This window comes from Tenrec ecaudatus, chromosome 3 (genome assembly GCF_050624435.1).
Source record: "Tenrec ecaudatus isolate mTenEca1 chromosome 3, mTenEca1.hap1, whole genome shotgun sequence".
NCBI lineage: Eukaryota > Metazoa > Chordata > Mammalia > Afrosoricida > Tenrecidae > Tenrec > Tenrec ecaudatus.
The window spans coordinates 96,878,223-97,166,580 of record NC_134532.1 but is presented as its reverse complement, the minus strand read 5'-3'; the positions used below and the strand labels follow the sequence as shown (position 1 = coordinate 97,166,580).

The 288,358-nt window shown below is 39.2% G+C and overlaps 1 protein-coding gene, 1 non-coding gene and 1 pseudogene across 5 annotated transcripts; 2 read left to right on the top strand and 1 right to left on the bottom strand.

Annotated features, from left to right (window-relative positions):
* Nucleotides 1-55,298: 55,298 nt before the first annotated feature.
* BLTP1 (bridge-like lipid transfer protein family member 1) lies at nt 55,299-277,339 on the top strand. 4 transcript variants are annotated; one of them, XM_075543854.1, is made up of 87 exons: nt 55,299-55,490; nt 56,967-57,080; nt 76,894-77,022; nt 82,193-82,309; nt 83,909-83,987; nt 85,392-85,456; nt 90,753-90,939; nt 94,236-94,317; nt 94,886-95,079; nt 100,430-100,509; nt 102,610-102,760; nt 106,993-107,149; nt 107,513-107,591; nt 111,383-111,474; nt 112,915-113,032; nt 117,846-118,001; nt 118,238-118,335; nt 119,534-119,712; nt 119,866-119,972; nt 120,776-120,984; nt 121,448-121,675; nt 122,630-122,767; nt 129,845-130,021; nt 130,974-131,102; nt 131,803-131,922; nt 133,058-133,338; nt 138,409-138,659; nt 140,864-141,125; nt 142,325-143,162; nt 146,090-146,160; nt 146,726-146,899; nt 147,711-147,831; nt 149,027-149,173; nt 149,566-149,693; nt 149,990-150,189; nt 151,600-151,797; nt 152,509-152,720; nt 153,743-153,894; nt 157,113-157,263; nt 157,430-157,582; nt 158,339-158,579; nt 163,475-163,617; nt 173,427-173,646; nt 174,075-174,233; nt 175,040-175,215; nt 179,413-179,588; nt 184,070-184,776; nt 185,180-185,425; nt 191,318-191,411; nt 192,848-192,898; nt 197,018-197,224; nt 198,622-198,860; nt 200,386-200,630; nt 203,678-203,783; nt 212,089-212,186; nt 212,826-213,011; nt 214,021-214,189; nt 220,439-220,650; nt 221,804-222,002; nt 223,461-223,520; nt 226,307-226,533; nt 227,619-227,749; nt 230,374-230,497; nt 232,503-232,612; nt 234,785-234,875; nt 235,329-235,391; nt 237,702-237,955; nt 238,571-238,786; nt 239,906-240,086; nt 241,019-241,115; nt 242,890-243,051; nt 244,813-244,952; nt 245,968-246,169; nt 250,104-250,304; nt 257,777-257,956; nt 259,831-259,968; nt 260,393-260,650; nt 261,513-261,663; nt 262,304-262,461; nt 262,599-262,791; nt 263,030-263,247; nt 265,653-265,904; nt 266,458-266,661; nt 268,137-268,331; nt 268,767-268,901; nt 272,877-273,042; nt 276,629-277,339. In XM_075543854.1, the coding sequence occupies exons 3-87, from the start codon at nt 76,926-76,928 to the stop codon at nt 276,843-276,845; spliced, it is 14,976 nt and encodes a 4,991-aa protein (XP_075399969.1). In that variant the 5' UTR covers nt 55,299-55,490; nt 56,967-57,080; nt 76,894-76,925; the 3' UTR covers nt 276,846-277,339. The 4 variants fall into 4 exon arrangements, with proteins under 4 accessions (XP_075399969.1, XP_075399967.1, XP_075399970.1 ...); XM_075543852.1 differs by having other exon boundaries at nt 129,842-130,021; XM_075543853.1 differs by lacking the exon at nt 55,299-55,490 and adding an exon at nt 55,551-55,708 and having other exon boundaries at nt 129,842-130,021.
* Nucleotides 173,766-173,927, top strand: LOC142443922 (U2 spliceosomal RNA; annotated as a pseudogene).
* Nucleotides 277,340-278,569: 1,230 nt separating the features above from the next.
* LOC142444157 (small nucleolar RNA SNORA7) lies at nt 278,570-278,707 on the bottom strand. The gene has a single exon (XR_012783815.1). It is a non-coding gene; the product is annotated as a small nucleolar RNA SNORA7 (small nucleolar RNA).
* Nucleotides 278,708-288,358: the final 9,651 nt, after the last annotated feature.

Genomic DNA, 288,358 nt, shown 5'->3' with positions numbered 1-288,358 from the left:
AGGAGAAGAGAAAATGAGTAGGTTAGAGACTGTTTACTACCTTAGTTCAAATTTGGACCAGAGCATGGAGGCCTCTTAGTACTAGACAAAGAAGTTTATAATTTATGTTGCTCCTGCAGGCTTTTTGTTTTATGTTTTCTTTTAAAAAAGATAATAGAAGATTTAGAGAAAATTACAAAACAAAAAAGAACGAGAGGGAGAGAGAATATTCATATATCCTTGGCTCAGCTTTCCTCCAAATAGACACATTTCCTTTATACATTTTTGTACAGGTAGATAAGACGGATAAATGATTGATTGACAAGATTTTTGTACCATTTAAGAGCAAGTACCAGACATGATGTTTCCTATCACAATGTGCTACTTCCTACAGCCAGGGCATTCTCTTACATAACTACCTTGCAGTTATCCACATCAGGAAACTGCCTTTGTGCAGGATTATTATCTAATACACAGATCTGATTCAAATGTTACTGATTGTCTCACAAATACCCTTTACAGGAAAGGAAAAATTTTCTAGTTCAAGATTCAATATAGGACTACAAATTGCATTTAGTTTTCTTTTTCCTTGAATTTGGAGTCTCTAGTGCGACCTTGACAATTTGGAAGAAAACAGGCTATCTGCTTAGAAGAATTTGTATATTCTAATATTTACTCCTGAGTTCTGACAAGAATAATATAGACATGATTCTTTGTTCATCATATGCCCATAGGGATCTAGTGTTTATGTATTCAATTACTGATAAAATTAGCTTTTAATATTTGCTAAGGCAGAATCTGCTCAGTTTCTTCACTATAACTTTCTTTATTTGCTCTTTGTCACTAATAAATATCTATGTGCAGCTACTTTGAGACCAGATATTCTATTTCTCATCAAATTTTCAACAAGTGGTTTTATCATCTACTGGTTATTTTTACCATGATTATTATTGTAGTAGTTACCAAATGGTGATTTTTCTCATTTTTTTATTCCTGCTATATTTATTAACAACATATTTATTTATTTCTCCACGGAAGTAAGTCCTATTAATAATTAATCTCTACTGGAGTAATGTGTTTCTCTACTGGAGATTTTTTTTCCCTTTCCAAACATTTATTTATTTGTATCATAGTAAATTCATGAATTCTTGTTTTATTCAAAGAGCCATAACCTGTTTCTATCACTGTGTATTTTCCTGTACAAATTGATGCCGTTTTTGACTGTTGTCCCACCGCAATTGTTTTTGAAGTGGAGAGGGCGTCACTTTGAACTGTGCTAAAGAGCTTTGAAAGCACCACAAAGAGTGTCTTAAAAAGACAACCGTGTTAGAGTTTAGCGACAACGAAAAGGCCGAATCAATTGGATTTAGAAAAACTTGGGGTGAAACCTTTGGGCCAGCGGTTCGCATTCTGTGGGTAGCAACCCCCTGGGGGTTGAACGACACTTTCACAGGGGTCGCCTGATTCATAACAGTAGCAAAATTACAGTGATGAAGTAGCAACGAAAATATTTTTATGGTTGGGGGGGTCACCACCACATGAGGAACTGTATTAAAGGGTCGCAGTATTAGGAAGGTTGAGAACCATTGCTTTAGGCCAATATCCCCTTTTCTAGGACTCTTGCCCCCAGTTGGTACTCTGTGCCACACCCTGCTCTTATCTAAATCTTCCATCTTCCGCATTTCATTCCAAGAGCTTTCCACAAAAAAATTTTCCACTGGGATTGAGAGCACCGGCAGTAGACACATTGATGTCTTTCACATCCCCCCAGACCCAGAAGCAGAATTATGTGGCACCTGTTCGACCTAAGCCGATTTTCCAGTGAGAGATCCCACCTAAGACTGTCTACGAAAACCCGACTCACCAAGCAGACCGAGGACAGGGGTGGGGAGGAATCGGAATCCCGGAAGTCTGAAGGGATAAAGGACCCAGTGCCCCTCGTTTGGGCACCACCTGACATTTTGGCCATGATGCTCCTTGTCTGCACAGACGATAAAGGCTTTTCTGTTTCTTTTGCGTGCACCATTGGCTTTATTTTGACAAGGACCCCCAGGTTTGGACAGCAACAGGTGCGGAAGGAAAGGAAAACCAGCTGTGAGGTTGTGGCCTGCATGAGGACCTGGGTAAATGCTGGTTCCCCAGGAGTCTCTGGGTGGCACAATGCTTAATGTGCTGGCCTGCTAAGCCAAAGGTTGACAGTTGGACTCCACCCAGAGACACCTCTCTTAGAAGAAAAGCCCAAGGATCTACTTCAGTGAAATCAAGCATCACAAATCTGATGGAACTCCGTTTGCCTCTGACACTTAAGGAGTCGCCAAGAGTTGGGATCAACTTGACAGCAACTGACAATGATGTCACAGGCAAAAGGTAAAGGAGTGGCAAAGCTGTAAGTGAACGTCGAGAATTTCCTCAGACTTGTCCAGCTCAAGTGTCCAGGAGTATACCTGTGTGAAAATACCCAAGATTTGAAACTCAGACAAGCAATAATCATAATGATGTGGACTTGAAAATGATCAAAGACTGAGACTTTGGAAATAAATAAATTCATTGAACAAGAGTGGGAAGCAAAACTGGAAGAGGGTCAATTTCAAGAACTACCTAGAATTTGCAAGTTTGAGATGAAGTAAGGGAAAGAGGCTAAGAGCATCAAAGAGTGCTTTATCACCAAAATGGAGATGAAAGATGATTTCAAAAAGGTAGGTTCTAGATCCTGAGATGGAGTGGAATGAGTACTGACAGGAAACTGAACTTGACAATCAGATGAGTGTGATCTTGACATCAACGATCTCAGTAGAGTGTCTGCACAGAAGTCAGCTTATAGGTGAGTAAGGTGAGGTGAGAAGTGACAACAGCAAATGTGATCTATACTTTTAGAAAGATTGGCAGTGAAAGAAAAGTCGTGTCTCGGCTGAAGCTCCCTTTTTCTCGTACTGTAAGCTCATGCTAAGGACAGGTTACAGGACACATGAGGGGACCAACTCCAGAATGCAAGAAACTGCTTTGAGATAGCAGGAAGTCCTACACTACTACAAATACAGCCAAGAAGATGAGTGAAGTTATAGGTGAATCTTGAATTGAAGAAGAGAGCTGTTGAGAAGGAAGTTAAATAGCTCCAATTCCCTCAGTGTAGGCAGAAAGCAGGAGAGAGAATAGGTATAGAGATTTTTTAAGACTGTAAATATTAAACTATGGCTGTAGAAATGGAATATGCTACAAAAAATGCAGCAGCATAATTATATATAGGAAAATCTGATTGCATACATACCATGTGAGATAGTTAAAGTTTATTGTGCCAACCTGGCTGATAAATACGAATGGGGTTAATTGAAGGACCGAGAGATCCATGGCTAGTTCTCGGGTCTCTTACTCTCTGATGGTCGGACCAGGGTGCAGTTGTGTTAGCCAGTTTCCTGCTTCATCTGGCAAGGCTCACTGCCTGCAAGACATCCCTGAGGAGAAGCCACATGGACTTACCTGGATGCAGCCCTGGGTGCTGGAGCAGCCGTATGGAGACCCCTGCCAGTGCTGAGATGCTTACACACTCACTGACTCGCCTTTCCTCCTGCAGTCGACATTGTTGTATGTGTTTTGTGAGATGGAGGAGGACTTTGTGGACTGGTGTCAGACAAATGGGCTAATGTTGGACTTGTAGGCTTGGGCACCACTGGGTTGGGATGTTTTCTTGATGTGAACTTACCCTTTATATAAAACTCTCTCGTATACATATGCGTTTCTGTGGATTTGTTTCTCTAATATACCCATATTAATACACAGTTACTGTGTAGTTGAGCATATTAATCCTCAATCTTTTGTAGACCTAATATTATTGTTATTAGATGCCGCTCAGTCAGTCCAAAGCCGTAGTGACCTAGGCACAACAGCCCTGCACCTCCTCAATTGCTCCTCTGCCGGAGCTCATTGTTGCAGTTGTGTTCTAACCCCTCTCCTTGGGGGTCTTCCCTTTTTCACCGCCCCTCCACTTGACCAAGCATGATGTTCTTCTCCTGACTGGTCTCTCCTGAGAACAGGTCCAAAATACGTAAGATGAGTTCTTCCCATCCTTGCCTCTAAGGGCACTCTGGCCTGACTTCTTCCAATAGTTTGGTTTGTCCTTGTAGCAGTTTTTCCCACTTTCAATATTCTTCTCTGGGCCCACAATTCAAATGTATGTGTTCTTCTGTCTTCTGTACTCAATGTCCAACTTTCACATGTACCTGAAGCAACTGAAAATGCCATGGCTTGGGTCAGGCGCACCTTAGTCCTCAAGTCACAGCCTTGCTTTTCAACACTCTAAAGAGGTCTTGTGCAGCAGATTGACCTCATGCAACATGTATTTTGATCTCTGGACATAAATTAATAGGAAGTTTGGGTTCCATCAAGGAGCAGATTTCAAGTCAGGATTAAACATAACAAATATCTGTTGGGGACAAATGTCTATGAAAGAAAAAGAGGGTGGGATCCGAGACAATGGAAGACTTTCTCAGACCTCGGTTTAGTTTACATTCCTGGGCAGGAGAAGGGGAAAGACAGAGGATTAGGTAGGAAGTGTGTCTTCCTAGAGTGCAGTCAGAAGAAGTTTGCCCAGGCCAATTAGGAATCCTTCAGCTAAAGTTATCTGTTCATGGAATTTCCTGCTAATGAAGTTTCACAGAAACGGGCCAACAATAGCATTCTCACCGCGGTTAGACTGGCCAGGGGGAGACTGCAGGAAGCATGCAGTGAGCACAAGGTTCCGTCCAGTGGGAAGGCAGCTACAGAAGATCTGTGTGCCACATTTCCATGACGGCCACAGAGTAGTATGTAGTGAACGCAAGCTTTGCAAGACTAGTTGGGAAATGGGTAGTGGGGGAGGGAGGGTAATGGAGGAGGAGCACTGCAAAATGTCCCAGTTAAAAATCTCTCATCTGTTGGGAAAGGGGCCCCGGTGGCCTGGTAGGTTAGCTCTGGGGTGTTTGAATCCAACAGCCACAGATGAGAGAGAAGGCTTTGTGGCCCCACAAAGATTTACCGTTTCGGAAATCCCATCTAGAGATGCTACATAGGGTCACCATGAGTCAATCTACTTGATGGCACTGTGTTGGGTTTGGTTAACCTCAGAAAGCAATTTTTACTTAGTTACATCTTCCTGAGAAATTCTAGCTAAGACATGACCCTTACATCCCTTTTTATCATTTTATTAGAGGCTTATACAACTCTTATCACAATCCATACATACATCAATTGTGTAATGCACATTTGTCCATTCATTGCCCTCATCATTCTCAAAACATTTGCTCTCCACTTAAGCCCCTGGCATCAGCTCCTCATTTTTCCCCTCCCTCCTCACTCCCCCCCTCCTTCATGAACTCTTGATCATTTATAACTTATTATTTTGTCATATCTTGCCCTGTCCGACGTCTGCCTTTACGCCCTTCTCTTTTGTCCATCCCCCAGGGAGGAGGTCACATGTAGATCCTTGTAATCGGTTCTCCCTTTCCAACCCACTCACCCTCTGCCCTCCCAGTATCACCACTCACACCCCTGGTCCTGAAGGGATCATCCGCCCTGGATTCCCTGGATTTCCAGTTTCTATCTGCACCAGTGTACATCCTCTGTTCTAGCCAGACTTGCAAGGTAGAATTGGGATCATGATAGTAGAGGGGCGGGGGTGGGGCGAGGAAGCATTTAGGAACTAGACCGTCTAGTGAGGAAAGTTGTATGTTTCATCATTGCTACATCGCACCCTGACTGGCTCAGTCTCCTCCCTGAGACCCTTCTGCGAGGGTTTTTCATTTTAGATTCAGCTCAGCATTATAGTAATCTCTTTCGAAAGGCTACCTCTCACTTCTTGGCCTTCTGTCTAAGATCAGGTGCAGAAAGCTACCTCTGATTATTTTCAAGGCGTTGAAATTTTAGTTTTAACAAATGAGTGAGTACAAACCCCACTTGACATTCTTCACTTAGAAAATGTTTTCTCTTCCCTTAAAACAGTGGTTCTCAACCCCTTTGGAGGTCGAAGGACCCTTTCACAGGGGTCTCCTAAGTCCATCGGAAAACACATACCCAAAGATGTTAAGAACAGAGACACCGCTCCTCTATTCATCTCCAAGCAGGTCCCCCCACATGCAGATCCACCAAGTAGGAGTACCCGGCACGAAGACTGTTGTTACCCATGTTACACCATACTTCAAGACAAAATTTCAATTATTTGTCATTAGAAATAAATATTTCACAATTTATAATTACATATTATTTTGTGATTAATCACTATGCTTTAATTATGTTCAGTTTATAACAATGAAAATATATCCTGCATATCAGATATTTACATGATGATTCATAACAGTAGCAAATTACAATTATGAAGTAGCAACAAAAATAATGTTATGGTTGGGGGTCACCACAATATGAGGAACTGCCTTAAAGGGTCACAACATTTGGAAGGTAGAGAACCACTGCCTTAGAAAGTTCTGTTCTTAAGGCTTTTTGAAGTGGGCATTTACAAGATTTTTTAATAGGGAGCACAGTTACATCACTTTTGGTTATAAAAATAGCACAACAATGAAAACATTTCTTCATGTCTGCTTTAAAATGCAATCTCTTTTTCAAAAGAGTTCTTTTGTCATTCTTTTTTTTCAAACTCACCTTTTACTTTCGTGGGAGAGTTTTTTGTTGTTATTGTTTAAAACGAGTTTTACAGGCATGTGCGATTACCTATAATTTTAAAATATTTTTAATTATAAAAAAATGTTGTGCTATCAAAGATTTTGCCTCACCAAACTCTTATGGTTCCCCGGTGCATCCTGTATTGTTTTTAGTTTTTACCTGAGGCTTTATGATGTCACTTGTCCATTTTGTGAAGCCTAGTTTCATTGACTGGTAGGTGATGTAATCAGCAAAGGCACTTGGATACACCTAAACTGAACTTTGCAGCTATTAAGAACGAGCAAGTTGATGAAGACCCCAGATGAACCCCCCGAACTAATCCTCCGCTCTCAAGCAATCCCTGCCGGGGAAACCAGCCATGTGACTGAATTGTGACCACTACCCACCACCACCACTAAATGTTGTCATCTTAACGCCAATATTTGTAAATATGACTACAATGGAAATAAGTTTTTAATGAGGCCATACCAATGTAGGGTGGATCCAAAACATCATCACTTCTAAGTTGTGAAACCATCAAAATAAATACTGAGAGAAACAGGAAGACAAACACAAAGACGTCGCCTCAAGGAATATCCAGGAATACCAAGGATCTCCAGTAAACTGCAGAAACCGGGAGAGGCCTTCCAGGAGTCAACACATGCCAGACCCCTTTTAACTGTGAGGAAATGAGGGTCCCTTCTTTAAAGCCACACTCTGTGGTATTTGAGTCACAGCTGCACTAGATAACGAAGACGCCATCTAACAGGCAGATGAGACCACAGTGCCCAGCTGAATCTCCACGCTCAATACTCTGTTGCTGAGTTGATTCTCACTCCTAGTGACCCTCTGGGGTGGGGTAGAAGAGCCTCTGCGTGTCTCCAAGATTATAACTCTTTACAAGAGTAGAATGCCTGGTCTTTCCCCCTGAGCTGTCGCCTTGAGGTTACCAGCCCAACTCAGAACCCACCACTCTCTTTTAAATACTCGCGTCGCTTACATCAGGAGCCCTGTAGGTGCAGTGTTGAGCTGCTGACTGGGTGGTTGCTCTCCATTCAAGCCCACCAGCGGCTCAGTGGGAGAAGGATGTGACATCCTGCGGCTATAAACATTTACAGCCGTGGACACGCTATCAAATATATGGGGCAGATCTATTCTGGCCTATAGTGTCACATTTGTTGAAATTTAACTCAACAGCAATGGGTTTGTGTTTGTTTTGAGTATAATTAAAATAAAAAATATTTTTCTTTCCTATCAGAGTCACTTGAGCAGTAAGATCCTTCAAGTCATTTCTTTCACCGACTTCAACCAGCTTCATTGACTTAGAGAGCACATGAAGAAATTCCTCTGCTGGCAACAGCTAAGCTCATAGTTTCAGTATCTCTTTTATAGCCGGGACTGGTCTTTTTTCTTAGAGACCTCCTGCACGGAATAGGCACCCTACTTCCTTGTCATCCAACTAAGTATGCACCCAACAATTAGTAGGTATCAAGCATGGTATCCTGTAAGAGGAGAGTATCATTCTAGTACTTTTACTCTCCATATTTTTTTAAAATGAAAAAACACTGGACCAGATGGCCTTTTGTCACTATTTGGAAGATATTTTATTATCCCACCGCCCAACCCCCTTTTCTTTTTTTTCCCTTTTTAACTCTGCCGGCAATAGCAACCAACCTCACGGGCAGGAGTTCTGTCATTTGTTCTGCATTGGGCTGCTAAGCACAGGTCAGGAGTTCAAACCACCAACTGCTCCACAGAAGAAAGGCAAGGTTTTCTGCTTTCGTAAAGAGTTACAGTCTCAGAAAGCCACAGGGGCAGTTCTGCCCCTTCCTACAGGGTCAGCATGAGTCAGAATCGACTTGATGGCAGTAAAATGCTTGCATTGTTCATAAGATGTAGGTAAAGTTCATGTTGAAAAAGAAAATGCCTGCTAGGGCTTGGTCAAGGGCAATGTAACCAAGAGGAATTACTGAAACCCGAATGAAGGCCAAACATGATAGTGGGACAAGAGGAAAGTACAAGGAAATAGAGGAAAGAACTAGGAAGCAAAAGGCATTTAGAGAGGTATAAATAGAGGCATTTACATATGTAATTATATTTATATATAATGATAGAGAAATAAGTCTGTGTACATATATCTATATGTTAAATATCTAGGTGGCAGAGGGACATTGGGCCTCTACTCAAGTACTCCCTCAATGCAAGAACACTTTGTTCTAATAACCTGGCTTTCTGTGATGCTCACCTTCCTGACACAATCGCTGAAGACAAAATGGGTGCATAAAAAAATGTGGTGAAGAAAGCTGATGGTGGCCAGCTATCAAAATATATAGCATCTGGGGTCTTACAAGCTTGAAAATAAACAATAGTCCATCTAGCTGAGAAGCAACAAAGTCCACATGGAAGAAGCACACCAGCTTGTGTGATCATGAGGTGTCAATGGGATCAGGTATGAGGCATCAAAGACCCAGAATTTTAAAATCATATCAATATGAATCAGGAGGAGACCAAAGTAGAGACCCAAAGCCCAACTGTAGACAATTGATAATCCCATTACAGAAGAGTCAAGGGGGAAGAGACGAGCCAATCAGCATGCAGTATAGCACCGATAGAACATACATCTTTCCTCTAGTTCTTTAATGCTTCCTCCCTGCCCCCACTCCCCATCATGATCCCAATTCTACCTTACAAATCCAGCTAGACCAGAGCATTTACATGGGTACAGATAAGAGAAGTTAACACAGGGAATCCAGGACCCTGTGGACCCTCAGGACCAATAATGAGAGTACCGATACCAGGAGGGGAAGGGGAAGGTGAGGGGAGAAAGGGGGAACAGATAACAATGATCTACATGTAACCCCCTTCCTGGGGAACAGACAACAGAAAAGTGAGTGAAGGGAGACATCTGGCAGTGTAAGATATGAAAAAATAATTAAAAATAAATTATCAAGGGTTCGTAAGGGAGGGCGTTTGAGAGAGGGAGGGGGAAAATGAGCTGATACCAAGGGCTCGAGTAGAAAGAAAATGTTTTGAAAATGATGGTGGCAACAAATGTACAAATGTGCTTGACACAATGGATGCATGTGTGAATTGTGATAAAAGCTGTATGAGCCCCCAATAAAACAATTTTTAAAAGATCCTAGTTTAAATGACTGCAAATATACAAAATCCAGAGGGCGATGTGATCTTTTTTTCAACTTTTCCAACTCAGCAGCTTTTGGTCTATACACAAACTGTTCAATTGTCATCCAGAAATGTCATCTCAGAGAGTTCCCTTTTTATCTCTGCCCCTGAGAACCTTTTCTGACTCTTCTGTGGTTCTTCCCTGCCACCGTAAGCAATTATCACCACCCTCTCACCAGGGGTTCAGTTTCATCTTTGAGAGAGATTTAAAGAAAGGTCCTTGCATAGCTGGGATTCACATGTAGGTCCATCCCAGTGAGATCAAGAGAATTTAAACTATGAATCACTATGGAAACACTTAAATAGTTCAAGTTTTTGTGAGGGAAGCAGTGTCGAGAAAGCCCAGCCTCCCTCTTTCGCACATTGTTATCCTCTTATAACATAACATCGTGGTCCTCTTCTCCTCCTCCAGTCTATTTCTTTATTCTGCCTGCCTCTAGATGCTCCTCACAGGTGTGTGGTGGGAAATAAGGACACCAGGAGAAGGGAAAGGAACACATGACCCACCATGTATCAGGGGCTACATTCAACAATGTGTCAGAGTGAACTTTTCTAATATGACCCTTCTACCCAAGTCTCTGTAACTCCCACCAAATGATGAGGTGGGGCTGCGCACACACTAAGAGAGGGGATTCCTCAGTTTCCATGGCCACCCCTGGCTGTAATGTTCAGCCATCTTTGAAGTAGAAGAGAAGAAGGAAATCCCGGGGACCTTGAACAAGCATGTTCAAATCTCTGTCTGAAGTGGCAGAGGCTACCAAGGCCAGAAGCATCACAGGCTGTGGTCTGGAGACCCAGAGGAGCAGTGCTGAGACTATGGGCTAAATGCTTTCTTGATACGTCTTCCCTCATAAAAATCTTGAACTACTTAAATGTTTCCACCGTGTTTCAGACTGACTCCTATGGGGCACCTTCTCATGATCTGGCCTGAAACTGTGGAACTGTGCAGCAGAGCAACAGGCAGGCTGGTTTCCTGACCCACAGAGGCGAAGGCCAAGGGATAGTGGGGCTGAGAAGACTAAGAACTGTTCATAGAGATGAGGTAGTTAGTTTATTGTGCCAACCTGGCCGATAAACACATGTAGGGTTAATTGAAGGGCAGAGAGATAAATGGCTTGGTGAGCCTTGCCTTTCTAGTTCTCAGGTCTCAAGTTTAGTGATGGTCGGACAAGGTACAGCTGCCTTAGCCGTTCTCTGCTTTAGCTGGCAAGACTCACTTCCTGCAAGACACCCCCAAGAAGAAGCCACATGGACCTACCCCATTGCAGCCCTGGGTGCTGGAGCAGCCGTGTAGAGACCCCTGCCAGCGCTGAGATGCTACACATTCACTGACGTGGCTTTCCTCCTTCAGTCGGTTTCATGTGTCTGCCTTGTGAGATAGAGGAGGACTTTGTGGATTGGTGTTGGACATATGGGTTAATGTTGGACTTGTGGGCTTGGGCAGCACTGGGTTGGGATGTTTTCTTGATGTGCACTTAATCTTTATACAAGACTCTCTCTTAGCCATGAGTTTCTGTGGATTTGTTACTCTAAAGTACCCAGACTAACACAAGAGACTTGGCTACAACACGGATGAGAGCGGCTGAGGCCTGAGGAGAAAATTGACTGCTGGCTGAGGAGACCGATGACTATATCTTTATTGTTTGCTGATCCTGGCTTGTGGTGACCTATCAACTTCCCTAATAAACTCCCTTAATTGTGAGTATTGTCTGCGGGTTCTGTGTGGCCATTGCAATAAATTAGCAACAATTAGCAAATTAGTAAAGATTTAGAATGCTGGGAAGGAGTGGTTGGTGTTAGAACAGGTAAAAAAGGACGGACCATGGAGACTTGTCTGGCTCCTGCCTTGTTGCAACAGGGAAGCCAGGGGATGTTAGATATGAACCTCCACTGATGTTTATTACAAGCGTGTGCTTTGCATTAAGTTGCCACAGTGATACGCTAGTGATCTTTTTATTTTATTTTTTGCTAGTGATCTTTATAGGCACTGTCATTTAGGCTGTGGCAACAATAGCCTCTAAGTTACCCCTGGAGACTGCATTTTGGTTGTCACTTAGTCTGTGACATACACAGAATCAAAGTTAGCCTTGAAATTACCTCTTAGCAGTGCCATTGCTGCTTCCACAAATCTGACACCTCTGTGGTCGTCTGTGAAAGCCGCCGACATTCGTTGGCAGTGCTGTTCTGGAGTGATGTGCAAGTCCGCACTTGTGAACATATCTCATGCCATTTTTGGTGGAATACAGGGAAAGCTTCAAACGATAAGCCCGGGAAGGGATATTTGTGAGAACTAGAAACAAATCACTGCAGGGAACTAGCGACATAAAAATGCGCCAAACCGAGAGGACTGGAAGCAACAGTTCCTGTTGTGATGAACATGGGGACCCAGCATGTGCCAGCTATTAAAAACACTGGAGGGGAAAAGTGTGTCTGTGAAAAACAATAAAACCACAGCATGCGCAAAGCCTCACAGGCAGGTTGTCGATGCCAAAGACGAGTCTTTGAACTCCCAGGAGCAAGTCTGTGATGTCATACTGCAGTCGAAGCCTGAAGTCAGTGTTTGCCGGAACTTGCCTATCTCCTGGTGCCCACTCATGACCTCTCAGTGCATCCAATGGCCTCCGGCTCTCTCGACTCCCAAGAACAACAAGCCAAGAAAGTAGAGCAACTTTACCTTGTCCGTTCCATAATCTCTTCATGACATAAACCTGGATGGAGAAGATGTATAATCCAGAGTCAATTCTCAATCAAATGCCTTTCTCTAAATCAAGGCTTTGACTTGTCATGAATATAGGCAACTAAATGATCCATCTATTACTTCTTAAGTGTAAGACTAGGATACCAAGATACGATTTTGCTGCATTGAATCTGAATGAAGAGTGGAATAACTTTCCCTAATATGTAACTAATAAGAATTTTATTAGAGTCACCTGTTTTATAATCTTGACCTCTAGATTATAAAGCTGTAGGGAAATGCCTACACATTTTGTACATTGCGCATTGGGTTATGCCTTGGGCTGCTAGCCACAGGTCAGCAATTTGAAACCATCAGATGAAGTGTTCGACTTCAGTAAAAATGCTCAGCAGTCCACAGGAGCAATTCTACCCTGTCCTGTAGGGGCCTTATCAGTCAGAATTGATGCAATGTCAGTGAATGAGAAACATTAGCGATATCAATTATTTTATATAATAAGTAGTTCAGAGTTATAAGTGATCAAGTAGGTGTATAAAATCCAAGACCCAACTTCTTTTCATTTTACTATCCTCAGAATGCCATCTTTTACTTAGACATCAGCTCCCCTTAGGGCTAACCATCCTGAAGTCCTAGGCATCTTATGCATATAGGCCAAGGTCTGGTGGAACAAGGAGTCTTCCTTATTCCTGATAAGGAAACATCTTCAGGAGACTCTAGCATTCCACTCCTCAGGAACGGAACCACCTTGCTACATTAAATTAGTCGCCAACAAGGCAAGCATGACCATCTTTAATTTAAATCAGTGTGGATTTAATTCTGAGCTTCGTGTAAGTTGAAAGTTGGTTTGGTGGTAACAGAGCCCTCAGGTCCTTGAAGTTTATGTAAGAAAGACAGCTGACCACTTGAAAATTACCTTTTCCATTCCAACATCACTTTATTTTACAAAACTGGATGAAAACGAGTAATCCAGAGTAAATTCTCAATCTAATATTTTTCTCTAAACTAATGCGTTGACTTGCTATGAATATGAAAGACTAAATAATCAGTGTCTTACTTTTTAAATGTGAGCCTAGAATCCCCAAACAAGATGACACTATAGTTTTAGCAGCAAATTTATTGGGCTATGTACAACTTTAATGTTGGGTAACAAGCAACCATAAAATGAGATAGTTTTAAAACAAAATTAATTTAGGTTTAGCTCTTGAATCTGTGGGTCCACTGAGCAGTTCCTCTGATCTATCTCAATTTGGTTGTGAATCTGTAGTCAGTGGATTTACTGGTGTCATTTAGGACATCAGATTGGACAACTCTGGTAGCTCAGTCCTAGTCTAGATTGCCTCTCAATGTGAAGTAGACGAGCCCAGGCTTGTTCCAATGACCAGGAGAGCAGAGGTAGGCAAAGCCTTGCTGCTGTTGTTTGTGCTTTGCTGCTGTTGTTGCCAAGTGCCATCAAGTCGCTTCTGACTCATAGCTGCCATTGTGAAAATGAAGGAACGTTGTAAGGGTGGCATGACTTCATAAGGCAGGAAGAGAAGAATCACTGTTATTAGCATCAGCTGCAGAGTGAGGTCAGTCATGCTCCATCTCCAGCCTCCCTACAAATTGACCCTCAATGTCCCTCTCACAGGGCTCTGTCCTTCGCAGCTCTCACTTCCATCGAGTTAATTCTGAATAAGCGTGACTCTGTAGAAAGGGCAGAATTGTCCCTGTGGGGTCCCAAGGTTATAACTCCCTATGGGAGCAGAAAAGCCTGCTCTTTCACGCGAGGAGAGGCTGGTGGTTCTGAACTCCTGACTTTGAAATTAGCAGCCCAACTGATAACCCACTGCACCATCACAGCTGCATAACTAATGCATTGCAATAATCACACAGGACTTGTAAGCAATATCCATCATGATCATGGGATTGTTTAAAGAAGTGTACAGGCTACAAAAACTCAGGATACAGTTTGTCAGACTGGAGAGCTTTTTCATAGTTGTGCCTTTAAGGCGGCCTACTCTCTAGTCTTGGTCAGCCTCTTGGCCTCTGTCCTGCTCCTGCAATGTTACAGTGCTCTCTTTATTTGTTTACAAAACCATTTTATTGGGCGCTGATATAGATATCATACTGTTCCGTAGTTCAATCACATCAATCAGTATTGTGCAACTGTTACCACAATCAGTTTCAGAACATTCTCTTCCTCCTTGAACGCCTTGAAATCAGCTCCCTCTTACCCCCCACCCCCTACCACTGTACCCCCCCGAAACTCTTATTCTGCTGTCTGTCTTTATAGGGGCATCAATCCTGGGTTTCATATACTGAAAAACAGAAAAAATTATATAACAAAAATGAAGAGTCACCCTGACAACAAAATATATCTGAGATAAACCTCAATATGAACAACAACAAAAAAACAGAAGAATCCAGAAAATGTTGAAAACCAGATCAGGCCCTACGTGCATCAGAGTGGGGAGCAACTGACAAGATTTAACTCTTTACGTCACGTTTCTCATTTTGCCCTTCTACAGTCATCTCTCCAGTACACTCTTGTGACCAGTTTCTTCCCGGCCCTCTATTAGGACAGAGGGAAAACACTGGAGGCTGATTTCCTACGTAGCCCTCACAAATGTATCTTGGGCTCCCACTGTCACCCATAGCCTTTTGCAAACCTGAATCTCATCGCTTAGGCTCTGATACGATTCCTTCCTTCAATTTTGAATCGTATGATTTGCAGTCCTTCAGTCATTCGTGTTGGCGTGCTTCTTCCATGTGGACTTAGATGACATCTCACTTAGATGGACGCTTGATTGGAGACAAGCTTGTAAGATCCCAGAGGCTATTTTATCATCAGCCAGGAATCATTTAGTCACACTTTGGTATAGCACCCATATCTTCTGCGTTCCCTTCTTGAGGGCAAGTGTGGAACAGGGTCATGACGTAAGAACTAATGGTTCTTAAATGGGAGGTAGGATTTAGTGTGAGCCCCAAGCCCACTCCTGGATCTTTTATTATTATTATTATTATTATCACTATGTCTTTAGCTCCCTTTAAATACCTCCCTGTTAATTTGTGGTAGAGAGTCTTGTTGATCATCCCTCTGGGGCATAAGATCTTCCATTTATATGGAAGATATTAATATTGTCATTGTTTAGGCCCTGGTACTATTTTTTTTAAAGCACCATTGATTGAGGGATATTGGGCTAATACACACTAACTCCATATTGAAATGCCTCGATTATTCACTTATCAGAATCATTCCTTTCATAGCTGGACACTAGTTATGCAAACAATGGGAGTTTGTTGTCAGGGAAAATTTACAATAATATTCACTAAAGAATGTCTGTCCGAGGTTTGCTGGAATCGTATATATCTTAATACAGCAGAGAGGGCACTGATGTAGTAAGTCAATGATTGTCTGCCTACCAACCGTACCATCATCTTGGTACAGCTGTCTTCTGCTTCTTCAAAGACCATGAATTTTCAGTCTTAAGTTCTCAGGTTACACGTGTGTTTGAGCCAGAGTCAGGTGCACCTAGTGCAGTTTCAACATTGCAATTCTTTGGGGCAGCCTTTGGAGCGGGTTGTGTGCCTTGAAAATCTAGGATTCAGTGCCCCAGTGCTGTCTGGCACTTGGCCTAGTTCCACAGGATAGGACCACAAACTTGGGCCAATCTGGCTTCTTTGGTGCATATTATAACAGGGATACTCCTACCTTAAGGTCCTTAAAATATTTTGGTTATACCCCGCCCCCCCCCCACACACACATGGAGATCAGTCCTCCTATTTTTGTACCAATGACCATGCCCTTGTGCGCCCCCTGATGTGTCTGCTCCCTCTCCCCTCTCCTGCCTTGGCTTTCTCATCCGTATCCCTGATCCCTCACATAGTATCCTCTCTGGGGGAACCTCATCATAACTTTGCAGGGCAGCCACTCAGTAGTCAATATCCCCTCCCCCTCCCTTAACTATTCGATCCCAGCTGATGTGGGGAGCCCTCTGCCAAAGTGACCTTCAAGATGCACACCTAGAGAGGATGGGGTATGGCTCGTAGGCACCGGTCAGGCTCTCTTCCAGGTGGCCTGGCCACACTGGCCAGCAAACTGCATGTCTTGCAGGCCCGAGCTTGTGTTCCTACAGCAATGGACCCATGCAGTATCTGTCCTTTTCCGAGTGACTTCACTCAGCATAATGTTTTCCAGATCCCTCCCTGTCATGAGGTGAGTCACACTTTCATTTCTGTTTTTTAGGCATGAGTAGTATTCCATTGTTTGAATATACCAGAGTTTTAAAAATCCATTCTTCTACTTATAGGAATTTAGGCTGTTTCCAACTTCTTGCTATTGTGAACTGTGCTGCAATGAACATTGGGGAGCACACATCTTTTCATGATCTGTTTCGTATTTTATACACTTATTAATGGTATTGCTGGATCATATGGTATTTCTATTGTCATCTGTTTGGGGAATTTCCATATCAGCAAAGCTTTTTTTAAAGCATCAACTAAATGCCCAAGGGGTGTGCTTCTTCATCATAAACCTCAGCCCAAGGACACTCAGCTCTAGCGCTGTGGGTCACCAAGCCTCTAAGGTGCCAACAAGTTGGACCTAACTCATAGCGACCTTATACACAACAGACCTAAAGTCTGCCCAGCCCCAGCTCCCTCAATCAAGTGACTGGAGGCACCCCACACCACCAGCCAGCCACCTGCCTGAGGGCATTCAGCTTTACTTTCTGTAGGTTGGTGATTCCACTGGTCTGTCTCACAATCTAACCCTTGATTCTGCTGTCGCCACACCTTTGTTGCTACTCTAGTGTCAAAGGTGTCTCCTGAATCAGGAGATTCAATGAATAGGGAATCTCAGGGACCAAAGGACACACTCCGCTCCTGGCTCATCTATCTTGCTCATAGCTAGATTCCTGTTTGTTCTATACCCAGCCTGCTAACAATCACAATTAGTCCTATTAGCAGTCACAACTGAATATTATCAAAGTTTCTGCCATTTTCTCTTAACCAGACCCGTCAGGAAAATGATCATTTATGGGAATAACAGACTGTGGCTAAATAGTGAAGTTAAAGAATTCCTTGCACTATACCAATATTTAATGGAATAAAATCCTGCCTATTTCGACATCCTCCTCCTATTTCTTATATGTTGGCCGTTGCTGAAGTTACTGCATTGATCTATCACATTGATGGTCCTCTTCTTTTTAATAACCCTCTACTTTATCAACAATGATGTCCTTTTCTGACAACACATCCAATGTGAGTCTCTCAATCCTCCTCCAACAGAACATTCTGACTGTACTTCTTCAAAGAAAGATGAATATGTTCTTATGGCAGTTGATGGTGGTGATTTCATTGTTATACTCACACACCTGCTTCAAATCCATCAATGCTTGTCCAGTCTTCATTATTCATTTTCTAGTTTTTACATGAATATAAAGTCATTGAAAATGCCATGGCTTGGGTCTAGTGCATCTTTATGCTCAAACTGACATTTTTGCTCTTTAACATTTCAAAGAATATTTATCTCAGGTAATACATCCTTTAAATAAATCCTTTCATGAATGTTGGATGTAGATCCAAGTAAAAAGAAATTATGGACAACTTTAATATTTTCACCATTTATCATGATGCTTGATGGCTATTGGTTTAGTTAGGATTTTTCCTTTTGCATTCATAGGAATGTAATTCATATTGAAGATAGAGTCTTTTATCTTCATCAATAAGTACTTCAAGTCTGCTATGATTTCACCAAGCAAGGTTCTATCATCCACATACCATAGGTTGTTAATTGACCCTCCTATAATCTTGATATCCAGTTATTCCTCATAATATGTAGTTTCTTGGATCACACTTTTCCTGATTTGAAACCAAGTAATAACTCTGAATCTAAAAAGAACTACCATAGCCAACATTCAACCATTTCAAGAGATATTAAGAACCAGTAGTACTGAGAGAAAAAGTTGCTGAAAGCATTAGCCAAAAACCAGGCTCCAGGAGTTGATAGAATATCAACTGAAATGTTTCAACAAGCTGATGAAGCACTAGAAGCACTCACTCATGTATACCAAAAAAATTTAGAACACAGCTACCTGGCCAACTAACTAGAAGAGATCCATATTTGTACCTATTCCAAAGAAAACTCACCCATCAGAATGTACAATTGTGAACAATATAATTAATATCACATAAAAGTTAGCTTTTGCTGAAGGTCATCCAAAAATGGTTGCAGCAGTACACAGACAGAGGACTGTCACATATACAAGCCTGGTTCCGAACAGGACATTGAATGTAAGTTATCATTGTTGATGTCAGATGGATCGGGGCTGATGGAAGAGACCACCAGAAAAATGTTTACTTGTGTTTTATTGACTATGCAAATGAATTCAACTGTATGCCAATGATGGACAGCATTAAGAAGAACGAGAACTCCATAATACATAATTGTGCTAATGCGGAACCTGTGCGAATGTGGAGGCAGTTGTGGAACTAGAATAAGGTAATGCTGCTGGGTTTATATCAGGAAAGGAGTTCATGCACGTTGTATCCGCTCATCAGACTTATTCAATTTGCATGCTGAACAATAAACCAGAGATGCTGGACTAAGTGGAGGAAAAAGTACTATCAGGATTAGAGTAAAGTTTATTAAAACCTGTGGTGTGCAGATGGCACAACCTTGCTTGCTACAAGTGAGGAGAACTTGAAACACTTGCTGATTAACACCAAGGATTTCAGCCTTTGGTATGAATTACAACTCTATGTAAAGAAGTCCCAAATCCTCACAACTTGACAATAGTAAATATCATGATAAATAGAGAAAAGATAGAAATCGTCAAGGATTTCATTTTGCTTGGATTTGCAACCAATGCTCCTGGATGAAGCAGTCAATAAATCAAACAACACATTGCATTGGGTAAATGTGCTGCACAAGTGGTCCTTAAAGTGTTGAAGAGAAAGAACATTATTTTGAGGATGGATGAAGGTGTGCCTGACCCAAGCCATGGTATTTTCAATCACCGCCAGTAAATGTGAAAGTGGGATATTGAATAGGGAAGACCAAAGAAGAATAGGTGCACTTGAATTTTGGTGCTGGTGAAGAATTTTCCAAGTACCATGGACCTTCAAGAGAACAAAGAGACCTGCCTTAGAAACAGTACAGTCAGAAGGTTCTTTAGAAGCGAGGATGGCAAAACTTCATCTCACTTATTTTATACATGTTATCAGGAGAGAACAGTCTCTGGAAATGGCCATTATGCTTGGTCACATAGAAAGGCGGGGAAAAAGAAGACTCTTGAAGAGATGGATTGACACTGGCTGCATTTATGGGTTCTAACACAAAAACAATTGTGAGGATGGCACGGGGCCAGGCAGTGTTTTGGTATGTGCAGGTTCTGCATTAGCACAAATGTTGTTGACTTCAGGTACTATAGAATTGGTTCTGACTCAGAGCTGCCCTATGTAAAACGGAAGGGAACACTGCTCAGTCTGGCACACTTTGCACAATCGTTATAGTTTGGACCACTGTTGCAGCCACTGTGTCGATCCATTTCCTTCACTGTTTTCCTCTTTTTTTCACTGACTCTCCAACTTACCCAGAACGATGACCATTTCCAGGGACTGGTCTATTGACAATATATACAAAGTGCATGAGAGATTTTGGCAAGACCAACGACTTCTTCATTTTGAATACCTTGTTTGTTCAACAAAATTTAACACTGAATATATATGTGGACTTGTCCAGATGGAAAACACAGAAACCAAAATGACTACATCTGTGGGAAGAGAAAGTGGAGAAGCTCGCCACCAATGGCTAAGATTAGGCCAGGGACTGACTATGGAGCAGACTGTCAATTACTCCTAGGAAAGCCCACGTGAAGCAAAAGAAAAAAAAAATGTTTAATCCATGAGGGCCAAAATATGACCTTAAGTCTATCCTACCCAAATTTCAAGAACATCTCAAAAGCAGATTATACATAGAGCATTAATTCTGGAATGCCTGATGAGCTGTGGGATGACATCCCTTTCATGAAGAAGGCCAAAGATCATGAAAAATACAGGAAAGAAAAAGATCAAAATGGATGTCAGAAGAGACTCTGAAACATCCTCTTAATTGTAGAGTAGCTAAAGCAAATGAGAGAAATGATGAAGTCAAAGAGCTGAATAACAAACATCAAAGGCAGCTCCAGAAGACAAAATAAATTATGATAAAGAAATGTATAAAGACCTAGAGTTAGAAAACCTTTAGAGTATCTTAAACTGAAAGAACTGAAGACAAAAATCAAGCCCCGAGTTGCTATAACGAAAGATTCTACAGGCAAAATATTGAACAGTGTAGGATGCATCAAAATGAGATGGAAATAATACACAGACCACTGGATCAAAAAGAACAAATCGGCATTCCACCATTCTGGGAGGCAGCATATGAGGAAGAACCAATAGTGCCAAAGATGTCCAAGCTGCACTGAAGGCATGAGCCAGACCAAGGCTCTAGGAATGGATGGAATGCCAATGGAAATGTTTCAACCAGCTGATGAAGCGCTGGAACCACGAGTGTCTACGTCGAGAACTTTGGAAGACAGTTACCTGGCCAACTGACTGGAAGGGATTCATATGTGCACCCATTCCAAAGAAAGGTAACTCGACAGCACGCTCAAACCATAGAACAGTATAATTGACAATACATGCAAGGGAAAGTCTGCTGAGAACCATGTAACAGTCACGGATATCATTGCTGACATCAGACGGATCTTGACTCAAAGCAGAGAATGCCACAGAGCTCTCTGCCTGTGTTGTATTGACTGTGCAAGGGCATCCCACTGTGTGGGTCAGGGAAACGGAATGTCCTTAGGAAGATAGGGATTCCCAGCACTCAGTTGTGCTCATGCAGAGCCTGTGCTTGGAGTCGTTCGAGCAGAACAAGGGAATGCTACTACATGGTTTAAAATCAAGAAAAGTTTTCATCAGCTTTGTATTCTCGCCCCACACGTATTCAATGCCTGTACTGAGGAAATCATGAGAGAAGCTGGGCTATATGAAAAAGCGTGTGCTATCTGGATTGGAGGACCACCTGCAACATGCAGAGAAAGCAAACTTGCTAGCTGAAAGTGAGACTCACTTGGGAGCTCACTGATGAAGATCAAGGATTGCAGCCCTCAGTGTGGATTACAACTCAGTGTAAAGAACACGCAAATCATTACAACTAGACCAATCGATAGCAGCAGGATAAATGGAGAAAAGATTGAAATTGTTAAGGATTTCATCTCCCTTGGATTCACAATCAATGCCCAGGGAAGCAGCAGTCAAGGACTGAAACAGCGCATTACAAGAGTTTGTTAAAGTGTGAAAAGGAAGGATGTTACCTGGAGGAGGAAGGTGCAACTGACCCAAGCCATGGTATTTCCATTTGTCTCATACACATGTGAAATTTGAGCAATAGAAAGGGAAAACCAAAGAATTGATGTATTAGAATTCTGGTTCTGCCAAAGAACACTGCATGTGCCTGCACTGCCAAAGAACAACGAATCTGACTTGGAAGACTTACATCCAGAATGCTCCTCCGAAGCAACATGGCTAGGCCATCAGCAGATGCCAGTCCTTGGGAAAGGACATGAAGCTTGATAAAGTAGAGAGACCGTGGAAAAGAGGGAACCCTAGACAAGAGGCATGAACACTGTTGCTGCACCACGGACTCAAACATAATTGTGAGGATGTTTTGGCTGATGATATTGAACTTCTCGATTGTTTCATTTGAGAAAAGTAGCCAATTTGGTTTCTTTGTATTCCATCTGGCAAGATCCATGTGTATAGTTTCTGTTAATGTTGAAAGCGTTAATCACAATGACGAAATCGCACAAAATTCTATTGTGCAAAATTCTATTGCACAATCTCCAGTTGGCCTTCTATCACCAAAGCCATGTTTTCCAACTACTGTTCCTTTCTCTTTGTTTCTAATTTTTGCATTTTATTTATAAATACATTTTAATCAATTTTAGACTGAAGATGGTGGGATTCTTCAATTTGTTAATTACTGGTTTGAGTAGTCTGTAAATCCAAATAATTCTTGTTTTATTGATCTTTCTTGTAGGAATATCAATGGCATGAATAATGACAACATTGTACTTCACGATAGATCTTTAAATGTTCTTTTTGACAACAAATGAGGCATCACACCTCTTGACTGTCATTTCCAGCATAGTAAACTATAATATTATAACTACTTCGTTTTAGTGCATTAATACCTAAGCTATGGATCTTTATGCTTTCTAGTTCATTTTTATGACTCTTTCATGACAATTTTCCTAGATGTATACTACGTACATTCCAATTAATAGTGGATGCTTGGAGAGGGTTCTTCTCATTTTGAGCTATGCTCCGTCTGGAAATAAAGGTCCTGAAAGCTCACTCCATCCATCTCATCAAGTTCAACTCCACTTTGAAGAGGTCACCTTTCTCCAGGCACATAGTAACTACCTTCCAACCTAAGGGGCTCCCTTTCTGGCCCTGTATTAGACAATGGGCCCATTGCTCTCCATAAGGTTTTCAGTAGCCAATCCCTCAGAAGTGGGCACTTGGTTCCTTCTTTCCAGTCTGTTTTCAGTCTTGAAGCTCCACTGAAACGTGTTCATCCTGGGTAACCCTGCTGATATTTGAAATGCTCATGTCCTAGCTTCCAGCATCACAGCAATGCCACGCCACCACAGTAAACAAAGTGACAGAGGAATGGTGGATGAGAATAGCTACATGTTGGATATTTTCATTCTTTGCGATGTTTCTCACAGTATATTATGACCTACATAGTCAAAACACTTTTTTACAGTTAATAAACACAAGTAAACATCTTTGTGGTAATCTCTGCTTTTATCCTAGATCCAGTTATGATATCTCTTGTCCTACATCCTCTTCTGAATCCAGTTTGAATTCCCGTCAATACATTGCTCCAAACATTGCTGTCAGTAAAATGTTACTTACATGTGATATGAATGATTATTTGAAAATGTATGAATTTTGTTGGATTACCTTTCATTTGAATGAGCACATAGATGGACCTCTACCAGTTGGTTGGGCAGGTTGCTGTCTTTGAAATTCCTTGGTACAAAGTGGTGAGAGTTTCTACTCTGCATCAGTTTGTTGAAACATCTCAGTTGGTATTCCATAAATTCCTCAAGGTTTGTTTTTCCACAATAGCCTGCCATTTCTCTTCAGCATGTCATCCCCAGAATTGTAAACAATATGATTTAATCAGTGAGGTTTCTATAGACTAAGAAATGTATCTTGTACGGAGAAAGTTCTGAAGAGACAGGCATACAGGGAGAATGACACTATGCTTAGTAAAGCAGAGGGTCAGTGAATAAGAGGACGCTCCTAATGAAATGAACTGATACAGTGGCTAGAAGAGTGGGCGCAAGCATCTGAGAGATGGGGAAGATGCTGCCGGGCTTCACAGAGTTTTGCACATGGGGTCACGATGAGTCAGAACTAACAGATGGCACCTAACAACTAGTATAATAACGACAATGACACCAATAAGAAGTAACACGACTGCAGAGGAACTTCCAGGTTCTCACAATACCCAAAAATAGCAAGCAGGGAAGAAGGAGAAGGTTTGGAGACAAGCCAGCCAGCAGCATTGAATTTCACGTAAATAATTTTAATTTATAAAAATATTTTGAATGTAGGGTTTTCTATCAAGCTATAAATAAGTAGGCAGGGGGGGCTGGTGGTGGTGGTGGAGATCCTCATTACTTTTATAACATCTATTTCAGGTTTTTTCCAAAGTAGAAGCTACTGTGCACTAAACAGAGAATACCTTTCTACTTTGTTTCCAAGTTAGCTTGCAAAATATGCCAGGAATCATTGGAAACACACTTGGGGACGAGTTCTCTTACATGATTTTGAGAATTGTAGGTTAAAACTCTTGTCAAGAGTCACTTTCAGAATCCCTATTTGGATTTGCTTGTTCCTCTTCGTCTGTTGAACCGCAGCCCACTTTGGCAGGCAGAGAAGAGAGGGCTCTGAAATTTGAGGATGCATCAGCTCTCGTTAATTGAAACAGTGAAGAGGAGAATGATGAGCACTTTCCATTGAACAATATCACTAATCGGCACTAGGCTGCTGATTCTTTTTGGTTCACCAGACACAATAACTTTTTTAAAGATAATTTTTATTAGGAGCTCTTACAGCACTTATAACAATCCATATAGTGACTGTATCAAGCATATTTGTACATATGCTGCCATCATCACGTTCTAAACATTTACTTTCCTTTTGAGCCCTTGGTATCAGCTCCTCTTTTTTCCCCCCTCCCCTCCCTCACACTTGTGACCGCTTAATAAATGATCAATTATTATTATTTTCTTATATTATACTGAATTCTGTCTCCCTTCATGTTTCTGCTCTTCGACTCCCTGTGGGGCGTGGGGGCGGGGTTGTTATGTGTCAATCATTAGAATCAGTTCCTCCTTCTTCCCCTCCACCCCCCACCTCCTCCTTACCCTCCTGGTATCGCTACTCCCATCCCAGTTCCTGAGGGGTTTATCTGGATTCTGTGTGTCCTGAGCTATTATCTGTACCAATGTGCATGCTCTGGTCTAGCCAGAACTGAAAGACAGGACTGGAGTCATGAAAGTGGGGAGTGAGGAAGCCTCAAAGAACCGGAGGAATATTGTGTGTTTCATCAGTGCTCTACTGTGCCCTGGTAGACTAATCCCTTCCCTGTGACCCTTCTGAGGCACAATAACTTTTTACTTTGCTCCACTGCCATTTTTCTCCATTCTCTTATCTGCTTCATGTCTACCTTCTACCTATTACCCATTACCCAGTTGGTTTTTCCTACTACTGACTCCATGGCTTTGAATGGTGCCTGGTTCATAGGAAGAATTTACCCACAGTGGATGAAGCACTTTGTTTCTAGAGAATAAGAAAAGTACCTTGTACAGAGAAAGGTCTGCAGAAAGATAAGAAGGGAGATCCCTGGAATTGGAATGCTATCTTGAGGCAAGGCACTTCCTGTATGCAAATTTGTGTTTGGAGGACAACACCCACTTCTAAGTGGCGAGGACAGACAAGACAAAGATAATTCAAGGTATGTTATGAAATGGGCAGTCAGCGCTTAATGTTTTTGCATTTCCCCTCAGTCCTGTCTGCCAACAAATGGCTCATTTTGACAGAGAAAGGAAATTGCTCTGCTCTTGGCATGACTTCCTTATTCTACTTCCTAATTGCTTCCTCAAATTTCACCCAATCTCATAAGGGTTTCTCCCTACACCCCTAACAAACACTTCTCTTTCTGCATCCTTTAAAATGTACTCACTCTTGGATTTGTCCAATGGGTAGACTAAATGTTTTTCTTAATGCCCAATTAAAGAAGAAATAAATCTACATAATGGTCATATTAAACACTGTGAAACTCACTGTGTTTAATTATGCCCAAATGATGCTGGTGGAAAATATTCAACCTCAAACTCATTGTCATCAAGTTGACTGCGACTCCCGGTGACCTTATAGGACACGATAGATCTACGCAGGTGAGTTTTTTGAGGCTATAAATCTTTATGCAACCAGAGAGTTGTTTTTGTCTCCCACTAAGCAGATGGTAAATTCATACTGCTGATCTTGCAGTTCCCAGCCCCACACATACCCCATTATGTCACCTCAACCTGATGGCAGTGGGTTTGGTTTTGAATGGTGACACAAGACCTTTGTGAGAAGCTGCTTATGTAAAGGCTGTGGTTTGAACCACTAGTGGCACCACAAAAGAAAGCTAGGGTGCTCTGCTTCTTTAGAGACTAGAGCCAAGAAAGCCCTCCGAGAGTTTTACGTTGAATTGCCTCCGGTTGTCAGGAATTGGAATCAACTCACTGGCAATGGACTTTTCACTGAATTTTTGTTATTTCTTCAACCCTTCTTTTCTTTCCTTGTTCTGACTTTTGTCTTTTACATTTGGACAAAAAGCCTGCTCTTTGGTGTCCTATGGACAATTATTCAAAGGAGTGCATAACCCTCTAGTGTTAAGTGTTCACCTTTTCGGCCTGTCTATTGCTTGCATGAAGGTTGAACCCATGGGGTAAGTTCAATTCAACAATTGTTGTCAGGTGCCATCGAGTCAGCTCTGACCCATAGCGACCCGCCGCACAACAGACTGAAACGCTGCCTGGTCCTGTGCCATCCTTACAATAGTTCCTATGCTTGAGCCCATTGTTTCAATCACTGTGTCGATCCATCTCTTGGAGGGTGGTTACATAATTTCATGTCAACATGAGGATAAAAATGTATAGATGGAATTCATCCAATCAGGTCACAGCGTGCTGGTGCCTCCCAGTGGGCGTGGCCTTCTCATAAGGAGGGTTCTAGGAACCGCCCCTCTCTCTTTCTGCCTTTATCTTCCTGCTGGCTGACCCTGGTTGCTGCCAGAGCACTGGGGATGTGTCACCACCATTGGATTCACAATTCTTTTTCACCCACCAGCCTGTGATATTTCTTGCATCCTCCATCATTGAATGTGGCTTCTTGAGTCTGAAGAAGAACTTATGAACTGGTATTGGACTTATGAACTTGAGTTGGACTGGACTTGGAATTTTTGAATACATTTATGTGTAATTCCCTCTTGATATAAAGCTCTTTCTTATGCATATATGAGTGTCACTGGATTTTTTTCTCTCATCAACCTGGCCTAACACAAGGGCCTTCCTCTTTTTTGCTGCCCTTCTACCAAGCATGATGTCCTTCTCCAGGGGCTGGTCTTTCCTGACAACATGTCCAAATATGTATGACTAAAAGTCTTGCCAACCTTGCCTCTAAGGAGCACTCTGGCCTTACTTCTTCCAACACAGACAGTTTGTCATTCTACAATTCATGGGAGTTTCCATATTCTTCTCTAGCATCACAATTCAAATGCATTTATTCTTCTTTGGTCTTCCTTATTCAATGTCCAACTTTCACATGTGAATAAGGCAACTGAAAATACCATGGCATGGATCAGTCTCAAAGTAACATCCTTGCTTCTCAATACTGTAAAGAGATCTAGTGCAGCAGATTAACCTAATGCAACTCATCTTTTCTCTCGGCTGCTGCCTCCATGAACATTGATTGTAGAACCAACAAGACAAAATCCTTGATGACTTCAACCTTTCTCCATTTGTCAGGATGTTACATCTTGGTCTAGTTTTGAGGATTTTGGTCTTCTTCACACTGAGTTGTTATCTATACTAGGAGGAAGGTGGGCTTCCTACTTTCATAGAAAATTATAGTCTCAGAAATCTATGGGAGCAGTTCTACCCTATCTTGTAGGGTCGAAATGAGTCAAGGTCAACTCAATGTCAATGAGTAAGTCATACTGAAGGATGCAAGCCTTGATCTTTATCAGAAAATACTTCCAAGTCCTCTTAACTTGCAGTAAGCAAGATTGTCACCTGTATATTGCTGGTTGTTAATAACACTCCTTCCAATCCTGATGCCATATTCTTTTATATATAAGCCAGTTTCTCTGATGCTTTGCTCAGATTTGAAATGTGTGATATTTAAGGTTGTGTGCCAACTTGACTGGGACAGAATTCTCAGTGTTTTGACATATTCCATGATCTGATCTCTTCAGGGATATGACCTGCTTCCAATATTAAAGGACGCTGTGGAAAAGCTTACTGGTTGTTCCTGCATCTGGCTTATCATGTAACTTCCAGTTCTTTGGACTTACACCAACAGTCTTATGATTCTGGAAATTGTCAGAAGCCTGTCCTCTGACCTGCAGACCTTGGATTTATTTGCTTTGGTCGGCAGCCAGAAGCAGAGCCTTCTGCCTGATAGGTGATACATGGATTTGGAACTTGACAACCTTTACCATTCTTTTTATTTATTTATTTTTTACGTGGTTTCTATTTTTACTTTTAAGTCATTTTATTAGGGGCTCATACAACTCATCACTATCAGTACATACATCAATTGTGTAAAGCACATTTGTACATTCATTGCCTTCATCATTCTTAAAAGATTTGCTCTCCACTTAGGCCTCTGGCATCAGCTCCTCATTTCCCCCCCGCCCTCCCAGCTCACACCTCCCTCAAGAATCCTGATAATTTATAAATTATTATTTTGTCATATCTTGCACTGTCTGACATCTACCTTCACCCAGTCTTCTGTTGTCCATCCCCCCAGGGAGGAGGTTATGTGTAGATCCTTGTAATCAGGTCCCCCTTTCCATTCCACCCTCCCGGTATCACCACTCTCACCACTGGTCCTGAAGGGACCATGCTCCCAGGATTCCCTGTGTTTCCATTTCCTATCTGTACCAGTGTACGTCCTCTGGTATAGCTAGATATGTAAGGTAGAATTGGGATCATAATAGTGGGGGGAGGGTGAGGAGGAAGCATTTAGGAACTAGAGGAAAGTCGTATGTTTCATCATTGCTACACTGCATCCTGACTGGTTTGTCACCTCCATGACCCTTCTGTAAGGGGATGTCCAGTTGCCTATAGATGGGCTTTGGGTATCCACACCATACTCCCCCTCATTCACAATGATATGATTTTTTTGTTCTGATGATGCCTGATACCTGATCCCTTTTACATCTCATGATCGCACAGGCTAGTGTGCTTCTTCCATGTGGGCTTTGTTGCTTCTGAGCTAGATGGCCGCTTGTTTACCTTCAAGACTTTTAGACCCCAAACGCGATATCTTTTGATAGATGGCACCATCAGCTTTCATGACCATATTTGCTTATGCACCCATTTGTCTTCAGCAATCATATTTGGGAGGTGGGCACACAATGATATAACTTTTTGTTCTTTGATGCCTGATAACTGATTCCTTCAGCACCTCGTGATCATATAGGCTGATGTGCTTCTTCCATGTGGGCTTTGTTGCTTCTGAGCTAGATGGTTGCTTGTTTACCTTCAAGCCTTTAAGACCCCAGATGCTACATCTTTCATAGCTGGGCACCATCAACTTTCTTCATCACATTTGCTTATGCACCCACTTTGTCCTCAGCAATTGTGTCGGGAAGGTGAGCATCTTTAAATGCCAGTTTAATAGAACAAAATATTCTTGAGTGGAGGCCCAATGTTCATCTGCTACCTTAATACCAAAACTATAAATATATGCACATAGATCTATTTCCACATCCCATATATAAATATATTTACATATGTACATGCCTTTATTTAGACCTCTATAAATGCCCTTTGCCTCCTAGCTCTTTCCTCTATTTCCTTTGACTTTCCTCTTGTCCCACTATCATGTTCAGCCTTCATTTGGGTTTCAGTAATTCCTCTCAGTTACATTACCCTTGGTCACACCCTAGAAGGCCTCCTACACCCTCCTCACCACCGATTTGGATCACTTGTTGTTCCCTTGTCCCTGGGTTTGTTAACACCACTTCCTTTCCCCCTACCTCCCCATCTCCCATGTCCCCCTGGAACTGACTGTCCAGTTGTTTTCTCCTCTAGATTGTTCATCTAGCCTATCTTATTTAGACAGACCTGCAGAGATAATAACATTCACAAAAACAAGACAGAGAAAAACCAAGCAACAATATACAACAAAACGGCAACAACAAGTCAATGACAAAAAAATGAAACACAACAAGAAAGAAAAGTTTGTAGTTAGTTCAAGGACTATTTGTTGGCCTTTAGGGAAGTTGTCCAGTCAAGTCTGAGCGGGTGTCAAGACCTGGCCTCAAAGTCTATTTTTGGTATTCCCTGGGAACTTTGTTGCTCTGTTCCCCTTGCTGTTCTGTTCCATGCCCTTAGTGTTTTGCCTCGGTGTGGTGGGATCAGATTGGGTGCAATTCCCACACTGTGTCTCCAGTGTTGTCCCATGTAGGGCTATGGGTTAGTGAGGACTATCATGTCTCATAGTGGGGTGAGCCATATGGCCTTCTCTGTGGACTGGCTGAATAATTGGGAACATCATCCTCAAGGCTTGGTGGGCCAGGATGTGTTCCACTCTCTCCTTCCCTCTTCATTTGCTCCCGTGTGCTCTGATCAGACATGTCTCTCTCCTGGAGCTGCAGATTCAGTGCTGTCCTCTGACTTAAATTCTTCTAGGGGGAGGGGCAGTGTCCACATAGTTGGGATTGGGGCCGGCCCCTCAGACCTCTCCACTGGTTCCCTACTCCACTCCCACATGTTGCATTCACATCTTGGAGCACTGGGTTGAAGTCTGATCCCTCTTTCCCTGTGGAGATATAAACAATACCCTCCCCTTGGGTGTGTTACTACCCTGTTCCCCTGCTACCCATTTCTTTGCAGGATATAAACCTCCCTGTTTCTACGCATATATAAGCGTCACTGGATTTGCTTTCTGCAGAATCCAGCCTAAGACAGAGGATGATGAAGGGCATTGTCTCAGAGGTTCCTTCCATCTCTGTTAGAGCAATAATTCTATGATTTCGAGCTTTGTTCCACATTTTTCTACAACTCTATGCAGGACCTTTATTATCCCTTTCAGAGTAAATGGTAGTAGTAGATGTATACTGTCTAATTATTTTAAATGATAGCAAGGACTTTTCACAATTTGCTTTCATTTCTGTAGCCATAGAAATTAGAATGGTATGTATAAATTATGTCATAGGAGCTGAATATCTGCTGCCTGATATTTAGACTAATTTCATTCATTACAAGATTGGTTTTACTAGACATCAGAGAAAGAAGAGTATATGATCCCACTGTACACCACCGCCACTTTATTATTATAACACTTTTATAGCCAGAAAAATATTTTAAGTCCTAGTCATGTCTGGTAGTAACTAGTGTAATTTTACATTCTAAAGCTAAGTATTTTAGAACCCATTTTACCACAGACTTACACATATCATAGTGCTCAGAATAATAATTTGCACATAATTTTTTACTTTCCAGGACTTTAAAAAAGCTTTAAAATGCCTATGCTGGGTGATCTGCTTGTTCAGTAATTGGACAAATATTTGTGAAGGACAGGCCTAAATAATTAAGAGGAATGCGTTCAATGTAAGATCCAGGAGCCAAGAATGTAAGCTGAGTGCAAGGACATGTGTGGAAGGATTGAGGAAGGAAGGGCTCCGTTATTGGAGCATAGTGAGAACGAGGAGAAGTGACGGATTGGTGGGAGCGAGATACACAAGGAGGACAGCGGTCAGGCCACCTCAGGCACTGTGCATTCCACAAAAGAAGAAACCGTAGAAGACATGCCAAACCACTGGTGAAGGGAAGAAGTGGGTGAAACTTAATACACATCTAGAAAATAAATTGGGTTTCCTGCTGTCAGATTGGCAAATATTCTAAAGTTTGGAGTTGTATGAAAATGAGCACTCTCAAATATTGCTGGTGGGAGGGTATAAAAGGCATAACCCCTTATAGAGGGGACTGTGGCAATATCTAACAGAACCAGAGATGCACATGTACTGCATCCAAGCATCCCCACTTGAGGGCACATGCCCTGAAGAGGTACCTCCAGAAATATGAAAATAATTCACATCGTGTTATTCTCTGCAGTCTCATTTTTAATAGTACAGTGTATCACAAGCAACCAAGTATCCTTCTACACAAGACTAATTCATAAATAAATTCTTAAAATCTGGAACCTTTTAAATTACAGCTTCATAGATTTTTGCTCTCAAAGTTCTATGCAGATTTATATACATACGTACATACATTTTATGTACTTTATGGAGTACATTTCTATGTACTTTATGAAGTAATTTCCAGGATATATTTATATATATACATACATATATTTTATATATATTATATATATATTTTAAGGAAGTCCTCTATATACTGTCATGGAGTAATTTCCAGGATATATATTTAAGTGAAAATCAATGGGCAACAGTATAGAAGAATGTTAACTTTTGTGTAAGAAAGAAAGAAAATATGTGTTTGCTTATTTTACAATAAAAAAGTAAACAAAACTCAGAAAAGCAAAACAGGAACTTAAAATGGTTTTCTACAGGATACAGTATGAACACTTTGAATACATATTTTTACATGGTTTTGACTGGCACAGTGGTTACAGTGCTTGGCTGCTTAACAGCTCTATGGGAGAAAGATGTGTTAATCTTTACAGCCTATGGGGAAGTGCTTCTCTGTTCTATATACTTGCTATGAATCAGAATCTACTCCATAGGCAATGAGCTTGCTGTACTTTGACTTTTAAATTATGCAAATAATGTAAAGGGAAAGTCCAAAGATAAGGTGGTAGAGTCTGTGCCGCACCACGCAGATCCTCTTTTAAAGGACTTAGTGCCTAGCTGTAGGGAGAGCTCCAGCTGGCAGCTACTTTAGGGTTTTCAAGGTCACACCCTTCCGGAGGCAACCCACATCCTGTGACTGAGCAAGACAGGGACATCCAGGTCCAAGACAGGCTAACTCTGCAAAACAATGCTATACAGCTGTTGTGTTAGTCTGGGTAAGCTAGGGAAACAAATCCACAGAAACTCATATGTACAAGAGAGAGATTTATATAAAGGGCAAGTGTATATTAAGAAAGCATTCCAACCCAGTGCTGTCCAAGTCCACGAGTCCAACATTAGCCCATGTGTCCCACACCAATCTACAAAGTCCTCCTCAATCTCACAAAACACATGCAATGACACCGACTGCAGAAGGAAGGCCAAATCAGTGAGTGTGTAAGCATCTCAGTGCTGGCAGCAGTCTCTACACGGCTGCTCCAGCACCCAGGGCTGCATCAGGGTAGGCCCATGTGGCTTCTCAGGGATGTCTTGCAGTAAGTGAGCCTTGGAAGCTGAAGCAGGGACCTGGCTAAGGCAGCTGCACCCTGGTCTGAACATCAGAAAGCACAAGACCCGAGAACTAGAAAGGCGAGGCTTACTGAGCCATTTATCTCTCTGCCCTTCAATTAAATCCACATGTGTTTATAGGCCAGGTTGGTACAAGAAACCTTAACTATCTCAGCTCCCTACAGCGATGTTTGTTGATGTGTCCGCAATGCACCTTCTCCCTTTTCCTATCCTGCTTTTACCCCTTGCCTTCACAGTGCTGATCTCTAATAAATATCTTGTATCAGCCCCTGAGTAATGTAAAAGTATAATGTGCTGAGCTGCTAACTGAAAAGTTGGAGGTTCCAGCCTTCCCATCAGCACCTGAGAAGAAAGTTCGAGTGAGGTGAACCACTGGAAAACCTATAGTGGTCAGCTTTAGTCTGACACACGTGCCACAAGCTAGAACTGATTCAACAGCAAATGATTTCACTCCAAACTCCATCTCAAAATCTATTTCTGGAGAATCTATTCTGTTACCAGGTAGCACTTATAAGAGGAGCATCAATATCTGCAGGTTTTTCTGTCAATTTGGTGCTCCTGTAAGAAAAGATGGGGGGAGGCCAACCTGTCAATCAGGGCACAACCTATTGCTGTCTCCTGGAAGGTGTGGCCTATTTATAAGAGACCCAGTGGAGCACTACCTTCACTCTCTTGCCCCTTTCTCTTCTGCTTCTGGGGCTGGTGGACCATGTGGCCCTCTGAACCTGAGGGATGATGGCACCCTGCTTTGTCCCTGCTGGTCTTAGATCGATATGACACTGCACCCACCGGCCTGCGACCACCAGCTTCCTGCTTCACCTTCTGGCTTCATAGGTTTGCAGCTGTGTGATTCGGGAATTGCCTCTAGGGAGCACTTGTCCCTCAGACTTGAGTTTGTCTGGGCTGAGCGGCTTCCTTGATAGCAATTTCTTCCTTACTACAAAGTTCTTTCTTACACAGATCTGAATGTCACTAGTTTTGTTTCCCTAGAAAACCCAGCCTCCCACACTGTCATTAAAAACTAGTGTCAAGCTAAGGTCAGGGCTCTGGTGCATGAATAACTGGCATTGGAGTGAATATAAATATACAACTACTTCGAAAGATATTTGACTCCCTACACTCTCCTAAGTCCTCTGAACCTGCCTGTGTGCCCTACCCCTTTCTATTAAGAGTTAGCACGACAAACATCCTGGAAGACAATTGCAGAGCCCTTGTTCCCAGTTGCAGCTCAATAGCGCCTAACAATAAGAGGAACATTAAAAACTTTAATGGAATATCTACTCTGTAAGTCAAGGATGTTACAGAATGGGGCTCAGTTCTAGGAATGGTGGTGATAGGGCTCTCAAACAGTAGAGGTCAGGATATAAATGGGGATGCAGAAGGCTGCAAGCCAGATTATGGCCTTTACTTTCCTGACCAGTAGTAGTGGCGCACCGATTGGAAGCCAAAGAACCTGACCTACAGAAAATTAAAAAGATTACTTATGGTGCACAACGTTCCCAAAGGAAAAAGTGGATGGAGAGTCCTCATGGGAATTATTCAGCTTTTATCGGCAAAAGAAATGAAGGACAACTGATCAAGAGATGATGATCATGATTCTTTGTCGAATTCTGCATCAGGACCAGCTTTCAGATTAAACAACAAATAGCAAAATGAAATATCACTGAGTAAAGAGGGGCAGGTACCTGAAAGGAAGACCCTACAACATTAAGGTGATGATTTTTCCCAATGTTCCCTCAAAGAGACATAACGATCTATTTGGGTATGTATACATTGAGGAGAGGGAAATATCTAGACATATTTAGGATTTTTAATATAGAATCTGAATGCACATTTATACCTGGAGAACAAAAGCATCTATAAGAACCTATGATAGGCAAATACAATTTGAGTATATCCCACCTGAATTGAGACACCATTTCAGGAACAGCTTTGATGCATTGGACAATAATGACAGCTTATTTGATGAACTGTGAGATGACATTAAGAACATTATGCGTTTAAAAACCCAAAGGCACTAAGAAGAAAGAAAAGCCCACAGTGGATGTCAGAAGAGACTCTAAAACTTGCTCTTGATCATAGAAGTAGCTAAGGCAAATGGAAGAAATGAGGAAGTAAAAGATCAGAACAGAACATTTCAAAGGGCAGCCTGAGAAGGGAAAGTAGAACATTATCATGACAAGAGCAAAGACCTGGTGTTAGAACTCTAAAAAGGAAGAACACACTCAGCATGTATCAAGCCGAAAGAATTGAAAACATTCAAGCCCTCAGTTGTACTACTGGAAGGTTCTATGGGTAAAATATTGAACAATGCAGGGGGCACCAAAAGAAGATAGGAGAAATATAGCCGTTGTGCCAAAAAGAATTGATTGACATTCAACCGTTTCAAGATCAAGAACTGGTGGTACTGTAGTCAGACTCAAGAAGCTGGAAACAGCTCAAATTCCCATCAGTAGAAGAATGGATAAAGAAACATGCACACAGTGGAATACGATGCATCTCTATAAAACAGCGATGAAACCCCTCACAATGTGGAGGGCCTGGAAACCATTATGCTGAGTGAGTTAGTCCATCACAAAAGGACACATCTTGTCGGAGTCCACTATGACAAGGATAAATACCCAGATGAAGGCGAGCTTCTACTCCCAGGTGATGTAATCTTCTAGTCTAGTCTTCTAAGCAATGAGGGAGAGAGCCTGTCCAGCAGCCACCATCCCTGGAGCTCTGCCTGTGTAGTGGTTAAGTATTGGACTGCAGTCCCAAACCACCAGCAGTTCCACGGAAGAAAGAGTGGACTCCCATAAGCAGATACAATCTCATAAAGCCACAGGGGGTCGCTACGAGTCAGCATTGACTCGATGGCAGTGACTGAGTGAAATGTACTTCTTAAAAACCACTTTGACACAGGGGACCTCACCTTGACTGCCGTCAGTTTTTCAAGAGGGGGATGAAGGTGGGGAGAAGGAGAATAGCATTAAGTTGCCATCATACAAAAATTGTGCTAAGGTCACCCCAAATCAACAGACACTCCTACCAGAGTGATAAGTGAAACTTACTGGAAATTCAAGCAAAAATATAGGCAAGAGAACATGTATGTTGTGTTAGTCTGGGGAGACTTGAGAAACAAATCCGAGGAGACTTATATGTGTATAAGAGAGAGTTTTATGCAAAAAAGCAATTGTATATTGAGAAAGCATCCCAGCCCAGTCCAGATCAAGTCCAGAAGACCTATATTACCCCATATGTCAATACTAGTCCATAAATTCCTCTTTAGACTCATACAGCCATGTAATGATACCCAATGCAGGAAGATCACAGCCCAAAGGGTGGAAAGTCTTGTGGATCCAGTGGTGGTAGAAGCTTCTGAAGGCTGATGCGTTTTTCCACATGGCTCCCCCATCTCTGAGACTCTGACTGCCATCAGCCTGTCTCTATGTAGCTTGGCAACAAGAATATCTCTCCAGGAGTGAGCCAGTGTCCCACCTCCAGCAAGCCATTTATCTCCTTAATGGTTCCAAATGAGGTCATCAAGCTGTGACCTGATTGACAGACTAAACTCCACCCCTTCACTCTTAAGTCTCAAATTGACAACAGATTATGTAACTACTACATATGCCTTGGAGAAGGCAACTACATTACTGTTAGTAGGTAAAAAGGGAAAATCAACCTCCCACTTGGAAAAAGTGCTTACCAATATTTACATAAAACCCATGGGGAGACTATGCCTGGTATTATGTTCCTAATTGAACACTTTTGACTTAATATCTATTCAGTTCTTGGTGATCCAGAACATGTGGACTGGGACTGTCTAGACTGATCTTTCAGGGTACATGACACCTTTCACAGGTCACACCAGAAGGATTTGATGTGGACACCTCACTAAGTGAACTCACCTATAGCCCTTGGACTTAAGGCCAAAACTCCCTATGGTGAGAAGCTCAACATTATAGAGCTGGTAGTCATTAGACTTAGGTTCAGAGCTCTTGCCTTGATGGTGCCCAATGAATGGTGGGCTGGGATTACCATATACTTACTAGTTTCATGCTCTCCTTGCTTTATTATGACATGTATTAATCTGGCAGACACAGTTCTGCCAGCGTGAATGAATATTATTGAAATTTCTACCTATTACCATGCCTCATGGTTTGTGCACATACTGTCCAGTCACTTACAGGTTTCTTCTGTACAAGCCAACAATTCAGAGGCCTCTGGTCCATCGTCCACCAGAGCTGACCTGGGGAAAGCAGTTCAGGTGCAGGCAGCATGTCTTCGCGCAGGTGGACAGAGAGGGAAGAGAACCCTGGAGAACCGGCCAGTTCTACTAGTGCCCCTGCATGGCTTTGGCTTTGGCTAAACAGCACTGGTTGCTTCTGGTAGGATCATTGGCTATGTGAAAGCAGGTAGTGTCCCGTCCCTTGCTGCTGGACATCTTTTCGGGGGGTTAGCTGGCCTGGGTGCATATCACCTCACTCAGAATCCCAGGAATGTGTGGGTTTTCCTAGATACATCTGGGACCTTGGCTGGCATTATGGGAATGAGATTATACAACTCCGGGAAACGTATGCCTGTAGGCTGAATTGCAGGTGCCGGTTTGCTGATGGTCACCAGAGTTGGAATAAGTCTGATCACTTGACACCAATGGTAGTCCTGTCCCAGCTTGAACTCAATAGGAATTATTAAAAGTCTCCAGACTTTACTATTTTATTGTAAAAATATGTGTAAGACTGAAGTGTTTTCACGTATTCTCTCCTTTTAGTTTAAAACAACAACACTGAACTTCTTGGAATAATAAATAAATCTGTCATTATTATTACAGCAGACAGAGGTGATTATATACCATCAAAAAGTCAAACCAAGCTCACTGCCATCAAATCAATGTCTGCTCATAGTGACTCTGTAGGACAGAGTAGAACTGTCCCTGTGAGTTTCTGAGAATAAATTTTTGGGAGTAGAAAGCCCCATCTTTCTTCCAGGGAAGTGGCTGGCTGGTGGTTTTGAACTGCTGACCTTGTGGATCACAGTCCAACTCATAATCATTATACCTCCAAGGCCCCAGTTAGATACCCTAAGAGCTTATAATTTAAACATCAAACAACTTGATTCTTGGATATTGATGTCTTCTCTTTTCAGTAATTATATGTACATTCTCATTGGGCAAAATGTGAGTGTCAACCTTTGGGTGCCCTGGAACTCCATGCCCCTACTCAGTGGAAAAGTTTGAAGAAATCTCTTATTAGGTTGCATCTAGTCATTGTTTTCTCACTTTACAACAGAGTTAATTTGAATTATGTTACATGTAATGGAAATTAAGTTTTACTCTTAATACTTAAAAAATAGTCAACAATTCATATGTGTGGTAGTTATATAATATGTTGTCAATTTGAGAGGATTAAGAGTGAAGGGGTGGAGTTAGCCTGTCAATCAGGTCACAGCTTGATGACATAATTTGGAAGTGCAAAGGAAATAAATAGCTCACTGGAGGCAGGACACAGACTGACTCTCCGGGAGACATTCCAGCTGAGAAGACACATGGAGCTTCACTAGAGCCCTGGAGCTAGAGAAGCCACATGGACACATGTGCCAGCGCTGAGATGCTTACACTGCCACTGATGCACAAGGCTTTCCACCTACTGGCCTGTGATCTTCCTATTGGCATCATTGCATGTGTTGTGTGAATCTGAAGAGGAATTCATAGATTGTTATCAGACATATGGGCTAATATCCAACTTATGGACTTGATCTGGAATGGGCTGGGATGCTTTCTCAATGTTCAATTGCTCTTGTATATAAAGTTTTTTCTTATACACATACATCTATGAACTGTTTCTCTAGTGAACCCAGACTGACATAATATGTTCCAGTGTGAAGCTGGTCTATACTTGTATAATCTCATCCTGCCAAAAGAATTTACAATTCTATATCATTGGCTAAATTATTAACATCAATAGAACTACCGTTTGCTCCAGGGGATGATTAATAATGTTCTCTAACATAAAATGATGTCTCTAAAGTGAATCAGAGACACATATAAACCATCAACATATGAACAAGTTTTGGGTTCACACGTAATTCTAGCCCCATTCTAAAGAACAATTAGTTCTTATGACATGGCCCTGCCTGATGCTTGTCTTTATGAAGAAATCACTGAAGATGTGGGTGTTATAACAAAGGGTGGTGGAGAAACTACATAATGCCAAGCTATCAGAAAGAATCTGGAATCTTAAAGAATTGTCTTCCAAAAAGCAGTCATCTATCCTGTTTCCCTGAAAATAAGACAGCGTTTTATATTAAATTTTCCTCCCAAAGATGTGCTAGGTCTCATTTTCAGGGGATGTCTTACTTTTCCATGAAGAAGAATATGGTGTACATTTATTGTTGAACAACAAAAAAAAGGAAATCTATTGCCTATGTACGGTACGGTAGTAGTTCTCATCACAAACCAGCATAACCATACAAACTGTGAATCCTAAGTATCAAGAATTTCTTGTTACTACCATTATTTACACGTACAACACTCTATGGTACATTTACTCATTTATTCAATGACAGTCATGTCATCATCTTCTGGAACATCATCATGACAATCCAAACCCTTATTATCGGCGAGGTCTTATTTTCGGGGGATGCCTTATATTTCAGCGAGAGGCAAAACTGAGTAGGTCTTATTATCTAGGGTTGTCTTACTTTAGGGGAAACAGGGTAAGTGAGGCAATCAACTAAGTCACATGGAAGAAGCATGCCAGCCTGTGTGATCTAAGGATTGTACATAATATATAATTCACATCAGAAAGAGGGAAAGCTATGGTTGACAGTAGACTCCCCAAATCTATCTAAAGGGTCCACCCATGAATGAAGCCTCTAGTGAATCTCTTCTGACCACAGTTGAGGCATATGAATAGCCTTGCTAACAGACAGAGAGCATTGTAACGTCAATTATGGCAGATAGAGTTCGGTTAAAATATCTTATCATTTGATATCCTTTTGACCCACTTTAAAGTTGTTTCCGTTTAAAAAAAAAAGTGAAGTGTAAACATATGTGGATTAAGCCTCTGGTGAATCCTCACTGACCACAGACCAGGGATGTAAAAACCCTTGCTATCAAGCAGAGTACATTGGAAAGTGTTAAAATTTAGCACTTTATCATTTGATCTCCCTTTTGATCCATGTCAAAGTGATTCTACTTTTTAATATTTTCTTCTTTCTTTTCGATTTAGGTTTTTCTTATTGTACTTTGTCATTGTTGTTGTTTTTGCTGTTATTGATATGTTTTTCTGTAGATGAAATCCAGGGTAGGTAAATCTATAGAGACAGTAACTGGATGGATGGTTTCTTGGGGGTTTGACTGTAGAAGTTGCAGGGGAGAATGGACAAGAAAGAAGAAAATGTTCTAAAATTGATTGCGTTAATGATTGTATAATTCTTAATATGATTTGTTTTAGTCCAGGTTGACTAGAGAAACAAATCCAGAGATACACATGTGTGTATAAGAGAGAGCTTTATGTCAGAGTAATTATATATTAAGAAAACATCCCAGCCCCAGATCAAGTCCATAAGTCTGATATTACCCATATGTCCAATATCAGTCTATAAATTCCTCTTCAGATGCACACAACACATGCAATGATACCAAATTCAGGAAGATCACAGGTCAATGGGTGGACAGTCTTGTAGATCCAGAGGTGATGGAAGCATGTCTGTGCTGGCATGAGTCTCCATGTGGCTTCTCCAGCTCTAGGACTCTGGCTCCATCAGCATAGCTCCATGAGGTTTGTCAACAGGAATGTGAAGCAGAGTGTGTGCGTGCTCCACTGCCAGGAAGGAAGACAGGAATTCCCAGAATCCTCAGAGAAGGCCATGTCTACACAGAGGCCTCATTGGCTATGACCTGATGGACAGGCAAGACTTCACTCGAGTTGACAGATTATGTAACTGCCACATGATTAAGTATTAAATTCTATGATATGTGAATTATGTGCCAATAAAACTGTTTTTTTAAGTGATGGCACTGAAAAAAGAAGTTCAATCTACACTGAAAGCATTAGCATAAAACAAGGTTCAAGGAATTGATGAGATAATAATTGAAATATTTCAACAGAGTTATGTAGCATTGAGCACATTTACTCATCTGTGCCCCCAAATTTGGAAGACCAAATCACCTGGCCAACTTACTTAGAGAGATCCTTATCTATACCTGTTCCCCAAAAGGTGACCCAACAGAAGGCTTAAACTATAGAACAAAATCATTAACATCACGTGTAAGTAAAATTTTGCTGAAGATCATCCAACAATGATTGTAGCAATATATAGACAGAGAGCTCCCAGAAATTCAAGCTAGATTCAGAAGCGTACATAAAATTAGGGATGCCAGATGGATCTTGGCTGAAAGCAGAGAACACCAGAAAAAAATGTTTACTGGTGTTTTATTGCCTTGGCAAGACATTTGACCCTGTGGATCATAAAAAGTATGGATAATAGTGTAAGTAACTCATATTGCCAACCATATAGCCACCAGAAGATCGAGGGTCATCCTTCTCTTAGATTTGTAGCCGTCCTTTTCTCACAAACCCTGATGATAATTTCAGAGATATGAGCAGTGCCTGAATCAAATAATGGAGATAATGCTTGAAAATTTTTTTTACCCAAAACAGTTTTAACCATGTATTTATTCTAATGAAGCATCAGTTTTAATCTGGTGAAATGAAACCAAATACCATATATACTCGTGTATAAGCTGAGTTTTTCACGGGTGGTGTTACCCAACTGAGGTCCCAAGGTAATGGGACTAGCACCTATTATCTTGCGGGTGATTGCCATTTTTCCGCTTTTCATTCAAAGCCCCTCTGACACTGCAGGGCTTTGAATATTTGTTTACTCAGATCTAACCAATCAGAGCCGTCCTATGATGTGGACGGCTCCAATTCGCAGAAGCACCCGTAGTGATTCACTTATGCCGGCAGCTGAACTGGTAAGGATGTGTCTGTGGCTGCGCTCTGTCTCTCCCCTCTAGTCTCTGTGTTAATTCACATCCTGCATTCCCCCGCCCGCACAGACTCCCCCCTCTCCTCCTGGCTAACATGTCGCAGGGGCGGGGGGAGACTTGTTTTTTTATCCTATAAGAAATGGATGCTCTTGAACCAAAACAAATATGCAGGTCATATGAGGCTGGTTTCAAAATGAAGGTTGTTTCAAGAGCAGAAGAGAGAAATAACAGTATTTATTTATAATAACAGTATGGAATTCTGTGTTGACGAAAAAAAAGTGAGGGAGTGGCGGAAAATGAAGGCTGACGTGGAACAGATTCCAAAAGCTAAAAAAGCTCGTCGTGGTTTAAAGTCTTTTTATGGGGCTCTGGATAGTGAATTGCATAAATGGGTTATGGAGTGTCATCAAAATGGTTACTGTGCAACACGGATGGGAATCCGCATACGTGCTCTACAAAGGTCTAAGGATGACAAATATAAAGCACCAGGCATTTTTTAAAAATCTTTTTATTGGGGCTCATAAGGCTCTTATCACAGTCTGTACATACATCAATTGAGCAAAGCACCCTTATACATTCGTTGCACTCGTCATTCTCATAATTCACCTTCCACTTGGGTTCCTGGAATCAGCTCGGTTTCCCTTTTTTTCCCCCGTCCCCCTCCCTCCCCAATTCCACCCCTGGTCCCTTGATAGTTTATAAATAATTATTATATCTTATCATACACTCCCCGGCGTCTCCCCTCACCCGCCTCCCCATTGCCCATCTCCTAGAGAGGAGGTTACACATAGACCTCCTGGTGTCGCCACTCCCACCGCTGGTGTTGAGGGGTTCGTCTGTCCTAGATTCCCTGTGCCTCCAGATCCCCACTGCACCACTGTACATCCTCTGGTATAACCAGGTCCGCAAGGCAAGGTAGAATTGGGGTCATGATGATTGGGAGGGGAGGAAGCGTTCAGGAACTAGAGGAAGGTTTTGAATTTCATTGTTGCTACACTGAACCCTGAGTGGCCCATTTCCTCCACACTACCCCTCTGGAAGGGGTGTCCAGCTGTCTCCAGATGGGCATTGGGTCCCCATCACGCACTCCCCCTCTTTCACGGTGATGTAATTCTCACCACCACCCCACCTTTGTTGTGGGAGACCTGGTCTCCTCTGCCCTTCATGATCACCTATGTTGGTGTGCTGCTTCCGTGTGGGCTTGGTTGCTTCTGGGCTAGATGGCCGCTTGTTTGCTTTCAAGCCTTTAAGTCCCCAGATGCTATAAATTTGCTGCATCAGCAGGATGGTGTACCCGCTTCATGAATAGGTTTGGCCTACCGGTATGTTTGAGACAAAGAACAAAAATTTCCCAGAAATTGTCACAAGACTTTAAAGAAAAATTGTCATTCCCATCATTTATTATAAAACAAAGAAGGATTTATAATTATTACCTGGCAGATATTGGGAATATGGGTGAAACTGCCATGACTTTTGATCTTTCAAGCAACAGAACTATGGCAAGTTTAGGAGAAAAAAACATTTTTTCTCAAAACCACAGGAAATGAAGAAAATAACACTTTACAGTTGTTCTATCATGTTTGGCTAATAGAACTAAGCTGCATCCTGTCATTATTTTTAAAAGAAAGACCTTGCCTAAAAAGGTCAATTTCCTATCAAGAATTACTGTGCGTGCACATGTTAAAGGCTGGATGGATGAAGACGGAACAAAAAAAATGACTGGAAGAAATTTGGAACCGACAACCAGGAGCAGCCTTAAAGAAAAAAAACATCATTACTTGTTTGGGATCTGTTCAGAGCCCACCTATCGAATGACATAAAACATTGGCAAAATCTAGTCAAGTTACTTTAGCCGTTATTCCAAGTGGGCTTACATCTGTACTGCAGCCTCTGGGTGTATCTTTGAACAAGCCTTTTAAAGACCGTGTGCGAAGGATGTGGCATGAATGGATGCCATCTGGTCAAGCCCGACTAACAAAAGGAGGAAATCTCATGAAACCTGACCTAGAGTTAACTAGCAAAGTGGGTTCGAGATGCATGGGAAGACATTCCAGAAGACATGGTACGATGTGCCTTCCAGAAATGTAGTATTAGTAATGCTGTGGATGGCAGTGAAGACTGCGCTTTGTATGAAAATGACAGCAGTGATGGTGATGACAGTGATCTCAGCGAGGACAGCGTCTGTGATGACCTCACACCAGCTGAAGCTCTGCATTGGGATACGGATGATGATGAGGAATCCAGTTTTGAAGGATTTTCACTCTTTACATTTTAGCTTAGTTGCTAATTGAGCTCAGGGAATAGCACCCTTAAGGTCTCATTGTTGATACCTTTTTGCTTTTGTTGAACCTATTTTCTACTTACTGTGCTGGTTTACTAATGTTAAATGATTTGTTGTCCTTTTATTTATTTTTTAAATTTAAAATAAAAATATTTAAATACATTACCCCACCGATGTCTCAATTTTTAGTAATTTTATTTTCATTTGTTTTGATTATTGAAACTCACCAATAGCTTCTGCATTTTCCACCCTAGGCTTATACTCGAGTCAATCAGTTTTTCTGGTTTCCCAGCTAATAATTAGGTACACTGGCTTATACTCGGGTTGGCTTATATTCGAGTATATATGGTAGTTTTATTGAAAGATAGAACTATTTACAAATTAATAAAATAATAATAAAGATTCACAAATGAGAAGATACATGGGTGTCTTCTAGGGCACTACAGTGTTCTGAAGTGCAAGAAGAGAAACATGTTTTGATCAGTGTTGTAACCATGATCTTCATGTTCACCGGCATGAGAGGGGGACATGACAAATGTTACAAGGGGATTGGTAAACTACAGTTCTTACAATTCTTCATATTATCATCTCTATTTTCCAATCCCTGGATCATGTTGACCAGCACAGTCTTCTTGTATCAGCTGTATATACAGTCAACAAAAAATTTAGCTTATTTTTTAATAGTTTTTCTGACATATATTTTGTGAAAGATACAATTGAATGGTTCAAATATTTAAATATTTGAAATATTTTGCAATCATCACCAAAATCAATTTTTGATCCTTTTATTCAGTTTTGTATCCATTGTTTTGAACTCCCAATTGCCCCTGTCATAGGCCTAAGGATCTATTAATATAATCTCTATAGATTTACCCTTCCTGGATTTTATATAAAGAAAGTCATACCAAAAGAAAAACAAACACCGAAACTAAAAACCCTCTTAGTGACAACAAAATAAAACACAGGTAAGCTTCAATCCTAAAGGAAGCAGAAAAAAAAGTACAAACTGGAAAACATTAAAAATAGGTCAAGAGGGAAAATAAATGGTAAGGTGTTACATTTTAAGCTAAATAGTTCTGCAATAATCCATTTTCCAATGTACTCTGTCTGAGGACCAAACTACTTCCATATCTGGTCAATGATCCCAGGGAGTTTAGCAGACTCAGTCCACGTGGAGACGTCTCTAATGGAGTTTGGGCTTTCACTCTCAATCAGTCTTCTGCAAAACAAGTGCTCAGAATTTAAGCTCTAATACCATTTCCTCTCCTGGTCTTGGATTTTATTATTTACAACCCTTGTATCACATAGGCTGGTGTGCTTCTTCTGTGTGAACTCAGTGGACCCCTCAACTGGATGGAGGGATAAACACTTCAAATGCTAATAGCTTAACTTTCTTCTTGATGAATTTCAACCCACGGTCTAGCCGGGTTCATGTCTTGACATAAATTTCCTGATATTTCTTTTCATATCTGTGCCTGAAAATGTTGGAAAACAAACAATACTGAATTTCTCATGGAAATAAATCAGGTAGTCTTTCATATGCTGTTTACAGAATTTTAACATCACATGTTCTCCTTTTTCCTTCTGCTTTAATTCTATCTCCACTTCCTGTCCTTACACCTGTTGGTCACCTCATTGCTAAGAAGAGGCAAGTCAGAGTTTTGTTAGATAAGCTTTCTACATGTATGATAGGTCCTGCCATCATTCCAGGTGCCTGAAGTGTTAGTAAAAGTAAGGCAAGACTGGTGTGGCATACACACACACACATACACACACAAATACTAGATAAATATATGTATAATGTATGCATTATATAACATAAAATCATATATATATATATTTAAACAAGAATAAACCACAATAGGGTAGGAGTCGATTTTGAAATACAGTTTCCTTTAGTTGTGCTCTGAAAGTGAACTTTTCTCTAACATTTGTCCATTAAAGTTGTGCCTCCCTGGATTGGCTAGTGAAGTTTTAGTAATGCATTATCAAATACACTCTGGTTTTTATATTGCCAGTCCCGGTGACTTTAGCCTGCTAACAGGAAAGTCAGGCGTTTAAACCCACTAATTGATCAGTGGCAGAAGGATGAAGCTGTCTGCTCTCATAAAGACTGGAGCCTAGGAAACCCTAGGCAGGGTTGCTCTGACTTGTCACAATGGCCATGCAGTTGGGTGGGAGTATTAATTAAGAAAGAACTTAATGGAGGAAAGATGAGATTTTCTTTTCTTGTAAAGAGTTACAGTCTCAGCAACCTACAGGGCCGGTTCTGCAATAAAGCTGCACCAAAGGCATTGACCAAAAACAAGTCTCCAGGAATTGATGGAACACCAACTGAGATGTTTCAAAAAGCCGATGAAGCACTGACAGTATGTATTTATTAGTCCATGCTAGGATATTTGGAAGACAACCACCTAGCCAACTGACTGGAAGCGATCCATATTTGTACCCATTCTAAAGAAAGGTGTCTCAGCAGAATGCTCAAATTATCGAACAATATCATGGATATCACATGCATGTAAAACTTTGCTGAAGATCATCCAACAACAGTTGCTGTAGTACCTTCACAGGGAGCTTCCAGAGGTTCAGGGTGGATTCCTAAGGGGATAGGGAGCAAAGATATCATTGCTGGTGTCAGATGGCTCTTGGCTGAAAGCAGAGAATACTAGAAAGATGTTTCCGTGTGTTTTATTGACTATATCAAAGTATTTGGCTGTGTAGATCATGAACTATGGATAGCCTTGAGAGGAATGGAAATTCCAGAACACTTAATCATGCTCATGCGGAACTTGTACCTGGATCAAGGGGCAGTGGTGCAAACAGAAAAAGGATATACTGCGAGGTTCAAAATTCAGAAAGTTGTGCACCAGGGCTATTTCCTATGACCACACTTATTCAATCTCTATGCTGAGAGAGTAAGAAGCGAAGCTGGCTCATATGAAGAAGAATGCGACATCAGATTTGGAGGAAGGCTTATTACAACCTGCACTCTGCAGATGACACAACCTTGCTTGCTGAAAATACGGAGGACTTGAAGCACATGCTGGTGAGGATCAAGGTTTGCAACCTTCATTATGGACTACAATTCAATGTAAACTCACTGCAAACCTCACTGCCAGTGAGTCGATGCCAACTCAGTGAGCCTATAGGTCAGGGTAGAATTTCCCCTCTGGGCTTCTGAGACAGTAATGATTTAGGGGAGTAGAAAGCCTAGTCTTTCCCTCAAGGTGTGGGTGATGGTTTACAACTACAGACCTTGCTGTTAGCAGCCCCCTGTATGATCATTATACCAAGACTCCTAACTCACTCTAAAGAAGACCAAACTCTTCACAACTGGACCAACAGGTAACATCAGTATAAATGGAGAAAAAGTTGAAGTTGTCAAGGATTTTGTCTTGCTTGTCCACAATCAGTGCTCATGGAAGCAGCAGTCAAGAGATCAAAAGACGTATGGCATTAGGTAAATCTGCTGCATTTAGAGTAATAAAGAGCAAGGATGCTACTTTGCAGACTAATGTACGCCTGGCCCAGTCATGGTATTCTCCATTGCATAACATGCCTGTAACATTGTATAAGGGTGGCGGTAGACGAACAGATGCATTTGAATTGTGCTGGAGAAGGATATTGAAAGTACCATGGACTGCTAAAAGGACAAAACGATCTGTCTTAGAAGTAAGGCCAGCATGCTCCTTAAAGTCAAGGATGGCAACACTTCATTTTACATACTTTGGGCATGTTTTCAGGAGAGACGGGCCCCTGGAGAAGGACATCATGCTTGATAAACTGTTGGAGGCAGACAAAAAGAAGCTGCTCAGGGATATGGATTGGAATAATGGTCGCATCCCTGGGCTTTAAACAGCAGCAATTGTGAGGATGGCATAGGACCGTGCAGTCTTTGAGTCTGCTGTACATAGGGCTGCTATAGGTCAGAGCCAACTCGATGGCCCTAACAATAGCAAACTGAAGGCTGTGTTATTTCAGGTAGACTAGAGAAACAAACCCAGGGAGCCACTCATATGTATATAAGAAAGAGCTTTACTGATGGTACCCGGCTATCAAAAGATATAGCATCTGGGGTCTTAAAGGCTTGAAGATAAACAAGCAGCCATCAAGCTGAGAAACATCAAAGCCCACATGGAAGAAGCACACAAGCTGGTGTGATCATGAGGTGTAGATGGTATCAGGTAACAGGTGTCAAAGACCTAGAACAAAAAACCATATCAATGTGAATGAGGGGGAGTGTGGAGTGGAGACCCAAAGCCAATCTGTAGATAATTGGACATCCCCTTACAGAAGGGTCACAAGGAAGAGACGAGCCAGTCAGCATTTAGTATAGCACCGATGAAACATAAAACTTACCTCCCATTCTTCAATGCTTCCTCTCCCCCACTATCATGGCCCCAGTTTACCTTACATATCTGGCTAGACCAGAGCTATACACTGGTACATACAAAAGCTGGAAACGCAGGGAATCTGGGACAGATAACACCCTCAGGACCAATCATGAGAGTAGTGATACCAAGAGGGTAAGAGGAAGATCAGGGGAGAATGGGGGTATCGATCATAATGCTATATACATAATCCTTTCCCAGGGGGACAGACAACAGAAAACTGGGTGAAGGGAGACATGGGTCAGTGTAAGACATTAAAGAAAATTTTTTGATAAATTATTAAGTGTTCATGAGGGAGGGAGTGGAGGTTGGGGTAATGAGCTGATACCAAGGGCCCAAGTAGAAAGAAAATGTTTTGTAAATGATGATGGCAACATATGTATATATGTGCTTGACACAATGGATGTATGTATGGATTGTGATAAGAGCTGTATGAGCCCCCAATAAAATGATTTTTTAAAAAGCTTCTTATACAAAAGCAATACTGAGAAAACATTCCCACCCCAGATCAGATCAAGTCCATAAATTCAATATTATTCCATATGTCTGATACCAATCTATAAATTCCTTTTCAGACTCACAAAACACATGCAATGACACTGAATGCAGGGAGATCATAGGCCAGTGGGTAGAAAGTCTTGTGGATCCAGTGGCTGTGTAAGCATCTCAATATTGGTGTGGGTGTCCACGTGACTCCTCCAGCTCCAGGGCTCTAGTGAAGTTCCATGTATCTTGTCAACAGGAATGTCTCACGGGGAGACTGGGTGTATCTAGCCTCCTGTCAGCTATTTATCTCCATAGCACCTCCAAATGAGGTCATCAAGCTGCGACCTGATTGGCAGGCTAGACTCCACCCCTTCACAAGTTGACAAGAGATTGTGTAATTGCCACATAGGTTTAATCTGAGTGGAGACGCTGCAATGGCTTTTAGGCTTTCACTGTCATTCCTAGTCTTCTGCAAACCAGGTGTTCAGAATTTAATCTGCAATACAGTTACTCCCATAAATATTTATAGCTTTAGAGACTCAAGGGAGTAATTTTGCTCTGTCCCTTAGTGTCACTGTGAGTCAGACTTGATTAAATGGCAATATGTTTTGGATATTTGGATTTTAGATCAGTGCAAGAAAGGGCTGGAACCCTTTTCTATGACTTGAAAGCAAGTGAAAGTAATTGTAATGGAAGAATTTGTTGTAAATTAGTTTAGTTTTTTAAAGTGAGGCAAATTTGTTGTTTTTACATGTTAATCAGTGTGTTCTGACTCCAAGTACCCTGTATACAACAGAATGAAACACTGCCCAGTCACCAGCATCCTCACCATTGTTACATAGCCTATTGTAGCATTGTGCCAATCCATCACCTTGTGGATTGTTTCCTCCTCTTCTCTGACCCTCCACTTCACCAAGCATGATGTTCCCCTCCAGGGACATGTCTCTCCTGATGTCATGTCCAAAGTACATGAGACAAGTCTTATCATCTTCATTTCTAAGGAGCTGTACTTCTTCCAAGACAAAGTTGCTCATTTTTGCAGAAATCCATGGTGTAGTTAATATTCTTGACCAGCATCATTAATCAAAGGCATTGATTTTTCAGTATTCCTTATTCATTGTCCCGCTCTCATATGCATGCGAGGAAACTGAAATACCATGCTTGGGTTTGGTGCACCTTAGTCTTCAAAGTGACATCTTTGCTTTTGAGCACTTAAAATAAACCTTTTGCAGTCAACTTGTCCAATGCAATATACTGTTTGATTTTCTGACTGATGCTTCCACGAGCACTCACTGTGGATCCAAGCAAAATGAAATCTTTGACAAATTCACTCTTTTCTCTGTTTATCATGGTGGTGTTTATCGGTCCAGCTGTGAAGATTTCTGTTTTCTTTACACCGATGTGTAACCCATGCTGAAGTCTGTAGTCTCTCATATTTATTAGTGAGGGCTTCAATATCTCTTTCCTTTCAGCAACAATGTTGTATCATCTGTATATGGAAGAATGTTTATAAACCTTCCTCCAATCCTGATGCCACCTTTTCCTTCATACAGCTTCTCAGTTTATCTGCTCAGCATATAAATTGAATGTGCAAGTTACTTAATCTCCTGTCAATCTGAACTAAGAGGTGGAATCTAGCCTCTCAATCACATCACACCCAATGAGGCCTCAATGTGGGCATGGCCTTCTCCTGAGGATTCTGGGAACTCCTGTCTTCCTCCCTGGAGGCAGGACACACACTCTTTCTGCTAGACATTCTTGTTGACTAGTCACATGGAGGCATGCTGATGGATTAGAGCCCTGGAGCTGGAAGAGCCACATGGAGAGTCACGCCAGTGCTGAGATGCTTCCATCACCACTGGATCTACAAGACTTCCCACCCACTGGTCTGTGATATTTCTGTGTCCCGTTCCCGTGGGACATTCACTGTGGGTCCTGGAGGAGAGAGTGAGAATTGGGGGGGTACAAGAGGCATGGAGAATGAGGACAAGACAATATCCTGATCAAGTCCTGTTTTAATGAACAAAGAGTCACAGCTTATAATGGCCAGCCAAGGGGGCAGCCTCAGCCGCAAATGCAGATTAGGCTACCTTGGCAACAGGCCAATCAGGGAGTTCAGGGGAGCGTGCCCTGGCCATGAGTCAGTAAGGGCTTACAGTCTTCAATTAGGTATGCAGAGGAGTGGCATGTACACGCAAATCAAGCATAGGGGAAGACGATCTTTTGCCCAATCAAGGGGATGCAGGACCCAGGTGCTTATCTAAAGAGCATCACCCCTTGTTTGCTCAAGCTTTACAGCTGCAGTGCTCTGTCACATAGGCTGGGGTAGAAGAATGCCCAGAGCTCAGGCTAATAAATTCCAAGTAATGGCCGGGCCTCACGGCTCCAGGCAAGTCCTAATAAATTCCAAGCAATGGCCGGGCCTCATGGCTCCGGACATTTCTGCATTCGCCATCATTGCATGCGTTGTATGAGTCTGAAGAGGAATTTATAGACTGATAATGGAGATAGGGGATAATATAGAATTTATGGTTTTGATCTGGGCTGGGATGTTTTCTTAATTCACAATTGCTCTTTTATATAAAGCGCTTTCTCGTATACATGAATGTCTATGAATTTGTTTCTCTAGCCCACCCAACAAACACATTGAATAAATATGATGAAAGGATCCAATTCTGATGTACACTTTTCTTGTTTTTAAACAATTCTTGTTTTTAAACAATTTTCTTGTTGTGTTAGAAAAACTGCCTCTTGATCTATGCACATGCTCCACAGGAGTGCAATTATGTAAGTGTTCTAGAATGTCCATTCTTTACAATATTATCCATAGTTTTTAATGATCCATATAGTTGAATGACTTTGCATTGTCAAAAAAGCACTGGTAAACATATTTCCGGTATGCTCTGTTCTCAGCTACAATCCATCGGACTTTAGCAATGAGAGCCCTCAATCCACATCCTCTTCTGTATTTGACTTGAATTTTGGACAACTCCCTGTCTAAGTAGAGTTGCATCAATTTTTGCATTATCTTCAGCAAAAGCTGGCTTGTCTGTGATATCAACGATTTGAGTTTGATAATTTCTACATTCCATTGGGTCTCATTTCCTTGGAAAGGGCAAGACTATGGATGTCTTCTCGTCAGTTGGCCTGGGAGCTGTCATCCGAATGTATTGACATAGATGTGTATGAAGTATGAAGCCACTGTACCTGAGTTTAAACCTTGGCTCTCGAGTTGGAAAGTTATGTAGCCTCTAGGTGCATTTTCAATTCATAAAATAGGAATAAGACAAGTACCTTTCTCATAGGGTCTTAAGAGATTCGATGAGTCAATAAAGTACTTTAGCATAGTGCCTTTTGTGGTTAGCTGCCTTCCCTACTCCTGACAACACCCCACTCAGGAAATGCCGTTTGGTATAGCACCATCCCTGTGCTTGAATGTGACTGGCAACGTTGTGATCCTTAAAGTGAAAACTGGCTGATTTTCAAGAGTAGTAGATAGGCAAGCAGCCTCATAGGAAACGCCATTGACACCGGCCCTGTAATTAGGTACCGCGCAAGCCTCCATTTTCAGCAGTGTGGTGGTTGTGCACTTGTGAGGAATCTCACATAGAAGGCAGGTGAGAATTTGATTTCTCTACTTATAGTATCTGTTTATGCTAGTCGCCCCCGTTCCCCCCCCCCCAAAAAAAACCAACCCAAACTCACTGCTATAGTGAGTCTATAGGAGAGGGTAGAACTGGCCCTGCAAGTTTCTAAGCATTCTGTACACAACCTGGCCTTCCCCATCTAGTGGTTTCTAAATGTTCAACTTAAATAAATCTTGAGGATTGCAGGCCAATGCATAACCACTAAGTGACCAGGGACCCATGCTAAACACCCAGCTAGTACTATTACATTACTATTCTGAGCTTCTATTTATTTTATGTGCATAACTGTATTTCTTCAATCTACAGCTTCCACAGAGGTAAAACAGTTTTTCTACGTGAGTTTGTTTGCTAAGGACTCCTGGTGGTATAGGGCTAACTAGGTCTGCAGTTTGAAAACTGCTCCATGGGAGAAAAATGAGGCCTCCTACTCCCCTTAAAAAGTTAGGTACATATGAGGGCTGGAGGTACAGGTAATCCAGGGTGGATGATACCTTCAGGACCAAGGGTGTGAGGGACGATGCTGGGGGAGTGGAGGGTGAGTGGGTTGGAAAGGGGGAACTGATTACAAGGATCCACATGTGACCTCTTCCCTGGGAGAGGGACAGCAGAGAAGGGGGGAAGGGAGACTCCGGATAGGGCAAGATATGACAAAATAACGAGGTATAAATTACCAAGGGCACATGAGGGAGGGGGGAAAGGGGAGGGAGGGGAAAAAAAAAGAGGACCTGATGCAAGGGGCTTAAGTGGAGAGCAAATGCCTTGAGAATGATTGGGGCAGGGAATGTATGGATGTGCTTTATACAATTGATGTATGTATATGTATGGATGGTGATAAGAGTTGTATGAGTCCCTAATAAAATGTAAAAAAAGAAAAGAGGAAAAAAAATGATTAGGGCAAAGACTGTACAGATGTGCTTTATACAATTGATGTATGTATATGTATGAACTGTGATAAGAATTGTATGAGCCCCTAATAAATTGTTAAAATTAAAAAAAAAAGTTAGTAAAAAAAAAGTCTCAGAAACCCACAGGGACCATTTGAATCTGCCCAACACGGTCACTATGAGTTGGAATCGACTTGATGAGAGTAGACTTTTTAATTTGGGGGAGATATTTTAAATTTATTTCAAGTTTAAAATTATTTAAAAAAACCAAATCTGTTATCCATCAGTCCATTCCAATGCATAGCAGTGGGCAGAGTAGAACTTCCCAAAGAGTTTCCAAGGCTGTAAATCTGTCTTCCGGGAAGGGTTCCAGCTGCTAAAACGTTGAGTGAGCAGCCGAATGATTAACCACTGTACCAAAATGGCAGTCAGAATCAGCCCGTTGACCGTGAGTTTGGTTTTTGAGTTTGGGTAGCCACCCTATGGCAGGGTAGAACTGCCCGTGGGTTCCTGGGAGTTACTGTAACTATTTCTCCAGCAAGTGGTTTTGAACTTCAGATCCACAGATTAGCTGTCCAACGTCCAACCACTACTCTACCAGAGCTCCTTGTACAGGAAAATGTACAAAAAATGGTCTGTGGCAAGTCTCTAACCTCAGGGAGTTGGTAGTCTTGGTTCACCCACTAAATAATATTAGCCTTTCTTCTAAAAAATGGAGATCATCCCATGGAGGCTCCCCCTGGGCCAGAGCAGCTCAAGCCAGCCAAGGGTTTGACATATAGGCGAGAGTGCCTGGAGTTCACACTTACTTCCCCCTCCTGGGAGGACACCAAGGACCCATTCCTGAGGCTCTTGTTTGTATTCTTCTGGAGGCTGAGGGAAAGGACAGAACCTTTCTTGAGTCGGAGGGTTGCTTGTGTATGTAATAAAACAAGATTGTTTTCAAAATAAAATTTTTTTTAAATGGAGATGAAATCACTTCTTTAAGTGACTTGCGTTTGGTTGATAAATTTAGTGTTGCAGCATTTCGCATAACAAAACTGGTGAGGGCATAAAAGCAGTTGTCGCTTGTCGTGCGGATTACTTCCTTTCTTAGTTTCTGTCTGATTTCCTTCCTCTCGCCTTTCTTGTTGTTGTTTGGGGTCCTTTTCCTACAGGCAGTCCTCTGACAGCACGAAGGTCATTAACTTTTCCCTTCGGATGGGCGGAAACAGCGAGTTAAAAGCCCCCTCTATACCTCCTCCCCATCGCCCAGGCTCCGCCCGCAGCCTGGCAGGAGCGCCCGGGAAAGCGGAAAGGGGCGGGGCGACGCCGTGTTCCTGGGCGGGGCTCGGGCAGCGTGCGTCCAGGCGCCGGCGCCGCGACGCTAGACGTTACGCAGCCGCAGTCCCGCCCAGCCGCTGCTCTGAGCCCTCCCCTCCTCCTCCGCCCCCTTCGGTGTCAGTGGCTGCGGCCGGGGGTTGGACCTGGGGCAGCAGGCCCGGGGGCCGGTTAGTGGGCGTTGGCGGCGGGCAGTGCTCCGCAGGCCGCGTCCGACACTGCGCTGCTGCTGTCGCCGCCGCCGCGCTGGGCGTTCGGCGCCGGCTTGTGCCGAGCCAGAGCGGTTCCGGGCCGCCCGGCGCTGGCCCAGGTGAGAGGACGCGTAGGGCTGGCCGGCTAGCCTCGGGGTGGGCAGCGCTCAATCCAGCGTCGCTGGAGACCAGCTGGGTCGTAGACCGGGAGGTCTGGCTTCGTCGTGGCTACCTGCTGCGGCGGCGATTCTTCCCATCTTCCTTTCTCCTTCTTACCTGAACCACGCAAGACCTGTGGACTGGGCGGTCCGTGGGAAGGCCGGAAGGGCCATGACAGGTAGATGGTTGGAGGCGCGGATGCCGGGGTGGCCCCTCCGGTGCTGATAAAGCGGGTGGGCGGTGCCCCACTCGCGGGCGTGTGGACTTCGCGGGTAGGACCGTGCGCGCCCCGGCTCCATCATTGCCAGCTGCAGTTGGCCTGATAATCGATAACCCTTAACTCACACAGGGTCGCTGGATCAAGGGCGGTGGAGCTTTAGATCCCTACCCCACTAACCCCAGGAGTGATGTGTTTTGTATTCTGAATTGGTACCTGCTGCAGCTGTCCCACGGCAAAGTACATGCCAGTGGAAACATCTTTTGTTAAAGGAAGGTGAAGGGAAGTTAATTTTCCTTCCGGAGAGCATTAGTTGCACCCCAACCCCCTCCCCGACCCACCCCCTTTGGCTTCATTTTTGACAGTGGGAAGTTAGAGATCTCTGTTAAAAACAGGAGTTCCTGTAATTTTCCTCTGTAAGGAAATCATGAGTTTTGTTACTATCCAGGCGTTTAAGTTTCAACCAAGCTCATATTTCTGTTTTCGCACGGTGCATAGCAATGAAGTGGATTCCCCCCTAAGATAACCAGACAAATAAATTATAAAAATAGATGAATTGAGTAGAATTTTTATTTTATATGACTGCTGAATGGAGCGTATTTTATAGACATCGACTCATATGATCTTATCATAACAACCATATCATGTGAGGTCTATTATTCCCATTTTATGGAGGGAGGTAAGGCCAACAACCCTGAAGTGACTTGCTCAATGTAAGTTGAGATTCACACCAGTTATTCTGACTCCAGTTTACTGTTTCCTCAGTGTGCTAGACCACCTGCATTTTAAGCCTTTGCAGGGTGATTTTCATACATATGTCATTTCTTTCCATGGAAAGTGGGTCATGTTCTGGGAATAGAAAGAAGCTGTTTGCCACCAACAACCCAGCCATTTGGGAGAACCAACTGCCCCAAAGACACACCTTGAGTGTGCTGTGCTATAAAGCTAGGATTTGATCAGCTGAGCTTTCTGATACCCACACTCTTGCTTCTTCCATAAATAACACTGGTTTTGAAATCTCTGGAAGGCCATAGTTTGGAAATTGGGATCTTATTCTAAATTTGAAAGTACTTCTTTTTGGAAATCTTAAAAAAGCAGGTGTTGTATTAATATAAATAAGTTTCCTTGTATGTATGTAAAATAGTTTCATCTGAAATGGGAGCACTGCTGATAAAGCCACAATACCGTGTCTAATTGATTAAAATACTGTTCTTCTCAGATTTGTTAGGATGGCACACCGTAGAATGACCTTCTGAAGCCAAAGAGAAGGGAAAAGATGACACATTGTACAATGACCTGAAGCCAAAGAGAAGGAAAAACATAACATTTCAGGGTAAATAATTTACTTCGTTAAATATTTTTTACTAAGGTTTTGAAAAATCTAATATCTAGTTTTGCTTTCATTGTGGTGTAATCTACTTGTATACTTATGGAAATGGGAGTGTTGTGGTGTATAATCATTTTACCTGACTTTTGACCTGTTGCTATCTGGGTGACAATGAAGGGATTTTCTATCAGTTGTCAATGTTGTTTGCCTCATTAGCTTGCTGAGTAATTTGCTCATCCCTTTGAGGAGTTTTAGAAAGAAACAAAGAAAATGAAATGATTTTTGTTCTGTTCTTTATAGAATATTGTACATGACTAGGCTAAAGTATCTTCCCTCATCCCCCCCCCCAAAAAAAAACTCCACCATATTTTAGGAGATGATCCATACATCATACCATTCCATAGTTCAACCCTATTATTATTCCCCAGTGGAGCTACATCGAGCAGTATTGTACAGTTGCTACCAAAATCAGTTTTGAAACATTTTCTTCCTTCTGAATTCCTTGATACCAGCTCCCCTTACCCCCTACGTCCCCCCACCGAACCTCCACGGAGTCCTTATGCTAGTTGTTGTCACTATAAAGTCATCTATCTTGAGTTTCACATACTGAAAAACATAGAAAAGTATATAACAAAGATTCAAGAAGGCTACCCACAATGACAAAATACAACAGATATCAACCCCAAAATGGAAAAAAAAAAACCACTCACAGAAATTATTAAAAAGCACATCAAGCCCAAAGTGTATCTGAGAGGAGATCAAGGGACAAGGTTTTAACTGTTCAAGTCAGATTGATCATTTTGATCTACTACAGTTGTCTCCAATACTCTCTGTCCGATAACCAGGTATTCCCCTTAATTATGGTTAGAGGGAAATCACTGGAGGCTTAGTATAAGTTCTAGGAGAATATTGGAAACTATGGTTAAGCATGATAAAGACACAGTGTCATTCATTTAATAAATATTACGTGCCATATGCTAGACATTCCAGGCTGCTGCTGCTCCTCAAATAGTGGTCACACATGGCCTTGGAGAGAGTACTGTTGTTGTTAGTTGCCATTGAGATGGTTCTGACTCCTAGTGACCCCATGCACAGAAGAATGAAACACTGCTCGGTTCTGTGCCATCTTCTCAATTGTTCTTATGTTTGAGCCCATTGTTGCAGCCATTGTGTGCATCCATCTTGTCTGAGGTTTCCACTTTCGCTGCCTTGTTACCCTACCAAGCATGATGTCCTTCGCCAGGGACTTGTCTCTCCTGAGAGTAATGAATTTATTTTTTTTTTAGGCTCTCCTGAGAGTAATGAATTTATTTTTTTTTTAGGCTGAAACGTTTTTGTGAATTCATCCACTTTCTTTTTATATGCAAAGGTGTTTTGGTTTACATAAAAGACCAGAGACTGAGCTGTAAGGGTATGGTAAATGTTGAATTTATAATAACGCTTTCACTATTCTGTATAATACAGCAAAGCACTGTTAGTTTTGTCTTACAGTGCATGGGAAGATAAGACTTACAGATTTTATTTTCACAGGTTTTCAAGTTAAAGACAGTGACAATTTCAAAATTTTATGAGATTAGGAAAAGTAAATTTGAGAACATTGTGAGGGCACTTACATCTGAGAAAGGGGACACGGTGGGTCTGGCAATAGCCTGAAGAATCATGAATTGTTGAAAGGTGTGTCTACAGCATGCTGATTAGTCAGAGGCTATTTTATAATAATCCAGCTGAGAGATGAGAAATGAAAGTAAAACTGTGTAAATGGGAATTAGCCCTTTCATAACCTGCGAGCCACATAGTGCCCACCTGTATTTTCCTCCATTGATTGTGCAGGGAGCCATTAGGAGGGGCCTGTCTAACTGTTGGAAACCGAAAATGGTCCTGTGCTGCAAAGTATCATATGAAGTGATGCATCTGAGAGGTGTGATTTTGCAAAACCTTTGTCTCTCTGGGCCTTTTCACTGGGAGATACATCTCCCAAGTATATTGGTGACATAGTGGTTACTTGTTGAGCTGCTCCCTGGAAGGCCAGCAGTTCCAAACCACCAGCTGGTCTGAGAGAGAAAGACTGGGCTCTTGGTTCTGTAAGGAGTGACTGTCTCAGAGAGGCACAGGGGAAGTTCTGCCCTGTCCTGCAGGGTTGCTATAAGTTGGTATCGACTTCTGAGTTCCGAGTTCGTCGTGCATCCTTTGGAGCCTGGTGGTGCTGAGGAATAAGCATTGGGTTAACTGCAAGCCCAGCATTTCAAACCATCAGCCCTTCTGCAGGAGAAAGAAGAGGCTCTTTAGACGCAGAAAGATTTACAATCTCAGAAAACCTAAGGACAGTTCTACTCGGTCTTACAGTTGGAATCAAGTTGGTGGAAGTGGGTTTGTTTTGGTGTATTATTTGGAGGCTGTCTTATTGTGATACCATGTTCTGGACAATACTGCATTTTTAGGCACTCTAAATTATATGTACCTTTTAAGGGTTCTTGAAGGTAGTACAGAGCCCAGAGAGACATATGTGTCCTATTAATCCTAGCCCCGAGTCCAGATGGACATTTATGTGCCACATAATATGCTCCAGAATCCATAATTCATAGCAAAACACCAGAAATGGCCTTGGTCCAGCATCCCTTCCATGTATGAAAACACATAATCAACCAAAAAAAGTGGGTCATGAACAGGTTAACAGATGGGGAAGGATAAAAGATGTGCACAACATAAGATGGATTGGTATTAGTGGGCTTTAGGGGAAAATAGAATCAGGGTGCTTTTAGCCCATTAGCATATTTATGCCCATAAATGTTTAATAAATACCCATGGGCTTACCTAGATTTTCTCATATCTGGCATGGAAAACTGATAACTCCTATTTTCAGGGATAGAAAATATAGGAAGAAAAATAGATTGGGCTCCTGGTTGGACAATATGGGTTTAATTTGGGGTTATATTTGAGGCTTTGTGACTTCCAACAAGTGAGAGTTTTATAAATGGCTCTAGGTTAAGAATGGCCCAGCTTGTGCTATAAGTTTTGAAGACATAGTTTATACAAACTAGTTTAAAAAAACAATGGGAATGACTAAAATTACTCATGTAGAGTGACTGTAGAATGATAGAGAAGAGAAATGAAGATGGAGATAATGACATTTCAGGGTTAGATGGAGTTAAAACACACCTCAAAGGAGCTTGAGTAATTTAGAAAGTAGGAGAAAAAACCTCAGAGGTTCCAGAAGGCAGTGGAAGAGCCAAGTTTGTAGAAAAGCCATCTTTGAGAAGTCAAATAAAATGAGGACCAAAGTCAAGATGAGGACCACAAAAATACCATTGCATGTGCCAATTAAGAAATCTTTATTCTCCTGAGCGAGAACAATTACATATAAATGAAGCTAATTCAGAGAGGTTAAGAAATAAGGGAGTCGAACCAGTTAATGCCATTTACTCTTTCAGAAATTTCGTTGCAAGTGGGATAAAGATGGGATAGGTAGATATGTAAGTTTGTGGGAGGGTTTTATTTTTTTTAAGGTGTAGAGATAAGTACATATTGGTTAATCTTAAAGGTGAAGGTCAAGAATGATTTAGATGAATGTTTCTCAAAATGAAACTCCTTTTGGGAGGGTTGGGGTGGGCTTGAACTATCTAGGGTGTCTGCAAAAGCAGACATCATATACAAAAGCTTTTAATTGCCAGGGAGACACTGATTTATATATGTATACATATATACTTTTTTTTTTCTGAAAAGGGGGCATCGGCCAAATAAGTTGGGAATGTGTACATTAGGTAGACTGATACCAAAAGGAAGGAAATGGTGATAATTATGGATGCAAAGAAATTGAAAGGCAAGGTGGAGTTGCTGTACAAAGTACGTGCTAGAGACTCTTACTTAATGGTTGTTGTTAATTGCTGCCAAGCCTATTCTGACTCATAAGAATGAGAGAGGAAATGGATCACTTGTGACTGGTAGCCAGTTTTGAGGTGACATTCCTGACCCCTGATATTTTGGTGGGTTGTGCATTGGGCAGGGTACCACAAAGTCAGTAGTTCAAAACCACCATCCATAGGCAGGAGAAAGATGAGGCTCTCGGCTCCCATAAATATTTACAGTCTTAGAAGCCTACAATGGAATTTTGTTTTTCTTTTTTTAATCTTTTGGTAAGTGGAGGGAGAGCCAAATAAAAGTAGTATAGTTTAAAATGACAGATGTGAACATCTAGGGGTAGAGATATGGTGGAGAACTTGCAAAATTACCTTTCTCATCCCTTGTATTATCTAGTGCTGAGTTATTAATGCCTAGGTTAAAAAATTGGCTTAAGAAAGCACACATGGTCTTAAAGGGCCTGTGTCTGAAATATGAGATAAAATAAATCGAGTGCTTCTGGTCCAGGGTCTTTCACGAGATGAGGTTGTAGCTAAGATGTTTGCTGGGACTGATTCTGAGTGTTTGAGATGACAATTTGCTTTCAGGACAACTCACTCATTTGTTTGTTGACTGAAGGTGTCAGTTTCTAACCACATGGACCTCTCTCTAGGGCTTTTCAAGTGTCCTTCTAAGGCAGCTAGCTTCCCATGGAGCAGCTGATCCAAGAAAAAGAAAGTAAGCTTCACTTCAGCCATATTCCTTAAAAGGAATCACCGTCCAGCCCATACTAAGAAAAGGAAGTAATTAAGCTACCTCTTAAATGGAGGAATTAGCAAACTTTTACACAACCATGCACCTCTGTCAGTTCACAATATTTCGGGTAGCAAATATACTCTGAAACAAATATTGATAAGCTTTGTGAATTGGAGTTGAAAGTGGAGTATAGAAATTCATGGCAGTGGCGGCACCATAGATTAGGCTCACTGATCATACTCCATAGCTTGATTTGTTATTCAAAAAGTGGGTTTGCTGATCTTTAATTTAATGGAGGATCCCTTTAGGAGGAAAAAACATACCATGTTCAGAAAATAGGAAGATTTTATGTCAAAATAGAGATTTTATCAGCATATTATCTCCCCAAACCAGAAATTTAGAGATATGATGAAGGAACTTGGTTTTCATAGGAAAAAACAAGGGGGTTGGGGATTCTAGGAGAACATTATTGACCGGTTCTATCAACAACAAAATGATATTAGAGTCAGTATACCACAGGCTCTGGAAGTAGAGTCTGGTTTCCAATCCCAAGTCTACCATGTCGTAGCTGTTGTTCTTAGCTCTTCTCTGCCTTTATTTTCTTATCTATAAAATGGGGACTTGTTTAATATTAGAGTCATTTTTATCGATGAGTGAATGTATGTAAAGTATTCAGAACAGTGTCTGACATATCAAGCAGTGAGTAATGTCAGCCACTATTGTGGTAGCTACGTTTTTCATTGTAATGGTTATTTGCTACTGTGAGAGGGAATTTTTATAGACTGACAGCATTGAACAAAGTGTTTAGAGTTTAAACTGTAGATGACTTTATTATTATTTGTCTTTTAATGCGTATATAAAGTATATTTATATCAATTTAAAATGCCTCAGTATCACCAGTAGTATTGTACAGGTCATTCCCATTCAACTCTCTGAAAGAGTCCCCCTTTTTTGGGTACTCATGTAAAAATTGCATTTCAGTTGTAGCAATAGGCTTAGCTCATAGGAATTGGCTATTAAATGGATCTGTTGGGTGTGTAACAATGTATTAACAGCAAATATTTTCTCTATTTGTTCTGATGAGAATGTTGGTAAAAAACACACATGGCTAATTTACTCCTTCTCGCCTTAGGCCTCACACTTGATTTTGTTGGATAGGCAGTTTGAGTTTTTGATAGATTGGTTTTCTGACTGGTATACCTTTAGGTGGAGAGACTGGTATAGCAAATAGGAGAGAAATTTAAAGGCCAGAAAGAAAAATAGAAAGCCGCTTATTACATAGAAATATTCTTCAGAATTTTACATTGCTAATTTTTTACATTGCTATTGTATTGTAATGCAATCAAAATTTTGTACTACATCCTTTATGTATTACTCTGGATACTTTAGAGAAACAATTCCACAGAAACTCATGCATAAGAGAGAGTTTTATATATAGGTTAAGTGCACATCAAGAAAACCTGTGCAGATTAGGCAAACTATTCAAGTTGATATGCCAGGTGGGCTGCATCAGTAGCATTACCTGAGAAAGATGCCTCGCAAGATATTGCTGAGAGCACCCAGGAAACACCCTCACCACCCATTATTTCTGTTAGACCAGTCACTAAAGTTAAGTCTCAGAAACGTCCTAAAGGTGAGGTTGAGATGATTATCCAAGAAGAAGCGTGCTACACACATAAACCCTGCTCGAGTTCTCAAATACGTACAAGCAAAAGCCTGGAGAATATCCCTGGGAATGGTTATTACTAAGGGTGTGGGATACTGGTGCACGAAATGTAATATTAGACCGGTCTGAGTTTCTGGATATGGGACCCCTAAGCACAGACTCTTCTTTCAGTGTCTCTGCGAGACAGGCTAAAACAGGTTCTAAGTTGTCATTTGGTTGGTTCCATGAAGCATGGACTGCCAGATGGCCTAGATTAGACCAACTTGAAGTACCTGACCTACCTTGGTACACTGTAGAGGAAGGCATCCAAAAGCTTAGAGAAATTGGTTTGTTGGAATCTAGCAAGATATTCCCATAGACCCAAAAAGGGGCTGTCCTGAGGACATACCCTTTACCACAACCATAAGGAACAACTTTGTGAAGTGGGCCCCAGCATCTCTTAAGACTCCTGTAATTGCTATTTTATGTGCACCAGCATTAACAGTGGGCACTGCCCTAAGCAAACTCCGACATTTTCCCACAATGGGGCTGATTGGTCCCTGTGATGGTAGAGGGCAGGTGTCAGCACTGAATCAACAGAGACAGGGTGGGCGTGGTTATAATAGACAACAAGTTTTCAATAATAATCAAAGCAACCTGTCTCGTGTGGAATTATGGCATTGGCTACTTAGCCACGGTGTCCCTAGGAATGAAATAGATGGGAAGCCTACTAAATATTTACTTGATCTGTACAGACGAAAGAATAGTAGATCAGGTGAACAACAGAATAGACAGTCACGATCGCTCAATCAATTCCCAGACCTGAGCCAGTTACAGACCCACAACCCCTTGAATGAAAGGGAGGCCGGGTCCCTTGTAAGAAGGATCCTGCTACATCACTGAGGATTTATACTGTTAGTCTTTCTTCTAACCTTCCCCAAAGGGACCTGCGGCCTTTCGCAAGAGTGACTGTTCGTTGGGGGAAAGGAAATAATCAAACTTTTCGGGGATTACTAGACATCGGCTCAGAACTGACACTAATTCCAGGAGACCCAAAATGTTTTGAAGGCCCACCAATCAAAGTGGGGGCTTATGGAGGTCAAGTTATCAATGGCGTTTCAGCTCAAGTACGCCTCACTGTGGGTCCAGTGGGCCCCCGGACCCATCCTGTGGTTATTTCCCCAGTTCCAGAATGCATCATTGGAATGGACATACTTAGTAACTGGCAGAACCCCCATATCGGATCCCTAAAATGTGGAATAAGGGTTATCATGGTAGGAAAGGCCAAGTGGACACCATTAGAATTGCCATTACCTAGGAAAATAGTAAACCAAAAGCAGTACCGCATTCCTGGAGGGATTGCAGAGATCAGTGTCACCATGAAAGACTTGAAAGATGCAGGGGTGGTGATTCCTACTACATCCCCATTTAACTCACCTATTTGGCCTGTAAAGAAGACAGAGGGAACCTGAAGAATGACAGTGGATTATCGTAAACTTAACCAGGTGGTGACTCAAATTGCAGCTGCTGTCCCAGATGTGATTACATTGCTTGAGCAAATTAATACTTCTGGTACATGGTATGCAGCTATTGATCTGGCTAATGCCTTCTCCATACCAGTCTCAAAGGACCACCAGAAGCAGTTTGCCTTCACCTGGCAGGGGCAACAATATACTTTCACAACTCTCCCCCAGGGGTACATCGGCTCTTCTACCCTGTGTCATAATTTAGTCCGAAGGGACCTTGACCACCTGTCTATTCCACAAAATGTCACACTGGTCCATTATATTGATGACATTATTGCTGATTGGATCCACTAAGGAGGATGTATCAAAGACTCTAGATTCATTGGTACAATATCTGCGTACAAGGGATTGGGAAATTAACCCAACAAAGATTCAGGTACCCTCCATATCAGTAAAATCTCTAGGGGTCCAGTGGTGTGGGACATGTCGAGATATTCCTACTAAAGTGAAGGATAAGCTATTACATTTAGCTCCCCCAACGACTGAAAAAGAGGCACAACGCCTAGTGGGCCTCTTCGGATTTTGGAGGCAACATATTCCTCACTTGGGTGTTCTACTTCGACCTATTTATCAAGTGACACGAAAAAGCCTCCATTTTTGAGTGGGGCCCAGAACAAGAGAAGGCTCTTCAACAATTTCAGGCTGCCGTGCAAGCTGCTTTGCCATATGATCCAGCTGACGCAATGGTGCTGGAGGTGTCAGTTGTAGATAAAGATGCAGTGTGGAGTCTTTGGCAGATCCCTATTGGTGAATCACAGAGTAGACCATTGGGATTTTGGAGTAAAGTCTTGCCATCCTCTGCAAACAACTACTCCCTATTTGAAAAACAGCTCTTGGCCTGTTACTGGGCCTTGGTGGAGACCGAACGCCTCACCATGGGCCACCAAGTCACCATGAGGCCTGAATTACCTATCATGAACTGGGTATTGTCTGACCCACAGAACCATAAAGTTGGACGTGCGCAGCAACAGTCCATTATTAAATGGAAGTGGTATATACGAGATCGGGCCAAAGCTGGACAAGGAGGTGTGGGGAAGAGGTATGTGGATAGTCCTCTCTGAATGGGCCAAGAAAGTAAAGTTGATTGTATCTCACGTGACCGCTCACCAAAGGATTACCTCTGAAGAGGAGGACTTTAATAATCAAGTGGATAAGATGACACGCGCTGTGGAGACTGGTCCTCCTCTTTCCTCTGCCACTCCTGTTATCGCCCAATGGGCACATGAACAAAGTGGACATGGCGGCAGGGATGGAGGTTATGCATGGGCACAGCAACACGGACTTCCACTCACCAAGGTTGACTTGGCCACTCCCACTGTTGAGTGTCCTATTTGCCAGCAACAGAAACCAACATTAAGTACAAGATATAGGACAATTCCTCTCAGAGATCAACCAGGGACTTGGTGGCAGGTTGATTACATAGGACCACTTCCATCATGAAGGGGACAGCGTTTTGTTCTTACTGGAATAGACACCTACTCTGGATATGGATTTACCTTTCCTGCACGCGATGCTTCTGCCAAAACTACTATTCGTGGACTTACAGAATGCCTCATCCACCGGCATGGCATCCCACATAGCATTGCTTCAGATCAAGGAACTCACTTTACAGCAAATACAGTGCGGCAACGGGCCCATTCCCATGGAATCCACTGGTCGTATCATGTTCCTCATCATCCTGAAGCTGCTGTCTTGATAGAACGATGGAATGGGCTCTTAAAGACACAATTACGGCGCCAACTAGGTGGCAACAACTTGCGGGGCTTGGACAATGTTCTCCAGGAAGCTGTATGCACTCTAAATCAGCGGCCAATATATGGTGCTGTGTCTCCAATAGCCAGAATTCATGGGTCCAGGCAACAAGGGGTGAAAGCTGGAGTGGCACCACTCACTATTACTCCTAGTGATCCCCTTGCAGCATTTTTGCTTCCTGTCCCAGCAACCCTGTGTTCCTCAGGCCTGGAGGTCCTGGTCCCGAAGAAAGGAACTCTCCCACCTGGAAACACAGCATGGATTCCACTGAACTGGCAGCTGAGAATGCCCTCTGGCCACTTTGGACTTCTCATGCCTTTGGATCAACAGGTCAGGAAGAGTGTCACCGTACTAAGTGGGCTGATTGATCCTGACTACCAAGGAGAAATTGGACTGGTACTACATAATTGAGGTAAAGAAGAATATGTCTGGAATCCAGGAGATCCCCTAGGCCGACTCTTAGTGTTACCATGCCCTGTTATTAAAGTAAATGGTAAGTTGCAGCAACCCAATCCTAACAGGACTTATAATGACCCAGACCCCTCAGGAATGAAGGTCTGGGTCACCCCGCCAGGTCAAAAACCACAGGCAGCTGAGGTGCTTGCTGAGGGCAAAGGTAATACAGAATGGGTAGTAGAAGAAGGTAGTTCTACCTATCAATTACGACCACGTGATCAATTGCAAAAGCGAGGCTTGTAATTGTCAATGTATTTTCTTTGTATGTGATTATTGCATATATTTCTTTTGTTCACGTATGTTATATCAGATATAATTTGACTCAGTGTTTTCATTTTTATGTATGATAGATGATTGATGATAAGTATAAGTGTGATTTCATTAATATCTGGAAATTATATAAGTATGTATGGGTAAAGCATTGTGTACAGGTGCCAGGCTGGCAAGCGGTGGATTGCTATAGTTTATTGTGCCAGCCTGGCCAATAAACACAAGTAGGATTAACTGAAGGGCAGAGGGATAAATGGCTCGGTGAGCCTCACCTTGGTTGTTCTGTGCCTCAGTTTAAAGGGGTACACTACCTGTGGGATGCCTAGCCTGTGGACTGTGTCGCTGTAAGTTGAGGTCCCTTTAAGCCCACACGATTGGAATGTTCATCTCTGGAGCTGGGGACCGACAGTTGATGACAGTTGGGGACCTGTCTTGCTTGATATATATAGCCCAGCTCTCTCTACAGAAGGGAACTGGCAACTAGCGGCTCTCAAGCCTTAAAGGACTGCTAGTGTCTCACTGCTTTATAATTTAACTGTTAATTTCTTATATTATCTATCTATATAATTTAATGATTCATTTCTTATATATCTATCTTTATAAATATATTTATTTATAATTACTAGCAAGCTGGTTTGACTCTCTAGAGAACCCTGTCCAACACAGCTAATATTTATAATGTATTCCTTGTCAAGTACTATGCTAATAATTTTGTTTGTTCTGTGTCTTTAGTACTTTAAGTATTCTTCAAGGAAGGGATGGTCATTTAGCAAATAGACTCAAAGAGATTTAATAATTTGCTAAACTGTCTCAAAGCTAAGGAAAGTATAGATTGAATTTTCCATTTCTGATTGACCTCCAAAGCTACTCTATTTCTGGGATACGAGATTATTGCTGTTATTTCTGATTGAATATCTGCAACTTAATTCTTTTGGCCATTAGAGCTAGTAACAGGCTGATTAGTGTTTGTTGCAGGTAAAATCCCAGGACTGAAACTAAAAACCTGTTGCTGGAGAGTCTAATTCCATGCGTGACCCTGTAGGGCAGAGTAGGACAGCCCTGAAAGGCTGTGACTCCTTTTCTTTTAATAGTTTTATGTGTATGTACTTAATAGTTGATGAACTTTAATCATTCAGTCATATTAAGATTATTTGTACAATCATTACTACAATAAATTTCAGAACATTTTCTTTTTGTACTCCTTGCTAGCTCATTATTTTCCTCCATCCTCCTCGGCCATGCCCTAGGCAAATATCAATCCAGTCATGGCAGCAGAATCCCACATCTTCCAGCCATGGAATGGCTGGTGGGTTTAAAATGTCAAGCTTTTGATAATAACCAACCTTAATGCTTAACCTCTGTGTCACCAGGGATTCCTTAGAACTGAAAGGGACCTGGCATGACTCTTACTAAATAGGGAATACCACACCTCATATGCCTGCTCAAAGAAGATAAACAAAAATCACACCCAAGTAAATTTTACATAAGATCATGCAACAATGGTCACAGTAACATATTGATAGGGAACTGCCAGAAGTTCAGGCCAGATTCAGAAGAGGACACGGAACACGGAATATCATTGCTGATGTCAGATGGAAGCAGAGAATAGCAGAAAGATGTTTACTTGTGCCTCATGAGCAATGTGGACAACCTCTAGAATGGGAATTCTAGAGTATGTCCTTGTGCTCATGGGGAACCTGTTTACCTGAATCAAGAGGCCGTTGTGTGAACAGAACAAGGGGATACTGCATGGTTTAAATACTGCCAGGGTTGTACCCTCTCAGTTTACTTGTTCAATCTATATACTGAGAAAATTATCAGAGAAACTGGATTCTATGAAGAAGATTGGAGGAAGACATTAACAATATGTGGCATGCAGATGACATAACCTTGCTCATTGAAAGTCAGGAGGAATTGACGCATTTGCTGATGAGCATCAAGGATTGTAGCCTTCAGTATGAATTACTACTCAGTGTAAGGAAGAACAGGTCCTTACAGTTGGACTGGTAGTTAACCTCGTGATAAATGGGGAAAAGGTTGCAGTTGTCAAGGATTCTGTGTGACTTGTATCTACAGTACTTGCTTATGGAAGGAGCAGTCGAGATCAAAAGGCATGGCATTAGGCCTGTGGTTCTCGGCCTTCCTCATGCTGCTGCCCTTTCATAGCTCCTCATGTTGCGGTGACCCTCAACCATAACATTATTTTTGTTGCTTCTTCATCACTGTCATTTTGCTACTCTGATGAATTGTCATGTAAATATCTGATATGTAGGATGTATTTTCATTGTTATAAATTGAACATAATGCATGGTGATTAATCACAAGACAACATGTAATGATAGCAACTTTATAGGACAGGGTAGAATTGTCGTTCTGGGCTTCCAGGACTACATGTAGCTCATTATGGGAGTAGAAAGCCTCATCTTTCTCCATGGATGGGCTTGTTTCATTAACTAATGAAAGAAACACTTACTGAACAACCGATGGTGTAGACCAGGAACTCCGTAGGGCACTGTGCACTCCATGAATGGGGCAACCTCGTCGCTAAGGAACAGCTTTCCAGTGGGGGCGACAGAGTTTTACACTGGAATGTACAAATAGGATAAGTGCTGTCTTTCACATAGCACCTATTCAGCATGTTCTCTAGTTAGACATTCTACTAAGGCTTTTCTAAATCTTACACGTGTTGCTCAGAATGTCTAGGCTGTATGGTTGCATTTTTTCAACTCAGTGAATATTGAATGAAAAGGTTAAAAATTAACTTTGTTGCACCAAATAATCAAAATCGAATAGGTGCTTTCACATAAACAATGCCAGGGTAAGCTGGGGCTCTTCACGGCTAGGGTTTCTCAGGTCTCAGGTAATGTTACATTCTAGGCCCATTCTGGTTAAGCCTGATGGAGAGAAAACATAATTCCCACAATCCCTTGTCAATTTTGTGGTAATACTTGATCTAGAAGAACCCTGACGGTGCAATTGGTAAGCGATTGACTGCGAATCAAAAGTTCAGTGGTTTCAGCCCGTCATGAAAACACCTCTCATCCCCTCCGATAAGGCTTACAGCCTAGGAAGCGCCAGGCTCTGGTATATCGGTTGCTGCGAGTCACAGTCGACTGCAAGGCTCGCAGCAATTGCAGCATTTGTTGTAAAAGAGAGCAATGTAACATGGGAGAGGATTAATTAGTGCAATGAAGTCTTCCTGGGGGGCTAGGAGTAGGCATACAGGTGGGAGCTGGAGGAATTAAATCAGTTAATTCCTCCCCCTTCCTTCCCCAGAGGTAATCAAATTATTCTTGCTGAGGTCAGATGGAAGTGTGGGGTTTGGGGTGAGTTATAGCGAGGAAGGCTCTCATCCATGTTTTTTTTCCTTTCTCTTTTTCTAGCTGCCACTCTATAGCCACCCTTTATTCACTGTTACAAACAAAATTTAAAATTTAGAAAATAGGAAACAGAATAGCAGAAACGACAAAAAATAGAAGATAAGAAAGAAAGAAAAGGAAGAAAATTGTTGAAATAGCATGCGAGCCAGTTCTGACCTCCTCTGGCTTCAGCAGGAAGGAGAATTCATTGTCATACCAGCCCAGAGCTGATGGCCTCTTCTCTCCATCGTTCCTAACCTTATTCTGTCACTAACAATCCCTGCCAGGACTAGCTCCTTCTGATGGGTTTGGTAATTTGTTGCACAATACTCACTACAGAAATTACTCTATGATTCTAGGGGTTTAATAAGGAAGTTAAAACGTTAACACAGTCAGGATCAGAAAATATTAAGGATGCACCCTTCTTGTCCAAAGCATGCTCATAGGAATGTCCTTTCTGGTCCTCCTCTCTCTCTGGTCCTTAGTCTTTCATCCAGGAGACTCCTTGGGCTTTGTCCTGCTCAGGCAAGTGTTAGAAAGCTCTTTTGGTGTTGATAGATGCCTACAGGGGACCCACTCTGCAAGCCAGCGTCCTGCCTAAAGGCACTAAGCTTTACTTGGAAGCCCTCCCACCGCTTCACCTCATTGCCTTGGCACAGCTCTGCCGTGTTCATCATCTCAGTGCTGTGGCTCTGCTGCTCCAGGCACGTGCTCCACTGTGCGCTCTTCGTTCTTGATGGTCATGGAGGTCCTTTCTCTGCTACTGAGATGGCTCCTTTTATAAAACTGACTACTCACTGAGTGAGAATTGAGAGCAATGTATGTGTACAATATATGCATATATATGGATGCATTTGTGCACACATATATACACGCATGTACAAATGCACATGTACATATATGACTGTATTTATGTCTATATTCATTTGAATTGAAAAGCATACTTTTGGCTCCTAACTAACACCGCAGGGTTCAATCTTCCTTTCTTCCTACATCTCTTCCCATACTGAGAAATTGGACTCCCATTATTCTACATAGTTTTGCTTGCTTTGAGGAATCCCTTCTCTCCCACATCACATGTGGGTCACCTTCTCGTGGATGCCCTCCTTACCCGTGCTCTGGCTCCAACACACTCTTTCAGCCTGCCACACCCAGGCTTCATTCTTTCTCTGTCTTGGATTCTGATACTTTGCACTGGGCAACCTCCTTGTTCAGATGTTCTCACTGCTCAGAATCGCTCCTCCAGGCAGGCCGATCTTGACTTTGAGTTTGGCTGCTTTTTCCAGTCCACTTCCGGACTCTGGATTTCTCCTTCCTTCTGTTCAGTCTACAGCACCCTATGTGTGGTCACCCCTGCTGCAAGTGCACCTTCTTCCCCTAGCCTTCGGACCTACGTGTTACTGTCCCACATGTCAGATGCCTCTGCTGCTGGCCTGTCCATACCAGCCCAAGCTGCCAGGTTTGTTTACTACATCATTTGTGCCAGGAAGATTTTGTAGTAAATTAAAAACAACTTTTTGTGAATTGGATGGTTTACTGAACCATTCAGTTGTCCGTTTAATAATTCACACATATTTTATTTCATGTCACGGCTTAAAATCCCCACAATATAACATCACTTGTTTCATTTCCTCTCTGTGTTTCCCATTCTTCTTCTTCCTTCCTAAGTTGTCTGAACTTTGCCCTTGGGTGAATGTTGCCCCCTTGGCCTCAAATGGTTGTCAGATGGCCTCAGATGCATCCCTCACTAGTGTCATTGTTCATTCCCTGCATAGACCTGTCTATTGTTTGGCTGAGAAGTGAGTCATTGGAGTGAATTCATTTGCAGGCTTGAAAGACAAAGAAGGGCCTTAGTCTCAGAGCTTCACTAGTTTCTGTCTGCCCAGTGAGCATGGTGTGTTTTATGATTTTGAGCTCTGTTCCACATTTTTCACCCACTCCTTCCAGGACTTTCTAATGAGATCACTTTTAGAGCAGGCGGTAGTGGTGGCCAGGCATCATCTGGTTGTTCTCAGGGTCATAGAGACTGATGTTTGTGTAGTCTATTAGTCCACTGGACTAATCATGTCCATCTGCCTTTGGCTTTCTTCACTCTTCATTTCTTCTGGATAAGGGAACATAGTTACACCTGCATTAGAGCTTAAATTCTGAGTTTGCTGGTGTGCAAAAGGCTATGGATGGCAGTTACAGCCCAAAATCCATTTACAGGGTTCCCAAATAGATTAACTCTCCATTGAATTTTTTTTTTTTGATCACTAACTAACCTTGCCCACAGGCAGAGTGCTTTGCAAATTCAATTGCCTTTCCAGCCATCCCTGGAAGGGGCAGTCTCTTTCTTAGGGGTGTTGCTGGGTGTGTACTTAATGGAAGTCTCCATTATGGGGGGGGGACAATACAGGAGGTCACATAATCATGAGTCATGTCCTCTCACTAGGCCAAACTTGTAAGCCTTCTTCAAATGTACGTGTACCAATTATGGTCCCATGCCTACTTCTGTAGTCCCACCTATAACTGTGATGTATTGATTTGCCACCAGTAATGAATTTGTGACAGTTCCCATTCCTGATTTTAAACCATACAGTATTCCTATGTTTTGTTGGTACAATTGTTTCTTGATCCATGGATAGGTTCTCTATGAGTGTATTAAATATTCTGGAATTCCCATTCTTCTCAAGGTTATCCATAGTTTGGTAAGATTTAAACAGTCAAATGCTTAGCTTAGTCAATAAAACACAAGTAAGCATCTTTCTGATACTCTCTGCTTTGAGCCAAGATCCATCTGACATCAGTAATGATATCCCTTGTTGCACATCCTCTTCTGAATCTGACCTGAACCTCTGACAGCTCCTTGTCAGTGTACTGCTGCAACGGTTTGATGTCATAGAAGAAGTGAAGAAAAAAAAAAGAAGGGCGGTGCTGTCAGCTCCAAACGATGAGTTTGAAAAATGTTTCCAAGAATGGAATCAAATATTGTGCATATGCACTGCAGTTTGTTTATTCTTTCATTGTTGGGCATGAGGGTTATTGCCATCTGTTTGCTATTTTGATCAGTCCTGGAATGACCTTTGTACTAAGTAGAAGGATGGCTGAGCCATAAGGAATTTTTATTTCCAACGTTTTGGGGAAGCACCATACAGCTTTCACAGTGGTTGTGTCCTTTTACATCCCTACCAGCAGCGTACAAGGGTTCAAGTCTCTCCACATGCTACCCAGCCAGAATTTGTCGTTTTCCATGTTTTTTCTTTTTAATGCTGCTCTTAATTGGAGGGCAATGCAATAGCTCACTACTACTCATTATCAGTTTGATTTTTAAGCCTAGCTGCATAGTGGTTCACACTTGAGTTGCTAAGCACAAGGTCAGCATTTTGAAACCATTAGCAGCTCTCTGGGACACAGATGAGACTTTCTCTTCCTGTAAAGATTTACAGTCCTGGAAACCCACAGGGACAGTTGTCTGTCCTGGAGGCTCACTGTGCATTGGAATGAGCTTGATGGCAGTGAGTACAAATTGCAGGTATTACCTCATAAGTTTATTGGTCACCTGTCTAAGAAGGTGAGTTGTCTGTTCATGTTCTCTGCCCATTTTTTTATTTGCATTATTTATTTATTTTCTTGTTAAGGCATGGGTATTTTCAATAAATTTTAGAGATAATTCCCTTGTTAGATATACCACAGCCTTTACATCTGTACTTGAACTATGAGTATGTTAAGTATTGAACCTTTATCTGTTGTTTTCTCTTTTAAAGCCTTTGTGTTATTTTAATATTTGGAAAAATGTTGATTAAAGCTGATATTGCCTTGTTTTGTCTTTGCAATCTGTGCCCCTCTTTCTACCTTCTTTTTAGCTGTGTGCTGTTGTAACAGTGGTGTGTGGTGATTTTGGTGGAGTACTTTAGAGCCTTTTGTGGGTGGATCATTTCTCCTTGAATTTGATTGGAGACCCACCTTTACTGTGTGCGGCCCTGAGTGACAGGTCATAGCTCTTGTTGCGCTTCCGTGGGCATCAGTAGGGTGACCTTTTCATCCTCAGTGGTGTGCTAGCTATAGATCTATGAACTTATAAAAACCGCATATGAAATATGCGGAGATCATATTTAGAATATGTAAACCTGTATGTAATAAGTGGCTACTTAATTTGATATTATTTTACTAATTAAGGTTTTATTTTTTATTTTATAAAACTAAAAATGTAAGAAAGAAAAATTCATGTTAGTTAGCCCACAAGTTTTAAATTGCTATAGATAAAAATATGTAAGCTTAAAGAAGACACTTGAAAAAATATTAAAGGAATTTTTACTTATTCTCTAAACCATAGGAAAATGGGATTGCTGAAAAATAAAGTCATTTTCTTCATTTGCTCTAACTCATGTGCACTTAGGTTTTCATATCACGATTAATAATAAACATCTTGTGATTGAGTTATTTGTTATTTTGTGAAGTGTTTAATTTGGCTTTGTAAATTATAAGATTTAAACATCACAGAGATGTGAAACATTTTAACAGGAATGCAACCTATTGTAGATGGTGTCTGCCAAAGTCTCATACAATTTTAAACTTGTTTTGTGATTTTTGAAGAAAAGACCTCAACTTACTGCATTGCTTCCACCTCATACTGACCCTATAAGACCCTGTAGGACAGAGAACTGTCTCATAGGATTTTCATGGCTCTAAATCTTTATAAGGAAGCAGACTGCTACATCTTCTGCAGATGGTGGTTTGAATTGCTAACTTTTCAGGTAGCAGTCAAATGCTTAACCGATGAGGCAGGGACTCTTCTCTAGAGAAGAGGTATGGTATATAAACAGGAAACATAATTAGGAAGTTGATGTGTCAACTGTATTGAGTGACAACTAGGAAGTTTTCTTTAAGTATTCTTCCTGTTTCAAACTAGGGCTGTTTTCTAATTTTCCTGTTTGTGAGTTAGTGGGTGGTGTAAACAGTTGACAGGGTTGACTTGTAACTGAAAGGTTAGAGTTTGGAGTCTCGCCAGAGATTCCTTGGGAGAGAGCCCTGGTGATTCTGTTTAAAACAACACAAAACTCCCCCCAAAAAATGCCCACCATTGAAAACTCTGTGGAGTACAGTTCTAATATCACACCCCTGAGATTGGCATGAGTTGGAATTGACTCAGTGGCAACTTTTTTTTTTTTAATTTGGTGGTAAAGGACTATTAACTACATGGCTTTCTGTGTTGAAGTCTAGCCTTTTTCTTCTTTTGCTGGTTTATAACAAGGTAATTGTGTTAAGGTAGGTTGGGTTAATCATGGCAATACTATATCGCAGGGATAATTGTGTTGTTTCTTGGAATAACTTATTCTTCACTGGATCTTGGTATTATCTAAATATTTGTATTCATTCCATGATCTGGTGTACGTATGCATTCTTCACGTATTTGGTAACATTTGCGAGTATATTGCCATTTGTCCTGAGTTAGTGTAAATGAGCTCTGCCTATTATCCAAACCCTGCACAGGGGGATCTGAACTAGACAGAGTGCTTTCAGTTGGAATAATGGTTGGGGGGTGGGGCACAGAGTTGATAGAGGTTTCAAGGGGTTAATCCAATTTGATATATAAATCTAATATTATTAAGTGGCAACTTTCCAGCAAGTGTAGCTCAATTATCTAGTACTGATACATGTTGCTGTCACGTCACCCATGACTCATGGTAACCCTATGTGTACCAGAATCAAACATTGCCCACTCCTCTGCCACCCTTATAATGGTTGTTATATTTGAGCCCACTGTTGCAGCTACCATGTTCAGTTCACTCATAGAGTGTTGCTCTGGCTTCCACTGACCCTTTCCTAGTAGTTTTTCGTTATCCTGTGGATGTGTCCATAATATGCAGGATGAAGTCTGGCCAGCCGCCCCTCTATGGAGTATTCTGGCTGTACTCTTAACAAGATGGAGTAGTACTTAATTCCCTTTTATTGTTGAGATACACACTTGATTAGATTGAAACATAGTCATATCTCTTATTTTGAACAAGGATCTAATAACCCAAACTGAATATGTACACACTTGAGAATGATGACACTAGGATATTAAAAACACGACCCATTGTCTATAAGTTAGTTAGAAATGCAGATTTTTCTTTTCTCAATATTGAAGGAACAGAATATGATTTAATACATTTACGTTATACATTTTTCCTTTATATGGTTTCTCTTATAGTTTAATAAATCTTGGTTTCTAAATCTTAACCTTTGACCTTCTTTAGGCTTTAGATGCTGCTCTGGAAAAGCTTCAATAATGGATCAAAGGAAGAATGACAGTATTGTCCCTAGCATCACTCAGTTAGAAGATTTTCTTACAGAACACAATTCCAATGTTGTATGGCTCCTCGTGGGTGAGTAGAATATATCTTCTTGTACTTTATTGGTTTTTATATGAGGGTTAATAACTGCTAGGGTCTGTTGTGCTGTGGGCTGCTATGGGTTGGACCTGACTTGGTGGTACCTAACAGCAGCAGCAGCAGCAACAACAACAACGGTATTAAATAAGGGTCAATTGAAGTTGGGATACTTAAAATACTGTTTATTATTTTTATGGAAGAAGATTTTAATCTGTCTATGCTTCTATAAAGATTTGTTCTGAAAACCAATCTTTGGGTTTGGATACTCTCTTCTTTGTCCTGGACTTTGCTTTGTCCTACCTCACTCAAGGAGGTTGGAGGGAGAGGAAAGCAAGACACTGCTCTTGGCCTATTTTGCCTGGTTCAGATGAACTCTCTTTCCTTTCTCCCTGCAACATATACCCTACTCCCCCCCCCCATTTAAAAAAAATTATAAAAATCCTCATAGTAAATACTTTCATAGTAGACTATGGGGGCTTCAAAAAGCCATAGTTTGTAACGCCCACACAGTGACTGAGTGGGACCCCACAAATAAGTTGTATGGGATTCTAAAGAGGTATTGTTCAGCTGTGCCATCAGCTAGGTTTAAAGTGTTCCATTTCAGAAGCACCAAGGGTATCTCACTACCATCAAAAGAGAACGCCAGTATTTAAATCTCTATGACTACCCTTTGCCTCCTAGTTCTTTCCTCTGTTTCTTTGTACTTGCCTCTTGTCCCACTATCATGTTCTGCCTTCATTTGGGTTTTAGGAATTCCTCTCAGTTACATTGCCCTTGATCCAGTCCTGCCAGACCTCTTGCACCCTCCTTGAGATTGATTTTGGATCACTTGTTAATCCCTTGTCCCTGGGCTTGTTAACATCCTCTTCTTTTCCCCCACCACCTCTACCCCCATGTCTCCCCGGAACTGTCATCCCGTTGTTCTCTATTCTGGCTTGTTTATTCCGCCTATCCCTTCCAGGTACACATGCTATGTACTATCACAAGATTTAAATATAGACATATGAATATGTAAATATATACGACGAGGGGGGAATAGATCTATGTACATATATTTATAGTTTTAGTATTAAGGAAACAGGTGGACAATGGGCCCCTGCTCAAGTACTCCCTCAACACAAGAACACTTTGTTCTAACAATTTGGCAGTCTGCGATGCTCACCTGCCTGGCATGATCGCTGATGACAATGGGTGCACAGGCAAATGTGGTGAAGAAAGCTGATGGTACCCAGCTACCAAAAGATATAGCACCTGAAGTCGCTGAAGACAATGGGTACACAAGCAAATGTGGTAAAGAAAGCTGATAGTGCCCAGCTACCAAAAGATATAGCACCTGAAGTCTTAAAGACCTAAAGATAAAAAAGCAGCCATCTAGCAGAGAGACAACAGAACCCACTTGGAAGAAGCACACCAGCCCGTCCCGACTCAATTGCTGAGGACAAAGTGGGTACATAAGCAAAAGTTGCAAACAAAGCTGATGGTGCCCGGCTATCAAATGATACAGCATCAGGGGTCTTAAAGCTTGAAAACAATCAGGCAGCCATCTAGCTAAGAAACAAAGCCCACAAGGAAGAAGCACACCAGCCTACCCCGAAGTGAACGATGACAACAAAGCGGGTGCATGGGCAAGTGTGGTGAAGAAAGTTGATGGTGCCCAATTGTCAAAATACATAGAATCTGGGGCCCCATAGGCTGGAAGATAAACAAGGGGTCATCTAACTGAAAAACAACAAAGCCCACATGGAAAATGCACACCAGCCTGTGAGATGACAAGGCATTGAAGGGATCAGGTATCAGGAATCAAAGACAAAAAAAAAATCATGGCATTGTGAATGAGGGGGAGTGTAGAGTGGGGACCCAGGGCCTATATGGGGGAAATTGAACATCCTCTTGCAGAAGGGCTGTGGGGAGGTGACGAGCCAGTCAGAGTGTAGTGTAGCAACGATGAAACATACAATTTTCCTCTAGTTCTTGAATGCTTTCTCCCCCCCCCCCCCACCACTATCATGATCCCAATTCTACCTTACATAACCAGCTGGACCAGGAGATATACACTGGCCCGGATAGGAACTGGAAATATGGGGAATGCACAACAGATGAGCCCCTCAGGAACAGTAGTGAGAGTAGCGATATTGAGAAGTTGGAGGGAGGGTGAGGGAGAAAGGGGAAACAGATGACAAGGTCTACATGTAACCTCCTCCCTGGACAGACAGTGGAGAACTGGGTGAGGAAGACGTCGGATGGTGTAAGGTATAAAATAATAATTATTTATAAATAATTCAGGGGGAGGGGGAAGTGGGAGGGAGGGGAAAATGAGAAGCTGATACCAAGGGCTCAAGTAGAAAGTAGGTGTTTTGAGAATGATGTTGGCAACATATGTACGAATGTGCTGGACCCAAATGATGTATGTACGGCTTGTAAAAAGAGTTGTATGAGCCCCTAATAAAATGATTAAAAAGAAAGCCAGGAGTGGAATGTGTTCTCTGGACCCTACTGTCCTGGGCTTGGAATCTCCACCATTCAGGAGATAACATTAGATATTGGAGGAGCACTGGAAAAGTACTGGCAACAGAGGTAGCAGCAGTCACAGCATGAGCCAGAGAACTGGGCTTCCTCGCCCTTCCTGGTATGTGGACTAGTAAAGCTGAGTGACTTTGGGCAGGAGAAGTTCATTTAGGGTGTGGATTGTATCCTTAATTGAGAGAACTGGATTCCTGATACACCGAGTCAGAGCTTAGTGCCTTTGCACTAAGCCTTACTGTGAAGTGGAATGCCCTTCTAGACATTTATTGGCACATCAGAAAGAACTTTTTAATATTGTCTGAGCAGGTCAGAGGCCAAGAGGCCTTGTGTCTCAGAGTTTGAGGATAAAAGAGAGCCCTGCCTGTGGGAATGTTTGGAAAGAGGCAATCCTAACCAGAAGAAATTTATTCTGATCATTTTAAATTCTGAACTGTAACCAGTTAGTTTCTGTAGTAAACACCATAATTTGAGTATTGTCAATTAATTCTTTGTGGTCGTTGAAATGGAGTTTTGAACCCAGTAGAGGAGAGTTAGGTGGGAGGGACAGCCGGTAACCAAATTGGTGAAGAAGGTTCAAGCATGGAGACTTGCCTGACCTTAGCTTATATGAACAGGCCTTGGGCTGAAGTTTGATTCTCTTTCCCCACTGCAAAGTCAGAAGAGGTCAGTCATGCCCTCCCTATTTTTCCAGCATTGGTTACATGTTGGGCTGCTAACGGGAAGGCTGGTGGTTTGAACTCATTAGCTGCTTTGTGAGGAATATCAGGCAGTCTGCTTTCATAAAGACTTAAGCCTTGGATCCCCCATAGAGAAGGTTTTTTTTCTGTCCTCTAGGATTGCTGTGAATTGGAATCTTTTCGATGGCAGTGGGTTAGCATATTCAAATAGCATTCTTTGAAAGTAGGTTCTTACCAATTATAGTAAAATAGCTCCAGAAGGTGGCCTTTATTTATTATGGTGGTTGTTAGGTGCATCAAGTTGGTTCCGTTGCGACTCATCGTGATTTATGCACAACAGAAGGAAATGCTGCCTGGTCCTGTGCCGTATACATACGTAATATAGATGATCTTTTCATTATACTACCAGTTCCATTGCCTCTTACCACTGTTTTTCAAAAAATCATTTTATTGGGGGCTCTTACAGCTCATGGCACAATTCATGCATACATTATGTCAAACACATTTGTACATATATTGTCATCATCATTTTCTTTTAAAAAATCATTTTATTGTGGGCTCTTGCAGCTTTTGTAATAATTCACTAATCTATTGTGTCAAGCACATTTGTACATCATCATTTTCAAAACATTTTCTTTCCACTTGAGCCCTGGGCATCAGTTCATTTCCCCCTCCTCCCTTCTATCCTCCCTCATGAACCCTCGATAAGTTAAAAGAAAAAAAAATTTTTTTTTTAGTGTCTTACACCATCCGCTGTCTCCCTTCACCCACTTTTCTGTTGTCCATCCCCTTGGGAGGGGGTTATATGTCAATCATTATATGTCAATCGGTTCCCCTCTTATTCCCCCACCTTCCCTTTACCCTTCTGGTATCACTACTCTCATTATTGGTCCTGAGGGGCGTATCTGTCCTGGATTCCCTCTGTTGCAAGCTCTTATCGCTACCAGTGTACATGTTCAGATCCAGCTGGATTTGTAAGGTAGAATTGGGGTCATGGCCTGAGGGGAAGAAAGCATTAAAGAACTAAAAGAAAGTGTATGTTTTGTTGGTGCCATACTGAACCTTGACTGGCTCATCTCTTCTTTGTAACTGTTCTGTACGGGATGTCCAATTGTCTGCAGATGGGCTTTGGGTCTCTACTCCCTGCTCCCCCTCATTCACATCGATATGATTTTTTTCTTTGAGTCTTTGATGTCTGATACCTGATCCCATTGACACCTCATGATCACCCAGGCTGGTGAGCTTCCATGTGGACTTTGTTGCTTCTGAGCTAGATGGCTTCTTGTTTATCTTCAAGCTCTTTAAGACTCCAGATGCTATATCTTTTGATAGCCAAGCACCATCAGCTTTCTTCACAACATTTGCTTATGCACCCATTTGTCTTCAGCGATCATGTCAGGGAATCTCACCACTGTTTTTAAAGCAGAGAGTGTAGCTGCTCATTAAAAACACAACAAATAAACAAAAAACATGACTTTGCTTTAACTTGAAAATTCTCCTTTCCTCCCTCCTTCCCTCTCTCCCTCCTTTGCTTCTTTTCTTCCCCCTTTCCTCTTTCTTTTCTCACTATTTCTTTCTTTATAAAATAACTATAACAAATGGTCTTGGGTATTTCTCAGAATATTCAGAAATACAGAGCATCCATGTTCAGTAACTAAAATAGTGTCAAGCAGTGACAGTGAACATCAACAAGGAAAGACGATGTATTTGAATTACCCCTTTAATTGATCTGATAGCTTTTATGGCTCATTGACTGTAGAGAAGAGAAATAACGTAGAATCACCATCTGGCTTAAAATTTCTTCTTAAGTCATAGATACATAGACTAACATATTGTCAAAGTAAACTCTGACAATTTTTAATGGGATAATTTTTTTTATTTTCATACTTTTAGTAAGATATTAAGATGTTTTAATAAAGCATATATTTAGAATCTGCTTATCCCCCTCCTCTCCTTTTCAACAGCGACCATTTTGTCCTGTGGATGGATTATATATCTTACCTATTATAACTCTCGGAATGTTGGTCTTATTTTAACTCTGGTTCTTAACAGATTATACAAACATGGCTATATTCATATTGGTAAGTGTGAGCAACTGAATTCTTTTCTCTCCATGCAATATTTAGCTTTATAGTATACATTTTATTTCATATACTGATGATTACTTTGTTTCATGTACATTGGAGTTTTTCTATTTGGAGTTGTACTATTCCATGGCTAGAGATGAGCTATCATTTGGCCCTTTACCCCACTCTTACCCTGTTTCTGTAGTAACTGTAAGGTTTTAATTTTTTGTTTTTGTTTGAAAAAGATGCTTATTTGAAGAGTTTGAAAATTCATATATATAATACATGAAAACAGAAATTTCTTAAGATTCCATCTGCAATTAAGAAAAACCTTTATGCAGTCTCTACTGTTTTTTAATAAGCCATATTCTTCAAAAGATCAATAATTATTTGGCTATATATGTCCTTTTTTATATCCTGATAATCTAATATTTAATTTTTTTACTTAATGCCTATATAGTTATCTGATTGTTTACTTATAAGCCAGACATTTGCAGGTAACTAGAAGGGTATTTCTTGGGATGAATTGGAAAGTCCCAAGCCATCTGGAAAAGCACGAGTGTCCTACTGGTTAGAAGGATTGTCACCTCCATGTAGTTGAGTTCCTCTTAATGGACATAAGTAAAGCCTCACTCAAATATAGGTCCTCTTCCACTAATTTAAAGGATGACTGGTTCTTGGAGTCACACAATCAGTAGAAGGAAATAGTGAGTTAGTCACTGCTTTGGGTATCTTTAATGGATGTGCAAAATTAAGGGGATTATTCATGTACGAAAACTAATATCCTTAGATGAGTCAGTCAGGGTGCGATGTAGCACCAATGAAGAATACAGCTTTCCTCTAGTTCCCAAATGCTTCCTCTCCCCCAGCTACCATGATCTGAATTCTACCTTGCAAGTCTGGATAGAGCAGAGGTTGTACACTGGTGCAGATAGGAGCTGGAGGCACAGGGAATCCAGGGTGGATGATACCTTCAGGACCAGGGGTGTGAGGGGCGATACTGGGAGAGTAGAGGGAGAGTGGGTTGGAAAGAGGGAACCGATTACAAGGATCTACATGTGACCTCCTCCCTGGGGGACGGATAACAGAAAAGGGGGTGAAGGGAGACACCGGACAGGGCAAGATATAACAAAATAATAATTTATAAATTACCAAGGGCTCATGAGGGAGTGGGGAGCGGGGAGGGAGGGGAAAAAAGAGGACTTGATGCAAAGGGCTCAAGTGGAGAGCAAATGCTCTGAAAATGATGAGGGCAAAGAATGTACAGATGTGCTTTACACAACTGATGTATGTATGGATTTTGATAAGAGTTGTATGAGTCCCTAATAAAATGTTTAAAAAAAATTAATATCCTCATGTGAGTACCTAGTGACTCATTTCCACTGGTGATGATAATGATTATGTAGATACTTGTTATTACATTTGATGAAAGAATGAAGGGACATTAATAAAGCTGTAAGGATGTTAGGGAAGGAATGGTAGGGAACTGTGAATTATTACTTAAATAGGATATTTGGAATTTTAAGGATGTATTAATCAAAATAATTACATTAATTGCTAATGCACTATATAAAAAACAATTACATTAATTGCTTTTGTTTTCTTCTGAAACAGGCTCCTTCTCTTTCTCTGTTCTTTCTGGAAAAATCATGGTTCGTGAAATCTATTACATTACAGAAGACATGTCTATTAGGTAATAGAATAAAACAGAGCTTATCTTAATAAAATACAAACTTGAAATAAAATGAAAATGGTCATGATAAGGTTTATTTAATATGATTTTCTTCTTTAAATAAAACTGTATGGGTTATCTTTTATTTTTCAGTAAATAATAACTGATGAATTGATGTTTTAAAATGTTACCAAAAGATTAATTTAGCTAAGGCTTAGACTAGCAAAAGGTTTATTAAATAGCAGCTCATAAAAATGAATAATCTCATTCTATTCCTAAATGAAAAGCTGAACCATTAAATTATCTGACTATTTCTGTTGTGAAATTCATAGTGGTCATTTGTTATATGAAAGAAAATTAAGGGAAGTTAATAGCTCTCATCCATTAGTTCCTTATTAGTGATAATAAGAATTTAGAATTGTTTAGTATCTGTTAGCAGCTCCAATTTTACTCTAAGGAAATATACACCTGAATAAAATGAGAAACAATAATTAATAGCCTTTGAAGCGTTGAAACTATAAGCCTTGAAATAAAAGTTTATTCTACTTTTTATTATTTCCCTTAAAATTTATAGTTTAAATAGAATATTAAATTTTTGAATTCCTTGAGAAGGTGCTAGGGTTTGGTTAACACCTGTACCTCATTTGAAGAAGCCCTGGTGGCTTAGTCCATTATGTATTGGACTTTTAACCCTCAAGGTCAGCAGTTTGAAAAAAAAAAAAAACAGCTGCTCCATGGGAGAAAGATGAGGCTTTCTGTTCCTGTAAGAATTTACACCTGAGAAATCCACTGGGGCAGCTCTGCTCTGTCCTGTAGGGTCACTAGGAGTCAGCATCATCTCCACAGCAGTGAGCTTGTTTGTTTTATACCCTATTTGGGATGTTGGGAATTTAACTTCTGCACAAGTTTACATTATTTCAGAATTATGAGTAAAGGATAAAAGACCATTCTTCTGGCACATGAAGTAATGTAATATGTAGAAATGAAAGAATAACTTTACAAGTATACTCTTACCTATGTTGTCATCTTCCTTCAGGATCTCGCTAATTGTTCGCATACTTTTTATGCCTTTTAGAAATAACTGAAAAGTTCTCTGATAGCACTTCATTTTCATGTTAAATGTAATGTAGGATTAAGTTTTACCTAATTATAATAATTAATTTAGAGCTCTGCAAATCCTTCTTTCAACTTGATGATTTTGAGGCCCTGCAGTGCCACCTATCTCAGTGGGGTGCCTCTGTGGGCCCCTCAGAGTAAGTGGACAATTACGTGACAAGTGCGGGTTCTCAAGATGCACAGTGGATTGTATTTAGGTACATCAGTGCCCTTGTGATTTTCTTACTCTTTATCGATTAACTATATTTTGTAATGATTAAGAAGTAAAATACTACTTAAATTCTTACTTTTGTTAATTACCTTGCTTAGAATTCAAGATGGATTTATCATTTTTCGGTGGTGGAAAATGTATAACCCAAAGCAGAAACAACATGGTGAGTTTTCTTTTATTTTTTTAATTTAAGATATTCCCATCATAGAGTTTTAATTAGGGATATTGAAATGTTCTCCACTTTGTCATAGATGAAAGTATTGTTTTTAATCTCCGGAGTTTCAGAAGCTCTGAAGATTACCACCTATGTGCTTGAAATCCTTAAGCAGTTTTCAAATTGCCTGGAGACAGGTTCTCCTCTGTGTGCCCCTTATTATATTTTCATCTGCAAGCATTTGTCACGGAGCCATTTCAGTTCATAAGGAGTCCATGTGCATACTAGTAGAACGAGGCTCCCCAGAGTGTTGGCAAGTAGTCACTAGGCTTTTCTTACAAAATGCCTCTGATTGGACTGAAACTTTCGGTTACCAACCAAGGTGAACTACTTCCTGTTTCCAGTGTTACTGCCCTTTCCAGCTTTACTGTCCATTATATCTCTAACCCTAACCCACACTCTGGTTTAGCTGACCTTTCTAACATGACTGATTCCTCTAATAGACCTCATAATTTCCACTCTCTCTGTCATTATTCAGACTTCTAGCTCACACTGCTGCTAATTCTCATTTCTCTATGGTGATTGTAGTGAACAACAAGAAAAGAACAAATGCAGGCTCTAGGCTTTGCTCTGGATCTATTTTTCTCACCATAGAAAGAATTGTGGTCTCTGGGCTCCAGTCTTTTTCAGACCACTGTCTGACCTTTCTTTTAATATAAATTTGATTTTCTCTACAATTTTTATTCATTCTAATTGGGAAGTTCTATTGCGGTTCTGGTTAAAGTACCGTATATACTCGAATATAAGCCGACCCAAGTATAAGCCGAAGTACCTAATTATTACCTGGGAAGCGAGAAAAACTGGTTGACTTGAGTATAAGCCTAGGGTGGAAAATGCAGAAGCCATTGGTAAGTTTCAATAATCAAAACAAATTAAAATAAAATTACTAACAATTGATACATCAGTGCGGTAATGTATTTAAATATTTATTTTAAATAAAAACATAAATAAAAGGACAACAAGTCATTTAGCATTAGTAAACCAGAACAGTAAGTAGAAAATAGGTTAATCAAAAACAATATGGTATCAACAATGATACCTTAAGAGTACTATTCCCTGAGCTCAATCAGCAACCAAGCTAAAATGTAAAGAGTTAAAATCCTTCAAAACTGGATTCCTCATCATCATCCATATCCAATTGCAGAGCTTCAGCTGGTGTGAGGTCATCATAGACACTGTCCTCACTGAGATCGCCGTCATCACCGTCACTGCTGTCATTTTCATACAAAGCGCAGACTTCACTGCCATGCATACCATGACTAATACTACATTTCTGGAAGGCACGTCGCACCATGTCTTCTGGAGTGTCTTCCATGCATCTCGAACCCACTTTGATATAAACTCTATGTCAGGCTTCATGAGATTTCTTCCTTTTGTTAGTCGGGCTTGACCAGATGACATCCATTCATGCCACATCCTTCACACACAGTCTTTAAAAGACCTATTCAAAGATACACATCATAGGACGACTCTGATTGGTTAGATGTGAGTAAACAAACATTGAAAGCCTTGCAGTGTCAGTGGGCTTTGAATGAACAGTGAGAAAGGGCAATCACCCACAAGATAACGGGCGCTGGTCCGAACCCCAGTGCTGAAAAACTCGGCTTATACAGGAGGATATACGGAAGTTGTTAGTGGGACCCGGGCACCCTGTGATTCTTCCAGTCTCAGGTTCTAGAGGAGGCTGTGGTTCATGTAGGTCATTAGTCTTTTGGAGTAATTGCTTGCTAGTGTGTTCGTGTTTCTGTCATTCTCTTTTGTTCCTGGTGGTAAGAAATCTGTAATTGCTTCTTAGATAACCCCTTATAAGCTTTCCAAAGCTCTGAGGCTGTTCGCCAGAATCAGATGTAGAACCTTACCTGTCTATTGTGTTTGTCCAATTTATCTAGATGTCTTCCAAGAGTCTGAACCTAAGCTTTGACGTCTAATAGTTTCTTAAGTAGCCTGTATGACTGTGCCCGCTTGGTATTCTGTTGTATATGTACTCCCATTTGACCAGCCTCAGCTATTTCATGTATATATTTACGTAGGTACCTACTGACAACTTCTTGTTTGTTCTTACTGTTGTAGGGTTGTATGTCATGGCATTGACTGTAGTTGCCCTTTATTTTTACATACCTCTCAGTCCTGATATTCTTTGGTCATGTTGAGGTGACTTTATTCTTCTTGTATATTGCCTTTTCTTTACCAGAAGTACCACTTATGTTCTCTAACCACTGTCCCCTCCCCTCATCCCTGATCCCCATCAAAGATTGTTTCTGTCTTTATGTAAACTTATTCTTCACATTTCACAGTAGTGGTCTCATGCAATTTGGAGACCGACTAATATTACTCAGCATAATGTACACTAGATTTTCTCATATTGATAAATGTGACATGTTTCATGGATTCATCATTATTATTTATTATGCTTATACATCAATCCATTGATGGGCATGTTGGTTGCCGCCTTCTTTTTGTTACTGTGAAGAAGGCTGCAATAAACAGGTGTGCCCATGTTCATTGGTGCCATGGTTCTTTCATTGGGATTTACACGTAAGAGTGGGATCGCTGGCCTGTACGGTATTTCTGTTTCTAGATTTTTGCAAAAGCACCATACGATTTCCCGTAGTGATTGGACATACTGTGGTCCCCTCAGCAGTGTATGAGTCCCAGCGTCCCCACAGCACCGCCCGTGTGTGTTGTTTTCTGGCTTATTTTAAATCACTGCTAGTACTGCCAGGAGTAAGATGCTATCTTGTGCACTTTTGCTTTTCTTTTCTTTACATAGTTTCCTTTGCTCAAGGGTTTTATGTCTCTAGTTAAATTCATTCTTAAGCATTTTATCTTTGGCGGGTGATAGGGATATGGAAACTGGTAATACTTTCCTGATTTCCTCTATGTGGTTCTCTTTGTAAAAGCAAATGACAAAGACATTGAAGAATTCTATTAACTTATATTAATGAAGCATGTCATCAAGATGCATTGATAATTACTAGTGATTCAGATTGCTAAGTTGGAAGCAGAGGATAATTAGTTGGAAAATATGGTCCTTGATATTAAAAATAAAGCTAGAGATCACACAAATAGAATTTTGCAAGATCAATGATGCCACTACAAATACATTTTTCCAATAACATAAATGACATCTATAAATTCCATCTCTACATGTAATCAAATTGACTACATCAGTGGGAAGATCCACTGGATATGCACAATATCATCAGTCCAAACAAGGCTAGAGACTGACTGTCAGTTGCTTATATGCAAGTTCAAGTTGAAGCTGAAGGAAATTAGAACAAGTCCATGAGAGCAAAAATATGACCTTGGGTATATCCCATCTGTTCTAAATTAGAACCAACTCCGTGGCACCCAACAATAACAAGAACTATGTTACTAGGGTGGATTGCAATTGATAATTTGCATTTTGATCTCTTATCCTGCAGTACTGTGCTGATTTCTATTAGTTTCCAGTAACTTTCTTGTGGATCCTCTTGGAATTTCTGTGCATAGATCTTTCTGAATAGGGATATTTTTACTTGTGGATCCTCTGGAAGTTTCTGAATAGGGACATTTTTACTTTTTCCTTACCCTTTTACTTGCCCTATAGTTCCCTTTCAAGGATCCCTAGTGGCATAGTGGTTGTGCATTGGACTGCTGTGACTGCAAGGCCAGCAGTTTGAGACCACCAGCCACTCCTTTGGAGAATGTTGGCGCTTTCTGCTTTTACACCGTTAATCTCAGAAACTCTCAGGGGCATTTCTAATGGGTTGCTATGAGTTGGCATTGACTCAATGGCAATGATGTTTTTTATTTCCTTTTATTATTGCTCATGATAGGAGGATCAGTTGTTTTTATGTGTGGTGAATATACTTAAATTTGAGTAAGGTATCCATCTTCTTATCCAAAAGAAATTTTATATTGTGATGACAAACTTGCCCTTTCCTGTTATTTTGTGTGTCTTAGAAGCTTTAGCCTAGTATGATCTGGTATTTTAAAAAGTTGTGGCAAATCTTACTTATTTGTTAAGTTGTTACCCTGAGCAGTTTTTTAAAGGCCAGTTGAATATTTTTGGATTTGTATGAAATATTGATTCTAAGTGTTACAAGGCTCTGGGAATATTTATGTACCCTAAAATTGTTTTGCTACAAATATATGTATCTTAACTACATAATTAAATATGTGCTTTTTTACTACTTTCCCTTTGGATTACATGTAGACATCATTTAACTGCTTGAGACTTGAGCTGTTGTACAGCATTCCTTTATGCCCCCTCCCCAATCAGTTAATTAGCTGCTTGTTAAGTCAAGAGCTGTTTATGTGCATAACTTATGTCTCATGCACTTTAATAACAACAACAAAAACTTAGGAGCCCATTATGTGCATGTCACCATGTTAGATAATAAGATTCACAAAGTCTGGGACTAAAAAGACACTAAGCGGAAAGTTAATATAGTCCCTTCACCTATTTAAAAAAATATTTTCTAAGTGATAATTTCTAATTCTATGTTTTTCAATCCAATGTACTGGGTAGAGGTAAAATGGATAAAGAGTAAAATATGTGTCAGAAAAATTTATATGGTTCATAAAAGTCAACATTGATTATGATCCTTTTCTTCTGGCCTTCTGTGGTTGACATGTGGTATGTATTGCTTTGCTCTGCTTATAAACATATGGGCTATATTGTTAGCAGAAAGACATGCCCCATAAATCAGCTTTTATATTGATTCATTAATTATCACTGCTACTTAAACTTAATTATTCATTTTTATAAGATTTTGATTGAAGTTTACCATTCATTAAACCTTTGTTTTGGTATTGTGTAGTTTAAAAAAAACACAAATTCTGTGTGTTTATGAAAAATCCTATTTCTGAGGTACAAAAGATCAAATATTAATGTGTTATTTAAATACATCACTGAGCAGTTTACTGTTGTATGTTTTAGTATAAACTTGGAGGTTTACTCACAGGGTAAAATTTTTCTTTCACTCAGTAAATGACATCTTTAAATTTACGTGTTACATAACTCAAACAAAAAGCCTTACTGCTATTGAGCTGATGCTGATGCTCTGTGTGTTACACAACTAGACTCTAGAAATTCAGTTTGTTTTTAGAATGGTAAATTAAAATACTATGGTAAAATCAGATTTGTAATTTAATGTACAATTCTATTTCATAAAATTCTCTTTTACAATAAATCTTAATTACTGTAGCTGTCAAAAAATAATTAAGAAATTTTGTTGTTGTTTTTAATTGATGTCTATAGATCCAAAGGCAGAAACTAGATTATACATCACAGTCAATGACTTTGAATTTCATGTCTACAATCGTTCTGATCTTTATGGACGCCTTCAAGAACTGTTTGGTTTGGAACCAACAATAATTCCACCCAAAAAAGAAGATGATAAAACTCGGGAAAATGGAAGAACAAGAACCCAATCTAAAATTGAAAGGTTCAATGTCATACTTTTTATATTTAAACTTTATCCTTATCAGAACAGTATTGACTCTGCTCACCTAAACACTTAATACATTTGCTTAATAAGCTAACTAAAACTTTCTGTTACATAAATACAGGTGTAATTCTTTTAAAAACTGAAATGAACAGTTTTATATAATATAAAATATACCTTATTCACCCTGTTCACTAGTGAGTGTTATTTTGTTCCATGTTGCTTACTACTGCTATCGATTCGGTTTCTTTTTTTAATTTTAGATGCCCATACACATAGACATAAATATAGTATATGTGCTTACAATGTATGGTTTTGTTTTATGTGTTTTTAAGAAAACATACATGAATTCATACAGTGTATAGTTTCATAATTTGATTTTTGTGCATCACTATGCCTTTTAAGATCGCTACATATTTGGTCTACCTTATTTTTTAAAAACGTTTTTCTACAACTGCGATGTACAAATTTTGACCTACAAGTGAAGTCCAGCCCACCACCTGTTTTTGTAAAGTATGATTGGAACATAGCCACACCTATTTGTAAGGACATATTGGCTATGTGTTATAGTGGTAAAGTTGGTCCTAACATATTTAATGTCTAAACCTCAATAGAAAAAATTTGCTTAATAATTGAGAAAGAACTGAAGATCATTGTTTAATGACATTTCGTGCCAGAGATCAAAACATGGCTCTAGTGAGGCGAGAAGAGTCTGGGTTAGCGTGATGGTGGTGAAATGAAGAAGAAGTAGGGAGTACAAGAGATGTGTGCCATGAAGGACGCTGAGCTTAGTCATAGATTATGTGTAATGCATGGAGGTCTAGGGAGGCAGGACAGGCAGAAAATAACAATAACCTTTCAGTTTTTGTAATCAGAAAGAAATAACAACCCAAACTAATGGAAATTTCAGATAGAGTGTTTAGGATAAACTTGTCTGAAGATAAATATAAGGAGCCGAAGGAAATTTGGAATGGCTAAAAGATATCTAAAGTGAAATTATTCTACTATAAGATAAAACTATATAGCTCTCTGGAATAGAGAGTTCCTAATTTTAGGTGTAGAATTGAAAGTATCTTTTTTGTTTATATCTTCAAATAATTATATGAATATGTTTTACTCTTAGAACTTTAATATTGTAGCAGAACAATTTTGATGGGTGCTATTGTGTCATTAACTCCATTCTAAGTGATTTAATAACCTTAAATGAATTTTCCAAAGTCTAACATTCTAACCTTGGTGGCTACATGTCACTGTTAAAAAGCGATACCCTGCAGATGCTCTTTGTGCTCACATCTGGTTGATGGGGCAAGAGACAGAAGGAGAAGGAAGATAAAGAATGACAGTCACAAAAACGAAGAAGGAAGTTTTAAGAAGAAAGTAGTGATAAAAGAATGCTGTGTCTTAGAGAAAATCAATCTGAAGAGAAGGCTATTATTAGATTGTGCTGTTATATTTTTGGCAAGCACTTTTGTAGAGTGATGGGATAAAGCTTGATTAAATGATTAGGAATAAATCACTACTGAGGAAATGATGGTTACTTTTCTCATCTCTCCAATTCCATTCCCAAGATTTACAAAAAGATGATTAAATGGAAATAATTATTTCAGGGTTAATAATCAAGGGAGCTGTGTGTTCTGGGTGTACATGTCCGTTAATGAGAGGGGTAAGCCTGAACATGTTGCTTGACAAAAGGCGTCTTAGAGACATGGGCCAAAGTCACAATCTGACGAGGCTGCTGTGTAAAGAAAGAAGGAAGTCTTTTTTTTTCTTAGCAGAATGCTGCCACAGAAATGAATGGAAATTGCGAAATAACAAAGAAAGATTAAATAATATTGTGAACAGGTATAATGGCATCTATTCTTGTATATGTGTCTATAGGTATTTATATTTGTAAAATAACAAAATAATCTGACAACTTAATATATTTCACATCTACAGTTCAGTGAGAGCAATTGTTAATCATCTTGTGCAACCATCACCAATATGCTTTGGCGAATTTACACCCCCACGCTGTTGTTGCTAGCCGTGGTGGCGCAGTGGTTATGTGCTGGCCTCCTGACCTCCAAGTCAGCAGTTCACAAACACCAGCCACTGGGCTGGAGAACCTTTGCACTCCTGTGAAGAGTCCTGTGTCTCAGAAACTCACAGCGACAGTTTTGCCCCGTCCTGTAGGGTCGCTGTAAGTTGGTACCGACTTGACGGCAATGAGTTTGGTTGGATTTTAAATTACCAAATGATGTTGGAGCCTAGTAGAGGAGTTTGCTCAGTAAAGGGTTATGATTCAAGATATGCTGCCACCATAGGACAGAGTAAAATTCCATGGGATCAGAGGGGTCTGGCATTTGAAGGATGTGTGAGTTAAATGGGCAAAGAAGCCAATTAAGAATACACCACAGAGAAGAAACATCATATGCAACAAGGAAACTGAAAAATAATGTGTTGTGGCTGGAGTGAATTATTTGAAGGGGGAGGGACTGTTAATTAGACTAAGTAGAGAAACAGAAACCAAGTATAGGAAAATGATTGTACATGAAGACTATAAGGTTATTGGAGGAGGAAACGACTGGAAGCAAGAGACCAGTTGGACAGTGTTGTACCAATTTAGGCAAGGTGTGGTCATCCACTGGGTTGATTCTGGTGTGGAAAGAGAAAAGTGTGGATTCAAGGGGAAAAGGGAGGAGCTAGTGAGGTCAGTGCTAAGGGACACTATAGTGATGGGCTCAGAAGAGTGACTTTATGTATCATAGGGTTTTGAAGAAAGGTGGTTGAGTTTTTGAAGTGTTCTGTGAATTTGTTTTCTAAAAAATGCATACTTTATGTAGAGCTGAGCTTCTTTTTCTTATTCTTAACCTGTTTTATATTCATTTTATTGAGAGGATAAGACTGGCACAAGGTGACGGGGGAGGAAGGAAAAGGAACTGCCAGGTTGTTTCAGAAGTGTGTAAATGGCGGAAGACACCAAAACGACTTGCGCTTTACATCATTTATTGTTTTGGCAATAATTTTGGCTATCTAGTACATGTAGTGCACATTTTGTCATTTTGCCTTTATTACATATTATTTTAAAAACTTAATTTTGTTTTTAAGCATGTAATTCTAAAAACTCGATAAAGGACATAAATTTAAAAATATCAATATTTTCATACACGATCATTATTTTGTTGGCTGGAGCAGATGCCAGATATATTTAGAAAGGCACAGCTGATAATTAGTAAGGTATTTTGTGAGGAAGTCAACTGTAGCCTAAGAAGTTTTAAGTTTTTCTTGTTTATGTTAATTTTCTTTTTCTCTCTCAGAGTGAAAGTAAAAACAGAATCGCAAGATCCCACATCTTCATGGAGATCACTTATCCCAGTCATAAAGGTCAATGTGAGCACTGTAAGTTGAAAATTAATGTTTAGTGGACTAATATTGTAGAACTTTTACTTGTGGCGGTTTATTTTCCAAAGGTAATTTCAATCTAGGGAAAGACAGTAATTTTGTGGAGTGTGTCTGGTTCCTATTTCTACAAGGTGTGAAGGAACTACATTAGCACCAATACTCACCGTCAGTGAGTTGATTCTAACTCATAGGGGCCCTGTAAGAGAGCGTAGAGCTGCCCCTGTGGGTTTCCTAGATTGGAAGTCTTTATGGGAGTGGACAGCCTCATCTTTCAAGAGTGGCTGATGGTTTCACACTGTTGGTCTAGAGGTCAGCGGCCCAACTCTGAACCACAAACCCACCAGGGCGCGAATTTAACACAAATGTATTAGGCTTAAGGACTATTTCTTCAGAAGTGCTTAATTGTTTTTAATAGTGGTCTAAATAGACTCGTCAAATAATTTAAATGTCATCTGGTGCTAAAGTAGAATCATGGAGTTGGTATTTAAAAGTATTTACTGAAAAACCAGCTAAGGGGAAATGACAGCCAGAACAGCATGTTCTGTTTCTTTTGTCTCCTTTTTAGGGACGATTGGCCTTTGGGAATCATTACCAACCTCAAACTCTATGTATCAACTTTGATGATGCTTTCTTAACTTACACTACAAAACCACCTTCAAGTCATCTTGACCAATTTATGCATATTGTGAAAGGAAAACTTGAAAATGTCCGAGTCATGCTTGTTCCTAGCCCAAGATATGTTGGTCTTCAAAATGATGAGTAAGAAAATCTTGTGAAAAAATAATACATACTGTTTTTTTTTTGTATCTCATATAGGTTATCAACTAAAATCTTTAGCATTCTTTTCATAGCTCTGCTCAAATTGTGCATTAATTAGGTTTTCTCTCGCTTAAAAGCAATTAATAGTGTACTCCTATTGAGAAAAAGGGTAAGGAAGGCCACATGTGACCTCCTTTGGCTTCCCTGTTGCCATGGGTCACATATGCCTACACCCACCATTTTTCATTACTTATTCTGACTCCAACCATTCCTTCCATTCTACTTTTATACTGGTCTCGGGAATTCCTTGACCCCACAGTAGTGGCCACACAAAACTTATGGATGATGTTCATGAGTAAGGGGATTTTTTTAGGGAAGTAACACATTACCACAGGCATGATCAGGAAACATTAAGGGTACAGTCCTTAGTCCTCTGTAACACATCTCCTAATCCAGTAGTCCTGTGTCTCTCCAGCCCTCAGTTCTCAGTCACTTTGTGTCTTGGTCTTTGTGGGTCAGGAAGCCAACCCACTGCTTTGACTCACAGTCTTGGTGTTAGTCTTCCGTTGTGACTCTTGGTCTCCTTGTCTCGTCCTATGACCTCTGTGCCACAGTCTATGGTGCCTCTGGTCTGAACCTCTGTGACTTCAGATAGATATCTTGAACTGGCTCTTACACACATTAGCAGAGCTGAGACCTCACTCCAAGCTGGGATTATAGCCACAGGCATAGAAGCTAGACTATATAATGCATCACAACAGATTGTAGCTAGAAGGACAATTGTAATTTACTATATCTCACTTGCTGTGTCAGTCTGGGTAGACTAGAGAAACAAATCCATGGACACACATATGTGTATCAGAGAGATTTATATACAAGAGCAACTGAACATTGAGAAAACAGCCCAGCCCAGTCCAGATCAGTCCATAAATCCGATATTAGCCCATATTTCCGATATCAATCTAGAAAGTCCTCTTCAGACTCACGAAACTACGCCGAATACAGAAGATCACAGGCCACTGGTTAGAAAGTCTTTTGATCCAATGTCATTGGAAACATCTCAGTGCTGGCAGGGGTCTCTCTGTGGCTTATCCGGCTTCCGAGGTCTGGTTGCATCCATGTGGCTCGTCTTCTGTAATGTCTCCCAGAGAGAGAGTGTCTTCGCCTCCAAGGAGGAAGTACCAGATTTCCCAGAATTCTCAGAAGGCCATGCCCACACAGAAGTCTCATTGGCTGTCTCTAGACAGCCTAGACTCCACCCCTGCACTCTTAATCCTTATATTGACACCGGGTTAGGTGACTGCCACACTTGCATAACAGGAAAATGTATACGGTAGCAATGAAAAAAACTAATTCAAAACATTTTTGCATGATTATAGCTATAATTTTTCTACCCATTTCTCTTCCTACTCTTCACATATTTAGGAAACTTATTTTGTACAATTAAGCTATGATGCGTCTATGTTAGAAAATATACATTACAGGTGGGTTTTGTTTTAGGAAGGAATGAGTAATTAGTGAATTCAACAAATTTGTTATAATAGAGTTTCATTTTGAGTTCATGAAAACTTCAAAATTGAATCAACATTATTTTGGGGTGTTATTGGAGTGAGAATGGTACAGCTTTGGGACTCATTTAGTGTGAAGAGTAACTCTTGTGAAATTATGCATAACCTTTGTAATTCAATACATATTTAGAGAATGGATGAATTTACATTAGAGTAAAATTTCTTAATATGACTCTTCTATCCATGTCTCTGTAACTTCCTCCACATGATTGGTGGAGCTATGTAAATAGATCATGTGTGACAATAATAGAGGAGATTGGTCAGTTTTAGTTACGACACCTATAAGGATGAGACGTTTTTGAAGCCAGGCAGAGAGAAATCTCAAGAGCATGGGAAGTGCAGCACATTTGAGATCTTTGTCTGAAGTGGCTGAGACCAGAGGCACCACAAGCTAAGACAATGATGACATCTTTAACGTTTTCTTATCCTGCCCTGTAGGCAGCTGTGGTGGTGGTTTCTTTATGTGTTGCACTGTGATCTGAATGGTTGACAGTTTGAAACCCCCAGCAGTTCTGTGGGAGAAAGGCTTTCTACTCCTGTAAACAATTACAGCCTTGAAAACCCACAGGGAAGTCACTGTGAGTCAGCATGGACTCAAAGGCAATGAGTTTAGTTTTTGATCTAGAATCCTGTCCTGTGGTGACTGGTAACTGTTAACCCTAACAAGTGCCAAACCCCCAAATCACTGCCTTGGAGTTGATTCTGACTCACAGGGACTCCATGGGACAAGCTTATAAAGTTTCCCCTGTGAATTTCTGAGACTGTAAGTCTTTTTTTTTTTTTTTGACTGGACAGGTTAGGTAAATTCTATTTATTTATTTATTTATTTATAGCTAATATAAACAAGAAAAATTTAATATTCATGTTGTGAAACTACACTTTTTTTTCTTTTTTTTTCTTTTAACAATTTATTGGGGCTCATACAATTCTTTTCACAGTTCATACATATACATACATCAGTTGTATAAAGCACATCTGTACAGTCTTTGCTCTAATCATTTTTTTCTCTTTTCTTCTTTTACATTTTATTAGGGACTCATACAACTCTTACCACAATCCATACATATACATACATCAATTGTATAAAGCACATCCATACATTCCCTGCCCCAATCATTCTCAAGGCATTTGCTCTCCACTTAAGCCCCTTGCATCAGGTCCTCTTTTTTTTTCCCCCTCCCTCCCCATTCCCCCGTCCCTCATGTGCCCTTGGTAATTTATACATCGTTATTTTGTCATATCTTGCCCTATCCGGAGTCTCCCTTCCCCCCTTCTCTGCTGTCCCTCTCCCAGGGAAGAGGTCACATGTGGATCCTTGTAATCAGTTCCCCCTTTCCAACCCACTCACCCTCCACTCTCCCAGCATCGTCCCTCACACCCTTGGTCCTGAAGGTATCATCCACCCTGGATTCCCTGTACCTCCAGCCCTCAAATGTACCAGTGTACAGCCTCTGTCCTATCCAGCCCTGCAAGGTAGAATTCGGATCATGGTAGTTGGGGGGAGGAAGCATCCAGGATCTGGGGGAAAGCTGTGTTCTTCATCGATACTACCTCACACCCTAATTAACCCATCTCCTCTCCTAAACCCCTCTATGAGGGGATCACCATTGGCCGACACTTGGGCCTTGGGTCTCCACTCTGCACTTCCCCCTTCATTTAATATGATATATATATACATATACATATATACATATACACATATATACACATACATACACACACTTATATCTTTTTTTTTTTGCATGATGCCTTATACCTGGTCCCTTGGGCACCTCGTGATCGCACTGGCCGGTGTGCTTCTTCCATGTGGGCTTATTTGCTTCTGAGCTAGATGACCGCTTGTTCACCTTCAAGCCTTTAAGACCCCAGACACTATCTCTTTTGATAGCCGGGCACCATCAGCTTTCTTCACCACATTTGCTTATGCACCCATTTGTCTTCAGCGATCCTATCATGGAGGTGTGCAGTCAGTGATATGATTTTTTGTTCTTTGATGCCTGGTAACTGATCCCTTTGGGACCACTCGATCACACAGGCTGGTGTGTTCTTCCATGTGGACTTTGTTGCTTCTGAGCTAGATGGCCGCTTGTTTATCTTCAAGCCTTTAAGACCCCAGTCACTATCTCTTTTGATAGCCGGGCACCATCAGCTTTCTTCACCACATTTACTTGTTCACCCACTTTGGCTCCAGCCGTTGTGTCGGGAGAGTGAGCATCATAGAGTTCCAATTTAATAAAAGAAGGTATTCATGCATTGAGGGAGTGTTTGAGTAGAGGCCCAAGGTCCTTCTGCCACCTTAATACTTGACCTATAAATATAGACACATAGATCTATTTCCCCATCCTCCTATATATATTTGCATGTACATGTCTTTGTCTAGACCTCCATGAATGCCCTTTGACTCCTAGCTCTTTCCTCCATCTCCCTTGACTTTCCTCCTGCCCTACTATCATGCTTCATCGCCACCTGGGCTAGAGTATACCTCTTCTCTAAGCAACCTTACCCTTGATCATTTCCCACCAGGCCTGCCACTCCCCCTTCTCTACCATTTGGGGTCCCATGTTTTTCCCTTGTCCCTGGGTTTGTTAACACCACTTCCTTACCCTCCCTAACCCCCCACCCCAAGTCCCCCCGGAACTGTCAGTCCCGTTGTTTTTCCTCCAGATAGTTCATCCAGCCTGTCCTATTCAGACAGAACTGTGGAGTCACTAACATGCACGAAAACTAGACAGAGGAAAACAAAGCAACAGTATACAACCAGACTGTAAGTCTTTATGGGAGTGAATAGCCTTGTCTTTCTCCTGGGGAGAAGCTGGTGGTTTTGAACTGCTAACCTGGAGGTTCACAACTGAATGTGTAACTACTCTGACACCAGGGCTACTATAGCTCTCTTATTAAACCACCTGAGTTGTGAGTATTGTCTGTGGTTCTCTGTGGCTATTGCAATGAATTTCGAAACCAGCATTCAAGTACATTGCCATGAGAGGAATGATTGGTTTCAGAATAGGTAAAGATATATAGAGGGTGAAGACATGTGTCTGATTCTTGCCTCATGGTAAAAGGGAATTCAGAGGAGGTCAGATATAACTGAACACTATTACTACAGTGCTATCATATGATATTATTGAGAATTTTATTTTGATATGAAGAAGATACTGTAGTGACTGATAAAAACAAAAGTTGTTCAATCCAAGCAGATAAAGGTTAGTAGCTTATGGAAAGTTAATTGATGGTACAGAAGCATCATTCCAGAGTTTGAGTTCAAGATTTTTTTACTTTAAATTTCTTTCCAGGAAATCAACTACATATTCTTGGAAATGGACATTATAAAGCTGTATATGATTAGAATGACCTAACCTTTTTCTTTTTAAAGTATCATTGAGCTATTATACTTTTTATACAGGTAGATAAAATTATTTTAATAAATTAATTTGTAATCCTGTTGTACAAATTCAGACAATTCCCACCCTGTTTATCTTACTTACTTAAACTTTATTCTAAGTTGATCTCTCTCATTCAAAACAAAATGAAAAATAAAACAAAAAATACTTTCTTTTTGAGTTATGTATTTAGAACATTTTTTCAGGACCATTTTATTTATATCTAATCATATGCAATTGTGGAGCAGTTTATTGTGATGTGAAAGATGTTTTCCCTTTTCAAGTTTCCACTGTTGATAGACTTCTTAGTATTTTCATTGAATCTCTTACTGTAAATGGGCCAGTGAACATTTTAAGAATCTAGAGATGCATTTAGTTTGTCCTTTCTCTTTCTTTTTATAGACCACCGAGATTAATGGGGGAAGGTTTTGTGGTGATGCAGTCAAATGATGTTGACATCTACTACTACATGGATGAGCCAGGTACTAACTATATTTTGAAATATGTTCCATAGCCACAATTCTGATGCTTCTTTGAAATCCTGATGGCTAATAATAAATCAACGTAGGATATAAGTAAGCACCAATAATGGTACATGTGACTATGAGCATTTGCTTATATTAAATATTTGTATTATATCTCAAAAGTTAGCTAACGTTTTTAATAGTTCTACTCTAAAGTAGGACTATGTAGTAAAATCTTTTTGTCAGATTTTGTTTTTCACAGAAATACTTAAAAAATTTAGAATTTTAATGGCCACAAGTAAAAACTAAGAAAATGGAATTATAGTAAAACGAGTTCATTTTAGCTCAGTGGAAACAAAACACAATATAACACACTACGTTAGATTTGAGGTTCAGCTTTTAAAGAGAAATCCAGGAAATGTTTCAGGGGTGACTTCGATATTATTGAAGTCTTAGAGATTTGATTTGTAGTCTTATTTTTTCTACTTTAGTATTTTGAAAAGTAGATTGATTGGCATATACTTCACATATCATAACACTTACCCCCTCAATCCCACTAAGATGATGTATGCTATCCCTACCTGTGCAAAGAGTGCAGTCCCTCAGCTGTATGTAGTCTGCCAATTCTTCGGGGTTGCTGTGACCTCGGGGCGGGGGGGTGGCAGGGGGTGGAATTCAAAGCTATTTTCTTCACAAAACTAAGATGCTAGTTGCCTTTTTTAATGTGTTGGTATTTGCACTGATGTTCTATAAACAATAATAGATAGATGTGTTCTTATAGCATAACTCAAGACAGTAGCTCCAAACTATACTCATAATTATTTCATTTTTCACTTTGTACAATCACAGTGTAACAAAAGAATGCCAGTTTTACTTAAAAATGCCTTTGGTTAAATAGTAAAATTATTACTTTAATCAAATCTTGACCTTTGATAAGGTCATATTTGACATAGCGAAATGGGAAGTACTTATCCTTCAAACCGTAGTGTGCTTGTAGATTGAGTCAGAGTAACTTTGTGAATGAGGTGCTTTTCTGATGGGATCACTTGCGACATTTACAAATGTGATTTAAAAACATATTTTATAATTTGTCAATTTATGAAAAAACATAACCCCGAACCAAAATTTTTCAAATGGCCAATACATGGTGCTATAAAATTAGGCAGAGGTAAAAATATATTCAAAGTGAAAGAACAACCAATTGGTCTTAATGTATCAGAGCAAGAAAAGATCAGGGATACATTTAAGATCTTTATTGAAAGTAACCTTTAAGGGAATAAATACTTAACTGCATTTTGACGTAGTATCAAAGAAGAACATCCAGAATTAGCTGAACAAACGATTAAAACAAACCCCCAAAGCAAGTCCATTCTATGTCCACATAGAAGAAATACAACAGCCTGTGTGATCCAAGGACTGTAAATAATGAAATATAAAACTGGAGGTGGGCATTGTATTTCGTTTTAAATTGGAAGCAGCTGCTGTGCAGAGGGCTGTAGATAACAGTGAAAGCCCCAGTCCATTTGCAGTGTCTGTGCAGACGAGGCTCTGGGGAAACTCTTCTGACCAAGGAAAAGCATGTTAGTGGTCCTGTTGTCAGGCATAGCGCATTGAAAAGTGGGTCAATGTTAGGTCAAACTTTAACACCTTATCATTTGTTTTCCGCTTTGGCTCATTTTAAATTTGATCATTTAAACCATTGATCTAAAAATTTAAAAAAAAACTTTCCCCTGTCTTTTGGATGGAAGATTTTGTGTGTGTGATTTTTAAAATGAAATACAGGATTGTGGTGGTGAAAACAATGTCAAAACTTTTCATTAAGTTTCTTTTTTTTAAAAACGCAGGTAATTTGTTTTCTATTAGAAATATATTGGATTCACATTTAATGGTTTCATTATTGCTGTATTAAAATAATATGTATTTTTAGGTTTCTAATTTTAATTTCGAAGATTGAGAAAAATAAAGATATAATTCATGTAACTCTTTTGGGATCTTTAATAACTTTTAAGAGTGAAGAAAATTCTTGAGACCAAAAAAATTTGAGAACCAGGGAGCTAAAGAAGCTTTCTAATGATCATTTTAAGCAATTATCCTTATGTTGTATAATCCGCAATATAGGGCTTGTTCCAGAAGAAACAGAAGAAAATATTGAAGAAGACACGAGTAGTGAGGATTGCAAATTACAAGACTTACCTCCATGTTGGGGACTGGATATAGTTTGTGGTAAAGGAACAGATTTCAACTATGGACCATGGGCTGATAGGCAGAGGTACTTGAGTAAATTATATTTTAATAAGTTTTTCAAAGTATTGTTATAATACTTTTCAAACTGTTGTTATAATAGTAGTATTTTACTTGACAAGTACTTTATTATTTTCTAAAACTAATTTATTATGGCAAGAAAATATTTTGACCTAAATAATAATTTGCTTGTAGAGATATATTAAAAGTAATTTTGCTAATTAACCACAAGGATGGCAAATATGCAGGTTACTTATTGATTTCTTCTTATTGTACTTAGTCAACAATGATTTGCTTGCTCTATGCCCCAGGTAATTGGGAATTCAGTGATAAAAGACAGGTAATATATTGAACAAACACCCACTGCCATCAAGTTGATTCTGACTCATAATGACCCCATAATAAAGAATAGAATCAAAGTTTCAAAGACCTGTTACCTTTTTGGATGCCAACTGTTATACTATTTTCCTATGGTACTTTTGCCTCCACTTCTATTACTTCTGCGGGCAGGGAATTTTGGAATGCTTTCTGCTCGTGGCTCTTCTTTCTTGATAGGAGATTGAGAGGTCCCATTTCCCACTTCTGAGGTGGCTCATTTTATATCCAGAAGGATGGGCAAACTGAGTTCTACATGATCTTTTGCCTGGTCTCTTTCAGTCACTTTGTGGGAGGCATGTAGACGGTGGCTGGAAGAGCCATACCAAGTCAAAAACTTCCCTGTAGTTAGAGCAGTGGTATGAAGTCATAAGGAAGATTTAGACATTAACCCTGTACATGCCAACTCTTTTGATATGTTTCAAAAACGTGCTACCTTAGTAACATTAGAAGAACTACGTGCTTTATCAAGTATTATACTGTATTAATATTGGTATGCTTTGTATACAGGAATATTTAATATGTTAAATAACTATTATAAATGAGTAAGCTTGGTATTTGACTATCTCTAGTGGTATGCTTATAACAATGTTTATTACATTTTAAATTAGGTTATTTATTAAACTTGAAAGTAAATATAGGTAAAATTTCAGTTTAGCAAACAAATACTCTGTTCATTACTACATTTCAATTTTCCTTCTATAACTTTTTTCCATAATAAGCTGTGATAGCTTCTCTTTGTGGCAGTTGAAAATAAGGACTCTATACATTTTATTAACTAACAAAACTAGGTCTATATCTATAGCCTGAAACTCTCCAAGGATGCAGATACGATGCACTGATAATTACTAGTGATTGATTATAATGTGAAAGTTGTAAACAAAGGGTCCAGATAGTGGTAGAAACAACTCTGGAGATGGCCTGATCGAATTTTGTAAACCAATGACCGATTCATTGCAGATAGCACTTTTCAGCGATATGAATGGTGCCTACATGTGGACCTCATCAGATATAAAGCACAAGAATAAAGTTGACTCCTCTATGCAAAGAGATAGGAGAGAGAAGCTTTATATCATCAGTTGGAGCAAGCCTAGGGGCCAGCTGTGGATCAGACCATCAACTGTTCATGTGTTTCTTTAACTTGAAGCAGAAACACATTAAAACAAGTCAGTGAGAGTCCAAGTACAGCCTTAAGTATGTTCCACCTGAATTTGGAGATTATCTTAAGAACAAATTTGAGACATTGAACACTAATGACTGTAGTCTAGACAAGTTGTGATATGACATCAAGCATTCTGTAGTGGGTTGGGAATTAGGCTGCTGATTACAGGGACAGTGATTTGACCCCATCAGCTGCTCTGAGGGGAAGGATGAGACTTTCTGCTCCTATAAAGATTTACAACTGTGGCAACCCAAATGTAGTTCTACGCTGTCTTACGGGGTTGCTATTAGTCAGAATTGACTCAATGGCACGGAGTCTTTTGAGTACAGGTAAAATATTTAATGACGCAGGCAGCATTGAAAAGATGGAAGGACTACACGTAGCCTCTATACCGAAAATAACTGGTCGATGTTCAGCCAGATTTCTGGAGGTAACATCTGCTCAAGAACTGATGGTATTGGTGGAAGCAGTTCAAAGTGTAGTGAAGGCATTAGCAGCAAGCTAGGCTCCAGGAAATGGACAGAATACCAGTTTGGATGTTTCCTAGAGTGGAAATGCTTCCTCATCTATGCCAAATGTTTGAGAGACAGGTACCTGGCCAACTGATTGGAAGAGATTTATATTTGTGTCTATTTCAAAGAGAAGTGGTCAAGTAGAATAAGGAAATTATTGAACAATATCAGTAATATCATCCTCAAGTGAAATTTTTCTAAAGTACTTTAACTGGGAACTGCCAGAATAGAAAGTTGGCTTTAGAAGAGAACATGAAATGAGGGATGTCATTACTGATATTAGGCAGATCTTGGTTGAAACCAAAGAATAATAGAAAGATGTTTTCCATTGTTTTAATGATTATGCAAAGGCACTTGACTCAGTAGATCCTAACAAATTATGAACAACATAGTGAGGAAATGCAATTTCAGAATATTTAATTGTCCTCATAAGGAACCTGTACATTGTTTAAGAGGAAGTTGTCCAAATAGAACAAGAGGCTACTATGTGGCTAAAATTATAAAAGATGTGCATCAGAGTTATATCTTATACTATACTTGCTCAATCTGAGTAAAATTTTGCTGAAAGTATAGCTCCAGCAGTACATTGACAGGAAGCTACCAGAAATTTTAGCTGGATGCCGAGCAAATAATCTGAGAAGATAGACTTTATAAAGCAGAATGTAGCTTCAGGTTTGGAGAAAGACTCAATAATTTTCAATATGCAAGTGATATAACCTTGCTTTGTCGAAGTTGAAGATTTGAAGCAGTTATTGGTGAAGTTCAAAGACTAGTAGTCTTCAATAAAGATTACACTTTCACATAAGAAAACAAAAATCCTCACAACTGGGTCTATGAGTAACACAGTAAACAGAAAAAGATTGAAGTTATTAAGGATTTGACTTTGATCCACAAATAATGCCCATGGAAGCCATGTCAAGAGGTGAAGCCATGTAAATGCTTCAGGGAAATCCACCGCCAAAGACCTCTTGCAAATGTTAGAAAGTAAAAATGATAACATGAGAACTAAAATAAGCCTGGCTCAGGCTATGGTGTTTTTTTACATATGCATGTGAAAGCTGGACAAAGAATAAGGAAGGCTATATAGAATTGATGCCTTTAATCTGTGGTATTTAATGAATATTAAATATCCTTTGAAGTAACAAAGAGTTGACACTGTGTGTTAAGTGCTGAACTACTAACCTGTAGTTGTAGGCAGTTCCTTGGGAGACAGGTGAGGCTGTGCGCTCCCACCAATATTTACAGTGTCAGAAACGCTGTATACTGCTGCTGTGAGTTGGAATCAATTCAGTGGGAGTGGGAGTAGGATGGAGTGAGTAACACAAGAATGAACAAATTTGCTTTGGAAGAAGTACTAATATTGGTTCCCATAGTTGACTCTGAATTGGGATTTCTTAGATTCTTTTGTCTTTATGAAAGGAAAAGAGAGGCAAATTAACATAGTAAAGAAGAGTAATTTTTTCCATGTGTTACTCACTGACAAGTATTTTTCATTGTGTTGTCATTTAAACCTCAGAACCATTCTATGAAGTAATTCATGTTATTCCTATTTTGCAAATGGGAAACAGGTCGAGTTTTCTCAGAATAATTAATGACATTGACCTGAGTAATTGATACTTCTAATTAAATCATCTTCCTTTAGTTGTTCCTTTGACATTTGGTCAATTGATATGCATATAGATTGTTTTAAATATCTTGCAGTGTACTTTGTGGGAATTTAATCTTTTGTCTCATTTATGGAGCCCAGGTGGTACAGTGGATTAAGCTCTAAACTGATAACTGCAAATACAGCAGTTCAAGTCCACCAGGTGCTTTGTGGGAGAAAGATGAGGCTGTATGCGCGTATAAAGCTATATGCAGTCTTGAGAACATTGAGAAACAGCTCCACTCTGTCTTACAGTGTTCCTAAGCCTCAGAATCAACTCAATAGCAGTGGCTTTTCATTTATTTATTTGGCCTATGTCTCAATTGATAGTAGTTTAGTTATTAAGTGCTGAAAATTCATTACTCTCTGAAAAGTATAAAGCATTGGAGAAAATAATCTTTCCTTTTAATGAAAAGATAGAGATTAGGTGTCATTGCTGTGTCACAATATTTTTGTGTGCTCTAATTGTCATATGAGATAGCAATGATAACAAAAAGTTAGAATACCGATTTCAGACACTTTTTACTTGGATTCCATGTCTTTATTCCTTCTACCACCTTATGTAGAGATTGCTTGTGGAAGTTTTTCTTTCCACCTGATTATCAAGTCCTGAAAGTTTCTGAAGTTGCACAGCCTGGGAGACCAAGACAGATCCTTGCTTTTGAGCTACGGATGAATATCATTGCAGATGCAACAATTGATTTGCTGTTTACTAAAAATCGGGTAATTATTGAAATAATACAAAGAGTGTAAATGATGTTTAAAACTTGAACCTAATTTTCTGCATTGTTTTTTGGTGACTGGTCCTTTATTCAGTTTCAAATTCTAAGATGAATTTTATTAAGTTTCATGTAATAGAAATAAATTTATTAGTTGTAATAGGATTATAAGGTATATTATACTTCATTTTCTTTTTATCCAACTAAATTGTTTTAGTGGGGTTTTGGTATAAGTTGGTATAAATTTGAACTTTTATTTTTGGGAGTTTTTGGTAATTATTGAATATCACTGAAGATTATATTTCTCAACAATAAAAGAAAAGTGAAATAATGAATCTTTCATGTGGATTAATTTTTATTTTGTTAGGAAACAAATGCTGTCCATGTAAATGTAGGAGCTGGCTCATATTTAGAAATTAATATTCCAATGACAGTTGAAGAAAATGGTAAGCCATAATTATTTTTATTTAAAATTGATAGAAAATAGTTAACATATTAATAGTAGAGCTTATTAATCCATTTGGATTAACATTGATGGTGCTTTTCTAAAATTTTAATACTATTTTGATATCCCTTTTGTTAATAGGAGTAAATCTGCATAAATAAAACATTTGAACACCTGTTCACAAGAATCGGTGTTTCTAACCTGGTTACGTCTTTGTATTTCTGTGCTCTCATTTTACCCTCTGCCTCCCTTTTGTAGGTCTGAGCATAATTTGCTTGTCACATATCTTTCAAGGTATTGCTTTATGAGATGAGGTGCATTGTCCTTTCACTGGTACATTCCAGGCACATGTACACTTGCCTTAATTGTTTGCTTGAGTAATAGGCCTTGTTTTAGATTACGCCTTTAAGATTTCTCTTAAGAAGTAAGTTGGGTACTCTGAACTGCATAACTTTAAGAAAGTAGAGCATTATATACTTCATATGTTAAATAATTCCCTAATAGCTATAATTCTAGTTAAATTGAGATAATCTAAGCTCATTAGGCATTTGATATCTGGACAATGATACAAACTATAATCAGTTTTACAATTAAATGCTTTTTGTTAAATTTATCAAATTTCTTTTGCCTTTCACTCTTATGTCTTTTACTATCCCTATACTTCAGAGAAGTTAAAGTGAAATTCTGCTTTACTTATTTTCTTGCCTGAGAGCAGAGTAAAGAGCAACTAAATCATTTTTAAGTTGGTAATCAGCAATGATACTATTGCTAGGTGTACTTAGCTTTTATATGTTTTTTTGTTAGCTTCTTTGGCTCTTTCACTTATTTTGGTACTATTTAGAAGCAGCAGCAGGCAGAAGGATTTAAAAAGTCATTTTATTGGGGGCTCGTACAATCTTATCACAATCTATACATCAATTGAATCAGGCATGTTTGTACATATGTTGTCCTCATTCTTTTCTAGACATTTACTTTCTATTGAGCCCTTGGTATCAGCTATTTTCCCCTCCCCCCAAATATCTTTTTCCCCCTTTCTTTTTTTCAAAAATCATTTTAATAGGGGCTCATACAACTCTTATCACATTCCATATATGTGTGTGTGTATATATATATATATATATATATAATTGGTGTAAAGCACACTTGTACATTCATTGCCCTCATCACTCCCCAAACACCTGCTTTCCACATAAGCCCCTGGCATCAACTCCTCATTTTCCCCCTCCCTCTCCACTTCCCCCTCCCTCGTGAACCCTTGATAATTTATAAATTATTATTTTGTCACATCTTGCCCGGTCCGACATCTCCCCTCACCCACTTCTCTGTTGCCCGTCCCCCAGGGAGGAGGTCACATGTAGATCCTTGTAATCGGTTCCCCCTTTCCAACCCATCCTCCCAGTATCGCCACTCACACCACTGATCCTGAAGGGATCATCCACCCTGGATTCCCTGTGTTTCTAATTCCTATCTGTACCATCGTACATCCTCTGGTCTAGTCAGATTTGTAAGGTAGAATTGGGATCATGATAGTGGGTGGGAGGAAGCATTTAGGAACTAGAGGAAAGTTGTATGTTTCGTCGTTGCTACATCGTACCCTGACTGGCTTTTCTCCTCCCTGCGACCCTTCTATAAGGGGATGTCCAGTGATAGGTCTCTCTAAATAGGGTAGGCTGGATAAACAATTTGGAGAAGAAAACAACGGTACCGACAGTTCCGGCGGGGGGGGGGGGAGGACATGGCAGAAGGGGGTGTGGGGGGAAAGGTAGTGGTGTTAACAAACCCAAGGACAAGGGAATAACAAGTGATCCAAATCAGTGGTGAGGAGGGTGTAGGAGGCGTGGTAGGGCGTGATCAAGGGTAATAATACCAAGAGGAATTACTGAAACTCAAATGAAGACTGAGCATGATAGTGGGACAAGAGGGAAGTCAAATTAAATAGTGTAAAGAGCTAGGAGGCAAAGGACATTTATAGAGGTCTAATAAAGGCATGTACATATGCAAATATATTTATATATGAGGATGAGGATGGGGAAATAGATCTATGTGCATATATTTATAGGTTTAGTATTAATGTAACAGAAGGACATTGGGCCTCCACTCAAGTACTTCCTCAATGCAAGAATACTTTCAACTATTAAATTGGCATTCTATGACACAACCTGACACAACCACTGAAGACAAAGCAGATGAATAAGCAAATGTGGTAATGAAAGCTAATGGTGCCTAGCTATCAAAAGATATAGTGTCTTGGATCTTAAAAGCTTGAAGATAGATAAGCAGCCATCTAGCTCAGAAGCAACAAAGCACATGGAAGAAGTACACCAGCCTGTGTGATCATGAGGTGCTGAAGGGATCAGTTATCAGGCATTAAAGAACAAAAAATCATATCATTGTGTGCTCGCCTCCCTGATACAATCGCTGAAGTTCAATGGGTGCATAATCAAATGTGGCAAAGAAAGCTGATGGTGCCCAGCTATCAAAAGATATAGCATCTGGGGTCTTAAAGGCTTGAAGGTAAATAAGTGGCCATCTAGCTGAGAATCAATAAAGCCCGCATGGAATAAGCACACCAGCATGTGCGATCACGAGGTGTCGAAGGGATCAGGTGTCAGGCATCATCAGAACAAAAACTCATATCATAGTGAATGAGGCAGGGAGTGTGGAGTGGAGACTCAGGCAGGGGGATTTCACCAGCTTTTTTTAGTTTGCATAAGTGGTACCTATGGGGTTTGCCTCCTTAGATGATCAAGTGAAAAACAGACTAGCCTGGTGTACTTTCTTTTCCTTTATCTTGTCACTATTTTAGTGAATGACTAAAGACTCTTTTAACTGGTTTTAAAGTAAAAATATGAAGTCTTAAATGAGTCTCTTGAAACTTTTACGGACTGATTCGTTCAGAGTAGGCTGTTGGAAAGAAGCATCTTTTAGAACAGACTGAGTTAAGTATACATGATGAGAGAGGGAAAGTCCTGGTTGAACATAATTAAGACGGATTGACTTAATGAAATCCTTTTGTGTTTGCAATTTGATGTTGTACATAGTTATGTGATACCCTGGAATAAAGAAGTTTCTTAATGGTTTCGGGGCTCAGTATTTTCCTTATGCATCAATTTTCAATTTGAGGCAAGTGCCACAGGATCCTTGTAGGATTCTGGTAGTGGGACTGGGTGTTTACAGAGCACCCACTCATGTTCTACTAAGGTTAGGTACTTTTGAAGATGATTGACTGAACAGCCAAATGGAACATGTATTTACGTTTCTGACTAAAAATATATATAAAATCAATAAAATATATTTAAATCTTTGTTTCCAGAGATTTCAGTATTTGTAAGAAAATGTTCAGTTAAGGATACATGTTGAACTAATAGTAAATAATGACCATTGCATTAGCAATGTTCATAGGAAGGCACCCATTAGGAAAGGATATGTAATGCTTCATTTTTTTTTTGTTCAGAATAGGAGTATATTGTGAAGAGGTTGATTTTGTTTTTCAATTCAAAACTATAAAAATATTCTGTAAGTGATATTTTTCAGCTATCTAAGACAGCGCTTATATACTCACTCTCATCCCCATTTTCTCAAAGGTATATACTTCCATCATTTTCAGTTGCAGCTTATGCAGTAACAAACATTAGATGGATATGGAACAGCATGTTTCCTATCATTGGAGTGTCTTGAACTGATCAGCAGTTTTCAGGATTCCATCTCTGGGTGGTAGTAGGAATTAGTTCCATTTTAAAGCTTTTTAGTTGTATAAGTTTTTTTAATTCCTAATTCTTATATTTTCATTAGGATATACCCCTGCAATTAAAGGACAACTGCTACATGTTGATGCTACTTCTAGCATGCAGTACCGGACCCTTTTAGAAGCAGAAATGTTAGCAGTAAGTTTCCCGTATGTTGTTTATATATGCATTCATGCACAACACACAGCCTTGGTTTTTACTTTTCTATGTAAAATTTATGTGTGCAGAAGTTACACAGTGGTTCATCTTCTTACTCAAGGACTATTCTGTACTGTCGGTCCTATATTTGAGGACCTAACATTTTTACTCAACATTTGGTTTGTGGTTCCATATCAGTGCAGGCTGCCCCTGTCTATGGACCATGTCACAGCCATAGCAGGGCGATGCACTTCCTGGGCTGCCACTTCCTTTGCCGCTCTGTTTCTAGTTGGGGATAGGGATAAAGCAACGATACATGGTTATTTGGTCTTTAAAAATGTGAAAAGTGTTAGGCTACTACTTTTAACTTTATTATATGGTGGGAGTAAATCTCTCCTAAATATTTATAAGGTAATTTTTTGCCATATATTTTCTAGCCCTATTTGTTTCATTTTGGAGTGCTTAAATAATGTAGCTCATTGTGCTTTTAAGGTAAAAGTGAAAACAAATTATTGGTACTCTGGTTTACTCCACAATCAGAAAAAGAAACACTATGGAAAGACTTGTGATTAAAACAGCAGATTGGCGACTTATTAATCAGACAGTTACATTTTATCAGTGACAACAGAAATAACTGCCATTGTATAGAGTGGTTCATATTCAGAGAAGATCGCTTTATAGAAGATGGTATAAAGTACTTTTATCTCAGCAGCTTCTGATGTAAATATATGTCGTAGATGTATATAAATTGAGAGGAAATTTACACAGTTCTAAGAATACATGTATTAAACCGGACTATTCAGCATTTTAATGAATTTCTGAGGCATGACTGGAATTCCTGGGAAGGAGGTTTTGCCTTTGCAGAAAAGCCATGCTTTGGCAAGTGGAATATTCCACAGAGTACTATGTCAGGCTGTCAACTGGAAACCCCAGGATGCACTGGTGCCCAGACTCTTTTTGTGACAGTTTGTTTTACTCCCTCCTCCCTTATCTTGAGTCTCTCCCGTAACTGGGAAGACTTAAGGAAGCATCAGGGATTCAGCTGTTTATTCCATTAAATTATTTGGAGAGCATTTTCTAAGCTGTAGTGTGATAAATGTAATTAGCATCACTAAATTGTAAACTTAAAAAATCTTGAATTGGCAAATGTGTTTGTTACATACATAAAAGGTGTGGGTTTTTTGTACAACAATAAAATTAAGCTGTAGCCTATTTGTCTTTTTTCTTTCTTTTTGTTAAACTGCTTTGTGACTTATTATTTCAGGAAACTGGATTTAATCACAGGTACTTTCAGCCCCAGCACATATTTAAAAGTTCAAAGAGACCTTCTTCTGCTCAGTTCTATAGGAAAATAAGTTTTAATTACTCAACAGGGTGTGTTACTTAACACTGTTCTTACTTCCACAGCCAAGTTTTAAGTTCTAACATTTTCACTTGTAGTTTCACATCATTGCCAGCTACCCCCGAATATGGAACATGCCACAGTCATGGCAATGTGAACTAGAGGTGTATAAAGCCACCTACCATTTCATCTTTGCACAGAAGAACTTTTTTACAGGTAATTCACTAATATTATGAAAATTATTGAAATTAAAATTAATTATAGTGAACTTGTTTATATTCAGTAAGTTTTGATTTTAAATTTAACAGGAATATGTTAACACTATATTTTCTTATTTTTCAATTTCTTCTGGAGACAAGAATATCAATGAGGAAATTAAAATACAGCCATTCTGTGCTCTGTTCTAATCCACACAAGAAAAATATGAATCAAAATTGAACGTAGAAGAAAATGAAATGGGTCACTCTGGTGCTTTTATTCAGTCTAATGGGAGAGACATTAGAAAGGTGAACCAGTTTTTCTCCTGGTTCCAGGAGTAAGCAACATCATACTATCATTTTATTGTCTTAATTATTATAAACCTTAGACAGTATACGGGTATGTACTGTATAATGTCTGTTTAGGAAATATCTGATTGCATATAAGTTCACAAGACAGGGGTGAGTGTTTGCTTGGAAGAGTACTGGAGAGTGAGGCACTGATTTCCAGGCATTGTGCAGGCAGCTTGGCAGCCGGCCCCAGCGCTGCTGCTGTGGCTCTCCAATGTGCCTGCTCTGCCACCCAGTTTCAGACGTACGCTTGGTAACCCTGAGGCTCTGGGCACCGTTAGAGAGCCAATGTAGTTTGTAAGGGGGTTGCTTTGTTAGATGTGTCTCAAACACACCAGTCTAAGTCATGTAACATCCTGTTTCACAAGTGATGCATACCTGCACTAAAAGAGCCAGATGGTTTTGCATTTGAAACCCCTCCTTGGCGCTTCTGTAGCAGGGTTAATTACTGGTGCTATCACTACTTGGACAAGTTCTTTACTTTCTGTAGCGTATTATGAGTATAGGAATGTGTATAGCCTTTGTGAGTATCACAAGTAAAGGTTACTACACAAAAAGAAAAGAGCAACTGTCATCTAACTGATTCTAACTTATAGTGACCCTATAGACTATAGGTAATATTTATTGAGTCTTAATTTTAAAATGTAGTCAGAGTTGGTTGAGTTTGCTAGCATCAATAGTACTTCAGAGCAGTCTTTAAAGTAGTCAGCCTAATCTTTGCTTTATGCGTTCGTCCATCCATGTGCGTTGCAATTATTTATTAAGCATCTGTTCTACACTGAACGCTCTTAGATATATGGAGGGCATCGTGATGAATAAAGCATACAAAGGGCTTCAAAAGCTAGTGGACAATTCCATGATCTCTTACTGTGGTCTTTCTACACATGGTCAATAGCCCTGTGTACACAGTCCTGCCTTGATATTATTTACTAGCAGTACGACATTAGCCAAGTCACAGCAGTTTATGCAGCAGCTTCCTTGTTTGTGACATAGGGAAACTATATCCTACATTTGCTATTGCTAGAGTTATAGCCTGTATGATGTCATTACTGCAATTTATTCAGTCTGGTTTCTTTTTTTTTGCATTGTTTTCTGGTTTGGCTGGAAATTTTATTTGGGGTATCAGAGCTTCTGTATTCTTCAAGTTATAGAATCCTTCCCCAAAGCTTGATTGGGGATCCCTGTAGACATTTTGATAGGGCTTCTAGCAAGGGTAACCTTTGTGAGTGAAGTAGATGATTAAATTAGCAGTTCCCAGTTCAACTCAACTGTCAGACTTATAAAAAATATATATATAGCTAAAATTTAGAGTGCTTACTATGTATCTCACATTATTTGGAGCAATTTGTAAATGTTAAATTTTTGACTCCTGACAGTAAATCTGAGATTAGCATATTATGCAACCTGCATTTTACAGATGAAAAAATGAGTTGCAGAGAGGTCAAGCAATTTGTTCAGCGTCACATGAAAAGTGAATTGGTTTAGTTAAAATTTAACCCCAAGTTGTCTGGCTTGAGTCTGCTATGTAGCCTCTCACCCTATACCCCAGACATTGTAAATTCTTGACTTCATGAATCTTCAAAATAGATTCTATGTTCACACTTTTAATTCTTGACATTATTTTTCCTTCAGACATTTTATATCCTCAGACTACCAACACTAAGAGTAGCTGTTGCGGAAGTGTAAATTCCTCATAATTTAAAACATTTTCTTTTGTAGTAATATTTTATTTAGACTGAGAATTGCATTTGGTTTCTTTTAAGTAGTCAAGCTCATACTTCCTAAATTATAATTGTATTTACCCTGTTTTTATCTAATCATATATTTTTCTGCATATACCTAGTGAAATTAACTTTTTTGGTTAATATTTTTCCTAAAATTCTTATATTCATTTAAAAAATACAAAAATATACAGAAATGAAAGTAATTATCATTTAAGTTCTTACATCCCAAATTTGAGATATTACATTTTATCATATTATTTCTGCTTTTTAATGACGTACAGCATTAATACTAATGAGTGGCCTTTTTAACATGTTCTTTAAAAAGGATGAGCATTTTAAAGTAATATTAATTTAACCTATGAGTGATCACACTGTCTTTGAATTGCTCTTCTTAGTGTCATATTTCTCTACTGGAGAATTCAGCAGTCATGAAATTGTCTGTTGTGTGAGAGAATGCCTAATGTTTCTCAGATGTGCTCATGCCAATTATTAGTGAGAGGAAGTTGTTTTAAAGAGATTTCACTGTAGGCAAAAGATAGCTTTATGATCGATAAAATTAAAAGTCCCAGGAGTAAAAGATGTAAAACAAAGTCAGAAGCTAAATTCTCTTCTGGGAATAATGATATCGATTTAGATTTAGTTGATAGGGAGGAGAAGAAAACCATTTACTATCACAGCAAAGCTCCAGTATTAATTGCTTTATATTTTATACAGTCTTTGTTTTACCATTTAATTATAAAGTGAGTTGTTGTGAGTTTTCATATTATTTAGGTTACCATCTTAATAACTTTTTACTTTGCTGACTAAATGAGTAAGACAGTCACCAAGAAAATGCTTCTTTTTATTCATATTATTTGATAAGATCTAGTAATAGCAGTTTTTTCTAAAGAGAAATATATAATAGAAATGCTTTGTGAGGCTCTTAATAGTATTTTGTCACCATAATTTTTAATAATCATCAGTAAAGGTATTTTCGGCTCTGGCAGGAAGACTATTTTACATTAAATGATGTTAAAATTTCAAATACGTTATAGAAGAAAAAAACATAAGCTTTCTTGAAATAAAAATTAGCTTATAACATAAATTATATAAATAACAAAAAATATTAAGTTCTTAAAATGTTCTTAGCAAATTATGCAGTAATGTTAGTTAAGATGTACATAGTATTTTGCTGTTTGCAAAGCTTGCCCACTTAGAGTAGCTTCAGCGTGACTCTAAAAAGGCCTAGGCATCGTAACCATCCACAGGCTAGCTGGGAAGACACTGAGTCACAGAAACAGTCCATGAGTTAAAGAGGCTCAGGTTGCTAGTAAGACGAGACGTTGGAGAACCGTTTGTTTGTGACTGCCCCCGTCTGCCATAGGTAGGTAGATGATAAGGCTAGAATTCAATCCCAGCTGTCTGGCATTAAAGTTTATGTTATAATACTGCTTCAAGTTATTATATATATACATATATATTACACACACAATATATAATATATATATATTATATATATATATATTACACACACACAATTTCAAATGTGTGACAAGATGAAGATGAATGGGGCACTTGTAGAGTTTTTATTAATGGGTACTGTTGCTGGAAGATGCTATGCTTGTAAACAAAGCAGAGGCCAAAAGAAAAAGTGGAGCAAGTCCTGTGATAGAAGAGGGCTGAAAGCTTTATGTAAAGTAATTGTACACATTGATATTAAAACAACACGAACAAAACACCCAGAGTCCCAAACTACAAACTAGATAAACATGTGAATATATTTTGAAACTACTAGTAGTCAGCACCCACACTGCTTCAAAATTTAACACAATTGCAACAATATCCATTGTACTTACCACTTTAAACAATTTTAGCTGCAGCGCTTTCATTAAGCCAGATGGATAAAGATGCCCTTATTGGTTTCCTCTTGGCGATTGGCTTTCAAACACATGAGTATTTCCTTCCACAGCCACCTGACACTTCTCCAGCAAGCTTTCATCTTGTCCCCCTCAATGGTTTTCAGTACTCCGGGTTTATACTTAAGTGACAGTACTTTGATAAGGGAGAAGTGCTGCACTTTTCCTCCGGGGGCTTGAGAACCTAAGGGGTGTACATATGTTATGTATGTACTTACAAATGGCCAGGTCCTGTTTGCCAGCTGGAATTCTTTGACTTAATGTGTGGGTGTTTTGCTTTGTGATACTTACATGAATAAAAGGTTGTTGATTTAAGACAAGTTTGAGATCTAAAACTAATTGTTGTGTATTTGTCCTTCTGGTGGCTGCATAAGTTTCATATTTTCTGTGGCCATCTCTGTCTTGAAGTACTGTAATGTTGTAGAAATTTTGCCATTTTGCCAGGGAAGTGTCTTAGCGTCATCGTGGTCCAGGCCCTAGCTAACGTAATATCGCCCACTCCTTTTGTGCTTCAAGTTCTGCCAACAAAGTGAAATTATGAGAGACTGACTCCTGTGGAGCTGCCATCTTCTCCTGCAGCCCGGCCCAGCCCCAGATGATTTCTTTTAAGTTTATAAAATTTTGTTAGAGATATGTTTGTCTAATATATACTGTTTTTCTCATGTAGAATTGTGATTAGTAAATAAACATCTATTTATTGCCTTATCATTTAGTTCCTTTTTAATCACCTTGTAAATATTTCAGTATACAAATTTCATTTAGTCAGAAAAGAAAAATTCATTTTTAACTGCTATTAGCATCTCTGTTTTTCCTTACAGATTTCAATAATTTTACTCTTTATCTCATACCTCAATAAATTTAGATTTGATTCAAGACTGGTCTAGTGACAGTGCTCCAGACATCTTTTCCTTTGTCCCCTATACCTGGAACTTTAAGATCATGTTTCATCAGTTTGAAATGATTTGGGCTGCTAATCAACACAATTGGATTGATTGTTCCACGAAACAGCAGGAGAATGGTAAGACAGTCTAAGTGTTCTGATTAAGAAAAATACTAATCAGAAAGTTAGTAATGGTATTATAGGTCTAGCTGATAGTAAAATTGGTTTTCCCTCCATTATCTTGTAAGACAGAGGAACATTTCAGAGTTTTTTTGGACTAAGGATATTGTCTTTTTAAGTGTGCATTAAGACCACTTAAATGCATTTATTGAAATTAACAGTAAATTTTCTTTTCCTTTTGCTTTATTTTGTAGTTTATCTGGCAGCCTGTGGTGAAACACTAAACATTGATTTCTCTTTGCCTTTTACGGACTTTGTGCCAGCCACATGCAATACGAAGTTTTCTCTAAGAGTATGTGCAATTAAATTCATGTTTATTTCGTAAGGTCCCTTCATACATTTCATTTCCTGAAGCTCTTCCGTGTTCCCCCTAGGAATGAGGACTGTGTCAGTTTCCCTCCATTCACTCAGCCTCATAGAGTTGGTGCGGTTTCCTTTTGTCGCTCCCTGCTCCCCTCCCGAGAAGCTGGGCGGGCGGCTCCCTGCTTCCCCCCCTCCGTCCTCAGAAAGATTTTAATAAACCCTGCAGCAGTTGCTTTCTTCCAGCTCATTTCCAACTACTGCGAATCTATTCTTTCTCCTAAGGATATTTTTTTAGCTCAAATATTTGTTAGATTTCTGAAGATTTTCACTTCTGCATTTGATTCCTAATGACAACCACAGATTCAAGAAAGAACAGAGCCAGCTTTCATAAGCTTCTTTCTCCTAAATTGAGAACTTTGTAGAACGCCTCATTTTCGGTGTGGACACGTGGTAGTGAGTGGTACTAATGTAATGTTAGCAGCAGACACATGTTAAACAGTGTCCATGTTGTGTCCCCCGTTGAAATGTAGTGATTCATCCCTTCTCAGGAGATCTTCTCGAGGGGGTGCTTATCTGCATCTACTAATTAGGAAAGCAAGGAATGGAAGAGCGTATAGAACTTGCCCTGTTGTGAGGGGGGCCAAATTGGAATTTGAACCCTAGGGATACAGCTGTGGAGGTTCACGCTTCTGACATTCATTGTACTGTTCTCCAGGATAAGAAACCAGTATGGAGGAAACTGAAGCCAAGGGAAGATCCTTCGTTGTGCTAACGGGGCATTATTAAAGGCCACTGGAGGGAGGAAACAAAGTTCTTACTATAATCAGAGAACATAATCATAGTTTAAAAATTAATAATATAAAAAACCTAACACTCCCACTTCAGCTTATATTAATTTGGTGAATTTAAACTTTTATTGAATTATTTGTGAAATATGTCTTTTTCATTTTCACTATTAGGTGGAAACTGCTATTTCTTTTTTGACTTTTTCTTCTTTGTTTGATCAATATTTGGTTTTGTCAGTGTGAAATAGTTTTCCAGATTTTTACCTGTTAATAATATAAAATCTTTAATTTGAAAGTCTTATTTTATCTCAAGTTTTCAAGATTGTTGTAGTATTTGACTATAAGTAATACCCTAATTGTATATTAATTTTATAACTTTTGTTTATTAACAATTATTTTTAGGGGGAAGATGTTGATCTTCATTTGTTCTTACCAGATTGCCACCCCAGTAAATATTCATTATTTATGTTGGTAAAGAATTGCCACCCAAATAAACTGACTCATGATGCTGGTATTCCTGCTGAATGTCAAAGTGGCCAAAAAACAGTTAAACCCAAATGGCGGAATGTTACTCAAGAAAAGTGAGTCACATAAAATTAATCACCTAAGCATTTGTATGTGTATGGAGATATTATACTTGGTTTAAAGAAGAATAATAACACAAGATTATCCATAGCTGTTGTATCTACAAGTAAGGAACAAAAAGTAGAACCTTTGTTTTTTACTCTTATAAGGGCTGGTTGGGTTGAGTGCTGGACTGTCCCAAGTGTGATGTTGACGATTGATTACACCTGGCATCCCATTTACCCACAAAAAGCAGATGAGCAGTTAAAGCAATCATGTAAGTATTTTCACGTACTTCCGTGCCTTCATATTCACCACGTGTCAGCTCTTAGGCCAAGCAGCTTTTCAGCTTACACCATCTCGTTCATCTCTATGATAACTAACTGTAGGAAGTGGATTTTGTTTTTGTTGGTCTCATTTTAGAATTAACAAAATGTATTCAGAGAAGGTAAGTAATTTTCTCAAGGTCTGCTATGCTAGAAGGAGCAGAACTTCAATGTGAAACAAGGATTGAGGGACTTTAGTGTTGAATATTATGAAATACTAGTTTCTTTAATGAACTAAAAGAATACTATGTAATTTAGAGTGGCTTCAAAGAGATTTTACCTGGGTTAAAATGGAACTAGAGTCAATTAAATTAATGAGTTTAATTTCAAATAATAGTCTTTTATTTGGAATTGTGCATGTAATGTGGCTTGATAATATCACATTGTATTTGAGTAGCTCTTTATCTAAAGACATTGTTGGTGTTTAGTGCTCAAGTATAGTTAAGGCTTACATGTGATCTAGATTTATCCTGCAGGGACTCAATGAAAATGTTGCTTCTGTTAACTTTTCATTGATTCTACAGCCTGATTTAAGATATTTTTCTACATATTACAATAAAATATTTTAATTTTCTTTCCTATTAATCTTTTAAGCCAATTTTCATTATATACTGTATATATAGCATCTTCATTAGTTACTTTCATGTTTGTAAGTATTTGTTAGTGTGTATTCCCTTGAATAAATTCTAATAATTGTTTTTTCCTTTTGTCCAAACACCATTGACCTTTATTTATTCCTTTCAATTTTTTCCAGTGTCAGAAATGGAAGAATCAATGCTATCTGTACTAAGACCATCCCAGAAAACTACAGAAAGAGCTGTTTCTTCTCCTTCTATTTCTTCACGCCCACCTATCGACCCTTCAGAACTTCCACCTGATAAACTCCATGTAGAAATGGAACTTTCCCCAGATTCCCAGATAACTCTCTATGGACCTCTGCTCAATGCCTTTCTGTGTATAAAGGTATGATTTTTTAAAAACACTGTATTTTTAAACATTGATAAAACATTTAAAATCAAATCGAAGATGGAAAGTATTTGAGTTAGCAAGTTGTGGGATTTATTAAAGTATTGAGACTATATTATTTAGTTACTAGACTTAGAATGATAGACTTAATTACAAATTTATTTACTATAAAGAGCACACCATTCAATTCAGCTCAGTTTTATTGATTGGTTAGTGTGTTCCAAGAATAGTAATTATAGAGATGACATACCTATTTTCAAGAAGTGTGTGTTTCAGAGAGAGAGAGAGATGGACAAGTTTAGTGCATTCTACTGAGTGTAGCAGTAAATATGCTTGAGCAACATGTCACCTGAGGATAATTGGTTCTAGGAAGTGAATCCAACAACGTTTTATGATAAATAATGAACAAATCTTGGTCTTAAAAATTCAATTGATGGTACTTTATTACTAATTCTTATAGGAAAATTACTTTGGGGAAGATGACATGTATATGGATTTTGAAGAGGTGGTTTCTAGTCCTGTTCTGTCATTGTCAACATCATCCAGCTCTGGGTGGACTGCTGTCGGAATGGAGAATGACAGAAGGGAAAATGAAAGTTCATCCAAGTCTGTTCACCCACTTTCTTTGCGTCCTTGGGATATTACTGTTCTTGTTAATTTATACAAAGTTCACGGGAGACTTCCTGTTGTAAGTATTTAAGTGCCCTGATAGAATGTATTATGAAATACATGTAGTATAGACAACTGTATTTGTGTTTGTATACATTCACTTATAATTACATACGCAAAGACTTCTAAATTTAATGTTTTAAAGTTTCCATAAAGCTAACACTAATTTTTAAATATGGTTACTTGATGTTCATAATTTAATTTTTTTCATTCTTAATTCTTTGCAAGTTTGGAACATTCTGTTTTGACATTGAATTGGTGGATTTATAATTAACCAGGTAGATAATCTCTAATTTAAATTTTATTAGCCTTTATATCTAGTAGACCCTAGACAAGTTTGGGATCTTGTGGTGGACCTGTTAGAAAAATCCATTTTCAGGAGGTTGACCTTGGAGGTTGAATTGTGTCAGGCAAAGTGTCCTCATTCACTCCAAGGATGCCCCATTTTGGGCTGTCTTGGTAGGAGATCAAAATGCCCTCAAGGTCCAGGCACTTGGGAACCAGGCTATCTAGGCAGGGTGTGCCTCTAGATCAGTGGTCCACAAACTACAGCCTGTAAGCCGTAGGCAGCTATCTTAGTACATACATGTGATTATGAAGTAGAATTGAAAAATTTTAAAGGATATCATTCAGATAATGGTAATTTCATTTGTAAAAATGTACTTATGGTTCTTGGATAATCTCTAAATTATTGTGAGGAACAGGACTGGCTCTTCCATCTCAAAAGTTTGCCCCTCCCTCTCCCCCTGTGCTAGATGATTGTGGTTCATACTGCTTATCTTATGAGCCCAGAGCTGCACACTGGAGAAGTCACCCGCTTCCGGTGCTCCAGGAAGTTGTCCTTATTGGCACAGTTACTTTGTTGTCAGTAAACACTATTTTAAAAAATCATAGTGTATATCTAGTTTTTATATTTCAGTATTCACAGGTCACTTTTTAATTCTTTGATTATGGTATTTTGTTTGACTGTTAGCATGGAACTACTGATGGCCCTGAGTGCCCTACTGCTTTCTTGGAAAGGCTCTGCTTTGAAATGAAAAAAGGATTCAGGGAGACCATGCTACAACTTGTCCTATCACCTCTGAATGTGTTTGTCAGTGATAACTATCAGGTAATGTCAAAATGAGTCAATATAAAGATTTACTGATTTGTTGTTGGTATTTATGTGGCCAAAGTAATGCACTAGTGTCTGTGTGTGCAATGTATAACTTTTTAAATTAGAGCCTTTTAATTTGCCTACTGCTCTGAATCCCATGGAGCTCTCTGCTTTTCCATGCACTCTACTGGGTTCTATAACTTGTTGCAATGACTGTATATAACTCACAGATGATGCTCACAATTAGAAGTTTAATTAGGGAACTAATAGGTTGAATACTAGGGAGTTCTTTTTAGTAGATTGACTTTGTGTATGCTTCTTTTAATGCAGCGGTCTCCAACCTGTGGGTCGCAACCCCTTTGGGGGGTCGAATGACCCTTTCACAGGGTTGCCCGCTTCATCACAGTAGCAAAATGACAGTTATGAAGTAGCAACGGAAATAATATTATGGTTGGGGGTCCCCACAACATGTGGAACTGTGTGAAAGGGTTGAGGCATTAGGAAGGTTGAGGACCATTGTTTTAATGCTATCTGCATCATCCAATATTTTGCCTTCAGTATTTTGCCTGGACTCTTTCAGTATTGCAGTTTGAGGCTTAACTTTTCCCTTAAGGTCATTCAGTTGAAAGTATGCTTAGTGCTTCCTTCCTGTTGGGTTTTTTAAGTCTTAAGTCTTTCCACATTGCATTATGTTACTGTACTTTATCTTTTCGTGATGATCTTAAAATTTCTTTTCAGCTCTTTGACATGATCATTTCATCCATAGCTACTCTGTGATTAAAAGCAAGTTTCAGAGTGTGTTGAGACATCTGCTTTGATCTTTTCTGTCTTAGTAAATGACTTTGTTTTCATTGTGTGATGATCTTGATGTCATCCCCGCAATGTATCAGGTCTCTGTCATTAGTGTTTCATGCATCTCACCTGTTCTTGAGGGGTTCTGAAATTCAGGAGGCATAGACTAAAGGTTGTATTTTGGCTTTCATAAATTAGTTTTAATTTTCTTCAGCTTCAACCTGAACTTACAGATGAGCACTTGACGGTCTGTTCCACAATTGGCCCCTGATCTGCTTTTATCTTCTGATACGTATTTTCTCCATTGTCTCTTCCCACAGATGTAATCACTTGATTTCTGTGTCTTTCATCAGGAGAAGTCCATATGCATACTTGCCTTCCAGTTTTCCTAGATTCATAGTACATTCCAAGTTACAATCCTTAGTTGATGTTTGCAGCTGTTACTTCTTTTGAATCATGCCTCATCAACAAATGAAGGTTCTGAATCCTTTATCCCTTCAGACTTCACTCCATCCGTGTCTTTACGGTCTGCTATACTTTGAGAGGGCAGCTCTTCCGCAGTCCTATTTTGAGTGCCTGCTGACCTGAGAGGCTCATCTTTTTGTACTATCTCTGACCTTGCTCTGCTTCTCTTCCTGAGGCTCTCAGGGACTGACAGTGTTTTCATGCTATCCACAGGGTTTTCAGTGGCTAATTCCTCTGTAGTGGCTGCCTTTTCCTTCTCCGTAGTCTGTTATTAGTCTGGAAGCTTTGTTGAAAGATGTTCACTTTGACCTTGCTGATATGTAAAATACCAGTGATACAGCTTTCTGGATTGCAACCTCACGCAAACCACCACAGTGTGAAAACCGACAAGTCTTAGATGGTTAGCACACTGTCATTCACCCAAAGTCGAGGGTACTGCCTGTTCTCTTAGAGTTTACTCAAAGACTTAATGTGTGTATTTCTTGTAGTGCAGGCATGATTATTCCTAGTACATCTTTTTTCCTTTTTGTCTGTATTAGCTCATTGTCTTTTGTGGTGGAAGGTTTTACACTTTTAATATGTAAACTTACATATGAGCAATTTTTAATAATGAATTTTCTTAATGTGTGTGAACAAGTTGTACGTACCTTGTTAGATATGTTGCAAATGCACATGCACAAAGACTACCATAGTTAAATTAGTTTGAGAGATAATGTTAGTATATGGAAAGCGCTGGGAAGTGTGTCAATCAGCAGCACCAATTCTATGAGTCGTCATGCAATTTGATGGAGTGGAATATGTGGTGAACAAGGCATAGTTACCTTAATTATTCTAGGGTAAAGCTATGAAGTGCATGAAAGTTACAATAATTACACATATGCACAGTGAGTTTAGGATGGTGAGTTTAGGACACTTGCGTATTGCTCCTGATTTCTAAATAGCCAGAACAGCATTAGAAAAAGAGTGCCAGTTCCTAATGGTGATTCCTCCAGGCGTATTGCAGCCTTGCAGTTGCAGCCAGAACACACCAGAGGGTCCCAGAGTATTTGCATATACAAAGCAGTGTGTATTACAACAAGAGCCAGATGGCATGCATACCAGAACACATTTGTTCCATTTTTGAATGTCCTTCCAACTTGAGAAGGTTGTCAGGTAGTATGTGTAGACTCTTCTGTGTGTACTCCGCTTAGTACTGTGGGTGAGAGACTTACAAAAAGGGAGGTGTACTTTATGCTGGTCCCCCTAACTAGGCAGGGCTTCTTAGGTGGTCTGTATACTTTAAGTTATACATACTTCTACTTAGCACCATGGTTGAGGTACTGAGCACCATGGTTGAGGGACCAAGACATCCCTTGCTGAGCCATTTTTGTTCCCCAAAGCCTAGTTAACATGCTGTATCACAGACACCAGACCTCAGAAAGTACGACTAGTGGAAGCCTCCTCATCTTCATTGCCATCCAGCCAGTGCCGACTCATAGTGACCCCATGGGAAAAGGGGTTGTGCGCATAGAGCTGCCCCTGTACGTTCCCGAGACTGTAACTGTGTGCGTCAGTATAAAGCACCACCTTTCCCGCCTGGAGCAGCTGGTGGTTTCGAAGTATGGCTGCCTTTTTTCTAAGACTTGTTGTCAAGGTGCTAAGTTAGGCTGCCCAACTTATTTTTCTGTTTATGTGTTGTCTGTCAGTTTCACAGAACAATGCTCTGGGAGCTGGAAATGGTCTGGAAGCAGAAGGCTTTTCTGAAAAAAAAAATTATTCCTATGTGGAGACCATAGGGCTGGTGCAGTTTACTAATCAGGCTATCACATCTAAAAGAAATGCTTTGTGGATGAAACAATGTATTTAAAGGACCAAAGTACATTGTGGCTATAACAGAGAGAATGGGGGTGTGGGAAGAGACAAAAATGGAGGGATTAATGGAAGCCAAATAAGACGAGGTTTGGGGATGTATATGAGGGGTACCCCACAAAAAATTAACTTTTTTTCAAAGTGATTTAAATTTTTTTACAAAACAGCCTTATCACCTTCAAAGTACTCTCCATTACACTTAATATGTTTGTCAAATCAGTGGTTCCATCTTGGAAACATTTTTCAAACTCATCTGTTTGGATGGCTGACAGCATCGCCATCATTTTTTTTTCTGCATCTCTTCTATGTCATCAAACCATTGTCTTTTCATGTTCCTCTTCATTCGTGGAAACAAAAGAAGTTGTACGGAGAGAGGTCAGGTTAGTAAGGTTTGTGTGACAAGAGAGGAATGCTGGTGTTTTGGTGGGGTTTTTTTTTGCCAATAACAGGCACACGGGTTTGTTTGTTTTTTGCCAATAACAGGCTGTGTGAGCAGGTGCACTGTAGTGGTGGCAAAACCAGTCCACCTTCTGCCACAATCAGGCCTTTTTTTTTTTTAATTTAAATTTATTTATTTTAACAATTTATTGGGGCTGATACAATTCTTTTCACAGTTCATACATATACATACATCAATTGTATAAAGCACATCTGTACAGTCTTTGCCCTAATAATTTTTTTTCTCTTTTCTTCTTTTGCATTTTATTAGGGACTCATACAACTCTTACCACAATCCATACATATACATACATCAATTGTATAAAGCACATCCATACATTCCCTGCCCCAATCATTCTCAAGGCATTTGCTCTCCACTTAAGCCCCTTGCATCAGGTCCTCTCTTTTCCCCCCCTCCCTCCCCATTCCCCCCTCCCTCATATGCCCTTGGTAATTTATACATCGTTATTTTGTCATATCTTGCCCTATCCGGAGTCTCCCTTCCCCCCTTCTCTGCTGTCCCTCTCCCAGGGAAGAGGTCACATGTGGATCCTTGTAATCAGTTCCCCCTTTCCAACCCACTCACCCTCCACTCTCCCAGCATCGTCCCTCACACCCTTGGTCCTGAAGGTATCATCCACCCTGGATTCCCTGTACCTCCAACCCTCATATGTACCAGTGTACAGCCTCTGTCCTATCCAGCCCTGCAAGGTAGAATTCGGATCATGGTAGTTGAGGGGAGGAAGCATCCAGGATCTGGGGGAAAGCTGTGTTCTTCATCGATACTACCTCACACCCTAATTAACCCATCTCCTCTCCTAAACGCCTCTATGAGGGGATCTCCATTGGCCGACACTTGGGCCTTGGGTCTCCACTCTGCACTTCCCCCTTCATTTGATATGATATATATATATATACATATATACACATACATATATACATATACACATATATACACATACATACACACACTTATATCTTTTTTTTTTTTTTGCATGATGCCTTATACCTGGTCCCTTGGGCACCTTGTGATCGCACTGGCCGGTGTGCTTCTTCCATGTGGGCTTATTTGCTTCTGAGCTAGATGGCCGCTTGTTCACCTTCAAGCCTTTAAGACCCCAGACACTATCTCTTTTGATAGCCGGGCACCATCAGCTTTCTTCACCACATTTGCTTATGCACCCGTTTGTCTTCAGCGATCCTATCATGGAGGTGTGCAGTCAATGATATGATTTTTTGTTCTTTGATGCCTGATAACTGATCCCTTTGGGACCACTCGATCACACAGGCTGGTGTGTTCTTCCATGTGGACTTTGTTGCTTCTGAGCTAGATGGCCGCTTGTTTATCTTCAAGCCTTTAAGACCCCAGTCACTATCTCTTTTGATAGCCGGGCACCATCAGCTTTCTTCACCACATTTACTTGTTCACCCACTTTGGCTCCAGCCGTTGTGACGGGAGAGTGAGCATCGTAGAGTTCCAATTTAATAAAAGAAGGTATTCATGCATTGAGGGAGTGTTTGAGTAGAGGCCCAAGGTCCTTCTGCCACCTTAATACTTGACCTATAAATATAGACACATAGATCTATTTCCCCATCCTCCTATATATATTTGCATGTACATGTCTTTGTCTAGACCTCCATGAATGCCCTTTGACTCCTAGCTCTTTCCTCCATCTCCCTTGACTTTCCTCCTGCCCTACTACCATGCTTCATCGCCACCTGGGCTAGAGTATACCTCTTCTCTAAGCAACCTTACCCTTGATCATTTCCCACCAGGCATTCAGGCCTTTTTTTGTCACATACTGTTATACAGTCTTTTCAGAACCTCTAAATAGAAAGTTTGATGAACAGTCTGACTTGGTGGAACAAACTCTAACACTATGAGTCCACATTTTTATCCATTTGGGAAGTTGACAGACATCCAGAACAAGGTTGTTATCAATCAGCATTTCCCCATTTTTGAAATGAGCACCTTGTATACTTGAGTTTTCCCCACAGTGCTGTTCTTGTAAGCTATGTTCAGCATTACAGCTGTTTCTACGGAATTTTTCCTGAGCAGGAAACAAAATTTCACAGCTGCACACCGTTCTCTTAAATCAGCCATCACGTACGCACACACGCACACACACACACACACACACACACACACGCACACACACAGAAAAATAAAACGAGGTTTGAGCAAAACTGCTTTTATGACAAAATTCACTGTGACCAGAGAGAACCTTCCCAGTTGATGCCACTGGGTGCACTAACTTAGAGCAAGTTGCTGGATGCTCGCTTAACAAGAAGAATGCGTTCTAAAAAAAGCTCCACCCGGTGGAGCTCTTTCCAGTTTTTATTTTGGTACCCCCTTGTATGTATGTTAAGGGGATTAGGTTTTAAATAGGAATGTGACATCATATTTCAGCCCTTAAAGATCTCTGTCGTTGGCTGTAGCGTTTAGAGCAGAGAGATATAAAACAAACACTGGGAAGAAAATCAGGAGCATATTGCAAATTGTATTTCCTGGGAAGAAGTGATATTTAGACCAAGATGGTAGTAGTGGAAATAAAAGGAGTTCAGTGCATTTGAATGAGGTTGGAAGATAGAATCAATACGGTGTAATGATTGATGAATAGAGCATTTTCAGACATTTGATTCATCCTTTATAATAGTTCATTCTTTATAATTTGATCATTCCTTGAAACAGGTGTTGCCATATCATACCTCTTTTGAGGCATGTTTTTTATCTCTGTTGAAATTTTCTCTTTCAAAGGTCTACTGCTTTTTAATGAGGAGTATATAATTATTCTCTAAGATAAAAAGTGTTTATCCCTCACAAGCAAGAAGAATTCAGAGAGTTTGTGGAAAAATTAAATTTAAAAAATTGAAATTTTCCATAAACCCTTTGAAGCCCTATTATCTCTACAAAAAATTACCCCAAACTCATTGCCATTAAGTTGATTCTGACTCAGATCAACCCTATAGGACCGAGTGAAACTGGCCCTGTGGGTTTCTGAGACTATATCTCTATGGGAATAGAAAGCCTCACATTTCTTCTGCAGGGTGGGTTTTGAACTGCTGATCTTGTGGTTAGCAGCCCAATGCTAACCCAGTATGCCACCAGGGTTCATTCATACATATAGATTTCTTGAAATGTTTATAGAATTTGACTTTTTCTCCCTAGTTCCTTATTTTGTGGTCTTAATGGTGTTTGTTTTTTAATCTCATGATTCTTAGCTCACCAAAAGTGTGTTCTCTTGTATTCCTTATTAGTTAGTTTACTAATTTCTTTTTATTCAGAGGCAGTTACTAATTGGGAAGATCTGCATAGTATTTCTGACTTAGCTATCTTGCTTTGTAGTTGGGTTCTCATGAACGCTAGAAAAGAAGCTTGACTCAAACTGCTTTTATGGGTCCAAGGTTGTGTTTGGAGCTGTGGATTCGAAAATTTTGTTTTCCAGAGAGCTTGGTTTTACTGTTCATCTCTGGGCGGGCAAAGCAACCAGAAAAGTATAATGTGATTTATTGGAACAGTTTACAGTGTCACTGTTTTTGTTTCAGCAGCGTCCTTCTGTGGATGAAGTTCTCAGGGAAGGTCACATCAGTTTGTCAGGTCTGCAGCTGAGAGCACATGCTATGTTCTCAGCAGAAGGGCTTCCTTTGGGCAGTGACTCCTTAGAATATGCATGGCTGATTGATGTGCAGGCTGGAAGCCTTACAGCTAAGGTCACAGCGCCACAGGTAGGAATTCTCGTATTGTCTCCTGATGTACTTTCTGTTTTCTTTCCTTCCCCACTTCCCAAGAGTCCTTAATGTGCTCATTATGAATGTTCATCGCATTTTCACTAGTGGCTTTCAGACTGCCAGACAACCTTGTGCTTTTTTTTGGATAGAACTCATTAGTGTCTCTCAGAACTTTGATAGCTACCCTGGTGAGTCAGAGTCCAATTTCACTTTATTGAACTATTTATGATTGTGGGTTTAGAGCTATAGGTCAACCACCAGCATTTACTACCATCAGGTGGATTCAAACTCACCGTGACTTCAGAGTAGATCTGTGCTCCATAGGGCTTTGATGGCTGGTCTTCTCTCTCTCTCTCTCTCTCCCACTCTGTGTGTGTGTATATGGGTGTATGGGTGGGGGTGGGGTAGGTGGGTATTTTAGATGCTGTAACCAAATTTTATCATTAAATAATTGATATGTAGTTAAATGAGCTTCTATTCATTTACAAATTAATAATCAAATATGCTTTAATTATTAAAAACCTAGTTTTTCCAAATTGTACCTTAATATGATAAATATATACTCTAATTTTTCCGAACCACACTTGGTTTATTTCTAGAGAATAATAAAATACTAGAAAATTTCAGATGTTTATCTGTTAGGTAGATTCCAATTAGTGGATTCCTATTCTAAAATATATATCTATATATTAAAAGTTCTGGCAATTGAATAGATCGATTGCAGTGAGCATTCATTTTGGTAGTACATTGTTGTCATTCACAACTGAAGAGTAGCACAAGATTTTAAGTTATGTCAGGGCGGAAAAATCAGGATATTAGCCAATAACAAATAGATTGTGTATCAATAGGTGTAAAAATATTTTGATTCTCTCAAGTTGTGTTCATATTCTTAATGAGCTTTTGTTGAAAATGCTAACAGTGTTGTCACTCTGTCACGGTGTATTTGTAGCTGGCATGTCTCTTGGAATGGGGACAGACATTTGTCTTCCATGTCGTATGTCGGGAATATGAGCTGGAAAGACCCAAATCAGTAATAATATGTCAGCATGGAATTGATCGTCGGTTCTGTGAATCCAAGGTACTTTTATAGATACATTAACAGAATTACATGCATTTCTGAATTTAAAAAAATGTTTGATATATCAGCATTAAATCAACTATACATCCCCAGGAAATAGCACAATAGTTCTTTCTTTTTCATTTAAAAATTATATTTTGTGTTCTTATTTATTGTAAATACTTAAAATATGGGGTAATCATTAAAATATATAACTTTAGAGATCAATGCAGATAGTGCAAAAAGTTGTTTCTTACTGTTGAACTGTTATTACTTATATCTTTTTTCATTATTATATTAATTGCTTAGGATACAGATGTATGTTTACATAGAAAATTTAGAAATTGGACCCAGGGAAATATTAAATTCCTTGTATGACCCGATGTATAGACCACTCTGGAACATGCCTGTTCTCTTATATTGTGACACTGCTTGCTTCTCAAAACTATAACCATAACTATTCATTATTGAGTTTCAATAATGTTATATATCTACTCTGTGAGTAATATTAATCCTTCTGAACGAAAATGACTAAATGGTTACTCATGGTTAGTTTTTAAATTGTTAACACTTTGTTAGTGATTTAATTTGCTCATATAAAATTTAAAATATACGTCTGACCAGAATTTTCTCTGTTTATTTAAATAAGTAGGCATCATATTTCAGTATCAATAATAATTTAGTGATGATGAATATGCTGTACGATTCCTTTTCACTTTAGTTGAGTTGTATTCCTGGACCTTGTCCAACTTCAGACAATTTGAAATACACTATGACTCGTTTAGCAGTTGATGGAGCTGATATTTTTATTGTGGAGCATGGCTGTGCTACAAATATAAAGGTAAATGTAGTTCTACCTCTCACCAAACCAAATCTACATGTCTTGAAACCTAATCAAGAGTTACACTTTTCCTTCTCACAGAACATGGGCAGTTCCTGGGTTATGAATGAGAGCCACTCCTACCTGTATTTTAAAGAACTTAGTTCAGTCATGGACAGGAGTGTAACCGAAATTGTCTTGAATTGTTTAAATTATGGTGAATCCAAAGATAACGGGAATAAGAAACATTATAAGTAAAAACTTAATTCCAGGGTGACAAAGGTGTTGCATGGCAACCAGATCTGCCTTTGCATGTTGGGCTTCGGCCTCACAGTCGAGGGAAGCTGGAATAGTGCCGCCCTGCTGCTGACTCTTCTTCTCTGAATGTGTATCGGTAGCTATCCGTATTTCTTCCAGTATTCCAGTGTTACACATCAGACTCCTGTAAAGGGTGTCCTGTGCTGGTTGTGAGTCTTCCCATTGCAGGGCATTGATCCATAATTTTATTCCCCAGTCTGCTGAATCTGCCAAATTGTAAAACTTTGAGTTTGTTCTATTCTATTACCGCTTCTAGGAAACATTACCTAGTAAGCAAATTTATTGACCAGTAGAAACAACTGTGCCTGGATCGATGATGGCACTATGTGGTTTAGTATGTGTTTACTAGCTATGTGGTTTAGTATGTGTGTTGACCCATAGTTGTAGCAATAATTCAGTCTCTCCCCTCAAGCCCCAAATTGTCGCACGACGCCTCTTTCCTTTCAGGGCTTCTGCTTGTAATTTGTCCCCTTCCAGTTGTTGTTCCAGTACACTCCCAATTTCCAAATTCAAGTCTGTTCTGATTTCGGTTTGTTGACCATGACGGAATGACCTGAGTTAAATGAAAAACTCAAACCAAAACTCACTGCCATCACATCAGGTCGGACCCATAGCAACCCTATAGGACAGAGTGAAACTGTCCCTCTGGGTTTCTGAGACTGTAAATTCCTACGGAAGTCTCATCTTTCTCCTGAGGAGTGGCTGGTGGTTTTAAACTGCCGACCTTTGGGTTAACAGCCCAACTCTTAATCCACCATACTACCTGGCCTTAGTTTATTTTAAACTGTTTAAACGTATAAACATTACACTTTGTTTCATTTTCTTCATTCCATTTTAGATGGGTGCAATTCGAGTTGCAAACTGTAATCTCCACAATCAGTCTGTTGGGGAAGGATTAAGTGCTGCCATTCAGGATTTTCAAGTGAGACAGTACATCGAGCAATTGAACAGTTGCAGAGTTGGGCTGCAGCCTGCAGTGCTCCGGAGGGCCTACTGGCTTGAAGCTGGGTCAACCAATTTAGGCCTCATCACTGTTGATATTGCATTAGCTGCTGATCATCATTCTAAACATGAGGCACAACGACATTTCTTAGAAATTCATGATGCCAGAACCAAGAGGTAAGTGACAATATATCACAGGTTAAGATGATAAATCTTGATAAGTATAGAGAAAATCCTGCTGTTAGGAGTGGAATAAGCACATTTCAAATAAAGGACTTACTATTTGTGATATTACATCTTGATGGCATGTATAAGGACCTGCTGATATTTCAGTGACCATTATCATAGATCTCTTCTCTGGTGATGATGTTTTTTCTGGAAATAACTTTATTTTGGGGGGTATAATTCTGACTCTCCACTACATATAAGTCAACAGTTAAACCTTTTCAAGGTACTGCCCTTTCTCACCTTGCCTCCACTTCCAGTTATTCCTAGAACCCACTATTAGGACTGTCATTTATTTTTCTGCTGTACTCTGTGGGCCTTTCTCCAGGGATGAGTAAGGGTACATAGAACTGTTTCTGTTGGCATAGTGATTGCATGTTGAGTTGCTAGCCACGATGTCAGTAGTTTGAGACCACTAGTCACTCGAAGGAAGAAAGATGAGGCTCTTTATTCCTGTAAAGACTTATAGTCTCAGAAACCCACAAGGGTAGTCCTGCTCTGTCCTGTAGGGTCTCTAGGAGTCAGTGTGGATTCTGTGGTAACGAGTTTAATAAATGATAGGATCTGCCTTTAAAAAGTCTATCAGAGCATATTCCTGAATCATTTTTAAAGACAGGATGGCCTTTTGCATCTTTACCGCTTCCACTTAAACAAATACATGCCTGTTCTAAAATTACAGACATTATCAAGAAACAAGGAAAATCACTATTTTAAATCTGAGAATTTTGTGTATTTTTCACTCTTTTAAATATTCTTCCTCTTACTGTATGTATGCTTTTAACTACACATTTTCATTAAATTAATATCTAACTATCTTACTCACATGATTGATAGTTTAATAAAAATTCTTTTTTTTTTTTTTAGTCCTGTCTTATTTATTAAATACCACAATCCAAAAGGCCGAGTTGGGGGTTGGGAGGAGAGGTTTGTAAGAAAAACCTCCTGATTGCCAACGAGGGCTGTGGGCCCCGCAGTGGTCAGGAAGCCGAGAGGTCAGGTTGAGGGACAAGGGCTGCTCTTGTGAGCGGCCCAGACCCCAGGAGGGGCCAGGAGACTCCCAGCGGAGCCACCACACAGCAGCCTCTGTCCTGACCACCTTTCTGGAGGGGCCGTACGCCTGCTGAAGGTCTCAGCCAGGTCTTGTACGAGGTCTTGCATGAGGAGCAGCAGGCGGGGAAGGGGGAAGGGCCGGTCCAGAGACGGAAAATTTCTTTTAAAGAAATGACCTTACCCCATTTAGAAAAGATATATTAATATGCCTTACTTCATCATTAACTTTATATTAAAATTAAAATATACTGTTATAAATAATAATACAGTTGTAACTTTTCACACAAAGTCTTTCCCCATACTATATGGTTATTTCTTTTAAATAGTGTTCTAGAAGGAGACTTTATTAGATTCAAAGTTTAGAATTTTGATAATACTTGTTCACATTACTTCCCAGAAAGATCATTTCATATACCCTGTTGCTTCGTAAGAGCATCCATGTCTCACTGGTGCACCATTCTTGCACTTGCAGTATTTAGTAGTAAGTCAAAGGTGTTCTCTTTTGTTGTCTCTTGTGAAATTTATTATGAGATTATTGGTTATATTTCTGTTTTGCTGTCCCATGTATGGATGGCCCATTTATGGTGTCTGTACATTTAACTGTTGAGCTTTGGTGAGTGTTTCACCAGTTTTTAAGAACTCTGTAGAGATTGTTATTCTTTTAGTGATTGATAACTGTTGCAAATATTTTCAATTTTCCTCATTTTAATTTTTAAATTCAGTGTATACATTTTTATGAATCCAAGCCTGTTAACTTTATAATGACTTTTTTTTTTTGGTTGTTGTTGCTACATTTAGAAAATGCTTTTGCTAGAAATTGAATGGCCTCTTTAGGGTTTCTGATTTCGTTCACTTTTCGTGCATCGCAACAGAGCTCGAAGCAGTCCTATTTGCCAGAGTGGAACTGCTTTCCCAGGACCCCTTGTTATGGAAGCAAGCCAGTCTTTCTCCCCTGGGGGGCTGGCGAGTGTGAGCTGCCGACCCTCCAGTTAGCAGCTCAGATCTTAACCACAACATCTCCAGAACTCCCTAAATAGTGTACATGTCACACATATTGTAGACGATACACCTATTTTTATTTGCTAAATCTGGGACTACCCTATTCCCACATTTCACGAGTGTTGGAGAAGGATGAATGCCCACACACTGTGAGAGCGAGAGTAGGCTAAGGGAACCCACTGTTTTTATAGTAAACTTGTTTTTCTCCAAATTGTCCTTTCCTCGGTTCTCAAGGTTGCCTGCTGTGAACACACCCTGAGAATGTCTCCACAAGAGGAGCAAGAGGTTTGCATTCTAGGCCTGATGTTTAGGGCTCATGGTGAATTGTAACATGACATGGTCTTCAGCTTTGACTGTTGTCTTTTGTGCATATTTGATTTCCAAAAGGTTTTTTGGGGAAAAAAGGCTATATGTTTCCTTGATATTGCTGGGAGACTCTTAAGACATGAGACTATTGTTTTAAAGAAAAATGTGGATTTTTTTGCTAGGCAGCCAGTTAGTGTGAACAAAATACCTGTGAGCAAGGTGCTAAAGAAGCCAAAGAGGGGACTGCAGTTAATTGATTTCATTAGATCAATATTATTTAAAAGGGTAGTCCTGGAACTTCCAGCCTCTGCACCTCCTGGGAGGATTGTGTGAATTTACACAATCGGGTCTTTCTCAGACCTCCATTCAAATGTCTGGGTGGAGCACAACAGTCTGTTCAATACCCTTCCAGGGGACTGTGATGCAAGCTAAGGTTTGGGAGCTGGTGCATTGGATGTTTTCAGGGTAGGAAGGACTACCGTTTGCTGTGTAATTTTGACACATTCCAGATTTTGCATCAGAACCTTTACATATGTTATCTCCTTTAATCTTATTAAATCATCCCTCCCTGTCCTGTGGTATTCAATATTCGATGTTTAACCAGAGGTCTGCATTTTAATAAATCACCCATATGACTATTCATGTGGTAACTAGGTGGGGAAGAATATATTTCTCTGTAACCTCAAACTATTGTTTCACAGAAATCTTACTAGGCTTGTTAACTATCACATCATAGATGAAACTGAGGTTCAAGAGGTGTTAGCTAGTGTTTGACCCAGGTTTCAAAGTTAGTAAGTGACACACTGGAATTTAAGCCCAGGTTTTGTTGTTGTTGTTGTTAGGTGACATCGAGTCAGTTAAACTCCTAACAACACTATACGCAAGAGAAGGAAACACTGTGGTCCTGGGCCATCTTTGCAATTATTCTTGCGCCTGAGCCCATTGTAGTAGTCAGTGTCAGGCTGTCTTGTCTAGGGCCTTCCTCTTTTTCACCACCCCTCCACTTGCTAAAGCCTGCTGTCCTTCAGGGACTGGTCTCTCCTGACCGCATGTCCGACACGTGCACGCTGAGGCCCTGACACCCTGGCCTCTAAGGAGTGCTCTGACCGTCTCTCTTCTAGCAGTCCTGGGGCTTCAGTATTGTAATCTAGCCCAATGTGTCGTACGCATCAATTCTTCTTCCGTTGTCCTTATTCAATGTCTAATTTTCACATTCAATTGAAAATGCCATTTAAGGGACATCTTAATCCTCAAATAATATCTTGGCTTTTCAACACTCTAAAGAGGTCTTGTGCAGATTTACCTTATGCAACACATCTTTTGAGACTAGTTTTATCTAACTCCAAAGCTGTAGTTCCTATTAAATTTTTCTTTACTGTAAAGAGTAAAGAGTTCTGTGGAGTACAAGAAGACTTTTTATTGTAAGAGAGTGCTTACAAATGTTGTTGCTGAATGGTTAAATGTTGATTCTTTATGTAATAGAAAAGTGATTTAAAAATGATAACATTTAAGACAAATGATACCTCAAATTCTCCTTCAGCTGAAAAACTTTTTTTTCCTCTCTAAGCTGATGCTTTATAGCTTGATATTCTCATTTCATTCAAGTTTTTGCTTAAATATTCTTGAAAGATTTCTCCTGATTTCTCGGCAATAACTTCCTGTCTGTACCTGATATTACTCAACCACTATTTAGCGATTAGATATTATTTGCTTACTTAAGATTTAGTTTTACCTCTCTACTGTTAATTTCACATGGATATAAGTTATATCAATTTTATCTCTCATGATACAGGCATATAAATATGTTCAGTATTATTTTATTAAATGAGTAAATGTGAACTGAAGATGATCATTTCTGTCATCTCTTTTTCATGCGTATTGTGATGTTTCCCTCTGAAAAAGATAGTACACATGAAAATGCTTGAAAAGGAAACTCAATATGAGGTGGCTTTATTATTTAATGTAAAATTGAATTAAGATATAGGTTCCAGATTTAACTATAATGTCTTTGTATTTAATCTTTCTTAAGAAAGGAGATTAATAAATACAGAAATATCTACATTTGGATTACTTACACAGAGCCTGAAAAATTTTGTATACGTTCTCTTTACTATTACTATCTCATTTTTCAGCTCCTTAGAAGGAAGTGGAACTCAACAAATGTTTTTGTTAGAATATAGGTAGTACATTGTTCAGGGTTCATTGATAATTTCTTGCTTGTGCCATATTTGTAACAATTAAGTATGCTAAAAGCGTCATTGACATAGCTTCTGAAATGCTAGCATAATAACCTGTCTACTGAACATAGTGTATTAATGGTCTTACATATTTATAGATTATATCTTAATATTCTTGAGAATACTGCTGTTTTTCAAGCAAGATGTACCTGCCTAAATTACATGTTTACATATTTTATCAGTTTTTATATCCATGGTTACTATATATTTATTATTGTTATTGTACTTACATATTTCTATCTGACCTTGGTAAGACTTTCATTTAAAGAAGAAAAATGTTTTGAAAGATGAAAGTGTTCTAGTAGAGATAGACCTTTGTGAGTTTACTTTGTCTTTAAAAATATTAACAGTTAACACATTTGGTTCCTTGCCACAGTTTTTAATTTCTCAATGAGCTTCCTGTGGTGGTCTTCCTTTGGGCTCTTTCTAGGTTGTGGTTCTTATGGCCAGATGACACTCTGAAGAACAAGAGGTGTAGGAACAAGTGTGGTTGTCTCGGTGGCTGCAGATTCTTTGGAGGCACAGTAACTGGCTTGGATTTCTTCAAACTTGAAGAGTTGACACCTTCCAGTAGCTCTGCGTTTTCAAGTACAAGTTCAGAGTCCGATATGTATTATGGACAATCTCTGCTACAGCCTGGAGAATGGATTGTTACTAAAGAAATTCCTAAAATTATAGATGGTAATAAAATGTGTCATTTTTTCCACTTTTTCTAATTTTTCATAATCTTCATCCCTGTTACACTATTTTGAAAGAAGCTTGATGTTACTTTGTTCAGCCTAATTAACTTTCTGAGCAGTGCTTGTGTGTAGGATTCAGTGTAATTCACTTTTGTTTTGTGGATGCTTAAACACCAGGAAAAATCAATGAATTTTCCAGAATTACATACACAAGTAGATCTACTTTTCAGTTTTCCTGTTGTGGACTTACATGACTTTTCTTAGCCAAGTGTATTCTAAATATATCATTATTTTCCAAAACCCATCTTTGAGATTATACTTAGTAATAGCTGTACTTCAAGGAAAAGTTGTTTTTATCAGCTTACTTTTATAAAGAGACTTAGCAATAGTGATACTTGTAATATCCAGTAGTAGCTACTTTCATTGTCATTGAAATTATGCAAACTATAAAGAAAACATTAGTCCCTTTCTTAATCCAGTTGTTTTGCATATCAAAAAATCACAAAGTCAAGGAAAGAAATCTACAAAGCATGTGTACATTGTTTGAAAACGGTTGGGGGGCATCCTCATTAACATCAAGCAGAATAAAGCAAAGCTTATTATAATTCTTATATTGCCTAGCTGGGAGTGTGTATACTTACACTTGATTTCCTCAGGAGTATGATGTTGTTGCCAGGAAAGATAGTATTCGTCTCTGTATATGGGGTCATTTTCTGGTTGTCCTCTGTCAGGAGCCAGGTACACAGGTGCTGTTACAGTGTCACGACAGAACCAAGTAGGGTACCAGAGGATCTATTTGGAATGTCAGTGAACTCTAATGAGTTTACTATCAAGTACAGAAGTGAATCTACCCTCTACCTGCCCCCACCCTTTTTTGTTATTCTAATTTTTATAAGCAAATAATATTGCTTACATTGTAGAAAGTTTTATTACCCTTTCAGTTCCACTGAGAACTATGCTCTGTTCAGCAGACATCTCATTCTGCCAGAAGATTCCCTGTTGCCCTTACTTGGATAGTAACACAGTGATGATTGAGGATTAGGCATGTGAGGGGATTTGGGTGAGAAATATTTTGAGGTTCTAGCGAGCTATAAAGCTTTACTTTTATATTACCTCCAAACTTATGTAATCCACCAGAAGCCTCTTATGAAACTCTGAAACAGTGGTGCTCCACGGTACTGAATAGTCACGTACTTACTCATTCACAACAAAATAAAAATAAATAGTGAATTTTTTAAGGACTAGGGATTATTCTAGACACTGGAAACATATCAGTAAAATAAAAAAAACTTGATAATACCCCTGCTTTCATGGAATTTTTGTTTTAGGGTATATGGTAGGAGGCTGTATTTAATAAAAAATATTTGAATAGTTTTTGGCTAACTTAAAAAAAGAGAGTCTGACCCCAAAAATCAGAGATTCTGATTTTATAGATTGTGTGCATTTATTTGTAATCACAAGTGGTTTTAACGTAGTCAGGTTCAAGAACACTGTTCTTTGAAGTATATTCCTTGCATTCACCCTCCCAGATGTGCTGCTTCGAGAGGGATATAGCAATACAGGATCCTCACCCAGACAGCCTGAGTATAATTGTGAGGACACACAGGTAGACCAGAATGAGACACATTCTTTAAAAAAAGCTCATGGGGCAGGGCGCCATTGGAGTAGCTCTTTATTATTTTTAAAAAATGTTCATATTATTAAGGATAAAGACTGAGGAAATGTTATAGCTCAAAGAAGACGTATCAAATATGTAGCCAAATACATGCATGATCCTAGATTGGATCCTGTTTTGGATGGGGCAGTGTGCTCGTAAAGGACATTATCAAGCCAGTTGAGAAAATTGGTACATTAAAGATGTTACCAATATTCTATTTACTAAAATTAGTAACCATGAGCTGTAGGAACCAATATCTAGAATTGAGAAGCCCCAACATGTGCAGCTAACGCTCAGATGGTTTGCCAACCAGTATGGACAGTGATTGCTAAGCAAGGCAAATGGAGTAAAACGTCAACCTGGGTAAATCCGAGTGAAAAATCAAAGGGTTATTCACACGATTCTGAATATTTTTCTGTACGTTTGGGAATTTTCAAATAAAAGGTTACAGTTTGTTACTATCCCTGACATACTATGTGAATTAGCTTCTTGTGCCTTTAGAAAACGATGCTGATTTTGTCCGTGTCCTTTTTGTTGAACTTGCGTAGGGAATGTGAGTGGCATGAAAAGGAAAGAATGGGAAAACAAGCCAGGGGGACTAGACGTGGAGAGAAAAGCCCAGCACCTTAGTCTGCAAGTGCCATTAAGGTCCCACAGCTCCTCCTCATCCTCCGAGGAGAACAGCAGTGGCTCCAGTGCTGTGCAGCCGCTGTTGGCCGGGGAGAAGGAAAGCCCGTCTTCCGCCGCGGAAGACCATCTGGTACAGAAGGAGCACTTACATGGAGCAAAGAGAGATGCTGGCCATGGAAGGTGAGTGTCACGTCGGATTTAAAGACGGATCCTAAGAGGAGGAGGGCTGTGCAAAGTCATGGCCAGAAACCCTCCCTTCTCCTCTACTCTCCTACTTGAGAAATACTATCATTTCTCACCTACGCCTTAAATGTCAATTTTTCTGATCATAGATGTAATACCATATTCTGTCATATGTTAGGAAAATGAAGGAAGCACAAAGAATGAATTTTTTTTGTCATCCTCACCACTCAGAGTAATTGATTGCTAACATGCATACACTGCCCTTCTGATGAGGTGGATGTATTCTTGCTTTCTGTGTGACCACTTATTAGGTAGCCGCTCTGTTTCTGTAAACGTCCTTTCTTCTCAGCTGGGGAGCACGTTTCCCATAATCTCAGCCACCTATGTGATATTTCCACTTGATGTTTCATTAATACCTCAAATTGACATAGAATATTGACTTTATTCTTGTCCTTCCCAATTTGTTGTATCTCAGAAGTGACACTGCTGCTTTCTGCCAAAATAAAAAAATTGGGATTATCTTTAATATTTTATTCTCCTTCCATCCCTTTTATTTATGCAAAAGCCCCTGGTATATTTTATTGAACAAGGTATATTTTAATGTAGAACAAAACTTTACCAGTGTATTAGTGTTCATGGATTGTACATTGGGTTTTTTTCTTTATTTTAATAAATCAAGGTATTGGGGACTCTTACAGCTCTTATAACAATCCATACATCAATTGTGTCTAACATTTGAGCATATGTTGTCATCATTAAAAAAAAATGTTCTTTCTACTTGAGCCCTTGGTATCAGCTCCTCTTCCCCCCCCCCTCACCCTGCCACCCTCATGAACCCCTGATAAATTATAAATTAATATTGTTTTCATATCTTACACCATCCACTTCACCCACATTTCTGTTGTTTGTCCCCCTGTGGGGTGGCCTTGGGAGGGGAGGGTTGTACATCCATCATTGCAGTGGGTTCCCTGTTTCTCACCCTTATACACTGAGTTTTTTTATGTTTTTATTATGTGTAAACTGCCTTGAAATTTCCAAACTCTATGTAACGTGAACTCATCTTGCTACTTTTTGTGGACATTGCACATTTTAAGATTATTCTTTATTTGGAAAATTAAAAAGGATTTTATAGGTACTTTTTATATTCAGATTAAATTTTATGACATGAAAATAATAGCTTTGCTTTTCTGTTTCAGTATTCCTACCGAAGTTTCAGGAAACAGCCCAGTATCTCCTAATAATCAAGATAAATCCGTTGGCCAGTCTCCTCTGAGGTCTCCTCTGAAACGACAAGCCTCTGTATGTTCCACCCGCCTCGGAAGTACGAAGAGTCTTACTGCTGCTTTCTATGGGGACAAGCAGCCTGTTCCTGTTGGAGTTCAGTTTAGTAGCGATGTCTCCCGAAGTGATGAGAATGTGCTAGACTCACCAAAGCAAAGGAGAAGTTTTGGTTCTTTCCCATACACACCATCAGCAGACTCTAATTCATTTCACCAATATCGATCAATGGACTCCAGCATGTCGATGGCTGATAGTGAAGCCTACTTTTCTGCAGCAGAAGAATTTGAGCCCATTAGCAGTGATGAAGGCCCAGGAACTTATCCAGGTAGAAAAAAGAAGAAAAGGCAAACCCAGCAGATTGACTACAGTAGGGGTTCCATATATCACAGTGTGGAAGGACCCCTTATCGGCCAGGGTCAAAGCCATCAGGATCCCCGCACTCTGCCATTGAAAGCGCATCCTTCCCAGGCTTCGTTTGTTTCTGCATTAGGTGTGGAGGATGACCTTGTAGAACAGCTGTATCCTGTGGAAGGCGAGAAAACCATAGAAAGTGAGCAGATTACGTCTCAGCAACCTGTGATGAATTGTTACCAGACTTACCTTACTCAGTTCCAGGTAATTAATTGGTCAGTTAAGCACCCAACCAACAAAAGAACCTCCAAATCCTCATTGCACCGTCCACTCGATCTGGATACACCAACCAGCGAAGAAAGTTCGTCATCATTTGAACAGCTTTCTGTTCCAACTTTTAAGGTATAAACCAAGTCACTGATTTCCACTGATATAATACTTTAGGGAAATAGATTTTAATTACGCTAACTCAGCAGTTCTTAACCTGTGGGCTGTGACCCCTTTGGGGGTTGAATGACCCTTTCACAGGGGTCGCCTAAGACCTTCGGTAAACACACAATTCCGATGGTTTTAGGAAGTCACTGCTCCTCTATCAGTCTCCAGGCGGGTCCGCCCACATGCAGATATACACCCACATACGAGTACCCGGTGTGTAGACTGTTACCCATGCTACACCATGCTTCAAGACAAAATTTCATTTATCATTAAAAATAAATATTTCACAATATAGAATTACATATTATTTTTGTGATTGAACACATGACTTAATTATGTTCAATTTGTAACAATGAAAATACATCCTGCATATCATATTTACATGACAATTCATTACTAGCAAAATTATAGTTATGAAGTAGCAATAAAAATAATTTTATGGTTGGGGTCACCACAACATGAACTGTATTAAAAAGTCATGGCATTGGGAAGGTTGATATCCACTGCCCTGATATTTCTCATCTTTCTGATAATATTTCAAATGTCATGGCCTCATTTATTACAAAAGTCTCAGGATCATTGAGTAATGTGGGTGGGCTTCAAATTTTGTGGAAAATGGAATGAAAAGATACTAGGCTTTTTCCACAAACTTTTTTAAATTTAAAAAATGTATTTACTTACTTATGGTTTCCTCCATACATTTTTTTGAAGTTTCCTCATAATTAGGTATATAATATACTACATTTGGACCCAAGTCTTTCTATAGAATTCATATTTTATAGTTTTGAAATAGTTTTAAATAGTTTATGGTCTTTCTAGCAAACCCAGTTCCATTCACTTGTCATTTGAGATCTTAGTATTGATGTGGTTATTGTTTTTTCTGCCATATACTCTGTAAATAGCTTTTTAAGGAAGCCAAAAATGTGTCACAATAAATTCAGTAATGTAACTAATGTAAAAGACTAAAACATTTTATAGAACTGATTAACAATGTCAAGCATGTTATACTATATATGTGTATATATAGTTTTGAGATTCCAAAGGTTTTCTTGAAGGACAAGGGGGCTTATTATTAGGAAGTTTTTAAGAGAAAATTGTAAAAGCCAGCAAAGTTGCACCAAGAAATTATTTTCCTTTCCCATCATGACAATTCACCTCATAAATTTTCAAGGCTAGCGTGGGCTGTTGTATGAATTTTGCTGGAAAACCTTCCTTATCCAATCTACAGTCCTGATCTTGCTCCCTACATGTCTTTTTGTCCCCCAAACTGAAAGAGCCTTTAAAAGGAACACAGTGTAGTCTCTTGAGGATCCAAAAACTGCCATGATGGAATCATTCCATCATTCTTTTGGAAGTTTTAGGGACATGGAAACACCATCTTCAGAAGTATGTAGACCTAGATGGAGCCTATTTTGAGAAATAAGGGCTTCGTGTTTTAATTTTTTTTAATAAAGGCTTTAATTTTAGAGCAGTCTTTGGTTTGGCCACACATTAAAGCTGAGATTTGAGGGATGAGGGAGAGTGAGGATGCGCGAGTAGTGAAGGGCAGTGAATTCTGAGCAAGGCTCTAAGTAGGGAAAGAGGCCAGAGTGCCTGTATCCCGGTGAATCAGCTGGAAGGCTCTTCATGATAAAGCTGGACACCTAAGCAAGGTTTTGGTACTCAGGATATATAGGGCATGTTGTCAGGGGTTCATTTTTTATTTTAATTTCATTATGAAGTTCTTGAGGGCTTAAAGGAAGTATGCTGTGATCTCATGTACTTTGACTACCAAGTGCAAGTCATCACACTGTACAAGAGAGGAAATGGAGTGGTCACTCGGTTGGGAGGTTCTTGCAGCAGTCTTTGGGATATATGACAGGATTTGGGGGTTAAGATGTAGCAGTCACAATGAAAATGTGCTGAGCTGAGTTTAATATTCTTAGGTATATATAGGTGCTTGATTAATATGTATTGAAGTGGAAATATTAGTGAAAATTACAAAAATTTGATCTTAAAGTTATGCCTATTTCATGACCTACCCAAGATAAAAAAATAAATAAAACTTTAAATGTTCTTTTTATTTTATTCCACATAGAAATATGTTTGTATGTGAGTTTTGTGGTATAAAATGGTATGGTCTTGACTGTGGAGCAGAATTCCCAAGAGATTTACAATTAATATTTCCACTTAAGGAGCCTTGGTGGTGTTGTGTGTTAGGCATTAAGCTGTTAACCACAAGGGTCAGTGGTTTGAGCCCACCAGCTGCTCCTCAAGAGAAAGATGAGGCTGTCTGCTCCCGTAGCGATTTCAGAAGCCGTGGAAACCCAGAGAGACACTTCTGTGCTGTCTTTTAGGGCCCCTGTGAGTGAGAACTCACTCAATGGCTGTCAGTTTGGGTTCTTGAATTTTTCTAATTAAGTGGTCAAATATCTACACGATAAGCCAGGAAACGTATTTCTTTAAACAACTTCAAAAATCAGAACATACTTTTTTCATGTATGTGAAAGTTCAGTTGATTTGTTCCATGTATGTTTTGATGGTTTTTTTAATGAATCTAAAATACAAGTCTAGCATCTAGCAATTTAATATTTCTCTGGGTCATCCATTTCTCACTTAAAAACAAACTCTGGGGATGGGGGTAGTGGTAAAGAAAACAAACATTTGAAGCCCTTGCTTTGAAACGCTGATTGTAGCTTTTTTCTCCTTCATTTCATTTTCAACCTTCAAAAGTCTACCCTGCCATTTGATGAAACAGTAAATGAAATTGCCCATTGATTATGCCTGGCTTTTTCTATTGTTTTTCACATATTTATATCAAATATATAAAAGTCATAGCAGCTCATAAATATTTTGTGCATCACAATATTTTAGAAATATTATTAAAATTACAGTATTGTTTTATATTGCTCTAGGTTATCAAGCAGGGGCTCACCGCTAATTCTTTGTTAGACAGAGGAATGCAACTATCAGGATCAACTTGTAAGTAAGTAAAAATAATACACTTTCCACTTTTCTTGTTCGCGATTCTGGAATGTGTAGACTTTATTTCATGAAACACCTCTTATGTACTTGATGTAGATTTTCTAAAAGAATGAAATACCCAGATGCTTTAGCTCTTTTCTCTGTCATACGTTTGGCTGCACTTAAAAGCAGTCAGTGGCATTTTGCATATCAAAATTAGTACAACCCCTCCAGCTTCCTCTTTCCTCACATCTAAATATTGGTCTGAGTGGCTAAAAAAGGAGGAAAATTAAAATTGAAGTGGACTTGGAGTCATTAGTGACCTAAAAGTTCATTTCAAACATGAACGAAAGAAACCACCAGTCTCCTCTGTGGGAGAAGGACCGGGCTCTCTCTCTCCTATAGTTACAGCTTCAGAAAACTCAGGCTGTTCTGCCCTTTGCTGTGGAGTCACTGTGATTTCTGTGAGTTGGCATCGGCTGATGGCAGTGAGGTTTTTCTTGACCCATCTTAAAGGACCTCTACCTCTTATTCTTTGTCATGGTTTATTAATTTTTTTAATATACTCTGCTTTTGAAATTATATAGTACACCATATACTCCTCTGGAAAAGAAAAGTGTTGATCACACAGATGATGAAACATTGACAGAAGAATGGACCCTCGATCAACTCGTCTCCCAGACCAAGACAACAGCCATAGTCGAAGTAAAAGGGACGGTGGATATTGTTCTGACTCCCTTGGTGGCTGAAGCTTTAGACAGGTAGAAATTTTGTCCAAAAATGCACTGCTGTTTTGAAAATGATAAACATCATATTTATATAGAATACTACTAATGGTTTGATTGAAAAAAAAGGAAGTATGTTTTAAACGGGGTATATTTAAGTTGGATATCACTTGTTAATTTTTCAATCTGAAATAATTATATTTCTATGTATTCTGTTTTTCATTTTTGGATTTATTAGCCTAAAATTGTCAAATATCTATGAATGAGTTATGTGTCATATTCTTACTACTACCTAGTTAACAAAGGTATACAGTAGAAGTAGTCAAGACTGTCGTGTAAAGAACTTACCATCAGTCTGTGGAGGAAGGCAAACTAACACGGCTAAGGCCACTATGGAGCATAGTAGAGCACAATATTGAGTGGGGAACAGAACATGCTGAAGGAGCTCAGCGCAAGAAAGGAACCAAGAAAAACAGTTTTTGTAAAACTTGCTTTTATTGCAAAAATGCAGTTTCTTGTCATAACTTATATTGTTAATATGCTATATCACATGATATCTCATGTAAATAAAACTTAATAAAAAACATAGGAAATAATTTTCAGGAGATCATTTAAAGACAGACAATTACCCAATCTGTACTAATTGATTTTGGGTTGTGAGGAGATAAAATCTCAGAAATGTTTCCTGTATGTAATTTCTGAAAATGTGGTTTAGGCAGTCTCATTCAGATATGGAGTAATTGTTGAAAATGTCTAAATGTTGCTAAGTTTTATAGCGATGTTGAGAAAAGCTGAGTTGTCATGTTCAGTGACATATAGCATTTTCACTTACTGTTTACTTCCCCAGATACATTGAAGCTATGGTTCACTGTGCTAGTGCCCGCCATCCCGCTGCAATTGTAGATGACCTCCATGCTAAAGTGCTCCGAGAAGCGGTCCAGAATAGCAAAACTTCCTTCTCAGAAAACGTACGAATTTTTAATTTAATTGGAATGGCAAATTGAGTATTTTTTTAACATGTACAGGATATGTAACCTTGAAAAAGTGTGTATGTATCAAATTTCATTACTAAGTTCCATTCATCCGCATATTCTAGCCTTCAGATACTATGTATTAAATCATATTAAAGACAGATATTAAAATTTAACTTTTAAAAAGCTCCTTTCCTAAAAACCTAGTTTCCTAAGTGAAAAAGTTCCAAAGTAAAAAAGTTGCTAACTTCTCCAAAGAATCCTAAAGAGATACATGAAGATTTTTTTTTTTAATGAAAGCAAAGCTATTTATGATTTCCGATTCTTCTCTTTGATTCGTTGGCTTGCAAGGGAAACCCCAGTGGTGTAGTGGGACTAGTGTTGAGCTTGTATCTCAGTAACTTTAAGGTGATTTCTTTTTTGCCTAAATGAAGTCACCTTCTTAGTGTGTGATACTTGGTTTATGCTAAGTGCAGCGGTTCTCAACCTGTGGGTCGAGACCCCTTTGGGGGTCGAACGACCCTTTCACAGGGGTCACCTGATTCATGACAGTGATGTAGTAGCAACGAAAATAATTTTATAGTTGGGGGTCACCACCACATGAGGAACTGTATTAAAGGGTAAGGGCATTAGGAAGGGTGAGAACCACTGTTTTAGCCAGAAAGCCAGTTGCTTAACAATTGTATCCTGATGCTGTAGAAATGCTTCATTTGATTTTTAAATTTATCTGGATTCTATTTAAACTAGAGAGAGAAAGTGGGGCACAGTTAGGCCGATACTTTATTCAGAACAGTGAGTCGAATATATTGATACTGCTTGTCAGAGATCGTGATAGCAAAGCAGTCCAAACAAACTAGGAATGTGTGACACGAAAGCAAGTCTGCCCTCAATGTGGTGAATTCCGTGACCCTAAAAATTCCCTGCCATTGTCGTTACCGTTGTTTGGCTCTCTGTTTCTCTGTAAGTGAAGTTCACTTGACTTTATAATTCCTTCCTCAGCCTGGACACCACCTGAGCCCTTCTTAGCCTTTCTGAAGTAGGGTTTGCTCTTTGAGACTGGAGTTGCCACCTCAGATGGCAGCTGCTGCATAGATGGACTTAAGCCGCCAAATGAAAAAGAAAGTTGCGGTTGCTGAGATGTGGAAAGCATGAACTATCTGTTTAAAATTAATTCCATTTTGAATATTTTTAGCTATCTTCCAAACAAGATGTTAGAGGAACAAAAACAGAGCACCCTGCTCTAGGGACTACTAACCAAGGACAAGCACAGACAGATCTTACGGTGAAGCAAGATAACGTAACCATTAAAGGGCTGCAGGCAAACGTCAGCATACCAAAGGTAACAGTATTTTAAAATAACTTTCTTGAACAACAACAACAACAACAACAAATACCTCGATAATTTCATCCTCTCCATTTATTACACTAAATAGTGGTGAAACAGTTTGTAAAATTAAACTTTTTGTTTTGTCTTGTTTACCCTGGATGATCTAATATTAAGAACTCGATGACTTCATTGGAATATTTGGTTATTCTAATTATGAGGTTTTATATGTATATATAAAACAGATATATAACATTTTAAGAAACATAGATCTATTTCTAATAGTAAGGCTTTATGTTCTTATGAATCTTATGTAGAAGTGATAACGTTTCACATCGTCAACACTGATACTCGTGGTATTTTGTGAATTATTTCAACTCTGACATTTGTGACTTTTTGTGTGTTAGGTTAATTTATGTTTGTTGCAAGCCTCAGTAGAAGAATCTCCAACTACAGCTCCTAGTAGAAGCGCGACGCATGTTTCCCTAGTAGCACTGTGTTTGGATAGAATTGCTACGCAAGTTCGTATGAATAGGTGAGAAAGATTTTATTAATCTAAGCCAGGATTAGCTTGTTGTCGGCACAAGCAGTTCTTTAAAATCTTCTTAACACGGTTCTGAAAATTGTAATGTTAAAACTCATTACTGGTATTAGGATTTTAAATCTCACTTTATAGACTAGCAAAGCAGGTTTTTTAAAGTTTCTGCTGTTTTCATTCATAATGTTTTTTCTGTAACATAAGATAAGCTAAATCGGTTTAGGAGCACTGGTGTGCTTGCTGAATTACATTGTTTAAATGCTAGAAGCACATTCTTTCCTTCTTTCTCAAAGAGGGCTGATTGAGGAGCCGTCAAACAATGCAGAACCCGGAAGGACATCTAATTTCGATAGGTACGTTCATGCCAATAAGATGCAACCTCAGTCATCTGGATCCCTCAAATCAAATGCTGGAGCAGAAAAAGGCAAAGAAATTGCGGCCAAGTTAAACATTCATCGAGTTCATGGACAACTTAGGGGTCTCGATACAACAGGTAACGAGTCTTGAAAACATGTGGGGTTGGGGCGTAACAATTCAAGAAGGCTTTACAAAGGGAAGCCTCTTTTCCTTTTAACATTTCATAAGAAGAAGGTATTTCTACAAATATTGTATATGTGGTATGTACTTTTACTTGTATCCTGCTGAATGAAAACCCCAAACCGCTGCCATGGAGCTGATTGTGATTCATAGCAACCTGAAACGGGGCTCCGCAGGCTGTGACTCGTAGCTCCCTTGTCCCCAGCCAGACTGACTGACTGACTGGCGGGCTTGACCCACATAGAAGGTAAGATTTGGGAAGAAATAGGAATTCCTTAGGTTAGGGAAGACCTTTTAGTCATCAGTGCAAACTGTGGTATTTTCCTGTATAGGAAGGACTATTACATATCAATGAAAATAGTGTCTGGAGAACTTTTAATGCTTGAAGGAAATTATCCTGGTTGCATTAAAAGTGCTTGCATTCGGTCCAAAGCTGGGTTTTCACAAAGGGCTAGAAAGACATTTCACTTCAAATGTAAATAGAAGTTACCTTTGGTGGTAAAATTACATGTGACCTTGATCTTCTTTTTGATTTTTCTGTATTCATTAGTTGCAAAGGAATGAAAAAAAAATTGAAATAAAATAAAAGCCTCTCCCATGCAATCTAGATGTTACTTTTCATATTGCATTTATAAGCAGTGGAATCATGGAGGTGTCTATGATGAATTCTACTCTGCATGTTAGTAAATAAAATCTGTAATTTCATTGGAAAATAAGTTTTTCCCCCCTAAAGTTTAATAATTAAAATATTTTCTGTTTTATAAAATCATGAGAAACTTTTAAAAACTAGTTTGCTTTGAAGCTAAAATTAGTCGAGAACATCTGAACATTAGCTTTTAGAGCCCCTGTAGTCTTTCAGAATTGCGTTAATACTAACATTGAGCAATTATTTCTCGATTATGAAGTCTTTCTCCCTCTTGCATTCACATGATTAAGAGACTCCAGACACTTTCACAATAGTAAGATATTATGCAGTATTATGTTGGAAGTTGGTTCATTTTTCCGACTTTTTTGAGGAACACTAAAATGTACATATGTTCCTAGACCAACCACTAGTGAGTTTTGGTAGCTCAGTGGTTAAGTGCTTGACTGCTCACCAAAAGGTCAGCAGTTCAAACCCACCAGCAGTTCCCTAGAAGAAAGGCCTGGTACTCTGCTCCCATAAAGATTACATCTAAGAAAACCATGTCGGGCAGCTCTGCGCTTTCATATGGCGTCACCGTGCGTCAAAAGTCGACTTCCTGTCACAACCACTGTGCTGTATTTTTGCTCAATATTTCTGGGTTTGTTTGTTTGTTTATAAGAGAAAAAAATCTGTATGACCCTTCGTCTGTGAAACGGCTGTTTTGCTTTCTATGAATGATAGACATGGGGACCTGTGCCATCACTGCCATTCCTTTTGAGAAGTCCAAGGTCTTGTTTACTCTTGAAGAGTTAGATGACTTTACTTTCGTGGATGAAACCGAGCACCAAGCTATTCCAGATGTAACTCGAATAGGTCCAAGCCAAGAAAAATGGGGCTGGATAATGTTTGAATGCGGACTTGAAAATCTAACCATAAAAGGTAAGAGTTTTTGTTGATGTTGTTCAATTGTCTGTAAGTAGGGGCTGCACTGATGCCACGTTACTGAAATACTTTGAAGGACGAAATGTTTCCGTTCAGTTCCTTACTGTGGTTTTCAGTAATGCGAAGCACTATATTCAAGCATAGGCGATTTACCAAAAGTAGTTGCCCCCATCCCACTTGCATACGGAGAACTTTTACTTCAGAACCAGTCAGGGAATCCAGATATGCCAGACCCCACTGCCTGAACAAAGCAATATATGACTCTGAAGATATTCCTGAAATACACACACACGCACCCAGAAATAGATTGGATTGGATTAGATTAGGTAGCTAGACATAGGTTCTCACAGCTTTCTGGAAATTTGTCTCATTGTAAATTTGGTTTTTTAGATTTTATGCTTTGTCATCTTGAAAGGAAACATTGTAAATCTTTTATTCAGTGTGAAAAAGACTGACATACAATTTTATCTACTTTTCTTCAAAGTTACTAAGAAATATTTTAAAACAGAAATGTTGAATTGTGTATTTAAATCTTAAGTTTAATCATAATAGTAGTTGTATACAGCTATAATTCATTCCATACTTAAACATGGATCACTTTTATAAACACAGTCGTGGTGAGAATGAAAAAGATCATTTTAAGGAGATTTTATGCAGATACTGTAGAGGATAGCATTGAGACATTTATATACTATTTTCATTTTGTAGGAGGAAGGCAGTCTGGGGCTGTTTTATATAATGCTTTTGGCATTATGGGTAAGGCGAATGTCCCAGCAAGGGGTGGCGTGCTGCCCTCCAGCCATTCCTCGGATTCGCCCACTGGCAGTGGCTACAATACTGATGCCTCTGATGACAATCTTCCGTGTGACCGAGCAAGCCCTTCATCAGACGCAAACGGAAATGCTGTCTCAGACGAGCAAGTTGGTGAACTTCTAACATTAACAATGCTTGAAAAAATTACTCAGAAAACTACATACATGATTTAAAATGAATCTCCAGAGTACAATTGCTTTTTTCTCTTTCCTGATCTTATATTTCTGTCTTAAATGTTCATCAGAGCACCTTAATTCTTTTTAAAAAAAATATTTTATTAGGGGTTCATACAACTCTTATCACAATCCATACATATATATACATCAGTTATATAAAGCACATCTGTACATTCTCTGCCCTAATCATTTTCAAAGCATTTGCTCTCCACTTAAGCCCTTTGCATCAGGTCCTCTTTTTTTCCCCTCCCTCTCCACTCCCCTCTCCCTCATGAGTCCTTGATAATTTATAGATTGTTATTTTGTCTTATCTTGCCCTATCCGGTGACTCCCTTCACCCCCTTTTCTGTTGTCCGTCCCTCAGGGAGGAGGTCACATGTAGATCCTTGTAATGGGTTCCCTCTTTCCAAACCACTCACCCTCTACCCTCCCAGTATCGCCACTCACACCCCTGGTCCTGAAGGTATCACCCACCCTGGATTACCTGAAAGCACCTTAATTCTATCACACATTCTCTTTCGTTATAGTTATATGACCTCTACTAAGTCTGAAAAATAAAACCTCTTTCACTCATTTCATCTAGGAAAACAAAAATCCTACTTAACATTCCTAAACACGTAAGGTTAAGTGATCAGGTGAAATCCTTTTAGATATAAAATGATTTATGTAGTAGTGTTTTAGACTATGCTTTATAAAGCTTTAAACATTTCTCAGACTCAGGAAATGATTGAAGAAGGTTCACATTTATTTATTTTTAATCATTTTATTAGGGGCTCATACAACTCTTTATCACAATTCATACATGTAGTTCATATTTATTTAATGAAAGAGTCTATGTTATCTATGGAACTTGATATCATGGAAATTTTTTGCTACTTAAGATGATGTTAGAGGTTTTAAGTTGATTTTATGGATTGCCCATTAATATGTTTTGGGCATTCTGTTTTTTATAGGATGAAGGAGTTGAATCTGATGATTTGAAAAAAGATCTACCTCTCATGCCTCCACCTCCAGATTCATGTAGCATGAAGTTAACTATTAAAGAAATTTGGTTTAGCTTTGCAGCTCCCACCAATGTGAGATCTCCTGCTCATACTTTTTCTAGGTAACCAGTTTTTCTTTAATGTAATTCTCTCTTCATGTTTCTCCTCTAATTTATATATAATTATATATATGTTATTAGAGTAAGAGACCTGGTGAAACATTAGTTGTGCATTTGACCTTAATCAAAAGGGGTCTTTGGTTTGATGAACTCAGTATTGACTCCAAAGAGCAAGATAGTCCTGGAAATCTACTCACTTGAAGATTACAGTCTAGTAAACACTACAGGCCAGGCAGCTGAACTCCTATCATATAAATCAAGTGACTTGATGGCACATGGCAGCAGTATTAAGGTTGCCACCACCTGTCTATATTTCCTACATTCTGTTGACATTACTGCACTCTTGACCGTCGGTTTGATGGCTTGTGCTTTCCTATGATGTTGAAAGGTATGTCACTGGTAATTAAAAACCAGCAAAATCACCCAAAGTGAACAAGGTTCAGCAGAGCCTCTAGAGGAGCGGTTATCAACCTGTGGGTCGCGACCCCTTTTGGGTTGAATGACCCTTTCACAGAGTCACCCAATTCATAGCAGTAGCAAAATTACAGTTAAGAAGTAGCAACGGAAGTAATTTTATGGTTGGGAGTCACCACCACATGAGGAACTGTATGAAAGTGTTGTGGCATTAGGAAGGCTGGGAACCACTGCTCTAGAGTAAGAACATTATGAAGAAGGAATAGGTCCACATCTGAGGAATTAGCCACTGAAAACCATATGGAGAACAGCCAAACAATGTCAGATACAGGTTTTTGCTCATGAACAGAAGCAGAACCTTGTCAAAGACAGTGCAAGAAGATGAGCCCTTCCTGTCATAAAGGCACTCAAATATGACTGAGGAAGAACTGCCGTCTCAGAGTAGAGTGGACCACACTGAGGCGGATGGTGCAGGGCTATGGGAGGAAAGCCTTTGGGACATTTATTTATTGGTGGAGCAGGACTCCAATGGAGGAGAAACAGCAGCAAACATCATTAAATAATTGGACCTGGGAATACTCCAAGTAATGAATCTAGGAAATTTAGGAGTTGTGAAAATGAAATGGAATGCATAAACATAAACAATTTTAGGCATGAGTTGAAATGGATCGGTGTTGGCCATTTTAAATCAGAAAATCGTATTGTTGACTATGTCAGGAGTGACAGATTCAATAGGGATGGGTCGCATTGATCATAAAAAATGTCTGTCTTGAAATACAGTGTTGTCTGTGATAGGATAATATCTGTATACAAGGAAACAGTACAACTGTTATGCAAATTTGTGTACCAAGTAATAACTAAGAAAAGACTGCCAGAAGTTCAGGTGGGAATCAGAAGAGCATGAGGAAAAAGGGATTTTATTGCTGATGTCAAATGGACGTTGGCTGAAAGTGGAGAATACCAGATCAATGTTACCTAGTGTTTGATTGACTGTACCAAGTGTTGAGGTTACATAATCTGGTGTCAGTTTGGGACTGAAGAGGATTAAGAGTGAATGGGTGGAGTCTAGTATGTCAATTGGGTTATAGCCAATGAGGTCTCTGTGTGGGCGTAGGCTTCCCCTGAGAATTCTGGAACTCCTGTATTTTCCTCCTTGGAGGCGGAAGACACTTCTCTCTCTCTGCTCACTTCCTGGGAGATATCCTTGAGGAGAAGCCACATGGAGCTACCCTGATGCAGCCCTGGAAGCTGGAGAAGCCACATGGAGACTCCTGCCAGCCCTGAGATGCTTACGCCACCACTGGATCCAAAGCTTTTCTACCCACTGGCCTGTGATCGTCCTGCTCTCAGCATCATTGCATGTGTTTCATGAGTCTGAAGAGGACGTTGTAGATTGGTATCAGACATATGGGCTAATATCGGACTTATGGGCCTCAACTGTGGACTGGGTTGAGATGCTTTCTTAATGTACAACTGCCCTCTATTTAAAACTCTCTCATATACACTTATGTGTGTCCATGAATTTGTTTCTCTAGCCTCCCCAGCCTAACACACCAAGACATTCAAGTGAATGGATCCCAACAAACTATGGGTAGTATTGAGAAGATGAGAATCCCAGAAAATTTGTTTGTGCTTACACAGAATCTGTGCATGGATCAAGAAGCAATTGTGCAGACAGAATAAGGGCATGCTGTGTGGCTTAAAATCAGAAAGGTGTGCGTCAGAGTTGTATCCTTTCACCATTCTCATTAAATCTATTTTCTGTGCACATAATCAGAGGAGCTGCATTATATGAATGTGGCATCAGAATTGGAAGAAGGCTTATTAACCGCCTGCAATATGCAAATGATACAACCTTGTGTAGTGAAAGTGAGGAGGTCTTGAAACACTTGCTGATGAAGATGAAAGATTGTAGCCATCAGTATGGATTACAACTCAATGTAAAGACAAACAAAAATCCTCATAAATGGACTAGTGGGTGACATTGTGATAAATTGAGACGAGACTGAAGTTGTCAAGGATTTCATCTTGCCTGGATCCACATTCAATGCTAATGGAAGCAGCAGTCAGGAGATCCGAAGATGCATTGCACTGGGCAAATCTATCCATACTACATCTTTTAAGATCTGTAAAACATTGAGGTCTACTTTGAGGTCTAAGGTGTGCTTGACCCAAACTGTGGTATTTCCATTGCTTCATGTGCATGTGAAAGTTGGACGTTGAATAAGGAAGACCAAGGAAGAATGGATGTGTTTTAATTGAGGTGCTGGAGAAGACTATTGAAAGCACGATGGAGTGTCAAAAGGACCAATTTGTTTTAGAATAAGTACAGCCAGAATGTCCTTCAGGTCAAGGATGCTGAGACTTCATCTCACGTACCTTGGATGTGGTGTCAAGAGACACAGCCAGTCCCTGGAACAGCACCTCATGCTTGGTAGGCCCCACAAGATGCATTGACACGGTGCATGCACCAGTAGACTCACACATAGGATGGGGCAGTTTTTGTTCTTTTGTACATAGGGTTGATATGGGTTGGGACTGACTTGATCGTACCTAACAACACAGACATTATTACTCTGTTTGCTGCCCCCTTTTCTTTCCCAGAGCTGCATTTTTATTTTTACATGTCACTAGACTGTTTTTGATAACTCTTACCTTTTGTATGTGTAATTACATTTTCATAATTTATCAGGTCATCAAAGGAAAAGACAGTAATTGTCATAGCATAAAATAGCCACAGAATTCAATAGGTATGGGAGATTAAATGCAAATCTTAAGCTTTATTAATATAGTTTTGTTTTTTAAAGGCAGTTGAACCTTTTAAGTACTGCAACTCCTGCTGTTGGTGCATGGCTTGTTCCTATTGATCAACTCAAGTCGTCCTTAAACAAATTAGAAACTGAGGGAACCTTGAGAACATGTGCGGTCATGGGATGCATAATGACAGAAGCATTAGAGGTATGCTTCTCCATAATGCAAGGTTTATACAAGCATTATTGTTGAAATTAAATTGCTTATTGTTACTCATTGTTGGAAAACATGAAACTGTAGCTTCTTAATTATTAGAGCTATTATATTTACCTGATCTCTGATAATTATTTTAAGTATATTATTTTTGTTTCAGAACAAAAGTGTTCATTTTCCCTTAAGAAGCAAATACAACAGACTGACAAAACTTGCCCGCTTTCTCCAAGAAAATCCTTCCTGTTTGCTGTGTAACATATTGCATCACTACCTGCACCAGGCGAATTACTCCGTCATTGATGATGCTACAATGGTGAGTTACTGGGACGTGAAGTTTGCGTTGCTCTCTTGAGGAGCCCAGACCCATAAGAAAAAACAAAAACAAAAACATCGAGGACATGGAAGAAAGCAAAAGAAAAAGTTTTGGAGATGGTTTGAAATAATTTTGGGATATATGTTATACTCTAGTCTGAATTTTAAATGTTTTCCATTTGGAAAGAACTGGCCTCAGCTTCCTTAGAACAGAAACCCTGCTGTGGAAAGGCAGTCTGTATAGTAACAGTGAGCATACTGATAACGGACCACAGAGACTTTCTTACTCTCTTGTGTTCTACTGAGTTTGAAACATAGCTAAGAAACATACATTAAGTTAGAATTCTTTAAGTTTTGAATAAGAACACTTGATTGTAGTTTATAAAGGATCTTTACATTTGAAATTTCAATTCCATATTATTTCATCAAAAAGTTGGGACAATCAGAAACATAAAATTAATTGTGAAATACCAGAAGTTACAAATTTGTTTTTGCAACTCTTTAACAACAACAACAACAACAACAAGAGTCTTTGGGACAGCTTTGAACCCCCAAGTAATGTTCTCAACTGGCATGAATACTTAAAGGTTATATTCTAAAGCTAGTTTGAAATTCAGCTTCTGGTTTTACTTCAGAAAATTAACATCTATGAAATTGTTGTTTTATCTTTGAAACAGACTCTGGGATGGGGACATGTAAAGCATTTGAGCAGTAACTGTTATCTGACTTACATTTGAGGACATTGTTATTGTTGCAGAGTGATGGCCTTCCTGCTTTGGTAACTTTGAAGAAAGGTTTAGTTGCACTGGCAAGGCAGTGGATGAAGTTTATTGTGGTGACACCAGCCTTTAAAGGAGTTCGTTTACATAGGCCAGCTCAGCCCGTGAAACCTCAAACAGCTGTCCACCAGGAGCATGAAGATGGCCTTGGGCATGACAATGGAGGAGGCCTGCAGAGTGACACCAGTGCTGATGGAGCAGAATTTGAGTTCGATGCAGGTAATCAGTTAGTATGTTTTCTCACTCATCACAATTACCATATATCTAGGTTTATTTATGTACAGCTTTTATTAATAATGTTCATATGCCTCTTTAAATCATTGGAACCTATTTGCTTTCAGTATACTTATTAAACTTCTTGTTAATAAATTGTTAATAAACATTTTGATTGGTTACTATATTACACAGTTGATAACTGCTTTTAATAATTTATATATCACATTTGAAAAATGTCATGATGTTATAGAAGTATGATTTTTAAGACATTTTCACATAATCCAGATATGCAATTCAATAGTTCAGTCATATCAAGAAGTATTGTACAGCTGTTTCCACAGTCAGTCCCACAACATTTTCTTCCTTCATGTACTCCTTGTTACCAACTCCTCATTAATCCAGAAGACTACCAACAGTAACAAGATAGAACAGAGATGCCCCCATTTGAAAGAAAGCATTAAAAACCAGAGTAGACTCTAAAAGTGAGGCAACAGGAATAAGGCATGGTGTGGTTTTGCAGTTCAAGTCAGATTTTCATTTTACTCCAGTGTCATCATCTCTGGGAGCCCTGGTGTCGCAGTGGTTACTCATAGGGCTGTGACCTGCAAGGTCAGCAGTTTGAAAATACCAACTGCTCCTCCAGACAAAAACGAGCTTTCTACTCCCATTACCAGTTACAGTCTCAGAAACTCACTGCGACAGTTCTACTCTGTGTTAAGCATTACTGTGAGTTGGCATTAACTTGATGGTAGCGAAAGTGAGCTAATCATCTCCATAATACTCTCTGTCTGAAAATCAGGTGATTACCAGTCCTCAATAACGGTCAGAGGGACATCCCTAGAGGCGTAGTCTATGTGTAGATCCTGCAAATGTATTTTGGCTATTCACTGTCATCCATACCCTTCTGCAAACCAGAATTTCACAATTTAAGTTCTAATACCATTCCCTCCTTTGGATTTGGATTAGATTATTTAGTCCTTGAATAACACAGACTGGTGTGCTTCTTCCATGTGGGTTTAGTTGACATCTCACTTTGATGACTGAAAACAAGCCCTCAAGACCTCAGACGCTATTTTTTTTGAGAGTTGAGCACCACCTAGTGTCTTCACCACACTCTGCTGTAGCACCCATATCTTACATGTTTCCTTCATGAAGGCTAGTATCAAACAGGGCCATGTCGTAAAAACGAATTGTTCTTAAATGGGAGCTAGGATTAAGTTTGAGCCTAAAATCCATTCCTGTTTCTGTGTTTGATATATGCTTCATGTTCACCTTAGCAACATCTTTGGTATTTTACCTTGGAGAACATTATCAATCTATTCCTTCTGTTTAAGGCCCATCTCAAGGTCATTCTGTTTTAGAGTCACTGATTTAGCTCATGGCAATGTATTTAAAACACATTTGAGAAAATAGGCTTTAAATACATTAAACGCTTATTAAACAAGTGTAGGCTGGCTACAAATCTAAATACCATATATACGGGTGTATAAGCCGAGTTTTTCAGCACATTATTGATTAAGTTTTTTTGGTAAAATTAGGTGCCTTGACTGATATTTGGGTTGGCTTATACTTGAGTATATATGGTACATGAATTATTGACCTGTACAGATGAAATCCTTACATGACTGAACACTATTTAAACAAACAATGGAAGTTGGTGGTCAGGCATATCATAGCTGCCTTCTACTTCTTCGCACACAGTAAATTTCACCTGACATCCTCAGACTACTGATGTGTTTGAAGTTGCCTCGTTCACCTAGCGTAGTTTTCACATCACAGCTCTCTTTTCCTTTTTTAATTAACTCAGATAAAAGATAATTTTCAGATATTTATCAGGGGACTTCAAAAAACTGCAGAAAAATATAATTGTAAGGTAATGGAGTTTTCCCATGAACTCTTTGAAGCTTGTATACTGACATGATTTTCTTTTTTAATATAGTTTTATTGGCACTTCTTCCACATATCATGCAATTCAATAGTTCAGGCATATCAAGAAAACTTGTATAGTTGTTACTAGACATGATTTTCTAAGTTTTATTTTGCTGAACATAGATTTCTGCCCCTAAAGTTTTCTACATCTAGGGCATTCTGAGTGAAGCACTTCACCTTCTTAAAGTTTTGTATTTGTATGTTTACTATCCTCCCTGTCCCATAATCTTTTGAACGAGGTCTCTGCTTTTTCACCCAGTGTTTGGTTGCTCCTGAACTTATGTAGTGTCTAGGGATGCCTTCAGTGTACAAGCTGCCAGCAGTAGAGCGGTGCAAAGCACAGAATGGATATGAATCCAGAAATCACCTGCATACTGTAACCTTTCGACAAAATCTGTTTCACGTGACACAATAGTCAATACAAACTCACCTTGTAATAGCTTGAGAAGATACTGAAAGTATCAGTACCCTCATGGATATAGAACCCAGACTGCGGGGCCAGGGATTAGAGGAAGTATGCAATGGGGAGAAACTGCTCAGTGGAGAAGAGGTTTTACTTTAAAGTTATAGGAATGTTTTGGGACTAGATAGAGGTGGCTACTGTACAACTTATTAAATATAAGGAATCAAATTGTTCGCTTGAAAATGGTTTTATCTGAATTCTACCTTGTTTTTGTGTTTTTTTAAGAAATAGAGCTTTTACTCACTTGATTTTAACCCTAATAAAAGAACAGTGAGTTCTTGTGACATGTCCCTGCTAGGTATTTGTCCTCATGAGGAGATCACTGAAGATAGGGTGCCAAAGCAAAGTGTGGTGAAGAAATCAGATTGTGCCCAGCTACAATATATTTATATATAGCTCTGGGATCTTAAACGCTTGCCTCATAACAAGTAACCTTCTAAGTGAGAAGTCAGTTAAATTCCCACTGAAGAAGCGCAGCCAGTGTGATAAATAATACAATCCATACTCAGGGAGGGGAACCAGAGCCTACATTCTAAACACTCAATTTGTGAAATGTTATGAATGACAGGGAAGATCAAAATCTATTTTTTGAGTCCCTGCATGGATTGAGTCTGCTGTGAATCCTCAGTGACTGTAGTCTAGGAATGTGAACAGTCTTTATACCAGACAAAGAGCATGATAAAATGGATTTTAGCCGCTCTAGATAAGCTGGAATGTAACACTTGTCATTAGACCTCCTCTTTCCCCTCTTTTGAATTTTGTCTGTATTTTAAAACATATTTTTTATGTTCTTTTAGATTGAGTTTTTTCTGTTTTATTTGATCAGTGTAACTGGGTTTTTTGTTTTTCTCCTTTTTTTTTTTTGGTACGTTTTTCTGTACAGAGAATTCAGGATAGGATGGTAGATCTATCAAGATAGCAAGTGGATTAATAAATGTCCTAGGGCAAGGAAAGTGAGGTTGGGGAGAAATGGAGAGTCAACAGCAATGACTACAAGGAGGAGGAAAATGTTCCAAAGATAATTGTACAACCCTTCTTACTATGATTGGACTATTAAATTGTTACTTATATCTCAAAACTATTTTTAAAAAGTAAAACTTTCAGATAATTGGTATATAGTATACTTTCCCTGCCCTTCTTTTTCTGTCCTTATTTTTTAAACTAAAGAGAGAGAGAGAGAGAGAGAGAGAGAGAGAGAGAGAGAGAGAGAGAGAGAGTGTGTGTGTGTGTGTGTAGAATAGGTAAAAGTTATTGTGGTAATAAGATCTTTTGTAAGAATTAAGGCCAAGACCTAACTAATCTCAATGATTTAGAGATTGAAAAAGTCCAACTCTTGCAAGATGCTAGTCTGCTCCATTTCCTCCCCACCCCTCCCTCGAGAAGATTCCCTCATTTCTCGGTTTAGCCAATTGTTGCAGTGCCCCACGGAAGTCACGAAAGTTTGAGGAAATGGCTCATGTGGCGAGAATGCACTTCAGTCCAAAATCTGAGGTCAGGCAGGAGTAAGCCAGATGCTGGCGCCAGCAGAAGCACTCCACTTCTGGCTCTTGCCAGTGATCCGATCTCATCCCCTGCTTCTCTCAATGGGCTTTTTCTACGCAGCAGGACAGCATTGTAGCAAATTCTGTCCACAATTACTCCCAGGTGAAGCCGGATCAGTCTCTACCCCAACTTTCTGACCAGAATGAACCACACAGAGTAAAAAAGGTAGTTTAGGAGCTAAACATGGTACAATCAAATTTGACCCCAATTTAATAACCTGTTCCCCACTTCTGGACTGAATCTTACTTTGCATATATGATCTGGGCCCTCTGGAAAATGGTCCCAGGTCCCATTGGCTTCCTGATAATCTTAATCAGCCAGTCTTTTTCCCAAGCCACTCTAGAAACAGGTTTCTTTCTCAGCTGTAGCAGATAATTCCTTACAGCCATTAAAAGTAACAGTAACTGAGATAACCAGTAAACAAAGTAGGAGCTCGTTCACACCCTCTACTAAGGTCAGAATTTAACTTTATCATATTCTTATTTGCTGGCAAATAATACCTTCAAAACAGACTATTAGCCACAGGCATACGAAATCCAGAATTATATCACATACGGGTTTCTGCCTGGAAGGGCCATGTTAAGAATACAATTCAGTTATTATTTTGTAATTTTAAAAATCCCCAGACAAGTCGATAGTAAAGTATAGTATAGTATAGTAAATGGCCTCTATATGTCTGCACATGTTAATGTGTGAAAAGTTGTTAATTTCTTCAGCTTAGTTGGCTGGTTCTTTCATTTCTGTCCTTATGTAGATGCTAGTTTTTTCTTTCATGAGACCAAGTTCCCTTAATGAGGAGATTGTGGTTGGGGGATAAAGGAGAAGAATGAATATTGCAGTGTTTTACAAAATTAGTCAAAAATGATGTAAATTTGAATTCAGTAAAATCATCAGAAATACGAGAGTGGATGTTTCAAGAAAATATGGGTAATCTTACCTTTCTCATCATTTTAAACTGTTTCAGCCACAGTCAGTGAACACACAATGCTCCTAGAAGGAACAGCTAACCGGCCTCCACCTGGTAGCTCTGGACCTGTAACTGGAGCTGAGATAATGAGGAAACTTTCAAAGACGCATACCCATAGTGACTCTGCATTGAAAATTAAGGTATACTATTGCCTCTTTTGGTTACTCAAACCTCTCACAGAAAAGACGTAAAGCGTTTCTTTTCTCAAATTTAAATATTATATGTTGTCATTAGGCGCCATTAAGATCATTTCTGACCCTCTGCACAATAGCATGAAACACTGCCTGGTCCTGTGTCATACTCACAATTGTACCTATACTTGAACCCACTGTTACAGCCACAGTGTCAGATATTAGATACCGACCCTAAATATAAATATGAGATACCTACCCTAAATACTCAAATAGTGTTTATATGCTCCAATTAACTAAATCAGTAACATTGACTGTACATGTCTTTTTGCAAATTATTTCATCATTAATTAATTTTAGATAAGGATGACTTTTAACCACCAACTGTTAATACTCTTTAATTTATTAAATATCATTTCCAATAAAATACAATGTGTAAATAGTTGGTAATCTCGTAATGTTTATTTCTAAAGCGAAGCCTTTAAAATAGTGCATAATTAGTATATAGTTTGGGTCAGGCTTTTTTTTTACAGTTTACTGATGTTCTTTATTTTATTTTATAAATCATTTTATTAGGGGCTCATACAACTCTTACCACAATCCATACATACATCAATTGTGTAAAGTACATTTGTACATTCATTGGCCTCATCATTCTCAAAACATTTGCTCTCCACTTAAGCCCCTGGCATCAGCTCCTCATTTTGCCCCCTCTCTTCCCAGCGCCCCTCTCCATCTTGAACCCTTGATAATTTGTAAATTATTATTTTGTCATATCATGCCCTGTCCGACGTCTCCCTTCATCCACTTTTCTGTTGTCCGTCCCCCAGGGAGGAGGTTACATGTAGATCCTTGCAATCGAGTCTCCCTTTCCAACCCACCCTCCCTCTACGTTCCAGTATCGCTACTAACACCACTGGTCCTGAAGGGAACATCCGCCCTGGATTCCCTGTGTTTCTGGTTCCTATCTGTACCAGTGTCCATCCTTTGGTCTAGCCAGACTTGCAAGTTAGAATTGAGATCATGATAGTGGGGGTAGGAGGAAGCATTTAGGAACTAGAGGAAAGTTGTATTTTTCATTGTTCCTACATTGGACCTTTTGACTCATCTCCTCCCTGAGACCCTTCTGTAAAGAGATGTCCAGTGGCCAACAAATGGGCTTTGGGTCTCCACTCTGCACTCCCCCCCTCATTCACTATGGTAGGATTTTTTTTTGTTCTGATGATGCCTGATACCTGATCCTTTCGACACCTCTTGATCACACAGCCTGGTGTACTTCTTCTATGTGGGCATTGTTGCTTCTGAGCTAGGTGGCCAATTGTTTACCTTCAAGCCTTTAAGACCCCAGATGCTATATCTTTTGATAGCTGGGCACTATCAGCTTTCTTTGCCACATTTGCTTATGCACCCATTTGTCTTCAGCGATCATATCATGGAGGTGAACACACAATGATAGGGTTTTTATTCTTTGATGCCTGATAAACTGATCCCTTCGGCACCTCTTGATCACACAGGCTGATGTGTTCTTCCATGTGGACTTTGTTGCTTCTGAGCTAGATGGCCGCTTGTTTACCCTCAAGCTTTTAAGACCCCCCCAGACGCTATATCTTTTGGTAGCTGGGCACCATCATCTTTCTTCACCACATTTGCTTATTTACCCCCTTTGTCTTCAGCGATTATGTCAGGAAAGTGAGCATCATAGAATGCCAATTTAATAGAAGAAAGTATTTTTTTGCATTGAGGGAGTACTTGAGTGGAGGCCCAATATTCTTCTTCTATCTTAATACTAAACCCATAAATATATGCACATAGTTCTAGTTCCTCATCCTCATATATAAATATATTTGCTTAGATACATGTCTTTATCTAGACCTCTATAGATGCCCTTTGCCTCCCGGCTCTTTCCTCTATTTCCCTTGACTTTCCTCCTGTCCCACTATCATGCTTAGTCCCACCAGGGTTTCAGCAATTCCTCTTGGTTATGTTACCCTTGATCATGCCCTACCAAGGCCTCCCACACCCTCCTCACCACCAATTTGGATCACTTGTTCCCTTGTCCCTGGGTTTGTTAATACCATTTCCTTTTCCCCCACCTCCCCCTCTCCCATGGCCCCCTGGGAACTGTCGGTCCCATTGTTTTCTCTTCCAGATTGTTCGTCCAGCCTGTCTTATTTAGACAGACCTGCGGAGATAATAGCATGCACAGAAACAAGACAAAGCAAAACCAAGCAACAATATACAACAAAACAACAACAAACCAATGACAAAAAAACCCAAAACAAAACACAACAAGAAAGAAAAGCTTATAGTTAACTCAAGGATTGCTTGTTGGCCTTTAGGAGTGTTTTCCAGTCCAGTCTGTTGGGGCACCACATGCCCTGGCCCCAAAGTCCACCTTCAGCATTCCTTGGGGACCTTGGCCTCCATTGCCTTCCTGTTCTGTTGCACCCCCTTTATGATTTTCCTCGGTGTGGTGGGATCAGATCGGGTGCAATTCCCACATTGTGTCTCCGGTGTTGTCTTCTGTAGAGCTGTGGGTCAGTGAGGGGCGTGATGTCTCATAGTGGGGCTGGCCATGTGGTCCTCTCTATAGACTGGTTGCTCTAATTGGGGTCATTGTCCTCAATTCCTGGTGGGCCAGGATATGCTCCACTCTCTCTCCTCCTCCCCCTTCATCAGCACCCGTGTGCTCCAATCAGATATGCCCCTCTCCCAGAGCTGCAGATTCAATGCCGTCTTTTGAAATAAATTCTTTTGGGGGGAGGGGCAGGTGTCCACTTAGTAGTTGGGATTGGGGCTGGCCCCCCCAGACCTCTCCACTGGTTCCCTACTCCACGCCGGCATGTTGCATTCACATCTTGGAGTACTGGGTTGAAGTCTGGTCCCTCTTTCCCTGTGGAGATATAAACAATACCCTCCCTTGGGTGGGTTAGTGTCCTGTGTTCCCGCTACCCATTTCATTTGTATTATTATTATTTTTTCCTTTCCCTACCTCCTTTTTAGTTGTGTACCATGTGTATACCTGCATTTGATCTGGTCCCTGCCATATTACCCATATTACCTGGTCCTCATCCCAGGAATGTTTGTATACAGTAGCTTTTTCCCTATACCCCTTTTGCATTTTTTTTTAGAAGCTTACCTCAGCAGACTTATGTTGTAACTTGTCCTTTTGTGCTTGACTTACTTCACTTAGCACGATTTCCTCTAGTTCTTCCCATGAAGCGATGTACTTCATACGTTCATCACTGCTTTTTAGCGATGCGTAGTATTCCACTGTATGTATATACCACAGTTTTTAAATCCAATCGTTGATTGATGGAAATTTGGGTTGCTTTCAATTCCTTTCCATTGTGAACTGTGCCGCAATGAACTTTGGACCATAGATGTCTTGCCTTGGTTTGTTTCTTGCTTCTTCTGGGTATATGCCCAGTAGGGGGATTGCTGGGTCATATGGTAACTCAATTTCCATCTGTTTTATATATCACCCGATTGGTTTCCGTAGTGGACATGCATACTTACAAGTCCACCAGCAGTGGATGACAGTTCCTGTCTCCCCACAGCCCCCCCAACACTTGTTGCTTCCTGATTTTTTGAATTGGGCTACCTTTGAGGGTGTAAGGTGGTACCTCATTGTTGTTTAAATTTTCATTTCTCTTATTGCTAAAAATCAGGAACATTTTCTCATTCGGGGAATATATTTTTACAATGCTTACTGGTTCTTTGTCTACCATTCCCTTGAGCATTATATAGTGTCCCTCCTTTACTCTTTTTATGGTTTGCACTTTGATGTCAATTTTATCTGAGATTAGGATTGCAACCCCTGCTTTTTTTGAATTGCTGTTTGCTTGGTATGACTTTCTCTAGCCTATGATTCTCAGTCTATTTTTGTCAGTAGCCTTGAGATGTGTCTCCTATAGGCGGCAGATTGATTGGTTGTGTTTTCAAAACCAGTCTTCTAGTCTCAGTCTTTTAATGCCGGAGTTCAGGTCATTGATATTCAGGGTTATTATCTCCATCTGTGGATTTTGTGATGTCATCTTATACCTTTTGTGTTGGAAGTTTTCCTACTTTCTTTGTCATTAGTGTGTTGTGCTTGTGTGTGTGTGTGTGTGCGCGTGTGCATGTGTGTCATTCTTGACTTCTTTCCATCCTTAAGCCAATGCTATCTTGGGGTCTGTTGTCTCTTTGTTGCCCTCTGGGTGATGTTGTTCTATGTGGCAGTCTCTTATTTATGCTTTTTGAGTGGTGTTCTTCTGCACATACTGTGTTGGCAAGGATCTTTTGTAGGACTGGGTTCCTTCTAACTTATTCTTTGAGTTTTTCCTTGTCTGGGAAGACTCTTATTTCTCCATCTATCTTAATCGATAATTTTCCTGGGTAGAATATTCTTGGATTTGCGTTGTTTTCCTTCAATTTTTGGAATATGTACTCCACTCTCTCCTCTTCTTTGTAGTTTCTGCTGATAGGTCTGATAATATTCTTATTTGGGAACCTTTATATGTGATTGCTTGTTTTTCCCTAGCTGCTCTCATGATTTTCTCCTTCTCCTCAAAGTTGGATAGTTTAACTATTATGTGCCTTGGTGACTTCTTCTTAGGATTTAGTCTATTTGGTGTTCTTTCAGCCTCCTAAATGGTTGCCTGGTTTTCATTCATTAAGCTGGGGAAGTTTGTTCCAAGAATTCTCTCACTATTGTTGCAGATGACTTCTTTGTTGTGTCTTCCTCTGGTAAGCCAATAATTATTATGTTGTTCCGCTTCATAACATCAGGCAGCTCTTAGGTTTTCTTCAGCTTCTCTGATGATCTTATTAGATTTTTGTTCACATTTGTTAAAGTCTGCTTGGCTGTCCTCCAAGTTACTGATGCGGTTCTCTGATTCTTCCAGTCAATTCTCGAGGTCCATGTTTCTGCTACTGGTTTTTGTTATCTCCTCCCTAAGCTCCTGTATTTGCCTTTGGTGTATGGCCTTTATCTCCTCTATCATTTAATCCTTTTTCTGTATTGTTTCCCTCATATCCTGTATGACTCCTAGCAGCATTTGAGAATTTCTTTGTGTGACATCTCAATGTCTGCTTCTTCTATGTATGTTGTTATGTTCAGGACATCTTCTGCCTTTGCCTTTTGTTTCTCCTGTTTTTTCGTTGAGGTCATTGGGGTTGTTGGCTGTTTGTGTTGAGTTGTTTTAGAGGAGCCAGGTGCCATTTTCCAGGGAGTCGAAGAGCACTGGCTCTCTCTGGGAGACTTGTAGGGATGCTTCATTGAATTTCATATAGCTAAGTTTACAATGGGATTAACCTACCACTTTATCCTCCTGTGGCTCCCCTATCAGAGGAGTGCCCCAGAAGGCTAGTGGGTTGCCTGCTTTGGTGTTGCAGAGGTTGGGCAGAGGTTCCTGCAACAGCATGGAATGTTGATGTGCCTTGGACGAGCTGCCTTTTGCCCCCAGGCACACAGGCAGGAATCCCTGGTGAGAAGTTGGGTAGAATATCCCCTGGAAGGAAAGCAGGGCTTTTCCTAGCCTTGGGCTAGCTACACAGGGTGGAGCTCACCTAGCTTGGCGTGGTACAGGTATAAATGCCCTAAGCTAAGGGGAGTGGTCTGGAGGTCAGCAGTGGAGTGTGAGAGAACAGGAAAGAGACTAAGAAAAAAAAAATTTTTTTTTAAGTAATATGATTTAGACTGTGTGGGAACATAGAGAAGAGATGGAAACTAAAGGAACAATGTAACTGAGTCCCATCCCCTCCATGGAGCTGCAAGGGTTTATTCCCTGCCCCACGGAGGTGGTAGCAAGGTAACCCACAGCAGAGCCCAGAAAAAGCCCCTGCACAGCCCTCAAAGACCATAGGGGGACAGAGAGCAGAGATGTAAACAAAAGTAACAATGTAGCTGAACCCCTATCCCTGACTGTGGAGCTGCTAGGGTTTAGTCCCTGCCTGGAGGCAGAGGTGGCAAGCTGTGGCTGTGCCAAGAAAAGCCCCTGCATAGACCTGCAGGACTGTGGGGGTGGGGTGGGGTGAGGGGGACAGAGAGCAGAGGTGGAAATAAAAGCCACTATATAACTGAACCCCTATCCATGCCCATGAGGCAGGCGGGGGCAAACTGCGGCCATGTTGATAACAAGGCCCTCTATGGGCCTCAAATGGTCCCGCCTCTGGCAGAGACAGTGGCGGGGGCAAGGTCAAGCCCCAGGTGGCTTCCACTGAGGTAAGCGAAAAGACCCCAGCCCCTCAAAACCCCATAGGTCTGCGCCTCCTTCCCTTTATGATGCTCCTCCTGCGTTCCAGCCCCGTTGAGTTTCCCTCTAAGCAACTCTCCTGGGCTGAATTCTGCAGAGTCCCTCTCGTATGTGTCACTCTGTCCCATCTTCCCGGAAGCCTCTTAGGTCAGGCTATTTTTATGGTGTTAATTATATTTTGCTTTATAAAATTTAACTAATTTTGTAAGAGGCATATGTAGAAAGTGACATCGGACTATAATCTTGAGAATTAGGCTACCTTGATTTGAATCATGCCTTTGTGACATACTTGTTCTGTGATTAGTCAAGTTCTTTACTGTGCCTTATCCTCCTCCACCATAAAATTAGGATTATGATAGCAACATCCTTGAAAGGATTTTGGTGACATAAAGTTAAGTTAGTATGTTTAAAAAATGATTAGATAGTAATTTGTCAATAAGGTATTTTTTTGTGGATTATTATTGATAGTATTCTTTTCTGGACATTGTAAACAAGAGTTAATCTTTTAACTCTGGAATTGTGGGTTTTGACTTACATTGATAATCAAAATCTACTACATAATTGACTACTATATAAGTGACCATATTAAAATACAAAAATTCTGTACAGGAAAATAGATAAAAATAAAAGACAAAGTGCTAGATGCCCAATATGCAAAGAGCTCTCCCTAATTACTAATAACAACAAAAACATACCCTGAAAAGTGGTTAAATGATAAAAATAGGCAGGTCATAGAAAGATACAGATGAACATATAAAAATGTAGTCTCTTAATATTAAATAAATGAATTAAAATGAAAATTTTAATTTAACTTGTCAGATTGACAAATAAGTTGTTTGGTCATATTGGTCAAGGTATGAGAAAACACATACTCTCATACAATGTTGCTAGGGATATAAATGGTGCAGCTGTTTTAAAGAATAATTTGTTAATTCGTAACAGTATTTAAAATGTTTGACCATCCATTTTCATGTCTAGGAATCTATTCTACAGAAATAGTCCTAGATTCTCAAAGGTAAATTTCCAAGAATGATCTTCACTATTTGCATTTTTTATAACAGAAAAATGATAGAAGTAACATAAATGACTAATCATTATAAAATTGCTTAACAATTTAGTGTATACCAATACAGAAGCATATGATGCAGACTTTAAAAAGATATCTATAAGTTGATACTGATCACAAAATATATTGGTTAAGGTAAAAAATGAAAGGTATTTATATATTGAGTAAAGGATAAATACATGAGCATAAATGTATATGTGTATATACATGTATGTATATGTTTATTTATTATATATCACTGCCATTGAGTTGCTGCCTCTAGTGACCCTATAGCACAGGGTAAACCTGCCCCTGTGAGTTTCCAAGACTGTAACTGGTAATGGGAGTAGAAAACCTTGTCTTTCTCCTCTGAAGTGGCTTGTGGTTTCAAACTTCTCACCTTGCAGATTGCAGCCCAACGTGTACCCACTATACTACCAGGACTCGTGTGTGTGTGTGTGTGTGTGTGTGTGTGTTATTTTCACCAAGTAAATTCCAACTTGTGACAATCCCAGGTGAAAGTTGAACTTCAACCCAGGGTAGACGATACCTTCCGGACCAGGGGTGTGATGGGCGATGCTGGGAGAGTGGAGGGTGAGTGGGTTGGAAAGGGGGAACTGATTACAAGGATCCACATGTGTCCTCCTCCCAGGGAGATGGACGCCAGAGAAGGGGGTGAAGGGAGACTCCGGATAGGGCAAGATATGACAAAATAACAATCTGTGAATTATCAAGGGCTCATGAGGGAGGGGGAAGCGGAGAGGGCGGGAGTAAAAAAAGAGGACCTGATGCAGAGGGCTTAAGTGGAGAGCAAATGCTTTGAGAGTGATTAGGGCAAAGAATGTATGGATGTGCTTTATACAATTGATGTATGTATGTATATGTGTGGATTGTGATAAGAGTTGTATGAGCCCCTAATGAAATGTAAAAAAAAGAAAATGATTAGGGCAAAGAATGTACAGATGTACTTTATACAATTGATGTATGTATATGTATGGATTGTGATAAGAGTTGTATGAGCCCCTAATAAAATGTTTAAAAAAAAAAGAAAAGAAAGTTGAACTTCAGGGTTTTCATTGACTGATCAAATAAAACAAATCATTGCTAAGCATTTTTCTTCTATGTGTGTGTCTCTGGTTAGATTTTAAGTTCTCACGTTTCGATTATCAGTTGAGTGTGTTAACTTATAGTACCATGCAGGGACTCCATGGACATGCATAACTCACTGCCATTAAGTTAATTTGAACTCTTAGAAATACTACAAGGCAGAGAAGCACCGCTCTGTAGGGCCTTTGAAGCTGTAAATCATTACAGAATCACTCTGCTCCAACTTTCTTCCGACTAGGCTCTGGTTAGTAGCCCAACATTTACCCATGATAGTTCCTTTGTGGTTATATAGATTGTCTATGAATGGCTAGGTGGGAAACAAGAGACAGCCTCTGGGAAGGGAATCCAGGAGACAGAAAGCTCAGGAAAGACGTTTTTTTTTTTTATCTTTTAAAAATTTGGACTATTGAGTTTATTCAGTTTCTACTCTATAGCTAGATACCATGGACACCTTAAATTCTCAAACCATTATTTGACCTCTGTGCTTTCTCAAGTTGGCAGTTTTTCCAAAAAATTTTAAAAAGCCATTTATTATGGATTATGAAAGTCCTCCAAAGAATTAAAACACCAAATACTGGTTTAAAATATTTGCTTTTCAAAATACTTCTGTGTAATATATTTTTATACTATGTTTTAAACTGATTTGAGTTCTAATCTTTTTTTTTTAAATTATTTTATTGGGGGCTCTTACAGCTCTTGCAGTTCCATTCTTCAATGTGACTATTCTGTAATTTTTGCTTTTTTTTTTTTCTTCAAAGAAGTTATTTTTGACTCTCCAGAGTCAATTCTAACCATGCAGGCAAGCAATAATAATAATAGTAAAACCTCACTGGCAGTCAGCCCTTTCTTACTCCTAGCAACCCTACAGCATCGGGTGGAACTAATTCCCTCTGTGGATTTCCCAGATTGTAGTTCTCTATGGGAGTAGAATTCATCATCTTACTCATGCAACGTGGCTGTAGTTTCTAACTGCTGCCCTTTAATTAGCAGCCCAAACACATAACCCACTAAGACACCAGGGTTTGCATTTGGAAGCCAAATGTATGGGTTAAAAATAGATACATGTTCCTGGGTCCCCTGCAAGATTTTTGAATCAGTAACGTTGAGCAAGTCATGGGAATCTGCACGCCTTCCCCACCCTCCACCCTCAGTTACAAATAAATAAATTCTAATAGAGGCCTTACAGGACAGATTAGAACTGCCTCATAGTATTTCTTTTTTTTAAATTTTTTATAGTATTTCTTTTTTAATGAATTTTTCATTGTGAATTAGGTGTGTGTAGGGAGTATATACATATCTATTCACCACAGTCGTGGAAGCTAGGATAGATGTTGGTATTAATGTGTAGTATAAGGGCAGTAATAATATTTGTAGTGTCATCAGTGATTATTAAGTGCATGAGGAAGAGCCCCATGTTGTTTCTTCCACAGGGCATCCACCCATACCATTCTCTGAGCTATACCAGTGGAGACACTGCCACAGACTCCCCAGTACATGTCGGACGTTCTGGGATGCCAGTAAAGGAGAGTCCACGGAAAGAAAGTCTCCTGAGCTACCTGACTGGAAGCTTTCCCAGCTTACACAATCTCCTAGAAGGCACCCCCCAGAGGAGTGGTGCAGCGGTGAAAAGTAGCTCTCTAACAAGAACAGGTACTTCCTCTAGAATGAATAAAAGCAACTTTTCTCTACTTTAGATCTGCAATCAACCTTTCATGCTGTATCTTTGAGAAAATATTTAGAGAAAATTGTATTGTCTCTGTATTTGAATCATCGCTTCTCGGCCTTTTGGCTAAGATCAAGTGTAGTATCTGTATTTGAATCATTCCACTGTCTTTATAGGCTTAGTTTGCATTTTTAAATTCTAATATTGGAAATACTGTCAACCAACGTGTGGTGGGGATGTTGTCTAGTCAGCCAGCATCAAAATTATCTTTATTGACTCCTTTAATTTCAAATGGCAACATCATTCAGTGAGATCTTGAAAATATCTACATATGGGTGCTTTAACACAACTTCAAAAAATTTGTGCTCTGCTCCTTAGTGTATAAGTAATACTATCTACACTCAACTATTTTCAGGAAATACAGTGGCCACTGATATGTTATCTGAACATCCCTTGCTATCTGAGCCATCATCTGTGAGCTTCTATAATTGGATGTCAAATGCAGTGGGTAATCGAGGAAGTGTGGTACAAGAATCTCCTATAACAAAGTCAGGACACAATAGTCTTCCAACAGGTATTGAGTTATCACATTTTTCTGTTAAGCCATTAAAAGACGTGTAATGTTCTGGGGAAAATATCTCTTAATTTTTAAAACATTGGTAAAAAAATATCATGTTTTTAAAATGTTTTAGTTTATGTTTAGTAGAGATTAACTTATCTATGAAATGCTTTTGATACAATTTCAGTTAAGAAAGTAGGAAAAATAGATAGTAGTAAGCTGTTACTTCTTGTTCCTGAGGAAAGGTACATAGGGAGAATATGATTGTATATAAATTAAAGTGTTTAATACCTCCATATGTATAAGTGGAATACATGTAAGTAGAATATATATATATAGAAAGGATGTGGGCAGAGAACTCACCAATAGTGATTATCTTCAGACTTTTAAGTAAATGCACTTATTTTGTCTTTGTTTTTTATGAAACCCTATTAATCACTTAATTTTATTGTCTTCAAGCTAGAGATGATAAAAAGATGGTGCCTTCACTAGTTCTTACACCTGCCTCGTTCTGGTCTCATAATCAAGTCCATATTATGGCATAGCTGGGAAGAAATGGATGTGTTTCTGTGACACTAATAATTTTGCTCTGTGATAAGTAGCCCTAACTACTACCACCCTATGGACATGGTCGACTCTAACATAGACTTCATGTATAAGGATGGCTGATATTTTCTGAAAATTTTTCATTTTTATAAATTTATATGCACTTAAGTGGTTTGGTTGTAGTGCAGACTAAACAAATTTGTGTAAGTATCCCTTGTAAGTTGTTTTCACTCCCCAATGATTTACATTTTATTCTCAAAAACTTGCTTCGTTAGGTGTTGCACCCAATCTTCCTACAATACCTTCTGCATCAGATTTCAACACCGTCCTGTCTAGTGACCAGAATACACTGGACGGGACACATTCTCAGCACAGCACGAGTCAGGATGATGTGGCAGGTGTAGAAGAAGCAAACCAGGGGTTTCCAGCTGTTCAGCTTGCTGATGCACAGGTGAGCTACCCTCTCTTCTCCAACTCACCTTCCGTAAGCAATACTTTGCAATGGAACCACTACACAATGTGCACCTTGAAATTCTAATAAGGAGCTTTATTTGGTGCTTATCTGTTTAAAACCTTCATGCAAAAAATGAGCCTTTAAAAAGTATTTGCATGCAAATTAACATTTAAGAAGTTGCATCCAACATTTAGAACCATATATGGGTTACTTATAAATGCAAGTTATGCAATGATGGGACCACCACCTCAAGAGTGTCACCTATGGAGAAAGCAAAAGGTCATTAAAAAGACAGGAAAGACCGAAGAGATCGTCAAGGTAGATACCAGAAGAGATTCTGAAATTATCTCTTGGACACAGAGTAACTAAAGTAAATGGAAAAATGGTGAAGTAAAGGAGTTTATTAAAAAATTTCAAAAGCAGCTTGAGAAAACAAAGTATTACAATGCAATGTGCAAAGGCCCTGAGTTAGCCCAAAACTAAGACAATGCTCAACATACATCAAGGTAAAAGAACTGAAGGAAAAATTCAAGCCTTGAGTTGCAATATTGGAAGACTCTATGGGCAAAATAGTGAATGCTGTAAGAAGTATCAAAAGCTGATGGAAGGAATAGAGTTCTTTACCAAAAAGAACTGGTTGATATTCAGCCATTTTTGTATGATTATGTACCAATGATACTAGAGTAAGAGTGCAAGCTTCACTGAAGGCAGTAGTGGAAAAGTCTCCAGGAATCAACAGGATACTAATAGAAATGTTCCAACAATCTGATAAAGCACTGGAAGCAATTAATCACCTGTGCCAATAATAATAATTTATAAATTATCAAGGGTTCAGAGGGAGGGTGGATCAAGAAGGGAGGGGGAAAATGAGCTAATATCAAGGACTCAAATACAAAGCAAATGTTTTGAGAATGATGATGGCAACAAATGTACAAATGTGCTTGACACAATGGATGGGTACATGGATTATGGTAAGAATTCTATGAGCCTCCAATAAAATGGTTTTTTTTAATTACAAACTAATATCATTTATAAACACTGAATCAAAAAATTTAAATAAAATTCTAGCCAACAGACTTCAACAACTTATTAAAAACAAATAAAAACAATACCACAATAAGTGGTATTCATATCAGGATTACAAAGTTAATTCCATGTTAGAAAACCATTCAGTGTAACTCACCATATAAATAAAATAAAGGGAAAGAACAATTTGATCCTATTATTTGGTGCAGGAAAGACATTTGATAAAACTTAGGATCCTTTCATAATTAAAAGTCATCAAAATAGGAAAGGAAGGGAAATAGCTCAAAGTAACTAAAGGCATATATGCAAAATCATCCGCCAACATTATACTCATTGGAGAAAGACTGAGAACCTTTGGCTTGAGAATAGGAACAAGAAGAGGGAACCCTTTATCACCACTCTATTTAACATTGCACTGCAAATCCCAGCTGGAGTTGAAGACAAGAAAGAAGAAATAAAATGTATCCAAGGGAGAATGGAAGAAGTAAAACTATGTCTGCAGATGACATGTCCCTAAATATAGAAGACCCTAACAATTTCATAAGAAACTGCTGAAACTTACAGAATGTAGCAATGTTGAAAGTTAAAAGATCAATACATAGTATCAGTTTGGTCCTTCTATGTTAACAAAGATAACTCTTACTATTAATCCTCATTAATCATGTTAGATTTGTGTATTTAAGATCATTTGGTACATGAAAGCCAAGATAGACAATCCTTCAGCACCAGTAGCAGGAGTAATGGTTCCCTGAGGGTGTGGTAACAGAGCGGAGTGGGAAGGGAGAATAGGGAGAAGATAGCACCGATGACTGTATAACCCTACTCGATGGGACCAAACAACAGAATCGTATGTGAATGGATATATTGGATTGTGTAAGATATGGCAAACAACCCAAAACAAAGAGGGGAGAAAGGTTCCTGGGGGATGGTGGAAGAGGGAGGGAATAGAGGGGAGATGATATCAAGGAGTTCAAGAAGAAAGAAACTTTTTTGAAACTGATTGTCGTAGCAATTGTACAAACACTCCTTGATGTAATTGAACTATGAAATGATATGATATCTGTAAGAGCTAGCAATAAAATGATAAATAAACACTAGAAGAGAGGTGCCTGTGTACTCAAATGTAAGATATTCATATTTTTCCCATTCTAAAGAATGATGACCCAACAGAATGAAGAAATTATTGAATGATAACATTAATATCATGTGAAAGTAAGATTTTACTGATCATTCAGCAACATTTGTATCACTACATTCATAGGGAGCTCTACCAGAAATTAAAGCTAGATTCACAAGAAGATAAGGGATATCATAGCTGATGCCAGATGGATCTTGACTGAAAGCAGAGAATACCAGAAAGATGCTTGTGTTTTACTTACTAGACTGAGGCATTGGCTGTGTGGATCATAACAAACTACAGAGAGCTTAAGCAGAGTGGGCATTCCAGAATACTCCCTGGGATACAGGAGGAACCTGTACAGGGATCAAGAGACAGTTTTGAGCAATACAAGGGATAGTGCTTATATGAAAAAAGCAAGGAGTAGTGCTTACTTTAAAATCAGGAAAGGTGTGTGTCAGAATTGCTTCCTCTTACCATACTTATTCAGTATATATGCAGAGCAAATAATCTGAGCAGGTGGATTATAGGAAGAATGTGGCGTCAAGATTGGAAGAAGGTTTATTAACAATTTTTGGTATGGAGATGACACATTCTTGCTTGAAGAAAGGAAGACAGACTGGAAATTCTTGCTGCTGATGATGAAGGATTGCAGCCTTCAGTGTGGATTACAAATCAGTTTAAAGAAAACTAAAATCCTCACAACTGAATTTATAGATAATATTTTGTTAAATGGAGAAAAGATCAAAATTGTCAAAGGGTTCACTTTGTTTGGATCCACAATTAATGCTCGTAGAAGAAGCCATCAATAAATTAATGATGTACTGTGAAAATGTGCTATAAAAGACTTTCAAGTGTTGAAGAACAAGAATGTTACTTTGAAGACTAAAGCGTTCCTGATCCAAGCAATGGTATGATTCAAGTGCTTCATCTCATGTGACTGACAGTAAATAAGAGTACAGAAGATTAAATGATGTGACTTATACTGTTGGCGATGAATAAGGAGGGCGTCTTGCAAACACAGCTGTCCTGGAAGAGGTATAGCTATATGCTTCTTGTAAGGAGGATGGTGAGGCCATGCCTCACTCAATGTGGTCATGGAACCAAGATGCGACGCGGCCCTGGAAAAGCTCATCACACTTGGTAACTGAAAAAGAGTAAGCCTGGCAAGGAGATGGATTGACACAGTGGCTGCATCAGTAGATCAAACATATCCATGTGTGGGAAGATGGCACAGGGCTCGCAGTGTTGCCGTCGGTTGTACATAGGGTCGATATGTCTTGGAACCAAGTCTGCGGCACTTAACAAAAACGGCACGTTCATCATAGCAGAAGATGAAAGCAGCTAAAGGCACTCTTGTAGTAGAATGCATAAATGAGCTTTGGTAAACTATGGAGTACCATGCAACATTAAGGAAGAAAGATGAACCTCTGAAACACTGTGACATACGTGAACCTGACGTACTTCATGCTGTGAGGAATTTGTCAAACACAAAAGAACAAATATTGTACACTGTTATAAAAAAATCAAGACTAAAATTTTACACTAAATTACATAGACTGATGTTTACCAGGGACAGGAGGGGAAGTGAGGACAGTCACAGGCTGGAGGGTAGATGGGTGTTATTTGGGTGAGGGGGAAACAGTCCCCAACAATGTGGACGTGGCAATGATGATAGTGACGGAGGGAGAAGAGCAAGTGCAGGAGGCGTGATGAGTGGTTGGATATAAACAATGTGAGCTCTCATTCCCAGGAACACCTGTGGAAGAAAAAGGGACAGACTGACATGAAATTATTTAACCTAATTCAGTTTTATTTTCTTTGTACTTCCATCCTGGTAGAATCAAGGAATCTTTGTCTTTATGAGTAACTTGAAGATGAGTGGCATAATAGATTTTTAACAAATAAAATTTTAAGTAGGATTATAGCATATTTATCATATGATCTCTTCTTGCTTCGCTATTGAGTAATACGTACTAATGATAAACGAAAAAGTCATTATAAATAATGGGTTATAAACTGAACTAATATAGTGGTTTTATGTCTGTTAGGTTGTTTTTAAACCTCTTCTGAGTCACACAGGGATCCAGTCACAGGATGCAATGCCACTCTGCTACCGAATGTACTTTGGAGAGCACCTTTCCTTCTCAGGGACTTTGGACTGCCTCAGAGCGGACATTGTGGATTCAGACACAGCCAAAGAGCGAAAAAGCAAGAGAGCAAGAAGGTATCTTTTCTGGGGGTGATGTTTTTATTTAAGATTTTGTACAAAGGTTCTAGTAGCTGTTTGTGTTAACTGACTACTTTATGACTCAGCATGGACTTGATGACAGTACATGCTTTCCATCCTAATATCTTAATGAGAAAATAATTCCATGTAATCAGTTGTCACATGTGCTTATTAATAAGTTGGTGATTTATCCACAGATTCTAAGGTCTCTTTGTAGTCTCCTTTTGTGCTTTATTAACACATGAGGAGTGTTCAAAGTGTGCATGGTGACACACTTATGTGCGCTCAGCCTTTACTTGGTTTCCGTAGTTGAATGTTAGGGCCTTACGGATAATAGCGTTATATTTGCTTAGAATTTATTCCTGGTCTCCTTTCTGAGGTAATAATACTCTGGACATGTGGTCAGGAGAGAGCAGTCTCTGGAGAAGGACATCATGCTTGGTAAAGTAGAGCAGCAGGAAAATAAAGGCTGGCGCTTGTGAACTTCCGTGAGGACGGTTGAGGACAGAGTGTTGCTCTGCTCTGCAGTGTGTAGGCTTGCTCTGAGTCAGGACTGAACAACAACAACATTTTCTACTGACTCTAAGTCAGACCGAGATGTTAGCCGCCAGAGGAAACAAGGAACGCTAAATGCAGAATGGTGAAAGTTAAAGGGCAATCAAGCTCTTCTGTTCTTCTTTATTGCCAAGAATATGTTCGTGGTTTCTTTATTGCTTGCATAGGAATAATGTGCCCAGTATTGAGAGTTAACTAATCTTGAGGGAAATTGGAACATTACTTTATGTCTGATTTAAGTGCATAGGAAAATGAACATAGAATAAGGGCAGAGGTAGCAATATGATAGGAAAATTGTGCAACATTCTTTGACTTTATCCTACTCATGCTTTGAGAAAGTGGCAAATCAAAAGACTTCTGAGCTTCTGTTCAAGTATAGCTAAATAAAATACATTTTTAAATTTGAAACATTTTATTAACATTTTAAATGAACAAAATTTTATAAAAATCTTTAATATTTATGCATAGAGATAAAGAATATAGTGTTCTTATTTTTAACATCTGAATACCTGAGAATTTTCTCATGGCATAGGAACATGGAAATGATGTCATCTTTCCTATTACATACAAGCAGCCCTAGCTGTTTTTTACAACATCATGGGTTTATAAAAATGGCCATGCCTGCTGAAGAGTGATCTTAAAAATCAATGGGAAAATCATGCTCATTCTATGACCTTTATACATGTTGTCAAAACATTAAACACTTTCTCATTGTTGATTACAATATGTAGGGAAATGACAAAATGGTAAAACTAATGTTTATTAAGTACTTGTATTAGTCTGGGTAGACTAGAGAAACAAAATTCATAAACACTCATTTTATGAGAGTTTTATATAAAGCCTAAGTGTACATTACGAAAGCATCCCAGCCCAGTGCTGTCCAAGCCCATAAGTCCGACATTAGCCGATATATCTAACATCAATCTATAAAGTCCTCCTCAAACTCACAAAACACACGCAATGACGCCAAATGCAGGAGGAAAACCAAAATAGTGAGTGTGTAAGCATCTCAGCACTGGCAGGGGTCTCCACACAGCTGCTCCAGCACCCAGGGCTGCCTCGGGGTAGGTCCATGTGGCTTCTCCTCAGGGAAGTCTTGCAGGAAGAGAGCCTTGCCAGCTAAGCAGAGAACTAGGTAAGGCACACTTGTCCTACTATCAGAGAATAAAAGACCAGACAGGTGAGGCTTGCTGAGTCATTTATGCTCCTTCAATTAGTCCCACATGTGTTCATCGGCCAGGTTGGCACAATAAGCCTTAACTATCACAGTACCGTAAAATTTAAAACATTGCAAATTAAATTTTCTTTTTTGTGAAAAACTTAGCAAGAAGATTTTGAACAGTTATTGTCTCCTCGTCATAGAGAAAAATACAGAATCATTTTTCCTATGCCTTGCTGAAATGTATTCCTTTAAAACCATGGATCAACTTCTAAAGTTTACCTGCTGCACTCTTTGTCATGAGAGAGCACCAAGAGTTCCTTTAGTATAAGATTTGTTACTTCCTTTGAGATACCTTTATCTTTTCATTGTAATCACCTTCTTCATTTATATTGATAAACTCTCCTTTACTAGTCTCTCAAACAGCACAAGTATCATTATTTCCAGGCTGTTGCAGTGTGTTGACCAAATTCCTCTTGATTTTCCATTTTTGTAAAAAGCCATGTGAGTTTATCACTGGGAGACAAGGAGGCAGTATATCTACATATGTTGCTCTCTGCGTTGTGCTGTTTTAAGTGTCTACTTGATCTCTAGGGTCCTATATCCATTGCAATGGCTACATAGAACCATAGTCAAAGTTCATGATTGAAAGATTTATTAGGGAAGTTAACAGATTGTAATGCCAGTGAGCAGTGTTTAGGATCATTGTTTATTGGGTCATATTACAAAGTGCTTTTACGTTTGCTAATAAATGTCCAAAGGGGCAGACCACTTAACTGGAAGCCTCAACCAGAATGCCTTTAGCTCAGGCTCCATGGGTCAGCAAACCCCGCACCCTGAATTAAGTGCTAAAAGGTACCCTAGTCTAGTAAGCCTCAGCCAGAAGGCACTCGGCTCCATTTCAAGTTCACTTCCCTGAGTTAGCAAGTCCAGCCTCCTCAATGAAGTTCCCACTCGAGGCCCTACTACACAAGCCAGCCTCCTGCACAAAAGAAAAGTGCTCAGCTTTCCTCTGGTGTGAAGTTCACCTCTCTGTTCCATGCTCTGCCCCTGATTCTTCTACTGCTCCTCCGATGTTATAGCTGTATTCTGGATGCACAGAAATCCTGGGTCCAGTGGACGTGCTCCACACATGAATCTTGCTGGTAATGATATCCCTCCTCCATTTTAGAAGGTTCATTTCAAACACAGCAGGATGGCATTCTAGGAAATCCTGCTCACAATCTCTCACAAGTGAATCTTATCAGACTTCCCTAACCTTCTTACCACATCCGTGCAGGAAAAGGCCACTTGGTAGGAGTTAGAGACTTTGAATAGAAGAGCCACATTAAATAATTCACTGACCCTGCATGCTTGAACTGAATAAAAAATGCACAGTGGCCATGTAGGCCATCTCTTCCATCAAGCCCATGTATGCCATATCCATAGTGCCCATGTGTGCCATCTCCTCACCCTACTGGCTGCTGTTGCCCTAAATGCCCAATTCATCATGTACCCAGATTTTATCTTTCTTCACTTTAAATCATCTCTCCTTAAGGCTTCTTCCTTACCTTTACAGGTTTTTGGTTCTTGTTTTTGCTTAAAGATTAACTCTAAAATACAATTTTTCTTTCTCTGGCTGTGTACATACTATTTATTGTTGGCTTCCCAAGAGCTAAATGCATTTACATGAATTCTTAAATGAGTACCACAATGGTTTTTTTCTTATTAAATTATAATGATTCATATTCACTTTGAAATTACTGTTCTCTAAAGTACAAAAATTGAGATCGAACAGCTTCCGATTTCTTGGATTGAAAAAATAATCAGTTTCATTTGACCTATATGCTTGCACATTCATATTGCACTTGGAAAGTGATGGAAAAATAACTTTTTTTTAAGTTCTGGTGCTTAAAATGTATTGCTCATTGAGACACTTATTCTTCACATGAAAATCTTTAATAAGCAGAAGAATGTTTCAAAATTTTAAAAATAGCTTTATGTATATACCTTTACTTGTATGTTCCTCAGATTTAAAAAAAATTTATTTCTTCATTAATTCTAACATGGCAAAGTACATTATGAGGTTTTTGTTTCTTATAGCAAATACAAATTATATAAAATATGAAGACATGAAGCATATAGTTTATAAGCGGGGGATATAGTTAAGGGAAGCTGCTTATATTTGGTATCAATACAGATTTCATAAGTATAGCACTGTTCATAAATAAAATTCAAGTTTGAATAAGTTCAAGGATCATTTACGTAGCCTCTGACATAAAGAAGGAATTTCACCAGCTTAAGAGTTTCTTTAAACCACTAATTCTGTTTTCTTACCAATGAGTTTACTAGACACTGTTCTTAGTTTAATTGCTTAGCTTTTTAAGTTAATCTTGCCCAGCATACTCAAAAGGTTCAACCTCAATATGATATATGTGAAAACCCTTTGAGGAAGGTTAAAGCACTCTACAAATATTAGGTGGTATTGTCAGAGAGAGGGCAAGAAAACTAGTTTCATCACTGAAGTCATTCTGTAATATAAGAATCTTCTGGAAACTAGCTTAGGCAGTTCTAGAGTAAGCTCAAAAGAAGGCTTTAGGACAGATTCCTAGCTTAAAAAGGGCTGTCTTAATGAAAACATTTTACTTGATATCCAAAATCTAATTTCTTAAAATGGTCTATAACATAATTTCAATGTGGGAATTATTTTGCTAATAGATTTATAAAATTTTTGCACATATGGGAAATAAATAGTAAAACAAACTTTTTCTTTTTTAATTATTAGGCAAGGCCATGTAAATCTTCCTCCACTTGAGTTCAAACCAGCGTTAATGTTGGAAACCTTTAGCATCAGTGCTGTTGTTATGGAAAAGTCGGTGTGTACCCCTCAGAACTCTACCAATGCTCTTTCCTTTCACGATCTCAACAAGCGCTACTACAACACCTTCCACTGCAACTTTACTATTTCCTGCCAGTCAATAAGCCAGCATGTAGACATGGCTCTGGTTCGTCTTATTCATCAATTCAGTACAATGATAGATGATATCAAAGCAACACAGACTGACATTAAACTGAGCAGATATACAGCTGGGTCAGCTTCTCCAACACCTACCTTCAAAACGAGAAAACACCGGGATTTTCGCTCATCTGACTTCAGCCGCAGTTCTAGAGGAAGTCTTAATGGTGGCAATAGAGTAAATAATGCAAAGAACAAGAGGAACAACAATGAGAATAACAAGAAGGAGTCACGAAACAAAAATTCGCTAGGAAGATCTGAAAGAAGAACTTCAAAAGTGTCTAGGAAGGGCTCTAAGGATGTGGTGGATCACATGACTATCCACATGGATGACTCCGATTCGATCACTGTGTCCGAGCAGAGCGAGCCTTCTGCCGAGTGCTGGCAGAACATGTATAAACTGCTTAACTTCTACTCCCTTATCTCTGATCCAACAGGAATATTGGAAAAATCTTCAGAAACATTTGGGCCAGCAGGTAAGAGAGTTTCATGTTTTAAAATTTTCGGTTCAGCCATATTTTAAAAGACAATGGGATGTTCATGTTTTCTTCATGTTCTAAGTGGATCGTTGAGTTGCGCCGAAATTGGCAGTCAGCAAGTGGAGAAACAGCAATGGCATTCAGATATTCGCCACTCCATCTCCCGTTCTCCCTTCCCCTTACACAGTACTCCAGTAAGTCAGATGGCGATGTCAGTACCTGACTCTAGGATGTACTGTCAATAGATCCTTGGGAAGATGTTGAAAGCATTTCAGAGTAATTCTGGTAGAAAAGAAGGAAAAATCAGGTGGTTGCAAATGTATAGCAGAGAAAAATAAGATGATGCTTGGAATATCCTTCCTTCCTTTCAAATCTAAACCTGCTTATTTTTATTAAAAAGGAGTTAGGAGCCCCACAGAACCAACATGTAAAGTTGTTTTTGAGAATGAGCAAGACACCAGCAGTTTGAGTAAGACACAGAGGAAACGTAGCTTAGTTACTTCTGAACCTCAGCACGTTACTCTGATCGTGTTTGGGATTGGCATGGTGAATCGCACCCACCTGGAGGCGGACATTGGCGGGCTAACCATGGAATCCGAACTGAAGAGAATCCATGGCAGCTTGACGCTCAAGGAGAAAATGAAAGGTACGATGTTTCATGATACTATAACGCTTCTGGGGCGGGGGGTGCATGCTGTCACGTTTGTACTTTGGCAACGTTTATCCTGGAAATGATATGGCAAATGATCATTTATAGTGTGTCAAATTATAGTGTGTCAAGACACTTAAATATAATGAATGATCAGAAAATTATGAAGCAGTTTTGATATTTCAAGAAAAAAATGGGTGCATAAAGGTCTACCAAATGTACCCAATATCCAGTGGCACTCAGTCCTTTATTCTTTTTTCATACAACCTCCTAAGCTGTCAGAGGGCCCAGGGGCACAGTGTTGAAGTGTGCCAACTGTTAACCAAACAGTTGACCCCTCCTTGGACTTCTCAGGGCAAAGGGATGGAGAACAGAAACCTTGGAAACCCATGTGGAGGTCCAGTTCTATCTTATAGACTGTCATTAGTTGGAATTGACTGTGTGGTAAACACATCCTTAACTTTCCTTAAAATGTTAAGCAAAAGGCATAAACGATACCTAAGAAATTCAGGTAGATATTAATATAAAAATTTGTTCAATGTATTCTGTCATAAAGAACATACTACTTTTATATTAAGTTTTTTAATTCATTGCAATGGCGACACAGAACTCACACTGCTTATAATTAAGGAGCTTATTAAGAAAGTTAATAAGTTACCATGCAGGTGATAAATGCTCATTATGTAGTTGCTCAGTCACGACTTGTTACAAAGTTCTTTCCGAGCTGCTAATGAGTGTTCAAAGGGCATGCTACTCCACTACAAGCCTCATCCACTGGTCTCTGCATTAAGTACCCATTAGCACCCTACTTTACAAGTCAGCCTCTTGCCCCAGGAACTCAGTGTGACTTGCTCTGTGGCCTGAGAAGTCTACCACTTGGTCTGGCTCTTGGTTCCCTTACTGCTCCCCTGCTACTCCTCTGAAGTCAAAGCTGTCTTCTGATCAAGGAGGTTCACTATGCAGGGATCTCAGGAAGCAGAGGACACACATAGTATGCCTGGCTCACCCAGCAGGATGGTAATCACAGTGAATCCTGTTAACAATTACTCACCGGGAATCCTATCAGTGTATCACTGCCAACCTTCTTACACACACACACACACACACACACACACACACACACACACACACACACACACACACACATGCAGGAAAAGGTCTTTTGGTAGGACTTACATCTACGTTAGCTAGAGCCATATTAAATAATTCACTGCCCTGCACTTAACCTCAATGGTTAAAATTTTTAAGTAAGTTAGCTTTTCAACTCTTGGTATAACAATGATTAACCAGTTTGGATAAGGATGCGGAAAAATGGGCATTTTCATTCACTTAAGAAAAGTTGAATACATACACACACACACATATATATATATTTTAAAACTCATTATTGTTAATTTGGTGGGTGTTTACATTTCAGTTTTGAGTTCCAAAACAAAGTATTATCAAACCTTTCAATGGCTTACCTTCTCCCCCCAGCCCCTCTCCACCCCAAGTCCTTTGGTTTCTCTCCATCTTGTAGAACACTAACTTCACTGTCTCCACTTAACACCTGTCTACCTTCTAGCCAGGGGTGGGAAAACTTTTGAGATGGAGGAGTCAATCCTGTCCCTCACAACAATGTAAAACTTCTTCAGGAGCCATAAATATATATTTACAAACAAGTGAAATTATTGTTATTAGAATGATATCCTTGGAACAATTTTTAAATGTTTCAGTATTCCTTCAGAGCCACATGTACATAACAAATGGCTCTTGAACCACAGATTGCCAATCCCTGCTCTACTAGCCTATAGCTAGGCCCACACCTATCTACCCCCAATATTCAAGTTTGTTTCTTTGGGTATAAAAACCTTTATACAGTATTTGTCCTTTTGTAATTGACTAACTTCAGTCAGCATAATGTTTTTCATTTGTTTTGTATATTTCACCTTTCCCTTCTATTCCTATTTTAATAAGTTTTCATTGCAAATGTTCATTAATTTCTAACTTGGTATGAATTAGGCAAAGTCCCTTGATAGTTAATTTAATAGCTTTATTAAAATTCATTAAAACATAGTTATCATTTTTGACTAAGCAATTCTATGTCTACATACCTAAGAAAAGAGATCATCAACATCGTGTGAAAAGATATTCGTACAAAGCAGTCTTATGTCACCATTAAAGAATTGGTTAAGTTTGTGTAAGCTATCATGGAGGTAGACATATCTGACCTCTGAAATGAACTGTTCCTCCCACAACACTGTGTTTCTCTAGTGGATTCTCTAATTTATTGCGGTGTCCACACAGAACTCACAGACAAAACTCACAACTGTGGGAGTTTGTTAGAGAACTTAATAAGTTACCACATGGCCAGGATATAGTCATTGGTCCACAGCAACACTGCTCCTCAGCCAGCAGCCAAGTCTCTCTCCAATTCCTAGGCTCACAGCCACATGGTCCATTAACCTTTGCCTCCAGGGGCAGGAAGGTAGCGTAGTCTCAGGCCAGATGAGAAGGAACCTTATCATCTAGGTGCTAGCCTCTTGAGTCGCTGGAGCACATCTCTGGTGCATCCCATCTCATGTTCTCTCAGTTCGGACAAAGATTTTGAACAGGCTCTTTGTAAATGCCTCCGTGAATTCTCTCTGTCTCTCAGAAACACTGAGAAATGGCTTTGATGGAGGTGTGATTGTCTTTTAGTAGGCCATACCCTCAAAGAAAAAGGATAGTATCTTAAATCATACCTCCTAGTAAACTAGAGTTTAAGATGATCCCAAGGAAACCAACGGTGTGGCTGGTTCACACCCCTGAACGAAGGTCAGAACTTGTTCTTGTTAGCTGCCATGGAGTCGGTTCGACCTCTGGCGATCCTGTGCACAACGGAATGGAACACTGCACAGTCCTTGGCCATCCTACAAGTGGTTCCTAAGTTTGAGCCCATTGTGGCAGCCACAGTGTCAGTCCATCTCCTTAAGGGCCTTCTCTTTTTCACTGCCTGTCTACCAAGCATGACATCCTTTTCCAGGGACTGGTCTCTCCTACAACACGTCCAAAGTGTGTAAGATGAAGTCTCGCCATCCTGTTCTCTAAGGAGCATGCTAACTGTGTTTCTTCCAAGACAGACCAGTTTGTTCTTTTAACAGTTCATGGCACTTTCAGTATTCTTCTCCAGCACCACAATTCAAATGCATTGATTTTTGTTCAGTCTTCTTTCTTCAGTGTCCAACTTTCGTACGCATATGAGACAATGGAAAAGATGGCTTTGGTCAGGCGCACATAGTCCTCAAAATAATATCCATTTGAGTACTCTAAAGAGGTGTTGTGCAGCAGGTTTAGGTCAGGACCTAGTCCCACTTTAACCCTGTAACACAGAGCAACCTCCAAAAGGGGGTCATAGCCACGGACTAGAGTCCAGAATTATAATATCACATAAGGAATCATGACTTGAAGGGCCATAGTAGACTATAACTCAAATTATGTAATCTTATGTCTATATTAATTGACTGCACTCAAGTTAGTCTTATGTCTATTTAACAGTTTTCGTGTAGCTACTAAAAATCATATTGCAGAATTTATTTTGGGAAAATGTGTATAACACATTTCGTTGTATCATGCTTTACCCCATTGTACTTAGCAAATGTGTTTTTCACAAATTAAACGTTTGTGGCAACCTTGTATCAAGCAAATCTATTAGTACTATTTTTCCAACAACTGTGTTTCCTTCTCTTTGTCTCACATTTTGGTAATTCTCACAGCATTTAAAAAGTTTCCATAATGTTATTGCACATTTCATAGACACTCAAATACAAACCTCTTGCCATTGAGTCACATTACACATAATGACCCTACAGGACAGAGTAGAACTACCCATAGATATTTCTAAGACTGTACATTTTTCCTCAAGCAGGTTGCCAGAGATCAGGCAGGTTGGAACCACTGACCTTACAGTTAGCAGCAGAACTCTCAACCACTGTGCAATGGTTACTCTTTTAATAGACTACTATATAAGATAAACATAACTTTTAAAAAAAAGCAATTTATTGGGGGCTCGTAAAACTCTTATCACAATCCATACATGCATCCTTTGTGTCAAGCACATCGGTACATTTTTTTCCCATCATCATTCACTTCACCCTGACTGGCTCGTCTCTTCCCTGCCACCCTTCTGTAAGGGAATGTCCGGTTGCCTACAGATGGGCTTTGGATCCCCACTCCGCACTCCCTCTGAATCACAATAATAATATTTTTTTCTTTGTTGCCTGATACCTGATCCCATCGATGCCTTGTGATCACACAGGCTGGTGTGCTTCTTCCATGTGGGCTTTGTTACTTTAAGACCCCAGATGCTATACCTTTTGATAGCCAGGTACCATCAGCTTTCTTCACCACATTTGCTTATGCACCCATTTTGTCTACTGCAATCCTATTGGGAAGGTGAGCATCAGGAATGCCAGTATAATAGAACAAAGCGTTCTTGCTTTGAGGGAGTACCTGAGTGAGGCCCAATGTCCATCTGCTACCTTAATACTAAACCTATAAATATATGCACTTAAATCTAGTTTCCCAGCGTCATATCAAAATATATTTACATATGTACATGACTGTATTTAGACTTCTATAAATGCCCTTTGCCTCCTAGTTCTTTTCTCTGTTTCCTTTTGATTTCCTCTTGTCCCACTACCATGCTCAGCCTTCATTTGGGTTTCAGTAATTCCTGTCGGTTATATTGCCCTTCATCAAGCCCTACCAGGCCTCTTACAGCCTCCTCGCCACTGATTTTGGATCATGTGTTGTTCCCTTGTCACTGGGTTTGTTAACACCACTTCCTTTCCCGCACCTCCACCTCTGTCCCCCCGGAACTGTCAGTTCTCTTGTTTTCTCCTTCAGATTGTTTATCCCACCTATCTTATCTAGATAGACCTGCAGGGATAATAATATGCACAAGAACAAGACAGAGCAAAACAAAGCAACAAAACAAGAATAAAAACCAGTGACCAAAAGAACCAAAATGCCTGTAACTAGTTCAAGGTCTGATTGTTGGCCTTTAGGAGTGTTTTCCGGTAGAGTGTGATGGGGTGACATGGCCTGGTCCCAGAGTCTGTTTTTGGATTCCCTGGGCACGTCATTGCTCTGCTCCCCTTGCTGTTGTGGTGCACGCCTTCGTCTTTTGCTCCTGTGTGCTCGGGTCAGATTGAGTGCAATCCCCGCGCTGTGTCTCCAGTGTTGCCCCGTAGGGCTAGGGGTCCGTGAGGGATGTCATGTCTTGTAGTGGGGCAGCCTTATGGTCTTCTCTGTGTATTGGCTGCTCTGAGCGGGGATATCGTCTTCAAGGCTTGGTGGCCTAGGATGTGCTCCACTCTCTTTTCCTCCCCCTTCATTTGCTCCTGTGTGGTCTAATCAGACATGTCCCTCTCCCTGAGCTGTAGCTTCAGTGCTGTCCTCTGAAGTAAATCCTCCTCAGGGGAGGGGCAGCTCTCCATGTGCTTGGGATTAGGCCAACCCCTCAGACCTCTCTGTTAGTTCCCTGCTTCATGCCAGTATGTTGCATTCACATCATGGAGCACCCGTAAACATAACTTGTGCTGTCTTAACATTAAAAATCACCGGAACTGTTATGAGCCAGAGTACAAGTTTATATTATTTCTTTTTCCTGTTTCTGTAGGTTTGAATTTCCTTTGTTTTATACACAGAGAACTATTATTTCTTAGATTTAAAATATCATTTCTTTAATGCTAAAATTAGCTGAATATGCATATGCATGCAGGAAATAAAAATACTTCAAGGACATTTTTAAGAAGGTCTGAAATAAATGTAACAAATATTATAACATTAAAATGATCCTTATCACTGAATTATTATGAAGGGCATTAATCTTATGTTCTAATATCGAATAATTAAAATTTTTTTCAGATGTTTTGCATCAAAAGATGACTGAGACATGTGCCACTGCTCACATTGGTGGGGTTAATATCGTGTTGCTTGAAGGGATTACACCAAATATACAGTAAGTGTGGTGATTTTTAATATATTCTCACATAGTATTTGTTACAGATTTATAAGAAACTTAAACTCTCTGGATGAATGTATACAGGCTCTGTTTTAAGGCTTATACATATAGTGTTCCCAGATATTAAAAGTCTGACTGTCGTTAAAAACATCACCCAATACCTTGTTTTTAGCAGGATATATTTTCCCTCTCTAAATTTTTTTTACTACTTGTGCATCAGAGAACAAAAACTAAAGCACACATTGTTGAATGGAAAACTGATCTATTTTTAAACCTTCACTCAGTTCACAATAAAAAGCAAATAAAAACACTGATTCCATCTACATTATGATTTTCTAATAAGAAAAAATGATTTAAAATATACTCTTAATTTTAATTTAATAAATACTAACTTATAGTCAAACTGTTTCAACACTTTCTCTTGCTATTTTTCCATTGAAATAATTTGACAATAGGCACTGTGAAAACATAAATCTTTCTATTAATGTAACACATTGCCCTCAAGTTAATTCCACCACGTAGTGACCCTGCAGAAAATGTCCTAGACTTTTTGTATAAAATTTTGTATAAAATGCTTAAAAATCATACAACTGGCAAAAAGTACCAGAATTTTCATTTTTTATGCTCATCGCACCAGCAGCCTTTTGCAGAAGGTTAGCATAGACCTTGAGTTCTGTGAATCCTTCAGAGCCTACAACGGAAGGGCCATGGTTACATGAACCTATTAAAAAATTCTTAGCCCGTGTTTTCTGTTCATTCTCTCAGTGTTTCCCAAAGTGGGAGCCATCACCCCTGGAAGGCCCTGGAATGGTCTGAGGGGGCTCCAAAAGCAGATCCCGACACTTTATCCTGGTTTGTGGGTTACAGTAGCATAGCTTTTCATTGTCGGGGCACTGAGTAGGAAATAAAATAAGACTTCTCAATACTAAAAAAGAGAGAGAGGAGTAGGCCAAATAAATTTGCGGACCTATGTACATAAATGATCGTGTCAGAACATTAAGACTCCTCTAATCACCATTGTCTTATCTTTTAAGTAAGTTGTTTCAAATGGTCTCTAAATTTGCAAAATATAATACTTATGAAACAGAATGTTGTAAAAAGTATGTTAAATAATTTCGATGTCCTGACTTTTTAAAAACCCAATCACAGATTGTTTAATTGTTTTATTTTAAAAGTTAAAGATATTGATTCCCTGTTTGCCAAACTCTATAAGTGCTCAGATTTCCTGAATTTATTCTATGACTTTTCATTTGCAATTCCAATGACAAGCAAAATGAACTAAAAAATAGCTTGAAATGTGGTACTTTAATGAAAACAGTTTTAAAAATGACAAGTTAGAAAAGCTTTCCAGATGATTGCCAGTGACTAATTATGCATGAATGTTTATTTGCTTCTTTTTGTTTTCCTGCTCTCTCTTCAATCTGCATCTGTAGACTGGAGGATTTTCCTACATCTCCTACAAGCACAGCCAAGCAAGAGTTTCTGTATGTCATATTCTTTATCATAGATTCGTGATTAACATCCTATTAAATACTCTAAAATGAATATTTAGATTATCTGCATGGCTGTGAATACATGTAGGTAACTATTGTAGAGTTTTAATATAGTCCCTGTTATAAATTAAATCTTACTGGTTTGGTGTTCGAGAAAGACACACAGGTAAGGTCTACCCTTTTTGGTAATTCGTCTGTTGTTGTATAGTAAAAATCATAATACATGATTGTGTGTTGCTGGTGCTTCTTTAGATATGTCACTAAATTTACCATCATCACAAATTGTGTCAGTTTGCCATAACAGAAGCTAAAAAGTTCTACTTTGCAAAAGAGTTTTCATGAACTATAAAAATAATTATTAAAAAAACAAGAAAACATGTAGATATTTAAATCTTATTTTATTTTTTTTAATTAACATTGACCGCTCTACTGACAGACCGTATAATGAAAACTTTTACTGTGTATAACATACGGTTGATTTGACTCTTAGCATATCTTGATATTTGTGGTGGTGAACTATAGTTAAATGTTCATCATGACTCTGTTACCGTGGCAGATTTAGGTATTTCTCAGCACTGGGTTTTTGTTTGTATTCTGACATTTATTATAACACCTGAATGGTAAATAGCTCTATATGTATATCATGCTGTGTCGGTGAGACCGTCATGCTTGCTGAGATTTGTTTACTTTTATAGTTATAACTTGCTGTAAACAAAGTATTGTAAATTAAAAACCTTCTGTTCGGCTTATATGTGATTTGAAAGCACTTCACCAGCCAACCAGTAGTAATAAAAAGGAAAAGTTCTACTATTCCTTATTAGAAAATTCAATATTTGTTTTAGAACCATTCTTCCATATTAGTGTCATATTAACAGGCGTAACAGAAAAATAAAACTTTATTTTAGTAGTTGAAGTTGCAAGAGAAGTTTTAATGTTTCTTTTTTTTTATTACTGAGTTCTCTTCATATATCTCAAACAAATATCAATGTTACATGATTTTATTGGGGGACTTTTCAGTAGCTCAGTTGGGTTACGCATGTGCTGGGCATTGTGTTAGGCCCTAGGGATCATTGATGTCTGTTGAGATCACTTATAGGCTCCTGTATCCCCTTTGAAAGTTTCTTTTAAGGACAATTAAGCAATGAAGTGTGATTGCCCAATGGAAATGGAAGTTTTGATGATGTAAAAGTTAATTAAGTAATGTGATCCCAACATTCTTCTACACTTCTAATGAAGATTTTCTGGAAAACGGAATTGAGGCAGGTAGCATAGGTTAGGATAAATATATGAGTTTAAATAGCTGTCTCTGAAGTTTGGAGCCTTCATGCTCAATTAGGCAATGTAGGATGGGGTAGAGGTAAAGATACTGAGACCTCAAAGCTATCCCTCAAATCAGTCATAGACAGGACTGGCTGCTCAGCCTGCCTCTGATGCTCCGCTACATGGACTTGGGATATAAAAGAAGGTAGGGAAAGGACCTAGCCTGGTTAGTCACTGTGCTCATTATAACTGAGGCTCACCGAATCTGACAATATAGACCCTCATGATGAATGAAGTTTTTAACTAGACTTCTTAGTTAATTAGCTACATATTTTTATAATCTTCACTCAAGATATATTTAGGCAATCGCATAATTGTATAAAAGTCTTGTGTATACTATCTATGCATGGCCTAGATATAGTGATACCTCTCTTTGAGAATGATACTAAAATCATGAATAGATAACTCATATTGGCACTTCATAAGCTATTTAATTCCTCACTAGGGTCTTTTTACATATTTTTATGTAAGAGTCAAAAGCCTACAGAGTTAATTTCTGGTTTAATTTGGTCAGTGTAGTAAGTACCAGCATGTTGTCCAACTCCAGAGAACACCATTTGCATGCTAGTGGAAGCCATCATGCACAGAGGCTACAATACAGCCATCTGCATTTGGGCAACATAGAACTACTGAGGATGGCCCTAACTTCAAAATTTCTACTGGAATTACCATAGTAATCCTATAGAAGAAGAACAGTTACTATCATAAATAACTAAAATATCACTTAATATTTAGGCACACTGACTTCTGTAGGTTATAAAGATAAAATAGTGAGTTAGTTGTGGAATTTCTTGGCTGTCAGGATTACAGGACAGATTTTTATGGAAATATACATTTAGTTTCTATTCGCTCAGTGGATGTTGCTCCCAAGAAATTAGTTTTAGCATTTCAACACCATCTAGTATGTTCTGGCTCATTGAAACTGATCTTGAAAAAAAAATTATTGGTCACAGGAAATGGCTCAATTATAATATATTAGAACTAATTAAAAATCTAATAACTAATCAACATTCCAGAGCTTATCCTCATGCAGACTAGTCCAATTCCATGAAATTCCTTTTTTTCAGTTGGCATTATTTATGAGAAGTATTTGACTTTGTAGAAGAAAGCCGTGAAACTTTCTAATAATCCTTTTTAAGTTATATGTAAAGCCTGAGTTTCACTGTCTGTTAATAATTAAGACCTCTGATAGAGCCACATGTAATGGTTTTTAAGGTTTTTCTAATAGAAGTTACCATAAATGTGATAAATTGGTTCTCTGTAACCTTGAGATCGTAAGTAATACTGAATCCTCTCAAACTGAGCCGAGAAAATATATGTGAACTGACCTGTAATTAATATGAAATTTGTATTTTGTGTGTTTTGCTCACCCTACTTACTTACTGTCAAGTATCCTTTGCTCATTTGAAGGATAACATGGTATAGTTCATTGACTTGAGCTTTTACATTATATATGTCAGTCTGGCTTCATAGCTTCTACATAGGTGTGTTATCACACGCTATCTGTGGATCCTACAGTTGTGTGAGAGCCATTCTTCTGCTTTGCTCATTTCTACTATTCCTTTTACAAATACCTGGTGAATGCATGCCTACATTAGATCTGATTGTCTGTAGTGAAACAAATCCAATGATACTCACATATGTATAAGAAAGAGCTTTTTATGAAGAAGTATATGTCAAGAAGTCATCCCAGCCTAGTCCAAGTCAAGTTTATAAATCCAATGTGAGTCCATAAGTCCTTTTAAAGACTCATGTAGTCACATGATGGTGATGCACAGGTGCCTCCTAATGTTGAACTGGGAAGTGTGACTGTGGAAACTTGACAGGGTGCCAACAGCTCTCAGGGTCTTCAGCAGAGTCCCTGAAAGCAGGAAGGCAATGTAGCAGAGTGAGAAATTGTCTCTGATTGTCTTACTTTTATATGAAAGGCTTATGACATCAAGGAGGTGTCATCAGACCGCATCTGATTGGCAGGTTTACTGTCTCTAGCCAGCAGTGTCTAGTTGACACAGTCCCTAACTACAACATTACTACATGACTGGTACTCTTCTTGCTTTTAGAAAATCTACACTAGTCAAACTCGCTAATTCATAGCCAGACAGTAGCCACACTTATACATTGAAGTATGGCTTTTATCATTTCCTTGCTTTTCGTTGAAGCATACTAAAATAAAAATGAACCTAAAACCCAGAAAATGTTGCTTGTCTTTCTTATTGTAAGCTTCTTTTAACTTATTGGTTGTTTATCACAATAATTTTTAACTCTGACTAGGTTTTAAGGAGTATAGCAAATTAAAAAATTTTACATTCGATGTCTATGATCCCATTAGAGGTTAGATGGTTATGTGCCATAAAGTCCATTCATATATGATGACCATAGGTGACAGTAGAAATGCCGCTAAGATTGCCTAGGCATGAGTGGATATACAGATCCCTAAAATAAGTTGGAAAAGAAAAGAGAAATTTTAAATAGAAAAATTAAAATGTACTTTTGTGTCATGTGTGTATACCAGTATTCATGCTTTTACGCACATGAGAGCACATACTTTTTTTCTATAATCTTCATATTAAATAATTAGAATGCTATTCAGTACAATGTAAAATTAATGTATTTCATTGTTTATAAAAAAACATCATTTTAAAAAATATCCTATTTAGAAGCATGGATATTTTAGATGGTTTGCTTCATTGTGAAAGATGTAAACATATTTCTCTTATTAGCAAAAGGATTTTTATTTCACTGTACTTCTTTGGCAGGTCTTTTTTAATGATCCTTCTTCTCTGTTGATAGAACGGTAGTGAAATGTAGTATTGCCAAGTCCCAGGCCCTCTACAGTGCCCAGAGAGGGCTGAAGACAAACAATGCTGCAGTTTTCAAAGTGGGAGCCATCAGCATCAACATCCCTCAGCACCCTGCCACACTGCACAGCATGATGGTCCGAAGTTCCCACCAGCTCTCCAAACAGATCTCGGACCTCATCCGACAGCCTTCTACAGCGTAAGCGATTTCTTACCTTCTGTAAATCTGTGTAATACTGAGTAACAGTCTTTGCTGTGTGAAGAGTTTGAAAATAGATGAGGAGCTGCCTGTAAGTATTGCATATTCAAACATGATGCATTTATAGAGTGGCTAAGAAAAGGTTTGGGATAATCGCATTTTCGCATTGGATACCATTAAAATACTGTTATCAGAAATGCTGTCGTCACTGTCCCATTCATGTAAATCATGTAAATAAAAGCGTTCCCAGTGGTTTGTGGGCAGCATGAGAGACATTGAAAAACTGGACGAGTCACTTGTTTATGTGGAACTCATTGAAGTTTATTCACAGATTTTTAATAATTACAGTGATTATTTCTGTGTCATTTATCATTTTATGCTCTCTTCTATATAAAATTACTATTCATAGTTCAAGGCGAGATTTGACCATGCCACACATGTATTTTAAGAGTTAGTAAATCAGATCTATGTTCATTAATCTTTATTTCCTATAAACTTGTTTTTGATTTGCATTACTGAACCCTATTTCTGGTCTCCAAAAGTTGTAATTAATGAATAACTAATAAAAAGGTTGCTAAAAGGTTACATTTTTGCCACATATTTTGTTTCCTTTTTCCCATCCAACAAAATAGAAAACACTAGTAAGTCTCTTGATAATATTCTAAAGCAGTGTTATTTCTAGTTGTTCTTTCTTGGTACTTAATATATAATATTAATTCATGCCTGAAGTTGACCATCTAGTCATAAATTGCACACCTTTCTCTGTGAATGGAATATGAAATCTTGAATGTGGATATGTGCCTTGTTTTTTTAAAATAACCCAAAGGATTTTTGTTGTGTTAGAACATAATGGTAGTCTCTGGAACCAGACTGACTAGATTAAAATCCTTGCTACATTACTTCTTCATTTTCAAAGTGTAGAAAATAGTAACTACTCAGAGGGTTTTGTGCAGTACATGAGTAAATGAAATAATCCTACAAAACATCAGGAACAGAACATGTCACATAGTAAGTACTCAAGCACTCATGTAATAATTGTGTCATTCTTACTACTAATAAGAGTATGGTAGTAGTAGTGATTGTATTATTCATACTCTGAACACTAGTTTGCATCATGATTCTGTCATGGAAATTGGAAAATCTGGAATTAAACAAACCTAAATTTAAACTTCAATTTTATGATAGTGATATGAACAACTTTAGCAATAAACCATTCCAGTTCATATTGTCTTTGTTTGATTTTGTAGATTGTAATTGTTTAATTGCTCGTTTGTCTTGCTGTGCTCTAGTATTAGGAAGAAAACATCTGTTATCGTGTATTTTTCTGTCTTTTAACTTTAGATAATTAATTGGTAGCTGTTCTAAATGTGTTTATTTTTATCTGTTCTGATTTGTAGCCCACAACCCGTAAAAGAAGATATCGCAACTCCTCTGCCTTCTGAAAAAACTCCAACGAGTGTTAATCAAACTCCAATTGAAACAAATGAATTTCCTCAACTACCGGAAGGCTTAGAAAAGAAGCCTATTGTTCTTAAGTTTAGTGCCATGTTAGATGGCATAGCCATTGGAGCAGCACTTTTACCATCTCTGAAAGCAGAATACAAAATGGGAAGGATGAGGAGCCATGGAATGACAGGTAACATAGAAGTTTGAATCCATTCTCTTAGCATTTATAATTTTTTTCAGAAATTAGTCATTTTTGATGAAAGGGGGTTACTGCCTGGTTTAAAATAATGAAAGTATACATTAGGCTTATATCCTTGAAGAATATTTATTCAGTCTGTATGCTGAGCAAATAATCTGAGAAAGTAGACAACATGAAGAAGAACATGACATCGGGAGTAGAGGACTACTCATTAGCAACAATCTGGCTTGCTGAAAGTGTGGACTTGAACTACTTACTGATGAGATAAGAAGCTACCAGTTCGAGAAAGCCATAGAACTTGACCAATAAACAACATCACGAAGAGTAAATACTGGCGTTGTCAAGGAATTCACTTTTCTTGGATCCACAATGAACACCTATTGAAGTAGCAGTTAAGACATCAAATGATGTATTATTATACCAGGAAAATCTGCTATACAAAACCTATTTAATGTGCATGTAGGGCTGCCCCATAATCTTTGCTTTGTCCTGCTGGGGCACTTCATCCAGCAACTGTGCTGACTGACCACTTCTGTGACCACAGCCTCTGCCTGGATGTACAGACAGCACTGAGCCAGAGCCAGAGCACCTGCTTTACCTTCCCAATTCCTTTGTGGCCTGGGATGTGGAGGGAAGAACAAAAGGATTCCGGGGGGATGTTGGGGGGAAATGTGTGGAAGTCTAATGCCATCTAGAGTAGGCTGAAACTACTTACTGATCGCTTTACCTTCATGGGCCTGGCGTGTGGCTCTAGTCTCAGCACCATCACAGAAACCCCTGCCTTAATGACTCTAGGCCCAGAGGGCCCAGGATCCGGAACACAGGGCTTGTCGGAGTGGGAGTAAAGCCCTGGCCTGGAGGCAGCTCCAGAAGAGACGCGCTGACCCAGAACTAGAGGGAAATGAAATGGTTGAGGTGTGGGCCCTTTAGTAACACACCCTAACTTCATCCAGCTCTGTCTCCTCCAAACTTCTTTGTCTGCAGAGGAATAAATAACTTACTACTGGACTTGTCAGAGTGATGGGCTGATCACTTAATATTAACTGTTAGTGTTTCTATGGTTATATTTTCTACATAAACATCAGACGAATGGAGGTTCTATGAACAAATCTTCTTACACAGGCCGCTATTTTCATGTATACACTCTCTTCGCTTATCAACATGGTTAGCTTCTAAAGACCACTCATGAAAATCTACATGCACAGACATGTATACATATACACGTATGTATGCGTGCATATGTGAGTGAGCATAAAAAGATTTGTGGAAAATATTACATTTTAATTTAATTTTTCCACAATATTTTGAAGTTCCCTTGTATGTGTCTTTGTGTGTGTGTGTTTGCTTTTGACTACATTAATTTATAGATAAATACTTTATAGGCAAATGAAAAATGCTTCCATATTTTTCAAGTTTGATTTTGGGATATCTATTTTTCTTAGAAACATTTTTGGACCAATGTAAGGATTGAAAGTGAATGAACAAACGAACACATAATAATTTCTCTTGCCTCTAGGTGCACAGACAAGGTTTACATTTGAACTGCCAAATCACAGATTGCGTTTTACTTCAAAAGTTTCTGCTACAGATATGTCTACCATGCCTCCGTCTGCCAGTCTTAATCTTCCACCTGTTACTATGTCAGGGAAATATATCATGGAAGAACATGATAGTTACTCGGATCAGGTGTGGAGTATAGATGAACTGCCTTCTAAACAAGGGTATTATTTACAAGGAAATTATCTACGTTGTGTTGCCGAAGTAAGTTTACTTTTTATTTTCTTGGCTATTTTTATTTAGGAGTTTTCCTGCACTAGGTTTACCAGAATGTTCAGTGATCCAACTGTTTAGGTAAATAATTTACTCTTACACAAGAATTCTGTACGGAATTAGTTTGTAAGTGTGAATTTATGTCTTTCACCTCGAAGTTATACTTTGTACTTGTATGCTTTTTCCTTTTCATGTTAGTCACTTTGAATTCACACTACTTACAGTGATTTTCACATCTGTCTCTGCAATATTCTCATGACCTTTTGATCATGAAAACAATAGAAGCTAACATTTGTTGAGTGCTTTATTTACCCTAAGGAGCCTTAGTGGCACTATTGAGTAAGCAGTGGATCGCCAACCACAAGGTTAGCTGTTCAGACCACCCAGCCAGTCTTTAGAAGAAAGTTGAGGTTAATCTGCCCCATAAAGAACTATAGCCTTGGTAACCGGAGAGTCACTGTGCATCAAAATCTGCTCAGTGGCAGTGAGTTTAGTTTGATTTACATGCATTTCCTGTGCAATCCTTTAAAGCAACCTTTTGGCTAGATACTTGTTCTCGTTTTTGTAAGTGAGGAAACTGAACCTTAGAGCTTACATGGTTGACCCAGGCATAGCTATTTATAATTCACTAAATGTCATGTGGAAAGATAAAATAATTAAAGCAAGTATCACGGTTTATTTTCCATACTAAGAAAAGTTGAAAGTAGACATACCTGATTCCATCCATATTTTTTCACTTATGTTTACTTAATAGACAAAAGTTAAAAACACAGAACATTGATTTGTGGCAGGAGGGTCATCATGCGTGAGTTCACGGAGTCACCACACCTCCAGACCCCTACTGGAGCACTGCTCTGTTCCTCAGCGTACTTGGGCTGTCACTGTGTCAGGAAGAGCTGCAAGCTTCCAAGAAGCCCTTAGCCAGCTCTACGGGTATTGCTCTTCAGCATCCGAAGCATGTATTTTTAAAAAGTACTTTAGGTTCTTTGGTTGTGACATTACAGCTTTGGCAGACATTTAAAAATGAGATATATCTTCTCAGTCCCTCCTGACCCGAGCACCTACCTAAGAGTTGGGGTTTCCGTATGTGAGGAAGGGGGATCGGGTACCAAACATAATCTGCAGGAATGTAGTCATTCAGAGCTTTAAGTATAGTTTCACAAGATGTGTTTATGATTTTGCCTCTGAAATGTAAGTGTTCCAAAATCTAGCAATTAATGCTTCATTTGACAGAAATAATCTAGTGCAAAATATGATATGATGCCTTACTAATATCCGTTATTAAACCTACTCCCTGTAGCAGCCCGAGGCAGGTTTCTGAGTCTGTCCGTCTTTCCTGGAGCACACAGCCTCATCTTTCTCCCGAAGAGCAGCTGCTGAGTTTAGGCCAGGATGTGACTTGAACCCAACGCCTGTCCCACGGCTGCATCTTACCGCATCCGATGTATCTGTTTACTTACAATCCTTGTATTCTGATTCGCTGGGAGTTATGCAGTCACTGCAGTCAGCTCCCCACCCACACACACACACACACCTCCCCGCAGTGTCCTCAGGGAATCATCACTCCCCTTGCTGCTTCTGAAGGGTCATCCCGCCTGGCCCTCCTGCATCGATCTTCATTGTAAACATGAACATATGTAAGTCTAACAGTATTAATGAGGTGAAACATAAGCTATCATAATACTTGGGAGGAATCTCTATTAATTTTTATCAAAATATGAACCCTATTAAATGTGGCTGTGAAGCATTTACCTTATGAAAATGTTTAGTCTCCCTTTCATGTAAAATTCAATGGCAAGTAAGGCTGTTATCTATTTAACTAACTTCCTGTTGATTCTTGGAAGACATTTAGTACCTTTCACTAATTGTAGGACATATAATTTATTAGAACTTAATTGGGACTATCTAATTTGATAATTCCCTAAAAGTTTAACTTCATCCTGCAAATTTTATTGTGTTACTTCACAACTCAGTACTTAGTTTCTAATGTAGTTTGCAGAGTGCATGATTAATAAATACTTTGCAGAGCATAAGCATTTTACTCAAAACAAAATGTTAATTTAAAAATTAGATGGTTGGCAGTTTGCACTCACCAAGCAGTGCGGTGGGAGAAAAGTCCTGGTGGCCGTCTGCTCCCATAGGCGCTCTGGTTGCTAGCTGCCATCAGGCCAGTCCCACGTAGAGTGCCCTGTGTGACAGAGTGGAACTGCCCCATCAGGTTTTCTCCTCTGTAAGCTCCATGGGAGTAGATCTCATGGTCTTTTCCTGATTCTGCTGTTGCTGTTCCTCTGATGGCTGAGCTGTCTCATGGATCAAGAAAGTTCAACGCCTGGGGAATCTGACTGCGAAAGACAAGCTCCACTCCTGGCGGTTCTGTACTACTGGTAGTGAGATTCCCCCCTGCCTGTTTCTGAGTTGACTAACTTTGTACCCAGCTGGATGGCAGTCGAGTCGCCCTGGTGACATAGTGGTTACCAGTCTGGCTGCTAACTGCAAGGTCAACAGTGGAAAACTACCAACTGTTCCGCAGAAGATAGATGGGACTTTCTACTCCTTTGAAGAGTTACAGCCTTGGAAACTAACAGGGGCAGTTCTGTCCTGCCCTACAGGATGGACTCACGGCAGTGAATTTGTTGGTTGGTTTGTTTTTTTTGTAGGGTGGCAATCACATTAACCTTACTACCAGTCATTCACAACATAATATTATAATCTACTTGGTAACTTTTCCCCAATTGCTTACCCAGGTCTATTAGGAGAGCAAAGGTAGTCTATGGGAATAATACAGAATATGGCTAGAAGAGTCCTAGTAAATAATTCACTGCATTGCAAGGGGGAAAATAGCCCTGTGGGAATGGTTCATCAGAAGCCTATAAAGTGTTAGAGAATCAGTATGGTAGTCTTCCAAGATAGTGATTTTAATTGGTGTGTAGATAACGCTATTTCCTCAGGGATTGGGATAAATTATATGGAACAAAGTGTGTTTAAAATTAATATATATTCTATAGTGTTCATTGAAACTGGAATTTTTGTTTTAACAGGTTGGTTCCTTTGAACATAATCTTACAACTGATCTTCTAAATCACTTGGTATTTGTACAGAAAGTGTTCATGAAAGAAGTTAATGAAGTAATACAAAAAGTTTCTGGTAAGCCGATATGGTACTTTCTAGAACATATCCAAGTGTTTGTATTTCATATTTCAGCTGTATAGTATATATGTACCATTATCTTCTGGTACCTTCTAGAATATATCTAGGTGTTTATGTTTCATATTTCAGCTGCATAGTATATGTGTAGCATTGTATTTTTTTAAAAAACCGTTTGATTGGTGCATAATCCACATGTCATACAATGTAATAGTTCATATCAAGAATTGCACAGACATTACCACATTCATAGTTGTTCCATGACAGAAACTTTTCCCCTGGCATTTTGAATGTTGATGGGGGTCCTCTCTCACTGACACATTATTTGTGTGTCATCATTTGTATTTTTGCCTTTATACCAATAGGTTCTTATCCTTACAAACTTAGTGTGATCTGTTGCTCATTGTTTTCTGTGGGGTTTCCCAAGCTGTGAAGGACAGGAGGAGTGGATGTATAATGAGGATGGATAACTGATAAAAGTGTTACAGGAGTGCAGGGATGGGCGACAGAGAGAGCAAGGGGGTTTGGAGAGTGAATAATGAAGGCAGGAGCGGGGAAGAAAGCACTAGAACTGATGGTGATTGCGCAACTCGTGTTAAAGGCGATTCAGCCAAGAAGGGGGGCGTGGGGGAGGGACGTCTCTAAGCTAGATGTGGTGATGATTATACACTCCCCTGGATATAATTGAATGGTTGGACTATTTTATGTAAATTATGTGTCAGTAAACCTGTTGGGGGGGTGGGGGTAGATAACTCTCGAGGTTTCTTTGTTTACCTGTGCCTGATATGCTGTGTGCTACAACTGTGTGCTGGCTGCACGCTAAGCTGCTTATAGAACTTCACTGTGCCATGCTTTAAGAGCAAAGTTTAGTTGAGATTCTTAAATAGAACTTATCTTTTAATATTAAATGTAAGTTTATGAAGTATTAAATTGACTTAATTTAATCAGGAGTGATTTAACTTTTTAACTGAATATATCTAGTATGAATGTAATCATTTTGAAAGAATATCTTGGCATCAAGAGGCATTTCCTCCATACTCATGGATTAGTTCAAGTCAATTAACAAATTTACTGTGTGTCTATTATATGACATGTACTGCAGTTCTCTGCCTTCCTGAGTTCTATGAATGGCAAGGACAGGGTGCAGTGAATCTGTATCACAGGAGAGCCTAAAAGTATTGTAAGGCATGCAAGTAGTGCCTCCACTTCTAGAACATACACCAGATTTTAGGTTGTCCATGTAGTTAAAATCACATTAGAACACTGGGATGTGTACTTTGTTAAAAAAAATTTTAAGTTGGAAAATATTTTAGTCTAAAATTATTTTCAAGACCGTTTTACTACTGAATGTGTATAATTAAAATTTAAATAAATAGTTTTTTACATTAATTAATCTGGGGTCTCTCATGGGCAAAACCTTTAACATTTATAGTACCAAATTTTCTCTCAAAGCCTCTCCTAAAGTTGTTTTGATAAAAGAAAAAGTTTTCCCTATGCTTTGGATTGCAATCAGTTAAGAGATAGAAATATGTCCCTACCTAAAAAAACAATGTAATGGGCTGAAACCCCAGAGACCACGACCCTCAGACACCCTTCAAACCTAGAACTGAATTTACCCTGATAGATCGCTGTTCAGCCAAATGATAGACAGACCTATAAAATGAACAGCAACAATAAGAATCCAGTTATTCCTCAGAACAACCAACCATGCAAAAGCAAAGTCAGAAAGGAGCCGGAAAGAAGTGTAATGCAAAACGGACACTGGAGCAAGTGGGAAGAGTACTATGGGGAATGAAACTATTGTCACAAAACAAAAATATGTGTATAATCTTGAATGGAAAACTAATTTTCTCTTTAAAATTTCACCTAACCAACAATGGAAAGAAAAAGAGTAGATTTTTAAAAAGTAGATGATGGCCCTAAGGATTGGAAATTAATATTCTAACCATGAGGACTTATTAATCACAGTAAAAAATAAGATCAGAGTATGATTCCCAAGTCCTTCAGTGGCTGTACCTGAATCATTCCATCCTGACTGTATAAACAAACAGAAACCCTAGAAAAAGAGCTGACATGTCCGTCAGGCTCCATCCAGCAGACCAAAGGGAGAAGCATAGATATTTTGTCTTCAAACCCAGAGAATATGACACAATACTGAGAAAGACTATGTTGTAGCTCTAATTTCTGAGTCCCCTGATTTCTATTTTTCTTTTCTATTTACTCTCCCATAATTTATTTAACTTTTATCCTCATGGTTCCCCTCATTTTAAAATTAGGTTTAAGACATCTATTTTATAGTAAGACTCATGCTCACAACAATCATTGTTTGTTAGAAAAACATTCTTTTCAAAGTTTGATGAAGAAATCAGATGGTGCCTGGCTATAAAAAAGAATAGGTTCTGCAGTCTTACAACAGCCATCCAAGTGAGCTGCCAGCTACGTCCACGTGGGAGAAATGCACAAGCCTGTGTGAACCAAGGAATGTAAATAATAAAATCCAAGACCCGAGGATAAAACTGTACCAGAGCTTATTTTCTGAAGACCCAGTTTGATAGTGAAAGCCCAGGTGGATTAAGCCTACAGAGGATCCTTGCCCTCAGGTGTGATAGCCTTCTGTCAGACATAGTGCATTGGAAAGTCGATCAATGCAGACGTAGCTAGATCATTTGTTCTCCCTTTTGATCCCTTTTCAATAATTTCTAGTTTTTATTTGGCTTTCTTTTGGATCAAGGTTTTTCCATGTTTTATTTTGTTATTGTTGGAGTTGTTTTTGTGTGCATGTTTTCTGTGTATGAAATCCAGGATAGGTAAATCTATAGAGACGGTAACTAGATTAATAGTTTCTTAGGGTTCTGGCAGGGGAGGTTTAGGAAAAATGGGAAGCTAAGAATAATGAATACAAAAATGAAGAAAATATACTAAAATTGATGGTGCTAATAAATCCACAATCTTTTTAGTATGTTTAAACCATTAAATTGTATGTGAATCATATGTCAATAAAACTGTCTAAATTTTAAAAGAAAAGAAAATGCTGTCTTGAAGAATTGATCTTTATAATATTATTTGCTTGTGGGTGATTCATAGGAGATACTGAATTTCAGAGACAGGCTTGTACTGATAAAGTTAACAGAAGAAACTTATCTTTGGTGATGCAGTGTTTAAGGTACTCAGTGTTAACCCATCCAGGTGTTCTTTGGGAAAAGGATGTGGAGGTTTGCTTCTGTAAAGATTCACGTCTTTTAAAAGTCTTATAGGGCAGTTCTTTGTCTTTTAGAATCACTATGAGTCAGAGTATAAACCATAGTTGTGGGGTTATTACTATTATGTCAAATCTTTGGTCATCTTATAGAAAAACATACAGGGATATTACCTCCTTTGAATTGAGGCATGTATGCATTAAATTTATAAAGAGGTGAATAACTTTATACTTAATGAGATAATATAGTAATATCTCAATTTTTATAAAATAAAATTGTTATGTAATATATTTTGTCAGTTGCTGAGCTTTTAAATTTAAAAGAAAATTTCCTTTTGAAACTAGTTAATACTTGTTTAAATAGTGATAGAAATGCCCAAAGTAAATAGCTGTTTAGTATGTGCTAATTCAACCAATAGAGAGGTCTTAGGGGCCAGCCCCAGTCCCAGTAATGTGGAGAACCCCGCTGTGTCCCCCCAGAAGAATTCACTTCAGAAGACAGCACTGAAGCTATAGATCAGGGAGAGAGACAGTCTGATCAGAAAACACAGAGCAAATGAAGGGGGAGGGAGAGAGAGTGGAGCACATCCTGGCCCACCAAGCCCTGAGGACCATATTCCTGCTCAGAGCAACCAATGCACAGAGGAGACCATAGGGCCGACCCACCAGGAGACACGACGTTCCCCACCCCCCCACCCATAGCGCTGTGGGGGACAACAATGTAGAGACAATGTGGGAATTGTGCCCGATCTGACCCCACTATACTGAAGCGAAGCACTAAGGGGGTGCAACAGAACAGCAAGGGGAGCAGAGCAATGAAGACCCCAGGGAATACTAAAAAGAGACTTTAGGGCCAGGGCGTGGCACCCCATCAAACTTGACAGGAAAACACTCCTAAAAGTCAGTAAACAGACCTTGAACTATTTACAACCTTTCTGTCTTTCTTTTTTTTGTCATTGGTTTTTGTTGTTTTGTTTTGCTGTGTCTTGTTTTTGTGCATATTATTATCTGTACATATTTTCTATTTAGATAAGATAGGTGGGATAAACAATCTGGAGGAGAAAACAACGGGACCTATGGTTCTGGAAGGACATGGGAGAGGGGAGGCGGGGTGGGGGGTGCAAAGGAAGTGGGTGTTAACAAACCCAGAGACAAGGGAACAGTAAGTGATCATAAATTGATGGTGAGGAAGGTGTAGGAGGCCTGGTAGGGCTTAATCAAGGGCAGTGTAACCACGAGGAATTACTGAAACCCAAATGAAGGCTGAACATGATAGTGGGACAAGAGGAAAGTAAAAGGAAATAAAGGAAAGAACTAGGAGGCAAAGGGCACTTATAGAGGTCTCAATACAGGCATGCATATATGTAATTATATTTATATATGATGATGGGGAAATAGATCTATGTGCATGTATTTATAGGTTTAGTATTAAGGTAGCAGATGGATATTGGGCCTCTACTCAAGTACTCCCTCAATGCAAGAACACTTTGTTCTATTAACCTGGCATTCCATGATGCTCACTTTCCCCACACGATCACTGAAGACAAAATGGGTGCATAAGTAAATGTGAACAAAGCTAATGGTGCCCGGTTATCAAAAGATACAGCATCTGGGGTCTTAAAGGCTTGAAGATAAACAAGCAGCCATCTAGCTTAGAAGCAACAAAGTCCACATGGAAGAAGCACACTAGCCTGTGTGATCATGAGGTGTCGATAGGATCAGGTATTAGGCATCAAAGAACAAAAATCATATCATAGTGAATGAGGGGGAGTATGGAGTAGAGACCTAAAGCTCATCTATAGACAATTGGACATCCCCTTACAGAAGGGTGACAAGGAGGAGACGAGCCAGTCAGAGTGCAGGTTTCAACACTGATGAAGCATACAACTTTCCTCTAGTTCTTTAATGCTTTTCTCCCTCCACCCACTATCATGACCCCAGTTCTACCTTTCAAATCTGGCTAGACCAGAGTATGTACAATGGTACAGATTATAGCCAGAAACACAGGGAATCCAGGACAGATAAACCCCTCTGGACCAATATTGAAAGTAGCCATACCAGGAGGGGAAAGGGGTAGTGGGAGGATATAGGAGGAAACGGTCACAATGATCAACTATAACCCCCTCCCAGGGGGATGGACAACAGAAAAGTGGGTGAAGAGAGACAGTGGTCAGTGTTAGGCAAGAAAAAATAATAATTTATAAATTATCTAGGGTTTATGAGGGAGGGAGGTGGAGCAGGGAGGGGAAAAATGAGGAGCTGATACCAAGGGCTCAAGTAGAAAGAAAATGTTGTGAAAATAATGATGGAAACAAACGTACAAATGTGCATGACACAATGGATAGATGTATGGATTGTGCTAAGAACTGCAAGAGCCCCCAATTAAATGATTTAAAAATTAAAAAGATGTGCTAATTCATCAAAACTTGTATCCTCAATGATTGATTCAGAAATGAACAAATGTTGAGTTATTATATATTTTTTAAAGTAGTTTAGTAAGAAAAATAAAATTAATGGAGAGTTCTCACAAATTTCTAGTCTTCATTTTGAGTGCTTGTTGTTGTTAGATGTCATTAAGTCAGCCTTACTCAGTGGTCCAGTGTATAGCAGAACCAAACACTGCCCAGTTGTGTCCGCACCGTCTCCCCATGGTTTCTATGCTAGAGCTCATTGCTGCAGCCACTGTGTCGACTCATCTTGCTGAGGGTCTTCGCTTTTTTACTGACCTTCTGATCGACCAAGCAAGATATCCTTTTCCATGGATTTGTCACTCCTCATGTATCCAAAATAAACGAGACAAAGTCTTACCCTCCTTGCTTCTAAGCACAAATAGCATCATTTCTTCTCCAATCTAACTTATTCTTTGTCAACTTTCAAATTTATATCAGATGATTGAAAATACCATTGAAAACACCATGTGGATCAGGTGTACTTTAGTCCTCAAAGTGATTTGTTTATTCAGCATGTTAAAGAAGTCTTTTGCAGAAGATTTGACCAAGGCAATATGTTGTTTGAATTCTTGACTACTGCTTTCATGGGCATTGATTGTGGAAACCTTTGATAATTTCAATACATGATAGTTATGCAACATCGTTGTTTATGATCTAGCTCTGGCGGTGTGGTAGCTAAGTGGTTGGCCACTAACTGAAAGAGTGGTGGTTGTTGGAACCCACCAACCATCCTCTCCACGGGGGAACGATGTGGCAATTTGTTTCCATGAAGATTACAGTTGTAGACAACCTGGGAGACAGTTTTATTCTGTCATACAGGGTCGCTTTTGAGTTGTTGTCACTCATAGTAACCCTATGGGACAGGGTAGAACTTTGGATCTTACGGGAGCAGACAGTCTCATCCTTCTTACTCAGCACTACTGATGGGTTTGAATGGCTGACCTGTATGGTTAGCTAGCTCAATGTGTGACTTTCTAAACCAGGTTACAGTGGCTATTAAATCCTGGACAAATTTAGAGTATTGTTGTTGTTAGGTGTTGACAAGTTGGTTCTGACTCATAACAACCATAACAACAGCAGAACAAAGCACTGCCTGGTCCTGCACCATTTTCACAATTGACTGCCCTGTTTGACCCATCGTTGCAGCTACTATGCCAGTGTGTCTTACAGAGGGTCTTCCTTTGACAGTCCCCATTACTAGATGTAATGTTTGTCCCATAGTCCCTTTCCCATGTCGTCCCTCTCTCTCCAGAACATAAATAGTATTGACTCTAGTCCTACAATAGGAAATTATTTATCTGTATCACTGAAAATAGGAAAGAAGATCGTTTCTGAATTTATTAAATGGTTGCCTTTTGAGAACTTACAAAACCTATGACCCCAAGTGAAGAGTTGAGAAGTGACAAAGCAGTACTTGCCTGGATATAATTTAATTCTCAGTCTTCGGGATTTCCATTATTTTGGTTGAAAAAAATTAGATATTTTGATATATAATAATATAATCTTTAATAATACAGTAATACAAAGTATAATGTGATTGGTAAGCTTTGTAATTTAAATGTGAGTGAATACTTTTCCAGGTGGAGTTGTCATTGAGAGTTTTGTGGTTTTTAGGACTGATTTGAAATGGTAGCTGAGTACACTCTTCAGGTTACTGATTGCCTTTCAGAAGGAGAGAGGCAATTTGATGAAAGACAATAGTAGCCCATTTATCTCCTGTGAATGGGGTGGTTGTGAGCATGTGAAGGCCAAGACTCATATGAATTGTCGTAAGGCTTGTGTTGAAGAAATGAGGCAAAATGAAGAGTCCACGCAAAGCTTCGGCAAACTGCTCGGGTACAACAAATACTGAATCCCAGCAGCAAGCTTGGATAAGAGGAGCCCCTGTGGGCTGGAGGCTTGACTACCTTTTCTCGGTCTCATATATATAGCTTCTATCTATCCCTGTTTCTATACCTTTCCTGCAAACTTTTTTTTTCTTTTTCTTTTCTGGTAGAAAACAGAAGTATATGTGTGTCTATAGTCCCCCATTAAATTTTTGTTATGTTTTAAGGGAAGGAATCTCTCCTTTTGTTTCTTATTTTCCCCAACTAGTTTTAAAGACCCCAGACCTAGATTCTTATAGCCCTGCACCATGAGTGGGGCACAGACAGAGGAGGCAGAGAACATGACTCTGGTCGCTGGTTTCTGGGCTCTTTTTAGTAGGGAGGCAGAAATTTAATAGCCATAAAAGCCCCCGTGGAGGTCGCTGCTCCTGCTGCTCATGTTGATGGAACAGAGCGCAGGGCTGGGCACACTCTCTCCTGAATCACTAATTTCTGTCACTGGCGTTGCCATTCGCGGAGCCTCGGCAGAGAGCCCGGCAGCAGTAGGCGCGGCAGTTTGGGCAGCAACAGTGAAAGAATGGCTGAAAGTGGGCTCCTATAAAGTTCTGATAGGATGTTTCACCCAGTAACCAAATCATACTGTGTCCTACTTCACTGAACGTATCTCTGAGCTAAAAGGGCCTTCTGAATATATTGGATTAATGGTCAATAAAATGAAATAATAACTTATTATGAATGGGATTTTCAAATGTGCAAACTAATTGTTTTCTCACATGGCATGTCTGAGCATAAATTATTTCAAAAAATTTTCGACTACCGAATTTTTTTTTTAGGTGGAGAGCAACCAATTCCTTTATGGAATGAACATGATGGAACGGCGGATGGAGATAAACCTAAAATTCTCCTCTATTCACTGAACTTGCAGTTTAAGGTAGCATAAATAATAGTAATATTTTAAAGTAATTTATTAATATATACATGTGATGGAACCTTCATATAGATGTACTAAATTGAAAAGAAAAATGAAGTTTAACCAATGAAGTCCAACTAAGGTTGGACATACTCAAAGCTTTTCTGTGGACACAATTGTATCTTGTGTATTTTAAAAATTATCAGAACATTTAGATTTACTTTATTTATTTATTGAACAGTTTTTATAGTTTATTTATGTAATCCCCTCCTGGTGAACATTTCAATTAAAAAATAATTTATTGCTTGTGTTATCCTCTGAAAAATATTTTTGTACAATTTTCTCATTAAAGACAATACCTTTATAAAACCTTTAGTATTTAGGATGGTTACTGTTGTGTTTAAAAAATGGCATTTAACTATAACTAATGTATTTAACTTGTGGAAAGTCTACATACTAACTAAAAATTCTTCAATGAAATTTAATAGCCATGAAAGCTCCTATTGATATGAGAATGTTGCCAGTTTTCTAAGTTTAGTAGACATATCCTATACATGTTTTGAAACATAACTTTAATTTGTCGTATATGGAAAGATTATATGTGCATTCATAGAATACTGTTGATTGAAATTATTTCTTTTCCACCTAACAATCTTCCAGGGAATTCAAGTAACAGCCACAACACCATCAATGAGAGCAGTGAGATTTGAGACTGGTTTGATTGAACTGGAGCTCTCAAACCGACTTCAAACCAAAGCGTCACCAGGAAGTAGCAGCTATTTGAAGCTATTTGGTAAATGCCAGGTGGACTTAAATCTGGCACTGGGACAAATTGTCAAGCATCAGGTGAGTCAAAATACATTGACTGATAAAACTATGGATTTTAAATTTTAAACATCGATTGGAACTGTATGTCTATGAAAGTATTAGATGTTTTTGTATTTATAAAAACATTTATATGATTTTAAAATTTTTATTATTTTAAATTACAATAAAATTCATGAAAAAGCCTTTACATTAAAAAAAAAACTGTGGAATTTTACCATAGAATTTTTTCTGAGCATTGTGGCAGTCTATTGTGATAGTTTAGTATAAGTTAAATTTATTCTTCATAACTCTTTCCTTAGTTTTGTTTGTTTTGTTAAATATTAATTTTTATTTCAATGACTTAGCATGTCATTAAATTTATTAGCTTCTCTGTAGAGAGGGAGAGAGAGAGAGAGAGAGAGAGAGAGTACATGTGTGTGTGTGTGTGTGTGTGTGTCTATTACATGATGGCCAACATATAGAATCAAACAGTAATCACCAATTAATCAGTTTCTCTATTTAAAAAATTTCCCAGCTCATTATGCACAGTTATTATGGTTCTTGTTACTCAGCCTATTCATCTTATTTTTCCTTAGCTAAACATTATTTTTTAGATTAGCCATTTTCTTTCTTAATTTGAAGAATCAGCTAAAAATAAAATATTTTAAAATATATATATTTCAGATAACTATGGGTTTATGTGGGGTAAAATGAACAAAAACTTCTTGTTCTCTATTAAAAATAGTTGTTGTTGTTGTTTTTCAAATGAAACATTTTGAGGGCATAAAGGATTTAATAATACATTGCACTCAGTATGAACCTCTCTAGCTTTTGTTGAACTTTATCTCCGATTTCATAATTTACTTCTTGTATAACCATATCCATTGTGTATTAGATTTTATATGATAAAGAATATGAGGAAAATATCATTAAAAATGAGATTGAGAAAAATGTATTTTAGGTTTTTGGGTGAACCATACTATTCACAGTGCTAAAACTTTGTATTATTAGTAGAATATATTTTATTGAACTTTAAATTCTATTTTAGGTTTATGAGGAAGCTGGTTCTGATTTTCATCAAGTTGCCTATTTTAAAACCCGAATAGGCTTAAGAAATGCCCTCCGTGAAGAAATCAGTGGCTCTTCAGATAGGGAAGCAGTGCTTATTACTTTGAATAGACCAATTGTTTATGCACAGCCCGTAGCCTTTGATAGAGGTAAGATAAAATAACTCATTACTGTCTCTTAAGATGTAGAAATTTTTAGTTGATACTGGATAAAAATCATGTATAGTTACTTTACTTTCGTGTTGGATACATAGGAATATCTCTTCAGAGTTTTCATGGTAATGCTGTTCCTTGGCTTGAGAAAGTAATGTGCCCATTTGTTTTGCCACTTTGTGTGCTCATTCATTCTATAAGCAATTGTTGTAAACTGTCTAGAAATAGAATACTAAGAAAACAGAGGACCCATGCTCTCTTAAGTCCAATTGGGAGATGTAAAGTGAAATACAGAGTGTGTTAGAGAGGTATGTTCTAGGAGCCAAGGAAATCTCTAACCTTTCCCGCATTGTTAGAGAGGAGATAATAATGCACCAGAAAAGCAAGGAAATGAATGCTTGTCTTCTTTTCCTTTGTTTTATAGAGCCTGGCATATAGAAGGTGGTAAATGAAAACCTGCTAAATGAGATAAATATATATATAAATGATAGATATGATAGCACAGAAGCCAAAGAAAATGTAGCAATATCTTTCATTAAAGAAAATCTTGGAAAATGGGACTGACCAGGTAGAAAGGGCCTGATTAATTTCTATTGGGCAATGTGTTTGAATTTTCTTTTAGAAGTATAATCCATGTCAGATTTAAAGTAGAATGGGCACAGGCTGGCGATAGGAAGTCTGACTGGAAAATTGCCCTGTTTTGACGTTACGGAGAGCACTTTGTTAGGTTGCTGCGTCCAGTGCACAGTGTCTCAGCATCCTCTTCCTGGCCTTTCTTCCGTTTCTGACACTCCGTCATAGTGTCCGTAACACAATCTTGCCTGCTTTTGCTCCTACCTTTCTGGCCCTCCAGTTTAAATCTCCTCTAAAAATCCTCCTGTAACCATTATGTAGTTCCATTGACATGATTTCAACCTCTGGCACCCGTCCGCATATCAGAGTGAAACTGCACCATAGAGTTTTTCATAGCTGATTTTTCAGGTAGAATACAGGCTTTTTTGAGGCACCTGTGGTGCATTGGAATTTTTAATTAGCAACCAAGCACAAGAACTCAATGTGACTTAACAAATTTGGGAATAAAAGCGCTCTACATTTAAGCATTTATATAGAATTTTATATAAAGGTTAAGTGCGCATGAAGAAAACATCCCAGCCCAGTGCTGCCCAAGCCCACAACTCCAACATTAACCCATATATCCAACACCAATCCATAAAGTCTTCCTCCATCTCACAAAACAGACGCAGTGATGCAAACTGCAGGAGGAAAGCCGAGTCAGTGAGTGTGTAAGCATCTCAGTGCTGGCAGGGGTCTCCACGTGGGTGCTCCAGCATCCAGGGCTGCATCTGGGTAGGTCCATGTGGCTTCTCCTTGGGCATGTCTTGCAGGAAGTGAGTCTTGCAAGCCGAAGCAGGAAACTGACTAAGGCAGCTGCACCCTGGTCCGACCATCAGAAAGCAAGAGGCCTGAAAACTAGAAAGGCGAGGCTCATTGAGCCATTTATCCCTCCGCCCTTCAATTAACCCTACATGTGTTTACTAGCCAGGTTGGCACAATAAACTAACTACCTCATGACCCTATGTAAAACAGAATGAACTATCGCCCAGTCCTCTGCCATCCTCTCAATAATTCTCATGCTTAAACCCATCAGTGCAGCCACTATGTCCGTCTGCTTCTTGGTTTCTTTTTGTTTTATTGTAATCATTTTATTGTGTGTTCTTACAGCTCTTATCACAATCCATAAATCCATTCATTGTGTCAAGCACATTTGTACATATGTTGCTCGTCATCATTTTCAAAACGTTTTATTTCTGCTTGAGCCCTTGCTATCAGCTCATTTCCCCCACCCCCACCCCCACCCTCCTTTCTGAACCCTTGATAATTTATAAATTTTTTTCATGCCTTACATTGACGTCTGTCTCCTTTCACCCATTTTCTGTTGTCTGCCCTCTTGGGAGCATTGTGGTTGATTTCCCCTCTCTCCCCCACCTTACCCTTACAATCCTGGTATAGCTACTCTCATTATTGGTACTAAGGGGTTTATCTATCCTGGATTCCCTGTGTTTCTAGCTCTTATCTATACAGATGTACATGCTCTGGGCTAGCTGGATTTGTAAGATAAAATTGGGGTCATGATAGTTCGGGGGGTGGGGGGGGGGAGAAGCATTAAAGAACTAGAGGAAAGTTGTATGTTTCTTCATCGCTACACTGCACCCTGACTGTCTCATCTCGTCCTTGTGCCCCTTCTGTAAGGGGATGTCAAGTTGTCTAAGACCATCCTCTTTTTGCCACCCCACTGCTTTACAAAGCATGATCTTCTTTTCCAAGAACTGGTCTTTACTTGAGACAAAGTCTCTTCATCCTTGACTTTTGGATCATATTATTAATAGTATATTAGGATATATGTTATGGATAGTATTTTACTTAAAGCATGGTTTTTCATTTCTTCTTTTGTTGACACTTTTATCAGCTTCTAACAGTTCTCCAAAGTAGTCTCTACTCTTGGTATAACCTAACATATTACTTCCAAACTTTTCTGCCTTCTCTTCTTGCCCTTCTATTTTTATCTCCTTTTTAGACTTCTCTTTCAGTGCTCTAATATTAGATGAAGGTTTTCCTTACAGCACATTCTCATTAATAAACTTAAATGTCTACCTGAGCTATGTAGGTACATGTTTATAAGTCACATACATTAGAGAGCAGTAGAAACAACAACAAAACCCTCTGAAACCACTCATGTCTATTCTATTTCAACGCATGGCGATCCTATAGGACAGCATAGGGCCATAGTCCTTACAGAAGCCACTGGTAGGTCCATCCTTCTCCCGGAGAATGACTGCTTAGCAACCACGTGTTTCACCACTGTGTCACCAAGCCACTTCTGTGGCAAAGTGGGGTGTATATTGCCATACCTCAAAGAACACATTCAGACCTCTATACATTCAACAAAACATAGATGTGGAGCAGGAAAGTAGAGAGAGGAAAGGAGGAAGGGGGAACCAATCGCAATGATCGACACATCACCACCACCACCACCCCCCCCAGGGGGACAAACAATAGAAACTGGGAGAAGGGAGACAACAGGTGGCATAAGATATGAAAATAATAATAATTTTTAATTTACCAAGGAGTTGCAAGTGGGGGAAAGAAGGAGAGAGGAGCTGTTAGCAAGAGCTCAATAGAAAGTAAATGTCGAGAAAAGAAAGATGGCAACACATGTACAAATATGCTTGATATAATTGATGTATGGATTTTTTTCTTTTTTAAGTCATTTTATTGGGGCTCGTACGACTCTTATCACAATCCATATATATAGCCTTTCGTCAGGCACATTTATACATTTGTTGCCCTCATCATTTTCAAAAAATTTTCTTTCTACTTGAGCCCTTGGTATCAGCTCCTCATTTTTACCTCCCTCCCTGCCCCATTTCCCTCACGAACCCTTGATAATTAATAAATTATTATTTTATCATGTCTTACACTGTCCAGCGTCTCCCTTCACCCACTTTTCTGCTGTCCATCCCCCAGGGTGGGTGTTATATGTAGATTCTTGTGATCAGTTCTCCCTTTCTATCCCACCTTCCCTCCATCCTCCCAGTATCACCACTCTCACCACTGGTCCTGAGGGGTTTGTCTGTCCTGGATTCCCTGTGTTTCCAGTTCTTACCTGTACCAGTGCACATTCTCTGTTCTAGCCAAATTTTTAAGGTAGAATTTGGGATCATGATAGTTTCGGGGGAAGAGAGAGGGCAGAGAGGAAGCATTAAAGAACTAAAGGAAAGTTGTATGTTTCATCGTTGCTACCCTGCACCCTGACTGGCTCGTCTCTTCCTTGTAACTCTTTTGTAAGGGGTTGTCCAGTTGCCTAAAGATGGACTTTAGGTCTCCGCTATGTGCCCCCTCTCATTCACAATGATATGATTTTTTTTTTGTTCTTTGATGCCTGATACCTGATCCCATCGACACCTCGTGCTCGCACAGTCTGGTGTGCTTCTTCCATCAGTAGATGGCCACTTGTTTATCTTTAAGACCCCAGATGCTATCTCTTTTGATAGCCAGGCACCATCAACTTTCTTCACCACATTTGCTTATGCACCCGCTTTGTCTTCAGTGATTGTGTCAGAAAGGTGAGCATCATAGAATGCCAGTTTAGTAGGACAAAGTGTTCTTGCGTTGAGGGAGTACTTCAGTAGATGCCCAATGTCTATCAGCTACCTTAATACTAAGCCTATAAATATATGCCCCCAGCCATCTGTCCCATTGTTTTCTCTTCTAGATTGTTTATCCGGCCTTTCTTATCTAGATAGACCTGCAGAGATAATAATATGCACACACAAAAAATATACAGAGCAAAACAAAGCCACAAAAGAAAACAATACCAAAAAAATGAATGACCAAAAAGAGAGATATTATTCAGTCACCATTTCGCCTACTTTTTTTTCAATGTATGGATTCTAAGAGCTATAAGAGTCAGCAATGAAATGATATTTTAATAAATAAATAAAAGTGAATTCTGGACATTTAAAATATATATGATGTGGGCTAGAACGTCTTCTAGGTTTGGAGTTCTGCTCCGTGCTTTCTCTCTCTAGGCAGTTTACCCATGTCCGTAGTTTCACCTGTAGCACTCACTGTCACGATTCACATCTGAGCTCATGGTTAGAGGGAGTTGCAACCACTTACATGGCATCTCCACTTATTCTATCGCAGGCATTCAACAAACCACCTAAAATGCAATATGTCTTAAAGTGGGCTTTAAAATGGTGCCACATTTTGTCTGTACTAGGCATCATCCTTGAAATCTCCCTTTCTTTCGCCCACTATTCAATCCATCAGGATATCATATTAAATATATTTTAAATTTCTCCATGTTTCTCTTTCCCAAACATTAACATCCTAGTCAACTATACCGCCAGGTCTCACAGGCACTGTCCGTAGCTTCCTGCTGTGTCTTCCAGCCCTCATCCTATCTGTTGTCCATGTTGCATCCAGGCCTGTTCTCACTGCCACCTCCCAGAAAACAAAAAAAAAGAAAGAAAAGAAGAACAACAAATTTCTCGGAGCTCTTAGTTGTGGCCTCTCAAAATAAAACCGAACTCACAACATAGAGTTGATACCTACTCATAGTGACCCGATTGCACAGGGTAGAACTGTCCCTGTCAGTTTCTGAGACCAAACAGTATATGAGAATAAAAAACTTGATATTTCTCCCACAGAGCAGCTGGTGGTTTTGAACTGCTGACTTTGCCCAACATGTAGCCACTCTCTGCCAGCTCATTCCATAGCACTACCTTCACCACAAGCCCCAAACTCTGGAGGTACAAGGTTTAAGCACTCAGCTGCTAACTCAAAGGCTGGTGGGTTAAGCACATTTAATGGCTCTGTGGCAGAAAAACCTGGCTCTCTGCTCCTGTAAAGCTCCCAGATCACAAAGCAAACTCACTGCCATTGAGTTGACCTCATAGCAACCTGTAGGACAGGGTAGAAGTGCCCCCTGTGAGTTTGAAGACTGTAACTGGTATCAGAAGTAGAAAGCTCTATCTTTTCCCTAAGGAGCAGCTGGTGGTTTCCAACTGCTGGCATTGTGGGTCACAGCCCAGTTTGTACAAATACCAGGCCATTGGGGCTCAGCCCTGTAAAGATTATAGCCTAAAAAATGCCGTGAGATAGTTCTTCTCCATCAACATGGGTTTCTCTGAGTCAGAATCCACTCAATGGCACCTAATAACAGCAGTACTGTTCACGACAGCAATGTCTTAAGCTCCTTTGCATATTGTGTCATTCAGCTTTCCAACGTCACTAGCACTCTTCCTTGTTGAGATTTAACTACAGTGTTTTCTTAGGGAACTCACATGACCTAAATCACATTTAGGTCCCTAAATCAAATTAACCCACTGTATTCGTATACTCTTAGGATAAGTATGCTGCCTTCAAGCATTTGTTAATAGTATTAAGAAGTTCTGTAAGGAATGGGGAAAAATAGTTACTTTAGGTCAGGGACTATGTCTATGTGTGTTATTCCATCCCAGGCATTCAACAAACAATTCGTGGAAGGGAGAGAGTATGCTGTCTGCCATTTTTCAGTTGCCGGCTTTATACTTCTGTTTATTTTTCTGCCTGTTTGTTCCATCAGTCAAGTTGCCTAGTTCCTCCTAGATTCTTTCTAATTCTAATACTGTAATCTGGCAATATGGCAGTCTTATAGCATTGCTCCTAAATCTCTTTCTTCCCTACTTCAAATTTCAAAAGCTGTGCTGTTTTGGCTGAATTATAAGGCTGCTTATGACAATTGGAATGAACAACGCATGGCCTTACATAAGGATATTCATATGGCAACGAAAGAAGTTGTAGATATGCTTCCTGGTATCCAGCAAACATCAGCCCAGGCCTTTGGGACCCTCTTTCTCCAGCTTACTGTGAATGATCTAGGAATTTGCCTGCCTATCACAAATACTGCCCAGGTAAAAATAATTTTTTTTAATCAAGTCATATTCTAAGATTAGGAGTTAAACATATCTACCAGCCATTTCTGTGTATTCAGAGTATATCAGTAGGTTTTTCAGGAGAGTAATGCAAAGCTTTAGGAGTGATGCCATAGTGATTACTCATTGGCCTGCTAACTACAAGGTCGGCAGTTTGAAACTCCCAGGTGCTCCATGGGAGAAAAACAGGGCTTTCTACTCCTGTTAACACTTAGTCTTAGAAATTCAGAGGGACAGTTCAACCCTGCCCTAGAAGGTTACAATGAGTCAGCAGTGACTGGATGGCAGTGAGAATTTAGAACTTGAGTTCAGTGTTTGATAAATAACCAGACTGAATTATTTCAAGCATTATTAATCTACAGCATTTTAAATCAGTATCCTTGAGATTGACACTACCTGATAATTATTCATTTTTACTTTGGAAAATAAGAAGCTTGTTTTACAAAGTTTTTCTACTACTGGTAACAAAAAAGTTGTGCCTTAGACTTGTTTATAGAATTTAAAACAAAAGGATATATAACAATACTATTTAACAATTTTCAATAACTTCACTTACAATAGGAGTGGAAACTCCAAAGCACTTTAAAATTTTGATTTCATGGTAATGAAATATCCAGCTGGACAAAACAAAAGAGCATCCTCTTCTTAATTGTATTTGCATGCATATATGCCTGTGACAGAAAAGGCAAAATGTAACTTATTTGTTAAATGCAATGAATGAATTCATTCGTAATATTTTGTTTGGCAAAACAGTGTTAGAAAATCCGTGGCATGTTTATGTCTGAGAACTTGAAAATGGTGATTTTTAATAGCATGATGGACAGGGCTCAAATGTTGCACACATCAGAGATCGGAGCTATGTATCACTATGTGGGAGTTCCCAAGACTAAACCACAGGCTGGAGGTAATAGACAGTCTTTATAAGCTTTGTAAGGAAGAAAATAAAACAAAACATGGCAAATGCATTTCATTTATGTTTTTGATGCAGGTGTCTTTCAAAGATACCTGCTGAATTTTTTAGTGAAGATGTTCAAGCTCAGTCCTTTATAGGCTTTTGTTCCTATCAATCTACGAAGTCTTTGTAGGCAAAGTATCCTTACCTTTTATCTTAATTTTTTTTTTAATTTTGCAGTCTAATCATACTGGAGACCTGGACACTGGCTCTGCCTTAGTATTGACCATCGAAAGCACCCTCATCACTGCTTGCTCGTCGGAGTCTCTTGTTAGTAAAGGCCATTTCAAACACTTCTGCATTCGCTTTGCGGACGGCTTTGAGACGTCGTGGGATGACTGGAAACCAGAAATTCGTGGGGATCTCGTGATGAACGCCTGTGAGTCTCTTATTTCATTATGTGAGGTTAGACTTCTCTAAAGGCCTTCATTCATAAAACTAACGGATGCTGAGTTATAGGTATATTTTAGATTTTGTATAAGAAAGCCTTTTTTTTTTTTAGGAGCAGCTGTACTTGTGGAAATACCATAGCTTTCAGTAGTGTGGGTAAAACTGTTGTACAAATGAACTTTAGGCATTCATTTGGGTAGTATAACATTTGAAGGCTTGCTCATGTCCTCATTTTTATTATAATTGATTCCTGAATGATTGAGGAAATAGCATGGAGGCTACATCTGATTTCAGCTACAGAAGGGAGGAGGAGACTCCGTCTCCACATCTGCCCAACATTCATTGATTCCTCCAGGCAGAGGTTATACCTGCCTACCCTTTTGACCTTGCTATGATACCAACTGTCCCTGGCACTCTCTGTTGGGTTCAATAATCCATTGTGATGGTCACAGAGAACACATAATAATTCTGAATATGGGATTTATTAGGAAAGCTAGCAGTCTGCAAAATTTAAAGTGCACTGTTATTTTGTCTGTAATGTGTCCTCAGCTATGAAGCACTACTCTTTTTTAGTCCTTGGTACCTTGAAGTGTTACAAAGCTCCTTCAGCGCTTATAAATACCCAAAGGCCATCCCACTTAGCAAGCCAGCCAGCTGATTCATTATTTAGGAAATGAATTATCAAACTCAAATTTGAGTAATATTTGAATACCAACTTAGGATTTAGAGTGAATTATAAAAGCGTATTTCATTTAAGACATGTGTTAGGTTTATATTAATAGTTGGTTTCAATTAAGGATTATTCAGAAAGGGGTTTTTGTTTAAAAGTTGTTTCAAATATATAATGTCCCTTACTGTTTAAAATTAGATTTAGTTACCCCTTTTTTGTAGCTGAATTTGTCAAATTAAAGTTCAGTGTTAGTAAATGTTTCAAAGTTAAAATCAGATATGTTCTAAGGATAGTTCCCTGACCTTTAGAGGTGGGCGTCATGACAGTAAATCACTTTCTAGGACAAAAAACTCATTGTCACAGAAGACAGCCATGGCTCTAGCCTAAAGTGTCAGTCACTAGTTATTAAAAATCATTCTTAAATCATGTGTATTCTCTTAGTGTCATTCACTCATGGTGAGAATTGTCATGGCATCCTGGAAGGTGGTGCTAAAGCAATTAGAGATTCAGTATCGGCCAAATATCCCATTCAAATTAGTAAAGTGCTTCAGAGTTTAAATATAAAACTGCACTTAAATTGTTAAACATCTCACAGTGTGAGATATTGTGAGATAGAGTTTAGATGTTAGGAGTCAGTTGGCTAAAGTCCTGTGATTTTGAACTGAGACCTAGAGGAAGTCATGGTTCTATTTGTGGTTCGAGCATGGTCTGTGGGTGAATCAGTGTAGTACAATAGTTAATTACTGCTTGTTTTTACTGAACACTATTTCTGGGTAGGCGTTGTTCCGGATGGCACCTATGAAGTATGCTCTAGGACAACAGGACAAGCAGCAGCTGGTAAGCTCACATATGTCAGGGGGAATTCTGATTTTTTTTTTCTTGATATCATGAGGATCTTTTAGTTAAGCTAACTCTAGCATTTTGTACATTGTAGAATGTTTTATTTTGTGATTTAAATGAATATTCATAGAGTAAACTGGTTTTCCATTCAAAATTCATATGCATTTTTGTTCATTGAATGCGATCTAAACCATTCTTCCCACTTTATCCTTGTGTTTGTAGTCTCTATTTATCCTTTTTACCTGTCTTATCCTGTCTTCTGAGCTTTATTCCTTGGTAAATGCTACCCTTTCAGAGTAGTTGGCAGAGGTAGTGGGGCACCATCTAGGTCTTCTGGTCTCAGGATCGTGGAGGCTGAGGTACACATGGTCCTTTAGTCCTTTGGACTAGTTTTTGCTTGCTGATTTAACTTTTTTAATCTTCTTGGCCAACAGTTGCACTATAGTAAGTGCAAGTGTTTAAGATCCCAGTCACTGCTCACAAAGTAGGATGTAGAATATTCTTTTAAAACCATGTTATACCCATTGAATTTAGTGTTCCCAAGAGTATAGTTTGTAGCCTCATGTCCAGAAACTACTTTCCAAAATGTGCTTGATGATGGCTGAAAAAGCACAACATAAATTTGGGGACAAAAGTACACAGGGAGACAGCTAGTCTGAAGATATTAGGAAAGGTCCTCACATCTCTTCACAGAGGGGTCACAGGGAAGGGATGAGTGAACCAGAGAGCAGTAAAGCACCGATGAAACAAACACAATACTCCTCTGGTTCCTTGAGACTTTCTCTCTCTGTTTCTCTCTCTCTCTCTCTCTCTCTCTCTCTCTCTCTCTCTCTCTCTCTCTCTCTCTCTCTCTCTCTCTCTCTCACACACACACACACACACACACACACACACACACCGCACTATCATGACCCCAGTTCTCCCTTTCACTGCGGGCTAGACTGGAGCATGTGCACAGGTACAGATAAGAGAAGAGTTCAGTACACACGGAATCCAGGAACAGTAATGGGAATAGCGATACCCAGAGGGTAGGAGGAAGGTGTACAGAGGACGGGAGGAAGGGGAACCTATCTCAGTGATTGACACATAACAACACTTCCCCCCAACCCCCAGGAAGATGAAGAGCAGAAACCATTGGGGGAAGGTAGACAGTGGTTGGTATAAAATACAAAAATAGTAACAATTTATAATTTATCAAGGGGCAGCCAGGGGAGAGGAGCTGATACTAAGGGCTCAATAGAAAGTAAATGTCTAGAAAAGAATAATGGCAACATATGTACAAATATGCTGGATACAATCGATGTATGGATTGTTGTCAGAGTTGTAAGAACCCCCAATAAATGGTCTTTTGATGAACAAGCGAAAAAGAAAGGCCCTTCCATGATGAGAAAGGCATGGCAGTCTGCTTCCATAAAGAGCACGGTTCAGAAAACTCTGTGGAACACAGTTCTATCCTTAACACCTGTCAAAATCAGCTTCAAGCAACTGTTTGGCTTTTGTGTTATGATAATGCTAGGGACAGAAGCTGCGTTTGGTTCATAGCTTTTCTTTCTTTAATATTTCTTTTTATCTTTTCTAAGGCTATATATACTCAGTGCTTATCCTATGTAAGTTATCTCAGCAATTAGAGAAAGGAGAATGTTGAGGAAATTTCCTGAAGTAATCTCAGAAGGAAAGGGGGCACTGTGGCAAACACACAGAGAGGGGAAGAGGTTCCATGAACTTTATTTGTGACAACAGCCCACTCCCACTACCTTGCATAGAAAGCAGAGCTCAATTGCTCAGTCGTAATGACGAACCTCGGGAGCACTCTTGACATAAAGCTTGGAAGGCATTATGCTGAGTGAAGTCAGTCAATCACAAAAGGACAAATATTGTATGAGATCACTTTATTAAAAAAAATTAAGAAAAAGCCTTTTGTACCCAAAGAGACAGACTGCAGCTATTAGGGTAGAGAGGGGAAGAAAAGGAAACAGGAGGTAGACAGGTGTTAACTCCGGAGCAGAGGGGTTTCAGGGACGGCTGTGGACAGGCCAGATAAGTTGTTGATGTTGAATAAATGCAACATAAAATAGATTCAATATTGTAAACCCTGACATAATTCACAATGAAAAGTCAAAAAAGGGAGAGTAATTAAAAGGATATTTCAGGCCCACATTTAAATATAGAAAGAGTAGGAAAGAGGGAACCATTTCAGTTCAGGGCTCTTAGAAACTAGAACCAAGATCTCAGCTGTCCCCAGGGCTCTTCACAGCTCTTGCTTTATGGCTTCTTCTTGTACTCAGCGGGAAACCTGGCTGCCAGCAGCTCAGGAGCCTCAATCTCTAGAGGGAAGCTGACCTCTTTTCAAGTTCAGGGAAGGACTCTCTATATTTCCGCCTTTACTCTCACCTGGACAAGTTATCTAATTAAGTCCGGCTAATGAGACATGGTCATGGCAGTGCCTATTATGAGGAGGACTTCAAAATGTTTGTGGAGAAATTGATTTAAAAGATAATTTTTTTCTGTGAGTTTTTCAAAGTTCCCTAGTTTAGCTGCGGCATGTTAAGAGTTTGGAAGGGAATGCACAGTTGACCAGAGAAAGGGTGCTGTACAAAGCAAATTGTAGATGTACACTCCATGCACATTGGAATCCATCTCACATTCTATTATGCCCCGGGATCTAGTGGTGAGAGACATTTGTTATTACATGTGGTTATCATCCATTGTATTTCTTAAAAATAGGACTATTTAAATATCTATACTCAGCACTTTTCAAAAATATCACTTCTTTATTTAAATAGAAAGTAGTAGTGCTGGAACCTGGACTCTCAATGTATTGTGGAAAATGTGTGGGATCGATGTCCACATGGATCCTAATATTGGCAAAAGACTGAATGCTCTGGGCAACACCCTTACAACACTGACAGGAGAGGAGGACATAGATGACATTGCTGACCTGAATTCAGTGAACATAGCTGACCTGTCAGATGAGGATGAAGTTGATACCATGTCTCCCACTATCCATACTGTAAGTGAACTCACTATTACAGTTTCACTGGACTGGCGTCTACTCTGAGACAGGGGTATTCACAATACTGAATGCTGTGAACTGCATTATAGTTGATATTTTGGGATAAATAAGGGAAGGGAGTGTTATTACCCTATGTCTACATTTCACATTGTTGTTTTTAAATCGAGTTCTGTGTCTCATGACTGTCAACCAGCTTTTATTCTGGCCTGTAGGTAATGTACTAACATTAAAAGCAAACTGCGTGTAAATCTATAGAGACAGAAAGCTCCCAGTGCCCTAAAGCTGGCATGAAGGGGAAATGGAAGTGACTGCTAATATATATGGGACTCATTTCTAAGGGGATGGAAATATTTTAAACTAGAATGTGGTATAGTTACACAACTTTGAAATATACATTATTTAAAAAAATACATTGAGTTGCACATTTTACAGGGTGTGACTTATAGTTCAAAGTTGTTTAAAGTGAAATTTCAAAAATCAAAGAGTGCCACGCCAAATCCAGGGCGCATTTTAAAAAGTAGATGTTCATATTTTTACATTGTATAACATCAAGTAATGTGGTAATCAGAAAGACATTATTCCCTGCTTTCATTCTGGCATTAATTTTTTTAAGTATTTTAACTATTTACCATGTAATAGTTTTGTTCTTGTAAAGAAATGTGAAAAATTAATGTTACTATTTATCATTTAGAGTTCAGATGGAAGTTCAGTAAGTGGAGATGGCCACAAGCTCACCTTTGGGCAGCGACTTGTAAATCACCTCCTAGGCCTGACGCCCCCAAACCAGCGCTATTCTGTTCCTGCAGATTATATGCGTGACCCAGAGATGGGCTTCCCTCAGTCTAGCCAGTCCCATCTGAAAGCATGCAGAGCTCATTCATGGGGACATGTAGGTAGCAACTAAACAGATGTCTTATGAAAATGAAGGGATTCGAATCACTGGTGAATTCCAATCATTGTTCTCTTAGTATAGCTGGCTTTGATTCTTGCATGCTAACTTGATTTAAGGTGTTAGTTTTGTGTTAGAAGATTTGCTGTGTTACCTGAGCGTGACATTGACCACTGTGCTTTTGATTTTTCAGGAAGCTGTAGATTATCGAAGACAAGGAGCATCTGGCAGCCAGCCCGGGGACCTTCGAGGAAGAAAAGCTGTGAAGCGCGTAGTAGACATTAGAGAACTGAATGAACAGGCAAAAGTGATCGATGATCTCAAGTATGTCTCAGCAGCTTGAATTCAATACAGTGCTCCTTCATTTTAGATCCACAGGATTTTAAATGTGAAAACTGAACTTGAATTTTACTCTCATTCATTTATAAATGAAGACGCCAAAGCCCAGAGAAGTTTTGTAATTTAGCTGCGATCATAAATTTATTAGTGATAACGTCAGTGCTCTTTGCACCTCCCTCTTTCTGAACGTCTTTTGACTGATTGTGTATCACATGTATCTCCACATGTATAGAGACACATACTGCCATTGTGTCGACTTCAACTTATAGTGACCCAGGACAGGGTTCCAAGACTATAAAGCTTTACAGAAGAAGACAGCCCCATCTTTCTTCTGGACAGAAGCTGCTGGATTTGAACCACTGACCTTGTAGCTAGCAGTCCAACTCTTATCCCACAAATCATAGAAATCTTTTGAAGGAATGGTCTAGTGGGCACCTGTGGCCTCCAGTGGCTACACAGATGGGGAAGGAGAATCTATCCTCACACCTGTGAAAGGATGAGTCCTCTGCGGCAGAAGTCAAATATGCCTTACTTTATACAGTGATCTTGCACATGCTTAGCTGTGCCGCTTCTTTATTGATGGACCTGGGATTCTTTGTTTCTGCTTTTAAAATGACTCACTTTATACCGGTAGAAGAGCAAAACTGACCAATCCCTGATTTAAAGTCCTTTACACCTTATTTGCATGGTCTCACCCAGTCGCTGAATGGTAGTTAGAAAGACTGGACAGAAGAACCCTATTAAGTAACTTTACTTCATCTTTATGAAGCAAACTTATTCATTTAGGACTGTCCACTGCTGAAGGCAGTGTTTCCATGTCTTGCTAACTTGTTCCTCCCAAATTCTGCATTCTTCACTTTATACCACATCCGAACAGCAGTTAAAAAATCCTGGAGGAACACAAACCATCATCATCCTTTTAAAATTTCCTTGCCATTGTGAAAGAAAAAGCAGTACAAAGGGGCAGGATCGAGGTTGCAGGGTAATTGGCGTAAGTTTTTTCACCGACAGTCTCATTGGGCAGCCCTGTTACACTCAAAGAATGAGCAGGTGCATTGTCATAATTAAAAAATCCTTGGCACAGTTTGCCTGACTTTTTCTCTCACCAATACAGGCTTCCATTTTCTTAAAACTTCTTCATAATAAGCTTCTGTGACCATTCTGTGTCCTTTAGGAAAATAGATCAAGATATTTACCCTTTGGAATCTGAAAAATTATGGCCATCACTACCTTGGCTAACTTCATGGCCCAGCAGATCCCTTGATTGAACCTTCTGTTGTTTTGAAGGCACCCGAAGGAGTCTCAGACAGTCTCAGAGAACTTGTCTGTAGCCATCCACTGTGTTTAAACCTGTTTTTTCTTTGGGATGAGTCCATTCACAGATGAACTGGAACCCTGCTAGTAAATCTCTCTCGTTGACCTCACCTACCATTCACTGCCCTTGAGTTGATTCCCACTCCTGGTAACTCTGTAAAGAGAGTAACATCGCCCCTGTGGGTTTCCAAGCTGTAACTGTCACTGGACTAGAAAGCGTCTTTCCCCTCGGAGCAGTTTGTGAGTTCCAACTGTTGACCTTGTAGCTAGCAGTGCTACGAGTCAGCACTATATACCCCTAGGCTCCGATCCTCCTATGTGTATGCGAGCCTTACCAGCATTAGTGTGTCTGTGAACGAACTAAAAAGAAAACCACTTTCACTTTCATTGAGTTACTACTATGAGTTTGGTATGTATTATTTCTGTTTAATCTTCACAACATCTGTGAGGATTATTGGCATCCCAGACTTTATCACTGAGAAAACTATGGCTTAGTAAAGAGAGGAAATAGGAGTTTCAACTTATATATGTCTGAATTCAGACGACATGCTTTTATTTTATTATTTCTTTTTGGTTACCAGTGTGAGTGATTTTGTAGTGCTGCGCCGGAGATAGTTCGTGTGAGTTGAGGGAAGGTGTAGGTGGTAGTGATTGTCTTTGCATGCACCTTAGCTGCTGGACTATGATGATTAAGCAAGTATTTCCTCTTTAAGACTACATATTCTTCTTGCCAAGCTTTGAAGTTTTTGTGTTTTCCCAAAAGGTAAAGGTTGTGCCTCATATTTTTCTAATCTTCGCACACCTACCACCAGTGTTTTCTGCTTTCAGGGGCTTAACACCAAACATGTGCCTTTTGCATAATGACAGCTCTGGCTAAGCGTGTCTGTAAATTAATTATGCCGTGATTCACATTTTCCTGTTGACCTACATTGCAGTGTGACTTTTGTTCTCAAGGGAAAAAGTGACTTCAAGCAAAATAAACTTCCTCTGCCAAAGGCTTTAGCTGAGGTTTAAATTTTATGAATACTTTTACATATGCACATTTTTCTTCATTCTGTCCGTGTTTTTCATGAGATTTTCAGATAGGTTCTCTGTGTAGAATGGGTAAGAACTATTTCCTCAAACATTAGAAAAAACTGTTCACAGTGTGCCAGGCTGTTAACTTTATGAAGGGCTTTGGCCTATCCACACATAATGCTCGCTATTATGCTAAATTTTAAAAATTCATACAAGTAAAAATCAATTTTCCTCTGTTACTTCTTCACGCTAATTTCCATGTTTTTTTTTGTAACCAGAAAATTGGGTGCAAGTGAAGGCACCATAAACCAGGAAATCCAGCGTTATCAACAGTTAGAATCTGTTGCTGTGAATGACATTCGAAGAGATGTCCGTAAAAAGTTACGGAGATCCAGCATGCGAGTGAGTAAACACTTAAGAATTGCAGTAGATGATTTTTATTTTTTGCTTTATAAAATTATCTCTGATGTCTGTGTTGTTCTGATTTGTACATATTATATCTTCTTTACTCTTGATGAAGCCTTTTGGTGCACATAGTGTCTTATTTTTAGGAGGCCGCAGTCACATATTTTATCTTTTGTGTGTGCTTCCTTAAGTTTGATAGTGTATCCGTGCCATGCAATAGGGACCAAAGTATGTCGCTGTTTTCTCATTGGGATTTACATTTAGGTCTTTGATACATCTTAAGTTTGTTTCTGTACAGGAGGTGAGTTATGAGTCCTGTTTCTCATTCTTATGCAGATGGGGATCCAATTCTACTAACAGTATTTGTTGAAAAGACTATTTCTCGTTTACTGTTTTTGGGGGGCCTTTTGTTGAAGATCAATGGTCTGGTTATGGAAGAATTTATTTCTCGGTTCTCTATTCTGTTCGTGTGATCTATGTATCTGTCATTGTACCAGTACCAATAGACAGCCTCATCTTTCTTCCATGGAGGAACTGATGGGTTTGAGCTTCCAACCTTACAGTTTGCAGTCCTACAGTGTCCCTTTATAAACATATCGTTTAACTCACTGCCATCATCTTGACTCGAGAACAGGGTAGAACTGCCCCCATTGGTTTCTGAGACTGTAATTCTTTATAGGAGTAGAAAGTCTCTTCCTTCTTCATCAGAGCTACTGGTGGTTTCAAACTGCTTACCTTGTGGTTGGTTAGCAGCCCAACTCAGAATGATGTACTGTGCCACTAGGGTGCACTGCAGTAGAAAATAATTGTAGAACATGTGCAAATGGCCTTAGGTTGCATTGTGTCAAGGTGGTCTTTCTTGTGAGTGGAAAAACCGCTTCTTTTCTATGAATGTGAATGGTTTTTAAGTTTGCTTTTGGGTGTTTTTTTTTTTTTTTTTTTAGTAAATCAGCTAAAACCTTCCTGTTTTCTCTGTAATGAGGTATTTGACTACTCCCTCAATATATAAAACAGATTACCGTATATACTCACATATAAGCTGAGTTTTTCTGCACGTTATTTATGTAGGTTTTGGGGTGAAAGTAGGTGCCTTGGCTGATATTCGGGGTGACGTATATGGTACGTCAGATCTGCTGAGGTCAGAGGAAGAGAGAGGATGCAAAAGCTCCTGATACTATTTATTGGCTTGACTTTTGATAATCCCCCAAATGCCAAAGAACTTCAATGTTTTTTCTTTTATCTATCTAACAAGTATCTTATGTAATTAAATATTGTTTTTGTGCTGTTTATAATTGTTAATCTTTGGTAACTGACATAGAAAATAAAAGTAGGTAGAGAAGACTAGAGACATTATTGAAATTATATCTGAAATTATACTTGTCTCATTTGACACTGACCCTGAAATTCCTTTTAACACACCTCTCTTGCCTTCTAAATCTCCATTGTGTGAGAGTCTGTTCCACCTGTAACCAAACCCCATTCCCCCCCGCCAAAAAAAAATATTGGAGAAGAGGAATTTGGAGACAGGGAGAGTATTCAAGTTGCCTTGTTCTTAACTGTACTATAATAAAGAGTTTTATGGTAGGGTGCCTCTGGGTAGTCCTTATGCGATGGCTGGTGGTTTCTCCATTTCTCCTCTCCCCACCCACCCCCACTCTTTCACCTTTACCTCTCAGTTCTTCTCTCTGATCTCGCCCTGTCAGAGTGTCCTCCATCCCTAATTTTTGTTCTCTTCTTTTCTCTGTTCGGCAAAGCCAGGTGGCATTTTCATTGCACAACCTTCCTTAGTTGAACTTGACATGAAGGGTAGCTGATTCCTGTTCTACTCTGACCCACATATATTGTTAAGTGACGTTTAAAGTTTTACTTTAAAGTAGTTTGTTGTTGACATGGGAAAACACACTGACTTGTTTAAGACTAAATGTTTTCTTTCATAGGAAGTAGAATCAGGCTATGATAACCAATTGCTGAAAGTCATCCTCTGTGTCTTCCATTTCATTAGGCCGCTTCCCTAAAAGATAAGTGGGGCTTGGGTTATAAACCAAGTTACAGTCGATCAAAAACCATTTCTGCTTCCGGAAGACCACCTCTTAAGCGAATGGAAAGGACAAGGTAATAAGCAACAAAATTGCTGACTTCTTTATCATTAGCCACTGCTATTTTTATTGTGTTCTAATTGTGAAAATTATAATGTTAAACTGGAAAAATGATGATAAGAATCAGATATCAGTAGTGCTCGGTACTACAAAACAATTTATTTTCATCTCCAATTCATGTATCACATTTGTAAACATGGAGTAATGTGTGGATTTTAGTAATGAAGTCTAGTGCTTTTTAGAGAAGTTTTATTCATTATCTTACAGACTATTACAAACAAAGAGAGATGTATTAGTAGCTGCTGCTTGAAACTTATCAATGAGAAAAGGTGTGAACACACACACATTTAGAATTTGTCTGGTGGAGAAAACAATGAGATCGATGGTTCTGTGGGACATGGGAGATGGGGAGGGGTGGGTAAGGAGCTGGCGCTGACCAATCCAGGTACAAGGGAGCAACAAGTTATCCAAAATTAGTGGCAAGGATGGTGTGAGAGCCTGGTAGGGATTCAGCAAGGGCGATATAACCGAGAGAAATTACTGAAACCCAAATGAAGGCTGAGCATGCTAGTGGGACAAGAGGAAAGTAAAAGGAAATAGAGGAAAGAACTAGGTGACAAAGGGTGTTTATAGAGATCTAAAGACTGGAATGTACATATGAAAATATATTTATATGAGTGTAGGGAAATAGATCTACATGCATATATTTATAGCTTTAGTAGTAAGGCAGCAGATGGACATTGGGCCTCCACTCAAGCACTTACTCAATGCAAGAACACTTTGTTCTATTAAATTGGCATACCAGGATGCACACCTTCCTGACATGATTGCTGAAGACAATGTGTGCATGAGCAAATGTGGTGAAGAAAGCTTACGGTGCCCGGCTATCAAAAGACATAGCGTCTGGGATCTTAAAGGCTTGAAGATAAACAAGCAGTCATCTAGCTGGGAAGCATCAAAGCCCACATGGAAGAAGCCCACCAGCCTTTCTGACTATGAGATGTAGAAGTGACCAGTTATCAGACATCAAAGAACTAAAAATCATATCAGTGGGTGCCCACCTTCCTTATACGATCACTGAAGACAAATGTGTGCATAAGCAAATGTAGTGAAGAAAGCTGATGGTGCCCGGCTATCAAAAGATACAGCATCTGGGGTCTTAAAGACTTCAAGATAAACAAATGGCCATCTAGCTCAGAAGCAATAAAGCCCACATGGAAGAAGCACACCAGCCTGTGTGACCATGAGCTAGCAAAGGGATCGGGTATCAAGCATCAAACAACAAAAAATTATATCATTGTAAATGTGGGTGAGTGCAGAGTGGAGACTCAAAGCCCATCAGTAGGCAACTGGACACCCCCTTACTGAAGAGTTGTGGGGAGGACTTGAGCCAGTCAGAGTGCAGGGTAGCAACGATGAAACATAAGTTTCCTCTAGTTCTTAAATTTTCCTCCTCCCACCACCACTATCATGATTCCAATTCTACCTTACAAATCTGGATAGACCAGAGGATGTACATTGGTACAGATAGTAACTGGAAACACAGGGAATCTAGGACCAGCTGTGAGAGTGGCGATGCCTGGAGGGTGGAGGGAATGTGGAGTGGAAAGGGGAACCTGATTACAAGGATCTACATATAACCACCTCCCTGGGGGGTGTACCACAGAAAGTGGGTGAAGGAAGATTATAATAATTTATAAATTATCAAGGGTTCATGAGTTAGGGGGAGGGAGAGGGAAAAATGAGGAGCTGATATGGAGGACTCAAGTAGAAAGCAAATGTTTTGAGAATGATGATGGCAACAAATGTACAAATGTGCTTGACACAATGGATGGATGGATGGATGGATGGATGGCCTGTGATAAGAATTGTATGATCCCCAGTAAAATGATTAAAAAAAAGAATTTGTCAAAAATGGAAGTTTTATATACCATTGCAGTTAAATACTTTTTATATGGTTTAATTTTAGATAATCTTCAGACTCTTTAGACTTGTTTAGACTCAGTAAAAATATAGTCACTTTATATGAGAAGCTAAAGTTTAAGAGATGCAATACCAAAAGTTAAATTTTTTTATGTAGTAAATATTTAGAAATATAATGTTAATTTCATTAATCAGACTTTTATGAAGCACAGGAATATTTTTCTAAAAGCTATAGCATTAATGTAACTTTGTATTTTACTTACAGTTCTCGAGTAGGGGAAACAGAAGAGCTCCCAGAAATTCGTGTAGATGCTGCATCTCCTGGGCCTAGAGTAACTTTCAATATTCAGGATACAGTAAGAGAAGTATTATTTGTTACAGATACCAACTGCTAAGTACTTCTTAGTAATTACAAATGATAGTAATTAGATCATTTCAAAATTCTAATTTCTGTCTAAAATGAAAATGTAAATATAAATGCTCGCCTGCTATCATTTGAGAACCATACTGCATGTGAGATAAAAATTCCTTAACTGCTAGTTGTTTGGTAGGAATATTTTTGTTGAATATGTTTTCCTTTCTTAAATATGAGAATTAATAGACCGTTTTTATAAAGGTAAACATGAACTGAAAGTGATATGTTATTTGTATGTTTTGTTCAGTAGATATCTAGATAACAAAGAAGGTTCAATTTAAAGCTGTATTCTAATTTCATAGAATGTTAAAATGGTGGTTAGCTTTTTGTTGTTTTTCTTTATTCATGAGTTTGTTTTACCCCTCCCCCCAATTTTCTTTTCATTTGGATTAAGTTGAAAAACACAGTATGGGGAAGTACACCACAATCCAGCTGTCCTGGGGAAGGGTATTTTCAGGTACTTTTTAAAAACAACATAAATTTTGCTTTAAAACTAATTAACTGTCCTGAAAATCTGCTTTCAAATTGTCTTTCTCTTGTTTCAAACTAAATTCAGATTACAAAATATTGTATGTGATATTTTTTAATGAAAAAGTTTGTAATTATTTGGAATCTTTTTCATAATATATAGTTTATAATCCTTTACATGCATATATTATACTTTTCTATAATTTAATATTAATATTTAAAATTAATAACAGGGACTGCATTAGGTCACCAGATCAAAAACTAGAACTTACTATAGTTACTTGCCAAATCCCTGTGAAAATTTTTTAAACATTCAATCATAAAATGAGTCTTTTTTTTATAAAACAGTCCTACTGAAGTAGTTGAAACCAATGTCTAATTCAGAACATCTTTTGAGTCAATAAAGTTACTTCTTTTGAGTCACTGGTATAAAGAAGCATGAATAAAAAACAGATCATTTAAGATTATTCTGATGTTCAAAACAGTGTGGGAAATATGCCACACTACTCACAAGTTGAATTAACATTGTTTATAAGCTAAATATTTCTCCTAAATATAAGTTATAATGGAAAAATGAACTTATCTATCTTAGTTAAGCAGTTTTCTGTCACATTATATTTTTTAAAAAAACGTGTTTATTCCACACATTTAAAAAAATTAATTTAATTCTTTTTAACAGTTTTGCTCACAAACAACATATCACTCATTCCCTAGCTCTATCACATTCGTGAAAGTTGTGCCACCATCACCACTGTCAACCCAGGGCCTGTCTTCCTCCTCGTCCTCATCACTGTTAGCTCCCCACACTTGCCCACTTCCCCTGCCACCAGGACCCTTTGAAACTGCTCGTCCAGTGTTTCTGTAGGTTTACCTCTCCTGGGTTTGCAATGCAGAAAAACACACCAAATCAAAACAAAGCTCAAATAAAAAAAACCCGTGAAAACCATCAATTAAAAATATTAAAAGTTAGAACAGTTATGCATCCGATCAAGTGGAAGATCAGAGGACAAGATGACACATTTGACATAAGTACAACTGCAGTAATCCCTCCTACAATGCACTCTGCCTGATCATAAGACCTGCCCCATCCCTTATCCATGGCCCGAGGGGATTCACCTAAGGCTTAGTCTGCACTGTGAATGGGTTTTGGCCTTTCACCAGAGCCTTCTGCAAATGAGGTATTCAGAATTTAGGCTGTGATACAATTCCCTCTTCTGGATTTGCTTATAATCATTTACAGTTCTTGGGTCACACGGGCTGCTGTACTTCTTCCAGGTGGGCCTAGTTGACCCCTCACTGAGATGGCGCCACATAGTTCTTATTTCCCTTTCTCTGCTCTCTCAAGCGAGGGTCATAATCCATATCTGTAGTTATGGTCAATTCAGATTGAACTTTGCTTTGGAACCCAAATTATATAATAACCTAACAGACATAATCTTTCTTTAAAAAAAACCTTGGAAATAAAACCATTTATAGTGCATTACTAATTCAGTTCTTAATGTTTGAATTGACTCCTGTTCTATTTCTAAACAACAGTACTGTGCTTTTCAAAAGATTACATATAAAAGCAAAAGTAAAAAACATCATTTATATAAACCTTTACCACAAGTTTTAAAAATTAAAGATGATCTGAAAATTAAAATTTATATAAAATAAAGAACAAACACATTCTGCAAATATTTGAATTTGGATTGTAGGATAACACTGTGCATCTAATAGTTTAAAATAATTGCATTACATTGCACCTTACACTTTATAAAATATAACCTTTTAGGTTTCATTGAGAGATACATACTTAATACTCAATTATTTTTGCATCTCTTCACTCCATTAGGGGTTGTTAGATATATCTACAGAAAACATCCCTGAGTATTAGGAGATAACAATACAGTCTACAGACACTGCATGTTCTTTGGTCACTAATTATGCTTATCATTCTGGTTTATAATTAATCACATAATTTTCTTTATTCTCACAGCATGTTTAACTTTTGCTTCAAGAAAGTCAATGTGTACTAATTAATAGGATTATAGGTGTTATTCTAAAATGAATGTCACCCTGATTTTTGTGTGTCCGTGGTGTGACTTTCTGTGGTTTGACATTCTGCTTCCTTCCTTGGTGTGCCAGCTTATGCACTCATAAATCTGACCTTTCTTTCAGTTCATAGTGAGGAAATTCAACTCTGAGAACACTTACAAATATTTAACGCTATATTTTTCCTTTAAAAAATGGTTTTCATAAAGGGCTAGAACCATGAACCTAAGTTCTTTCTTCCCCCCCCCCCCCCCCCGACAATCAGTTTCCAGAAGAGACGGAACTGGACCTTCTGTCAGTAACCGTGGATGGTCCCTGCCACTACTCATCTGCCAGTGAAGGGTCATGCTCCGTGTTCAGCTCTCCCAGAACCCCGGGAGGCTTTCCGCCAAGCATCCCTGTGCAGCCTGAGGAAGGGCGACGGGATGACAGTTTGTCTTCTTCCAGCGAAGACTCTGAGAAGGACGAAAAGGAAGAGGACCAGGAGAGAGAAAGGTTTTATATTTACCGAAAACCCTCGTGAGTAGGCTTTCTGTTTTAAGATCATAGATTGGTTTTCAGAATGCAGAACTAAGCCAAAGTGTTATATATTCTCAGGAGACAGGCTTAATGTGTAATTCCTGGCTGAGGTTAAGAGAAGTGTATTCATGGTTATATGAATAAATATTTTGCTCAGTGTTAGCTTACTATAGCATCTTTTCCTTTCGTTTCTTGGTCTACTCTTAATAAAATCTGGGCAGTATTATTTACAATTTTACAGTTTGAGGAAAGGAGCTATCCTTCAAAATATAAAATGCAGTGCATGTCTTGGTATATTTGAACTCTTCATAGCAGTGACTGGGCCAGTCGCAGCACCTAACACATTGTATGCTACTCAGTAGATAGCAGTTGAATAAAATGTGGCTACTAATCTTAATTTTGAAAACCTCAGATATATAATCATGATGATATCATCTTAATTTTGAAAATCTCAGATAGTATGAGCTGGTTGAGTGGCTTGTGTGAATTTATTAAAACAATATCAATTACTTTAGATCTTTGCCCACTATAACATACTGAAAAATAATTTATTATATAGGCTTACTATTTTATTGCAATGTGGTAACCAGTTCTTTCTCTGTATTCTTCCTCTAGACATGCATCTCGTAAAAAAGCAACAGGGTTTGCTGCTGTTCATCAGCTATTTACAGAACGTTGGCCAACAGCCCCAGTCAACCGAAGTCTAAGTGGTACAACTACAGAACGAAATATTGACTTTGAACTTGATATACGGGTTGAGATTGATAGCGGAAAATGTGTACTTCACCCAACTACCCTTCTACAGGAGCATGATGATATAAGCTTGAGAAGGTAAGAATAGGTGGACAAAAGAGTAAATGTAACTTCTTCTGTTGGAGATATTACTCAGATATCATAAAGTTACAAGCTTTTTTTCATATCCCACATACAGATGTAATCATACGTGAAATGGTTGATTGATTGATGTCTGATTGTAGACTGAATTAAAATAATTTTATCTTTAAAATTCTCCTTTGACATCATTTGGCATAATATTTTTAGTTGGCACTCATATGACTTAAGGTTTTATTTGTAATTAAGTAAATATATAGATTTAAATCGATTTATACAATTTTATTTATTTAGATTTTAAAAACAGTACAATACATATATCACAATAATTGAATTTTGATAAGTTCATAAAGGAATAAGATTAGGTAATACTTTCAACTGAGAGTCTATAATGTTCAATCTGTCTCCATTTGATGGTAAAATAGCCAGGCTTACTAAAAGGTAAATTTTTCTTTAATTCATTTTCCTTTTCTTTCCTAATCTAAAAAAGAACAGTGAAGATACAAAAATAATTGAGTAAGTGGGAGTCGGGTGAGGTGGAGATCTAAATAGAACAAGAATGGCAATGTTGACAGTGATCGATGAAGGCCCACCCTAACATCCTGCTTATTTTGTAAATGTTTGGAATTTTTCATAATTAAGTGTTGTCTGTGGGCTTGTCTAATAATGCTGTTATAAGAGAGCAGATGAAAGGACTTTTTAACTGAGTTAACTCTCTTGCAACTGTAATAATGACGATAAAAAGAATGTGAATTTACTGTAATACACTTCATATTTTACATTAGACAACATAATCAATTGTTTAAGCAAGCTTCAACTTAATATGTTGACATTTTGTGAAGCAGTTATGAAATTAGCGAAGAATAAAGGTTTAACTGCTCTACACAAGGGATCTTCACAAAGTTTGCGGGAAAATGGCATTAAAAGATAATATAATTTTTTACACCAACTTTTTGAAACTCTCATAGATAGTATAAGATCATAAGCATTAGTGCAAGACATTAGCCAAATGAGCTTAGAGTAGTGGTCAACTTTATTTTTTCAACTTTATCAGTGAAGGACAGACTGAAAGAAATCAGTTTTTCTTTTTTTGATGCCAAAACATTTTTCTGTTCACAGAAGTTACGATCGAAGTTCTAGGAGCTTAGATCACGATTCTCCCTCTAAAAAGAAGAAGTTTCAGACGAACTATGCTTCTACCACCCATCTAATGACTGGCAAAAAAGTGCCATCCTCCCTTCAGACGAAGCCTGCGGACTTGGAAACAACAGTGTTCTACATTCCTGGAGTTGATGTTAAGGTAAAACCATACTTGTCGAGTAAGAGTTTTGATTATTAGTATCGCTTACTTTGTCCTGTTTGTTCTTCCTTTGCCTAGTACATTAAATATGAGACTTTGTCACGTTTTTCTAATAGAGCCATATTTTTAACATAAGAACATTCAAATTGCAGGTTGTCACTTCCCTTATACCTCTTTTTCCGTGAATGTTTGGCAGAAAGAAGCTACAAAATGAAGGCTAATTGAAGGGACTTACTACATAGTTGTAGGTGTTCCTCTTCCACCCCTTCTCCTTCAAACCAGATATTGAGACTCCCTAAGCACTAGAGTGCCTGTGGCCTGGCCTGCTAACTGCATGGTCAGTGGTTCAAACAAACCAGATGAGGTGATGGCAATGGATTTTGTTTTTTAGAGGCACCCTAAAAGAATCATATGGTGGTTTTTCCTTAGGGTTTCCGAGACTGTAAATATTTGTAGGAGCAGATAGCCTCATCTTTCTTCTGAGGAACAACTGGTAGGTTTGAACCACCAAACTTGTGCTTAATCCACACCACCACCAGGATCCTTCCTTACACATTGGTGTTTATCATCAACATACCAAATCTTTTCTAGTGTAATTTCATTGAGCAGCTCTATTTGTTTATTTTTAGATCATAGAATTACAGGATCCTAGAATTTTAATTAAGCTGGAAAACCTTTAAAAATACCTAGATGGGTTTTTTAATTTTGAAAAATGCAAGGAAGCTAGCAAACATGCCCAAGTTACAAAACTAACTGGAAAGATCTACAACCGGGCCTTCTAATTCTTGGACTAGTGTTATGTCTACCACTCTAGATTATTTTTCCCCTTATGTGCATAATTGTAAATTTTAAATTTATTTTGTAGTAAATTTATTTATTTCATAAATTGTAAATTTCAACTGTAAATCAAAAATTTATTTGTTTTAATACAGTTGCATTACAATTCCAAGACTCTAAAGACTGACTCACCTAATGCATCCAGAGGATCTTCCTTGCCAAGAACATTCTCTAAAGAATCCAAGCTGTATGGTATGAAAGATAGTGCAACATCTCCTCCTTCTCCTCCTTTACTTTGCACTGTCCACAGCAAGACTAACACCTTACTACCTCCCCAACCCCCACCTATTCCCTCAGGTATTCAGGAGAATATACTCTATTTTTGTCATTACTTTCTTCGTAATTTTTAGTCACTACCTACTTGCTCTATTTATACTTTCTAATATTTTTAATATTGTAGGAAAGAACCTAGATTTGTTCATAACAATTATATAACAGTTATATATGAAGTGTGGACCAACTACTTTAACAAATGTATATTACTTTAGATCATCAGTTATTAAACTCAATATTCACTAACTTAATTAAATGTTTATGGCTATATATATTTAGAAAAGGATGATTTTGTACTTCAAGAGGTTGTGATAGTTCAAACTTCAAGAGGTTGTGATAGAGATACTAAACTTCAACTTTCCAGAGAATACATTTGGATTAACAACATCTCTTAATTATCTATTAATGCATAACATATTACTCCAACACATGGTGATTTCTAACCACGACACAGACCAGAATTCAGGAGCAGTTTGGCTACTTGAATCTGACTGAAGGTCTCTTAGGAGGTTGCGCTCACGATGTTGGCTAGGTCTGTAGTCGATGAGCACTTGAATGGAATGGGAAAATGGCTTCTAGTATGGTCTAGTCACATGACTAGCTGGCTGATGCCTCAGTTCCTCCCCACATGGGCCTTTCTACAGACTGCATGAGTGGTCTCATGACATGACGATTTCCCTTCAGAAGAGACCAAGACAGAAGTCGCAGTATCTTTTATAGCTTAGCCTCCAAAGTTGCATGTCGCTGCTTCCATCTCATTGGTGACACTGGTCAGCCCGATTCACTGTGGGACAGAGGCGCACCTGAACGTGAATACCAGGGGACAAATGGATCAATGGAGGCCTTACATAGATAGTACATTTTCCAAAAAGAAAACATCAGGGTTGGCAAGAACTATTTGAAAAAGCTTCATTTGAGAGGTGGAACTTGATATTCAGATGTTAAAGTCAATGATTATCATAAAATCATGGCTAACAGGAGGGGCCTTGTAAAAGCTCATGGAAATATTCTTTTATCTTTTTATTCCATTTTTCCACATACATTTTGAATTCCCATTGTAATTTTTATTTCATGTTTCAATTGACACGGCACACCCAAGTCCATTTACTACAGGATAAAAATTAACCCCATATTGTGAATGAGGAGAGATAAGACACAGAAGTGTATGTCTTGTCTACATTTATACAACTTGTAAGTGTCGGAGTTATAAACCTATGTCAAAGCTAGCTAATCTTCTCATTTTCCTGAAGTGGAAATGCGTAGGAGAGATGCCAGCTGAGGTAGGAGCCGTGTATAAACAAATGGTAAGAAAATAGGAAAGCCTGAAAATAATGACTTTTTCCTCGTTTGACACAAAGCATCGTTGGACACGTTTACTGTCTTCTAAAATGGACAATTAATACTACAAAGTGACTTAGCAAATTATGAAGTTGAACACTGGGCCAAAGTTTCTGAGCTAGAGCAAGTGGGATTAAATATATGCTAGACATCATTTGTCACCTTTGTTCTCTAACAGCGCATCATTTCTGTCAGCGTGCTGCTTTCACTGCTCTCCTGTATGGTTATAGGCATTGAGTGTTTCACTGAATCAAGTATCTCATGGTTCAAATTTCTCACAAGATTATCTTCTTATGTGTCATGGCCCCCATTTACTAATTCCACGAAATGTCCCTTGCATTTACACATGTTCTAGCCAAAGGAAAAGGAAGTGGCGGAGTGAAAACAGCCAAGTTATACGCCTGGGTAGCACTTCAGTCGTTGCCAGAAGAAATGGTTATTAGTCCCTGCCTTTTAGACTTTCTGGAAAAAGCCCTGGAAACAATTCCAATTACACCAATTGAAAGGAATTATACAGGTAAGCATCTTTTTATACTTGTTTCTCATCACATACATCTTAGGTTCCTTTACTTAGAAAAATTTCTTAATGCTTTCATATGATACACTCAATGATCAACATAAAACAATTATAGAACTGAAAATACCTTGGACTAGTCCTCATTCATGAATGAGGAACGTAAGCCCTGTGTTTATGTGATTTACCCAAGGCCACAGCTGGGAAATAACAAAAGTAACATTTCTTCATCTCTCAAACTAAAACTGACCGCCATGGATTCCATCGCAGTTCAGAATTACCTTATCGGTCAGAGTAGAACTGCCCCTTTGCATTTCTGAGACTTGAAATATGTACTGGAGCAGACGGCCTCATCTTCTCCCCTGGAGCAACTGCTGGGTTAGTACCATTGTGCTACATCTGTTCCAGGAAATCTGGAGCTTAGGTTGAAACAACAGCATAGGAACTCAGGCATCGCATGACATAGACAGAAGGCCGTACATCATGAGTAATGTTTGGAACCCAAATGATGTTTGGATGAAGAAAGTACATATATAAAAAAGGCTTCTTAGAACTAAAACTCAGTTTGAAAAGATGTTTTAGTCTTATTTTCTTAATTACCCAAGATCCTACTGGTGAGTACTTCCTAGGACTGGAATCTCCATCGGATAAGACTGCTAGGGCAAGCACAGCTGCTGTGGTACACTATGGACATTTGACGTTAGAGGGAGAAGCACGAAGCATGAACAGGAAAAGATGTATTGGTGGTGGTCGGTGCTGTTGAGTCAGTTTAGATTCCTCGTGACCCTATGGACAACAGATGAAAGACTGCCCCTCCTGTAGCGTCCTCAGAATCGTTATGTTTAAAGCCACCGTGGCAAAATCAGTCCATTTTGTTGCCACCTTTTCACTAACGCCTTACTTCACCAATTACAATATCCTTCTCCAGGTCTTGGTCCTTCTTGATAACATGTGTGATGTGACTGAGATGAAGTCTCACCATTCCAAGGAGCATTCTGACTATGCTTCTTTCAACACAGATTAGTTTTATTTTGTTTTCCCGTCTGGCAGTCAGTGGTATATGCAAGGAGCCTTGATATCATAGTGGGCTGTGTGTTGGGCTGATACCCACAGTAGATTGAAACTAGCAGCTGTTTCTTAGGAGAAATATGAAGCTTTCTACTCCCATAAAGATTTAATCTAGGAAACTCAGGTGGCAATTCTACTCTGTTCTGTAGGGCCACTAGGTGTCAGAACTGACCCCACGCCATTGATCTTGAGTTATGGTACACTCAACATTCTTTGCCAATACTATATAATAGTGTATCAGTTCTTCTGTGGCCTTTCTTAGTCATTGGCCAGCATTCACATGCATATGAAGCCACTGAAAATAACATGGCTTGAGTCAGGTGCTCTTTGGTTATCAAGGTGACAGCTTTATTTCTTAACATTTTAGAAAAATATTTTGCAGTAAATTTGCCAACTACAGTAAATTGCGCTTGGACTGATTTCTGGACTGCCGTTTTCATGAATGCTCATTGTGGACCCATATAAAATGAAATCTTTCACACCTTTAATATTATCTTAATTTTTTTTCTAGAATATAGAAACAAATGTATATGGGTATTCTAAACCTCTGACCTAAGTAACAACAAAAAAAGATACTGACTGTGTAATGAAAGAAAAAGTCATTGTCATAAATTGTACATTTTACTGTAATAATTTTAATAATGATATAGACAAGTTCTCTTTTTATTAATAAGAAAACTCTGAATATTTTAATAGCTGTCAGCTCGCAAGATGAAGACATGGGACATTTTGACCTACCAGATCCAATGGAAGAATCAACAACATCATTAGTATCATCTTCAACATCTGCTTACTCTTCCTTCCCTGTAGATGTTGTGGTTTATGTACGAGTTCAGGTGATATACTTCATTCAATCTTTTCTACTATTCTTAAGTAGATTGGAGCATTTTCAATAATATTGCTCTTTAAAGTTTTCTTAACCTGAGGTTCATGTCCCTTAAGACATTTATGAAGGAAATATAAATTCTTTATATCTACCTTTCTGTTGAGAAGGTTTATAGATTTTTGGTTATCAAAATTTAGGTTTCATACTTTAGCGATAGAAAGAAAAGCAAATAGTTTTGCTTTTTATCAGTATGTAATTTTCATTTCTTGACTTTGTTATCCATTCTAGGCTGATATAAAAATGACACAGATTGAATGACCAGATATAAAATTTGTACAGTTGAGATATAGCATCACAGTACTACGTTTCTTTGAATTACTACTGAGAGTTGTGTAATATTTAATCTTTCATTCTTAAATTCAGTTCTATTAATTGACCTATGAGAATATGTAATCTAGTCTATTTTATGCAACTTATTGTTAAGAAATCATTACTTATACTCAAACTTCTGGGTTTACCTTACCCCTAATTAAAACTTTGTAATTTCGAGGATAAAAGAGACATTACTGATCATTTATTCTAAATATCGTGTATACATCAGTTTAGCCAAATTACTTCAGTCTAGACTTTGAGAGTTTTATACTATTTTGTGTGTGGAAACATAATTGATGATAGATTAATGGTTATGAAAATGTTTTCATTATTATAACAATTAAGATAAAGGGACTTGATTATGCACATGTGTTAGTATAAACAATATTAAACTATAAAATCTCACTCAGAAATGGTGTCCCAAAAATTTCATTTTATTAATACATCGTTTCATGTTATAGTCTGTTCCTATGAAGTAAAGAATCTAGGACATTAAACACAGAGCACTGTTTAGTGTCAAGTAAACTTGATAAGAACTCTGGTCTGTGTGGACTGAAATGGAAATTAAATGTAACTTTTAGAATCCAGTATTACATTTTTAGCCATCCAGTTCCTAGAAACTTTATGTTTTGGTGGCTTTCTTCTCTTTTCAGCCCTCCCAGATCAAGTTCAGCTGCTTGCCGGTATCAAGAGTGGAATGCATGCTGAAGCTGCCGTCCCTCGACTTAGTGTTCTCTTCAAACCGAGGAGAGCTGGAGACTTTAGGGACTGCATGTGCTGCCGATGCTGTGTCCCCCGCAAGTAATGCTTCTCTAAGTGGAACAAAGGCCTCTATAAACAAAACTGGAATTCCAGGTATGGAAATATCGAATCTTCTGATAGAAAGCCAAATATCATATAAAAACAAAGGCTATTTTAATAATAATGAATTTGCTTTTTATGAAACGGATATGGAAGACTAGTTGACTGTTGAACAACACAGGGGTAAAGAGCACCATCACAGTTGAGAATCCACCTGTAACTTTTCACTCCACAAAATGTAACTAGTAAACGCTCCCTCATAACCAGAAGCCTTACCCACAGTAGCATAAGTCGTTGATTAGCACATTTTATATGTTGTATCTATTATATACTGTACCCACATAAAAGCCGAATTTTCAAGATGAGAGAGAAAGGTTTCGCAAAAGTGCAAGGTTTAGATGCAATGAGAGCGTTGCAAATCCCCTTGCTTTTTACAGCAGTCCTAATGCTGGATTCAGTTATCCGACATGGCATGCAACGAGAGCTAGACTTCCCACTCGGACAGATGTCAGTCAGTTCAATTTTACTTGTAATGCCATGACTCTTCTCTGCTGCTTGGGAACACTTCTAGCATTAATGGCACTTTGTACGGGTTCCACAGTGTTAACTTTAAGGTTTACAGTGTAGCACTAAACACAATGGAAAACATTCAAGGACCTCACGGGATCACTTTTTATTCAATGTGCTGTTCACTGAAGGGGCAAACTCAGGCAGGAACAAGTGGAGTCACACATTAAGTGGAAAACCATGTTATTCAAAGGTCAGCTGTACTTTAGAATTAGAGTATTTGTATTTAAAATGAGTATATTTTTAAAATCTACACTACAGGGGATCTCCAGTGGCCGACAAATGGGCTTTGGGATCTACATGTGGCCTCCTCCCTGGGAGATGGACAACAGAAAAGGGGGTGAAGGGAGACGTCGGACAGGGCAAGATATGACAAAATAATAATGTATAAATTATCAAGGGCTCATGAGGGAGGGGGGAGCGAGGAGGGAGGGAAAAAGGAGGACTTGATGCAAAGGGTTCAAGTGGAGAGCAAATGCTTTGAAAATGATGAGGGCAAAGAATGTACAGATGTACTTTACACAATTGATGTATGGATGGAAGGTGATAAGAGTTGTATGAGCCCCTAATAAAACGATTTTAAAAAAATGAGCTGATGCCAGGGGCTTAGGTGGAGAGCAAATGTTTTGAGAATGATGAGGTCAATGAATGTACAAATGTGCTTTACACAATTGATGTATGTATGGATTGTGATGAGTTGTATGAGCCCCTAACAAAATGATTTTAAAAATATGTACACTAGATCAAAGTTTCTAGTATATCTTATATTCACTTGAATATTCTTTAGATTGTGTTTCTAAATGAAGGGCATTTGGATAGAATTCTGTTGTCTGCTTGCCTGTATAGTCTCCTACACTGTGAAGTAAAAGTCATACAGTAATACCCAGGTTCAAGTACTATTGAATGCTGTATTTTACACTGTTATTCTATGCTGGCGTCTGTGAACCAGAATGACTCCGTGGCAGTGAGTTTGGAGAGTGTGTTATCTGGGAAGAATTTCCTATAAACCTGAATTAAATTGTACCCAATATTTTTAAAGTGGTAAATTTTGTTAGCTGTCCCAAATGTTTTGTATGGCATTTGGTTTTTAAAACACGACTGATAACCCTGGATGAAAGAGTCACTCTTCAGTGTATTAAAACTCTGGGCCATTTTTCCCTAAAGACCAGATAGAGATCAAAACTATAATGAGAAATATTTAGTAAATATCTTTAAGAAACCGGGTAGATTGTTAAAAGAATTGGTATATTGGATATAAAAAGCAAAAGTAGTAGAATTAATATAAAAATAATGCCCTTTAAAAAAATCATAATTTAATGTTATCAGCTTCTACTCTCCAGCTTGCTTGTAACAATACTATCTTTTTTCCAAGCAAAATAGAAATATGTGGCTTTTGTGCTGTAACTTTTAAATTTTTAAATATTATACATATTGTCCCAAATTATTAAATATTCTTTTCTAAAATAATTTTCTGTAGCTACATAGTATTCTGTCTTTTGGATCATATATTTGAGAATTCCATGAGGTTTGTTTTAGCATTTTATTTTGTAAATAATATAATGAACATCTTCGTATCTTGAATATAAAATGTCTTTAAGATAAACTCTTAATGAAATCTCAAAGCTAGAGTGTTTAAAGCATTAGATACATTTTACTCTTTCTCAGGATTTTATATCCTGAGTATTATGTGGACATAAAAGACATGGTCCTTTTTTAACATGCAATTAAACTGAATTGGAGAAACCGTTTTAAGTGGAAATGAGACACAGATGAATATGAGTTATAGCCAAGCAGAGAGTTAGGAATATGAACATACAGGTAAAACCCAAACCAAACTCACTGCCATCAAGTTGATTCCTACTCATGTTGTTGGGGACCATTGAGTCAGGGTCAACTCATAGCGACCCTACGTACAACAGAATGAAGCACTGCCCCCAGTTCTGCTATAAGACAGAGCAGACCAGTTCCATGAGTTGCAAGACTACATTTTGACAGGAGCTGAAAGTCTGTAGAGTGACTGGTGGGATCAAACTGCTGACCTTGTGGTTAGCTGCTCAAAATGCATAGCCCATTATGCCACCAGAGCTCCAGGCTCATACTTGCTCATGCCATAACCATGCTAACACACAGTGACCCTGTATGATGGGGTAGAACTGCCCCCAAAATTTCTGTGACTGTAACTGTGGGAGTAGAAAGCCCTGTGTTTCTTCCACAGAGCAGCTGGTGGTTCTGAACTGCTGATCTTTCAGATCACAGCCCAACACATAATCACTACGCCACCATGGCCCTATAGAGCTCCAGGCAGAGGCTATAAAATTCATGAAACAGGAGTTTCACAACTGAAAAGCAACAAGAATCAAAGAAACAAAAATAAAAAGGAGCATGGTGAGCACCAACAGGTAGATGAGAAAGGTTGAGAGAGGGGAAGAGCCATGTTAATGAGCCATATTCACTGAAGGTGAAGCAGAGGACTTGACTTGGTCAGACGCACACTTGTGAAACACCCGGCCAACTTCTGTATGGCGATTGGTTGGGAATAAAAAAATAGTGAGAGGGAGGGAGGGAAAGCGTTTGCTATTGCCACCTACCAGACTTAGGCTAGACTCGCAGCAATGAAGACTGTGGGAAGTGGACAGACTGATATATATGTCACATATAGAAATCATGTGGCGATAGAGTGTGTGGTAGGGAGTCAGGAGTTGAAGGGCTTTTGTTGAACTATTTGCAACAAAGTGTCACTTATTAAACATGAGGGAAACTGGAAGAAAATCAGATTTCAGGGGTCTAAGGGAACATAAGAATTCACTTGGGGTAGATTCCAGACAGGCAGTTGTGATGTTTGTATCCAAGATATCTGGGCTTGAGATAGATATGGTGGTTATCATCAGCAAAATAAAATATTTATAAAACACATTTGAAACTAGCCTGGCAATCCCCCAATATGTTGCCGATAAGTGAACATAACTCGCTTTGAGCGATGTTTTCCTTTCGGCATTTACATCCTTCATAATAGCTCTATTGTTAAACATATTAAAACATGGATTCCAACTATAGACTGTATTTTTGCACAGTATATTCTGCTTCCTCTTTTACTTAGCTCCAACTCTTTAGCCTCTTCCACTGCCTCCTTTAACTGGAGCAAGGGAGGAAAGAAATAGATCATAGCGCTGACCAAACATGCATATCAGTAATTATTTTACAGATGAACAGAGTATTGTTTAACCCTAGCTTGCATAGAAAAAAATCATTGAAACAGGCAATTGAAGTCCTCCTTTTTATTTCAAGGATTTAATCTTGATCTTTTGAAGTTTTGAGTATTTTCATTTGTTTTTGTTTTGGTTTGTGAGAATTTAATAATAACAGGGATTATTTTATTTCCTTGTAGCTTATAAATCTTTTGGATTTCTTGTGTCTGCTGTAGGTTCATCAGGATTAGGCAGCCCTCTGGGCAGAAGTCGACACAGCAGTAGTCAGTCAGATCTGACCAGCCCCAGCAGCAGTTCCTCTGGCTTGAGCTTCACTGCGTGCATGTCTGACTTCTCCCTATATGTGTTCCATCCGTACGGAGCAGGGAAGCAAAAATCTGCTGTTTCTGCACTCACACCTGGATCGGGAGGATTGGGTATACCAAGCATGCTTATGGCTTTTTCAACTTTATCACATACTTTTACGAGTTCATTTTTAAAATAACCCATGATGCTTTAATAACAGATCAACTCACAATCTGAACATTTTTATATTTTCTTTTTTGATAATGTCTACATATCTCTACCAAATAATTAAGAATCCAAAATAAGTGATTCAAGTATACTAGTTACATAAAAATAAAACACTGTAGAACATTATATAGGTCATATAAATAACACAGATATCTCACTTCTTATCAAAGGTTACATGTTACTAAATATTTAAATGTCTTTCCCCAAATCCCTATAGAGTATAATAAGTTATACTCTATAAATGGTAACATTTTAAAGTATTAAGGTTATGTTACTTTAAAATGAGACAGTTATTTATATAGTGTATATAAATTCCATTAGCATTTTAAAATTCAGTTGGACTATTAAAAGTCCATGCAGTTATTACTGTTTGCCTTTATCTTTGTTACTAGGTGGGGTGGCCATGTCATTTCATCTCCTGGAGAGTCTTCCTCTTTTACATTGTTCTTCCTCTTTACTAAGTGTGATGTACTACTCCAGGGACTACTCTCTCCTGATAACACGTCCAAATTACATGAGACACAGTTTCACCATCCTCATTTCTAAGGAGCGTTCTGGCTGTACTTCTCCCAGGACAGATTTGTGTGTTCTTTTGGCAGTCCGTGGGATTTTTCACATTCTGTGCCAGCACCATAGTTCACGTGCATCAGTGCTTCTGCCGTCGTCCTTTTTCAGTGTCCAACTTTCACATGCACATGAGGTGATTGAAAATGCCTTAGCTTGGGTCAGCCACACCTGTCCTCAAAATGACATCCTTGCTCTTCAGTGCTGTAAGAGAGGTCTGTGCAGCAGAGTGACCCGATACTGCTGTTTCCATGAGCACTGACTGGGTCCAAACAAGATGAGCTCTTTGAAAAATGCAATCTTTTCTCTGCTTATCATGATGTTTCCTACTGATCCAGTTGCGTGGAGTTTGGTTTTCTTTACATTGAGTTGCAGTCTATACCAACGGCTGCAATCATGGATCTTCATCAGTAAGTGAATCAAGTCCTCTCACTTTCAGCAAGGAAGGCTGTGTCATTTGCATATTGAATGTTATTACAAAGCCTTCCTCCAACATTGATACTGAGTTCTTTTGCATATAGACCAGTCTCTTGGATTATTTGGTCATCATACAGGTTAAATAAATACGTGGGGGGACACAGTCCCTGTCACACACCTTTCCTAATGAGAGAATTGACTTAATAGCAGTGAGATGTTTTTGGTTTGATTAAGGTTTGTGTGTTTTTGTTTTTTAGTATTCCCTTGTTCTGTTTGTACAACTGCCTCTTGGTCTGTGTGTAGGATCCATGTGGGCACAATGAAGTGTTCTGGAATTTCCATAGTTTATCATGATCGGCACAATTGAATTCATTTGCATAGTTAATAAAACCCGACTAACATCTCTCTGGTATTCTCTGCTCTTCGCCTAGACCCATCTGGAATCAACAGTGATATCCCGTGTTCCATGTCCACTTCTGAATCCAGGATGAATTTCTGGCTGTTCCCTGTAGATGTACTTCTGCAATCATTGTTAAATGCCTTCAGCAAAATTTTGTTTGCATGTGATAGTAATGCAGTTATTTGATAAACACTGCATTCTGTTGGGTCCCCTTTCTTTGGAATGGCCACATAGCTGTTTTCTAAATTTCTTGGCGTGGGTGCGTGTTTCCAGTGCTTCACCAGCTTGTTGAAACTTTTCAGTTGGTATTCCATCTATTTCTAGAGCCTTGTTTCTAATAGCCTTCGATGCAACCTGGACTTCTCCTTCTCCTTCTTGATCAGATGCTACCTCTTGAACTGGCTGAACGGTGACAGGCTCTTTTTGGCACAGTGCTTCTGTATAATCCTTCCATCATCTTTGGATGTTCCTTGCATCGTTAAACGTTTTGCCCATAAAATCGGATATTTAAAATTGAGGCTTGAAGTTTTCCTTCATTTATTATTTTGATGTAAGATATGTTGGGTGTGTTCTTCCTTTTTAGTTTTCTAACTTTAGGTCTCTGCACATTTCATTATAATAGTTTGTCTTCTTGAGCTTCTTTTTGAAATTTCCCGCTAGCTCTGTGACTTCATGATTTCTTCCATTTGGTGTAGCGGCTCTTCCATCAAGAGCAAGTCTCAGAGCTCTCCTCACATCTACTCGATCCTTTCCTTCGCGCCCATTATTTAATGATGCCTTTTGCTCTCTTCCTGTTCCATGTTCTCGATTTAATCCCAGAGTTCGTCAGGTCTTCTGTTATTTGTGTTCAGTGAGTAAAATCTGTGCTTGAGATCTTCTCAAAATTCAGGTGTGATAGACTCAAGGTCATATTTTGGCTCTCATGGACTTGTTTCAATTTCCTTCACTTTCAATTTCATTTTGTTTATGAGCAGTATATAGGTGTTCCACAGTTGGCCCCTGACCTTGTTTTGGTTGATGATATTGAACTTCGACAAAGTTTCTTCTCACAGAGATAGTCAATTTCCTTTCTTTGGTCTCATAATTGCCACAGTTATAGACTGTTCTGTATTCTGATGTTATTCTGGTCGTATTCTGATGTTACTGAGGCTTCCCATCATCTGTTTCCACAGAGGTACTCAATTTTATTCTTGTATGTTCTGTGTGTGTAGTTATCATTGATGTTATTTGAAAAGAGGGTATTTCCCATGAAAGTTTGATCGTGTGACTTTCGGTATCATTTATATCAACAAGGTCATATTTTACAACTTCTGATCCTCCTTTCTGTCCAACTTTCATGTTCTAATGACTAATAATTATCAATTCATTTTTATTTACTATTTGGCCAATTTTCAATTGCAAACGCTAAAAAAAACCTTCAGTTTCTCCATATTTGACATTAGTGATTGGCACATGATTTAAATAATTGTCATAATAAGTGATCTACTTTGTAGGCTTAGGATATTATCTTATCACTGATAGTGTATAGGATAGATTTTGAAATGTTTTTAAATCATTTTATTGGGGGCTCATACAATCCTTATCACAATCCATCCATCCACCATTGTGTCAAGCACATATATACATTTATTACCATCATCATTCTCAAAACATTTGCCTTCTACTTGAGCCCTTAATATCGGCTCCTCATTTTCCCCTCCCTCATGAGCCCTTCATAATTCATAAGTTGTTATTATTTTGTCATATATTATACTGTCCAAACTATCCCCCCACCCTCTTCTCTGCTGTCCATCCCCCAGGGAGGAGGCTATATGTAGATTCTTGCAATCAGTTCCCTTTTTATACCCCACATTCCCTCCACCCTCCAGGCATTGCCACTCTCACCACTGGTCCTGGAGGGGTCATCTGTCCTGGATTCCCTGTATTTCTAGTTGCTGTCTGGACCAGTGTACATCCTCTGGTCCAACCAGATTTTTAAGGAAGAATTGGGATCATGATATTGAGGGTTGGTGGGGAGAGGAAGCATTTAAGAACTAGAGGAAAGGTATATGTTTCATCATTGCTACCCTGCACCCTGACTGGCTCATCTCCTCCCCACAACCCTTCAGTAAAGGGAGGTCAAGTTGCCTACCAATGGGTTTTGAGTCTCCATGCTGCACTCACCCTCATTTACAATAATATGATTTTTTGTTCTTTGATGCTTGATACCTGATATCTTTTGATAGCCAGGCACCATCAACTTTCTTTACCATATTTGCTTATGTACACGTTTGTCAACAGTGATTGTATCAGGAATGTGGCAGCCACTGATACGATATTTTGTTCTTTGATGCCTGATAACTGGTCCCTTCTACACCTCATGGTCAGACAGGCTGGTGTGCTTCTTCCCTGTGGGCTTTGAAGCTTCTCAGCTAGATGGCCACTTGTTTATCTTCAAGCCTTTAAGATCCCAGATGCTACATCTTTTGATAGCCGGCCACTCTCAGCTTTCTTCACCACATTTTCTTCTGTACACATTTGTCTTCAGGAATCATGTCGGAAAGGTGTGCATCATGGAATGCCAATTTAATAGAACAAAGTGTTCTTGCATTGAGTAAGTGCTTGAGTGGAGGCCCAATGTCCATCTGCTGCCTTAATACTAAAACTATAAATATATGCACGTAGATCTATATCCCCACCCTCCTATATAAATATATTTACATAGGTACATGCCAATAGTTAAACCTCTATAAATACCCTTTGTCACCTAGTTCTGTCCTCTATTTCCTTTTAATATCCTTTAGTCCCACTTTCATGCTCAGCTCTCATTTGGTTTCAGTAATTTCTCTCGGTTACATTACCCTTGCTGAATCCCTACCAGGTCTTTCACACCCTCCTTGCCACTGAGTTTGGATCACTTGTTGCTCCCCTGTCCCTGTATTGGTCAGCACTATCTCCTTACCCCTTCTTCCCCCTCTCCCGTGTCCCCCTGGAACCATTGGTCCTGTTGTTTTCTCCTCCAGACTATTCATTCAGTCTATTTTATCTAGATAGCTCTGTAGAGATAATAATATGCACCAAAAATCAAGCCACAGCAAGATAGGTGACAAATGGGAACACAGCAATTACAACAAAAAAGAAAACCAATGACCCATAAAGGAATAAATTAATTAAAAGAAAAAAATTTAAAGAAAAAAAACCCTGTAAATAGATCAAGGTCTGATATTTGATCTCTAGGTGTGTCCTTCAGTCAGGTCCAAAGGTGTACCATGCTCTGACCCTAGAGTCTGTCGTTTGTACTCCCTCGGGGGCTCCCTCCTCTGATCCCATGGTTGCTCTGCTGCATGCCTTTAGTGGTTTGCCTCAGTGTCGCGGGGTCAGTCCGGGCCAATCCCGACACTGAGTCTCCAGTGTTGTCCCTATTAGGGCCCTGGGCCAGCAAGAGACAGTGTGTCTCGTAGTGGGATCAGGCATATGGTCCAGTCTGTGCATTGGCTGTTCAGAGCAGAGATATCGTCCTCCAGGCCTGGTGGGTCAGAATGTGCACCACTCTCTTCCTCCCCCTTCATTTCCTCCTGTGTGCTCTGATCAGACATGCCCCTGTCCCCTAGCAGCTTCAGTGCCATCCTCTAAAGTAAATTCTTCTGAGGTGAAGGCCAATTGTCCACGTAGCTGGTATGGGGGCCAAGCCCTCAGCCCCCTCCACTGACTCCACACTCCTTGCCTGCATACTGCATTTGTCTGGCAGTGGCTTTAAGTCTGGTCCCTCTTTGTTTGTGAAGACAAAAACAATACCCTCCCCTTGGGTGGGTCTGTGCCCTTTTCCCCCATCCCATACCTTTTTTTTTTCTCTCCCCTTTCCTCTCCCCCCCTCTTTTAAGTTGGCTACCATATGTACCCCTGGATTTGGTCTGCCCCTGCCATACTACCTGGACCTCACCCCTGGAGTGTTTGTATACAGTAGCTTTTTCCCTGTACCCCTTTTGCATTTACTTTTCTGTTTTTTCTTTATATAAGAAAGACACAAGATTTCCCTCTGTGGTCTTATATTGTACTTGTCCTTTTGTTCTTTTGTGCTTGGCTTACTTCACTTAACATAATTTCCTCCAGTTCTTCCCATGCTGCGATATGCTTCATGCGTTCATCCTGCTTTTTAGTGATGCCTAGTACTCCATTGTATGTATGTACCACAGTCTTTTAATCTATTCGTCTGTTGATGGGAATTTGGGTTGGTTCCAACTCCTTGCAATTGTGAACATTGGAGCACAGATGTCTGGCCATGGTTTGTTTCTTGCCTCTTCAGGGTATATGCCCAGGAGGGGGATTGCTGGGTAGCTCAATTTCTATCTGTTTTTGAAATCGCCAAATCCATTTCCATAGTGGCTGTACATACCTACAGGTCTACCAACAGTGGATGAGAGTTCCTATCTCACCACAGCCTCTCCAACACTTGTTGCTTTCTGATTTTTTGAATTGGGCTATCCTTGAGGGTGTCAGGTGGTATCTCATAGTTATTTTGATTTGCATTTCTCTTATGGCTAAAGATCGGGAACATTTTCTCTTATGTTTATTGGCCATTCGGATTTCAGACTCTGTGAAACTTCTGTTGAGGTCCTTTGCCCACCTCCTCAGTGGGCAATTAGTTTTTCTCTTACTGTAAACTTGCCAAGTATTGTGGATTTTAGTAATAAGGCCTTTGTCTGATGTGTTGTTGCTAAAGATGTTTTCCCAGTCGGTGGATTCTCTTATTACTCTCTTGGTGAATTCTTCTGATGTACACAGGTGTCTTATCTTCAGTATATCCCACTTGTCTATTTGTGACTCTTCTGTATCAGCCTTCCTCTGATAAATGCCCTTGCTGTCTCCCACAGGTTTTGGTACATCCTATTTTCATTCTCATTGTTTTCTGGAAACTTCCTGATTTCATCTCTGATCTGGGTCAATACCCACTCCTTTTGCAATAGGAAATGGTTCATCCTCCAATTGTTTGCCCTTGTTTTCTTCACCATCCTTCTGTTAATTTCCAGCTCTATGGCGCAATGATTGGAGGGAGATGTCTGTATATCCTCTATGTGCTTGAATTTACTCAAGTTCGATTTGTGTCCCAGCATGTGGTCTATTTTTGAATATGTGTCACAAGGGATTGAAAAGAATGTGAATTTTTTTGCATGTGGGTGGAAAGTTCTGAAAATATCAAGTCATGTTGTCCAATTGTGCTATTTAGATCTGTAGCCTCCTTGTTGCATTTCTTTCCCAATGATCTGTCATTTTTCAGAGTGGTGTATTGAAGTCACCAACTATAATTGTTGAGCCTGTGATCTCTTTTATCATCCTTTGGAGTTTTTGATTTACAAGTTTTGCAGGTCTCTCATTAGGTTTATATATGTTTATTATGCTCACTGGTTCTTGGTCTACTGTTCCCTTGAGCATGAAATGTTCTTTTTGGGAATTGCTGTCATTATTTTTATAGACTTTTTTGAAGTTCTTTGTTTGACTGCCATATTCAAATTGGCCATTACTCTTAATGATGTGGATAAAGCTTTCAACACCTTCTTTTGCTGATGTGGCATTTTTCAAAATCAGGACAAACAACTGAGTATCTATTAAAAATCAGACTGTGGAGTACATGAAATATCACTGCAGGAGAATTGAAGTAGTCAAAATTGAAAGGAAATGCATGAAGATAGAAAGCCCAGGCATTGATGAGTTGAAAAAGACTGCCATTGGTTGTTGTGAATCTGACTCTAAGCATATAGGATTTTGATATTTAGTGAGTGCTCTTGACTAATTCATACATAAATAATTAAAACACATACTCCACGTTGATTCTAGTGTTTGTCCCTGAGGTATTGAAATGGAACTTCTTTAAGTTTTGCTAGTAACTGTAGTGTTTCTTAAGATTATTCTCCTTGAATTTCATGGATGGAGTTTTTTCAGTTTATTAGCTAATTTTCTAATGCTAGTTGTATGTATATGTACATTTATGTAGGTTTTTAATTTTTTGTTTGTTTTAAGGTAATATGGATGAAGAACCTACTTCAGTCACTGGTCGAAAGGATTCCCTCAGTATAAATCTTGAATTCGTAAAAGTGAGTTTGTCTCGCATAAGGCGTTCAGGAGGTGCCTCATTTTTTGAAAGTCCATCTATAAGCAAGTCTGCAAGCAAAATGGATACAACATTAATAAATATATCTGGTATTTGATTTTATAGTTTTTAAATCAAAATGTTGTTTTTCAGTGTTAAACGGTGGCTTCCCATTTAGCAGTTTATATATTAAATACATTAAAAATATTAATCTTTTGATGATAAATTGTTTTTTAGAGTAGAGATAAGAGTCAAATGATCAATGTTTTAAATATCGCCCAAGAGCCAAAACATATCCATTGTAATCACAGAATTGTGGTTTTTTCCAAAAACACTATACTTGGTCTTAGAAAGGCTTAAGTTGTATCTTTATATCCCTAGCTTTAAAAGTAGCTGAATGACTATGTATAAATCACTTATTCACTTTTCTTCTTCTTTGCATTGTAATTATTTAAAATTAAATGCATGGGAAATATTTTTTAAAAATTTAAAGAACTATATGAGTGTAAACTTCCATAATTATAAATTGAACAACTATATGAATAGTAAATACAGAGAACTCAGCAAACATACATTGAGACTGAATTTTACAGTGAACTTGTGCCGGGTATTTTGCTAGGCAATTAAGGGGAAGCAGCATAAATATCACAAGGTCTTATGTGTAGAAAAATGGTTATGCAGTATAATAAATGTAATAATGGGGGAGTTAAAAAAGAAGAGGAAATAATAAATGCCATCTCTTTGAAAGATTAGAGAAGACTTCAAAAAGCAAATGATAATTAGGTTAGACCTTGAAAATGGAGTAAAAATATTCTCAGCTATAGCAACATGGCACAGAAGCCCCAGGAATTATGCTCTTAAAATATACTTCTGGTTCCTTATGGTGGAGGCATCATTAGCTGTTTCACTGGTTGTACTGAGTTGATCGGGAGAGAGGAAAAGAGTTGCCGCTGGAGTTAAAGCTGGGGAAGTAGATCAGGAGCAGAGTGTGGGGTCTTGTACCCCAAGTTCGAGAAGTAGATGTGGCAGCATTCTCGTGGGCTCTGCTCATCACCTTTGGGCAAGGAGAAGCCATTAGAAGTTTTTTTAATGTGAGGTGATTTGTTCAGATTGGTGTTTTAGAAAGAGAGTTGATGGTAGCATAGAAGATGAGCGACAAAAGATGCTTGAGAAAGCTGTTAAAATAAATCTGGCAAGATGAAATGAAGACTTGAAGTTTCAAAGTAAAAAAGAAGAGGAGTTGGTTTCCAAAGAGAGATAAGAAACCACAAGCTTGAGAATAAATACCATTAACTTAAATAGAAAAAAAAATAAGGAAATGACTATATGCCTGGCAGGTAGAATGGCCTGGGAGGTAAATAGTTGTTGGCCAGGCTGTGTGGGAGTGGGTTCAGCCTGAAATGGACACGTTCGTTGTGAAAATCATTGAGCAGTCAATTCTATAGAAGTAATGGCGGGAGAAACCGTTGAAAGAGCGGGAACAGAAGAGTGCTCTCAGCGGATCCTGTCAGAGTGCTCTTAGACTGAAAATTCACTGCTGCTTCTCGAGTCGGCCTGGTCACAGGCTATTTCATTTATGACTCCTTTTCAAAGTTTGTCTTAGTTCATCCTGATAATTTGTTTTCGTCATTTGAGAAGGCATTTTTTAAATTGAGTTCTTTATTTGTGTTAAATTTGAAAGCTGACTCTAAGACAGATCTTTTAAAACCTTTCTGAGGATTCCATGATAAAGTAATAATAGAATTCCAACCTGGCCGCAAGAAATGAAAAAAGATTCTAATAGTGTTAAAATGTTCAAGTTTTTTAATTTGTGGACAGAACATAGTGTATCACTTGCCAGCCATAATCTGTAACTTATGTTGATAAGTGTATTTCATGAACTGTAACATAATTTAGCTATGTATCTTATAATACCTAAATTGTGAGAATATTAATGATTTTGTAGATTTGTTCCAAGTTCTAACAGAATGGATTTATGTCTCAGCTGTTTGTGATATAGGGTCTGCCTCCTTTAAATATGACATGCGCCGACTCAGTGAAATTCTAGCATTTCCAAGAGCCTGGTACAGGAGAAGTATTGCAAGACGCCTTTTCCTGGGAGACCAAACTATAAATTTGCCAAGTAAGTTGATGTAATTATAGTTATCCCTCCTTAAAAAGTCATTGAGTCACTTCTACACAGATTGCTCTTTGTTTCTGCAAAACATTTAGCCGAACATGTTAATCATAGTCCAGGGTGGAAAATAGAAAATACTGAGAGACTGTACCTTCTTGCTGGCATTGCCTGCTTACATTTAGATGCCTCATTTGTAAAATACGAATCGAGTATGTTTCCTTCCCACCTCGTGGAGTTTCTTTTGAGACTTACATAAAATAAAATGCCAGAATGTACTTTGAAAACTGTAAATTGCTGTATCATCACCAAATAGAGAACCAGAAGCAACTTTTGATGTGAAATGGTAAATGGAGCATGTTGGGTTTATTATATCACAATGATTATTCCCTGTTTGTTTGGCCTTATTTGTTCTTCCTACTTTTTCTGCCAGCATCTGGCCCAGGGACACCTGATTCCATTGAAGGGGTGAACCAGCACCTTTCTCCTGAATCATCAAGAAAAGCTTACTGCAGGACCTGGGAGCAACCCAGTCAGTCAGCCTCCTTCACCCACATGCCTCAGTCTCCTAATGTGTTCAATGAGCATATAACAAGCAGCACCATGTCACCAGGGACAGCGGCACAGAGCCTAAAATCTCCAGCTTCCATAAGATCAAGGAGTGTGTCAGATTCTTCAGTTCCTCGAAGAGGTAACAGTGCTCTCAGTAGTCTGTAAATACACAAGGAACAAAATTTAAATCTGTTACACTCAGATTTCTGTCCCAATAGTAGATCATTAAAACAGCAACAACAAAAATTAAGATATTGCTATCAGAAGATCACGAGATGTCTCATAACCTTGCACAAGAGAATTGCCAGAAGGGAATAAGCATCTTGTTAGTCTGTTCCATTTGGTGCAATTATTTTAGGGGGGCAAAAAACCTACAGCGCTGTTCAAGTACTAAAAGATGTTTCGTACTGAGGATGTTGATCTTTGTATTCAGCCATTTTTTTCAGCCAGTATATTTGTAATACTTTTATGTTTCAAGCAATGTGCCTGAACAAGTAAAAGATGATATGTTTGTTGTTTTTGTTGTTGTTGTTGTTTTCATAAGCTAAGGTTAGAGTATAATCAGCAAGTAGAGGACTCAAGATAGCCCCGTACTATAGATTCATAAAGCACAGAAGACGGGCAGCCCGGCCACCCTTGGGGTTTCAGAATTCTCCTTGCCTTGGAGCCTTTGATTTAGCAGCATACCTCTGATAATCTCCTTTATTAAGAAAATCACAGTGATGAATTATCTGTGCTATTTCCCATGCACCTCAGTGTTTCCTAATATAAAATGAAGACTACATAAAACTTTGTGTGCTCTCAAGAAGTAAGATGGTCAGAACTTACTAAGCATTCAATAAATGGTAGCTATTATTTTAATGACAAACTATGCCAAATATTAAATGTGAGGTTTTAATAATATATTTTTATTTTCTTGATTATAGTGATGGCTGCATTTTTCATTGTAATTGGTTTGACATCTTTGTAAATGAATACTTATTTGAGTTTTCTATATTTAGATTCACTTTCAAAAACATCAACTCCTTTTAACAAATCAAACAAAGCAGCAAGCCAACAAGGGGCACCCTGGGAAACACTTGTCGTATTTGCTATCAACTTGAAGCAGTTAAATGTTCAAATGAATATGAGTAATGTAATGGGGAATACAAAGTAAGCTATTCTTTTTTTTTAATGTATCATGATCATTTCTTTTTTATATGATCATTTTATTGAGGACTTGTACAGTGCTTATCACAATCCATCCATCCATCCATTGTGTCAAGCACATTTGTACATTTGTTGCCCTCATTAGTCGCAAAACATTTGCTTTCTACTTGAGTCCTTGGTATCAGACCCTCATTTTCCCCCTTCCTCTCTGCTCCCCTCTCATGTACCCTTGATAATTTATAAATTATTACTTTGTCATTCTTAGGCAAATAAAAATGTTTAATCATGAGCTGTATTTTTCTCTTTTGCAGTAAAGCAACTCAAAACTTATATGCTAAATAGTTGGAGACAATAAAAACAGTAAATAAAACTAATAAATTGTTTTATCTTTATAAATGGTTAAATCCTAAGGATATTTTAATTTAGAGCAGTAAAAAAATATATGTTTCTCTAAATAGAAGGAAAACTAATTTTCTAGATGGGAGCAAAGGCTCTTCAATGTTAATATCCATACATTTTCCACATGTCTTGATAAGAAATTTATTGTTGTTCAGTGAAATTTGACCTTTAATATAAATCATCTGTTATAAACTGACAACATTGGTACCCAAGTGTCTAATTATAACCTCTTTCATTTTCTTAGTTGGACCACTAGTGGTCTGAAGAGTCAAGGTCGCTTGTCAGTGGGAAGTAATCGAGATCGTGAGATTAGCATGTCTGTCGGTCTGGGAAGATCACAGTTAGACTCTAAAGGAGGCGTCGTTGGGGGGACCATAGATGTCAATGCTCTGGAGATGGTTGGTATGTTGGATTTTAAAACTGATATGTTTATTATATCTTCAAAAAATTACATTCAGAAAGGGTTTTTGAAAATTGATTTTGATAAGTTTTTCCTATTAGAGCATTCCTCTGAAGAGTAATTACTATTTCTATTATAGCTCATATTTCTGAACATCCAAATCAGCAACCTAGTCACAAAATTCAGATTACTATGGGTTCTACTGAAGCTAGAGTTGATTACATGGGCTCAAGCATCCTTATGGGGATCTTCAGCAATGCTGATCTGAAGCTTCAGGATGAATGGAAAGTAAACCTGTTTAACACGCTGGAGTCAAGCATTACTGATAAAAGGTAGTAATTAAGTAAAACATTGCTTTTGAATACTTTACAAGGCTGCTCTTAACATTTTTGATTGACTAACCGGGAATTTTTTTCAATTTTAATAATTAGAATAGAAAATCATATGTATATTCATATTGTATTTTATATTATATAATGATTCAGATTGAAAAAGCTGGGTAAGGAAGAGAATGTTTCTTCTATTTTTATCCATCTGTAAGAAATATAAAGATTCTGTTTTATGCTCTAGTGAAATTTTTGTCCATGGCGACTTGAAGTGGGATATTTTCCAAGTAATGATATCAAGATCAACCACACCAGACTTGATAAAAATAGGAATGAAGCTGCAGGAATTTTTCACACAGCAATTTGACACCAGCAAACGAGCCTTGTCTACTTGGGGACCAGTTCCTTATCTTCCACCTAAAACAGTGACTAACAACCTCGAGAGAAGTTCACAAGAACAATGTAAGACTTAGAACTACTTTATATATATATGCTTCATTTTCAGTAAATAAGTAATCTAATTTTAATGAAAATAATAATAGTAGTAATCTATATACCATACCAAGTGGTCCTATTTCCCACCGCCTCTCATGTATTGCACTCTCTCCCTGTCCCTAACCCATCTACAACTCTACTCAGTCTATTATTTTGAGTATTGTTTGTGACAATATGTTGTTCTAGTTTAGAACATGAGCTTTGGAGCCCAGGTGTCAAGTTTAAATTTAAGAGCTGAGTAATAATTAGGTGGATCCCTGTGTTCACTCAGTAATTGAACCAGCTTAGATTTATCAGGTAGCAAACACGTGCTCAGGCACTATTGTGGATGCGGCACTGCTGGTGGACAAAGTCCTTATCCTCATGGAGCTGTATTTAAATGACACAGCCAGAACATAGCATATTTACTACTCAAGATTTAGATCATTTCAGGTAGACAGAAATGCTGGAAAAGAGCAGAGAGCTGGGGAGGGAGGTAAAGAATGATACATAGTATGAAGGCAGCACTGCACATAGGGTGGTCAGGAAAAACATTTCTGACGTGACATTTTAGTGGAAATATGAATGAATGATAGAATTAGATAAAGACCTAAGAGGATATCTTCCAGACGTAGGAACCAACGCTCCTATAGTAGCTAGAGAGGAGTGTCTATTATGGGAAAGATTGGACTTGAGTTCATAGAGGGAGGCCGTAGATCATATTTTAATATGGTGGATAGCTATTGGACAGAACTGAACAGAGGAGACATCACGTGATTTATTTTTCCCAAAACTCTCTATTTCAAAGCATCAGTCTGTTCGTTGTATGGAGATAAGAGGGATACAACTGAAATGGAAATAAGGAGGCCATTGCAATAGTGTAGGCAAGAGAGAATGTTGTCTTTGAGTAGGCTGATAGAAAAGTAGTCAGAAATGAGGGTAAATGTTAGTAGCTTTTATTACCACCGAAAAAGTACATAAGAATACCATTAGTGAGTATGTACAAGGGAAAGAAAATTTGATTCCACTGAGGGTAGCTACGATTCAGAATTGGCTCAGTAGCAGTGAGTGGGTTTTGTTTTTTAGTATTCACACATTCAACTGTTCGCAATTAACCCAAAAATCCCTTTATAACTTTTCCGCCCAGACCGGTATCCACTTGCAGATCACAAATCTGGTCAAGTCCCTTCCTTCTCTCTTGAGCATCGCCCCAGTCTCTCTTTTTTGTTTTCAGGACCTAACATGTTGGCAGCTTGATGCGACCTTGCCAGTTGTTCACGGAATGTCCTACCATCCGGAATGTTTGACTTGCTTCTGGTTTAGTGTCATTGGTGCTGTACTCTGATTGTTGCTATGAGGTGCCATCAAGTTGGTTTGTACCAAAGAACAAAACACTGCCCTCTTCTGCACCAACCAGACAGTTGTCAAGTTTGAGCTTGTTCTAGGCACTGTGGCAATCCAGTTCTTTGAGAATATTTTTTTGTTGATCTTCTACTCTGCCAGGAATGATGTTCTTCTCTAGAGACTGGTCTCTCAACATATCCACGTATGTGAGAGGAAGTCTCACCATCTTCACATCTAAGGAACATTCTGGCTATACTTTTTCCCTTCTTTGGCAGTCCATGGTATATTCAATAGTCTTCACCAATCATTCACAAGCATGGGTTTTTCTTTGATCTTCCTTATTCCTTGTCTGGGCTCTGTATGCATAAAAGACCTTTGAAAACACCCTGGCTTGGATCAGGTAGGTGCGTCTTAGTCATTAAGGTGACACCTTTGCTTTTTAACAATTTAAATAGGTCTTTTGTAGATTTTTCCACTACCACGTGGCATCTGATTTCTTCCTCCAGTAACCATGTATCCTTGAAACTAGAATTTACAGTAGGCATTTACAAATTTAGAACTATTTTCTTTTTTTTAGAGCTATTTTCTAAAACACGAACTGGACACATCAAAAAGTGCTTGTCATAAAAGCAAATAGGCCTAGGAAATTGTGTTTGATTAGAGGAAATTAAATAGATATGCCTACTAGCTACAATTTATAATCCTTGATAGGTTCAGGATAAGAAGTATGGAGAAGAACCACAAAGTACATTACTACAATAAGTGAGGAAATAAGAATATGAATTCTGCACTGCATCAGTGATTCTCAAACTATAATGTGTATCTGAATCACCTAGAGATCTTATTAAAATGTAGGTCCTGTTAGAGTAGGTGGATTTTTAACAAGCTCCCGGGTGATGTCACGCTGCTGGTCCTCAGGCCTCATCTAAAGCACCAAGGATATAGAACAAGGAAAGCACAGTAGAAAGAAATGCCCTCTTATTGCCCTCCCAATGCATTCAGAACACTCATGAGCCACCACAGGATGAATTGTGTTGATTCTCTTGCAGTGCTTGATGCGGCTCATCACCGACACTGGCCTGGAGTTTTGAAGGTGGTGTCCGGATGCCACATATCCTTATTTCAGATTCCATTGCCAGAAGATGGAATGCAATTTGGAGGATCAATGAGCCTACATGGAAATCACATGACATTGGCTTGTTTTCATGGTCCAAATTTCCGTTCAAAATCCTGGGCACTTTTTCATTTAGAAGAACCAAATATTGCATTTTGGACTGAAGCTCAGAAAATCTGGGAAGATGGTAAATTGATGCAGTCTGGATTTTAGTTTATCTTCTGATTTAAATATTTCTGAAGTTCTTTCTGTGTGCAGGAGTTCACTGCCAATATGTTGGTATCTGTGACATCCAGAATATGTCAGTAAAGATCTCCATTTTTATTTAGACAATTAAATTGCTGTGGCTCTGGTTGCCAATGATCATAATAATTTCTGTATATATTCTTAAAACTAGACGAGAAGAGGTAAGAGAATTGTTCGCCAGGCAAGACTATGTTGTAAGTCTTGGGCAAGACATGCTAGATATCGTGATTTAGGATCAGTCCAGTCCCTTTTAGCTGTAATTGCCTACGTGGTGGTTTGAAATGATTGCTCCTCTTCATTTTACTGGGGATTACAACCCAGATAAGAGGAAAAACTATATTAACCCAGCCCCTCCTTTGATTTCATCTTAAGTCTTACAACCATACAAGCTTGTGTGTAACTTAGCCAAGTTTTATTGCTCTGGGCCTCAACTACTTTTATGTACCTAAATATATATATTTTGTGACTTTTAAAAAATACTTGTTTTTCATCAGGTTCCTGTGATCATTCTACATATATTGTACAAACATTGGATTTTCACCTCGGTCATAACACCATGGTTACCAAACCATGCGGTGCTTTGGAAAGTCCCATGGCAACCATAACTAAGATAACAAGACGGCGCCATGAAAATCCACCCCATGGAGTAGCAAGTGTGAAAGAATGGTTCAATTATGTTACAGCCACCAGGAATGAAGGTTAAACTTTGATTCATTGGAGATTATTATATTTTATCTTTTCTGTGTGGGGTTCTGTTGTCTCTACTAAAAATTGGAGGTAGTTTTCATTTTCTAATTTTAAAAGTTTCATATTACTCCTCTGACATAAGTACTGGCTCTTTAGTTTAGTGATTGTCCACCATCTTGGTAGTATAACATCTCCTACCCACTGCTATCAGTTGCTCCCACTCACCGTGACCATGAAGGACAGAGGTTATCAATCATTCTGGATGTAGGCTGCCATCTCTCTTTTCCATGCAGCAGTGGGTAGGTTCAAACCACCGACCTTTCCTGTAGTAGCCAAGCACTTCACCATAGTTTCACCAGGACTCTTGAACAGCTCAGAGAGTCAAATGACATCACAGCAAAACATCCAAACTAAAGTGCTCTTTAAATAATTGTAGTGAGGTTTACTTTGTTAAAATTGGCTAAATATTTTCATAGTACAACTAAGAATTGGAGGTTTGGAAAGACTGTCATGCAACTAAATAGTAGACTACCACAGACTTAACACTTAGAACAATGAGAACAGAATGAGACGAAGTAATTTACTCATATTAAACAACCAGTTAGGGGAGAGCACTTTTGGTGGCTGTTTTCATCTGATCACATTCACTAGTAATGTATGGGGCTCTATGGTTGTTTTTTATTCTGTGCTTACAGCAGTGCTTTTGCCAACCAGCTCATCTCTATTGGAAAGATGGCTAAGCTGATATGTTAAAATTTGCTAGTTTGATTTTTAAATTATCTATATTTCAAAATGGGAAAGATGAAGATTTTGACCCAATGGGAATAGTTACCATAGGAGATCACAGGGAATAAATAGAGCTTATTTGGAATGTTCTGAGAGTGAGATGGGTAAGAGAGTAGAAGATTATGCCTATAGTGGACATTCTTCTAACTAGGGTCTGAGTTTTTTGGCTAGTGTGCCTTGGAGAGACTATTAATCTGTTGAAATGTTGGTGTACCTAGAAAAATGCTCATTTTGTGAGAAATCAGTTGCGCTTATAGGAGGGGGCTTCATTTTATGGAAAAATGAGACTAAATGATAATGGAATTTTTCTAAGCTTCTCAGGGGGAAATCAGAACTTCCACCTGAGTTGAAGGTCTGCATCACACTTAATCTCAAATTCTAAAAGTGAAGGATTTAATCTTGGAGGACGTTAGGTTTAATTTTAACTCTTAAACTCAGATAGGAATTCAGTTGAAAATAACATTCATTTTAAAATCCAGGAAACCAAAAAGAAAAATTCAATTGATTGATCCAAAATTGATCCAAAAAGCTTTAGTCTTGAAAATAGTGATATCCATTTTGTTTTTTAAAAGTGTGTTTTCAAATTTATAAAATGTGAGAAGTCGTAAATGAGGAAACTTTGATGCTTCATAGTAACTTGGAAGTTACCTGATTATCAGTGCCTTTAGTTTGAGTGTTGTCTTTTGTATTATGCATGTAGAGCTAAACCTACTTCGGAATGTTGATGCTAATAACACTGAAAGTAGCACCACTGTAAAGAATTCTAGCTTGTTAAGTGGATTCAGAGGCGGTTCCAGCTACAATCATGAAACTGAGACTATCTTTGCCTTACCAAGAATGCAGCTTGACTTTAAATCCATTCATGTTCAAGAACCACAGGAACCTTCACTACAGGGTACGTAGAAAAGAATCATCAGTTTCTATTCATACTAGGAAAATTCTGATGGAAGTTCACACTACTGTTGCCTTTTCAAGAATTATCTTCATAACATTCATAAGATGCAATGATACTGACTATGGCTGAAAGTTACTGATTCTCTTACCAGCTATGAGACTTCCAGAAACATGTTTAACCCAAATATACCACCTTTTCCTCTTCAGTAAAATGGAAATAGTGTTAAGACTCCATTCATAGGGCTATTATAAGGATAAATAGCAGAAAATAAGCTATCATCATCATTCTATAATCACAATCACATATACAAATTACTCATGTTTCTATAGTTCTACCTGAAATGGATATACAGGCCCATGTAAATCCCTTATTATCAGGAAGAGGAAGGAATTCATTTCATTGAATCTTTTACTATAAAAGAACTTTGCATTGCAGATTCCAACTTGAAGCCAAAGGTAGAATGTAGCGTGGTAACAGAGTTCACTGACCACATTTGTGTGACTATGGATGCTGAGCTCATTATGTTTCTTCACGATTTAGTGTCGGCTTACCTAAAAGAAAAAGAAAAAGGTGAGTAGCATCACTCTGTCTTGCCCTGAAGCTGCAAGAAAGGTAGCTGTGTTATTTAGATGAATTTTTATGGTCTAGGGATAAAGTGGGTGGGATGTGCCTAATTTATTCACGAGTTGTGAGACTCTATAGGTAGCATATTGTTAGTAAGACTGTTAGTAGATTTACTGTGTATTTTCGAGGTACACTTCCCTCGATTCCTAAATGAACCGTACACTGGATGGTGTCTGATACTTTATAAAGTGTTTATCTATGCATAATCTTATGCAAGGAGCCTATGAGTCAAAATAAATCAGATGGTAGTAAAATTATTATGTAGATTCTTAGTTAGGCCCTGAAGTAGATATTAGTGAAGTAGAAAAAAGAAAACCTCTTTGGGGAAATACTACAAATCTATGTGCAAAAATGAACTACCGAACAAGTGATTAACAACTACATGGTACATTGCATAAGATGTAAATAATTGAAAGGGGCAACTGAATCAAATAAGATGAGTTTGTTTTGAATTCAACACTTTTGTTTATAAAGAATATTTTATTTAGATCTCAATGTTGCTGTCTTGATTGCTCATTGGAAATGAATTTTGCGCTTTGAAAATATGCAGTGACCCTAATGTTTATATTATAGAGTTTATTAAATATATATACCATAGTGTGTATCCATTACATAGAATGACCATTTAAAAGAATGTGGTGGTTTGAAGAAGTATAAGTGATATGGAATGTTTCAATAAGCTCAGGAAACACTGGACTCACTCACTCCTCTATGCCAGGAACTGTAGTTCCCTGGCCAGATGACTGGAAAAGATCCATATTTTGTATCCATTCCAAAGAAAAGTGACCCAACAGAGTACTCAGATTATAGAACAATACCATTAATACCACATGCAAGTAAAATTTTTCTGAAGATTAGCCTTCAATGGATGCAGCAGTACATTGACAAGAAGCTGCCAGAGGTTCAGGCCAAATTCAGAAGAGAATGTGGAACAAGAGATATTATTGACTGCGCCAAGGCATTTGACTATGTGGCTCTCACAGACTCGGACAACTCGAGAAGCACAGGACTGACAGAGCACTCCACTGTGCTCATGGGGAGCATGTACATGCTCAAGAGGCAGTCGTGCAAACAGAACAAAGGAATCCTGCAAGGTTAAAAATCAGGAAGGTGTGTGTCTCGGTTATATCTTCTTACCATATTTATTCTATCTGTCTGCTGATCAGTCCGAGGAAGAGTTTGGCATCAGGATGAGAGGAAGGCTTATTAATACCCTGTGATATGCAGGTGACACAACTTTGCTTCCTGAAACCAGGAAAACTTGGAGCACTTACTGATAATGTTCCAGGATTGTACCCTTCAGTATGGATTACAGCTCAATGTAAACAAGACCACAATCATAACAATTGGAACAATAGGGTGACATCATGATACATGGCGAAAAATTAACATTGTCAAGGAGTTTGTCTTGTTTGGATCCATAATCAGTGCTCATGGAAGTAGCAATCAAGAGATCAACCAACCTATTACACTGGGTAAATCTGCTGCACAAGACCTCTTTAAATTATTGAAAAGCAAGGACATCACATTGAGGACTGACTGACCCGATTGCTTGACCTTAGTCATAGTATTTTCACTTGCCTCATGGGCTTGTGAAAGTTAGATATTGATTAAAGATGACAAGAAGAACCGATGCCTTTGAATTATGGTGTTGGTGAGGATATTGAAAATCTCATAGCCTGCCAAAAAAATAAAATAAATCTGCCTTGGAGTATAGACCGAATGCTCCTGAGAGGCAAAGATGGTGTTTTACATACTTGGATCATTGTCCAGAGACAGCAGTCCCTGGAGAAGGACATCATACTTGGTAGAGAGGCAGTGAGAGAGAGGAAGGCCCTTAGCAAGATGGATTGGCATAGCAGCTGTAGCAGTGGGCTCAAACGTAAGAACAACTGTGAGTATGTCACTGAACCAAGCAGTGTTTACTCTGTTATATATAAGGTTGCTATGCTTCAGACCTCTCTAGAATGGTACCTAACAAGAACAACCTCCAACGACCACGTTGAAAGAGGTACACACTCAGATTGTATTTTTCGTCAATTACTGTTCAACGAGATGATCAAAAATTCAATAGTAGAGTAAATCAATAATGACAGTGGTGAGAACTCTCAGACCTTAATTGCAGCTTTGAGTAAAATGACTGAAACCGTCTATGGGCAAGTGTTAAGCAACCACTGTTCTTTTTCCCTCTGCCTTTATACGGAGACAGACGGATTGTAAGCAAACCTGTAAAGTTCCAGATAGTCTATGAAACCTTTGCGGTCTTGTGAAATACTGTGTTGATTTTGCTTTTCTCTGAAGCAGTTTACATGGAGTTGATTCTAGCTCATGACGGCCTTGTGTGTGTCAGAGTAGAACTGTGTTCCACAGGGTTTTCAGTGCTAGTACTCTGTTGTTTGTTTGTTTAAGAAGTTTATTACCAGGTCTTTCTTCCAAGGTACTTCTAGGTCAGTGGTTCTCAACCTGTGGGTCACGACCCCTTTGGCGGTCAAATGACCCTTTCACTGGGGTTGCCTTATTCATAACAGTAGCAAATGACAGAGATGAAGTAGCAATGAAAATAATTTTATGGTTGAGGAGGTCACCACAACATGAGGAACTGTATTCAAGGGCCGCAGCATTAGGAAGGTTGAGAACCACTGCTCTAAGTAGATTCCAACTTCTAAGCTTGAGTCAGCAACTGTGCCCACTGACTTGTATACATTGGTCCTTGCCCCACTCTTATTTTGGTTCCACATTTATAACAATGAAGCATTAGTACCTGGGGTGTGGGTTTAGGTTATAAATGCAGTACAATAGCTACGAGTAAATTTCACTTCTAAAGACTAGAGCATTTGTCATTCTTGGGCCAAAAATAAGAACACACTTTCATAAGAAAAGTTTGTCACCACACCAAGCTCGAATCACTTTTAAGAACAGTAGGATAAAGCGTAACACGGGGACTAGCATCTAGCAGTCTGTGTTCTTGTGTGAGTAACATATTCCTACACCCGTTTCCAAGCAATTATGCTCCCTCGCGCTAATTCTCAATGAAGCTCCTGTGTTGGCCGTACTGTCCTTTCCAACTCCCAGTGGCCTAGAGGACAGATGAGAACTGCTCCACGGGCAGTTTTGTTGGCAATGGTAAGTCCTTGGCTGCTAACCAAATGGTTCAAACCCACCGCCTGCTCTGTGGTAGACCGTGCCAGTCTGTTCCTGGGAAGATGAACAGCCTGGGAAGTTCTGTTTCAACTGTCAAGTTGCTGTAAATTAGAATTGACTTGATGGCAAGAGGGTAGGTTTGGTTTTTTTAACCTTCATGGGAGCAGATTACAATGTCTTCTCCTCCAGAGAGCGGCTGATGGGATCAAGCTGCCAGGTCTTTGAATTCGCAACAGTTAAGCATTTAGGAAACTGTATTAGCTAGTCAGTTCTTTTATGTCAGTCTAATTTATATTTGAAAAACTTAATTTTGAGCACACAAATACATTAAAAATATCTTTGACTGTTCCAAATTAAATGATATTATTCTTAATTGTTGAAAGAGAATAAAATAGCATTGCATTATTTTTCTCAAAGAAATAAAAATAATTTGTACTTATTCATAGCTATCTTAAAATCCTAATTTTTAGGATGTAATTAAATGAGGCTTTGTCAAGATCATAAAAACCATGAAAGCCAATTATGTTGGCTCCCTGAAAGGACCCCTGGTGGCACAGTGGTGGCAGCACCATTAGCAGTTCGAGCCCATCAACTGTTATTGGAGAGAAAAATGTGCCATTCTGCTTTCATGCAGAGTTACAGCATTGGAAACCCTGTGGGATGATTCTACTCTGTCCTATGAGTCAGAAACAATTCAATGGCAATGAGTTTTGGGATGATGACTTGAAAATAAATTATTTATTTATTTATTTATTTATTTATCTGTCGTGTTCATTATAGCCATTTTCCCACCTCGGATCTTATCCACTAGACCAGGACAGAAAAGTCCAATCATTATACATGATGACAATTCCTCTGAGAGAGACAGAGAAGACAGCATCACTTACACAACTGTGGACTGGAGAGATTTTATGTGTAACACATGGCATCTAGAGCCCACACTTCGGTAAGTTAGGCATCTATATTTTACCTCATCTCCTATGGATTTACTGTGAGAAAATTAGTAATGCAGCAGGTTAAATATGGTTTACCAAAAAAAATTAAGAGTATAGCCACTTGTGTATAGTTCCTAATTTTTTTGTGTGTTCCGGGTTTTGTAAATGCTCGTAGGTGAGGTAAAAGAATAGCTTCGCTGTGTCACATTTTGTCAATCTCTAAAATGTGAGTGTAATCCCCTTCCACAGTTGCTGTTTCTCACCTTTCCGCCAGGATCCTGTTTTCGTGTTTGGATGAAGGAAATGTTCCAATTTATCATGAAATTTGTGTCATGGAAACATATTAATACATATAATGTCACAACATCCTTCAGTGTACATCATCAGTTCCCAAACTATTTTGATTCCTCCTCACTTTCAGAGAAAAGGTTACTCAGTGCCCTCCCCACAAGTATAAACTTTTGCACTATAGCCCATAATCCCAGTATAAAGTGTAGGTATCTGCTTGTGTGGGTGCGTGCGCGCACACACACACACACACACACACAACCTGAATTGAACCTGCGTGTCCCAGGGGCTGATCCCACTTACTTTACACCCCCCACACCCCCAATCACCCACCCTGAATTGAACCAGCGTTTCCCAGGGGCTGACCCCGCTTACTTTACACCCCCCACACCCCTAACCACCCACCCTGAATTGAACCAGCGTGTCCCAGGGGCTGACCCCGCTTAATTTACACCCCCCACAGCCCCAATCACCCACCCTGAATTGAGCCAGCGTGTCCCAGGGTCTGACCCCGCTTACTTTTGGAAATAGTGCCCTACCTCATGAGCAATAGAAAGCCAAGCCTGAAATATCTGTTCTTGTGCCAGCAGGTCCAAATCCCTTTCCTGAGTCACTATCTAAATAAGGACCTCAATTATATCAACTTGTTTGTTTTTATTTCATGATTTCAAAAATCTTTTCTAATTTGATTTATAATTATTGTACCTAGTGGTACTTGCATTATCTGTTAACTCTCTTTATTTGTGATTGGGGGCTCTTACATCTCTTATCGCAATCCGTACATCCATTCATTGTGTCAAGCACATTTGTATATTTGTTGCCATCATCATTTTCAAAGCATTTTCTTACTACTTGAGACCTTGATATCAGCTCCTCATTTTTCCCCCTCACTCCCCTGCCAACCCTCCCTCATGAACCCTTGATAAGTTATAGATTATTATTTTCATACATCGTCCTCTGTTGTCCGCTCCCCTGGGAGAGGGTTATATGTTGATCCTTGTGATCGATTCCCCCTTTCTCTCCCCACTTTCCCCTTACACTCCTGGTATCTCTATTCTCATTGTTGGCCCTGAGGGGTTTATGTATCCTGGATTCCATGTTGCAGGCTCCTATCTGTAGGTAGTGTGCATGTTCTGATCTAACCTGATTTGTAAGGTAGAATTGAGGTCATGATAGTGAGGGGAGAGGAAGCATTAAAGAACTAGAGGAAAGTTGTGTGCTTCATTGGTGCTATACTGCACCCTGACTGGCTCTTCTCTTCCTTGTGACCCTTCTATGAAGGGATGTCCAATTGTCTACAGATGGGCTTTGTGTCTCCACTCTGTGCCTGCTCCCCACCCTATTCATATTGGGTATGATTTTGTTCTGGGTCTTTGATACCTGATACCTGATCCCATCAATACCTCATGATCACACAGGTTGGTGTGCTTCTTCCATGGGGGCTTTGTTGCTTCTGAGCTAGATGGCCACTTGTTTAGCTTCAAGCCTTTAAGATTCCAAATGCTATATCTTTTGATAGCTGGGCACCATCAGCTTTCTTCACCATATTTGCTTATGTACCCATTTTGTCTTCAGTGATCATGTTGGGAAGGTGAGCATCACAGAATGCCATATTGTTAGAACAAAGTGTTCTTGTGTTGAGGGAGTACTTGAGTCGAGGCCCAATATCCATCTGCAACCTTAATTCTTAACATATAGATATAAGTACACAGATCTATTTCCCTCTCTCTCTCTATATATATATATATATATATATATTTACATATGTACATGCCTGTATTTAGACCTCTATAAATGTCCTTTATCTCCTGGTTCTTTCCTTTATTTTCTTTTACTTTCCTCTTGGCCCACCATCATGTTTGGCCTTCCTTCAGGTGTAGTAATTCCTCGCTGTCACATTTCCCTTGATTAAGGCCCACTAGGCATCCTACACCCTTCTCTCCATTGATGTTAGTTTACTTGTTGTTCCCTTGTCCCTGGGTTGTTTCCTGCACCCACCCCCCTTTCCTTTCGCCTACCTCTCCATCTTTCGTATCCCCTGGAACCATTGGTCCCGTTCTTTCCATCTCTGAATTGTTTATCCCACCTATCGTATCTAGACGTGCAGAGACATTAATAAGTGCAAAAACCAGGCAAAGCCAAACAAAACAACAAAACAAAACAAGGAAGTCAATACCAACAAAACAATAGCAACCAAAAAAACCAAGAACAAAATAATAACAACAAAGCCTCTGACAAAAATGGAAAAGCCTACAAAAATAGTTCAAGGTCTGTTTGTTGGCCTTTAGGAGTATTTCCCAGTCCAGTCTGATGAGGTGCCACACTGTCTCCAAAGTCTATTGTTGCCATTCCCCGTGATTTCATCACTTTGCTCCCCTTGCTGCTCTGTTGCATGCCCTCAGTGTTTCCCCCAGTGTGGCGGAGTCCGATCAGGCACAGTTCCCGCACTGTGTCTCCAGTGTTGTGCCCTGTGGAACTGTGGTTCAGCGAGGTTCATCATGTCCCGTGGTGGGGCAGCCCTATGGACCTCTCTGCATTGTGTGCTCTGAGCAGGGTTATCATCCTCAAATACCACTTTCCCCACCAACCGCAATATCAATTTGAGATAGTTGGAGAGAGGTAGATAAAAAGGAATGTAATATTTTAATATTACATTCTTTAATATTGATAAGACTCACACCGAGAGTGTGATCTCAATGCCCAGCAATCATAACTTTGCTACAAAGCCCAGGGTACAATTTACCTGAGGGGCCTCAATGTTACCTGGAATTGTGCAAGACGTGGACAGCACTGAACACTCATGACTGTGGGACCGGAAAAGGTCGGCAAGATCTCACCTGTGGCCGACCCTCCATATAGAAGGAAGAGTCGGTGTAGAGAGAAATTGATTCTCCCTCAGCCATGTTTATTAGCACATAGCAGCAATCAGTAAATCACGCTTGTAGAAGTAACCAGCTGTCCTTTTAAATATTTAACAGGACCATGGAACTTAAGCCTAAAAGAAATGTCAGAATAAATTATTTAAACTCAGCCCATGTTACAGGCACATGTGATGTGTGTACTTATATTTGCACATATGGTATTTATCAAATGTTATTAGTGAACTCAGAAATGATAATCATGCAAATGCAGCTTGTGAACATGTTTTAAATCTGCAAGCATTTTAAGAAGGTTTAATGATGTCCTTGAGCCCATCTTTCTTTGTAGTACATTAAGTTCATTTTGTAGTACATTAAGTTCCTAAATTAAAAGTACATTTTGTGGTACATTAAGTTCCTAAATTATTATTAATTATAATTGTCATTTTAGACTAATCTCTTGGACTGGAAGAAAAATTGATCCTGTAGGGGTTGATTATATTCTTCAAAAACTGGGCTTCCATCACGCGAGGACTACTATTCCTAAATGGCTGCAGAGAGGCGTTATGGACCCACTGGACAAAGTTCTTTCTGTTCTAATAAAAAAGCTTGGTACTGCACTACAGGATGAAAAGGAAAAGAAAGGCAAAGACAAAGAAGAGCACTAAAAATGATACCTGTGAACAAATTATGATAATGTCCGTTAAGTTTATTACACTGGAGTTTTTTTTAATATAACAAAATATTTTAAATAAAACTTTTAAATAATTCTAATTTTATGGCCATATATTAAGAGTTTGTAAGTCACCCTGTTTATTGTAGTTACCATTCTGTATACAGTGAAGTATTGCATGATGATGTAAATTTTGTGAAAGAAGAGATTAAAATGTATAAATATGTTCATTAAGGTTTGTAATTGTATTATGTGCAATATGATTCCTGCATCTTTAAATATTTGCAGAATAACTGTGAATTTTCTTTCTTACTGGCCATAACTTTTAGGGGAAAAAATCTTATGATAATGTGATTTTTTTGGTCATTAATGGCTTTTTCTTTGTCATCGTAGTCTTGTATAAATACTTATTTGTATATAGTTTGAGTAATTGTGATTGCATACCACTAAAATATTGTAACTATTGTAATAAAAGTTCACAATAATTGGCTTCGGATTTTAATTGTTTTAGATATTTCCCTTATGTTGTATAAGGGGGGGTTTATGAATGGGAATTAACTAATGACAGTGGGAGGGTAAGCTAGAACACGAGTCAAGTTAGCCTATGGTGCAGACTACTGCATTCAGTTGAAAAGACAACTGGAATCCAAAAGAGCTAGCATGGTTGACAAATATGTGCACCCAGAACGTATTGGCAACAAGTCAGTGCTGCTCTCTGAAGTCACACAGCCACATAAGTAAAGCAGCTAAGACCGGAGCGTACAGATTCCTAGTTCTGTATTGCGTCTGCCAGATTGTGAGATTAACGAGACCAGCTCTCTCACAAATTGAACAGGGGGTCAAGAGGGTCACAGTTGCAATTGGGAAAGATCAAAGGTCAATTTGAAGTGTGGGGGCATGGGGAGTATAGACGCTCCAAGGTCCAGAACTTGATTCAAAGTAGGTTCACATACAGTTCTTGTCACATGCCCTGCATTTCTCTGTGGGGGGATGTCCCATTATCCACAGATGGGTTTTGGGTCTCCCCATTCCAATCCCCCCTATTCTCACCAATGCATTTTTGTTTGTTTACTGTTTGTTGTGAATCTTTGGATGCTCGCTGCCCAGTCTCAATGACACCTCACGATCACACCAGCTGGTGTGCTTCTTCCATGTGGGCTTGTTGCTTCACTTTTGAATGGCCGCTTGTTTAACTTCAAGCCTTTAAGACCCCAGATGCTATATCTTTTCATAGCCAGGTACCATCCTTTGTCTTCACCGCATCTGCTTATGCACCCATTTTGTCTTCAGCAATTGTGTGAGGGGTGGGGGGAGCATCACAGAATGTCATTTTGTTAGAACAAAGTGTTCTTGTATTGAGGGAAGGTATGAGCCGAGGCCCAAGGCTCGTCTGCAGCCTCAGTGTTTTGCCTTAAAAATATATGTACATAGGCCAGTACCTCTATTTTTATGGATTAATGTATTTACAGAAGTACCCACCTCTGTCAATGTCCTTATCTATACCTTTGCTTCACAGAGCTTACCTCTGTTTCCTTTTGCCACCTCCTGCCCCACCGTCACTTTCCCCCTTCTTCCACCTTAGTACTACTTTCTCTCAGCTAGAGTGGTGATGTTGCTCTAATACTTAACGTTCTTTAAAACGGTCAATTTGTGGCACTTCAGTCAGTAATTCTGGGAAACTAAGCCAGTTTTTGTTTATTTATTTATTTGTTTATTTCACACTGTCGCAGAGTATCTTCCGATCACCGGCTACTGAGCAAACTGGGAGTGGAATGGGTCTCTGACAGGCTTGTTTTCCCTCCAGTCTCCGAAGCTGACAAAAGACTAACTATTCTCCAGATGTAATCGTGGGAGATTGCATTTTGTTTTTAAAGATTTCTTCTGAAAGTATGAAAACGGGTTATTGGTGGCTTAGCAGGACATGAGTGAGAAGCACAAAGACCTGTTGTGGTTGGAAGGCTCTAGTAGGAGCCGCAGCAAGAGAAATAGTTGTTTGGACTAGCAGAGTGATTGCAGTGGAAGTGGTCCGAAATGGACTCCTTCAGGAAAGACAATGGAACTAGCTCGTGCTATGGACGTTGAAGAAAATAGAAGAGGTAAGGACAATGCCTGCGTGTAGCCCCAGAAATTATATTCATTCTTTTAGTAAATAATGAAGTTTCACACTAAGGAACTGGCTAATGGGCAATGTAGCTGGAATTCAGCCACAGCAGCAGCACCACCACATTGACCTGATGAACTTTTTAACAATCTTACCCTTGTCCTTGCTTCTAGGTATCTGGACTTGAACAATTTGATTAATGATGGTATGTGTTCAAATGGGAAAATCACTAATATACAGGTGACTTGTAAAGCTCCTGGAAACATGGAATTAAAAGATACAGAAAATTTCCCTAAGTTTTCTGCAGTCCTCTCATTATTTCCCAGCACTTTCCTTGCTGAATGATAAAAGGAGTCATAATTCACAAAGATTGAAAATACCCCAGAAGTCTTATAGTTTGATCCACTTAATAGTTAAATAGATCTCAATATGTCAGAAATATGTAGGAACAGTATTTAAAACCTGTATCCACTAAGCCATGAATCATTTGTAAATAGCAATATATGTAATAAATTCAGTTTACTAGAAACATTACATAACCACATGCATTGTGGTCTTAAAATATAAGATTATACCGAAATGCCTTAAATATGCTGCTACTTATACATTAAATTCTTTGAAAATTATTGCATGAATAGAATGTATCTCAAATATATCAGACTGTGGGTAAGTAGAATTTTCAGTCATATTTGTGCTAGAACATACTGCATCTTCCCAACCAACTTGAAACTAAATGGAAAGAGCCACTAGGTATTTGGGAGGGTGGGACAAAATAGATGTATGAATTCATAGATCTCTTATACACTCTGTAAGGCTATTTGACAAAGGTCCAACCCCCCAGCTGCCCATGATGTAAAGGTGAGGCCTAGAAGCCCAAAGGAGCAACTCTGCTCCTTCACAGAGGGTTATTATGACTCAAAATCAACTTCATTGGAAGTAGGTTTTGTTTTTCATATTGTAAGCTCAAAGATCAGGACTGTGTTTTAACTCCTGTATCCCCAACTTCCATCCTGGTGACTGACTAACAATGTTTAGCATTATGGAATAATATGTGTTGATTTTGTTCTAATTTTCCCATTCAATATCTATTTCATGGGAAAATAAGAAAAAACTGCATGGCTACATAGAGAATAAATAATCGAAAATAAAGTGGTGAGAAAGGGTATAGAGGTAAAGCAAGGTACAGGATATAAAAAGTGCTTGTATGTAAGTGCATGTGTGTAGGCAAGGCTTCTGTTGTGACACTTGAACAGAGTATGTTCTAAAACAGTAAGAGGAAGAACCATATGGATATTTGGGATCTCCCCAGGCTGGCAGGATTGTAAGGTAGGCTCCAGCCTGGCATGTTTAGTAACATAAATGCTACCCTGGCTGGATTCCGTGGCTAGCCAGATTTGTAAAGTAGAATTGGGGTCATAGTAGGGGGTTGTGGGGGAAGCATTAAAGAACTAGAGGACCATCCACTTGTGTTTCATCGGTGCTATACTGTACCCTGACTGGCTCGTTCCTTCCCTGTGGCCCTTCTGACAGGGGATGTCCACTTGACTACTGATGGGATTTGGGTCCTCCACTCCACCCTCCCCCTCATTCACATTGATATGATTTTTTGTTTGATCTTTGATGCCTGATACCGGATCCCATCAATACCTCATGATCACATAGGCTGGTGTGCTTCTTCCATGTGGGCTTTCTTGCTTCTCAACTAGATGGCCACTTGTTTAGCTTCCAGCCTTTAAGAGCCCAGATGCTTATAGAGGTCTAGACAAAGACATGTACATGCAAATACATATATGAGGATGGGGAAATAGATCTATGTGTCTATATTTATAGGTTTAGTATTAAGGTGGTGGAAGGACCTTGGGCCTCTACTCAAGCACTCCCTCAATGCATGAATACTTTCTTTTATTAAATTGGCATTCTACGATGCCCACCCTCCTGACACAACTGCTGAAGCCAAAGTGGGTGAACAAGTAAATGTGGTGAAGAAAGCTGATGGTGCCTGGCTATCAAAAGAGATAGCATCTGGGATCTTAAAGGCTTGTAGATAAACAAGCGGCCATCTAGCTCAGAAGCAACAAAACCCACATGGAAAAACACACCAGCCTGTGTGATCACGAGGTGCCAAAGGAATCAGTCATCAGGCATCAAAGAACAAAAAATCATATCATTGGCTGCACACCTCCATGATACGATCGCTGAAGACAAACGGGTGCATAGCAAATGTGGTAGAGAAAGCTGATGGTGCCTGGCTATCAAAAGAGATAGTGTCTGGGGTCTTAAAGGCTTAAAGGTGAACAAGCGGCCATCTAGCTCAGAAGCAACAAAGCCCACATGAAAGAAGCACACCAGCCTGTGCGATCACGAGGTGCTAAAGGGACCAGGTATAATATATATACATATATATATATATATATATATATATATATATATATATATATATATATATATATATATATATATATACACACCATAGTGAATGAAGGGGGAAGTGCAGAGTGGAGACCCAAAGCCCATTTGTTGGCCACTGGAGATCCCCTCACAGAGGGGTTTAGGAGAAGAGATGGGTCAGTCAGGGTGCGATGTAGTACCCACGAAGAACACAGCTTTCCCCCAGTTCCTGGATGCTTCCTCCCACCAACTACCATGATCCGAATTCTACCTTGCAGGACCGGATAGGGCAGAGGTTGTACACTGGTGCATATGGGAGCTAGAGGCACAGGGAATCCAGGGTGGATGATACCTTCAGGACCAGGGGTGTGAGGGGCGATACTGGGACAGTAGAGGGTGAGTGGGTTGGAAAGGGGGAACCGATTACAAGGATCCACATGTAACCTCCTCCCTGGTAGATGGACGGCAGAGAAGGGGGGAAAGGGAGACTCCGGATAGGGCAAGATATGACAAAATAGCAATCTATAAATTATCAAGGGCTCATGAGGGAGGGGGGAGCAGGGAGGGAGGGAAAAAAAAAAAGAAGACCTGATGCAAAGGGCTTAAGTGGAGAGCAAATGCTTTGAAAATGATTAGGGCAAAGAATGTACGGATGTGCTTTATACAATTGATGTATGTATATGTATGGATTGTGATAAGAGTTGTATGAGCCCCTAATAAAATGTTAAAAAAAAAGAGAGCCCAGATGCTATATCTTTTGAAAATGAAATTTTAAATTTTGGTAATGTGTTTAGTGTATCAGGGTGGAATTGAAAATACATTGTTAACAGACTTGCATATTAGGTGGCATAATATTATCAAAATGTTTATTTTAATTTAAAAATATATAAACCATTAAGAAATCACTAAAATATTTTTTAAAGAATGAATACTAACTCAATTCTCAAACAACTCACTAAATAATAATAGAACAAACCTCATAGCTACCGATTGATGCCAAGTCATAGGGACCCTATGTGACAAACTAGAACTGCCCCTGTGACTAACATTGTACCTCTTTGCCAGAGCAGAATGCCCTGCCTTTCTCCTATGGAGCAGCTGGTGGTTTGGAACTGCTGACCTTACAGTTAGCTACTCAATATGTAACCACTATGTGACCAGGGCTCCTGAAATAACACAATAGAAGAGATAAAGCAAAATCACAAAGCAATATATAGCTAACCTCAAAGAGGCAGACGAAAGCCAAAGTGAAACAAATGGCAGCAATTTTGAAGAAACTAGAAACCAATAACAGACATCTGGGAAAAGTTCAGAAATATTTGGAAATCCAACCACAAACTTCTAAATAACCCATGAATCGGTAATGGGGATATCTCAGGGGAAACTGCTTAAAATAAACAAAAATGGGCATGCACTACATCAAAAGATGTAGTATACAGCTAAAGTAGCACTTAAGAAATTTATGAAAAGAGGATCCAAAATCAGTAATCCTAGCTTTAAACTAAAGAAAATTAAATTAAATCCACATCAAGCTGAGATTTCAGCAGAAATCAATGAAAATGAAACAGAAAAGTCCGTGAACCTGGATGCTTGTTCTTTACTAGATCAGTGAAATTGATAAACCAGGCCGAAGGAGTAAGACACAAGCTATCACTATTAGGAAGAAAAGAGAAGATTTCTTGCCAATGATCCACACACATATAGATGACAAGGAACCACTAGAGCAACAATAACAGGCCATGAACTAAGCACAACTATATCAAACTTAGGGGGCATGACAAGGAAAGGGGGAAGGAGAGTGGAGTCCTGTCTGACCTCTGTCTCCCAGGGGTCACACTTGGGCAGATGTGGAGTTTGTAGTCGCCCTTTGGGTAGCCATGGGAGCTTAGATATGGCCCGCACACAATTTCTTCAGAGCCAAGGTTTTCATTGACTAATTACAGATACAGATCGCCGGGCTTTTGTTCTAGCCCTGCTCTAGGGGCTCCAGTGAAGACTTTCCCCCAAGGGTGACTTTGCTACTGTTTAAAATATTGGTGGCTTAGTTTCCAGCATCCGAGCAACACACAAGTTAGCACATTCAGAGAAACTGACATAGAGGAGGTGCATCTCTGACCTGGTCCTCCCAAATAATCTTAACTCCTATATGATCTTGAGAAAAACAAACATACAACCTGGGAGTTATACAATGCCTGAGCAGCACTCTTCAAAGAAAGATCGTCATCCCTAAAAAAATGACCAAAGTATGAAATGCCACATGTCACAGCAGGATCTGGAAACGATTGTGCTGAGTAAACTTAGTCCATCGCGGAAGCACAAAATCTGTATCAGCCCAATCCTATAAGGAAAATTACCCAGCTGAAGGCAGGCTTCTGCTATCAGAACATGTAAACTTCTGATCCTGTCTCTCAACCAGAGGGTAGAGAGCATGCCTAGCATCCATGAACCATACATCACCCCTCTTATATGCATATGTTATGAACTACCACAAAAGAGGAGATCTCACCTCAGCTAGGGCCACGCTAGAAAGGGGAAAGGGGGAAGACCATCCACTTGATGCCAGACAACACTGAGACAAGGTTGAGACAAATCAACAGACATTCCCAAGGGAATGTTAAGGGAACCTTATCAGAAAGTCAAGTCAACATCGAGGGAGGGGAACATCTAGATTTGGGAGCAAACATTTACACTTCATGGGCAAATGAGCAGAGTAAATTCACGGGAAAGGATGCTCATCAGTAATTACATAGATCGCAGGAGAAGAAATCTAATACTATGTTCCTGGTTAGACACTTTGAATTAGTTTCTACCCAACCCTTGGTAACTCACACCATGTGCTATGCACTACAGTGACCTAACACACTGACCTTTCAGGGAACATGGTATCTCTCTTAGGCTACACCAGAAAGATTTGAACTTGGAAACCCCACTGAATGATCCGGGCATTATCTCAAAATTACCTGTAGTCCTTGGACTTGAACAGAAATTCCCTGGTGTGAGAAGAAACAAGTGATGGCCATCCCAATACTGTGGAATTGGCGGTTAGTGGACCTTGGTTAGTGTGGCAGTTACACAATTCCATGTCAACTTGATAAATAAGAAAGAAGGGTGGAGTCTAGCCTGTCAATCATGCCACAGCCTGATGATCCCTCCTTGTGGGCATGGCCTTCTCATGAGGATTCTGGGCCTTCTTCTCTTCTTCCCTAGAGGAGGGGTCCACTTCACATTCCTGCTGACAAGCCACATGAAGTCATGCTGATGGCAGCCGGAGCCCTGGAGATGTGTCCACTGCCATCGGACCCTCAGGGCTGTCCACTTATTGGCCTGTGATCTTCCTGCATTCTGCATCATTGTGTGTTCTGTGTGAGTCTGAAGAGGAATTCATGGGTTATTATCAGACTTATAAGCTAATATCGAACTAATGGACTTTATCTGGACTGGGTTGGAATGTTTTCCCAATATACAATGGCTCTTTAATATAAAACTCTTTCTTAAACATATATGAGTGTCAATGAATTTGTTTCTCTAGTCTACCTGGACTAACACTGTTAGGGTCCCTGGCTTTTCGGGCATCCAATGAACAGTGAACCAGAGCCACCACATATTTGCTATTTTAATGTCCTCCTTACTTTATTATGATATGTATTAATTAATATGTTCAATACAAATCAACTCAGATTATGTTTCTAAGCTGAGATGTAATTGCATAACTTCCTTTTCTCAAGTTATGTTAAATTCTATGCCATTGCATAAATTAATGACATTATCAATGGAATTGCATTATGCTTCAGAGAGGATGATTGATAATGCTCTTTATCATAAAATGATAATGAAATCTCTAAAGTGAACCACAGTTATACGTAATCTGTGGGCAAGTGAATGGACTCTGGACTCCCACTTAACTCTAGCCCCAATCCAAGAACATTTAGTTCTTATGACACGGCCCTGCTCAGTGCTCAACCTAGTGAAGAGAGCACTGGAAATATAGGTGCTACCGAAAAAGCATGGTGAAGAAAGCAGATGGTACCTGGCTATCAAAAACAATAGCATGTGATGTCTTAAAGTCTTGTAACCACGCAAGCAGCAATCTAAATGAGGCATCAGTTAAGTCCACATGGGAGAAGCACAGTAGTCTGTGTGATCCAAGGATGATAAACAACAATATCCAAATATGAAGGAGCAAAGGTAATCAGAGCTTAATTAGTGAACACCCAATTTTCAGAAGGCTATAGATGACAGTGGAAGCCCAAAATCCCTCTGCAGGGTCCCCACGTAGATTAAGCCTCTGGTGGAGGCTTAGTCCCTCTGACCACAGTTGCTGTCAGACAGACTATATTGTAAACGTGATTATAGTGGATGGAGCCAGGTTACAATGTGATACTTGATCCTCTTGAACCATTTTGGATTTGTTCTAGTTTTAAATATTTCTTGCTTTTATCTCAACAAGTTTTTCCCTCTGGTTTAATATAGCCAGTGATTTCATAACACACACACACACACATAAGGCAAAAGAAAACCCTAAATCAGTAAATATTTATTTACTGCTAAAATAGTAAACATATGTATATGTATGTATGTATATATATACATGCATATACACACACTGTTTCAGGGTTTTAGTCTTTGTTTTGGGGTGTTTTGGGGGGTGTTTCCCAGTTTATAAAGCACAGAAGGGACAGATATATACAGACAATAATTAGTGGAATGGCTTATTGGGGACACAGTGGGGGAAGGTTAGAGGGAAATGGGGAGCAAATAATGAATACAGGATGGGGAAAGGTTATTCTAAAATGGATTGTGGTAACATATATACAACTCTTTTAAAATAGGGCTGAACTATAGAAGTGTATGATAAGCAAATTATATCAATAAAACTATGGGGATGGGGAGGACTAAGAGTGTTACAAATGAAGCCTATGCAGACATGATGACCTAAGATGTATAGCAAGTGGACTACTGAGAAAGAAAATGTACATTCATTGAGAAGCTGGAGAAATCTAAATAGTAATGTAGTAATGTTAATTTCTTAATTTTAAAAAGTGAGCTGTGGTTGTATAAGATTAACATTTGGGGAAACAGGATTAAATATGACTCCTGTAACTTCTATAAATCTTAAGTTTTTAAATAACTTGCAAAATTCTTTTTATGTATATGTAGTTATGCATGTGCGCACACATGAACACACACATTTGCATATATACCTTCCTGGAAGCAGTAGAGGATGCTCAAGTGAGGGACTTTTGGGGTAACCCAGCAAGTACTACGTACCATCCTCCTGTACCACCCAGACCTCCAGTCCTGGAGGAGCCTGGCGAAGCCACCAAGGGTGTTTTAGGGGTTATTGAGGAAATGAACTGGGACCACTCATCCCCAAAATATTCTAAGGGCAGGAGAGGGAAGGGACTATGAAATGGAGCGGTCATTAGGCCACTCTAATTCATCAAGACTGGGTGGCCCTCCCATGTGCTTTGCCGAAGGGATGTGATAGAGGCACATAGTGGTGACCAAAGATCTCAGCATGGGCCTGGCAGAACAGGCACTGTACAGGTGAGGAATGAGGGAATGTAGTGATCCTCCATTTTCCTAGAACACTGATTTTCACAGAATAACCTGGTCATTGGAATCTAACTATGGGAAATGGGTGTGCAGGGGACTTTTTACCTCATTTGTTTTGCTCCTTGAACCTTTATTTCCTTCCTTATTTTGTACTGAATTTTATCCTTATATTTTTGTGCTTGAAAGTTCTTTGTGCATAATTATCATACTTCTTGACATACTTTTATCCCAAAAATCTCTAAATGTTAAGAAAAACAAAACCTTCTAGATTGAGTTATCACTGTAATTATTAATGGACACTTGATCAAAGCAGTATAATCAACACATTTTGACAATCACTATAGAAAAATAAATGTTCCCTAGAACTGCTTAATAGGATGGATAGTTTTTCTCCTAATTAATCCATTTGGTTATGGATGAAAGGAGAATGTTATTAATTCTATTGCTGTTTTTATTTGTCTTTTCTAAGACATTTAACCTTCAAGAAGACTTGTTCGTATTAAAAGAGTAGATGAGACCTTTTGTTTTAAATGGAATTTTCTATGCAAAATCAGAACCACTGCTGTCAATTCCAGTTGATAGCCGCCTTAAAAGGTTAGGGTAGAACTGCCCCATATGGTTTCTCTCAAGGAGCATCTCACCTTTAGGATCTTTAACCCCTACGCATAACCAGAGTTCCTTGACAAACGCCAAAACGCTGCACACTGCGTTTCATTCCTTCTAGGTTACATGTCAAAACTTAGTGATTTACTACGAGTAGTAGGTTCTATGATTTATGACGTACCATCACAACCATGGCCACCTTCAGCTTTCACCAGAACAAAACATGAAAACCACACACGGAGATCTATCACCCAGCTAGCCAAGCCATTTTGCTCTCAAGCCCTCAGCTGCTTGGTTGCTGGTTACACTTGTCCTTTGACCTCCCTAGCTAAGGTTCAGCACATGTCAGATACTTTTGGGGGGGACGGTGTGTCCTATTAACAGGAAAACCATTAGGGCAATCTTTAGCTTCAAAAAGAGGTGACTGCCCACTCCAGAGGATGAGGGGAGATGTGGTACAAATGCCCCTGAACGGCTCAGCACGCATATAGAGAGGCCCCAACACTAAAAGACAGCAGGAGAGCTGCTACAGCGGGTGAGGGGCCCAGCACTGCAGGACCAACAGGCCCAGCTGCGCGATTTTACCGCATTTCTCCAGCAAGGAGGGCGGCTGGCCAGTCGGCCCACGGGCCTCAAGGGCCAAGGGCGGCGCCGCGCGCCCTCGCCGGCCTGGAACGTGGGCGGCGCCTCGTCCTCTGCGCAGACGCCGAGAGGCGTGCGTGACGGCGCGACGCAGACGCGGGGGCGGGAGCCGCACAGCGAGGCCGTTGGTGATTGGACGAGGCAGGCGCCAGGGCGTCGCCCCCAGGCTTTGTGAGGGCGACACGAGGCCGGATTTGAAAGACGCTGAGCGCCGACCT

Bases quoted from the DNA above. Each gene is read 5' to 3' on its own strand.
- BLTP1 (XM_075543852.1), top strand. From the start codon at position 76,926: ATGGATCAAAGGAAGAATGACAGTATTGTCCCTAGCATCACTCAGTTA. The intron at 138,660-140,863 runs GTAATAAAATGT...GAACTTGCGTAG, and splicing joins AATTCCTAAAATTATAGATG to GGAATGTGAGTGGCATGAAA. The intron at 240,087-241,018 runs GTAAAACCATAC...GTTTTAATACAG, and splicing joins TTCCTGGAGTTGATGTTAAG to TTGCATTACAATTCCAAGAC.